At 55.0% G+C, this 271,646-nt stretch overlaps 15 protein-coding genes and 2 long non-coding RNA genes across 36 annotated transcripts; 10 read left to right on the top strand and 7 right to left on the bottom strand.

Annotated features, from left to right (window-relative positions):
* Positions 1–21,087: 21,087 nt before the first annotated feature.
* On the top strand, positions 21,088–28,284 carry LOC128626502 (uncharacterized). The gene is made up of 3 exons (XR_008390464.1): positions 21,088–21,179; positions 27,271–27,380; positions 27,525–28,284. It is a non-coding gene; the product is annotated as an uncharacterized LOC128626502 (long non-coding RNA).
* Positions 28,285–60,880: 32,596 nt separating this feature from the next.
* Positions 60,881–72,451, top strand: SCYL1 (SCY1 like pseudokinase 1). Its single transcript, XM_037146479.2, has 18 exons — positions 60,881–61,065; positions 61,423–61,563; positions 61,723–61,845; positions 61,925–62,151; positions 62,574–62,664; positions 62,743–62,898; positions 65,277–65,435; positions 66,345–66,452; positions 67,179–67,292; positions 68,997–69,152; positions 69,728–69,916; positions 70,032–70,107; positions 70,373–70,537; positions 70,761–70,903; positions 71,573–71,644; positions 71,731–71,931; positions 72,017–72,071; positions 72,187–72,451. Exons 1-18 carry the CDS (start codon positions 60,955–60,957, stop codon positions 72,309–72,311), a joined length of 2,412 nt encoding a protein of 803 aa, XP_037002374.2. The 5' UTR covers positions 60,881–60,954; the 3' UTR covers positions 72,312–72,451.
* LTBP3 (latent transforming growth factor beta binding protein 3) lies at positions 72,320–90,745 on the bottom strand. 3 transcript variants are annotated; one of them, XM_053659089.1, is made up of 29 exons: positions 89,939–90,745; positions 88,454–88,531; positions 86,755–87,075; positions 86,400–86,602; positions 86,131–86,236; positions 85,858–85,947; positions 85,562–85,684; positions 84,922–85,077; positions 84,648–84,833; positions 84,115–84,131; positions 83,966–84,038; positions 83,708–83,794; positions 81,864–81,989; positions 81,651–81,782; positions 81,392–81,520; positions 81,031–81,153; positions 80,687–80,809; positions 78,634–78,756; positions 78,290–78,409; positions 75,303–75,431; positions 74,845–75,012; positions 74,613–74,696; positions 74,220–74,348; positions 73,992–74,129; positions 73,758–73,898; positions 73,479–73,640; positions 73,306–73,386; positions 73,086–73,217; positions 72,320–72,963 (listed from the first exon to the last, which is right to left on the bottom strand). In XM_053659089.1, the coding sequence occupies exons 1-29, from the start codon at positions 90,270–90,272 to the stop codon at positions 72,812–72,814; spliced, it is 3,966 nt and encodes a 1,321-aa protein (XP_053515064.1). In that variant the 5' UTR covers positions 90,273–90,745; the 3' UTR covers positions 72,320–72,811. The 3 variants fall into 3 exon arrangements, with proteins under 3 accessions (XP_053515064.1, XP_037002372.2, XP_037002373.2); XM_037146477.2 differs by having other exon boundaries at positions 84,922–85,080; positions 89,939–90,744; XM_037146478.2 differs by lacking the exon at positions 88,454–88,531 and having other exon boundaries at positions 84,922–85,080; positions 89,939–90,743.
* An 8,937-nt stretch (positions 90,746–99,682) lies between these two features.
* On the top strand, positions 99,683–101,792 carry ZNRD2 (zinc ribbon domain containing 2). The gene is made up of 4 exons (XM_037146509.2): positions 99,683–99,781; positions 100,112–100,263; positions 100,380–100,464; positions 100,852–101,792. The coding sequence occupies exons 1-4, from the start codon at positions 99,763–99,765 to the stop codon at positions 101,193–101,195; spliced, it is 600 nt and encodes a 199-aa protein (XP_037002404.2). The 5' UTR covers positions 99,683–99,762; the 3' UTR covers positions 101,196–101,792.
* Positions 101,793–101,885: 93 nt separating this feature from the next.
* FAM89B (family with sequence similarity 89 member B) lies at positions 101,886–103,613 on the top strand. Its single transcript, XM_037146510.2, has 2 exons — positions 101,886–102,386; positions 102,803–103,613. Exons 1-2 carry the CDS (start codon positions 102,087–102,089, stop codon positions 103,079–103,081), a joined length of 579 nt encoding a protein of 192 aa, XP_037002405.2. The 5' UTR covers positions 101,886–102,086; the 3' UTR covers positions 103,082–103,613.
* Positions 103,614–105,436: 1,823 nt separating this feature from the next.
* Positions 105,437–121,010, top strand: EHBP1L1 (EH domain binding protein 1 like 1). Of its 7 annotated transcripts, XM_037146482.2 has the most exons (21): positions 105,437–105,852; positions 108,434–108,491; positions 108,683–108,778; positions 109,143–109,196; positions 109,295–109,473; positions 109,553–109,695; positions 110,168–110,203; positions 110,292–110,363; positions 110,447–110,609; positions 110,776–112,765; positions 113,215–113,372; positions 113,463–113,511; positions 113,897–114,313; positions 114,452–114,535; positions 118,647–118,704; positions 118,825–118,880; positions 118,975–119,098; positions 119,365–119,464; positions 120,123–120,196; positions 120,281–120,395; positions 120,520–121,010. In XM_037146482.2, exons 1-21 carry the CDS (start codon positions 105,749–105,751, stop codon positions 120,617–120,619), a joined length of 4,230 nt encoding a protein of 1,409 aa, XP_037002377.2. In that variant the 5' UTR covers positions 105,437–105,748; the 3' UTR covers positions 120,620–121,010. The 7 variants fall into 7 exon arrangements, with proteins under 7 accessions (XP_037002377.2, XP_037002375.2, XP_037002376.2 ...); XM_037146480.2 differs by having other exon boundaries at positions 113,897–114,535; XM_053659120.1 differs by having other exon boundaries at positions 105,440–105,852; positions 110,447–110,487; positions 112,604–112,765; positions 113,897–114,535.
* A 214-nt stretch (positions 121,011–121,224) lies between these two features.
* On the bottom strand, positions 121,225–124,494 carry KCNK7 (potassium two pore domain channel subfamily K member 7). The gene is made up of 3 exons (XM_037146493.2): positions 123,676–124,494; positions 122,008–122,406; positions 121,225–121,777 (listed from the first exon to the last, which is right to left on the bottom strand). The coding sequence occupies exons 1-3, from the start codon at positions 123,992–123,994 to the stop codon at positions 121,572–121,574; spliced, it is 924 nt and encodes a 307-aa protein (XP_037002388.2). The 5' UTR covers positions 123,995–124,494; the 3' UTR covers positions 121,225–121,571.
* An 803-nt stretch (positions 124,495–125,297) lies between these two features.
* MAP3K11 (mitogen-activated protein kinase kinase kinase 11) lies at positions 125,298–141,035 on the bottom strand. The gene is made up of 10 exons (XM_037146491.2): positions 138,845–141,035; positions 134,283–134,463; positions 133,925–134,073; positions 133,646–133,821; positions 133,262–133,505; positions 132,688–132,801; positions 131,833–131,968; positions 131,649–131,740; positions 126,668–127,069; positions 125,298–126,157 (listed from the first exon to the last, which is right to left on the bottom strand). Exons 1-10 carry the CDS (start codon positions 139,569–139,571, stop codon positions 125,820–125,822), a joined length of 2,559 nt encoding a protein of 852 aa, XP_037002386.1. The 5' UTR covers positions 139,572–141,035; the 3' UTR covers positions 125,298–125,819.
* A 79-nt stretch (positions 141,036–141,114) lies between these two features.
* Positions 141,115–161,372, top strand: PCNX3 (pecanex 3). Of its 3 annotated transcripts, none has more exons than XM_037146488.2 (35): positions 141,115–141,949; positions 142,317–142,504; positions 142,742–142,841; positions 142,964–143,003; positions 143,106–143,201; positions 143,440–144,564; positions 145,028–145,151; positions 145,234–145,409; positions 145,675–145,765; positions 146,197–146,332; positions 147,415–147,575; positions 148,321–148,474; positions 148,745–148,777; positions 148,914–149,085; positions 149,177–149,287; positions 149,560–149,651; positions 149,828–149,937; positions 150,119–150,224; positions 150,330–150,422; positions 150,603–150,753; positions 151,485–151,629; positions 151,870–152,047; positions 153,018–153,126; positions 153,281–153,410; positions 153,780–153,838; positions 153,941–154,156; positions 154,822–155,075; positions 158,227–158,457; positions 158,603–158,706; positions 159,002–159,149; positions 159,249–159,479; positions 159,556–159,830; positions 160,153–160,286; positions 160,369–160,667; positions 160,742–161,372. In XM_037146488.2, the coding sequence occupies exons 1-35, from the start codon at positions 141,797–141,799 to the stop codon at positions 160,934–160,936; spliced, it is 6,120 nt and encodes a 2,039-aa protein (XP_037002383.2). In that variant the 5' UTR covers positions 141,115–141,796; the 3' UTR covers positions 160,937–161,372. The 3 variants fall into 3 exon arrangements, with proteins under 3 accessions (XP_037002383.2, XP_037002384.2, XP_037002382.2); XM_037146489.2 differs by having other exon boundaries at positions 145,231–145,409; positions 147,433–147,575; XM_037146487.2 differs by having other exon boundaries at positions 145,231–145,409.
* A 676-nt stretch (positions 161,373–162,048) lies between these two features.
* SIPA1 (signal-induced proliferation-associated 1) lies at positions 162,049–172,274 on the top strand. The gene is made up of 17 exons (XM_037146490.2): positions 162,049–162,119; positions 163,994–164,113; positions 164,406–165,178; positions 165,796–165,923; positions 166,009–166,185; positions 167,103–167,277; positions 167,991–168,094; positions 168,350–168,507; positions 168,595–169,204; positions 169,580–169,854; positions 170,522–170,740; positions 170,872–170,983; positions 171,078–171,186; positions 171,280–171,381; positions 171,472–171,526; positions 171,730–171,808; positions 171,902–172,274. Exons 2-17 carry the CDS (start codon positions 164,022–164,024, stop codon positions 171,965–171,967), a joined length of 3,234 nt encoding a protein of 1,077 aa, XP_037002385.2. The 5' UTR covers positions 162,049–162,119; positions 163,994–164,021; the 3' UTR covers positions 171,968–172,274.
* A 2,826-nt stretch (positions 172,275–175,100) lies between these two features.
* RELA (RELA proto-oncogene, NF-kB subunit) lies at positions 175,101–184,502 on the bottom strand. The gene is made up of 11 exons (XM_037146494.2): positions 183,988–184,502; positions 183,392–183,418; positions 183,146–183,297; positions 182,852–183,000; positions 181,909–182,000; positions 181,504–181,635; positions 180,053–180,157; positions 179,626–179,838; positions 177,423–177,503; positions 177,267–177,341; positions 175,101–176,508 (listed from the first exon to the last, which is right to left on the bottom strand). Exons 1-11 carry the CDS (start codon positions 183,992–183,994, stop codon positions 175,889–175,891), a joined length of 1,653 nt encoding a protein of 550 aa, XP_037002389.2. The 5' UTR covers positions 183,995–184,502; the 3' UTR covers positions 175,101–175,888.
* Positions 184,503–193,241: 8,739 nt separating this feature from the next.
* Positions 193,242–193,603, bottom strand: LOC119050236 (60S ribosomal protein L36-like; the record flags this gene model as incomplete). Its single annotated transcript, XM_037146400.2, has 1 exon — positions 193,242–193,603. A coding segment is annotated over one exon (321 nt), but the record flags the coding sequence as incomplete, so codon positions are not given.
* A 3,645-nt stretch (positions 193,604–197,248) lies between these two features.
* KAT5 (lysine acetyltransferase 5) lies at positions 197,249–205,609 on the top strand. 6 transcript variants are annotated; one of them, XM_037135414.2, is made up of 14 exons: positions 197,249–197,344; positions 197,444–197,510; positions 197,830–197,898; positions 197,996–198,132; positions 198,416–198,571; positions 198,661–198,735; positions 198,844–198,918; positions 199,262–199,510; positions 199,585–199,674; positions 201,996–202,136; positions 202,218–202,311; positions 204,609–204,768; positions 204,890–204,971; positions 205,064–205,609. In XM_037135414.2, the coding sequence occupies exons 1-14, from the start codon at positions 197,333–197,335 to the stop codon at positions 205,196–205,198; spliced, it is 1,542 nt and encodes a 513-aa protein (XP_036991309.2). In that variant the 5' UTR covers positions 197,249–197,332; the 3' UTR covers positions 205,199–205,609. The 6 variants fall into 6 exon arrangements, with proteins under 6 accessions (XP_036991309.2, XP_053515124.1, XP_053515122.1 ...); XM_053659149.1 differs by having other exon boundaries at positions 198,389–198,571; positions 199,427–199,510; XM_053659147.1 differs by having other exon boundaries at positions 198,389–198,571.
* On the bottom strand, positions 199,673–206,980 carry RNASEH2C (ribonuclease H2 subunit C). 3 transcript variants are annotated; one of them, XM_053659152.1, is made up of 4 exons: positions 206,700–206,975; positions 206,307–206,506; positions 206,108–206,227; positions 199,673–200,109 (listed from the first exon to the last, which is right to left on the bottom strand). In XM_053659152.1, the coding sequence occupies exons 1-4, from the start codon at positions 206,869–206,871 to the stop codon at positions 200,089–200,091; spliced, it is 513 nt and encodes a 170-aa protein (XP_053515127.1). In that variant the 5' UTR covers positions 206,872–206,975; the 3' UTR covers positions 199,673–200,088. The 3 variants fall into 3 exon arrangements, with proteins under 3 accessions (XP_053515127.1, XP_053515126.1, XP_036991253.1); XM_053659151.1 differs by lacking the exon at positions 199,673–200,109 and adding an exon at positions 203,385–203,910 and having other exon boundaries at positions 206,700–206,980; XM_037135358.2 differs by lacking the exon at positions 199,673–200,109 and adding an exon at positions 205,724–205,815 and having other exon boundaries at positions 206,700–206,968.
* Positions 206,981–218,388: 11,408 nt separating this feature from the next.
* On the bottom strand, positions 218,389–229,216 carry AP5B1 (adaptor related protein complex 5 subunit beta 1). 2 transcript variants are annotated; one of them, XM_037135380.2, is made up of 3 exons: positions 229,141–229,216; positions 221,106–221,271; positions 218,389–221,008 (listed from the first exon to the last, which is right to left on the bottom strand). In XM_037135380.2, exons 2-3 carry the CDS (start codon positions 221,253–221,255, stop codon positions 218,513–218,515), a joined length of 2,646 nt encoding a protein of 881 aa, XP_036991275.2. In that variant the 5' UTR covers positions 221,256–221,271; positions 229,141–229,216; the 3' UTR covers positions 218,389–218,512. The 2 variants fall into 2 exon arrangements, with proteins under 2 accessions (XP_036991275.2, XP_053515228.1); XM_053659253.1 differs by lacking the exon at positions 229,141–229,216 and adding an exon at positions 221,636–222,267.
* Positions 229,217–229,305: 89 nt separating this feature from the next.
* On the top strand, positions 229,306–240,165 carry OVOL1 (ovo like transcriptional repressor 1). Its single transcript, XM_037135381.2, has 4 exons — positions 229,306–229,476; positions 236,057–236,274; positions 237,920–238,109; positions 238,341–240,165. Exons 1-4 carry the CDS (start codon positions 229,377–229,379, stop codon positions 238,634–238,636), a joined length of 804 nt encoding a protein of 267 aa, XP_036991276.1. The 5' UTR covers positions 229,306–229,376; the 3' UTR covers positions 238,637–240,165.
* A 15,388-nt stretch (positions 240,166–255,553) lies between these two features.
* LOC119041899 (uncharacterized) lies at positions 255,554–258,853 on the top strand. Of its 2 annotated transcripts, none has more exons than XR_008390478.1 (5): positions 255,554–255,643; positions 255,903–255,984; positions 256,197–256,408; positions 257,374–257,491; positions 257,756–258,853. It is a non-coding gene; the product is annotated as an uncharacterized LOC119041899 (long non-coding RNA). The 2 variants fall into 2 exon arrangements; XR_005081125.2 differs by having other exon boundaries at positions 256,160–256,408.
* The last annotated feature ends 12,793 nt before the right edge of the window (positions 258,854–271,646 follow it).

Raw genomic sequence — 271,646 nt, 5'->3', positions numbered from 1 at the left:
TGAGGTTCTCCTGAGCTTTTGCATGTGTTTTTTTTGTACATGGGCAACTATATCTATGGGGGAAGTTGCTTTCGAGGATTTCATAGTCTGTGCTCTTCTGATACGATGGATGCCCTTGGCTTACGGGCCCTTCAGGGAAGTTGTTTCAGCTGACTTTCTCTACACCTTTACCAACACTGTGTTCTTGAACTTGATGATTGGTCAATGTGAGAAGTGAAAATACATTTCATTGTAGTTTTAATTTGTATTTCTATTGAGTGGTGTACTTACTGATTTTTGAGAGCACTTCATATATTAAGTTAGCCCTGTCGAATGCTTTCCTGTTAGTCATCAATCTTTAAATTTTATGCTAGAAATTTTGAGGTTCAGAGTTTTAAATATACAAATATACATGCATGTATTATGGCTTCAGGATTTTCCGAGTAGTTAAGAAATGCTAATCCAGCTCACAATTATTTTTGTTAAACCCCATGTTCCATCCTGGTTTTATTTTTATTTGGATCTTGGATCTCTCTGGACCTAATTTGGTTTGATGAGTGACTTAGAGACAGCCTAGTGACCCTGCGCTGTCCCCAATTAATGCCTCTGTTAGCACAGACAGCCCGGCCTCCCTACCTGACTTTTCCAGTGCTGTCCTGACTGCTCGCGTTTACTTGTCCTGCCTGATGATGTCTTCATGCAAGATAAGGTATGTCTTCCCACTCACTCACGTGTGTTTGACTGGGCTTCATGTTTTATGGAAAGCTGCGGTCAGAGGTCTCGGTCGGTCCGTTATGTGTCTGGGCATCCTCACCCGGCTCCTGCACCTGTCCCAGTAACCACTGTCAGAGAAAACCTGTGTGGGTTTTGCTGGGCCTAAAGGTCACTTGTTGCTGTCAAACTGGCAGCGCCCAGCTCAGCGGCCTTTCCAGTGAAGTGCTAGTGAACACAGTGTCCTGCTAGAAGTGCCGACGTGTTTATCCAGCTCAGAGAATGTGTTGGGCCCATCCTAGGAGGTCGTGTTCCAGAAGGAGAGTTCAGGAGGGTCTGCGTTGGGAACCTCCGCCCTGTGTGGCTGACCCCTGTTGTGGGGAAGTTCTGTATACCTGGCTGTCTAATCAGAACCAGGTTCTGGTGACTGGCACCTGATCCCATGCTCAGCCATCTGAACCGCCTTGTTCTCCCGTCCACAACAGCTGGAACTGTTGACAAAATGTATTTCAAGCTTTCCTGGCCTGTGACTGAACAGACCAGAACCTGCGGTTTCTCCAGGTTTCCAGGCCACCGTCGTGAACATGTCGTGCTTCCTAGAACACAGTGAGGTGGGGCTAGCTTGTCCCCTCACTGCTGCTCTTCTGGTCAAGGGGCTGCGGCAGGGTCAGCCCTCCCCCGCTTTACGAGGCTCATCACCTGCTGCAGCAGAGGCTGCACTGAAGGGGCCTGGGAGCGAGAGCACCAAGTCTTTGTTCCTGCAACTTCGCTCCTCCGCGCACAGTCAGACGCGCACAGTCAGACAGGCCTGGGCCTGCTCAGAAATAATGTGGGTGGGCCTGGTTCCGGTCAAACTGTTTACTGATGGTGGTTTTTTCTGATTCACTGTTGAAATGAGACATTGTTGTGCATAACTGTATTTCCTTCGGGGGACCTCTTACAGCCACGGTGCTGCCAGCCCTCCCAGCCCGCCCGCGGCAGCGGCTCCCACAGCCTTGCTCTCGCCATCTCTGTTTTTATCTTTGCTGATTAATGAAGGCAAAAGCAGTATTTTGGTGTTTTAATTTGCACTTTTTGACTCTGCGAGGCTGACCGTTCCCTGTTCGTGTTTGTTGGCTGTGGGTGCATCTGCTCTGTGCTCCATCCAGGTTCGTACCTCCGGGGAACTCCTCGAGGGTGTCACCCTTATGTTCTGTGGGAGTTTTTCAAGTTTGTGGTTTGCCTTTTAAATTTTTGCGTTGGGTTTTGCTGACTGTTGAAGTTTTGTTATCAAATCTGTTTTCTTAAAATGGTTTCCTACTGTGGTGTTAATACCATGTTTTCTGGTTCCCTTGTGACTGCAGTTTTTGACATTTAGCTCAAATCCACCTAGAAGTTACTTTGCTGTAGAGAATAAGGTAAGAATCTGATTTAGTCCTTTCAAAATGGCTAACTGAGTTTCCCAGGGCCACACACCGAGTAAGTCTTTCTCTGTCAACTCAAAATGCCACCTACTTAATCATGGACTAAATACTTTCATATAATTATGAAGTTCTGTTTCTGAGCTTTCTAGTCTGTTCTGCTGATCCATCTTTCCTTGGCCCTACCCAGCGTTTTAATTGTTTTAGTTTTATCATAAAAGTATTTGGACTTTTTGGAATTGCAGGACAGCTCTACATATTATAATATATATGTACTACAATGCTGAGACTTCCCATTCAGACTGGCCTCCCTGTTCATTCAGGACAGGATGGTTTTCACTGGGAAATTTAGACTCAGGAATTTTGGACTTCTCTGAGACAAGTTATACACACTGATGATGTTTGTTCTTAGAACTGTTACTCTGCATTAGGGTTGGTTGTGTTCTTAATTAGAAATTCAGGTGACGGTAGCACATGGTAAGGTGTGTGGTGGTGGGGGGAATGATGCTGAACTTCATCATTAGGGCCAGTTGGAGGCAGTATAACCTCTTGGCTAAAAGTGTGGGCTTTCAGGTCAGGTCACCCTGCTCCCATGCTGGACCCGTCTCTTACTGTGACTTAGCTTTTTGCCTCAGTTTCCCATCCATAAGAAAGTATAATTGTATTATTTACCAAGAAGTGGGATGAGGGTTAAAGTAAGCATTGTGCTTATTTAGCGTACTTCTGACATGGAACGACCATCGTTCTCATGAGCTGTGAGCATCATGGTCTTGTTCCCACGTGCCCTGCTACTGGGATCTGTCACAAATGGAGGAGTGTCAGGCAGGGCGCTGGGAGGCGCGTGGAAGCCCCCAGCAGAAGGGGGTGAGTGTCTTTTCAAGATGTATTGAAAAGTCTTCAGTTTTTCCACTTATGGTGGTAATATAGTTGCCTTTTAATTAAGTTTATTTTTCCTTTCCTAAAACTGAAATATTCACGTACCAAAAAATCCCTGCCTACGAAATGTGCGTTTCAGTGGGTTTTATTCTTTCATTGTTGTGCAGCCATCACCAGCACTCGTTTCCAGAACTTTGTCATCGTCCTAGACATGAGCTCTATACCCACAAAACAGTAACTTCCACCCCGCCCTCCCCTAGTCCCTGGTCACCTTTGTTATGCCTCGCCTCTATGAACTTGCCTGTTCTTCGTGTCTCCTGTAAGTGAGATCACGCACCCGCCCTCCCGTGCCCATCTCACCGCCCTCAGCAGCATCCCATTCGCAAGGCTCGTCCGCGTCACGGTGCGCACCGCGTTCGGCTTATCTGTGCGTGAGTGGGACATTTGGGTGGTTTACACTTCTCACTATTATGAATAATGCTTCTATGAACACTTGGGGGCAAATTTTTGTGTGAACGTAAGTTTTAAATGGTCTTCGGTAAACACCCGGGAGAGGAATTGCTGGGCCACAGGATAACTGAGTTTCCAAGGGGCGGCCGCTCACCGCTTTACATTCCCGTCGGTTTCTTGTACGGGCTCCGGTTTCTCCAGTCTCGCCAGCGCTGGTGCTTACCTGACCTCTGATTGCGGCCGACATAACGGCACGAGGAAAAGAAACAACAAAGACAAAAAGTACACGTAGCGGGCACAAGAAGTGGTGTCGCACGTGATCCTGGTTCGTATTTCTCCAATGGCGATGCCGTCGGGCACCTTCTCCTGTGCTTGCTGGCCAGCGTGTGTCCTCGGGAAAGTGTGCTGACCGTCTGACAGCTTTTAGATTTGGGGTCTGTCCCCTCAGTGTTGAGTGTAAGAGCTTGTCAGGTATTCTGGATACTAGACACTCAGCATATTTTCAATTTACAGATGTGTTCTCTCATTCGGTAGTTTGTGATTCCACTTTCTTCACAAAATAAGTTAACATTTTAAAAGTGAATTGATTTAAGAGGGGAACAAAAAGGACCTATGTGCTCAGATGTGGCAAAAACAAAAGTCTCACTGTCATGTGATGATCGAAGTTTGGGAGGTGTCCCCGAGGAGACCACAAGTGTCTGGAGGCCGAGGAAGGAGTTGCCCTCAAACGGGGAGCGGACGAGTTGGTGGCCCAGTGCGCCCTGCGGTGCTGTCGGCCGGCACTGCCTGTCGCTGTGCTGGGTCTGGGTGGCCTGGAAGTGTTTGTTTTTCTTCCTCAGTAATAGGTGCTGGGTTTATTAAAATGCCTTTTCTACCTCTTTTGAGATGAGCCTCTGGTTTTTCTCCTTTCATCTTCTAATGGTTAATTGTAATGATGGAATAGTACGCTCTCCTGTGATTTCTGGAACAAACCATTCCCTGGCCTGGAGCTGCATTTTGTTGGCACAGAAATGAGTCAGAAGGTCCGAGTTGATGTCAGGGCCTTGTCAGGCAGGCTTGGTAAGAGTATCGGGAAAGGCAGGCAACTCAGAGCACAGCTGTAACAGGTTGGTCTCTGTTCCCTGCTTTGTCACCTGATAGCATAGTGACATTGGCCAAATTTCTTAAGTTCTTGAAGCCAGCTTCCTCCATGATAAAATGGGAGCAGAAACAGTGTTGGAACCTGCCCCTGGGTCTGTGTGAAGCCGAGGTGCGGTCACGTGGTCATGGGCACTGTGAGTGTGTGAGGGGCACAGCTGCCCGTCCCTGCTGGGACAGGGAAACTGAGCCAGAGGCACAGGCAGACGGCACTGCAGGGGCCTGGGGTTCTTCAGAAACTGTCAGTTTCTTCCTCAGTTACTGTGCCAGTCAGTATTTCTCCAATTCCTCGTAGTTACCTTTTAATATTCTCCTTATGAGTTTTCTCACTTTGTTCTTATTCCTAGTTTTTCTTTCCTTTCTTTTTTTTTTTTTTTAAGATTTTAATTTATTTATTTTTAGAGAAAGGGGAAGAGAAGGAGAAAGAGAGGGAGAGAAACATCAGTGTGTGGTTGCTTCTCACATGTCCCCTACTGGGGACCTGGCCTGCAACCCAGATGGAGGCATGTGCCCTTACTGGGAATTGAACCGGCGACATTTTGGTTTGTAGGGCCATGCTCAATCCACTGAGCTACACCAGCCAGGACTAGTTTTTCTTTATCTCGAATAGGCATTGAAGAAATTTGTTTTATTGGCCTTTTCAAAGAAACAGCTCTAGCTAAAATAAGCAGTTCTGGTTTCATTTTGTAATTTATTAATTTCTATGTTTATTTCATTCTTTTTGCTTTCCTTGGGTTTTTTTCTTGTTACTTTTTTTCCTAGTCACTTTATGTTCAAACTTGCACACTTTTAACAGTGAAAAAGGAGGGCTCAGCATAGTGAGGGAGCTGTGGCGTGAGGCCCCACCAGGCCATCCCCACCCGTGACTGCGGGCAGGGCCCTCAGCTGCCCAGGTGTGGAGCCTTTCTGAGGGAGGCCACCCAAGAGGGTGTACGGGTTCCTTTGCCAGCCAGGGCCCAGCAGGCGCAGTGGGAAACGGCTGCCGGGCCCTCAATGCGCAGCTCCGCTTTCTGACGGTCCCTCCGACAACTTCCTCCATGGCCACTGCACTGGTGCCCCCGTTCTCATCCAGGCCTCGGATGGAGATGGCCCAAATGACTCGGCGCAGTGACGGTAACAGCACAAAAGAGTGACGCGCAGCCTGAGAGTGAAACAGCCTTCACGCAGAGGAGGGGCCCTTGGTCGCCCACTTGGGGTGGAGAGTCTGTGAGAAGAGCACTTCCAGCTGAGAGGAGGGCCTGGGTAAAGCCTCGGAGCGGAGAAGGGGCCAGGCGGGAGCCAGGAGGAGTGCGAGTTGGGGCCGTTTTTTACTATCGTAATCAATTTCTAGCTTAGTGAATGGTTAGTTACCTGAGCAAGCAACCTGTACAGTTTCTGCTTTTTTTAATGTATGGCTCCCTTTCTTCATTGCTTCAGATGTCATATTTTTATGCTGTCCCAGGCCGGTTGCAGAAGTATTGTCGGTCACGTTCTACCCTCCGGATCGGTCTCTCCCTCTGGGTGGTGTTTGGTTCCATCCAGATCCACCATATCCTGAATAATGAGAGGCGGGATCACATGCTGCCACCTCTTCTAGTTCTCTCCACTCCGAGGAGGCAGCTGACAGCTTTGGTCCATGTGTTCAACTACAGTGTTTCTGGAACCCGGAGATTCCTAGCAGCACACCAGTGTCCTCTGTGGAGGCCTTTCTGCTTGGAATTCACTGTCCGATGTCCACAGGCCACACCGCACCTGCGCCCCACCCCAGCCTGGCCGGCATCCTGATTGCATTTGACTGCAGTACCTGTGTGGGGGGAGTGTTTTAAACTGTTGAGGTTTGAAGCCATTTTCCATCTCTTTCCTGCTTTCTGCTCAAACATGCATTAGTTTTCCCGGTTCCAATTGGGAGTTACTGGCTTTTCCCTGTAACTGCAGGCCGTGTGGGGGCACAGTTCCCCATGTCGAAACAACCCTTCCGTTCTGGGCCAGGTCCCCTGTGCATTCCAGTGTGTGAGCCTGCCGGGGCCACCCGTGAGCCACTTTGGGGCTGGTTCCAGCTTTCCGAAATTATATATCTCACTGTCACAAACTGCTTTGATTGAATCCTCCTTTATACCTAAGGCTACTTTTGATTTGCGTTTCCAACTGGCTGAAAGGAAGGGGCAGTTGCTCTGGTCTGATCACCGTCTCGCACTGTGCAGGTGGTCCCGAGGGTGGTTAGGTGCACTGCTGTTTTCCCCACTGCCCTGCAAATACAACTTGCATTGTTTTTGCTCGTGGATCGAGTGCAAAGTAGTTCCTTGAAGCTGTTCTATTCAGTGACACTTGCCCTTTTAGCCCATGGCATGAGTCCCTGTGTAGCTTACTCTCTGGGGCCCCGCAGTACAAACCCCGGGTTCTGGCACTAACATGTTACATTAACTCTTTGCTCATCTTACAGAGTATGTTTTGACTACCACAGTTCTGAGGCCTTTTAAGGCCAGAGCTTGGTTACTCACCGTCAGGTTGGGACTTAGATGGCCTTCGTGGTTCCTCTCTGCTGCTGCAATCAGTAAGTGCTCGCCTTTTGATGTGTGTGGGGGAGGCTGAAGGGAGGCTGCAGGGGAAGTGGGCCAGGAGGAGGGACAGGGATGGGAGGGAGCTGGGTGAAGGGTTTGGGGGCTGCCCTGCAGGTCTGGCTCTGAGCCTGCCTGGCAGCCCACAGACCGAGTGTGAGTGAGTGACCATGTGTGTGCGAAGGGGCGCTGACTCTGCTCCCACTCATTCCCAGGAAGGAGTAGAAAGGGCTCGGTTCTCAGCTCAGTGTGACCCTGAGCAGAATTCATCGCTCTCTGAGCCTCAGCTCCTTACCTGCACTTTGCTGGGGGGGGGCCTTCTGAACTACTCAGGATGGACGGACGGACGTGAGAGACCGAGGGGTCCTCCCCCGTGAGACGAGGGGACAGGACTCCTGGACGAGGGCTGCAGAGTTTGGGGGGGGGTGTTCCCACCAGACCCGCCGGGGGCCCAGGGAGGCAGAGCCGGGGCTGAGAGTAGTGGGTGCTGCAGGCAGTGGGCTGGACGGGTGGCCTGGGACCGGTACTGACTGAGGGTCTAGGGTGGGCTCCTGGACCTCTGGCCCTGGTGACTTAGACCCGTCCTCCCTGGAACTTGGACTTGGGTGAGAGTCCAGTGAGAGGAGAGAGGCCGAAGGGGCACTGTGCTTCCGTCTTCATGTTCAAGTGAAGGCAGTTCCCAGGGAGGATTCCACCGCTGATGATGGTCGAGAGCTCGGAGGACTGCAGTCCAGGCAGGTGGGAGTGCTGTGTAAGGCCACGTGGCGAGGGGCACAGCAGACCTGGGGACCACTGGCATTCGAGCTAGGTCAGAGTGCTCAGACTTTCCTCTATTTCTTAGATTTCCTGTTCTGATGAAAAACTTAAGGTTTTTGCCTTTAAATATAAAAGTAATCTACATAGAGTTGAAAATTCAAGCCATGGAAAAGAAACAAAATGAAAGTAAGATCCCCTTCCCTCGTTCACCCTAGCCTTACTGCACAGAGGTGGCCTCTCAGGTTCCTTTGAGTCTTTATGGGAGTTTCTGCACATGTGCAAACTTGTCCCTGTCTTAGCACAGGCAGGCCTGTAACTCGTGGTTCAGTGTGCGATCTGACCTCATGAGCCCCTGCAGCTGCGATGTGCATCCAGCACAAGGAGCACTGGCATGAGGCTGAGGGGACGTGTGTCCCCTGGCTGCGCCTTCACAGGGGTGTCAGGGTAGGAGGGAGCGAGCCTGGGGGGGGAGGCGCGGAGCCGCCGTGGGTGTTTCTTTTACTGGACGCGGCTCATGGCCGCGTTCAGGTTTTGCTTTTCACCTTTGAATCTGTGAGAAGATGAGCAGGAAAAAGCAAAAGGCGCTGGTGGCGGCACACCCAGCTCTGCTGGGTCAGGGTTCGAGCCCCTGCGGTGTCCCTGCTTCCTTCCAGCTCCCACTCCAGGTTCTTCCTCCCCGCCCCATCAGGGACACCATTGTCCCCCAGGACAGAGGTGTTGGGGTGCGGTGCCCAGGGCCTCGCTCCCAGGAGCTCTCCTGTTTCACTCCCTTCTCCCCTCGCCCCCTTGGGGGCCCCTGAGCCAAGGTGAGTGGCAGGGACTTGCAGCCCTTACAGGGCTCTGGTTGCTGCAGCTCCCCCTCCCCCAGGGCCACTGCCTCAGAGGACACAGCCCCATCTTTCCAATCCTGTGGAAAGGGGAGGGGACAGCTGGGAGCTTTGAACACCAAGGCTGAGGGGCCCACCCAGGCTGGCTACACTCATCGAGGTGCCCTCTTCCATCCAGGGCTCTGGGAATCTACCTACCACCACCCTCTTCTCTGCCTCCCAGGACCAGGCTGGGTGGGTGAGGTCAAAAGGGAGGAGGCCTGGCTGGACGCAGGCAGCGTGCCTAGTGACCCCGGGTGTGGAACAGAAACAGAGGGGCCCACAGTGGGCCATGGTGCAGGAAGAGCAAATGACCGGGGGCAGGAAGGCCCAGGGTGGGCTCTGCGGGGTTTGAACCTCTCCTCTCCAGGCATCTGGGACTTGGAGGGGGGGTCCCAGGAGATCCCCAGCGTGATACTGACTTGAGCAGGCTCCCACCCAGGCCCTCGGGGCTTCCACCTCCCCATCTTCCTTTAACAACTCACGTTTTACCCTGGCTGGTGTGGCTGAGTGGATTGAGCACCTGCCTACCAACCGAAGCATCACCAGTTGGATTCCTAGTCAGGGCACATGCCTGGGTTGTGGGCCAGGTCCCCAGGTAGGGACGTGTTGCCCCAGGAGAGGCAACCACACACCGATCATTTCTCTCCCTGTCTTTCTCCCTCCATTCCCCTCTCTCTAAAGATAAATAAGATATTTTCTGGTATTTTTATTTTATTTTATTTAGTTTTATAGAGAAGGGGAGGGAAGGAGAGGAGAGAGGGAGGGAGAGCAACATCGATCAGCTGCCTCCCGCACAGGTCCCAGCCCGGACCTGGGAGACCCTTACACTCAGAACTGTACAAACTCCCCCTCTCTCTAGAAATAAATAAATAAAATCTTTTAAAAACAAAAACAAAAACCAAAACCGACTGAACCATGTTGCATAAGGAGCACTGGGAGCAGGAGGCGAGGGACGGGAAGGTGGCCAGGAGGCAGGGCCTTCTCTCCCAGGCGGGCTCCGGGCTCCCCGACCTCAGAGAGCCCAGTCAGAACACGGTGCCCTGGAGGATTCTGCCAGCTCACAGGGTGCTGCGGGGCGGGCCCCTGGGGGGCGGGGGAAACACCAAACCTGGACAAGCCTGAGGGAAACAGCCCACAGGGTGGAGGGTGGGAGACCAGGAGACGGAGGAGGAGGGGAAGCCCGTCAGCCTTGGCCGAGAGGACCCTGAATGAGGAGCCCTGGCTTGGGCCCCAGAGCAAGAGTGGTGGCTGGTGTATCACCATCTGCAGTCCTTCAGCCCCTTGGCAGTTTTGGTGATAAAACACCGTCCATCGGAGCTGGTGTTTCCAGTTGAGGGTGGCGAAAGGGAGCAGCAGGAATCTGCGGTCACCTCAGCAGGTGGCCTGTGTCTGGGCAGTGAGGTCACGATGTCCACCGAGGTGCCCATCTACCTGAAGCGCTGCAGCCACGTGGGCAAGCAGATGCTGTGGGACCGTTGTCCTCAGACAGGATCCCCTGGCTTCTGGGGGCTAACAGGCCTGTGCTCAGGCACGACCCCCAGAAGAAATGACAGAGAGGAAGCACCACGTGGTGAGAAGAACAGGGACCTCCTCGGGGTCTGACCCGGCCGGTGTGAGACCCAGCTTCCCCATTTCTTCTTTCCTTTGTTGATGAGAGGGAGAGGGAGAGAGAGATCTGTGGTTCTACTTACTTATGCATTCATTGGTTGATTCTTGTATGTGATCTGACCAGGGCATCGAACCTGCAACCTTGGCTTTCAGGACGATGCTCTCACCAACTGAGCTACCCAGCCAGGGCAGCTTCTCCATTTCTAAAATGGAGTTGACGGTGTCTGCCTTGCTGAGTTGTTGAGAAAATCGGGAATAACGTTTATTAATGGCCACATGCAGGTATCAACAGGGGTTGTGGTGTGTCACAGTAAGGACCTGGGGGCTCAGGAAAGTCAGGACTGTGGAGGCAGAAAAGCAGCCGAAGCCAGAGCAGCTGTGCGAACTGGCTGAAGCTGAGGCAACAGGAGCTGCGAGGGGCTTTAAGCAGAAGAGACGCGTGGTCAGGCTCAGGCTTTAGAAGGGTCACCACCCAGGCCAAGGGGAAGAGGGACCAAAGAACAAAGCCGTCGTCCTAGGATGAGCAGGTGGGCGGGGTGGGGGCAGTGGGGCTGGACAGGAAGGATGAGTGTAAGGCGGGGCTTGGTGTCCCGCAGCCCCGTGGCCCTTCCCCTCCATTCTCAGCCGGTTCCTTTCCGTCCTTTTACCCTTCGAGTTCCAGACCCACCTCACTCCCAGCCTTTCCTGCCTCCAGGTAGACAGTCACACCAGAGGCCGAGACAGAATTAGACCGGGAAATGTTCTGCCTTTTCCCCCCTAAGTATAAAAGCCCATTGTGGAGGTCTGTATGTCTATACACACAGGCATATATAAGCTAAAACTTGCCATTTTAACCACTTAGGTGTATAACTCAATGCCATCAATTACATGCAAAATGTACGGTCATCACCACTACCTGCTTCCAAACCCCGTCATCACCCCAGACAGAAACTGTACCCACTAAGCAGTTGCTCCCACGCCCCTGCCCCCACCTCTGGTAACTTCTAATCCCTGTCTGCATGAATTTGCCAGTTCTAGGTAGTTCGTGTAAGTAGAATCGGCAGTAACTGTCCTCTTCCATCTGGCTTCTTTCACTCTGTGTCCTGTTTTCGTGGTCGGTCATGCACATTGTAGTAGGTGTCAGGGCTTCGTACCTTTTGTGACTGAGTAACAATATTCCATCGTATGGAGAGGCCTCCTTTTCTTTCTTTTAGAGAGAGGGGAAGGGAGGGAGGAAGAGGGGGAGAGAAACATTGATGCGAGAGAAGCATCGATTGGTTGCCTCCCACAGGCACCCCAGCTGGGGACTGAACCCGTGCCCTGACTGGGAATCGAACCAGCGGCCTTCCAGTTTGTGGGCCGATGCCCACCACCTGAGCTACAGCAGCCTGGGCGGACCTTCGCTTTGTCCACTCACCAGCGTGTGGGCGCTTGGTGCGTTTCTGCCTTTCGAGTACAACAGTAGGACTGCGTGCACACCATGTACAGTCTCTGCGTGGACGTGTTTCCAGTTCTCTCGGGCGGAGACCTAGGAGTGAGGCAGCTTGGTTGTGATTGGTGTCTAACGTTTTGAGGAGCCACCAAAATGTTTCCCGCAGCCACCGCGCTATTTTACATTCCCACCAACGTTACATGAGCGTTCCGATTTCTCTACATCCTGACCCACACTTATTTTATTATAGCCATCTCAGTAGCTACGCAGTGGTATCTCAGCTTTCTGCTTTTTAATCTGACAATGTTACCATCATTTACATATTAGAGGCTTTTACGATCCACAGCAGGATTTGAACCCAGGTCTGAGAGGCCCTAAAGCCTCCTCTCATCTCCGGCCCTCTCTCCTCACAGGAGGTCAGCTTCGGATCCGGTGAAGTGTGAAGGCAGAGGGCAGGGAGCTGAAGGGCCAGCACCTTCTTGCCTGCTGTGGCGGCTTGTCCCCAGCACACCTGGGAGGGGAAGACAAGTCCCTTTAACATTTCATATAATAAGAGCTTGGTGATGATGAACTCCTTGAATTTGATCTTATCTGAGAAGCACCTTATCTGTCCTTCCATTCTAAATTAAAGTTTTGTTGGATAGAGCAATCTTGGTTGTAGGTCTTTGGATTTCATGACTTGGAATTCCTCTTTCCAGCCCCTTCTTGCCTGTAAGGTCTCTTTTGAGAAATCCGCTGACAGTCTGATGGGAACTCCTTTGTAGGTGACCGTCCCCTTAGCTCTTGCTGCTTCTAGGATTCTCTCCTTCATTTTAATTTTGGCTAATGTAATTATGATGTGCCTTGGTGTGTTCCTTCTTGGGTCCAACTTCTTTGGTACTCTCTGAGCTTCCTGGATTTCCTGGAAGTCTATTTCCTTTGCCAGATTGGGGAAATTCTCCTTTATTATTTGTTCAAATAAGTTTTCCACTGGTGGCTGTGCCTTTCCCCCTTCTGGTACCCCTATAATTCGGATGTTGGAGCGTTTAAAGATGTCCTGGAGGTTCCTAAGACTCTCTTCATTTCTTTGAATTCTTGCTTCTGGACTCTTTTCTGTTTGGCCATTATTTGCTTTCTTCTGGTCCACTCCATTGATTTGAGTCCCAGTTTCCTTTTCATTGCTATTGGTGTCCTGTGCAATTCCATTCATTTCAATTAGTTTTGCCTTCATATATTTGTCTAATTTGTGGCTATAATCAACCAGTTCTGTGAGGATCCTGATCACCAGTGTTTTAAACTGTGCGTCTGAGAGTTTTGCTATTTCTTCATCCCTTAGATCTATGGGCTCTGGGGCTTTGAGATCTTCTTGTGACATTTTTGGTCTGTTCGCGCCCTTTAAGTGTGAGAAGCGGCGCCTTGGACTCCCAGGTCGCTGGGTTGTGACGCTGTATGTGGGGGCGTGGTCAGAGCAGGGAAATGGGGCGCCCTCCACTGCCGCTTGCCGCGGGGACCCGCCCGGCCCGGTCCAACCGCCCACTCCCTCGCCTGTCCGCCCGCGCACAAATGCGCAACCACAGTCAACACGCTGCCCTGCTCCCCCGCTGTATCCCCCGCGGTCGCTCGCCTGGTCACTCGCCTGGTCGCTCGGTCACTCACTGGGTCCAACCCTGTGCCTGGATTCCGCGAGCCTGGATTCCACACGCCTGAGTCCGTCTGACCAAGTTTTCCTGTGCAACCCCGCTTCACCAGCCGCTGGTTTCGCTCCTTACTGGTCAGGCTGAAGAATTTGTTGTTAACGGACTTCCGAAAAGTTCAATTTTCCGTGTTCTGGCTGTGTTTTCTGTTGCTAATATTTAGTTATCTCTAAACTTGGTTGTGTGAGAAGGCACGGCACATCCACCTATGCCTCCATCTTGGCAGAACAATACTTGGTATCTTAGTATGTTTTTTGCTTGCACTTGATTCAGTAAAAGAATTAAGTTCAGACGGGTTCTTTTCCTGGCATTTGATTTTCCCATACCTGGCCTGTGGTACTTGGCTTTTTAATCTTCTTGTCCATCCAACTTCAACTTGAGATTTCTGCCTAATGGAGATGGTTACCCATAATTAGTTTTTATGTTTTTCTACTTGTCTCAAGGCAGGGGAAAACTGTTACTCGCTGCCCTGTGCAAAGTGTGACCCAACTGTGGAGTTTTTGTGAATGTTTCAGCCTAGCTGGACCAGTTACTAATTTCTGGCTTCTCAGCCCCAGGCTCATCCTTCAGTGTCTGCCCTCCAAAAATGGATCTGGGCCCTTCAAATAGTTTTCTTTTGACAGCAGGCATGACGTTAAGTCTTGTCAGTAGAGGGCACTAGATACACATTGCAAAACAAAAGGTGTTTTCCTTTCTAGTTTGTTCACCTGCCAGGCTCCTGGTGCACGTGGCTTCTCCAGCACCAGGCTCTGCAGCGCCTGCTGTCAGCATCACCTGGAACCGCAGCCTCCCCGCTTCCCCCTCCAGGCAGTAGTAATGGAGCCCTGAGACACTGCCCTAGAACAGCTCCGCCACACACACACACACACACACACACACACACACACACACACGGATAAATTTCCAGCAAATTCTGACTGTGCCCTAACCATCAAGGTCAGGATTTTAGCTCAGGGGAGCCTCTTCCTTGGGCACCTACCTCCGTCCTCAGGGTGGTGGCTGCTCCTTGTACCTGCTATTTCTTTAGAATTCTCCTTACTCCTATTGTAGTTATTAATTCTTTATTTTAAACTCTTTTTTTAGAGAGAAAACAAGGGAGACAGAAATACTGATTTGTTGTTGCACTTATTGATGCACCCATTGGTTGATTCTGGTACGTGCCCTGACCAGGGACTGAACCCACGGCCTTGGGGTATCAGGCTCTAACTCAAAGCCCTGGATACCAGGCCAGGGCTTTGAAATTTGTGTAGTTTTGAATGTAAGGGTCTCCCGGTTCCAGGTTGGGGCCTGTGCAGGAGGCAGCCAGTCGATGTTTCTCTCACTCTCTGCTTCCCTTCCCCTCTCTCTAAAAATAAATAATTAAAATCTTTAAGAAAACACAAAGAATACCAGAAATATATATATATATATATATATATATATATATATATATATATTTATTTATTTATTTATTTTTAGAGACAGGGGAAAGGAGGGAGAAAGAGGGAAAGAAACATCACTGTGTGGTTGCCTCTCACATACCCTCCACTGGAGTCCTGCCCTGCAACCCAGGCATGTGCCCTGACTGGGAATCGAACCAGCAACCTTTGGCTTACAGGCTGGCATTCAATCCACTGAGCAACACCAGCCAGGGCTAAATACGTAAAATCTTAAAACAAAACAAGGTGATCCCTGGAATTCTCTCAGCTTACTGTCTAGAAAAGATTTCCAAAGCACAAGGCATGGTGAGGGGCAACCCAGGCAGAGGGAGCTGGGAAACCAAAGTGGCTAGAGCTTACAGGGCAGAGAACCAGGAGGAGAGAACTCTCCCTCAGACCTTCAGCTGAGTTCCGATCAACACATAAGTGTATGGAAATTATCTGAAGCCAGGAAAAGAGCCACCAGAAGGGATTGAAAGGAAGAATTCCCAGAGATCACATAGGATCTGGATTCCTCCAGCTAGAATGAAAAAGCAACCAAAGAAAAAAAGGCATGTTACTTGAATGAAAGATAAGGGCAACAGCTTGTCTCTCACTGGAAGCAATGTAAGACAGAAAACAGTGTTCTGGGATGCAAATCTGTAATTTGGAAACAGCTCGTCCCTTTCGGACCTTGCTTTTCAGCCTTCTTTGGTCAGAGCAGGGCAGATTCCAATCTAGGGCTAAATTTGCCTTCTACTTGGGCAAAACCCTTCTGACTATTTTACCAGATCCCCCATGATTCTTCACAGTACTTGTAGGAAAAAAGTTGCCAACCTGGTATTCTATATACAGCAAATAATGTATTTCAAAAACAAAGGCAGTGCCCTGGCTGCTGTGGCTCAGTGGACTGAGCACCAGCCTGGCCTGCGAACCAAAGGGTTGCTGGTTTGATTCCCAGTTGGGGCACATGCCTGGGTTGCAAGCCAGGTTAGGTCCCCAGTGAGGGGTGTGAGAGGCAACCACACATTGATGTTTCTCCCCACAAAAAAGAATAAAATTTTAAAAAACAAAGGCAAAATAAAGACTTTTTCAGACATACAAATGCTGAAGAATATACCTCCAGCAGAGCCACAGTATAATAAGTGTTAAAGGAAGACCAGATAAGAGGCGAATTATACAGTTCGGAAATGGGGATAGACAAAAAGGAATAAAGAATACCAGAGATGACAACTACATGGATAAATATAAAAGATAATTGACTGTTTAAGGCAAAGCAATGTATACAGGTCCTCAAAGGATGTTGTCTTGTTTCAGTGTTGACTCCTGGCCAGGACCACGGCCCTCCTGTGACCAGGAGACACACCCAGGAGAGGAGCACACGCTTCAGAACCCTGAAGGAGGCCATAAAATGTGTAGGCCTCTCTAGTTGAAAACACCCAACTCTCCGACCCATGGGTGACTTTGTCTCCCAGTAACAGATGGGACCAGAAGGACCCAGTAACACCAGAAGAGCTCAGCAGAGCTCAGCAGGAAAAAGGAAAAGCTCTAGAACCAAGGACACCCTGCAAATATGAGGCACGGGCCAGAGCAAGCTGCAGGAGGAAGGCCCCCGTTAGTCACAAGCTGTCCACGTGTGGGAAGGCCCCCAGTGGCAGGGCACTGGAAATGAGTCAGGGTTGTGCTGCCCCCATCCTTGAGTTGGGCTAAGCTGGGCAGAGACCCGCTTAGCCTTCCCCCCACTTCAGTCCCCGTTTCCTGAACTCTCATTGAACTTTGACACCCAGACTCTTGGGGTCTTTTTCCTTGTCTTCTGATCCACCGACTGTCAAAATCCCCTTGCATTTCTTCTGTCCTGGTCTGCTTTGCTTTGACCTTGACACGGGCCTTTCGCTTCCAGTTTCCTGGTGGCCTGAGGAATCTGGTATATGGATAACTCTGAAATACCTCCTGGAACCTCTTGTGAAGCCCTGTGGTCCCTTCCGGTTGTAGCATTCCACAGCATGAGTAGCTCACAGTAATCTGTTTTTATTACTTGTTAAAACAGTTTAACAGGCAGTTTCTGTTCATGATGTGCAATACAAACCAGTTCATGCAAGTGACTTGAGGAGGCCTGTCTGAGAAGGAAGCCAGCAGGTAGCAGAGCCTCAAGGTGGAGAACTAGGCCCACCTCCATGATTTTAAGTTACATGATATGGATACAATAAGTACTCTTTTTCGTTTAGGTCCTTTGGGATAGGGTGGGAGTTTCAGGTGAACTCTAAGGAGGCCTGATGGACCTGAAACATCTTGACTTTGCACACCATGCTGCTATGCCTGAGCTGGGCAACTCTGGCAAGGACTAATGGGATTTGGGCCCGTCTCTTGAAGGTAAAAAAAAAAAGACGTAGACCCAACCTGACTCGGAGGAGCAGGAAATCAGAAATCTAGACTGCCTATTTCTCCTTTTTCATTGAGGGACCTTGAGCCGGGCCTGGCTGTCTCTGCACCTCTTCTTCCCAGGGCTCTGGTGAGGCTGCGCGGGCAAAGGGTTTGCCTCCCTCTGGGGAGCAGGTGCACCCCTGCCCACACTGCCTGGCTGCCCCACAGCCACCAGCTCCGTAGGGAGCTCCCTGGGTCAGAACAAGGTCGTGTGACTCAAAATACATTCATTGGCCAATTGATGAGATTGGCCAATGGGAGAGAAATGGAGGAGTCCAAGCCCTCTCCCTGCCAGTTCCCACTGGTTTCTGGGGGAGCCTGGGGAGCTCTGGGGCTCCATCTCTGGCCTGCCGGGCCTTGCAGGGGGCGGGGGTGGAACGAGTACTTCCCATTCCTGCACCACACATGCTCCCAGCTTCGACACTCTGGAAAGACCCCTTAGGGCTACAGGCCTTCCCTTTCTGCAGTGAAGAGGAGCACCTCTGTGGCCCCCACTCTGAGCGGTGCAGGAGGTCCACCGCCTGGGCCCTTCCTGTTTCGTGGAACTGGAGCTCGAGCCATTGTCTGGCTACAGCTGTCACTCCCGGCCCGGCGCTCCCTAAGGCTGCGGCCAGGACTGCCACGGGGCCTGTGTCCGGCTCGGCCCCGCGCCTGTCTCTGGGCCCTCAGTCTCGCCCTTGTCAGAAATGATTATCCTCCCTCTCAACCAAGTCCCCTTCCTGGAATGTCCTTCCCAATTTATCCACCAGCTCATCCTTCCGGGCCTGAGTACAGTCCCGCCCCCTCACGGAAGCCTCCCCCGCGCTCCTGTCTTCCTGATGCAGGTTCCCAAAGCCTGGGGGCCTCTGCGACAGCATTTTGCAGGGCTGAAGCTTTGTCACAGCTATTTATAGACGTGTTCAACTTCCTGACTCAACCCCCAGAAGCCAGTTCCAGAAATATGCCTAGAACGGTAGAGAAGAAGCCCCCCAAAACGCCAGTGCTGTTGCCCTGGTGTGTGTTTACTTTTTGCTTTATACATTTCATTGTTGTTTCTAAAATTAATCAATATTACAGGCTTATATATCGCAACCTTTTGTTTAAAATGTCATAAAATAGCAAAATCTTTCATAACTTTCTAAATAGTATCTCACACATTTCTTGTTTATTCCTAGTTATTCATGGTTTGTAGTGCCATGTTAGTGGTTAAAAAATGAGGGTCTCAGGTACCAAAATAGATCTCCAACTCGAGTTTGAATAAGAATAAGCAAGTTGCAAGAGTATCTCCAGTATACCCTTGAAAATCTAGACTAGCTATTTCTCCTTTTAGTGGTTCCCCAACCAATAAAATGATACATTTCTACATATGTATATGCTATATAGAGACATAAATCCCATTGGTTGTGTATATTTGTGTATATATGTGTGATATGCATATACAAATGTATATAAGCACAGTATTTAATATATGCTGTATGTGTATATACATATATAAATGTGTATATATATTCTGCATACTGTAATATATAGAATATATTGCCTAATAACATATTAAATATTGCAGAGTAACAGTAGTTAACTTTCAGACAGGCCTAGGGTGGGAGGTGATTATACAAGGGACTTTGTACTGTTTAAGTTTTACAACAAGAAAGTACCCATGTACTTGAGTTTTTCTAAATAAGTAATAATAAAAAAATCGCAGGGTGGAGCCAGGAAGCCTGAGGCAGGAGAGGCAATGTTTCAGGGGACCCATGAGACACACTTCTGCAGCAAAGTTTAACTGGCTGGCAGCTGAGTCCAGCTGGACATCTTGGTGAGACAGTCTCCCGAATGTGGCAGTATATAATTTACAAAGCTAAAAGCGTGACTGTCCTTAATATAGACTATGTGTCAAAGATCACTTAATTCCTGCGAAGGGGAGCAGTATGGTGAAGAGCTAGTTCAAAGAGGACTAGAGAGACAGAAGTGTTTAAAGGTGCCAAAGGGGGAAAAAAAAACTAGAATAAGATTTCTTAGATACCTACATAATTGGCTAATGACCTACATATGGGGTGGTAAAACCATCTTTCTTTTTTTTAATTGAATTTATTAGGATGACATTAGTTAATAAAATTACATTGATTTCAGGTATACTAAAACCATCTTTTCTACCTGATAGCTATTTACATCTTATCAATTTACTCATCACCAAGTTGGGATTGGCAGTCATCCTTTTGCCTTATTTTCAAATTTCGAGTATTTTTTCTTAATGGAGGAGTATTACCCCTCCTCTGGGTCTTCTCTGCTGAAATGGAGATTTTCCAGAGCCACTGATCTGAGCTGGGGGAGAGTGGCTGACCCCACTTGGCAGCATGCTGAGATCTGGGTCCACACTGGGCCTGGAGACCTGAGCTGGGCTGCAGGGAGAGAGGAATGAGTCGGCTCTCTCCTGAGGTCACCGAGCGCTGCGGGAGGCAGGATCGTTATACCCAAGTCTTCCAGGAGGCTGCAGGGCTCAGCTGATTCCAGTTCTATTAACATAAGAAACGTCCAGACCTGTAGAGAATGTTTATGAGTTTATTTGAGCCAAACAGATTAATATATACTAGGGAGCAAGATCTTAAATGCTCTGGAGAAAAACAGTTTTGCAGCTTCTTTTATGAATTTGAAATTAAGGAAGTAAGGAAGAGTCCATGGAGGCAGGAGAAAGCCAAGGGGGGGGGGGGGATCGACTGCAGGATCCTTAACAAGATTCCGTGTCCTGAGGGTGGTTAGGCTTTAGTTCAAAGGTGTGTTAATCGAGATACACAGAAACGAGGACAGGGCCTGTTTAAGGCAAAGATAAGCCTTTTATAAAATATTATCTGCCTAGGGAGTGACTACCCACCATGACCCTCCCAGTTGGGAATTCATCATCAGATCGCCCCGTGAGGTCACTTTCCGTAGAACCTCTTCTTTCGTTCACAGATCAAACGTGTCCCAGGTTTGGAGAAAGGATGGAGGGAACATCTTGGGAGAGCGGGGCGGGGGAGACACGGGATTCTGTGCCTGACAAGTGGAGCAGGGGTCTTCGGAAAGGTTATCTACGCAGTACTCTGTCCGCCTGCCCACTCCAAAACAGCTGGCAAGCCCTTGCTGTGCCTCAGCTAGGGCTGGCATCTCGCACGTGGTATGTCTCCCCTCTCCCCCTACTCATACAGGGACAGCAGCCTTCCCTGGCACCCAATTCCATCGGCCGCCTGGCATCAGTCCCTTCCCACCCCAGCCAATGCCCTCTGCGTGTCCTTCTCTTCGCTTTGCGCATGTCCCCGCCTGTTCCATCAGGGGGCGCTCGGGCACACTTCTGCGCCTTTGTTTCGTACATGGGGTTCTCCGCACCCTCTTCTGTCCCTGGTGAACTCCGGGATCCTCTGCCCAGCTCCAGAGCAACCCCTTCTTGAATGCCTGCAGTAGGAGCGTCTACCAGCGCCTCTCTCAGCCCCACTTCTTTTCCTGCCTCCCCACACCAGGAATCAACACTGCGTGCGCGAACCCCCCTAGCACAGGGCCTGGCACTTGTGGTGAAATGGCTTTGAGGCTGGGAACCTCCCAGGGCTAGGAGTTGAGTGGACAGGTCATTCGTCCTCCACAGAAACCAGGGTCAAGGGACACCTGGCGGGGTGGGAGGGGGACAACGTCGGAAGGAAGGAGGAGTGTAGTGCCCCAAGGCCTCCCTCTGTCCCAGGTTGCGGCTGGTATGGGGTCCGGAACTGCAAAAGTGGCCCAAGTCCCCTCTCCCCTGACCACAGGGGCGCGGGGTGGGGGGTGGGGTGGGGAGGGCGGTAGCGGGCTGAGCTCACTTCCGGCGGTGAGGCGCGGGCGCCAATCGCCGCCCCCGCGGCCACGCCTTGCCTCCCGGGAACCCGAGCACGCCGAGCACGCCGAGCACGCTTGCAGCGGCGTCAGCTTGGGGCGGCCCCCGACCTCTCCAGCCAGAACTGCGTGAGAGGGAGGCACGCCGTGAGCCTGAGCCTTCCGGTCTGGGGTTCCTGGGGGTGGGGCAGGGGGTGGCACTTGCAGCCTCCAGGGCGCGAGGGCGGGGACTAGGAACGCGGCTGGCGATCTCAGAGGGGTCTGGGCTTTAAAGTGGTTAGGGGAAGAGTCTCAGTGAATGGGGATTGCAGCCTGTGGACCTCATCGCCCACTTCAGGTTATTCTGATTAACCTCACACAGCCCTGGGATGAAAGGCTTTTATAGGCCTCTAAGACCAGACTAGAGGCTCCTTGGTTTCTTCGACTAATAAGAAGCCCACTACTCATTCCCATTGAGTACTAAGAAAGTTCTTCCTTTTTTAAAAAATTGATTTTAATGAGAGGAAGGGAGAGACAGAGGGAGAGAGCTCATGTAGGAAAATGTGACTTAGAAGGGTAGCTCAAACCATTTAGAGAGGATACTTTATTGCAATATCTTAAATGTAGGTCTTTTTTTAGGCGGTAGTTCATGTTAGCACTACTAGGTGTCAAGCACTCACCCATCAGTCATGGGTCGGTGTGTCAGGTATTAAGTGACAAAGAGTTGGGGCTAACACATTCTGTCTTCATGCTGACTTTCACACAAGGCAGACCTTATTTCGGAAGTCACAGTAAACAATAAGGAAAACCACAGGTATTGTGTCCAGATGGCTTAAATATTGGTTGCTTCTTGCATGCGCCTTGACCAGAGATCAAACTGACAACCTTGGCGTATGAGGATGATACTCAAACCAACTAAGCTACTCGACCAGAACAGAAAGTTCTTAAACTAACATCATCTTAGGCCTGGCTTAGTTTTTCATTCAATAAATGTTGCTTAACCCTGGCTGGTGTGGCTCAGTGGCACTCAGAGTGCCGGCCTGTGAAGCAAGGGGTCGCTGGTTGATTTCCAGTCAGGGCACAGGCCTGCCTTGCGGGCCAGGTCCCCAGTTGGGGGCCCACGAGAGGCAATCACACATTGATGTTTCTCTCCCTCTCATTCCCTCCCTTCGCCCCTCTCTGAAAATAAATAAAGTCTTAAAAAAATAAATGTTACTTAGTGTTGTAGACGATTGGCGGGTAAATACACACTCTCGGAGTCCGGAACTGAATTGATAAAAATTTTAATGGCCAAAGATTTTCCTGCGCAGGGGCGAACTTCCCCAACTGTGACCGGAGTCACGTAGCTACTCAGAGCTACAAAATGGAAGTCGCGCCTGGCTTACAGACTACTGAGTATTTATATTTTCTAGCAAGCAAGCAAAGGCATACAGAAGCAGAGGTGGCGGTTAGCTATTGGCTTATTTAAAAACGGGGAGGGTCCCTGATTGGTGGGTGCTGCTGCTGGCGGGCACTTTCTGGCGGGCCCGGGTTAGTTACCTTATTTGGCTAGAATTTTAAACCCAATTGTTCCCGGATGTTTGTTCATTACCCTGTTCCAGGAACTGCAGATTTAGGGTTGGGTAATGCCCTAGCTGTAATTTTCCTAGCTGGGTATAACACTTAGCACCTACTATGTGGCAGAGACTGGTCACTGTTCTAGATAATGAGGACTTTACAGTGACAAAACCAAGTCCCAAGCCTCTTGGTGCATGGTCTCAACAACGGAGCTTATGGATCACTTCCGCATGGAAGCCCACCTAGCTTTGCCCTCTGGGTTAAAGCCTTCTTCTGTACTCTAACTCCCCCCCCCCCCCACAGGCTTCCTCTCCATCAGTACCTACCACCTTCATTTTCACAAACTGGAGAAGGCGGGGCCACTTCTGGTTTGGTCTTGACCCAGGTGTTTGGTGATGATTAATACTCCAACGCCCAGTAAAAGCTGAATCCTGAGCCCGAACCCTCTGCCCCTATACCTCCCAGCTTTGCTCTCTGGCGGCAAGTGGGGATGAGGGTTGGCTCCTCTGGGGCTGTGCTGGTCCGGATAAAACCTGGCTCCCCTAAGTGGCACTGCCCCTGGAGCAGGAGAACCCAGAGCATGTGATGCAGAGGCTGCGACACTAGGAGCTGACTGTCTGAGGTTGAGCCCTAGAGTCAGCAGGCTTGGGGCCCCAGGAAGAAGGCTGCAGACATGTTTCATCGCCAGTGTCTCGGGCAGGATCAACAGCTGCATACTTCACATCCATCAGCCAAGGACAGATGGCCTGTCCTGGGAGGTTTCTTGCATGGGTTGAGGGAGGAACCTCCCTCCCGTCTTGGGGAGCAGCCCTGCCCCCAGAGGAGTATCTCTGTGACCCTGGCCTCATCTGCCTGCTTGTTTTCCCTTCCGTCCAGATTCCCCCATCTCTTCTCAAAACTGGTTCATGCTGGTCCTTCAACTCTGCTCAGATGTCACCTTCCCCATCCACGCTGTGTGACATTGTTCTCTTCACCCCAGCACCACACCTTCTTCAGGATACTGTCAAGGCTGCTCCTCACTGAAACTGTTTCCTGATTCCCACTGGAGTGTGAGCTCCATCGAGGCAGGGACCCTGTTTTCACTCGCAGTGCCTTGCATGGATGGTGTTTGTTGGATAAGTTGTATAAAGAATTGAAGCTAGAAATCAGGAAGGCCAGATCCTGCTCTGCTACTAATTTTAAATTTCTGCTCATCTTTTACACAATGGACTGGAGTCAGCATTCAAACATACGGTGAGAGTGAGATACCTTAGCTAGCTAAAAATCGGGCAGAGAGAGTCCAGGCAGGCTTAGAGAAAAGGCTAGGGAAAAGGCCGTGAAATCCTACGTCACTGTCACTGTCCAAGCTGTGGCTCAGTTATGGCTTTGAGCTTCCTGGGTGCCCAAAGGAAAGGACACAGAAGTTGTTACTTGATTTATCTTTGTCCACAAGGAAAAACATCCCAGTTTCTCTGGACAAGCTTTTTGTTGGCCATTTATAAGAACTTTCTCACGCAGGTCTTCATGGAGGGGTATGGTAGCTGACCACAGCAGCGTTCCTCACTGAGTCACTGTTCTCAGGGTGCTGCTGAGACACCAGCAGTGGGGAGGGTGCCGAGAATGACGCAGTCGGTGCAGCTCCACAGGGGCTGGCCAGGTGTTTACTGGCGCTCTGGCTACATCCAGGGCTGAGGCCTGGAACCAAAGAATTTCCTTCAGAGCAGGATGGCTCCCAGCCTTTTGGATTACATGGCTAATAATTGTTATTTTTATTTATATTTTTAGAGAGAGGGTAAGGGAGGAAGAAAAAAAGGGAGAGAAACATCAGTGTGTGGTTGCCTCTCACTTACCCCCTACTGGGGATCTGGACCGAAACCCAGGCACATGCCCTGACTGGGAATTGAACCGGCAACCCTTTGGTTCAGAGGCTGGTGCTCAATCCACTGAGCCACACTAGCCAGGGCTAATAATTTTATTTTTAAAGTGGATGTTTTCAACATCATTCATAAAATATTCTTGTAAAAAAAGAAAAGGAACCCAAATAGTGAAGCTTCTAGATGCAATCACCTGTTTAGAAATGCAGAGAAGTGCCCTGGCTGGTGTAGCTCGGTGGACTGAGCGCCAGTCTGTGAACCAAAAGGTCACAGGTTCAATTACTAGCCAGGGCACATGCCTTGGTTGCAGGCCAGGTCTCCAGTTGTAGGCGTGCAAGAAGCAACCAGTCTATGTTTCTCTCCCACAGTGATATTTCTCTCCCTTTCCTTCTTGCTTCCTTCCCTTCTCTCTCTAAAAATAAATAAATAAAATCTAAAAAAAAAAATGCAGAGAAGCCAGAAGAATATGTTACACTACATGGAGGGATCTGATAAGCAAAATCCACATGCGCAAAATTCCAAAGGCAAACAATCCAGATTCTAGAGCAAATAAATTACAGGGGGAAGGAAGGCGTGGAGAGGAAACCTATAGAACTGGGTCTTAAGAGGCATACAAAACCTGACATTTGTGTAGTATTGTCACTATACACCCCAATAAATTCAATAAAAAGGAAGAAAGGTTTAAGGAAAGGAAGTGTGTGGACTCTGTTTAGACCCCAACTAGACAAGCCAACAGCAAAAGAGAGAGAAAAAACGTTATATTTTAAGGTTAATATTAAAGAAGTATAGCTATTTTTTAAGTATGAGAATGCTCAGGTGAATTTATATAATTATGTGTGCTTGTGTCGGAATAATCCAGGGCCTGGGGGTTGGGACCAGGGGGTTAGTAACAAGGGGATTTCATTAAACTAGTCATTACTTTTTGATATGTTAGGAATTTTTCATAATAAAACATTTTTTAAAAGATTTTACTTATTTATTTTTAGAGAGAGGGGAAGGAAATGAGAAAGAAAGGGAGAGAAACATTAGTGTGTGGTTGCTTCCTGTGCACCCCCTACTGGGGACCTGGCCCACAACCCAGGCATGTGCCCTGACTGGGAATTGAATAGGTGACCCTTTGGTTCATAGGCCCGTGCTTAATCCACTGAGCCACACCAGCCAGGGCTTTAATAAAACATTTTTAAAAATTGTCACATTGACATAAGTAAGGTTAGCCAACTTTTCCCAAATAAGAAGATTATATCCCAGCAGCCTCCATTCACTGTCACCATCATTTCATAAGAAAAGGACTTTGTAACATCAAAGATTCAGGAAGGGTTTATTTCAGAATAACAGCCAGTCTTTTATGTTTGTTTTTATTTTTGGAGGGCCAGTCTTAAATGAAATGTATTTTGCTTTCTGGAAAAATCACAGCAGATACTGCCAGGGACTGCCGCTGGTCTGCGGGCCCCACGTCTGCCAATGCTTTCCAAAACCACTTGTCTCTCAAAGGCTGAGACAGACCATGTAGGTAATGGGCACACTGGAGGCCACATGTGTTTGCTCTGTGACTTGGGAAGGCCGTCCCATATCCCCTCTGTGCGAAATATTTCTTTTTTAAAAAGAGAGAGAGAAAGGAGAGCAAGTGAGCGATCTTGTGGTCCAACTTATTGATGTGTTCGCTGGTCGATTCTTGTGTGCGCTCCGACCGCGGATGGAACCCCAAACCTTGTTTGTATTGGGCTCGCCCTCTAACCCGCTGAGCTATCTGACTGGGGCTCGTGCCCCTGCATCTCTCTCAAAGGCTCAGTGTTTAACCAGAAAGGCCCTCAGCGATCTGGCATAACCTCTCATTTTTACAGATGGAAAAAGAGGCCAAGAGAGGAAAGTGACTTGCTGCAGTTAACACAGCCTGACTTAACAGCAGAACCTAGAGAAGAGCCCGGGGCTTTCGGTTGCTCGGGTTTGCTCCACCCAGCATTTTACCTATTCTTAATCAATGCACGTTGCTTCTGTCTTCATTTCAGCGGGTGCCTGGAAAGATAGCTGTGTTGGCTTTCTGCCAGACCACCAGGCTTTTTACATCATGACCTTGCTAATTGCTGGCTGTGTGAGCTTTGGGTCAGTTTAACTTACCAATTTCTCGGGTCTCAGTTTCCTTATCTGTCAAATGGATGGGTGCTGGAATGATGGTATTTGCCTTCTAAGGTTGCTGTGAAATTGAGCTCACGTGTGACCAGTGCCTGCCTGACAGAAAGTGCAGGTGTAGGGCGGTTGCCTGTATTTTTACCTCCTATGAGCATGATGAGTTCCACAGATTTACTGTGGAAAGCAGACAGGCCTTTAATTAGGATCATGGCATGCCAGAGCTGGATTGGGCCCCCTGACATCAGCTACGGAGGAACCCTTTTATAGAAAGAGAAAATAAGTCCCTCGGGGTCTTGGTGAACTGCTGATGGCCCCAGAAAGCAATTGGTGGCAGAAGAGGGAAATTACAGAGTCCAGCCCCTACCCTTCTGGGGGCTCTGGGCTTTGCTCTGGGGGGAGAGGGTGTCTACGTTACCTTATAGGGCCGTTTTGTCCTATGCTAATGTCAGTGCCAGTCACTTAAAGACACAAGGCGAGTGTGCAGGGCTTTACAGTTTCCAACGCTTGCAAACTTGGTCCAGTGGGACCCTTACTCCAGCCTTAAAAGGTAGTGAGCCCTGGAATGAATACAGGGCTGGGGGGCAGGGAAGGAGGTTTACAATTGTGAGTACATGAAACACAGGGTTTATTCTTGTATTATCATCATTTATTGATTATTGTGTTATCTTCCATTTGAACAATTGTAAACCTGCTTTTGCCCCACCCTGTATTTCATTTCACAGAAGGAAATGGAGACCCCCAGGGTGGCCTGGTAACCACAGCTGTAAGCGAAGGCCCAGAAATTCCTGAACTACCCTGGAAGCTGAGGGTCGTCCCTTCGAAAGGAGGTCAGGTTAGTGTGAAATGGCTGATGCACGGTCTGCCTTTGGAAAAGTCCTTGAACTACAAAGACGTCAGCTATTAACTCTAAGTAGGGCAGAAAGGAAAGCAGTTACTATGGCAACATCTTTGGCAGCCTCTTTTCCTTCTTCCTCAGGTTCAAAACAACAGCTTCCAGCAGGTTCCTGGTGGAGGTGGGGAAGGGCTCACCCAGCAACTCGAGCCAACTGCAGTCGGCCAATCTCCTGCTAGATTTCAGTGGCAAGAGGCAGTGGCAGCCAATGAAGAGGCCTAGAGCTTGTGTCATAGACCTCAAGGCAAGCTGGAATAACCAGAAGGCAGGCACACGTGACTGTTTCCATGGTGACCTCCCTTAGCTACTCAGACTGGTCCTATTTATGAGTACTGGAAAATTCCACCCAGCCTTCAGCCTGATTTTGTTAGCTTCTCTGCCTGCTTCCTGCTTCCAGCGGGAGGGGCTGGGGATGAAGTCACTGCCAGTGTTTAACCCCCTCACCCGGAGGGGGTCTGGGGTTCAGGGAGAGGGAAGAGAGCCCAAGTCTGAGCTGGGAGCCACCGCTTGTAGCATACATCATGTGCTGGGACTGTACCAGGCTCCTGATGACCTCACAGCCCCGAGCAGAGGGCACACCACTGATCGCCCCTATTTCACTGAGGAGTGAACTTGAATCAGAGAGGTTAGGTAACTTGCAATGTCACAGGCTCAGGCTTGGAGTTCTTTTGGGGCCTTTCTCTCCAAGACAGCTCCCTAAGGCTTGAAGTCTTATAGGACCAGATGAGGCGGGGATGGGGTGCAGAGGAGGGTCAGAGCCATGGTTTTCGTGGGAGCTGAAGGAAGGCCTCACCAGCCAGGAGGGCGACTTTGACTTTTAGGCTGAGGGGAAGAATAAGGAGGAAACACAAGTTGGTTTCAGGATACCCCGGGCTGGAGCTGAGGGTGTCCTGGTGGGCAAGGCCGGACAGGCCCAGGGAAGGCCCAGGCTGGGGCCCAGGGCCTGGTCCTTATTTTTCAGCCCATGGAACTGGCTGTGCTGGGATCCGGGCTGGGGGCAGGGAGGGAGGTTGGGCCTGCAGACACGACTGCCAGACTCCTACTGGGAAAGTGCTGGCTGAGGCTGCTGGCAGATCTGAGAACCAGCGGCTGGAACATGGAGTGAGGTGGGCCTCCCAGAGTCCCCAGCACCAGCCGCAGGCCACACAGGGTCAACGTCGTGGATGCTGCATAAGCCGTGTGCGCAGAGCTACTCTGAGCTGAGGCAGGGCTACAGGAAGACTCCAACTCTGTTTTCAAGGATGTTAAGTGACAATGACAAACAACAAAAGTCATATTCCGTAGCTTAAGGTCACAACAAATGAGTCACCGAGTGAAGGGTATGATCACAAAGTGCTCTGGAGGTCACTGAACCACAAAGGCCCCAGGAGTGTGCAGGAAGGACTAGCCATTCGGCAGCCTGCAGGAGGAGAGGCCTTGGACTAGGCTTCTACAGGGCGGGGCTCCCACCTGCAGGAACAGGTGTGTCCTTGGGGGAGAGATGGCAGATGGCGCCTGTCCTGTGAACTAGGGACCCGGCAGCAAACGGGGCCAGAAAGGGGATCTCGAGTATTCTGGCCCCAGTTCAGGGTGGGCCAGTAAGTGTTAAGGATCTGGGACAACGAAGAGGGGTGACTGTGTGTGACTTTGATGATCTCCAGCCCACTGGTGTCTGTCGGAGCCAAAAGGCCTCAGCTGCAGTCTTTGCTGAAGCACAACGGCCATGGAAATTTCCGCCCAGCTCTTTTCCCAACACTGCTCCCCGCTCTTCCCTCCGCCCAGGCACTGCTGAATCTGAAGTTCTGTCTGGAGCAGGCTGCAGGCTGAAGAGGCCCAGGCGCCTCAGAGATGCCCTGACGGCCACAGTGGGCTGGGCTGGTGTGGGCAGGTCAGAACTTCAGGCACACAGGGTGCTTCAGGCACACATGGGTCCCAGAGGCCCCAGGATTCCTGCCCCCGGGGAAGGCAAAGGGGAGTGGTGGCTTCCACTGTCCTGTCCCGTCGGCATTCCTGAGGCTGGTCAGCTCCCCCTGGGCTGTGCCCCTCAGACAGAGGGCAAGGCAGCAGGCCCAGAACAAGCCCAGGGACAGAAAGAGGCGGGGTGCGCCCCTTTGGGCTGTTTTCTTGGGGGCAATAGTCTGTATATTTACTTCTAAGAGCTCCCAAGTGGAAGACGTGACTTCCATGTGAGAGTGGAGCTGGGGAGACCCTGGAAGCTCCCTCACAGCCCCCCCACCTCTCCTTATCCTGGGCTCCCAGCTCAGCCCGTCCCCAGTTAGGTTCTCCTACAACAGCACAGCTGGGCCGGCACGGGGTTGGGTGGTGGTGAGGGGAGCTCCAGCCTTCCAGTGGTGAGGCGGGTTACCAAACAGAACAAAACAACGTCTCTGCAGCAGCTGCATCCTTTGCCCACAGCTGGGAGGGGCCGCTCCCTCAGGCAGACATGGACCTGCCTCTCTCACGTCTGTGCCTGAGGCAGCCCTGGTGTCCCCAAGTTCTGGCTCCAGCCGTGGCAGCCCACCCTCTGGCCAGCCAGGCCACAAACCCTGCATTCCCACTGATTGTTGTGTTAACAAACACAGCATCACCCAGGAAAATACAGGCTGCGCCAAGCCTGAGGGTGAGGTAGCTAAGTGGCAGAGGTGCCAGATGACTGGGTGTGCTGGTCAGAGAGGCCCTTACAGAGGAGCCATGTCAGGACAGGGCAGTGAGGATGAACGAGTCTCCCCTGAAGGGCTGGGAGGTGCACGCCAAGGAGACGTGTTCTCCAGAGTAAAGAACGTGGGCCTGGAGAGGGCCAGGGCTGCTGCAGACAGAGGGGAGGGGACCAGAGTGGGACGGCTAGAGAGCCTCATGCAGAATCTCTCTACCTGTGTTCCTTCTCTTGTCCCGAGGCCACCGCCCACCCCAGCCCAGGCCTCCATGACCTCTGGCGGGGCTGCCCTCCCCACCCCTCTTCCGTCCCCTCTGCCACTTCTCCCAGCTCAGCCACCTTGCAAAGAGCAGCCCCACATTTCCCAAAGCCAGGGCCTCTCCCAGCTCAGAAGTCATCCTCCTGCCCGAAGAGCAGGGTCCAAACTCCCTCTCCAGGTGACTCAAGCCCTCTAGTCCTCCCTTCCTGCCTCCCCTACTTTCTAGTGTATTCCCATCACTTAATGAGCTTTAAGGTCCGCTCCGTGTAAAGGGCTGCAGGTTCTCCTAGGATCTCAGCACCGAGAAGGAACCACAATGCTACGGGCTTCTGTTTCTACCTGGCCTGTGTTGAGAAATATGTCGTTGGCAAAGTTCCTGGAACTGGGGGACCTCTGCCCCCTTGTTCCAGGAGACTTGTTTTGGTGGGAGGTGGGCCACCAGTGTGTTGAGAAGGAATAGGTGTGGAAGGTGTGAGCTGTTTAAGGATGGTGTGAGCTATTTAATGAGCTTCGTGCTGGGGATGCAATTGTATGTGATGTGAACACAAACATCTGCCTGGGCCCTCAAGCAGTGACTGAACAGATAGCAGGTGGGGACACAAGAATGTAAATATGACTCACTGGGAAGCCTCACTGTTTCTTCCGGCCATTTCTGCTCTTGCCAAAGGTCCACTCAGCAGGCCCCAGAGGTTGAGTAACCAGGGGCCCCAGCACAGGTGAGGGCTGGACGCAGAGTGAGTCACAGCGGCATGACAGCAAGGCCTGAGCCTTCCGCCCCCCTCCCCTGGGGAGCAGGGTGTTTGACCTGAGCTCCACGGAGCCCCAAGGGGCCTCCGGGTTTCCCTGCCTTGGCAGGTCACAGTCTGTCCGGAAGTTCTCCAGGGAGGGAAGCAGTTCCCCATTTCTTATGTGGTACCAGCTCCACGCACTCACTCCATCCTCATGGGCAGTTGCCTTTTATGTAACTAAAAATCTAACGTGTTTTTTTCCTACCAACACGTGTGAAGTTGCGACTAATCCCTTCCTTTGTTCTTACTAGCAATACTTGGCACAGCACGGCAGACTGCCGAAAACCTCTCATTACCACTTACTGTGACAAGTGTCTCTGTAGGGACGTTCCAGGATGGGGGACCACAGTCCTCTCAGCCCCTTCTGTTCTGGCTCACCCGCCACTCGCCACACTGTACATACTGAGCATCACCTGCAGTGCCCTTGTCACTGTTCTTCTTGCTGTTGTTGTTTTTTTAAAGATTTTATTTATCTTTAGAGGGGAAGGGAAGGAGAGAGGGAGAGAAACATCAATGTGTGGTTGCCTCTCATGTGTCCCCTGCTGGGAACTGGCCTGCAACCCAGGCATGTGCCCTGACTGGGAATCGAACCATGATCCTTTGATTCGCAGGCCTGTGCTCAATCCACTGAGCTACGCCAGCCAGGCCTAGTTTGTTTGTTTGTTTCTTTTCAGTTTCCTGTGGTTTATTTTTCTAGGGAATACATTTGATTCTTTTCTTCTTTCTGGCTTCAGCTTTTAGAATGGCTGCTTTCACGTCATGGTTAGAGGTTATTTTAGGGGTGGTATTTCTTTTCTTTCATTTCCAAGTAAATTTATTTTCATTTTACTTTATATTTTATTATGTAATTACAGTTGTCCTGATTTTTCCCCCTTTGCCCCCCTCCACCCAGCACCCCCCACTCCCTCAGGCAATCCCCCCACCATTGTTCCTGTCCATGGGCCATGCACATATGTTCTTTGGTGACTCCATTCCCTCCTGTGACAAACACATTCACAACCACGCATGTACTACACATCCCCATGGCTATTCTGTAACTACCTATTTGTACTTCTTAATCCATCCCCTCACCTCTAGCCATTCTCCCCCTCCCAAGGGCAGTATTTCTAACACTTAATACATTTCAATAAAATTTAGGAACCCTTAACTTTTATCCCCTAGAGTAGAACCAGAACTAATGTCAAGAATTATCTCTGGTATCTTTCCAGTCCAACAATAGGCCATAGCTAAAGTCAGTGTTTCAGCCAGTCGGGCAAGTGAGCCACTGACTCCTGACATTGGTAAGTGAAATGGAATCTCTAGCTTTTTGTTATTAAAAGACATATTAAATCATTGTGGTCCTGGCTGGTGTGGCTCAGTGGATTGAGTGCTGGCCTGCGAACCAAAGGGTCACTGGTTCGGTTCCCAGTCAGGGCACATGCCTGGGTTGTGGGCCAGGTCTCCAGTGCGGGGTGCATAAGAGGCAACCACACATTGATGTCTCTCTCTCTCTTTCTCCCTCCCTCCCCTTTCTAAAAATAAATAGATACACTCTTTAAAAAATAAATCATTGTGATTTATATATTCTAGGGCCAGATATTCCTTGGCTGACGAAAAATAAGCTCTTACTGTCTGTATCTCGCAAGCCCCAGTTCCTCCCGATAGTGGAGGTGAACTCCCCCCACCCCTTCACACTGCAGCATTCTGATGATCACCCTCCATCCCTCCCACCCGACCCTCCCCATTATTTCCACAGCATTTTGTATATTTCTCTGTTAATAGGAACTATCACATTGTACTCCGGTTGGTTTAAATGCAGCATGCACTCACTCAACTATAAATTACTCAGGATTAAGGATGTTTCTCTTTTAGCTACTTCTAGTTTCTGTTGATCTGTCTTCCGCATAATGGAGCCCTGAGCTGTGTCATCACCTCCGGGTTTTTTCCTGCCGCAGGATCTGGCAGCTGCGCAGATGAGGCAGCTGAGCATTTGCACAGTCATTGTTCCAGAGGTCAGCTCCTGGAAGGGAAGGTGGGAGGCGGGAGGGGGCTGGGAACTCCAAATTCCCAGTCTTCAGAAAAGAAGTTGTTTTCTTCTTTTGTTTGAGACATGCATTTCTAGAACCGACACTGGTAAGCACAATTAGATAAAAATCAAACAAGAGGCCTGGAGAGAATCCAGCTGTGGCTGAGGCCTCGCCTAGGAGGCCTCTGGACCCCAGACCAAAATATGAAAGGCCCGGGAAGCTTCTCTCTAGGGTAAGCCTGACTGGCCTTGTTAAAAAGGGAAGGAGGTAGAGTGGATTCTGGCATTCTCTGGAGGTTTCTGGCCTTGATGTAAGCGTGGAGGGTTAGTTAGGTAGGGCTTTGCTCACAGAAGACCCTGAAAGTCCTGATTCTAAATTCTTGCTACTTCAGTCTTTTTCAGTGCCCCGCCTCCTTGAAGGCACAAGCATCTAAAATCTTTCATGTTCCCTCCTACCTCTTGTTTACTGCATTTTAGAGAATTAGCATCATCACATCTGTCACCTAACCTCCTCATATGACATGTGAGGAAACTGCCTCTGATGAGTGACTTGGGTAAGTGCCCAAGGTCACATGGGTGTTCCTCAGCAGAGTGATTACCAGAAACCAAGGACCTCCTATTTTTAACCTGGGCTTTTTGGAGGGGGTGGGGCAGGGAGCAGGAGACAACCAGCCAAAATGGACTTGTCCTCCTGTCTATCATTAGGCCCTCCTGAGGTCCAGGCTTTCAGACTGAGGTGCAACCTGAAGAATCAGTGGAGACCACTGATCAGTGAAGAATCAGCTGTGGGCAGACATTCTGAAATTAAAAGGAACGTGGGTGCGGAACAGAGAAAAAGTGCCTTGGAAAAAATGTGGTTTTATGTTAAAGGGTTCTTAGCTCAGAGAGTTCAGAGAAGCATGTAAGCGAATGTGCTATTACTGTCCTCACCAAAGGACAGTGATTTTACCATCTTCTTTAAATCTTCCAGAAAAGAGGCTCACTATATAATGGAGAGGAGGGAGAAGTCAGAATATTTTAGAGACTCTTTTTGTGAGCAAAAGCTAGGAGAGATGAAGAAGGCAGGCCATGCTTGGGCCTAAACAAGTAAAACAGGACTTAGTGTCCATGATACTAAGATATTTCTCTAAAATATTTTTCACTTACTGACTGGGAAAGAAAAATTAGAATTTTCTCTCGGGCCTTGGCAAACTACCCCTTGGCACAGGATAGTGGTGAGCGCTGAGCTGCCTTCAAGTCCTCCATTTATTTCCCCAAACTCGGGGAGAAGGAACCAGATGACACACAACTCCTTCGACAGGGTAAGAAAAGTGCTGTAATCTGTGAAGGGACTGGAAATGACCAGCGCAGGGGCCTTGACAATGATCTGAGGCACTTCAGGGCTCTTAATATTCATCTCCCGGGGCTCCCTGGGGGGCAAAAGGTCATAGATGACAGAAGGGGTCCCAGGCCTCCCCCAGGAGGCTGACAAAAGTACTGTGAGAAAGTGGCTTCAGGAGTGTGGGTTGCGGGGGAGAAGAAGCAGCGGTGAAGTCAAAATTCTGGGATTCAGGAATAGGTTCTGGTCCTGGCTGGTGTGGCTCAGTGGACTGAGTGCTGGCCTGGAACCGAAGGGTCACTGGTTCAATTCCCGTCAGGGCACATGCCTGGGTTGCAGGCCAAGTCCCTGGTGGGGGGAGCATGAGAGGTAACCACACATTAATGTTTCTCTCCCTCTTTCTCCATCCTTTCCTTTATTCCTTTATTTTATTTAAAAATAAATAAAATCACTAAAAACATAGGTTCTGGTACTAATCAGCTACATCTGACTTTAAGCAAATCACCAACCCTCCAGGCTCCCTAACCCCCATTTGTAAAATGAGGTGACCCAACTCCGTGTTCCTCCTTCCAGTGCCAAAACTGCATTAAAAATTTTCCAGTCTCAGAGCAAACATCAAAACCGTGTCTGAAGGGAACCATCTGCACCTCAGTAATATTCCACTCTTAAAGGGAAGGGATGGGGGAGAAGAAAGAAAGGGGAAGATTGATTGATTAAGCAAGAACAAATTTACCAGGGCCAGTTTAGAGTAGCTGCTTAAGCCGTCCCTGCTCTACTGGGGGTGGGGGAGGAGCGGGAGAGCGGGAGTCAGGACCCTCGTTTGCTGGAGCCCCCAGGCCAGCTCCGGGTGCTTTCCCAACCACGGTCATTCTCAGGAGCCTAAGGGGGTTTTAAACATACAGTATCGACTTTATACAATTCCTGTCATTATTTAGCTATACTGTGTCACTAAACTCCATCTTTCCCTCCTGGAATTGACTAAGGACATGTCATTGTACAGATTCTAGACCAAAAGACCCTTGGAGGTGAGCAGGGTGGGTGTCCCCACGGGTCTTGGGCTCCAGGCTTTAACTACTGTGGACCCCCAGACCTCTTCACATTATCTCACTCTCCTATTCTTTTCAAAAAACGAGGAACCCACTGGGGCCCTGAAGCCTTTTTCCACCTGGAGCGTTCCAGAGGAGTAAGGCCTGCTAACTGCAAACACCCAAGGAATGCTACAATTAAGAATTAGACTTTGATCATTACAAGGGATTGTGCGATAATTTTAGATAATTGGGATGACTTTAGACAGTGAGCAAGGAATGACCAAGCACAGGAGACGAGGAAAAGCCGACCGGGGCTGAAAATGGACGATGTCGGCAGCGACAGCGAGGCAAGACTAACCCACGAGTAGAGAAAGGGAGGAGGAGCGGCCCACAAGCCCCCGACCCAGAAGCCCACGGCCCGGAGCGCAACTCCCCCTCCCCCAACGCCAGGTCCAGGGACGAGCGCAAGCCCTGGGGGCAGGGCGCGCGTGCGCAGTGACACGCTGCGTCAACCGCCACCGCTCCCAGAGACTGCTGGAACCTGCTGGAACCGGTTAGAACCGGCGGCGCGCGCCTCCCCCACCCCTCCCCGGAGCTGACGCCTCACAAAGGGAAGCGGCGGCTCACCGCCCGGGTATCCCTGCGCCGGGCTGGCCCGCGTGGGTGCTGGGCAGCGCCCCTCCCCCAGGCTTTGTGCCCGGGCCGGCCGTGCCGGGGGGTGAGGGGGGCAGGGCTCTGCAGAGGAATTAAGGTGGGGGGAGCGGAGCCGCTCGTGGTACGCACCCCACGCCGGCCTCTCCTCCGTTCCTCCTTCTCTGCGCGGCTGTTTTAGCCGCGAGCAAACCTGTGTCAGGCAAGCCCTGGGCGCCATTGCGGTTCCCAGGCCTTCAGGCCGCGCCGGGGAGGCAGGGCCCTTTGCCACCTCGGCGCTGAGGTTGCAAGTGCTACGTCTTGGTCTCTAACTCACTCAGCTTTCCCTTTCGGGGGGAGACTCCCGGGTGTTCTTTAAGTTAAACCAAACTGCCAGAAGAAAAGGCCTTGGGTTTGGAGAAAAACTTTTGTTTTCGCCCCAGGTCCAGTTCACAAAGTCGTAAGAGTGCAGCCACATGGGAGGTCGTACAGACCCTGTAAAACCAAGGAGCCTAGAAAAACTCCTAGGCGGTAACTGACAAATGAACATGCCTGGCCTTGCGGGCCTGGCCGCCCAGGCTCTCCGTGCCTTTGCAGGCAGAACCCTTGGCTCTTTGGATACTTTGTATAGCGCACAAACTTCATTTTGACAGCGGGTTTGGATTTTGATCATTTTAATGAGAGAAAAGCCTGGAAAGTTAGGAACGGTCCACTTTTGGGAAAAACAAAGTTACCTCAGGCTTGATTTAAAACGTCTCAGCAGGCAATCAAAAGCATGGGGGAGAGGGGTCTCACTGGCACATAGGGGCAAAAACGAGAATGTTCAGCATGTAAAGCCTCCACAAAGAGCTCACCCGGATCCCTCGGACAGTAGAAAGCATATGATGCGGGTGCCTCCTCTACTGGAGTATAATGGTAGAGACAACAGTATAATGGGGGTAGTAAAGGTATTTTGTTAGTGGACTTCCACGTTTAGTACAATACCTAAGCCCAGACCACGCAGGCTTCTCAAATAAAAGGGTAATCAAAACAAGTGGAACAATCAGCGGTTTGGGGAAAAACCCAAACGTTTTGCTACTGCTAAAAATGGCTGCAGTATTAGCCGGGCTGACGCTGTTACAAAGTGAAAATTAAGGCCGTCAGCAAATCCATATTAACCTGACATCAAAAGCCACTAACTAGTACCTATTGTATTGCAAAAACATGAAAGATATTTTGAGAGCTACTAAAAAATTCGTAAGCGATGGCTGAGTTGTGAGCTGTTTGTTTTGATGGTCGACTTAAATGTGATTTTCATTGTTTTTGTCTAAATTTCCAGCTCAAATCTATTTACTAATGAGTTTTAAACACTTCTGGTACCTGGTGTGCAATCAATCCGTAAACAGTTTGGAAAAATCTAGAAATGCCTATAAACCAGGTTCTATTTTTAATCTTTCTGAGGAACTCTTTTTGCTTCCCTCATAAAGGCGGCGGAGGGTTATTGAATTCCAGCAGCGTGACTTGTCCCTCGCCCATAAATACGCCTCTTTGGACTCGGCTGCAAGCATTCAGGCAGCGAGCGCAGAGATGGCTGGTGAGGCGGGAGGCACTGCTTGAGGAAACCAGATAAGTTTTCCTATTAAAAAAGAAAGATAGGAATTAATATAATTGTGTAGGAAATGTAAATAGCGGAAGTACTTAGCAAGATATGTCTAGCGTTAAAATTCAAAGTAGTTTTTATACTTTAAAGATCTTCAGAGAAAATACGAAGACTCAGGAAAAGAAAAATATTGCTAGAACGTGACGGAGATTGAGAGATGAAACTACTTAATGAAATAATTTTCAAAGAAGTGGCTGATAGGACTCCAAAGTCCGAATTCAAAAAGCCTAAAATTGAAAGGCAAACTTTTTAAATGCCGTTAAAACATGGGTGACATGATCGTCACTTTAAAGTAGATGACTAAAGTATTTTAAAGGCCAGTCTTTTAGAAAGATTAAAGGTGACAAGAGATAGAGCTTGAAGTGCGTGGCGCAGTTAAGATGGCGTCATTTGAAGCCTAGTTGATCTTAAGGCATTGCTATATTGGCAAATGTTAATTTACTGCTCATAGGGTAAAATTTGGGGGAAAGACTAGAAATTGAAGGGAAAAACTCGGAAGACAGAAGTGTACAGGAAGGTGAAGACGACTTAGAAGATAGGAAAATGGAAGACAAAACGCTAGGAAAAGAAAAACTAAACCCAAAAGGTAGAAAGTGAAAGTATTGAAGCAGAAAACCAAAGCCACTTAAAGGCACAGATACAATTTTTTAGTAGAAAACTAGAAGATAGAAAATCAGAAGACAAGTCTAGTAGGAAATTAGAAGATAGAAAACGAGAAGAGACAAATCTAGCAGAAAACTAGAAGATAGAAAATGAGAAGACAAGTCTAGTAGGAAATTAGAAGATAGAAAATGAGAAGAGACAAGTCTAGCAGAAAACTAGAAGATAGAAAATGAGAAGAGACAAGTTCTAGTAGGAAATTAGAAGATAGAAAATGAGAAGAGACAAGTCTAGTAAAATCTAGAAGATAGAAAGTGAGAAGAGACAAGTCTAATAGAAAACTAGAAGATAGAAGGTTTAAAATACCGTTAAGGAAAAAACGAAAAAGCAAGGTAGGGAAAAGTATTGGACACAAACATTAAAAGGTGTCAAAAATTAGAAGTTTAGAGCCAGAAAATGGTACAAAGTACTAGAACAAAAACAACTAAGGAGGGAATTAAGTGTTTATAACAATTATAAAAGTATGAGTTTAATTTCTGGTGGCGCAGAAGTTAGATTTGAGAAGATGGGGATGTTTGGAAGAGTTAAGGCAAGGCCAAAATGCTAGTTTAGTCTTCTTTGGAAAATTTAAAGGACTTTTGATTTAACTGAAGTAATTCGAGATCAAGAACAACCACCAGTTTAACATTTGCATTGGACTGAGCTCAGATGGTTTAAATCCTGAGGACCAGCGTTAATTGACAGCTGACCCAGGTGCCACGCAGAAGTGGATTCAGTGAAGCTAGGAAGACAGGAGCGACAGACAGGATTCCAGGAGCAGCCAGTGCGGTGAAGCTAGGACTGAGCAGCCCCAGCAGTTCGTGGTGAAGATAGGAAGGAGGAGCCCGGCAGCCAGTGCGGTGTGGAGGAAGGAGCCCCTAAGGATTTGGCGGTGAAGCTAGGAGAGGATTCCGGGAAGGAGGAGCCAGTGCGATGTGCTGCGCCGGCGTGCGACCCGGCGACCGCGCGGAGGCGGCGAGCGGGCGGTGTGGCGGATAGATAGCGGAGCCTAGAGCAGCGAGCGTCCGGCGCGAAGCCGCGAGCGGGCAGCGGTGGTGGTAGAAGTCCGGGAGGTCAGCCGACGCCCGGTTCTTGGTAACAGGAGTATGGTAACCTCACTTCACTCGGTGACGGGGGAGTCGTGCGCTGCAGCGGCGAGGGCTTTAATGTGGGGCGTAGGCCGATTTCCGGGTGTTGTAGGTTTCTCTTTTTCAGGCTTATTTTCTCAGCAGCTTGTCTGAAGCTTTTGAGGGCAGACTCCCAAGTCCCGGAGGAGTGGTAGATGGCAAGTTTTATGGTTTTTGTCTTTTAACCAATTTGAGGGAACAAATGAATTTGAGAAAATCAAGGCAAGTTTTATACGCAGTTTTTTTTTTTTCTTAGCTTGGGGTGATAACGAAGCATTTTAGTTTTGTGAAGAGATATGAATGTTGAGTTTGGGCATGTAACTCGGTGGGGGGGAGTTTTGTGGGGGTGGGGGCAAAATATGTTTTGAGTTCTTTTCCCCTTAGGTCTGGCTAGAATCTCAAAGGCAAAATGACTCAAGGTGACAGAAACAAAGAAAATCCAGTATCAGGATAAGCAGAACACCACAGGTTTATTTACAGTTTCTAAAAACTAGGTCTGTGGCTGAGCTGTCCATTGGAGAAATGGCTGGTAGTTACTTTTTTTTTCACCCCTTAATCAGATTTTTAAAATATGTAACTCCTTTACGTGCAGTATTTTGGGGTGGTCCTAACAGGGAAGAGGGTGGGGGCAAAAATGCTTTTTTTCCTAAGATTTCCCGCAGATTCTGTAGTATTGTTGACACACTCGGGGTTAGACAAGGATGGTACTGACACACTGTTGGCAACAACGCCCTTAGGGATTGGAGCTGCTTTTTCCCTTGGAAGAGTATTTCCAGTTGGAGCTGAAATGCAGACAGCACAGTGCAGCTTTGGTTCACATTGTCACCTCATGAGAACTTCAGAAGAGCTTGACTAGGCCAGATGTTGAAGTTAAGTTTGCAAATAATGTGACTTTTAAAATTCCTTTTATTGAAGGGGAGGGGCAAATTTTGGCAGTCTTTGGCAGTGGCTTGTTAAGGTTGGGATTGGGAGGGTTGGGTTTAGGTAATTGTTTAGTTTATGATTTCAGATAACTCATGCCAGAGAACTTAAAATACTTAGGATGGAAAAACTAAGAAATCGCAACTTTCAAGTTGGCAAGTAACTCACAGTCTAAAAGTTTGTTTTCCCTCAATTTTTGAATTGAGCAGCTTGGGAAGTTCTCATACAGATCCACTGGATTCAAAGTGTAGGGCCTGGGGAAGGAAAGTGTTGGGGTTGGTTTAGCCCACTGGGCTGATACTAAAACTTTGGGGGAATTTTTGAAACACTTAAGTTTGGATATGGTAGTGTGTGGTTCTCTTTTGGAATTTTTTTCAGGTGACTTAATAAAACTTAACTCTGTAGGAGCTTCAAAGCAGAGGAAGTGGCTTAATGACCCTGAAGGGATTTCTTCTGATGGTAGCTTTTGTGTTATCAAGTAAGATTCTGTTTTCAGTTGCACATACAGCAAGTGTTTTTTCAGTGTAGGAAAAATATTTTTCCTTTGTAAGACTGCAAAACAAGATGTTAAGGTAATGCTTTAAAGTTATTGTCAAATGTGTATTTTTACTTTTGCTTTCTAAGTATTAATAAATCATAAGTGATAAAAGGAAGGGTGGGCTTTTGTTGATGAGGGAGGGGAAACTTTTTTTCTGTAGACTTTTTTCAGATAACATCTTCTGAGTCATAACCAGCCCGACAATAATGATGGCCTAGATGGAGAGGGAACAGCTCCTTGGTGAATGATAAGTAAAGGCAGAAAAGATTATATTTCATACCTTCATTGGGGAAAAGGCATGACCCTGAGATCCTTACTGCTGATGAAAACATTGTCTACATGTGCCAAAAAAAAAAAAAAAAGCTACCAATTTAAAGTTAATGGAGTCAAAAAGAGGAAAAAAGTAAAGTTAATGGAATCTACCATTTTAAAGTTATGGCTTACCAACCTATATCCACAAAAGTAATGAATTGATGAGAAATAAAAATGATGAGAAAATAATGAATTGATGAATGCAATGAAGATCAAAAGTCCATCTCAATACTGCTTTTACAAAAGCAAAAAAATAAGTGAAATGAAAATGATAATACTACATTAACCTCGGAATAAACGAAGCTGGAGTAATTGAGATGAGTGGGATCAAGTGGATTCAGAGGAGGCTGTGCTGTTTGCCAATCTTTCGTTTGCCTCAGACAGGTTTCTCTTATCAGAAGAGCTGCTTCATTTCATCTGGGAGCAGAAAACAGCAGGCAACTGTAACAGATAAGTTTAACTTGCATCTGCAGTATTGCATGTCAGGGATAAGTGCTGATTTTTATTGAGAGCTTTGGAGGTGTTAAGTGCGGAACGTGGCCACCTTCCTGATCCCTTCCCTAGGGCATTCCAGGATTGTGGAAATTTTCCCATCCAGCCTTTTTAACATTAGGTAGGACTCTGTGGGCTTCTGCGATGGGATAGCACCTCAGAGGCAAGTTAATTCCTCAAATGCCTCTCCAGGTTAGTGCCTTAATCATAAAACGTGTTTGTAAAACTAAAATTCGTTTGGCATCCAATCTCTGGGGGGGGAGAAACTATGAAAGAATAGGATAAGGTGTGTTGTTAGCAAAAATCAGATGTTAATCTTGCTAAAACTTAAACGTGATGTATATTGTGTAGAAAACCATTAAATCGTACAAAATAAAACATTTTTAATAGAGAATGTATGCTATTAGGAAGCAATTGTCTCCTTATTTAAATAAAATGTTGTTTGTTTGTAGTTAGTTTGTTTGGGCAATCTTGGGGGGATTCTTCTCTAATCTTTCAGAAACTTGGTCTGCGAACACTTTAATGGACAAGATCAGGAATTGAGCAGAAGAAGGAAATTAACTCTTAAGGCAGGAAATACAAATTTTATTCTTCATAAAGTGATGAGCATTTAATAATTCCAGGCACATGGCAATAGAGGCCCTCTAAATAAGGAATAAATTCCTCTTAGACAGGTGGGAGATAATGATCAGAGTAACAGGTAACTTGCACCTACATCATGTCAGGGATCTATAAACTAGAGCAATACTATACTGTTTACATTTTCCAGTTTGCATGTTAATGTGAAATGCTAATGACCATCTCATGCAGTTTTAGCCAGTGTTTACACTATTGGCCTTTTATGTAGACACTTGGTGGGGTGGGCATGTGGTTTTTTAAAGAATTTTCCTTTGCAGAGGCTTCATTTCATCCCTCTTGAAGCTGTTCAGGATTTTGACTTGCATTTAAGCGCTTGGCTCTGCCTTCTCTTCCTCCTAGTGAGAGTGTGAGACCTTGCAGTGAGTTTATCAGCATACTGAACTAAAATTTTCCCCCTGATTTTGGAGGGAAGGGCGGAGGGGGCGGGCCTTACTTGTCTTAGCTTTATTTTTTACAGACTACACAGAATGCAGTTTGTCTTGACCTCAGGTCTGTCTGTTCTGTTGGCAAGTAATGCAGTACTGTTCTGATCTGCTGCTATTAGAATGCATTGTGAGACGACTGGAGTATGATTAAAAGTTGTGTTTCTCCCCAATGCTTGGAGTAGTGATTGTTGAAGGAAAATCCAGCTGAGTGATAAAGGAGGGCTGAGTGTTGAGGAATTTCTGCAGCTTTAAGCGTTTGTGTTTGTGATCGAAGCCAAGTACATTTTGCTGTGTGCTTTAGGTAAAAATGCTTTTTGTTCTTTTCTGGTAGGGTGGGTGGGGAGGGCACTGAAGCCTTTAGTCTTTTACAGATACAACTTAAAATCAGTGACAAGAAATAAATCACAAACAAGCAACTGTCTTCAAGAAATTAAACTGGCAAGTGGAAATATTTCACACAGTTCAGTGATCTTAGTGCTCTGTCTTTGTTGGGTTTCTCTCTCCCCTCCCTTGGTCTTAATTCTTATACACAGGAACATTCAAACAGCAAACAGCAGGCGTATGCGAAGGGCCAGAGAAGCCAGACCCAGTAAGGAAAAATAGCTTATTTACTTTAAGCAAAGAGTGTATGTTCTCTGTGGGGATTGGGAACCGCTAGTTCTTTCAGATGGTATTCTCCAGACTATAGAAGGAGCTTCCAGTTGAATGCACCAGTGGACAAATGAGGACAACAGGTGAACAAGCTTTTTCTGTTTACATACCAAGCCAGGTCTGTTAATGGGTGAAAAACCTAGCGTTGAGTAGACTTTCAGCTTTATGCTGGAGTAAGCGGCTCGTGAGCAGGTTGTTGGCCTGGGGGTGGAGGGGTGAGGTGGGCGCTAAGCCTCTTCTTTAAGGTTTTTCAGGTACACCTCACTAAAGGCGCCGGAGGCTCAAAGTAGGACAACCATGGAGCCTTCCTGTGGCAAGAGACAACCAAGCACTTTTATACTAAGGTCAAAGGGTGGCAGCCTCTTAACCCCATCCTCTAACGGAAGTGAGGACCTGCCTCAACATTCTGGCATTGGTCCTTCTTGGGGGCGAAGCATCCAAAGGAATGCTTGAGGGCCTTGTGAACCCTGGGCTGGTCCTAACCGTTCAGCTGTTTTCATAGCAGCTCTTTATAAAAACCCCAAGTGATGCTTGAAGGGGAGGGAAAGGGGGGAAAGCGGGCAACCACTTTTCCCTAGCTTTTCCAGAAGCCTGTTTTAAAAAAAAGCAAGGCCTCCCCACAAGCAACTTCTCTGCCACATCGCCTCTCCCTGCCTTTGGCAGACCCTTCACCCCTCACCTCGATGCTGCCAAATCACTTCAAGGTAACAGTTGTGCTGAGGTCACCGGTGGGTCACTGCTAGGAAAGGCTGTTAATCTGCCTGCCTGCAAACGGTTTGTTACTAAAACCACACTTAGCTCAAAGGTGTTTTAAATCTGCAGCACTATTACCCAGTGGCAAACATTATTGTTGGGTGGGCAGGCACAAGCTAAACCGAAGGCAGGCATCTCAGGGATTGAGAGGGCTGATGGGTGGGATTGCAAAATCTCTCTGCTAAGACTTTTTCAGGTGAACTTTAAGACTTGACCAAGCTAGCATCTTAGCGGAAGCAGACTCTGCAGCGCTCTTCGGTAGGGTTTGCAAAGGTTTTTCTTTTCCTGAGAAAACAATCTTTTGTTTTCTCAGGTTTTGCTTTTTGGCCTTTTCCTAGCTTTTTTAAAAAAAAAGCAAAAGATGCTGGTGGTTGGCACTCCTGGTTTCCAGGACAGGGTTCAAGTCCCTGTGGCGTCTTTGCTTGAATAACCTCTGCCTTAGGACTTGGCATTTTCCTCTTCTCTCCAGGTTTCTAGGTGGGCTTTGGAGTTGGGAGTAAAGTCGAGTTTAAGTTTGTCGGGAGCTAGGGATCAGTTTGTGCTTACATGGAGACATAATGTAACTGCCTTCTTAATTTGCAGGTGTTCCCCTGTGCATCTAGTGTTTGGAGAAACCTCACAGTAAAAAACATGAAAGATTTCATATTAATAAAAATTTAAAAGTTCTTAACTGGTGTGACTCTTGTGTGTGTAAATCAAATTTCTTTACATGTTTTTTTTTTGGGGGGTGGGCATTCCATCTTGTTGCTGCCACACTGTCCAATGACAAGTACACTCCAGGTAAAAGCGCCCGTCTTGCAGCCAGGGAGGGACCTCCTGACCGGGGGTGGGGTAGCGCACTGAACAGTCTATTTTACTTCAGTTGGCCAGTGAACTGGGTCAGGTGGGGAGACTGCTAGAGGACCAGAAGGCTGGGTTTCCATTGCTTCTACCAAACACCCTTTGGTAAATTTAGAGGTACTTCAGCCAATAAAAAAACTATCTTGGTATTTCCTGAATCTTGAGTGTTAAGTCACGTTGTCCATAGATTGTCAGCATTTATAAACAACTGCTCTTGTGTTCCCTGTTCTGTGGAAAGGCCTGGATACCAGATAACGTTCCCTCAGTTACAAAGAAACACCAAAATAACCAGGATGGTGCACCTGGGCTCCAAATTCCTGGGATTTCTGCTTTTATTCATCTTCCCTGAGCAGGTGGAGGGCTCGATCCCTGGATCCGAGGAGAGTGGAGTGGGATACTTGGGTCTGAATATGCTGCACCCAGCACAGGGATCCTGTGATGCGGCCCAGTGGAAGGGCCTTACTTCGTAAAGGGAGTTTTTCCTACAGTACTGAACGCAGCATGGTTTCTTTAGTGCAGCTTCAGAGGAAGCAGCCAGCCTACTCAAGCTGTGCAGACCCTGGGCAGTGTCCTAATTGGGGCAGTGGGTAGGGAGAAGCTGAATTTGACACCGTGGTCCCCCTTGTTCCTGAGTTTCAGTGTCTTACCAGAGCCTCTTATGGAGGAAGTTCTCCCCATGATTTTCCAGAGCTGGAAGGCCCCTTGAAGCAGAATGTATTAGGAACAAAAGAGGGACTGGGGATTTGCTAGGGGCTGCTTGGTTTCTTGAGTTCAAAGTTAGCTGGGATCAGGAGTGTAAAGGCCCGACTCAGGGACAGGAAGGGGCAGAAAAGTAGGCCGGGACCCTCTCTGAGCACAAAAAAATGAAGGGGAGGTTAACAAAATTTCCCTGAAGGTTACATCCAGGGATATAGATCCTGATGACACCTCAAGTAAGTACATGTCCTTCACACACCCTATTCCTTGGGTTTTCGTCATCCCGATGATCCCAGAAGTGCACAGGCTGAAACAAACCCGAATTCAAAAGGCAGCTCCACCCTTTCCCAGCCTCCCCAAAACTTCCCCTCGGGCCTGCAGGTCCAGCTAGCTAGTCAGTATGGTCTTGGACAGCAGATGTCTGACTTCAGGAGGGGGGTGAGGCTAGGAGAGAGGACATGGGGGTCCGATTGGACAGGGTGTGGGGGAAGTTGGGGTGAGAGTGTCCACCTTGGTGGAGTTGATTCGGAAGCCCAGAATATATCTAGGAGATGCGGGTCAGATCCTGGCTTCTGGCTCTGACAAGTTGGCAAACTTGGGAGTGTCACCTGCCCTCTCCAGTTAAGCGGGGATATTGCCTGCTTTGGTAAGGAAGAGGGGTCGCGGAGATGCAAGGTCAGAACTGGACGTGAGTGAGCTTTTGCCGCCACCTAGTGTGGACATTCAGTATTGCATGCACTGTCCTTGGCCTACTTGATAACGTTCAACAAACATTTTTGTGGCTCAGTGGATTGAGCCCAGGCCTGGGAACCAAACAACTGAGGTTCTATTCTTGGTCAGGGCACATGCCTGGGTTGCGGGCCAGTTCCCAGCAGGCAACCACACATTGCTATTTCTCTCCCTCTCCCCTTCCCCTCTAAGGATAGATAGGTAAAATCTTTAAAAAATAAATAAGTCTGCTATAAACTTGTCTACAAGTCTACATGGACATATGCTTTTCTTTTTCTTGGGATGTTGTATGGCAGGTATATGCATAGTTTTGAGGAACTTTCCAAGTATTTTGCAGAGTGGTTGAATTCTGCATTCCCACCAACAGTGTGTGAGAGTCCCGAATTGCTCCCCATTATCACCATCATTTGATATGGTCACATATTTAAATATTGTTCATTCTAGTGAATGTGTAGAAGTGTCACATTGTGGTTTTAATTTGAATTTCTCTAGTAACTGATGATGTTGAGCATCTTTGCATGTGCTTATTTGACAAAAATATGTATATATTCAATTTTTTTATCTTCACCCAAGGACATTTTTTATTGCTTTTAGAGAGACAGGAAGGGAGAGAGGAGGAGAGAGGAACATTGATGTGAGAGAGAACCATGAATTGGTTGCCTCCAGGAGGTACCTGGACCAGGGATTGAATCCACAACCTAAGTATGTGCCCTGACTGGGAATCAAACCTGCAAACTTATGGTTTACAGGATGATGCTCCAACCAACTGAGTCACGCTGGCCACAGCATGGCTATTCAGTTTTTTCCCTATTTTTATGTGGCTTTTATCTTTCTATTATTGAGTTGTAAGAGCTTTTAGATATACTAGATACAAGCCCTTTGTCAATGTATGTTTTAAATATATTTTTTCCCAGTGTGTGCCTTTCCTTGTGACCTTTGGTAGCTATGTCTTTGAAGAGTAAAAGTTTAAACCTTGAACAAACCTCTGGTATGCATAATAGCAAGGAGGAATTTCAAAATAATTATGTTGAGAAGGAGAAGCCAGTTTTCCTTTTTTAAAAAAAGAATTTTTAAAAGATTTTATTCACTTATTTTTAGAGAGAGGAGAAGGGAAAGAGAAAGAGAGAACATCAATGTGTGGTTGCCTCTCACATGGCCCCCACTGGGGACCTGGCCTGCAACCCAGGCTTGTGCCCTGACTGGGAATCGAACTGGCGACCCTTTGATTCATAGCCCGCACTCAATCCACTGAGCCACACCATCCAGGGTCAGTTTTTAAAAGTACATATGGCCTGGTTCCATTTATATGAGTCTCCAAAAAGAAGACTAATCTACAATAACAGCTGACTGGGAGTTACGAAGCTGCACAAGGAAAGGGGACAACAAACATGGTCTTTGACTTGATTGCGGTGCTGGTTTTGTGGACACACACTTTTGTCAAAACTCCTCAAATTACACACTCTGAGTGTTAGCAGTAATTGATGGCACATCCACAGAGCTGTCAAAAGAAGGGGGTGCACACGCATGGGTGAACACTTGCTGAGAGCCCATCGCCGAGAAGGCAAACTCTGCAGCGGCTCCAGGTCCTGAAGGAGAGCAGTTCAGAGAAGCAGTGACCGCACACCTCCGTGCGGCGACACGGAACTCCCGCTCTGGGCCTGGTTCCAAGGCAGGCAAGTTACTTAAGTCCCGTAAGTTTCCTGTTATTCTTCTGTTAAATGGGCATAATAACACCTTACCCAGGGAGCTGTCACAGGGACCGGGGTAAATGTACACCCGGCGGGCACTGCGTACCAGTCTGACCAAGGGCCCTAAGAGCGCTTCTGGGGAAGCTCAGGGAGCACAGGGGCGATGCTGTCTTCCTGAAGAATTCAGGGAGGGCCAGAGAGAGGCAGGGGCACGAGAGCTGAGCCTTGAAGAGAAAATAGGGTTTGCTGGAGGGAGTGGGGAAAGAGGGGGGAGCTCGAGCAGCTGGTTGGCAGCTGGTGATCAAAGAAGGCTCTGGAACTCCAGAGGAGTTAGGCCTTGGCCCTGGGGAGCAAATGATAAAACTGGTGCATGTAAAGCAAGTGGGACTGTAGGTCTGGAGACCAGAGCGTGGAGGGAGTGAGACCCCCAGGCTGGACCTGAGGGAGAGAAGGGCTTTGAGAGAGGCCCCCTGGGTTCGAGTTTCATGGATGGAGGCGCCTTCCCCAGGACAGAGCAGGGTGGGAAGGAGTGGGCTGGGAGGTTCGGGGGTGAGGGGCAGATGGAGACAGGTGAGTGCTGGACAGCTGAATGTGAGAGGCCCATGGGATGTCTTAGCAGAGATGCCCAGTGGGGATCAAAGCAGACAGGTGGGAGCCCCGAGGTGGACCTTGGCTGGATCTGCCAACCACCAGGGGCCACCCAGATGGTGACATCAGAGTGGGTTAGCTGCCCTGGGACCGTGTGCTGGAGGGGACCTGGGTGGGCCTTTCTGGTTCTCTGAGCAGTGGAGTCAGCTTTGGGCTCTCTTTCCTCTTCCTCCTGCCTCCTGAATGTAGATCCATTCATTCGTTCACTCCGCTCATTCAACAAGCTGCAACAGTATGAGCTAGGCACAGTCATAGCGCTGGGGAAACAGATGAACCAGCTGTAAGGGCCCTGTGGCCTCGACACCTGGAGGGATGAACAGATGACAAGACAGAGTTACATGGTCATGGGGCCTGGAAGGCAGGGAGCAGCGTTTGGGATCGGGAGGTGGGGGGCAGGGAAGGCCTCTGGGAGGTAGGGCCACTGGAGTCCAGTTTGCCCTCCTCTCTCCCTCCATCGGTAGTTTCCACACGGGTGTCTCCCCGCCTGAGAGTTGCAAACCCCTGTTTCAGCTCTGGGCTGGGACCCTCCACTCTGGCACCCTCCTCCCTCCGCAGGCTGTACCCTGGCCCTTTCATTTCTCCCGAAGCATCTCCAGCCACCCAGTCCTGCAGGCCCATGGCTGTCTCTTTCTCCCTCGCCTCTCCCTTCAATCCCCTGCTTTGCTCACTGGGTCGCCCTCGCTGTCACCTTTCAGTCCCGCTGAACTTGCCCAGCCGCCTCCTGCTCCCCGCTCCTCCCCCAGCACTGACTCCCGGAGGGAGGGCCCCCATCCTCACCAGCCTCCGGTCCAACCTCCAACACCCACTCACCCTGGCAGTCTTCTCCTTCCCCTAAAGGAACCACCCAACTCCCCACACACGGCCCCTCACTGTCCCCGTTCCCTCTTTCTGGAATACTCTCCCCCCCACACACCATCTCCAAAGGAAATTCCACTCCTCCCTCAAGATCCCAGGGAGATGCTCCCTCAGCGGTACCTGACTGCCCTCTGCTGGCCGGCCCTGCGGCTGCTCGCACCACACCCACCCTCCCGAAGGTCCCTCCGCCTTAGGGAGGCCTGTGATCTGGTTTCCTGTCCAAGCCCTGCTTCCCCTGACTGTGCGACCAGAGGCCCAGCTCGGGTCACTCGGCTGACGGGAGAGCTGCACTTGCCCAAAAGACGCGTGTGCGGCAGCCTGGTCAGGTCCCACAGGCGCTACACACCCACCGCCGCACATGAGCGGCTCTCAGGAAGTTGGGCCACATTTGGGCAGCAGCTCCTTTTTCAGTACAATTACTCCTATTTCTCACTCCCTTTCTTTCTTTTTTTATTCTAATCAACTTTATTTTATAATGTTTTTAGACTTACAGAAAAGTTGCAAAAATGGTCCCACAAGTTTTTTGGGGGGGTTTTTGGTACCAAGAATCACACCAAATAAATTCACTGAGCATTACGGTCGCAGACAAAGAAACTCACACTGAACGCACCGGAACAGTCTGAAGTGATCTCGAGCAAAAGGAGGCACTGACCACATTTGGAGCGACCGGAAGTGCTTCACTTTGGAGGGCGGTCCTGCCAAGCAAGAGGGTGGGCAGTGAGAAGACCAGGAGCAGGTGGCACTGGCCTTGCAGGACAGCGTCCCCTTCACACTGAGTGAAATGGTGGCTTTGGAGGATTTTGAGTGGCAGAGGCAGGTGACCCAACTTGCATTGTCTAACCGTCCCTCTCGTGGCTTTGAGGACAGTAGATCACGGGGGCAAAGGTGGAAGTGGGGAGACCAGTGAGGCCCCTGCAGCAAGAGAGGCTGATGGCCCTGGCTGGTGTGGCTCAGTGGACTGAGTGCTGGCCTGCGAACTGAAAGGTCCCTGGTAAGGTCCCCGGTCAGGGCATGTGCCTGGGTTGTGGGTCAGGTCCCCAGCTGGGTGTGTGCAGAAGGCAACCAGTTGAAGTTTCTCTCACACGTCAATGTTTCTCTCCCTCTCTCCCTCCCTCCCTCCCTCCCTCTCTCCAAAACTAAATGAAAGATAATTAAAAACAGAGGCTGGCGTGGGCTGGGGTGGGGAGAGGAGGTGGAAGTGACAGGTGGGGGGAGGCCCTGCCTGGTCAGAGGATGTGAGAAGAAGCGTGGGGGTGACCCTGGCTTTGGGCCTGGGAGTGGGGGTTGCACTTTGCAGCTGGGTGAGGCTCAGCAGGTCTATGGAGATGAAGAGCTTGGTATGAGGAGCCTGCTATACACCAGGCAGGACCAGAGGCTGGGCTCCAGGGAGGGCCCCGAGGTGCCCGGGGACACAGATGACCTTTAAAGCCCTGGACCCCACAAGGTGACCTGGGGTGCCATGCCTTGGCCAGACCACCTGCCCCACAAAGGCTCAGCTCCAGAGGCCCCCGCCCCTCGGTGCCTGTGTGCCACTGGGGGGCAGCGTCACAGGCCTGCTATGGTGGCACTGCCAGCGCCCAGCAAACCATGCCAGGACAGCAGCCTGGCAGCCCTTCAGCGCACACCCAAGCACCCCTGCCTGCCCCTCAGCCCTCCACCCTCCGCTCCCTTTGCTCTCTGTTCTTTCTCCTCCCAACCCCATCCCTGTCTTCCTGCCAGGGAGGGAAGCCCACACCCAGCCCTCCTGGCAGCCAGGCACCCCCAGAAGGTGGGGCCCAAAGGGAGAGTAGCGAGGTGGTTCTGGCCTCTCCCGAGCCCCGGCCCTTGCCCAGGGTCTGCCTGGAACCCGGGACAATGGCAGAGGTGGGGGCCCAGCAAGCCTGGGAAGGAAGACTTAAGAACACCGGCCAGAGAGGCTGTGGGGGGTTCCCACTACTGCCTTGACCAGGGCCACTCTCCCCAGAGCAACGCCGTGGTGGTGGCAGGGGGTGGCCGCCGATTCCCAGGCTGGCCCGCTTCGGAACTGGAATGGGTCCCCTGTGGACCTGGTCTCCCGGGGAACCAGGCACAGGCAACAGGCAGGCAGGCAGGTAGTTGGAGCTGGGCCAGTTTCTGGCCCGTGGAGCCAGGCCGGGGGCGGTCATCGCTGTCCCTCCACCCCTCCACCCCCCAGACCGTCCCACCGGCACTTAATTCTGTCACTCATCACGCTAACACATATGCCACCGACAGTAGCCGAGATTTGAACCCAGGCAGTCTGACACATACCCACTCAACTCTCAACAGTGTTCTGACTCCTGGGCACCCATTCCCCAGCCAATGGGTGGGGCGCCCACCCAATGACAGAGCAGGCCTGTACTCAGGGAACACGTGTCATCAGCCCTGACTTACTCTCACAAATGCTGGGTGCCCGGGAGTCGGAACAAGGGCCACAGGGACTGCGATCTGGGTAGGCTTCCTGGAGGTGGAGGCCTCTGAGCTCACAAGCCGCTTCTGCTTCATGGGGGGCCTCTGGATGGGAACCCTCCCAAGTATAAACCTCAAGGCACCCTGCATTCCCTCAGCTTCCCGGGCTGCCAGTCCTCAGAGTTGCCCTCAAATGCGCCCCCACGTAACACCCCCTGCCCCTCGTCCCCACACAGTCTTGTCCCCTTCTGCCTCGTTCACAACTCTTCCTTGTGCTCTCCCCACAACTCTGCTTCCTGCCTCCGGTCCCCGCCCTGTTCCTGACTCTCTCCTCCTCCGCAGCTTGTGCACCGCCCACGCCTGTCGCCACCCACCACCTCTGGTCAGTGGGCACCCACAGCCCCTCCCGAGCCTCCTCTCCATGGTGCTTTTAGTCCTTCCAGGCTTTCCTCAGCTCGTCCTCTGTGGTGTTTCTGACATGCACGTCTTCAGCCCTCTACTGCCTGTTTCCTTCCAGGCGGCCGACCTCCACACCCTGACCCAGGGGCCTTACTGCCCTGCCCTTGCCGCTCCTGCTTCATCTTTCCTGCCTCAAACCAAGGGCCCCTTCCAAGTCTCCCCAAGGAATCCTCTACTGGGGAAGCTTTTATCTACCAACCCGCACTACCAGATAAGCCCAAAGCGGAGAAATTGGCGGGCTGTCACACACGGGATCTGGGATGAGTCCGTGTGAAGCCCCTTCCGGCTGAGTGCGGAACAGCGTGTGCTTTGTGCGGACTCTGCTGGATTTTGGTTTACTCTTTGAGTTAGGGGGCATTTTGGTTTTTAATCATCTCTACTGTTTACACACAATTTCTAACTTTAAGTGCACAGGTTGCTGAGTTCTGACAAATGTATGTACCTGTGTAAACTCCTCCACGGTCAAAATATTACAGCGCCCCTAATTCTGTTCTGTTTCTCTATAGGTTTATTCTTACGCCACTATCACACTGTTGTGGGTTTGTTTGTTTGTTTGTCTTTTGAGAGAGAGAGAGAGAGAGGAAGGGAGGGAGAAAGAGAGAAAGAGAAACATCCCTCGGTTGCCTCAATCCAGGCATGTGTCCTGAAGGGGAATCAAACTGGTGACTTTCTGGTTTGCGGGACAACACCCAACCCACTGAGCCACACCAGTCAGAGACACGCTGTCTGGATTACTATTGCTTTGGAGTAAGTTCTGAAATTGCAAAGAGTGAATCCTCCAATTTTCTTCTTTTTCAATTGGCTTTGCTGAATCCTTTGTAATTCCATGTGAATTTCATTTTATTTTTTTTGTTAAGAGGGGAAGGGAGAAAGAAAGAGAGGGAGAGAAACATCAGAGTGCGGTTGCCTCTTGTGTGCCCCCTACTGGGGACCTGGCCCACAACCCAGGCATGTGCCCTGACTGGTAATCAAACTGGTGACCCTTTGGTTCACAGGCCCATGCAAAACCCACTGAGCTACACCAACAGGCTATCGTTTATTATTATTATTTACCTACTTTTGCCCACCCCTGTACATTCTGCTATGTTGGGTCCCTTCCACCTTCAAGGTCTCGTGATTGCATTGGGCCCACCTGGATAATCTAGGCTGATGAGTGAATTTAATTCCAGCTACAGCCTCAATTCCCCCTTTGTTATGTAACATGTACACAGGGTTCGAAACTTAGAGCATGGACATTTTTTGGGGGGTCATTATCTTGCCTACTACAGCAGCCAGAATCATAAGCAGCTGCTTCTTCTAAAAAAAAAAAGATTTCATTTATTTATTTTTAGAGAGAGGAGAAAGGAGGGAGAAAAAGGGAAAGAACCACCCATGTGTGGTTGCCTCTCGCATGTCCCCTACCAGGGACCTGGCCCGCAACCCAAGCATGTGCCCTGACTAGGAATCGAACTGGCGCCCCTTGGTTCACAGGCGGGCACTCAGTCCACTGAGCCACACCAGCCAGGACAGCAGCTTCTTTTTTAGATATCATATTTTCTAAAAAAAACAAAAAATCCAACCTGTTTCTTTTGACAGGCAGTCTATGATGGCAAAGTAACTTTTACTTGAGAATTATTCTCATATATTTTTGCAGACACTGAAATGTTTTCTTTAATTCTGAATATTTGGATTTAGGACAAAGCACAATGAACATACTTTCTAAAATTAAGTTTGGCTAACTGCCACATGAGATCCGCCATTGTTCAATAGGAGCGTCTGTTTCATGACTTAAATCTCATAAAATAAGTAGGAAGGACACACATGACCATTTTTTCACATGGGAAGTTGTCCAGAAACAAAGTGTGGGCCACTATGGAGTAGCTCTTGGGGACTTGCAGTGTGTTGAATACAAATATTTCCCCTGCAGTCTTTGGATCCCTGTTAGCTTGAAGTTTCTATTTTACTGGAGAAAAAAATATTACTATAGGCAAAAGACAGTTGAAGCCCTGGATGGTGTGACTCAGTGGGTTGAGCACCAGCCTGTGAACCGAGAAGTCAGCAGTTTGATTCCAGGTCAGTGCATGTGCCTGGGTTGTGGGCCAGGTCCCCGGTTGGGGGCGGGCAAGAGGCAACCCATCGATGTATCTCTTGCACATTGATGTTTCTCTCCCTCTCTTTCTCTCTCCCTCCCCCTCTCTCTAAAAGTAAAGAAATAAAATCTTTAGAAAATAAAAAGACAGTTGGAGGGAGGACTTCCCAAAACATACATACATAGTACAGACATTTTATTGTGTATATAAATATATAATACACATTTATGTTAGTAACATGCACATTTGTATAACTTGTTTATGAAAGTAATTTATGTTCATTGTGAAAATTTTGAATACTACGTCACAGAAATACTGTGTTGGACTGTATGAAATTGTCCGTTATTTCACTATTTTTAACTACAAACGGCAATCTCACACCGTTCAACCTAGGAACGCAGCGAGGAGAGCTCCCCGTCGGCCCCGGGCTCTGGAGGGAGCCACTGGCATTTGGCGTGCATTCCTCCACGCTGGAGCTGTGCCTGGGCACGTTTACGGTCCGTGGAGTTATTACCGCGCGATGATGGAACATGGATAATTTTTCAACCTGCTTTCTAAATGCTTCGCAGAGCTTCGCAAATGTGAGCCCTGGTTGTGCTGCCTCTCCTCTCTGAAGCCCGTTTCCTCACCTGTAAAAATGGAACTAACGATTATACGCCAGTTACTCTATTGCCTCTCAGCGCCAAATTCATCACCAACATGTTTGCCTTCTCTGTGAAAACGGATCTGGGTCCTTTAAATATTGTTCCTTTGCCAGACGGCATATTGGGAAGTCTGACCAGCAGAGGGCGCAGGAGCATTTTGTTTCCTGGTTTTGACTGAATCCTGTCGGTCGGTCGCGGCAGCCGCAGGGCCCCGCGCCACCAGCAGGGGGCAGCTTTTCCAGCACCAGGCTCTCGCTGCGCAGGTGTCCAGGACCCTCCCCCACGCTGGGAGTAGTGGAATGCCTCTTCCCCGGCATCCTAAAGGACGGCTTCCCAGAAAGTTCCATGGCAGCCGTGCAGCTCTTGTGTCATTTCTCTGCACAACCGTTTCCTTCTCCAGCCAAGCTCTTGGGGGCAGGGGCCCGGGTCGGTGCTCTCTCTCAGCACTACAGGTGGGGGCTGCTCTTCACCTGCTATTCCTGTATTCTTTAGCTTTCTCTTTCCTTCTTACCAGCCAATCCCTTGTTACTCCAGTCTCCTGTTGTGGTTAATAATTCTTTGTATCAGACTTTCCCTGTTCCAAACACTCTGTGGTTTCTCAGATTGAAGCAGGTCCTGCGTATTGTCAGGAGGATCAGAAATGACAAGGCAGGGATGCCAGGGAAGGCCGCTGGGTGTCGTGATCACAAGCGTCTTTCCGCCTCCCTGCCTGCAGAGCAGCTGCTTTATTTTTATTTTTATTTTTATTTGGAGCAGCTTCTTGTTGCCTGTTGTCGTCATTCCTACCAGGGAGGGAGTTTTGAATTACTCCACTACCCACGGATGTTTGGATTGTCCCCTTTTCCATTTTTTCAAGATTTTATTTATTTTTAGAGAGAGGAGGCAGGGAGAGAGGAAGAGAGGGTGAGAAACATTGATGTGCAAGAGAGACATCAGGAGAGAGGCATCAATCAGTTGCCTCTTGCAGGCTCCCAGCCAGGACCTGGCCCACACCCCAGGCATGTGCCCTGACTGGGAATCAAACCAGTGACCTTTCTGTTTGTAGGCCGGCACTCAAGCCACTGAGCCACACCAGCCAGGACTCTACTTTTCCATTATTGCAAACAGTCCCGTGATCCGTATAAGGGCACTCACTGTGTGCTAAACACTGAAGCTGTTACACATATTAACTCATGTGTCCTCACAGCATGCCTCCTATATTGGTTTCCTGTGGCTACTGTAACAAATTACCACAAAATTTTTTTAAGTTTTATTAATTTTAGAGATAGAAAAGAAAAGAAAGAGAAACATGATTTGTCGTTCTGCCTATTTATGTATTTATTGATTGATTCTCCTATGTGTCCCAACTGGGGATTGAACCTACAACCTGAGTGTACCAGGGTGATACTCTAACCAACTGAACTATCTAGCTAGGACCTAAATTGCCATAAAATTAGCAGCTTAAAACAACAAGCACTTGGTATCTTACAGTTCTGGATGCCAGAAGCCTAATGAAAGTGTCAGCAGGGCTGTGCCCCGCTGGAGGGCTTCGGGGAGATCTGTTTCCTCGTCTGGTTCAGCTTCTAGAGGTCACCTGCATTCATTGGCTCACCTCACTCCCAGGGCCACTTCCCCCCTCAAGACCCTGGCAAAGGCAAAGCCCCTTCAGCTGTGCAAGGTAACATAATTCAAAAGGGATTAAGAGGTGGACATCTTTTAAGACTTTTACTTATTTATTTTTAGAGAGAGGAAGAGAAACATCTATCTGTTGCCTCTCGCACTTGTCCCAACTTGAGCCCGCAAGCCGGGCATGTTCCATGACTAGGAATCAAACCGGCCACCTTTTGCTTTGTGGAACAACACCAACCAACTGAGCCGTGCTGATCAGGGCAACAGGTCTTAGAGCAGATGTCACTCAGCCTACCACACCTATGGGGCAGACACGATTATCCCGCCCACGTTATAGGTGAGAAAACTGAGGTACAAAGAGAGTAGGTAGTCCTGGCTGCTGTGGCTCAGTGGATAGCCTGTAAACCAAAGGGTCGCTGGCTTGATTCCAAGTCAGGGCACATGCCTGGGCTGCAGGCCAGGTCCCCAGTTGGGGGCATGCAGGAGGCAACCACGCATTGATGTTTCTCTCCCTCTCTTTCTCCCTGCCTTCCCCTCTCTAAAAATAAAAAAACATACATTTAAAAAAGGGAGAAAGTAACTTGGCCAAGGTTGAACAGCTTGTACACAGCTGAGCTGAGATACCTGCAGCCTGGCTCCATAACCCAGGCTGTAACAACTGCGCCACTTTGTCTGAATCTTTGCATATTGCAGCGACGGCTCGTGTAGGACGTGTTTCCAGAAGCGGAATTGCTAGAGCAGAGAGTTCAACAAGCATTGCGCACTTGTCCTCTGCTGCAGCTGTGCCAGGTAACGCCACCACAGCACCTGTGGGTCCGAGCTCCTCTGTGCCCGAGTCTTGCTCCTGTGAGGGCAGAATGTTACTTGCATACACAAAACCGAAGGGTTGTACAAGTTCTTATCAGTCCGGTAATTTGAAATGTTTCTTTTTCATGAAAGGAGAGGAACATTACAATCCTAATAATGAACAAAAAATTATAGCAAGAATAAAGAACCGTCAGTTTAGACCCTGGCTGGGTGGGTCAGTCGGTTAGAGCATCCCCCTGATACGCCAAAGTTGTAGGTTCCATCTCTGGTCAGGGGACGTACAAGAAGCAACCAGTAAACACATAATTGGAACAACAAATCGATGTCTTTCCCTCATCAAAATATTACAAAAAAAGAAGAAGAAGAAGAAGAAGGACCATCCATTTCCCCGAGAAAATAAAAACATTTGATCACCAGAACGTATAGCAAGACTGAAAATAGCCCTTTAATGAGGCCCGTGGTTCCAACCATGGTTCTCACACCCTCTCTTGTCAGAGGTTCCGGGGTTTAAGTTTCCCACCTGTGTGGGTTGTTTCCGCCCCTGGCCATCTGCAGATCTCTGCGTAACGAGCCACTCCCATCACGGAGCCTTTCCAGTCGCCTGTCTTTACTTCGCATCCGCACCACGAGTCTTGTTTACGGCTTCCTTTCCAAGGCCTTCATTTCCCTTCCCAGTGTGCTGTTTAAATGGGGCCACACACTTCTACTAACCACAACAGAGAACACGTACATAGCTGCTTTTCTAGCCTTCATTTTACAGACAAGGAAAAGGGCTTGAAGCCACTTGCCCGAGGTCCCATAGAAATGGGGTTCAGGGCGTCTGCCTCCAGGTTCTTCCTGCATGACATGCACTGTATCTCCCTGGAGTGACTGGTCTCCTGGTGTCTCCAGGGACCTCACACCAGCCTGCCCTGGGTTGTTCATGGGTCACGGTAGGGCTGGCAGAACTGTGTGGACTCCAGTGAGGGAGGCAGCAGGCAGCACAGTGGCTCAGGCCCTGCCACTTCCTACTGTGTGTGCTTTCAGAGCCTCAGTTTCCCCATCTGTGAGATGGGAACAACACTGGTTTTGCCACCCCACCCCCACCTGTAGGGCAATGACGAGGAACTGGTATTACCCCCATTTCACACAGAGGCTCACAGTGGGAGAGTTCGGGAAAGGGGTGCTGTCCCTTCCTAAGATGACAGCCCCTCTGTTTTGGGCACAGTTAGTTGACAGAATCTGTGGGGCAGCTCCCTTGTCCGACTTCATGTGTAACTATGCTTTCTGGTGTGCTCTGCCCAGCTCGGTGCATACCTCCCACTGTGCTGTGCACCAGGGACTCCAGATCTGCCCCCTGCCCAGTGGCCCTGCCCTCCTGCACCTGTTTCCTCTGCAGGCGAGGCCCCGCCCACGGCATCAACCTAACATTCGGTAGGTGCTGAGACAGCGTGCCACTAACTGAATGCCACCACGTGAACCCTGTGTTCCTGGGGCCTCCCCTCCGACAGCGACCTCCACCCCAAAGCATCGGCCCACCCCATCCTCTCCCTCCCCATCATTCCACACAAACACACACCTCTGCAGCAGGATAAAGTTCTAGACTCCATATTCCAGCACATAAGACCTCTGCTCCCCCCAGTGACAGGACGCTCCCCGCCCTTAGTATGGCCAAGCCCATGTTCAGAATGCTGTCACTGTCTTCCTATCAAAGTCACACAGGAAGGTCTGTAGTTGTTATGTCTAGTCTGTCCCAAGCAGCCAGCACCGTGCCTGATTCTCCCTGTGTGACTGTCCTGCAGTTAACTTGCACTAGAAAAGGGAGAGCACAGATCTCTGCGGAGTGGTTATTCTGTGTCAGGTGAGGTTCAGGGCACCGTTCACCCCAATTAGAAATGGGGAACTTGCCCTGGCTGGTGTAGCTCAGGGGATTGAGCTCGGGCCTGCGAACCAGAGTATCGCGGTTCGAGTCCCAGTCAGGGTACATGCCTGGGTTGCAGGCCAGTTCCCGGCAGGGGACACATGAGAGGCAACCACACATTGATGTTTCTCTCCCACTCTTTCTCCTTCCCTTCCCCTCTCTAGAAAAATAAAGAAAATATTTTTTAAAAAAAGAAAGAAAGAAATGGGGAACCAAGGTTCCCAGAGGACAAATGCATTTCCACAACCAGTGAGAGGGGCTGAGCTGGGATCCAAATGCAGCTCTGCTGACCAAGGCATCCTCGCCCTGCACTCTGCTCCCAGAAGCACCCGGACCAGGAGACGGGTCGTGAGCAGTTCCCGGATCTCACCCACACTCCGTGGGGTGAGGCCGTGGGGCTGCCCTCTGCTCTGGGCCCCCCCGAGACCCTACCTGCAGAGGGCCACTGCCTACCTAGCCACTTCAGACGCTGGGCTCTGTCCAGCTGGGGGGCTTGGTCCCCAACAGTGTGACTGGCATTCGAGCTACTGACACAACTTTGCCGCTGACTGTCCCAAACTGTGCAGGCACTGTGGGACTCGGAGGAGGTGCTGGCTCTACACGCTACAGAGCTCGGCCTGCTGCGCCCAGGAGAACAGGGGCCCTGCCTGGCCCTCTGTTTTCTGGATTTTCTGGGTTGTTTCTCCTCCCACTTCTACTTTGCTGGGGCCACTGCCTCTTCCCTCCCCAGGTGCCTCCTCCTGCCCCAGGATTCCTGGACCTTTGCTTCACTCTCTGGGCCTCACCCACACCTCTTCTCAGGGGCTCTGTCTCCTTGCGTTTTTCTCCTTCCACCAACACTGACGCCTGCTGGATCCTGAAGGCGCCCACTGGCTGGTGGGAAAGAGTGTCTGGCTTGGGGACAGTGGCCTTCCCTATCTCTACTTCACTCTCTGCACCCTTTCTTGTCTGCCCACTTCCTCATCTCTCTTCCCATCCTCCAGCTTTCCTTGGTTTCCCCATCCTCTGTCCCTTCTCAAACTCTTTGTAACAAGGGTGGGAGGTGGACTCTTACCACCCACATTTTAAATAGAAAGACACAGAGGATTGGAGAGTTTGGTTGATCTGCCAGCGCCACGCAGCTAGTAGCTGGCAGCGCCGGGTGAGCACGCGCTGCGCAGTGCGTGTCAGGCTTGGTACTGGCGCACCAGGTCCCCTGCGCCCCGCCCACCTGTCCCGCCCCTTGCTCTGTTCCTATGCTCCGCCCACCAACCCAGGCCCCGCCCCATCAGCCCCGGGCACGCCCCCGCCCCGCCCCGCCCCCGGCTCCGGCGGCCCAGGACCCGGAGCTTAGGCGCCGGGGCCCGCGGCGGCGGCTGCGGCGGAGACGATGTGGCTCTTTGTCCGGGACCCGGTCAGGGACTTCCCGTTTGAGCTCATCCCGGAACCCGCCGAGGGCGGCCCTCCGGGGCTCTGGACCCTGCACCGCGGCCGCAAGAAGGTGAGCGCGGCTCAGTTCCGCAGGCCTCGGCGGACCTCGGCCTCGCCTAGTCAGTACTGCCGTCCCTGCGGCGTAGCGCCCCGACTGACGTGGCTGCAGAGCCGCAGGGACTACGGGCCGGGGGAGGGGGACGGGCAGTGCCGACGTGGCGGGAGGAAGGACCGAGGGACCGACAGGCAGACGGAACCGGGGTCACGTGAGCCCGGCTCTAAGGACTGACCTGGGGAGGGACCCGGCCCGCGGCCCTTCCCTTCAGGCAATGAGCCGCTCTGGGGACCCTCTCAGAGCTGTTGTGGTGGGCCCCCGGCCCCCGGCGCGCCCACACCCCTGAGGCCCCTGTGCCCCCCACTCCTCCAGGCCACAGGCAGCCCGGTGTCCATCTTCGTATACGATGTGAAGCCGGGCGCCGAAGAGCAGACCCAGGTGGCCAAAGCTGCCTTCAAGCGCCTGAAAACTCTCCGGCACCCCAACATTCTGGCCTACATCGATGGGCTGGAGGTACCTGCTGCCCCCCTCTGCCCCTCACTTTCTCCCAATTTCCACTCCTGCCTCAGCGCCCCAGGTTTTGTTCCCCTTCCCCATCTCTCTCCCTATTGTGTCTCTCACCTCCTGTCCTCGTCCCCTACCTGCCCTAATATCCCCGTGTCCCCTCTTCAGACAGACAAGTGCCTCCATGTAGTGACAGAGGCTGTGACCCCACTGGGAGTGTACCTCAGGGCGAGAGCAGAGGCTGGTGGCCCGAAGGAGCTGGAGCTCTCCTGGGGGCTACATCAGATTGTGGTGAGGTGGGGGCGGTGCTGATGCGAGCAGGGGTGGGGGGCTTTAGGGACTGAGGTGTAATGGCTTCTTCTGCCCCCAGAAAGCCCTCAGCTTCCTGGTCAACGACTGCAACCTCATCCACAACAACATCTGCATGGCTGCTGTGTTTGTGGACCGCGCCGGGGAGTGGAAGCTTGGGGGCCTGGACTACATGTACTCAGCCCAGGGCAATGGCGGGGCACCCCCCCACAAAGGGATCCCTGAGCTTGAGCAATATGACCCTCCTGAGCTGGCTGAGAGCAGTGGCAGTTCCGTCAAAGAGAAGTGGTGGGTGACAGGGGGCAGCATGCCTCGAGTTGCCCTGTTCTGGAAGCCCCTGCAGCCTCAGGACCCCTAGACTAGCTGGCACACGCTCCCCAGTCCCCTGCAGCCCAGCTGGGGAGGGAATCAAAGCCTTCAGGGGGTCGCCAGCTCCGCAGCAGGGGGTGGGGCGGGGTGCACACAGGCCTTGAGGTTAGGTGGCTCCGAATTTGAAGTTGTGTGACCTGAGGCAGTTGTGTGTCCTGGGCCTCGGGGGTTTTTTCTATGTCAAATGGGCTAGTGAAACCTGCTTTGTGGAGCTGAGGGGAGGATCAGCTGGAGGACCCAACCCAGGGTCTGCCATGTAGTGTGTCCCTGGTGCTCAAGGTGGGTTGGAGGCCTGTGCTGGCAGGTGGCAGGGCCTTGAGCAGCTCTGGTCATCGTCTCAGGTCGGCTGACATGTGGCGCTTGGGCTGCCTCATCTGGGAAGTCTTCAATGGGCCCCTACCTCGGGCCGCCGCCCTGCGCAACCCCGGGAAGGTGAGCATCTGGCCCTCCCAGCCCTTGCCTGCCTGCTGGCCTACCAGCATTGCCCTGACACTGGCCCTTCTCCCACAGATCCCCAAATCGCTGGTGCCCCATTATTGCGAGCTGGTTGGAGCCAACCCCAAGGTGCGCCCCAACCCGGCCCGCTTCCTGCAGAACTGCCGGGCACCTGGTGGCTTCATGAGCAACCGCTTTGTGGAGACCAACCTCTTCCTGGAAGAGATTCAGGTGAGTCCCCCGCCCAACGCCCCGGACTTTGGGCCTGCATTCCTCACCCCATCCCCTCTTCCCATTTTGTGGGCTCCCTCGTAATTCAGTCTTTGGAGAGCACACTGTACTAAGGAGTGAGGCTGTCTGGGTTCGAACCCTGGTTCCTGCTCTTAGGTGTTGCGTGATTTCCCTCTGCTGAAGCTCGGTCCTAATAACGTACCTGCTTCAGAAGTGCGTGCTGAGGGTTCGGTGGGTGTAAGGTGCATGTGCACACTGACCTGTCTGGCACGTACGGACTCCCCCTCGTGCACCCTGGCCCTGACGTGTGCCATGTGCTGTTGGGCTGCAGTGTGGGCGGGGGTGGGGCAAGGGGTCCGACCCAGACCTCTGCCCTCAGGCGTCATCTAATAGGGAGCAAATGGACAATTCCCCCCCACACACACCCCAGGGACTCTTGTTGGAGAAGAGGGACAGAAAACAGGAAGGAGGAAATGTGTGCCCCCCGGGGTGGGGATAAGTGCCAGGAAGGAAAGTAGCAGGGGCAGGTGCTCAGGGAAGGGCTCTCTTTGGGTGACACTTGGGCCGAGACTTGCAGTGTGTGAGGGGGACGGGGTGGCAGCTGGGAACGAGTGTTCCAGGCAGAGGGAGCCGCAGACGGAAAGAGGGTGAGGAGGGAGCCCTTGGCTTCACCTCTGTGGGCCTGTCTCCATAGCTGCCCGTTGGGGATGACAGTGGGGTCTGCTGGCCGGCAGGTTGTCATAGGGAATGGAGGGGGAAGGCTCTGTCTGGACACCTGCCTGACTGGCTGTGTGTGGCCACACAGAGAGGTGACTGAGAAGCTGCAGTGAGGAGGGACAAGCATGTCGCAGGCCTCGATGGTCGGGAGTCTGGACTTAGGCGGGTCTGGGAGGGCCTCGGGGGACAGAGAGCCTGAGTAGCATTTTGAAGAAGCGCTGAGGCCTGCTGCCTCCCAGGCAGCGTGGGGGCAGTAGGGACTTGGTTACATGGAGTTCTTCTCCAGTGGCCGGCTCTGCTGGGCTGCCCTTCTCCTTAAATGTATTCCATTGGACGGCCGACTGTTTCCGAGGAGATAGTGCCCAGGGGGGCAGAGCGGTAGAGGGCGCCCTGCCGTGACCCCTCGGTGTGCAACCTTGGATATGGTTCGGTCTGCCTCTGGACCCTGGTTCCCCCAGAACCCTGCTGTCGGAGTGCCATGCCTGCCTGCCGCGCTGGCCCGAGCCGCTTGGGGCCTACCTGGTCCTTGTCCCCAGCCTGAGGCTGCCTCTCCTGGGTGTGGCAGCAGCAGCGGTGGCAATGGTGAGGGTACAGCAGAGGGCACAGGAGCCTCGGAACCCTACAGGCTGGGTTAGCATCCCTGTCAGGCCCCCCTTGGCAGGTGACCTTGAGCCCCAGCCTCCTCGTCTGTGAGCGGAATGACAGCCCCTCCTCAAAGGGCACAGCACAGCCGGGGTCCCAGGCTGCTGAGCCAAACCATGCCCTGACTGCTGCTTAGCATGTGACCTTGGACGAGGTCCCCTCTGTGCCTCAGCTTCCTCGTGGACTAAATGTGGGTTTTGTTGGTGCCTTTATAAAGTCGCCGGGAGGCCTGTGTAACCCGTGTGAAGATGTCTGCGTGCAACCCTGCCTGGTGTGTAGTCCGTCCTCAGGGAGTGCATTCATGGGAGCACGTGCCGTGGGTGCCCTGGCGCCTGAGGGGTTAGGAGGACTAGAGGAGTTGACGGCCTGGCCCACGTGGGCCCAGTGAGTGGGAGGGCCAGGTCTGGGGGTGGACTGCACCTAACCCCGGCCTCCCTCAGCCTGCTGTGACCTCCGTGCAGTGTGGGGTCGCAGCTGTGCTGACCCAGCCGGGGTCAGGGGAATGGAGTGAGTCCCTTCACCTCTCTGAGCCTCAGTTTCCTCATCCGTGTGGTGGGGGTTAGCGGTGCATTTTGGGCCGCTAGGAGGAGTAGAGGCGTGTTGATACAGGGCCCGATCCCCCAAGTGGCTGCTTTCCTGACAGGCCGGGTGGCAGTGCAGGAATGACACTGACTGATGCCGCAGCTGCCGTGTACCAGGTGTTGTGCTGGTGGCTGCCTGTCATTTTCTGGTTGGATCCTCAGAACAGCCTGAGAAGGTGGTGTGGTTATTTCCCGTTTTACAGACACAGAAACTTGCCCCAGGTCTCACGACCAAAGCACCATTTCCATAGCGTGTAGGTCATCACGTTCACCTAGCACGTGGCTGCTACATGTGAGAGCTGGGATTTGAACCTAGGCAGGAGGGTTCACAAGCTTTTCTTCCTCAGGCTGGGCTGACCCCCTGCCCTTGCCTGTGGTGGGGGAGGGCCTTGCCCAGACTGATTTCTTCCACCCCGTATCCTGTTCTCGCCCCCACAGATCAAAGAGCCGGCTGAGAAGCAGAAGTTTTTCCAAGAGCTGAGCAAGAGCCTAGATTCATTCCCCGAGGACTTCTGCCGACACAAGGTGCTGCCCCAGCTGCTGACTGCCTTTGAGTTTGGCAATGCGGGGGCCGTGGTCCTCACGCCTCTCTTCAAGGTGAGCAGGGCCAGGGGCTCAGTGATGGGAGACTGTGAGGCCAGGAGCCTCAGGAGGTGTGGGGCCCAGAGACTCAGACTAACTGGTGGGTCAGAACCACAAACGGGAAGGCCCCAGAGCAGGGCCAGCCCCGCGGGGGGCCGTCCTGGAGAGGGGCAGCCTGGTTAGGGCAGCCCCAAGCCCACCTGAGGAGGAGCTTCCTGCCGCTGTCTCAGTAGTTCAGCCGGCCAGCTGTCATGGAGGACAAGGGGACTTCTGATCTTTGGGAAGGGGAAATCCTGTGCTTCCAAAGTTCTTTTTCCAAAGACCCCTTGCTTCAGAGCCCTCAGTCCTTCCTCCATTTCCCCAAGACAGCCGTCGACCTGTGTTCCCACCCCGGGCCCCAGGGCCTAGGGCGTCACCTGCTTGCCACACCACTTTCCATCCTCCTTTGGGACCACTCAGCTCTCCTGGCTTCTATGGGCTGGATCCTTATCCCCCTCCTTTGACCCCAGTGCCCCCTTAACTGGGCACCTGCCGTCCCCTCTTCTGCCCACCCTGGGAGAACCCTTTCTCCTGAAGGGACTTGATGTGAGGGAAATAGGGAAGAAAGAAAGCAAATCCGATGTCACCGGGAACCCCCAGAAATCGTAGGCAGAACTGTGTGTGCACATGGCAGGTATGTACCTGATTATAGGGAAGGGCGTGGCGCTTTCCTCAGCCCCCTAAGAGAGGCTTGACCCTGAAAAGTTAAGAGCAGGGCTAACTAGATGGAATACGGGCAGAGGGGCTGCTGAGGACGTGCCTGCCCCCCCGCCCCCCCATCACCCCATGCCCACCCTAGGAGATCAGCAGAACTTAAATGCGCCGCCCAAGGCATCTCCAATTCTCGGGGCTGTAGCTGAGCCCGCTTCCTGCTCCCTCCCTCAGGTGGGCAAGTTCCTCAGTGCTGAGGAGTACCAACAGAAGATCATCCCGGTCGTGGTCAAGATGTTCTCATCCACAGACCGGGCCATGCGCATCCGCCTCCTGCAGCAGGTAGGGGCCCTCGCCAGGCCCTGCCCCCCTCCATCCCACACACATCCAATCGTGGCTGCTGGGGAGGCCCCTGCCTCACCATCAGCCCTTGGAAGGCAACTGGAGCCCCTGCCCTGGCACCTTAGAAACCCCTTCCCAAATATGCGCACGGGTAAGGGCCCAGGGAGGCTGTGTTCTCTGGGAGGTGAGATAGTCCTAGGGCTCATTGGCAGCTTTGGGAACGCCCAGCCTGCCCAGGCTGCAGGGCTCAGACCCCACCCCCATCCCCTGGCTCAGCTACTCCAGCCCTCTGGGGCTGGGCCAGTGTCTCTCCTGCCATCCCTGGGCAGCTGGGAGCGTCAGAAAGGATTCAGGGGGTTGAGGGGAAACCCTGTGAACCAGGACGTACCTGGTGGCTCTTAGGTATCATGCCCTCACCAACTGCCAAATGTACCAGCCCCCCACACGCACTTGGTGGGTCAGGGATTGCACTCCCTTTTACAGAAGAGGCAGTGGAGGGTCTGAGGGGGGTGTGGCACAGCTGGCCTGCTGAGCAGGACAGAAGACCAAGCCCTCGGGCTCCCAGCCTCTGGCTCTTCCCAGCACCCTCCTGGTCTCTTCTCACCCGGCCAGGTGGTGCCCACCGGGTGGAGACACCAAGCCAGGAGGGTTCCCTGGTTGTTGTGGTCGGGGGTCGGGGGATGGGGAGGGACTGACTGAGTTTGTGCCCCCCCACTTTGGCCACAGATGGAGCAGTTCATCCAATACCTTGATGAGCCAACAGTCAACACCCAGATTTTTCCCCACGTCGTGCATGGCTTCCTGGACACCAACCCTGCCATCCGAGAGCAGACCGTCAAGGTGGGCGTGGCCAGGCCTAGCACAGCTGCCCTGGGCTTTCCAAGCATTGGAAGGGGCTTACCCCAGGTCACAGACATCTTGGCTTCCTGAGAAGGCTACAGGAAGTCGGGCACCATCCTGCACTTGGGTCTGGGCTGTGGGTGCAGCTCAGCAGCTGTCTTAGGGAGCAGGGCAGGTGCGGTCTGCAGTCGCTCTGCTCGGCACATTCTGGCAAAGCACCTCACTGGCCTACTGTGCGCACAGGCAGACCAAACTCCCTGCCTGTGGAGCTGCTTTTGAGGGGATGGGGTGTGGCTTTGGCAGACAGTAGCAGAACTAGAAAGTATGTATTATGTTAGAAAGTGATAGAGTATGAAGACAGGGTTTTCAGTTTTATAAACAGTGGTCAGGGAAGACCTTGCTAAGGAGGTGTCATTTAAGAAAAGAAGGCAAGAGCTGAGCTATGTGGCGATCTGAAGGAAATGTGCCTCTTACAGAAGGAATAGTATGTGCAAAGGTCCTGAGGCTGGCATGTGCCTGGAGTATAGAAGTAGCAGCAAGAGGTTTAGTGTAGCTGAAGGGGCATGGGTGTGCAAGGTGGAGCCTGAGTGGTCATGGTGGGGATGGCAGCGGGGGCCTTGTAGGGATGGCAGGGACCTGATGTGCTCGATGGGAGTGAGACAGGGGCCACTGGGCACTGAGCCAAGCACTGACCTTGTCTGACTTATGTTAAAAGAATCGCCGTGTTTCTGTGTGGAGAATGGATCCTCAGACCAAGGGTAGAAGCTGAGATACTGTTAGGGGCTGTTGCAATGGCCCAGGTGAGAGATGACAGTGTCTGAGATGTGACTGGTAGCAGCAGGTAGAGAGAAGGGGCCATCTCCTGAAGGTGAAACCGATGCTATTTGCTGATGGATGCATACGGAGCCAAGGAGGCTCCAAGGTTTCTGGCCTGAGCAACTACAAGGCTGAGTTGCTGTTTGCTAAGCCTGGGAGGGACAGGCATGGGAGGAGCAGGGTTAGTCTCAGCCCTGTCTGTTAGCCCGTGGAGACTTCCAACTGGTCGCGCCCGCGTGCGGTCTGGGGAGGGAGCCTGGGCCACGGGGGCACAGCTGGGCGTTGTCAGCTACCAGGCGTTCAGAGCCACGGGAAGGGCGAGGTGTGAAGGAGTAGGGGCCCGAGGAGGAGATCTGGGGGGTCCGAACTGTAAGGACTCAGAAACAGGGGTCCAAGAGGGAGAACTGGGAGAGGGAGGTCTTCTAGAAGACCAGAGGCCAAAGGGTCAAGGAGGAGGGAGAGCTCGGGGGTGTCACAGCTGCTAAGGGGTCGAGTCTGGTGAGAATGGAAAATTGGTCATTGGATTTAGCAACGTGGAGGTCAACAGTGACCTCAGCCCATGCCAACTGGGAGAGAGCGTGTGCGGGGTCAGTCTGAACAGAGTGCATGTGTGCAAGGGAGCGTTTGAGAGACGGGAGATGGGAGTGCCAGCAGACTCTGGAGGTTGTATTGTAAAGGGGAAAGAGAAATGGGGGTCCTCAAGTGGGGGACCACCTCCTCAGTGGTCCGGGTAGGGGCCAGGACCAGGTTGGGAGGTAGGTCTGGGAGGGCTGTGGCAGATCTCGGTGCCCAGGTCCACTGGTGGCCTCTGCACCCTCCCAGGAGGCCATTCTTCATGTGGCCCTTGGCCTGCCCAGGCCCACCTTTTCCACTGTCCCTGCCCCGCAGTCCATGCTGCTCCTGGCCCCGAAGCTGAACGAGGCCAACCTCAACGTGGAGCTGATGAAGCACTTCGCTCGGCTGCAGGCCAAAGACGAGCAGGGCCCCATCCGCTGCAACACCACCGTCTGCCTGGGGAAGATTGGCTCCTACCTCAGCGCTGGCGTGAGTGCCCCGCACAGCTGCCCGGAGTCTGTCACTGTCACAGGGTCGCAGCCTCCTCCAGGGCCAGGCCTTTCTGTCTGTGGGCCATCTTCCTCCCAGAGCCCCAGGTCCTGGGTACTCCCGGCCCTGTGTCTGAGGGGCAGAGTGAGCTGTGCCCGGTCACGCAGCCAGTGTGTGGTGGAGACGGGAACAGCACCCAGGCCTGCTAGCCCCACGGTCTGTGTACGTCCTCCCAGCCAGGGTCTGTAAGTGCAAACGCCCTCGGTGCCCAGACGGTTAACAGGAATGAAGGAATTGGGCCAGTGGGGCAGGAGGGGAGGGAGGCACAAGCCCCCGCCCCAGGGCAGTTGCTGCTCTGGCCCCTGTCACTGTGAGGCAGTGTGAGTCCAGCAATCTGGGACAAGAAGCCAAGAACCAGAGTCTCAAGTAAATTCTTCCTTATGTGTTAGTGACAAACGCTTTCTTTTATCCTGTGGGCCCTGTGGACGGCCTCTGCTCCGGAAAGGAAGGCTTGGCAGTTCTGGGCCCCAGGATGGACCCTACACTCAGGAGCCCTCTGTCGTTCCCCACCCCAGACCAGACACAGGGTCCTCACCTCCGCCTTCAGCCGGGCCACTAAGGACCCATTTGCACCATCTCGAGTTGCCGGTGTCCTGGGCTTCGCTGCCACCCACAACCTCTACTCGATGAATGACTGTGCCCACAGGATCCTGCCTGTGCTCTGTGGCCTCACTGTGGATCCCGAGAGATCTGTGCGGGACCAAGTAAGGCACAGCTGGGGCCCTGGAACTGGGGCTCTGGGGGACACCTGGGCCCTAGCTGGCCTCGAGGGCTCACCGGAACCTTGGAGGCCCCAGCTCTGCCCTTGCTACCCCACAGGCCTTCAAGGCCATTCGGAGTTTCCTCTCCAAACTGGAGTCTGTGTCAGAAGACCCCACCCAGCTGGCCGAAGTGGGTGAGTGGCCTGCACTCTAGACCCCTCCTGCTACACCCCTGACTGTCACCTGTTGGCCCCCCCCCACTTCATCAGAGTATCCGAAAGCTGGAAGAACCCCAGAGAGAAGACCTAAGCCCCCCACCCTCCATCTAGCAAATGAGAGCAGGCAGGCCTGGAGAAGGGGTACCCACCGCAGGTCCCTCTGTTTCACCTGTGGCCCTGTCACACTCCCCATGGCCACCTGAGGGGCCTCTACCTGTCTGTCTCCCCTGTCACTGCCCAGAGAAGGATGTCCATGCAGCCTCGAGTCCTGGAGTGGGAGGAGCCGCAGCCAGCTGGGCAGGCTGGGCCGTGACAGGCGTCTCCTCGCTCACCTCCAAGCTGATCCGAGCACACCCTGCAGCTGCCCCAGGGGAGCCCAGTGTCCCCCAGAGACCCACACCTGAGGGTGAGTCCTAAACTGGCTGCATCTGTGACAGAGGGCTTGGAGGTGCTGGCACCCAGGAGCTATTGCCTGGCTCCCCCTGGGGTGGGGATGAGGACATAGGGAACAGGGTGGGGTCTAGTCCCCTTGTGATCTTCCCCTCTCTGCACCCTGCTGCCACCCCCCAGCAGCCTCTGCCCTGTTCCTGGGCCCGTGTGTGGGAACTCACAGAGTCTCTGCTTCCCAGGACCTCCTGCCCCATCTCCCACCCCCGTCCCTCACACACCCATGACCTCAGGACACTGGGAGGCACAAGAGGAGGACAAGGACACAGCAAAAGACAGCAGTGCTGCAGACAGATGGGATGACGAAGACTGGGGCAGCTTGGAAGTGAGTGGGGCTGAGGGGGCCTCCCTAGCTCAAAAGTCACAGGTTGCCCTCCGTGGAACTCAGGTGGGTCCAACTTGAGTTTGGCCTGTCGGTGTCTGCACAGCATCCCTGCTGAAGGGGCACGTGGAGCAGCTGTCCTGGGCCAGAGCTGGCAGCTGAGCTCCCTCTCGACTTCAGGGAGCGAGGTGGGATGTGAGAGGCCAGGGCAACACTGGTTGGAGCAGCCCACTGACCCTCCTTCCTTTCGTCTGCTCTGTCCCCTCACCTGCTTCAGTGCCCAGCTAGCCTCAGTGGTCAGCAGTGAGAGGCCACTCCCGGGCCTAGAACCAGGCCAGCCCTCCCCGAAGGGGGAGGAGGAGTTCAGGAAGGGCCGAGGATCTAGTGGGGCTTTGCGGAAGGAAATAGGGGCAGGGAGCTGGGCCCAGTCTCCTCATCTGGTTGGCAGCGATCTCTGTTCCAACTCTAGACCTCATGCCCAGCCTCACAGAAGAGTGATGGCCAGGGAGGTTTGGTGTGTGTACCCTACAGATGTGAAACAGGCTTGAGGCGCAAATAAGGAAGGCAAATGAAAAATGGGGGAACCGATGGCTAGGAAGGGGCTGGAGGTCTTCCTTGCCCTTCTGGGTGGGGCAGGGGGACTATGGTTGTGTTCTGCTTCCCACTCTGCAGCAGGAGGCCGAGTCTGTGCTAGCCCAGCAGGACAGCTGGAGCACGGGGGGCCAAGCCCGCCACACCGGACAGGTGAGCCGGAGGGAAAGGAGGTGAGCGTGTGTGGGAAGCCAGGCCCGGCTCCCTGTCCGGTGCTACCTCCCTCTTCTCGTCTGCAGACCAGCAACCCTGACCACAGATCCTCAGAGTCAGACTGGAGTAGCTGGGAAGCTGAGGGCTCGTGGGAGCAGGGCTGGCAGGACCGGAGCCCCCAGGAGCCACCCCCTGAGGGCACACGACTGGCCAGCGAGTACAACTGGGGTGGACCAGAGCCCAGTAACAAAGGCGACCCCTTTGCTGACCTCCCAGCACGTCGGGAGGTTGGTGCCCAGTGGGAAGGTATGGACCTGGGATGGACCTCCGCAGGGAGCTGGCCTCCATTCCCACCCATGCTTCCTTTTTCAGCCAAGACCCGATTCGTGGGGAGACGACAACTGGGAGGGCCTGGAGACCGAGAGCCGTAAGTGCTTCCCCTGGCAGAGCTGGCACACCTCACCCCTCCACACAGGCAGGGGCTGGAGATCTGAGAGCCAGGTTGTCTGAGGCCCTCAGCCTGCCCCGCTTTCCTGTTCCAGGGCAGGTGAAGGCTGAGCTGGCCCGGAAGAAGCGGGAGGAGCGTCGGCGGGAGATGGAGGCCAAACGCGCCGAGAAGAAGGCCGCCAAGGGCCCCATGAAGCTGGGGACCAGGAAGCTGGACTGAACCGCTGGTGTGGGCACTTTCCGGCCATGGAGAGCAGGCCCCATGGATGTATTTATTGTACAAACCGTGCCAGCCCGGCCAGCCCAGCCAGGCATATCTCGCGTGTACATAATCAGAACCACAATAAATTGTATTTCACATCCCTTGTGCTGGGCTCAGTCTAGCCCCTCCAAGGAGGCCGGGGGCAGTGGGGGGCAGCCCTGCAGAGTCCAGGCCCACCACAAAGCCAAGAGTAAGGAGGCACGACCTGATTTATCAGTCAGCGTCTAGGGGAACACCCTCTGGGAGGAAAGCCCACAGCACCCGGAAGGCCCCACATCCTGTAAACCAGGTGAAGCCGCATGGGCACCCTCTGGACACGGGTCTCTGGAAGGGGTCTGCAGGCCCACAGGGTCCCTGGGTCTGAGCCCTGGAGTCCAAGCAGAAGCTAGAGGCTGAGCTTGCCCCAGTGTTGGGTGGAAACCTCTTGGTGATCAGCGAGGTCCAGGCCGAAGGTGGTGTCAACGGCGGCGCTGGGGCACGCAGGCCCCATGTGGGCGGCTGCGCACGAAGCCAGCTTTGCAGACGCAGCGAAAGGAACCGTTAGTGTTCACGCAGCGCTCGCTCTTGCACAGCAGTCCGCGCTGGTTCAGCTCTCGACACTCGTCGACGTCTGGAGGTGAGGGTGACAGGAAGGACTGTACCAGGGAGCCAGAGCTGAGCGGCCCTGCTAGTTGACAGGGCCCTGCCCTATCCCACCCCCAGTCTCGGGCCCCGCCCCTCCACCTGGCTCACCCACACAGCGCGCTCGGGAGGCATCAAGCTGGAAGCCACCCGGACACTCGCACACGGCTCCGCCGGGCCGTGGCACGCAGCGGCCGCTTACGCAGCGGCACTCGTCCGAATCTTCCTCTGAGCTGTCCTCTTCTGCGCCGGCCAGCCGGCAGAACAGATATGTCAACACTGCCCCCAGCGATGACTCTGACCCCGCCTCTGTCCCCTCCGCTACTCTCACCTCGCGGCTGCTTCCCCAGCAGTAGGGGGCTCGTGTCCCAGAAGGAATTGCTCTCGCTCTGTGACGTTGGGCACTGGGATCCTGGGAGAGGCAGTCAGTGGTCAGCGTGGTCAGTGCAGCTCAGTTTCTGAGCCCCTACTCCCTCTGGTTCAACCCTCCCTTGGTCAGCTCACCAGTGCCGCGCGGCGGGCAGGGGCGGCACTGGGAACCCCAGCCACGGCCCTGGCGACAGCAGCAGTCCTCGAAGGTGAGGGCGGGCCCGGCCAGGGCCCCCGCACACATGCCGTCCTCTCCGCGCTGGGTCCAGCACACGTCCCGACGCTCCGGGGCACGGTCTGCGGAAGGGGACCAGGTCAGGGAGAAGACTGAAGCCAGGGCGGCCCGCCTCCACCCCAGGGCTTGACACGGCAGACAGGGCCCTAGAGTCAGCCTGGGATGACCCTCGCCCTCACCAGCAGGGCTGTCGGGGAGCTGGCAGTCTCGGCCAGAGGGCCCAGGCACCCATGGCTGGCGACACTCGCAGCGGTAGGAGCCCGGTAGGTTGATACAGCGGCCAGGGCGGCAGGTTGCGGGGTCCTGGCACTCGTCCACATCTATAAGCGGCCAGAGGATGGGTTAGGGGGTCCTAGCTTATTCAGGGCCCCCACTTTCCTCCTGTTTCCCCAGCCAGCAGGCCGGGGCCTCACCCATCTCCTCGGGGCTCAGACACTGTCGCTGCGCAGGGCTGTACTCAGCAGGGGGCGTGCAGGCACAGCGGTAGCCTCCTCGTGTGTTCTCACACACTCCATTCCGGCAGTTGGATTCATCCAAGCACTCGTCCACGTCTACGGGGAGGAAAACTCGAGTGGTAAGCAGCCAGCCAGTTATGCGTGCCTCCTGGCCTCTTTCCCACGGCCACGGCCGGCTGCACTCACCCACGCACTCCAGCAGGTTGCCGTCATAGTAGAAGCCTTGCTTGCAGTAGCACTCGTAGCCGGGCTGTGTATTCACACACTTGCCCTCCTTGCAGATCTCCGCCCCGAACAATATGCACTCGTCGATGTCTGCGGAGTAACAAGCCATGTGTGCCGAGCAGCCTCCACCTGTGGGGCCACTGAGGCCTGGCAAGCCTAGCGCCTGTGAGCCAGGCTTACCTCCGGCGCAGAGCACACGCAGTGGTAGAGACTTTTCCAGCCACTAACAGGAGTCAAGAGGGAGGGGCTTGGTAGTGGGCGGGGCAGACGTTATGGTGGGTTGGGGCTCACCCCAGCTCTGGCAACTGACCAAGCAAGCACCAGCAGGGTCGGAGGAAAGGTGCTGGGGCTTACCACGATGGGCTGGGATGCCATAATTGACAATGCTGTTGTCCTGGGTATAGCCCTTCCCATCGGGGCAGAGGCTGTGGAACTCAGCTGTGGGTTGAGAGGGGGAGGAAAGAGGCAGGTGGGCTGTTGGCTCAGGGCGGAGCTCTCCACTTCGCTGCCCACATACCCAGGAGCGGCCCTTTCCCCCAATCCAAACTGAGGCTCTGCGAAGGGAAAGGGGCTGCCAGCTCCTGACCTGAACTATAGACTGGGCAGGGGTAGATCTCACAGTGGTCTCCCCAGCCAGCCCCCAGCGAGCAGCAGCACTCTTGCTGGGTGACATTCGTGGCCAGGACACTGTCGCAGAACACCGTGTCATCGAAGTTAAGGTAGCACTCCTTCTTGTGATGGGGCTGCTCCACCTCTGAGGGGATGGAAGGGCAGCTCAGGGTCCTGTGGCCTGTATCTTCCTGTCCACACTGCCCACCAAGCTCAACCCTCTGGTCCCCTGAGCCGCCCTGTGAGACCCAAGCTCCATCCTCAAACTGGCATCCAGGGCCCTCCTGCCAGGTCTGGCTCCACTGGACTCTTACAGGCGAGAGATTTCTCCCTGTTCCCCAAATTCCAGAGGGTGGGACTAAGATACATCTCTGAGCCCCAGCTGCAGCCCAGGGGAGTCCTCTGGTCAGGAGGGAGCGGGGGCGGGGCACTCACCCTCGCAGCCATGCTGGTCCTGGGTGGGTGTGAAGCCCTCATCACAGACGCAGATGTAGGCACCCTGCAGGTTCTTACAGGCCCCATGGGGAAGGCACAGGCCTGGGTCCTGGCTGCACTCGTCTATGTCTTTGGGGGGAGTGAGGGGGCAGGAAGAGCTGTTCAGGGGGAAACTGGCCCCTCTTTCTTGGGGGGTGTGCCTCAAGGGCCTCACACAAGTTCAGAACCCAAATTTCAAAGCACACGCAACAGGAAGTCCTGTCCTGTGTGTCCGCGTGTGGGCAGGCATGGGAGCGTGGGCGTACTTTATGGACCCGGGAACAGGTTTGCGGTGATTGTGAGCCGATGGTCAGTCCACATTCACACATTATTCTTCAGAAAACCTTCCATGGCTCCCACGGGCCACAGAATGAAACCCTAACTCTCAGCTCAGCATTGGAGAACTTTCCATTTGGTCTCCAAATACTCCTAAGTCTCAGCACCCTTTACTTTACACCCCAACACCTCTACGCTGTGTAGGGTACAGGCATCTACTCTCTCCTCAAGCATCCAGCTCCATCCAGATCTCCGCGTTGTGAAGACCATTCTTTGGGCCTGGAATACCACCCCAAATTTCTCTCTGCTTAGGGAACATATTCATGCTTGAGGGAACCCTATATATGTCTCAGGCTCCAATTCAACGGTCACCCCTCTGTGGCAGTCCATCACTAGTCCAGACCACTGTGGCACTCAGCACCCCGAACTGTAAGAATCGGTTTCTATGTCAGCCTCCCCCAGCTGGGAGCCTGGGTCATTGTTCAACACCTGGGACAGTGCCTGGCAAATAGTAGGTTCTCAGTAAACTCTTGCTGAATGAATACACATAAGGGTGAATTGGCACATAGTAGGCACCACACAATTACTGTCACTGTTACTGTTACCATTGTTCTAAGTAAAAAAGTGGAAGGGCGACTTCCAGCCAAGATGGAGGCATAGGTAGACACACTGTGCTTCCTCGCACAACCAAAAGTATAAACAAGAAAAATATAGAAACAAAGAAAACAACCAGAACTGACAGAAAATTGAACTGTATGGAAGTCCAACAACCATTCATCCAGACCAGCAGAGAGGGGTCTCAGAAGAAAAAAGCAGTGGCTAGCGGACCCAGGCACGCAGGCAGCGGTTGGCAGGCCCCAGGCGCAGGGAGGCAGCAAGCAGGCCCAGTGAGGCGTGCAAGGCGTCTGGCTGTTCATAGTCACACATTCGAGTGCAGATAAACCAGGCAAAGATGGGGAACGAGACAGACCGTGCAACCCAGGGCCCCAGCGTGGGGAAATAAAGCCTAAAAAAACCAACTGAAAACACCTGTGGGGGTGGAGGCCCAGGGAAAGACTTCCAGCTTTATAAGAGAGTTTGTTGGAGAGACCCACAGGGTCCTAGAACATACACAAGCCCACCCACCTGGGAACTAGCACCAGAAGGGCCCAATTTGCTTGTGGGAATCAGCGGAAGGGACTGAAATCTGAGACAGAGAGCAGAGCAAGCGCCATTTTTCCCTCTCTGATTCCCCCCCCCCATATATAGTGTCAAAACCCAGCAACTGGGGTGCCACGCCCTGGTGAACACCTAAGGCTCTGCCCCTCATTACATAACAGGAGCGACCAGACCCCTCCAAAAAAAATGGCTCAAACAGAAGAACAGATCAAAGCCTCATAGCCAATATTTTTAAGTGACCAAGAAATAGCCAACCTATCGGATGCACAGTTCAAAGCACTGGTGATCAGGATGCTCACAGAATTGGTTGGTTTTGGTCGCAAATTAGATGAAAAAAATGAAGGCTATGCTAAGAGAAATGAAGGAAAATGCACAGGGAACCCATAGTGATGGGAAGAAAACTGGGACTCAAATCAATGGAGTGGACCAGAGGGAAGAAATAAACAACCAAACAGAAAAGAATGAAGAAACAAGAATTCAAAAAAAATGAGAAGAGGCTTAGGAACCTCCAGGACATCTTTAAACGTTCCAACATTCAAATTATAGGGGTACCAGAAGGGGAAGAGGAAGAGCAACAAATGGAAAACTTATTTGAACAAATAATAAAAGAGAACTTCCCCAATCTGGCAAAGGAAATAGACTTCCAGGAAGTCCAGGAAACTCAGAGAGTCCCAAAGAAGTTGGAACCAAGGAGAAACACACCAAAGCACATCATAATTACATTACTCAAGATAAAAATGAAAGAGAGAATCCTAGAAGCAGCAAGAGATAAGGGGACAGTCATCTACAAACGAGTTCCCATCAGACTGTCTGCTGATTTCTCAAAAGAGACCTTACAGGCAAGAAGGGGCTGGAAAGAAGTATTCCAAGTCATGAAATCCAAAGACCTACATCCAAGATTGATCTATCCAGCAAAGCTTTCATTTAGAATGGAAGGGCAGATAAAGAGCTTCTCAGATAAGGTCAAGTTCAAGGAGTTCATCATCACCAAGCCCTTATTATATGAAATGTTAAAGGAACTTATCTAAGAAAAAGAAGATAAAAAACATGAACAGTAAAAAGACAGCAAGCTCACAGTTATTAACAACCATAGCTAAAACAAAAGCAAACAACTAGAATAGGAACAGAACCACAGAATAGAGATCACATGGAGGGTTAGCAACAGGGGAGTGGGAGGAAGAGAGGAGGGAAAAAGGTACAGAGAACAAGTAGCATAAATGGTAGGTAGAAAATAGACAGGGGGAAGGCAAGAATAGTATGGGGAATGTAGAAGCTAAAGAACTTATGACACATGAACTTGAACTAAAGAAGGGGAATGTGGGCGGGAGGGGGTGTGCAGGGTGGAGGGGAATGAAGGGGGGGAATGGGACAACTGTAATAGCCTAATCAATAAAATATATTTTTAAAAAGTGGAAGGGTGACCAGGTGGATGGTTAGACAGATCAACAGTGTGTCTAGGGGATCACCGCTCCCTGCCATTCCTCCTTGGGAGCTCCAGCCCAATCCCCCCATACCTTGGCACTTCCTGCCGCCTACCAGCCGGTGCCCCTGGGGACAGAGACATCGATAGGAGCCATTGGTGTTGATGCAGTCGCCCCCAATGCAGGCTGCAGGGAAGTCACACTCATCGATATCTGTAGAGGATCAAAGAAGTGACAAATCTCAGGGGCTGACCCCCCAAACCTTCCCGCAGAGCCTCAAGTGGGACCTGCACTCCATGCCCCATCTTGGATCTGGATGCGGGCTGGACATGGGGGTGCCTGGCTTGTGTACAGGTTGCTCCTGGACTTGGGGCCTGGGCAGTGGAGGTTCTGGGGTAGGGAGGAACAGGTCAGCCCCGCGGCTCTGCCCCCCTTACCCTCACAGCGGCTCCGGTCCCTTGACAGATGGTAGCCAGAGAGGCACTGACACTGAAAGGAGCCTGGTGTGTTGGTGCAGATGCCATTGTCACACACGTCCCCAGCCTCACACTCATCCACATCTGCAGGGCACAGGGGTGTCATAGAGCCAGACTGGCCGGGAGCCACAGGCCTCTGCTCCCCTTTCCCCACTCCTGCCCATGGCCTGGAGCACAAGAGAAATGCGGAACTCTCACCCAGACCAAGGGCTGCCACGGACCCTGGCTGAATCTGATTCTGAAGAGCTCCGGCCTCCCCTTCACTCATCCTCACTAAATAAGAGGCATCTTCCTGCATCCCCTCTTCCCATACTGCCCTGGGCTCCCTCTACTGTTCAGTAAGAAAATTAAGGGCGATCTCCTGAAAACCATTACCTGCTTCCATTCTCTCTGGCACCCCTTCTCTCTCTGTGGCTCCTCTCCCAGCCACTGCCATTGTCCCCTGACCACCTTCCTGGCATCTCCTCCTCAGCCCACAGCCCTAAACCCCTTCCAGGGATCCCAGCTCTTGCTCTCCCTCATGTGCAGCCCGCATCTCCTGACCTCCCATCGTGCCACCGAAGCCTTCTGACAAGGCCTCCAGGGACTTCATCATGTCACCAGTAGGTTCGTTTACGAGAAACTCTCTGTTGCATTTAGCTCATCCTCCTCTGGGCCGCCCTCTTAGCGCAGTAGGCAGCGCATCAGTCTCATAGCTCATCCTCCTCTGCCCCGGAAGCCTCCCCTCCCCCCTTCTCAGCTGGTGCTCCCTGGGCCCTCCCACCACCCCTCCAGCCCCACCTCCCACTCCTACTCCCCTGCCTGCCACTCACGTGGCAGTGTCCCCAAGGCTCTGCCAAGGCTCCTCTTACTGGACCCACCCTCCTTGGCTGAGCAGGTACACCCCAAAGTTCCAGAGCCCCCATAGTGCACAGTTCCAGGTGGGTGTGTCTGGCCCAAGGCTTCCGATCCTTGTGGCCACCTTCTGCTGGCGCCTCCAGCTGAGAGGCCCATAGGGACCACTCACTCACCTCGCCCAACAGGAAACTTAGTGTCTTCCTTATCAAACAGGCCCCGCTCCAGGGGATCCTCTCCCAGCGAGGAGCACCACCCACCGAGTCACCTAAACCCCAAATCTGCAGGGCCCTCACTCCCTGCTCTCCCTCACCTGCACATCGAGTGAACAGGCCCAGGGAACCTGCTCTGAGATTTCTCTCACATCACATCATCTCACCGCCCGAGGCTGCTACTCTCATCACGCCCACCAGCATCTCTGTCTGCAGTCTCTCCACATGGACGTCCAACCACCCTCCCAACTCGGCATCGGGGAACTTTCTAAAGCAGTTAGTGAATCTTGCCCCTCTTCCTCTTAAAATGCTTCAGGTGCCTCTTACCCTCAGGATGAAGCTCAACCTTAGGGGTATGGGGGTTGCAAGGGATGGGCCCTGCCCCTCACCATCCAGCTTTGGCCCCCACCCCCTGCTTGTACCTTGCAGCCCCTGCACACTCTGCGCTGTTTTTCACTCCTCATCCCTCTGCCTGGCGTCCTGTTCCTCTCACCTTTCTCTGCTTGGCTGACTCCTATTGGTCTTTTCCAACAATTCAGGCCTGCCCTCCCCCCGCCCGGGCTGGTGTTTCGCAGGAGCATCCAACCTCCTTCCAGGCCCACAGCCCTGTGTCTCTTGTTCCCCGCTTTCTCTTAATCCCGCCCCCAACTGGCTTCTTGGTGCATAAGAAACATTGGTGAAACGGGGACTACTAATACCCCTCTTCATTCTTTCTTTTTTTTTTCCCCTTCAAATTTAAGTAAGGCGCTTTTCAAGCACAGCTTCAAGCCTTGCTTCCTAAGACCCTCCCTACGTGGACATTCTGGTGGCTCTTCCTCTGGCCAGGTTCTCTGAGAAAATGAGTGGACACATCAGTGAGCGGGACTGTACGTTAGCTAGGTACCCCCTGCCCACCCAGCTGAGACCAGGTGGCCCAGTCCCCAGAACGGGCGGCGGGAGGTGTTGCGGGCGAGGGCTGCCGCTCTCACCCAGGCAGCTGCGGCCGTCGGGGGCGGGCGCGTAGCCCTGCGAGCACGTGCAGCGGAAAGAGCCCGGGAGGTTCTCACACCAGCCGTGCGAGCAGGGGTTGCCCTCGGCGCATTCGTTCACGTCTGCAGCGAAAAGACATGTCTCGGACTCCACCCCACCGCACTGGCACTCTGCGGGCGTGAGGCTCCCGCCTTCGAGGACACTCTGGCCGCCACTATGCCCACCACCGCCCCACTCGGAGCCGACCTGGCCCCCTCGGGCAGGTAACTCCGAAACCGGTCCTTCCAATCTGCCTTCGAAGCCCCGCCCTCTACCCCGCCCGCGGCCCAGACCCCGCCCTCACCGCGACAGGCCCCGCCCCCCTGGCTGCGGTAGCCGGGCTGACAGGCGATGCACTTGAAGCTCCCGGGTTTGTTCTCGCATTTGCCATCGGGACAGGAGCTAGGATCGCGGCACTCGTCGATGTCTGCGGGGAAGGGAGAAGGACCCGACTGGGAAAAACGTGGCTGGCCAGGCGCTCAGGGTCCTCGGCAGGGCCTCCCTTCATCGCACATAAACAAGGCAAATGGGCCCCTCGGGGATCCCGAACCCCAACCTCTGAGAAGCCCGAAGCTAGGCAGCGACAGTTCTGGTCCCTCGCCCCCGCCCCAGGTAGAGGCGCAGCTGAGTGAGGACCCCGGTGGGTCTGGGCGGCGCCCCCCCACCTTCGCACAAAGGCGGTCGGGAGGCTTTGAGGCGGTAGCCAGGATAGCAGTTGCACTTGTAGTGACCAGGGAAGTTGATGCAGAAGCCACCGTCGCCGCACAGGTGGGGCTTGGCGCACTCGTTCAGATCTGAGCGGATGGAAGGGGGCGCAGGCGGAGTGCAATGGGAGGCGGAGGGGACTCCGCGGTGGTCTGGAGGAGAGCCGCCCCCCAACCGCGCACTCAGCCCCGGCGCCTCCCCCGCCCCCGCCCTGCTCACCCACGCACGAGCGCCCCCCGGCGCCCACGTGCAGGCGGTAGCCACGGTTGCAATGGCAGTTGTAGGAGCCGCCGGTGTTCATGCAGATGCCCCTGCCGTTGCCGCAGGGCTCCGCCTCGCACTCGTTCACGTCTAAGAAGCACGCGGGCAGAAAGTCATCAAAGGGGTGTCGGGAACCAGAGCGGTCTCCGGCCGCCCACCCGCCCTGCTCACCCACGCAGTAGTGGTGCTGCGGGTGTGACCGGTAGCCCGGGTTGCAATGGCAGGAGTAGCCGGAGGGGCCCTGGACGCACTCTCCGTGGCCGCAGATGTTCTGGTTCAGTCGGCACTCGTCGGTCTCTGCGGGCGGGGAGGGCGGGGACAGGTCAGAAGGTCCAGAGGGGAACGCTCGCTTTCTGCCGCGCCCCCTTGCGGACCTTGACGGCCCATCCCCAGGATTCTGATACCAGAGCCTGGGCACAGCGTGACCTCAGGTCCCTGTACACCCACAGTCCAGTCCTGGCACTTCCTACACTTCCCTCGCAGATAACCCTAAACCATGACCCCAGGTCTGCGACATCCCTATTTCCTCAACTCCAGGACCTTTACCCTGGCCCCAGACACCTCAATACTTAAAACCCTGCAGCCCCCGTCACACCGATATCCTCTGGCCCAGTGACCCTCAACCCCCTTTGCATCATGGACCTGAGCCCCCCCCCCCACTTAATTATTGGTACCCCCCCACACACAAGGCAGGCAGCAGCTGGCTCCCTGGGAGTCCTCACTTGCCCCGTGGTTGTTGTGCCTAAGTGGTCAGTCAGATCAGAAACCTCCTCACCCTCTTTGTCACCAGTCCCTGGCCTTCCTGCCTCCTCTGGGTCCCTCTGCCTGCACCCCCCACCCCAACATGCAGCCCAGGCCTTGATGCTGAACTCTGCCCACCCCAAGCACACCTGGCCGGTGGGCTTCTGCAGGCTGTTCTCTTTGCCTGGAGTGCTTCTCTTGGCGTCCTAACACCCTTCTTCTGAGAAGCCTCCCCAGGCGCCTCTTCCTCCACATTCCCACAGCTCCCTGGGCAGTCACTGGGTTGTCCCAGCCTGTGCGAGCGTCTTCCACTCACGCTCCTACCCCAGGAGTAAGTCTAGCCTCTGGGTTTCAATCAGGCTGGCAGCCCCCTTGTGGCTTTGGAGTCCACAAGATGTGGGCTTGAATCCAGCTCAGCTGTGGGACCTGGGGCAAGTTACTGAACCTCGCTGCGCCTCCATCTTCTCAGTGGAAAATGAGGCCAACAGTGCCCACTTCAGAGCACGAGAGGCTGAACGATACTTGGTATGTAGAGCTCTTCAGTCAGTGCCTGGCACAGGGCGATTGCTCAGACATAACTAGCAATTATGATGCCCCAAACCCTGCAGACACTTCCCACAGCCTTTGGAATCAAACCCAAGCCTCTTAACAAGGCTCCGTGTGCCGGCCCTGCCCTGGTTGGGAAACACTGATCCCTGTGTGGTTTCTCCCTCCTTCACCGGGTTCATGTTCCCGCTGCTTTGCCCAAACTTAGCTTCCCTTGGAATGTTTTCCCACCAACCTTCTCCTCTTTAATTCCTAACCATCTTTGAAGCCCAGCTTGGAAAGCCTTCTCTCGTTTCTATCCCACATTTCATCGCAACCCCCAGACTTCCTTTCTTCCTCTCTGATTTGTTTTTTTCATAAACTTACTCAGTAATCTGTTGTCTGACTATTCTGCAAGGATAGGGAATTTTTGTCTGTTTTATTTACTACTGTATCCCACCTAGCACCTAAACAGTGTCTGGCACATAGTAGGTGCTCAATAAATATTTGTTGCATGAGTGGATGAAGGAGTAGATGCTTTCAGACTGGGTTGATTGCCATAATACCCATATTATTTGAGGGCAGAGTGGGGTCCCTCACTGCACATGAAGGGGGTCCCAGGGCGTGGGACCCAGTAAGCCCTGGATAAGTGCTATATTTCCGGAATAACTGGAGGTAGGCAGGAGAGGAGGTAAACTGAGCTAGGGGGCAGGTTCACCCAGGACGTGGCCTAGGTGGGCGGCTCTTACCTGTGACCTGAGTAGGGGCGATCTCTAAAGGGGGCAAGTCCGGCAGGAACCATCGTACGGTGGAGGGCGAGGGCCGGGAGATCAGCTCTAGGGGCAGCAGCGCACACTCGTCAGGGGGTGAGGAGGGCAGAAGAGCAAGAGGCCGTGCTCTCAGATGGCCTTCCCAGCGTCACCGCCCCCTCCCACCGGGGCCTAGGTGGTGGACGTCCCCCAACAGTGACAGCCCCGGAGGCCTAGCCGCCACAGGGCCCATCTCACCGGGGTAGGGCCGAGCAGGAGAGGTGGTAGCGGTGGGGCGGCTCTGCTGTGCTGGCTGCTCCTCCATCGCTGGCTGCCAGGGAGAGCGGCGTGAGCCCTCTGGGGCTTCTCCACCTCCCCACCCCTCCCACCTGGCCTCTCACACTCACCGAGTCAGTGCTCACCCCTGAAAGGGAAAAAGATGCCGCCAGTAAGCATCGGGCTAGGAGAAGGGAGTCAAGTCTGGGGTCAGCAGTTGGGTGTTTGTGGTTAGGGTCTCTGAGAGTTCAACCATCATGTCTCTGGGTCAAGTGTCAAGGGTTAGATCCTGGGGTCAGGGAGTATTTGCATCGTGGGTCTGGGGAACAGGTACGATTGGTCAAGGTCATTGACTTATAGAAAGAACAAGGCTTAGGAGGTTATAGCTAGAGTCCACTCCCTGGGTCAGAGGTTGGAAGGTCAGATCTAGGGCCAGCATTCGGGCCGAATCCATGCCCTGATCTAGAAATCAGGGGTTCTGGGGTCAGAGGGTAGATTTGGAGGGCGGTGGATGGTCAGGTCCTGTCTCACTAGGATTAAATCCTGGGGTTCCAATCTTGGTTGGGGTGAAGAGGTCAGCTCTGGGGGTCAGTGGTGAGGACAGGGATGGGGGTTAGAGGTTAGGTTCAGCCTCTGTCAGAGCATGGGGAGGGTCAGGCCAGACCTCTCTCTCCCTCCGTGTTCGCGGGTGGAGGCCCCCGGCTGGGGCTCTCAGGCAGCTGCTGGGGCTTGGGTGGCCCGTCAGGGTGCAGGAAAAGGGAAAAGTCACTTTCGCCCTGAATGGTGAGCGTCTGGTGGGAAGTGAGGATGTGGTACCCCTTTCCGGCTGGACAGATCTCCTTGAAGGCGGCTGTGGCCAGAGCAAGGGGCAGAGAAGTGAGTGTTTCCAGGACAGCACAGAGCCAGCTGGCCCCCGGCCCCACGTGCCCGGGGCTCACCCGTGCCATCAGCCGGGCAGCGCTGGCACCTCGTGCCCCAGGCCTTGCCGACGCTGCAGCAGCAGAGCTGGCGGGTGAGGCGCGTGTTCAGCGGGTGCTGGCACTGGTGCTCGGAGCTCACCAGGCGGAAACACAGGCTCTTCTCCTCGGGCTTGTCTGCTGCAGGGGCGGGGCACAGGCATCAGGGCCGGAACACTGCCCCGTCCCCCTTCCCAGCTACTCCAGACCTTGCCTCTTTGGCCAGATAACCTGTGATCCTCACGCAGCCCTGGACCCCATATGAGCCTGAATTTATGTGACCCCTGAAGCTGTTACTCTGACCTCATGTGACCCCTTGAAACCTCTGTGACCACTGACCCCCACTAACCCAATGCTAGTTGCTCTAGACTTTATCCCTCCTACCCATCAAGTTCATGATTTCATATGACCCTGACTTCATATAGTCCCTGACCACATGTGACCTCTACCCCCAGATCTCAGGTGACTGTTGACCCCACTGATCCTTGACCCCACTGCTCTGGGCCTTCTTCCTCCTGCCTCCAACTCTTGATCCCACTCTGACCTCTGACCTGCTGCTTGTAGCCTCACCCCTCTAGCCCATGCCTTTTGACCTCCCAGGAACCCAAGCCCCCAGTCTCACCAATGCACTGTGTTCGGGAGGGGCCCAAGCTATGGCCAAGTGGGCAGACGCAGCGATAGGAGCCGGGATTGTTGAGACAGTCACCATGGCGACACATGCCGGGCATTGCACACTCATTGATGTCTGTGGTAAGTGGGAGTTTGGTCCCTGTAGTCTGGGCCATAGGGTGACGGCAAGCTGCTCCAAGAACCTCAGGGTCCTGCCCAGGCGCCCCCTCCTCCTTCGGCACACTGCGGGACCTCCCCCAGGGACAGCCACCCTGCCCTGCAGCCCACAGGCTCTCCAGGCTGGCATACCCTGGCAGTGAGTGCTGTTGAGTCTCTTGTAGCCCTGGGGGCAGTCAGAGCCCACCTCTCGTACAGGACCTGGCTTCTGCACCCCTGTGTCTGCAGACAGAGTAGAGTGTGGGGGGGGGCACTGAGGGTCTGCGGGGAGGGAAGGGAGGGTGTGGAGGCAGACAGAGTGGGGTGTGGAGGAATTTGTGGGCAGGGTTACAAGAAGTCTGCTAGGCTGGGAGGGGTGAGGTGGGTCCACCCCAAAGTGGGGTGTCCCTGAGCACAGACACTCACACTGCAGCTGGGGACACTTGTGGCACTTGCTCTGGCCCCAGGCAGTACCGATGCTCCCGCAGCAGTCCTCCTGCTTGGTGAGGCCGGGCAGGGGGTTGCTGCCGCACTAGTGGGAGGAGCATGGACCTGGTCACAAGGCGCCCAGCCCCCACCCTGCCCTGCTCCTGAAGCCCTTTGCCTCCCTCCTCAGCCCACAGACCCTGTGAATCGGGATAAGGCAACCCTGAGAGACCGCAGGGCCGATCCAGTCGGGACTGCGATTCACTCACAAGCTGCTTGGGCAGCGTGTCCTGGAAGCAGCGGCCCAAGGGCTTCTGGGTGGGTGGCCGGGGGTGCTGGGGCTTTGGGTGCGGCAGCAGGTGCTGGGACGGGGCTGGGCCTTCCGCGTTCAGCCCTTCGATGCGGTGCACTTGGACGGAGGCCTCGGGTGGGTGGTGGACGCGCACGTTCACCACGGGGGGCGGGGCCTGCACTGGGGGGCAGCACGATGGCCTCAGGGCTGCCCGCACCGCAGCTGACAGCGAGGAGCTCCTCCGGGGCTAGCCTCCGCCTGGGTCCCGCCACCCTAGCGCCCGCCCGCCTCGGCCTCCCCGGTCTGCCCGGTCTGCCCGTCTCGCCCGGTACCTTCTGCTGAAATCTGTCCTGGCCCTAAGGGCACCAGGAAGGCAGCATGCTGGGCAGGGGGCCCCTCCCCGGGCCCGGGCGGATCAGCGATCACCTGGACCGCGTAGATGGCGTGCTTGCTGGCCATAGACTCGCTCTCTGGAGCCAGCACGCCTGTGGATAGGGCTCCAGCCCGGCCCATTCCAGGGCCTGAACCGCCAGCGCCCCCGCCAGCTCCTCCAGCCGGCACCTGGCAGAAGCGACCCGTGAAGTCCGGAGGACACAGGCACTGGTTTCGGGAAGAGCACTGGCCGCCATTCATGCAGGGCAGAGGACACACCACTGGGGAGGGGAGGTGGATTAAGACTCCAGCCACCGCCCATCCCCAGCATCCAGCACCCAGGCCCTTCCCTCACCCATATCCTGTTGTCCCCACTTCTTCCTACTTCCTTGCCACCTGCTGGCTCTCTTCTCCTTGAGACCCGGTTTTTGTGACACCTCGTAAACACAGAAACTGTGCTGTAGGTTCCCCAACATCCTGCTACCCATGTTGGCTTCTGGAGCTTTAAGTCTTGGACTTAAATCCTAGCTAAGAGGTCACGTGACCACTGTGTGGCCCTGAGACCTTCCTTCCCTTCCCTGTGCCTCAGCGTCCTCATCTCTAGTGTCTATTAAATGAGTTGATGCCTGTTAAAGTGCTTGGCACAGCGCCTGGTGCGCAGAGAGTGCTTGGTGAGGAGCAGCAAATGATGGGGATGGCGTAGCCTTCTCCTCTTCCGGCTTTCCTCCAGCTTTTCCTGAAATGCCATCTCGACCTGGCACTTCCTCTTCTAAATTCTCCCCCACTCCCACCCCCATTCAGGCCTCATCCCTCTCTGGGCTCCCCGCCCCTCACCTTGCCATTCAGGACCCACACCTTACCACTGCCAATGATGCCCATGTCTGTAGCTACAGCTCCTGGGGACCAACCTCTCTCGGACACCTCCGCCCAGGGGCACTGTCAGAAATCGGCATCCTGCCTCCCCACTTCCTCTGACCACCAGGGACCCCTGCCTGCCCTGGTCACTCATAACTGAGCCTGGAGGCTCCATCTCTCCTGCTCCCACGCTGCCTGGCTCTGGCCTCTGTCATGACTCCTGAGTCCACCTCCCCCTAACCCCAGGCCCTCTGCCCCTCCCTTGCTTGGAACCTTGCCACCCAGACCCCTCCTGGGCTCTCTCTCTCCGGCCAAATAAACCTCAAGCAAAGCCCTGGCATAGACATGCCCCGCTCACAGCTGGCTTCCTTGCAGGGACACTGAAGGCACTCCATGGCCCAGAGTGAGCCTTCTCTCAGTGCCCCAGCCGGCATTTTCCCTGCGCACCCCATGCCCCGGGGCTCGTCTCCCGCTACAAAGCAGCCACTTCCTCTGCCTCCATTCCCTCCACTGCAGAGCCCTGTCCCCCACCTCTGCATATCCAGATCTTACCCTCCCAGTGTCACCCCTGTCCCCTCTCCTGCGTTATCACCCTCTGCTCCAGCTCTGCCTGGCACTGACTTCGGTTAGGATAGTCACGTCTGTCTCCCACAAGAAAGGGAGCTTTGAAGGGCAGGGCTGGGTCTGCCTCCGCTCTGGGCTCCAGAGGAGGTGAGGGGAATGAACCGGGTGACCTCTGACTTTCTGTCACACCCACTTCTATCCCAACCCGACATCCAGCCTTGGGACCATGAGCTCACACACCTGCCTGCCCCATGTGGCCCTTAAAATCCAGGGTGAGTTTCCAGGATGGGAAGGCCGGGGTGCTGCTCTCCTGGACACCTGAAGGACCTCAGAGGGTCAGCTGACATTCGTGGCCCTCAGGGCCTGGCTGAGAGCATCCCAGCTCAGCCCATCCTGCCCCGCCTCTTGGGGCCAGGACGTCCAGAGCAGAAAGGGTGTGTCCTGGGCCAGGGGAGACAGGATCCTCTCCTTCCTGCCTTTCAGTGAGTCACCCATAGCGGTGAGGGTGACCTTCCAGTGACACCCGCCCACTGTGGCCTGGGCGCTGAGCCTGGGGGATGTGGGCAGCATGGATGGAGACAGCAGCCTGGGCAGGATGACCAGGGGGCCTGGGAGGTCCAGCCCACATACACTCTCATCTCACACGCACACTCATGGACGCGTTCTGACACCAACACAGGCTCCCACAGAGGCTGGAGACAGACACCCAAGACGACAGTACAAAGAGACGTGTGCTGAATCACCGTGCACCACACCAACGCCTTCGCACACCCCCGTGTGTGCCCCGTACCTCAGCTGCGAACCATAACGGCTCCTTGGGGCCGTAAGTACAGGAATGCGTAAGAGGGGCTGTTTTGCTGGTGCCATCCTGGGCCCAGCCTAATTACCCTGTCCAGGAGGGTAATTACTGCTGGGACACCTCCCTCGGCCTGGCCCACAGGGCCCCGGGGGAGGAGAGCTGAGCCCCAGGCCTGGCCCTTTGAAGAGAGATGCTGGGCAAGGGACGGGCTCCAGGCGGAACTGGGGAGTCATAGGGCTCGTTCGCAGGGAGACCGAGGGCCTCTGAGGCAGGGCTGTTGTGAGCTTATGGCCTCCATAAAGGCACAGATGGGGCTCCAGGAAAGAGGGACTGGAGACCCAAACCAGCACAGATTTCCAGGCCTGCACCTCACTTGTTGGGTCTCAACACCCCTCCCCTCCCAGACCTGGCCAGTAACTAAGTCCCTCACCACCACCACCCCCCCCCTGCTGGTAGCTCCTCCTCCCAGAGAACGCAGGTGTCTACCCGCGGCACGCCTGACTTTGGACATTTTTAAAGACTTTTCCTTTCTTCCAGCAACTGTTTCTCGAAGGAATATTTACCCCTTCTCCGAGATCTCCTGCCCCCAGCTCACACCGCTCAGAGCCCCTGCTCGCGGACCCTCACTGGTCTCAGAGCCCAGCTCCTTCCTGGGGCAGCGTCGTCACCCAGGACCCAGGGCTGCCCCACACTTCCTCGCACCTCAGCCCTAACCGGAGCCAGGCAGGGGCGCAGCCCTCCTAGCTGGCCCCAGGACTCCAGCCTGCCCACCCCCTGATGCCCCTGAGGCCCCAGGTCCCCAGAGCGCCGCTGGGCTCTCAGCACCCCTGGCCCCCAGTGTCTTAGGGCCTACTCTGCCTTGCACCCCGCCCGTGTCCCGGTGCCGGCCTTCCCCGCTCCCCCGGCCCGTGCCCTCTGGCCCTCACCCACGCGGAAGCCGGAGCCCGTGAGCGTGTCGGTGCTGTGGCCGTTCTCTCCGATGAGCGTCATGTTGGAGCCCTGCTGACAACTGTCCCGACACTGGCCCTTGAGACAGGTCCGCTTGCAGATCACGGGCGCAAAGACCACCTTGAAGCGCTCGCGGGCCAGCGCCCCGCCCCCGCCGGCGCCCCGCTCGCCAGCCGGCCCCCCCTCAGCCCCGCCGCCTGGGCCCAGCAGCAGCAGCGGCAGCAGCGGCAGGAGCAGCGCCAGCAGCCCCACCGCCCCCGCCCCGCGCATCTCAGGGGCCAGGCCGCCAGCAGCCCCTCGGGGCCCGGGCATCCGGGGCCTCAAGACCCTGGGGGCGCGCCGGGAGCGGGGCTATGATCCCGGCGCCCCGGGCGGGCAGCGAGCCAGGAGCCACGGGAGAGGGTAGAGAGGGCAGCGAGGGACAGAGGAAGCGCGCAGGGAGGGGACGGCAGGCGCGGGCGGGGGCGCACGGGGGGCCAAGAGATGGAGGCTGGACTGCGCGGAGCCCAGAAACTTCCACCGCCCGAAAGGAGCCCAGCCACGAGCCGGACCCGGGGCCTGCGAAGGCCCCAGACAGAGGCAGGCGCGAGGAGGCCGCAGCAAGTCGAAGCGGAGAGGAGGAGCGAGGGGAGGAAGGCCGGGCGGCCGGCCCGCTCCGCGCCTCCCCCGGCCGGGCTGGACTCCCGGGCGGTCGGGAAGCAGGGAGCGCGGGCAGGACGCAGGGAGAAGTGAGCAGTTGTTTTCCCTGGCTGCAGCGCGGCGGCGGCGAGGGGGCTGGGACGCTGGCCTCCGGCCAGAGAGACAGTTTTTTTTTTTTTTTTTTTTTTTTCTGTTTAAAGCGTCGTCGCCGCTCCCGCCTGGAGGAGCAAGGGGGTGCGGGCGGGTGGAGGCTGGGGGCGGTCCCCTCTTTAGATGCCCGCCCCACCGGAACCCGCCGCCTCGCCCTGGGCCGTCGCCAGAAGGCTCTCACCTGGGCCCGCTGGCCTGGCCAGCAGATTCCTCCGGGCGGGGCGGGGCGCTGCGGGGAGGCCTGCCCAGACTTCTGCCCGCCCGGTCAAAGCGGGAAACCGAGGCTGGGAGCAAAGGAGCGGTCTCGCCCAGGTCACTGGAGGGAGGAGAGGCCAGGTGGGATTGGAACCCAGGCCTCAGCCTTTTCGCAGCCTCCCTTGCAGACGTGAGGGTCCTAACACCCCAAAGTCACTTCCCAATTGTCCTGGTCCATTCTCCTGTGGCTAGGGGCTGAGGGGGGCCACCCTCTGGACAGGGGTTCAGTGAAAGGTCCCTGAAGAGGAACAGAAAGAACAAAGCTGGAATTTCAGCTTCCCTACCGACCCCCCCTAAATGGCTTCCTGGTGCCCACTGTACCCCCCCCCCCCCCTTGTCTGGCCTGGCTGGTGGGGCTGGCTCTGGGCCTCAGACACTCTGGAATCGCCAAGGTCTGAGCTCAGGGCCTGGCCCCCTTCCCAGGCTAACAGCCGGGAGGAGGGGGGTGCTGCTTCGGGGCCCAGGGGCCTGGGGAGGGGCACAGCAGGGCCCCAGGGCAGGGGTTGGCAGGGGCTGGGGAGAGGCTTTGAGTTTGGTCAAGGCTGGAGAGGAGCCAGGTCTGTTCACTGGGCTGGAAGGGGGGCTCTGGAGGCTACAGTGTCCTGGGGCCCAGGGTGTAAGGGGGAAGGCCTGGCTGGGACACCCCAGGATTCAGTCTCTGACTCACAGAACTCAGCAAGAGGTGGGTGTGACCAGGGTCTATCCAGAGCAGGACACTGCTAAGTCAAGGTGGCACCAAACCCTGTCCTGCTGGGCACCAAGCATGACACTCTGACTGAAGGAGGGGGTGGCTCAGGATTTGTCCTCCAGCCACACCTATTCAAGGGACTCGGGGTTTTTACTTTGGTGGTAGATTTATTTGGGGGGACTGAGCGGAACCCTTTAGTGGAGCCCCTTCCTGAATTGCTCAAACCCAGGCTGGAATCCCAGGGGTGGGACAGGGGTCATCCCTTGTCCCCAGGGTTTTTCTGCTGCTGGGATCCAGCAGAGTGGGCGGGGCAGCTCCACCTGCTCTCAGCGCTCAGGTCACTGCAGAGGCAGGAAACGATACTGGTGCATAGCTGAGCGTTTGATGATCACTTTTTCCTCCTACTCATAGGAACCGACCCTCCTCTGCCGAGAGCAGGAAGTGGCTCACTTCGGAACACAGCGCAGAAAACAGAGCAGGGCTGGAGTCGCAGCCGGCCTCAGCTTTCTCTCCTGCGAAATGGGGATCCAGTCACTCAACAAACTGAGAACTATCACATGTCAAGCTCTTGCTAAGAAATAGGTCCAGCCCTGACTGGTGTGGCTCAGTGAGTAGGGTGTCAGCCCTTAAAGTGAAAGGTTACCCGTGGATCGGATTCCTGCTCAGGGCACAGGCCTGGGTTGCAGGCCAGGTCCCCAGTGGGGGGCGCTCGAGAGGCAGCTGATCGATGTTCATCTCTCGCACGTTCCTCTCTCACACGGATGTTCCTCTCCTGCTCTTTCTCTCTCCCTTCCCCTCTCTCTAAAAATAAAATCTTTAAAAAAGAGAAAGAAAGAAATAGAAGCCACCCCTGCCCTCCTGGAGCTTCTTCTCTGGGGGAGACAGACATGTGACAAATCAATTCACACATGGTGTGACCACAACAGAGGTCAGTGCTGTGAAAGAAGAGCCAGGAGCTGGGAACAAGAGTGGCGGTGGGACCTGGAGGTCCAGGAAGCCCCTCCGACACAGGGACGTCTACGCTGGAGGAAGAGCAGGAATTAACTGGGTGAGCAGCCAGCGAAGCTAGAGAGAAGGCTGCGGGAGGCCCACGAGACGGAGGGAACCGGTAAAGAGACAATTCACAAAGGGGGTGCGCAGGGAGCGGGCAGGGTCGAGTGATGAGGGAGAGATCCAGTTCTTCCAGGAGCTGAGAGAAGGCCCTCGGGGCAACGGACTGGGGAGGGGAGAGACTTTGGGAGGTGGGAGGCCACGTGAGAAGTCTGGGTTTTATCTTCATTGCAATGGGACAGTATCGGGGCTGGAGGGGTACTGTTGCATTATCCCAGGAGCACTGATCTCTTGTGGATGCGATGGAGTTGTATTTGGGAAGCGGGATCTAGAAACTGGTGAAGTGAAGGGTGCGGGAGGCGGGCGGCCTGGACGGCTGCGGTGGGACTCGCGGAGATAGAGGTGCTGGTGTCGTCCTCGTGGAGACACAGGCTCAGGGTCCTCGGCTCACAGGAGCATTTCGGGCCATGGGAAAAGACGGTCTTTGCTTAAGACAAAAACCCTGACTGGTATGGCTCAGTGGATTGAGCACCGGCCTGTAAAGCAAAGGGTTCCCGGTTCAATTCCCAGTCAGGGCACATGTCTGGGTTGCAGGCCAGGTCCCCAGTAGAGGACATATGGGAGGCAACCGCACATTGATGTTTCTTTCCCACTCTTTCCCCTCTCTAAAAATAAATAAAATATTTTTTTTTTTAAAAAGAGAGAGAGAGAGAAGAGGGCCAGGCAGACCAGGGAGGCACCATTCCCAGGTTTGGGAGAGGAGGCAGAGTCAGAAGTGACTAGAAGAACAGCTGGGAGGGCAGAGAGAGGGAAACCAGGAATGTGATGCAGGCCAAGAGGAGTGTGTACGGGGCTGGGGGTGCCCAGGTGTCCGACGCTGCTGACAGCAGGATGGGGGGCAGGACAGCCCTTCTCAGGGGCCACTCGGGACTCAGTGACTTGGAGCAGCAAAAGCAAGCCCCTCATCCTAGTGCTTGGCACAGAGTGAGTGCTCAATGACTTACCTATCGTCATTGCCAAACTTCTTAAGCTCAGGGGGATCTGGCAGGAGACAGCACCCCCAAGTGGGTGGTGGAGGGGACTGGAATGGAGAAACTGTTTACAAAGGGCTAAGACCGCGGAGGGCAGCAGAGGGCAGCAGAGCCTCGCTAAAGGAACCAGGAAGGGGAGCCACTGCCCCGCTAGCCCGCGAGTGGACACCCGGATGGGCAAACTGTGGCCTCCGCAGAGACCTGCAGCACCTGCCCGCCCGCAGCCCTTCGGGGCGGGGGGTTAGGGGAATAAACGCTATCCTAGTCTTTTCCTGCCCAGTCGAGCCTCCCAGGGGCTGAACCCAAAAAGCGTCCTTCAGGCAGGGCAGCCTGGGTAGGCAAGTGAGCCTCACGGCCTGGGGCAGGGAGGGCAGGGATGGTGGGTCTGCTGCAGGACAGACGGCGACATCCAGACCGGTGGGATCTTTGGACTGACCATCTTTTCTATCCTCATGTCCTGTGTCCGCACGCCCAGTCACCTATCTTCCTAGAATCTCCTGACACTGGCACACCTCCATGCCTCCAACATGTAAGTCCTCCTGACAGTGCAAGGGGACTGTGACCTCTGCGGTCACTCCAGACCATTCCTGCTGCCTAACAGGCCTCCCAGCACTGTTTCTGTCTGCTGCGGGCCCTCTTCCACCTGGTGGTGCCAGAGTTGCTTTTAAAAACCTGATTCTAACGCTGCTCCTCCCACACTTAAAAAACCTCCAGTGGCTTCTCTTTGCTCACCTGCACCTACAAAGTCCTCCGTGCCTGAAAGGTGCCGAGCTCCGGCCTTTGCCTCAGTTGGGGCCTCCTGCCCCTGTGAGACATTTCTGTGTGTCTCTCTCCACGACTACCGCCCTGGCCCTCTGGGTCACGTCACCTGTTTGGCTGCTGCTGCTGCAACTCATCACAACCTGAAACTTTCTTCTTTGTGAGTTTGCTTACTCGCTTCTTGTCCTCTCACCGCCCCCCCCCCCCAGGAAGGCACAAACCCCAGGTTCTAGCCCAGGGCTACTCACAGAATGTGACTGCTGACTGAATGGAGTGTGGCCACAGGAGCACCCAGCATTTTCTGTGTGCTTTGTACTGTCATGGTATTTCATCATGCCAGCACCCCACAAAGGGAGAAACCGAGGCGCTGCACCGTGTAACAGTTAGACTCAGGTCCTGTGGTGATAAGATCCGGGGCTGAACTCAGATCTGTGGGGCTCAAAACCCACACAGTGCTCCTGGGATGGAGGAATGAGAGGGTCCCACAGACGTCCCAAAGATAGATGGGTGGGATCCCAAGGGCTATGAGGGGCTTTGCTGGAGGGACAAAGAGGAGCCGTGGAACCCAAGCCCAGGGAATGCTCAGACTGCTTAAATGTTACGGATGGGCTCTGTGTGCAGAGGGGCCCCTGAGGCCCTGAGAAGGCAAGGGACTGGGCTGAAGTTATGTAGCTGGTCAGCTGCGGAGCCAGGACTCAGACGCAGGCTCCTACGGCTCCACTGCGCAGGCTCCCACTCAGAATCAGCTGGACAGGGAGCAGCAGCCTGCACGGTGGGGGGCGCGTTTCCGCAGGCGGCGCAGCACCGCACTTCTTTTCTGGCGGGACTTCTTCCCGGCGGCGGCGTCCAGTACCTGCGGTGTGAGTTAGGGAAATTCTTCAGCTTCCGTGTGCTTCCTTTGCCTAATTTGTAAACAGAGGATCGAATGAGCCGACATTTAGGAAGTCTTTAGCAGATGCTGGCCATATAGTAAGTGCTCGGTATACATTAGTTCTTTTTATTATTATCGGGTCTGGCTGGGAGCCACGCCGGCTTGGCTGGGGGGAGGAGAGTTGCCAGTGAGAGAGGGCTGACTGCCCCATGCTCTGTTCCTCCTCTCTGAGTTCTGAATGTCTTTGGGAAGCTTCTAGGCTCTGAGGGTGGATGGGTGGGGGCTACGCATCAGTTCTAAAGATGAGGGTTGGCCCTGGCCCAGTGGCTCAGTTGGTTGGAGCGTCGTTCTGGACACCCAAAGGTTGCAGGTTCAATGCCTGGTCAGGGCACATGCCTAGGCTGAGGGTTTGATTCTCTGGTCAGGGCTCAGATGGGAAACAACCGATTGATATTTCCCTCCGTCCCCCTCCCCCTCTCCCTTCCTCTCTCTCTAAAATCAACAAGCATATTCTTGGGTGAGGATTAAAAAACAAAGAAGAGGGTTGGAAGTTTCAGGGGCCTGGAGAAGACAATTCTTCCCTAAAGCATTTCTCTCCAATGACACTTTACAGAAAGTGGCTGTCACTGAGTCCCTCTGATGTGCCACACACTGTGATAAAGGGCACAGAGAGATGGGATTGGAAAATGAAATGAACCTCTCTCCACTCCTGGTAAATCGGAGAAGATCTTCAGCCCCTCCGCTCTTCTCCACCTTTCAAAGAGAAGGCCCACTGGTGAGAATTAGGCCACAGCTGTATGCAGCCTGGGTGGAGCCACAGCCCCGCCACGTCCCAGCAGGTGACCGTGGGTAAATCGCCCACCCTGTCCCAGCCTCAGCTTCCTCATCTGCAAATTGGGGATGATGAAAGTCCTAACTCACAGCACTGTCCTGAGGATTAAATGAGAAAATTCATGAAAACCTCTTTGTAGAGTACCCAGCCCCCCAAAAACATACACCGAAAGTTGAGTATTATTATTTTCACCACTGTCACCTGGTCTTTTTCTGTTTCACGGAAATGTCATGTTAATTCACATTGCAGTAAAAATGGAGAGAAAAGCCAACCCCTTTTCAGAGCCTGTGAGTGTGAAAATACAGTAATGTAACTTAGGATTTTCAGAGCTGTAGCTATGTGGCAAAAGCCACTTGTTGCCATTTGAACTTGACCCCCAAATGAGGCAGTGGGGGGGTGTGATTGAACTGTATGTGAAAATGCCACCACTGTGAGCACTGTCACTCAGGATTGGGACTAACTACTGCCACGTCAACAGTGCCACTGGTGCTGGGATGGCTCATAGGAGGGTGTGCTAAATTCTTTGGTGAGGGAACGGATGAGAGAGCCCAAGCCCGCTGCTTCCCAGACAACCGGCCTGCCCACCACGACTGCTGTAAATTGGCTTTCCCACCAGCATCCTGGGGACCTTCTACATGTTCACCCCTGTCAAGGACTGGGAGGGACTCAGAGGCACAGAGTCCTGTACTCTGTGCCCACTCAGTGATGGCGGACATGTCGCCACATCCAGTGCAATGATGGATCCAGGCAGCAGTGGAAACAGTCTGGACAGCGCGGGCTGGAGCAACAGCCTGGTTCCCGTTGCTTCTGTCAGGGTGGGGCCCCAAGTGTTGGCATCGTGCTCCAGATAGTTTGATCAGTCATGACTGGTTCCCACAGTGAGCTGAAAACATTGCCATCCAAAGCCCTCCATTGGGCCGCAGGGCTGTGGCTGACATTATTTATTCCACATTTGGGTCTCCTTGACTCAGCAGCCACAGCCACACTGCCTTCCAGCGGGAGCTGCCCTGCTGCAACGGTGTCACTGGTCCTGGTTTGCAGATGAGGAATGAAGACCAGAGAGGAGAGGTATATGAGTCCAGGTGATACAGCCAGTAAGGAGCAGATCCAGAATCAAACCTGATCCTGCCAGACTCCAAGCTGTGCCTTGTCCAATCTCCTGTGAAACTGGAGGCAGGCAGGGGCCCTGAGTGGGGAAACGTGATGGGGGTCCCCTTGAGTAGTGGGAGGGGAAGAATGTAGGGAGAGCGGGAGGGCATCAAGGGCCAGATTTGTAGGACCCTGGAGACCATAGTGAGGACTTCAGGTTTTCATCTAAATGAGATGGGAAGATGCCAGAGGCTTTTAAGCAAGAGTGACATGATCTGATTAATATTTTGAAAGAATTACTCTGTTTCCTTCTTTGTAAAATGGGGATAGCAGTGGTTCCTGCCCCAGGAGGTTGTCAGGGGAAAATGCAAGGGATTAAATGGGAGGGTAAGTGTAAGGGCCTTAGTTGGTGCCAGGAATACACCATTGAAGAGATATTGGCCATGAGGATGACACGAAGGGTGCATTGAAGAGTTCAGGGTGGGGCCGGGAGCCCAAGACAGTAAGGACTGGGAAGGCTTGTGCGCACAGGCTTGAGTCCAAGAGTCCCTGGAGTCAGCTCGGCAGAACTGACCTGGAGCCAGGCCCTGAGTCAGCTATGCTGCTGCCCAAGAGCCTGCTGGTAGAGGGTGAGAGTGAAAGAAGCACAGGGCTCTCCAAGAGAGCAAGAGGCAGCAAGGGTATGAAAATGGCAGTTCCAAAGACTCTCTATGTAGGAGGAAGATGGGACCAGGAGGAGGGCGCCCAGTCTTCAGGTAATATCGCTGATGCACGTGCTGTCTAACCAAAGGAGGAGGTTGCTGATGAGATGATGGGGGTCTGAGCCTTGGCGCGCAGCCTTGGGGCAGGGGAGGATGCACATACAGCAGGAGACTGCTGCCTGCCCCATCTGGCTTCTCCAAACCTCTCCAATAAGGGAGAGGATGTGTCTGGGAAGGAACACAGAAAAGGAGCCCTGCCTGGTGTGGATCAGTGGACTGAGTGCCAGCCTGTGAACCAAAAGATCACTGGTTGAATTCCCAGGAAGGCCGGTGCCTGGGTTGTAGGCCAGGTCCCCAGTAGGGGGTGCTCAAGAGGCAACCACACATTGATGTTTCCCTCTCTCTCCCCCTTCCCTCTCTAAAAATAAATAAATAAAATCTTAATTTAAAAAAAACACAGAAGAGGGGAAAAATCACCAAGACCAACGTTAAGGAGCACTAGTAATTTTTTTAAAGATTTTATTTATTTATTTATCTTTAGAGGGGAAGGAGAGAGGGAGAGAAACATCAATGTATGGTTGCCTTTTGTGCATCCCTTGCTGGGAACTGGCCTGCAGGGAACCAGTCTGCAACCCAGGAATATGCCCTGACTGGGAATCGAACCTCTGGTTCGACACGATCCTCTGGTTCGCAGGCCTGAGCTCAATCCACTGAGCTACACCAGCCAGGGCTTAGTAATTTTTAAAAAATATTTTATTTATTTATTTCTAGAGAGCGGGAAAGGGAAGGAGAAAGAGAAGAGTGGGAGAGAAACATCAATGTGTGGTTGTCTCTCATGTGTCCCCTACTGGGGACCTGGCCTGCAACCCAGGCACGTGCCCTGACTGGGAATCAAACTGGCGACCCTTTGCTTCACAACCCTGTGCTCAATCCACTGAACCACACCAGCCAGGGCAGCACTAATAATTTTAATAGCATCTCACCCAAGGAGGGCGTAAGAGTCACCGGCTTGTGTAATAAGCCCTTCATTACCACCCACTCTCCAGCACACATTACTCCGCTGTGGCTGCTCCCTGAAAAACGGGCTGTACTTCAGAAAAGTTGAGAGCTGACTTTATATCAGCCCCAGGCCTTAGGGTAGGTAGGAGATGGAGAGCCCGGGACAGGAAACATGCAAATAGGCTGAAAGGTATAGAAAGCAAGAATGTTCTCTGCCTGACCTGCCTTGCATGTTGAAGTGAGAAGTACTGAGGCCTGAAAAGCCTCCACGCGCGATTCAAAGGCCGTTCGTTATTAGCAAAGGTGTTACTGTGATGACGTCAGTGCCCCGCCTGCCAATGGTCCGGCTCGCGCGGAAAGAGAAAGCCCAGGGCAGGCGGAGGCCAGCGGGGATTCCTCGAGCCGAGAAATTCCTTCCATCCGCGGCGGACAAAAAGGGTGACTGCGCAGTCACCTCCGGGTCCCGTGATCTGAGAGGAGTTCCCGGGGAGAAGTGGCTCTCGACGCCCAACCCCGCCGGTCGAAAGTTCTTGTCTGCTGAGTTACCTCCGGCAGGCGCGAACTGCGCAGGACCTGGCCGACAGCAGACACGCCCCACTCCGGGCACCGCGACCTCCGAGGGGGCACTCTTTGCGTCATTTCCGCCCTCGTTCTTTGCGTGACGTGAGGGGGAGGAGCCGGAGAAAGGCGCTCTGTCCGTAGGTCATTTCCGTTGAGCCTAGCGGCGACAACGGCAACATGGCTCTGAATGGCGCTGGTGAGGACCTGAGCTGCGGGGGTCTGCGGTTGCGGGGTGCGGGAGGTAGCCTGCTTCCACACGAGACCCAGGTCCAGCCCCGGCTGGCGTAGCCCAGTGGATTGAGCGCCGGCCTGTGAGCCGAAAGGTTGCTGGTTCCATTCTCAGTCAGGGCACATGCCAGGGTTGCGGGCCAGGTCCCTGGTTGGGGACAAGAGAGTCAGCCAACTGATGTTTCTCTCTCACATAGATTTATCTCTTCCTTTCTTACTCCTTCCCTTCCCCTCTCTCTGAAAATAAATAAAATCTCTTGCAAAGAAACCCAAATCCCTTGTGCCTTTCTTTCCCCAGAAGTTGACGATTTTTCCTGGGAGCCTCCGACCGAAGCGGAAACCAAGGTTCTGCAAGCGCGACGCGAGCGGCAGGATCGCATCTCCGCGCTCATGGGCGACTACCTGCTACGTGGTTACCGCATGCTGGGCGAGACGTGCGCGGACTGTGGGGTGAGGAGAGACTCGGGGTGGGGCCACGTACCAGGCTGCACGGCGCTTCCCCAGCCCCTTTCTGGACCTCGCAGCCCAGCGTCTTACCCTAGCCGCTTGTGCTTTCTGGCCCCTAGACGATCCTCCTCCAAAATAAGCAGCGGCAGGTGTACTGCGTGGCCTGTCAGGAGCTCGACTCAGACGTGGATAAAGATAACCCGGGTGAGGGACTGCATTTACTTGGTGGTGACAGCCCTGGGAACGGTAGGCCTGGGAGGTGACAGTGGCATCCTTGAGTGGGTTGGAGGTAAGGTGCTTTCTCCTTTTAGCTCCATAAAGGAGCATGCATTCAACAAGAGCAGTGAGCGCCTCCTGTGTGCTAGACACCAGGGAGATCCCCAGCTCAGTCAGGCATAGTCCTGATTGAAGAGATGAATCGAGGACAGAAGTAAATCTGATTCAAAGAATAAGCAGTGAGTTGTCTTAGAGAGTGGCAGGGAAGATATGAGGAGCACAGAAAGAGCAGAGCAGTGGAGAGTAAGGAGGTGGCTCAGGGCTGAGGGAGGGCTCAGGCATCCTGACCACTCCACTCCATTTCTCCTCTTTTAGCTCTGAATGCCCAGGCTGCCCTCTCCCAAGCTCGGGAGCACCAACTCGCCTCTTCCTTGGAGCTCCCTGCAGGCTCTCGGCCCACCCCTCAGCCCCCAGTACCCCGTCCAGAACACTGTGAGGGAGCTGCGGCAGGGCTGAAGGCAGCCCAGGGGTCGGCCCCTCCTGCTGTGCCTCCAAATGCAGATGTTGTGGCCAGCACACAGGAGGCCCTCCTGCAGAAGCTGACCTGGGCCTCAGCCGAACTGGGCTCTAGTGCCTCCCTGGAGACTAGCATCCAGCTCTGTAGCCTCATCCGGGCTTGTGCTGAGGCCCTGCACAGCCTGCAGCAGCTGCAACACTAAGAGCCCCTCCCCGCCTACCCCCCAGAAAAACCCTCTAGAAAAACAGCCGTTCCTCTTGTGTGGTTTGTTCTTTTCATGGTTCTGAGTGTGCATGCCAGCCCCAGCTCCACTCACCTATTGCCTGCTTTTGGTCTCTTACCCCACCCCTCTCTGATCTTGATGCCCTGAGATGGGAGTTGGGCTCGTTCTGCTCAGTTTCCCCACTCAGAGGATGACAGGGAGGGAGAGAACTACGTGATAGTTGCCCCCCAAAGGCAGGAACTAGAGGGATGGGCCTCTGCAGCACCCCCGTAGCCTCCTGAGCCATCCAGGGCTCGTTCCCCACCCTTGAGTGAGATTGGGATCCAGTCCCCTTGGTTCCTTCTTCCCCGAAGCATCCTGGGACCATCATCCTTTCCCATCTCCTGCCCAGCCCAGGGGCTCAGGCACTGACGGGGCGTCGTAAGGTTGCACAGTAGGAATCAAATATGGATGTACCTCAGTCTCCTGATCCCCGATTTTAGATCCTTTACCTTGGGAGTTACAACTCGACAGAATAATGAAACACGGTGTTGGGGGAGGGGAGCATAAAGAGCTGTGAAGGAACCGTGCCCGCTACTTGTGGTGTCTTCCCTCTCTTTTACTGTCTCCTGTCTGACCCAATTCCTTTACTCAGCTTTCTACGATCCGGAGCGACTTGGGCCCACGGCTGTGGCCCTTTTAAGAGAGGCCCCGCCCACGCGAAGGGGTTGGGTTAGGGGCGGAGTCAGGAGGTGGGGAAGGAACAAAGCCCGGCCTGCGGGCCGCCGCTGGGCTCGGCTGGTAGGGCCCCGGGAGTGCGGGGCCTGCGGGCGGCAGCCCAGGCAGAACATTGGAGAGAAAGGCTCCATCGTCGCCCGGGCTGGCCAAGTCATGAATGGGCTGCCCCCGGCTGAAGCGCCGGGCGGCGCGGGCTGCGCCCTGGCCGGACTCCCGCCGCTACCGCGCGGCCTCAGCGGTCTCCTTAACGCGAGCGGGGGCTCGTGGCGGGAGCTGGAGCGCATCTACAGCCAGCGCAACCGTATCCACGATGAGCTGAGCCGTGCGGCCCGCGTCCCTGAAGGGCTCCATGGAGCCACAGGCTCCGCCAACGCCGGATCTGCAGCCGGTCCTCTCGGGCCGCGTCGCCCTGTCAACCTCGACTCGGCATTAGCCGCGCTGCGTAAGGAGATGGTGAGTAGCTGGGACCTGGGCCAAGGGGTTGGGTGGGGGGTGCTGCTGCCGAGCAGGGGAGTCCCGAGGTGAGGCGGAGCGCAGAGGTATGGAACCAGGAATGCCTGGGTCTCAGGACATGTAGAAGCCAGGCGGACGGTCACAGGGGATATGGTAACAGTAATTACACCTACCATTTATGGCAATAGTTACCATGCATTTTAAGTGCTTTATTCATCTTATTTCATTCCACCCTGCTAGATGAGTGTTACCTCCTTTTAACAGCTGAGGGCCAATGACTTGCCTAAAGATTCACTGCATGCAGGTGGCGTCTGTGTCCACAAAAATTTAGAAAGTGTGGAAAGGTTGACTACGGCTCTGGTTCGGGCTGAGGGTGGCCTGGTCCCCAGCCCCAGCCCACTCTGAGTCTGTTGCAGGTGGGGTTGCGGCAGCTGGACATGTCCCTGTTGTGCCAGCTGTGGGGCCTGTACGAGTCAATCCAGGACTACAAGCACCTGTGCCAAGACCTGAGCCTGTGCCAGGACCTGTCGTCCTCACTGCACTCAGACAGCTCCTACCCTCCAGATGCCGGCCTGTCTGATGACGAGGACCCTCCTGATGCCAGCCTGCCCCCGGACCCGCCACCCCTCACTGTGCCCCAGACTCACAATGCCCGTGACCAGTGGCTACAAGACGCCTTCCATATCAACCTCTGAAGAACGGGGGATGGGTGGGAGGTGTGTACCCGTGCAAAAGGCTCAGAAACTCACCCCTCAGCAAGTGCACAGAGTAGAGTGCCTGCTTCCCCCCATACCACCTCACCCACAGGAGGGCGAGGCCTGGGCTGCGCAGAGGCACCACTGCCAACCCCCTCTCCTGTCTCGGGTTTGCTGGCACTAGGGCAGACACCTGGGCTACAGCCTTTGCCCATGGCACTGGACCCCCCATCTTGGCTAACCTTTAAGCTGGCAGTGGGGCCTGAAGCATCTTGCATTCCCCTTGGCGTCTCGGATTGGGATGGGTGCTTGGCTTCCATCTCCTTTTCACCTTTTGCTGCTCTTGGCAGCTGCTGGCTCAGGGGCATCCTGCTTCTGGTCCTTGGGTCCCATTCCCCTAGACAAGGGCTCCAGGACCCATTCTTGCACCCACCCGCAGCTGAGAGGGCCAAGGCTCTGCGCTGGATATTTAAGTTTAGGAGCCAGCCTTTTGGGCACATAGATAAATAAACACCCTCAGCGTGCCAGTGTACTTTCTGACTGCTTGGTTCCCCGGCGGGAATGTAGTGGTGTTTTTGGCAAGTGCAGCCCCGCGCTCCGCCGGCAGGTGGTGCCAAGGCCCTGAGAATAAAGGCTTGGCGGTGGCGGGACGTGAATCTCCCCTTCCTTGCATGGGTTGCGAAGCGTTTCAAACTTGTCCTTGGTGCCACGGTTGTGTGGCTGTGGGCGAGTCACTTCCCCTCTCTGGCCGGAGGCTGGAGCCCAACCTTCCCCACTTCACTTGCTTGGTCCTTCCTGGCTAGCGGGGAAGGAAGGAGAAGGAGCCGCCCAACTTGAGGAGAGAAACTTTCCAGTCGGGGAGGAGTTGGGGCAGCACAGGAAATGGGTGGGCCTGAGCCAGCAGGCCTAGGGGCCCCTCAGAGGGAGAGGGGAAGGCGCCTTAGGGAAGGGCTTGGGAGCTAGTGAGTGCCCTCTGGGTGAGAGGGAGGCACTGCGGAGGCAGAAGGGTGTGAAGTTGGTGGTCCCTCAGACCCCCCCAGAGGCCAGGCAAGCCTTGGAGGAGAGATGGGGGCAGGACCCCAGGCTTTGGTACAGAGGACGGGGGTATGACCCCAGCCACCCCCACTCCTCAGTCTCCAGCAGACTGCCTGGCCCTGCCCCACTGCACTTGGGATCTTGAGGGTAAAATCTCTTACAGAGAAAACTGAGGACCTCGCTGCTGAGACTGGGAGCCAAACCCAGATGTCAGGCCCTAGGGAGGGGGGCTGCCCATTTGGGGACAGCCAGTGCTCATTCCTCTTAAGCCCACACGGAAACACCCCCACACTTTCTGAGGCCAAGAGGAGAGGACCTCGAAGTCACACACTTAGGCTTTCGGGTTGCTCGTACCATGCCCTGCTACACAGTGACTTGCCTCCTGCAGACCATTCAGCTGGTGCTCCTGGCAGATGAGACACCTGCTTAAACCGAGTATTTATCAAGCACCAGGCTGCAGTCTGTTCGCAAACCTTGCAGAGCTCTGGTGCTCTCCGGGCCTGACCCCTGCAGTTCATTACCAGGCAGGTTGGGCTGTAATCTAGGTGTAAACAGCTGTTAACGCCCCAGGCATACTTTCCACGGGAGACACACACACACACACACACACACACTGCCATCGCCATTGAGGTAATGGATTCTACTAAATGAAACCTCTCAAAATCAGCCAGGCTCTGTACTGAATGTAAGGTTTCTAGGTACAAATACAAATTTTCAAGGTTTTGTGCTCTCAATTACAGTGTAAAAGGCAGACTATAATTATCCCTATTTAACGGAGGTAGAGACTGAGCCGCAGAGCGATAGTGCTCTGCCCAAAGTCACCCACTTTTTGGAAGTCAGGATTTGAACTTCCAGCTGCTTACTAGATGTTGGGAGTGTGTTTCCACTTGGAAGCTGAGGAGTCAGATTCTGAGACAGAAAGCAGGGTGCTGTCCACAGGTAGTCACCCAGGTTGGTGACTGTTCCCTCCTGCTTTGGGTAAGAAGTGGGGGGCAAACAGGAGTCTGCCACCCTAGTGTTGAGGACGGGCTCTGCCTCAGACTCGCACTGGGACCCTGAGCAAGTCTCTTCCCTTTTCTGGGTCTCTGTTTCCCAGTTTGTAAAACGGGGCCACCAGTAAGTACCCCGCTGTGCTGAGGGCAGGAAGGGAGGCGGCCCCAGCCACGCTAGCGAGGGCGGCGCCAAGTTGCTGGTGCCCTCTCCCCGGCACAGGGCGTGCAACGAGCGGGCGCTGTGGTCCTGGCGTTCCGCCCCCTCCCCCCCTTCAACCTCTTGGTCGGTCGCAAAGGCCCCGGAAGCCTGGCTGCCCCGCCCCCGTGCCCGCTGGAGCCCCGCCCGCCTTCCGACGGGGGTGCGGCTCCAGGAAACGGCGCGCTCCCTATACAGTGCCACAGCCACCCGACTCGCCCCAGACGACCCCGACGACTCAGCCAGACCACCAGGCAGGCCCCAAAGGCAGCAGTGGGGACAGCGGCTCCACTGGTGCCCGAGCCTCGGACACCATCGCACAGACGGGGCGGGCAGCACGGCTGGGAACTTGGGAGGCCATGGGGACTTGGGCGGGGCCAGCAGCCGTGGGCCAGCGGGAGCCCCGAGTCTGAGGAGCAGTAGGGCTGCGGGGCGGCAGGGGCCATGACCTCGGTGTGGAAGCGCCTGCAGCGCGTAGGCAAGCGGGCGGCCAAGTTCCAGTTTGTGGCCTGTTACCACGAGCTGGTGGTGGAGTGCACCAAGAAATGGTGAGTGGAAGGAGGCCTCGGGGACCCCAGACTGGCTGAGACCCCATCAGGCCTTTGGAGCCTGAGAGAAACCTGTCCCCAGCCCAGTGGCTAAAGTGGCCCCTGTCCCAGCTTGGGCCCTCATGTCCCAGGCACAGAGACCCCAAGGGGGACCTTGCAACTGGTGAGCCCCTCTAGAGTTGGGGGTTGTGGAAGCTTTGGGGGAGTGAGGTTAGAACTTCCGGGCCTGAGAATCTGTCTGCCCACACTTTCCTCAGCTGTGCGCAGGGCCGAGGGGAAGAAAGGCCTCATGTTTTTGGCCAGAGGGATGATTCAGGGTGGCGTGGGGAGACGGAGAAAGTTTTGAGGTGTGCTGGCAGCCAGGCTGGGGCGGAAACCTTCATGGACCTTAGTCCAGCTCAGAACAAGGATGCTGTGGCCCTCCTCCCCTGCCCACTTGTTAAAGCAGAGGACAACGCCCTCCTTCAGCCAGACTGGGCTCCGGGAGGTTGGATTCATCTCCACAATGTCCTTAAAAGGGGAAACTGAGCACCAGGAGGGATAAGGAGGGAGACAGGAGTGTCTTAAAGGGGCCTGAGGGCCTAGGAGGTTGTGGGTCTGGGAAGTGAGGGCCTGGAGAGGGCAAGGTGGGGTGGGGGGAGAGATGGGGCGGGTACGGGACCTGGCCTGGACTGCCAAAGGGCCCAGGGGCGTCATTCTCCTGTCCCCACCGCAGCTGCCTAGGCCCCTGCGTCACACCCTAAATATATGTGCTCACTGGTGTCAGCTTCCCTTGGCTGGATTAGGGCACAGCTGTGGGGATCTTACCCGCCAAGCGGGGATAAATTTAGGCTCCCAAGAGAAAGGGCTGCTGGGGCAGGAAGGGACCTTGGGTCCAATGGGAGGCCAGTGGAAGGAGGCTGGGGTCCCTTGGGTAGCTGCCGTATTCCTGTTCTTGACTCGGACAGCCAGAGGGCCAGTCGGTCCTTTAGGTGAGGCCCAGAGAGTGCAGCGGTTGGCTGGGGTAACACAGCACAGGGCCGATACCTGAACTCAGGCCTCTGGCTTCTACCTTCTGTCCCAGCACCCTGGGTAGGGTCCGTAGATGCTGGGCATGGTCCTGGAGAACAGGCCAAGGGTGTGGGCATTGTCAACACGTGTGAGTCACAAGGGACAGTCAGGGCTTCCTGGGCTTCTAAGCCTGGAGCGCAGGTTAGGAAGCTGCCCCTGCCTAGGTCGCAGCTTCCCAGGAGGGCGAGCCCAGCCTGAGTCAGGCTGCTTGGCCAGGCTCCGCCCCCCTAGGCACCCCTTGCCACTTCCCCTTTCTGGGAAGGCCCCCATGGATACCCTTGCTCAGCCATTGCCTGCATTTTGGGGCTGGGGAAGGAGCCTGGCTCCAGGCCAGAGACCCTTAGGGTCAGCTGTGTGACCTTGCCTGGCCCCCAGTCTCTCTGGGCTCAGCATCCTCAGGAGTTGAGAGAGAGCCATTTATCTTGTCTCAGACTCCAGAAGGGCAGGGAAGTGGGTGAACCCAGGAGTCCTGGCATGGGACTGGTACAGGCAAAGAGGGCTCTTGGACTGCCCTCAGCCATACCCACCCCCTGGGCAGCAGCAGTGGGACACCAGGACCCAAAAAGACCTTCTCCCTCCAAGGCCTAGCCATGTGTCAGCTCTGTCTCGTACTGGGCCCCGCACAGGTGACCCTCCTCAATTTGTCTGTCTCCTCACATCTCTGCCTCTCTTCTGACTGTCCCTGCATATGCTGTGCAGCTTAGATATAACCTGGGAGTCTCCCTTGATGCCCCTCGTGGGAGCCAGTGTCGCTGCAAAGCTAGGCCAGGGCTCTGGGTTTGAGAGGTGGGGAGCATGGCTGGCTCTCCGGGGCCCTGGCCCAGTAAAGGACTGAGCTTGGAAGACCCTGGGAGGGCGTCTGCCTGTCCGGCTGCCTCCCACCCTCTGCCCCCCACTCTGACCCTGGGACTCCCACACTTACCATTCCTCATAACCTGGAGACCCCTCCAGACCCTTACACAGCCCATCCCTCCCTGATGCGGGCCTCCACTCCCACATCCCACCTCAAGGAGGCCCTAGAGGCTCCCTCCCGTCTCCCCGAAGTCAGCTTGTTCATTCCTTTTTCTTCTTGATTGGTCCTGTTTCCCCACCCCTGCTGCCCGCAGCCCTGGGAGGGTCTCGCTTCTGCCTTGCTCTGCCCTGCCCCCTGATGAGATTGGGTGCGTAGGAGGCAGTCCACAGACAGCTGTGACTCGAGGGACATCTTGTACCCTGCGCTGTGTCTCTTGCAGGGCTCTTGCTGTCTTTCTCTGCATCTCTCTGTCTCTGTGTGCCTGCCTCTTGGTTCATCTCCTTCTCCCTGTCTTTCTTCATAATCCCTGCTGACCCACCCTGGGCCTTTGCCCTTCTGCTCTGGGCCGCACCCTGCCTCCGCAGCCCCACCTTGCTCCCTGTGGCTGCAGATAAGGGGTTGTCCATTCCCTCTCCTGGGGGAGGGGGTTTGGGGCAGAGGGGAGACCCTGGAGATGGAGAGGCTGGGCAGCCTGAGAAGTCCCCTGTCTTCGCCCCCCCCCCCCCCGCCCCAACCCAGGCAACCGGATAAGCTGACGGTGGTGTGGACCCGGCGGAACCGACGCATCTGCTCCAAGGTGGGGGAGATGTTAACTAGGGTGGGGCCAGGGAGGGGGCCTGGGCAAAGCTGGTGAGGGCTAGTAGGGTCATGGAGTCAGGTTCAGATCAGAATCCACAGGATGGAGGGAAAGATGTGGTCAAGGTCGGAGACAGGGGCCAAAGGGGAGGGGAGAGTTAAGGCTGGGGGCATTCAGACCGCTCCTTGTAGGCCCACAGCTGGCAGCCGGGCATCCAGAACCCATACCGGGGCACCGTGGTGTGGATGGTACCTGAGAACGTGGACATCTCCGTGACCCTGTACAGGGTGAGTTTCTAGCCCCCCTACAGAGAAGGGAGTGGGCTGGTGATTACAGCCCCAGGGGACTGCTGCAGTCCCCTGCTGGGCTCTCAGTCCAGCCAGGAAAGAACAGAGTAGCGAACCAAGAATCACATCAGGGGTCTACTCAGCGTGAGTGGCCCAGGGGTCTCCTCAGAGGTTGAGTTTAGCAGCCATGTGCAGTGGAAGAGATAGCTGGGACCCGGGGAAGCTGGGAAGGGTCCCAGGCAGGATGGACCGGCATGTGTGAAGGCCCCAACCAAGCACCTCCTGAGCCAGCACAGGCTCTTCCTGTCCCTGCACTGCCCCTGCCCCACCAGGCCCCGTACTCACCAGTGCCCCCTGTTCCCAGGACCCCCACGTGGACCAGTATGAAGCCAAAGAGTGGACATTTGTTATTGAGAATGTGAGTGGCTGGGGTGGTCTGGGGTCTGGGGCCATGGAGACTCTGGGACAGCACTGGTGCTCATTCTCCCGGCCTGTCCCCTCTCCCCTCACCCACAGGAGTCCAAAGGGCAGCGGAAGGTGCTGGCCTCGGCTGAGGTGGACCTGGCCCGCCATGCGGGGCCCGTGCCTGCCCAGGCTCCTCTGCGGCTGCGGATGAAGGCCAAGTCGGTGAAGGTGGTGCATGCGGAGCTGAGCCTCACCCTCTCGGGTGTGCTGCTGCGAGAGGGCCGTGCCACGTGAGTGCCTGCCTGCCCTCCTTGGCCCTGGTCCACAGCCTTCGACCCCAGCCCTCACCCCTGACGTCTGACCCCCCAGGGACGATGACATGCAGAGTCTTGCGAGCCTTATGAGCGTGAAGCCTAGTGACGTGGGCAACTTGGATGACTTTGCTGAGAGTGACGAGGAGGAGGCTAATGGTCCAGGGGCCCCTGAGGCACGGGCTCGTGCTCCCCAGCCAGGTGGGCTCACAGCCTGCCATGGACTGAGACCCCCAAGACCCAGGGCGGTGGGGGCGGGCTCTGTAGAAGCCCCTGGCTGTGTTGGGGCCAAGGCCAGCTTGCGCACACCCAGTGATGGGAGCTCACTGTTGCCCAGCCGCCCTGCAGCCCTCTCTGTGCAGACTCAGCCCCTGGTCCCTCGGTGGCCTGGGTCCCTTAGCCAAGTCCCGCATGATGCATTACAGCGCCCCCTCGTGGCCCCTTCCTCTTCCCAGAGTGGGGGCCTGCCCAGCTTAGTGTCTGCCCTACGACGACGGCGGCGGCACCAAAAGTGCACAGAGGGGCTGCAGCGCAGTCCTGCCACCGCTGCCACCCCCGCTTGTGCCGTCACTGGTTTCCTCATCCCGCCCTTCAGCTTCTTAAGGCTTTTATTCTGTCTTTCCTTCTGGTTCCCTCTTTTTCTCTGCATTCGTGGGCCTGTCTCTTCTCGCAGGCAGGGGCGGTGCCCTGAGGCCGGGGGAGCTCCCAGGTAGGCCCAGTGTTGTAGGTGGAGGGAGGGGGTCAGACCTTCAGGGCTCTGCCCTGGCCTCACCCTGTGCCCCCAAACCCTTCTCCAGATCCCTCTCGGGAGCTGAAGACACTTCGTGAAGAGGAGGACGAGGTCCGAGTTACTCGGCCCCAGCAGGCGGGTGAGGCCCAGGCCGGGCTGGGCGGGGCCTGGCTGTCCATTCGCAGGGCCCGGGCCTCACGCCTGCCCCTCCTTCTTCCCTAGCTGCCAGCCCTGCTAGTGCTGAGGACACCAGACCGGCCCCTGTGAGTGCCCCTGCGCCCCCAGCCAGGGCCTCCCGGGGACAAGGGTCAGCACCTGCTACTGTAGTCGGGGGCCAGGTGGGGCCTGAAGCCCCAAGGCCCCCTGGAACCCCACTGGAGACAGGGTGAGCTTTGGGACCAGCCCCACGCTCCCTGCCCTGCCCACGTTGGGAAGCTGCAGACCCCCTATCAGCCTGCCTTTCCGGTGCCCCAGCACCCGAATGGTGGGGGTCGGGCTGAGAGTGGGGCAACAAGTGGCTCCCCCAGTACTTCCTGCTGCTCTCTCCGCAGGTCCTCAAGACACCCAGGCCAGGATTTGGCCCCCGTCCCGGCACCTCGGCTCCGGAAAGGCTCTGATGCCCCCTGGCCCTCAGTCCCCCAAGGGGAGGAGGAGGCCCCCAAAGCCTCAGGGGCTCCCCTAGCAGGAGTGGGTTCTGCTGGGGAGATCCAGGTCCAGGCAAGCCCTCAGGAAGGAACAGAGGCCCAGAGAGCCAGGCCAAGCCCAGGCATTGAGGACAGAGGCTGCAGAAACTCTTTGGGGGGACAGAAAGCCGAGGTTGAGGAAGGTGCCCTTGGGAACAGGACAGAGGCAAGTGGGGTGGACACTGAGCAGGCGTCAGGAGTCACAGGAGTGAACACTCAGAGGTCAGAGGTCAGAGCTGGGGAGGCTGAACTAAATTCAGAAGTTACTCAAGTGGATGCTGAGCAGAGGTCAAAGGTGAAACCTGTGGACACTGAAACACCAGGAGCTACAGAGGTGATATCTGAGGCAGGGTTCCAGGGAGCTCCTGGGGCTCCTCTGAGGGGCCCTCAGGAGAGGACAGGGGTCAGGCCTGGGGATGAGGCTCCTACTGTGCAGAGCTCACCCTCAGCAGAGCCTGCAGAGCACTGTGGGCATTTCAGCAACTCCCAGGGAGCCAGGGCTGCTGCAGGCCAGGAGAGAGAGGGTGCAGAGGTGAGGGGTGGGGCCTCTGGAGTTAGAGGGACGGGCCTGGAGCAGGGCCCCTCTGTTGGAGCAGCAAGCACCAGGCCCCAGGTGAGCAGGTACCAGGAAGCTCCACCCACAGCGGACCAGGGGACGATGTCTAGGGATCTGGGGCTCTGGAAGGCAGAAACTGGGGACTTGAGGGTCCTGGGAACAGAGACGAGAGTGGCAGAGTCAGAAGTTTGGGGGACCCGAGAGACAGAAGCAGAGGGCTCAGGGTTCCCGAAGGTAGAGACTGGAACAGGGAAAGCTGAAATACTTGAGGCCCACGAGGCAGAGGCAGTGAGACCAGGGCTCCTGGAAACAGAAGCTGCTGGGATGGCAGAGCCCGAGAAACTAGAGACCCAGCAGACAGTGGCTGGGGCTTCGGGAGTTCCAGAGACCAAGTCTAGGATGGCAGAGGCTGAGACACTGGGGACTCAGGAAATAAAGGGGGACTCAGGAGCACTGAGGATAGAAGCTGAGATAGCAGAACCTGTAATAATGGGGGCCCAGGAGACAGAGGTAGAAGGTTTGGGGGTGCCAATGATAGAGGCTGGGAGGGCAGAGACTAAGATATTGGAGACCCAGGAGACAGAGGTGGGGGGTTCCAGGGTCTTAGCAATAAAGTCTGAGCTATCAGGGACCCGGGAAACAGAGTTAGGGGGTTCTGAGGTTCCGGGGTTTGAGTCTGGGACAGCAGAGGTGGAGACATTGGGGACCGAGGAGGAAACAGCTGAGGGTCCAGGGGCCCCAGGGATGCAGACTGAGATGGCAGGGACCCCGGAGACAAAGGTGGAACGTTCAGGGGTCTTGGGGCTGGAGGTTGAAATGGCAGAGGCTAAGAAACTGGGGACTCAACCTACAGAAACTGCAGTTTTGGAGGTTGAGAAGGCTAAGATCTCAGGGGTCCTGGAGGCAGAGACTGGGTTCCGGGGGAGCCTCGCAAATGAGGCGTTCAAGGCCCCACTTCCTAAGCGTGGAGTTTTAGGGCCCCAGGGAGCAGAGGCAGACACTTCTGTTTTGAGGGTCCAGGAGGTGCAAGCTGAGGCTCTGGAAATTTCAGAGGCCAAGTCTGGGGTTTGGGGGGCCTGTGAGGCAGACATGGAGGGTTTAAGTCTTCCAGAGAACCAATCTGGTATTTTTGAGGCCCAGGAAGCAGAGGCTGGGGTCTTGGGAACCGAGAAGGGGGAAGAAGCTGAGGCCAGCCTGACTGAGGCGCAGGTGGCCAGCGGGGCAGAGGCTGGGGTGCCCAGGCGCTCAGGGGCCTCTCCCCCAGAGGAGTCTGAAGAGGACAGGAGGCTGCCGGGCAGCCAGGTAGGGGTGGGGGCCGCCGCGGGCCCAGTCTTCTGCTTCCCGCTAACCTGGGGCTGAGCTAACGGCGGCTCTGCATGGACCCACCTGGTCGACTGGGGTGGGGTGGGACAGGGGCTCAGCTTCAAGGAGCCCCCTCACCCCTTCCTCTCAGGATGTCCTGGCTCCCCCATCCTGTCTTCCCTGGGCTGCATGGAGTGGGACATCCCTAAGCTGATTTTCTGGGCTGACCTTGAGGCATGGCTGCTGATGTCCTCCGATCTTGCCTGGGGGGGTCACTGAACTTTTAGTTGCCTTTGGTAGATGACTCAGGAGCTCAAAACCCTTTGCCTGGCTCTGAGGCTCTGGCCAGTGGTCTCTGGTGACTCCTGTGAACCCAGAGCTGGGGTGGTTTTATGCCCAAGGGCAGAGGGCCCAGGTTCACATTTCTCACATCATCCCTGTGTCCCCAGGCCCTGCCCGCCCTGGTCAGCTCCAGCCAGTCCCTACTGGAGTGGTGCCAGGAAGTCACCGCTGGCTACCGTGGCGTTCGAATTACCAACTTCACTACATCTTGGCGCAACGGATTAGCCTTCTGTGCCATCCTGCACCGATTCTATCCAGACAAGATGTGAGCAGCTTGGGGGGGGGTGGGAATGAACTGGGGAACCTGCCAGGAGGGCCCCGTGAGCCCAGCCTCTGACGGGAGCTCTCTCCACAGAGACTTCGCCGCCCTTAACCCGCTCAACATCAAACAGAACAACAAGCAGGTGAGCTGGGGGGGAGCAGTGCCTGGAGACGGGGATCTAGAACCAGGCCTGGGTCCAAGGTGTGGGTCCACCCGTCTGTCGGAAGGAGCCCGGGCTGGTGGGCCCCGGCTGTGGCTTTGGGAAGTTCTGCCACTTTTTATGCTGTTGGTCTTTAATTGTTCATTTTCCTTAGTTTATTTATTTATTTTTTTAAGTTTATTCCCACTGAAAGCCATCCTTTTGCTGAGTAACATGCAGCCCTACATTTCCTCCCATAGGAGGATGAAGGCGTTGCCAGGCCAACCCTGTCCTGCAGTCTTGGGGACCCTCATCAGTCCAGGGGGGTCCGTAGTGTTGCTGGGTAGCAGCTGGGTGACACTGCTGACCCCAGGCACACCACTCCTAGGCCTTCGATGGCTTTGCGGCCCTGGGCGTGTCACGGCTGTTGGAACCCGCAGACATGGTGCTGCTGTCGGTGCCGGACAAGCTCATTGTCATGACGTACCTGTGCCAGATCCGCGCCTTCTGCACCGGACAAGAGCTGCAGCTGGTGCAGCTGGAGGGCGGCGGTGGTGCCGGCACCTATCGCGTGGCCAGCACCTCGTCCAGCCCTCCCACAGACCTGGACACCAGTGGCCTGGCACAGCGGCTGCGCAAGCACCAGGTCGAGGAGACCAAGGAGGCCGAGAGCTGCGAGCATGGGGCGGCCTCCAAGGCAGCCTCTCAGGACCTCGGGGCCGAGGCTGCCCAGGAGGCACGCTCCACGGAGACCCCGGTCAACGGCACTGGAGCCAGAGCATTGGTGCCGCCTGCGGAGGGGCTGGTGAATGGGGCTGCAGCGCTAGGTGCAGGGGGAGGTGTGCGGTTGCGGCGGCCATCAGTGAATGGGGAGGTGGGGCCGGTGCCCCCGCCCCGCGCACATGGCTCCTTCTCCCACGTGCGCGACGCTGACCTGCTGAAGAAGAGACGCTCTAGGCTGCGGAATAGCAACTCCTTCTCAACAGAAGACCCCGATTCGGGGGGAGCTGCGGGAGGCGAGACCGCGGTGAGTGTGGTATAAGGGTCCTAGGGAGCAAAGGGGTGGGTCCCAAGTGCCGCCAAGGGCAGAGCTGGCATGGTGTGGGGACTCAGCTGGGCTTGGGGAGGCGATTTCTGACCAGAAGGCCCTGGGGAAGAGTTAAGCAAGGCCCACCAGGCCCGGAGAGGCTGTGGGAGCTGGGTCCTGGCCGTCGCCGCCAGCCTTGGGTGTACAAAGCATACTCCCGCCCCCCCCCCCCCGAGTCTGTGTGTTGTGGATGCCGTACATGGACCACTGAGTCCTGTGGACAAAAAGGGACGGCGCCCCGACCCTTGCCTGGACAGGCTTTTATTGGTTTCTAGTCACGTTACATCAAAGAAGGTCCTCGTTATTTCTAGATTTAGTTGATTTCTAGATTTAGTTTATAGATAACAAAAATGGAGAAAAAGTTGCAAATGCAAGGCCAGGATAAAAATGATTGATTTGGTTACCTTTCGTTCTTGGAACATCTTAGCACAGACTTGGGGAGTTGCTTCAGAGATGCACATTAAAGATCTGCAGTAGGGTGAGGGAGCTTTAGCAGAAGCAAGTCTCACAGCAGCCTGGGCACCATGCAGGCCTGATTCCTCACGGAAAGCTGATCTGCACACCTGGCTCCTGTGTGCCAATCGTGACCCCCATTCCCCCAGTCAGGGGCTGTGGTAGCAAATTCCCAGAAGGCCCCAGCTTGTCAGCACCCTGCACAGCACTCTGTACGGACTGTAAATTGGGCTGGGGTTTTTCTGCCCCTGCCTGGGTGGCCAGGGGTCACCCAGCAGCTATTGCTACCCTGGAAGTTGGGGGCAAGGTTTCTGTACTCAAGGGGACCAGCCAGAGCCTCCCAACCCCAAGATTCTCTGACTTGGGTCTGAAAGTCCAGATGCGGGAGACCAGTTTCCTCTTTTCTGCGGTAATGGGAGGTCGGAGATCGGAGGCCCAGCTGGACATCCTGTCCACCCCATCCCCTGCAGGTCTCAGATCGAAGGCTGCCAGGGTGTCATGTGGTCATTGAAAATCTTAAAGGGGAGATGGTCCCAGAGAGGGCAGGGGTTTGCGCGATGACTCAGAGCCACTGAAGTCCAGGCCATGGCTTTCCGCCGCGGTCCACCACTTACAGCATCCTGCCTGCGACAGCAGGAGCAGCTGCCGGGCTACTCCACGCCTTCAGCTGCCTGGGGATGGCTCCTGAGCTAAGGAGAGCAGGGTGTAAACTGGGAAAGGCTTTCTGGAAGAAGCAGCCACTTGAGCCAGGCCGATAGAACCGGCAGGTGGTTTCCCAGGGGAAGAGCGGGAGGGGAGGTTCTAAAGTGGGAGGATCTGTACAAGCAAAAATGTGGCAGCGGGAAATCTCCGGTCTCATGTAGCGAACTGCCAGGCGTCTCCGGTCGGGTCCACAGGTGGGGGTGAAGCCAGCCTGGGGAGCCAGGACCTCGAGGGCAGGCTCAGAGGCTCAGCATGGAGACTGTGATGGGAGGCAGGGCAGGCCTCAAAGACCCTGTAGGAGTTTGGACAGATGGGAATCGGAGGGACACGGTCACCCCGGCTGGCCTTTGGCCTCCGGACACAGCCTTGTTAAAGTGTCAGTGGCTCTTTGAATATCAAACAGGAGGCTCCTGGGCCCAAGTTCCAGCGTCTCGTCCATCTAAGCCAGGACCCCCTCAGCCTTGTCCCACCCACAGGAGATACTCGACCAGTGGGACTGGAGTTGACTTCTCCTTGGCCACTCCCACCCCCCATGCCCCATGTGTGTGGTGGAAGGATGTCGGGCCCAGCCTCACCCTCGGACACTCCCAAAGTCCTGGAGTTGGGTGAAGTCAGGCACCTTGAAGCTGGGGTGGGGCTGAAGCAAAGCCATGAGGAGGGCAGTACGCCTCTGGTGCAATTCTGCAAGGCTCCCTGGAGGAGGGGCCATGCATAAGGGTGTAAAAGGGGAATTTGGGTCAGACATGAGGAAGTATGAGAATTCCCATCAGGGCTGGCGTAAGTGAGCTCAGCTGCTGCTGAGGTTGGGGTTTCTGCGATGTCCTGCCGCTGCCTGCCTGGTGGCTGAGCTCTTGCTCTGTGCCTGGCCTGCCCCTGCAACCCCTCCCTGACTCACTCCACTGCCTTTTCCAGGGATGAATGACTGTCCCATCTTGCAGATGAGAACATTGAGACTCAGGAAGGTGAACAAAGAGGCAAAGGGAGTGGATACAGATGTGAAGGCAGGCTCAGAGCCTGAACTCTTAAGTGGTACCCTCTTCTGGGCCCAGCACTGTGGACTGGCTGTGCGACCCTGGTAAAGCCACTTACTCTCTCTGCTGTTTTCCTGAAGATGAGAGGCAAAGGCATACAAGTTCTTTGCAAAGTAGCCTGGAGGTACTACTTCAGGGCTCTTGTTAAAAAGGAAGCTGCGTTTCCCCCAGACGCCTTTCTGGAGCCCCGCAGCACCAGGTTCCGGGGGCTGGGCTTTCTTCCCGTCTGACATTCAGGAACACAGAGAGGCAAGCTTGGAAACAGACCTTTTAGCCGAGACAGCCCTGGGCCCCTGGCCGGGCCCTGTGTCAGCTCATCAGCTCATCTCTGACTCTGTTTCCTCGCCTGTAAAGTGGGGGTGGTAGTTGCCCGGCCTCCCAGGGTTGTTGGAGGAATTAAATGAGCCAACACATGTACAGTGTCCAAAGTGAATGCTTCATCAATGCCAGCTATTATTTAGTAAGGTTAATGTTAAGTGTTCTGCTATGGACAGAAAGTGTTACTATGTTAATCAGTGTACCCTGAGTACCTTCTCTGGGCCCCACCCTGTCTTCAGGGGCTGCCTCTGGTTGGGCAGACGTGGTGACCCATAGCCACCATGGGGCGAGGGGTGGGGTCAGAGCTGTGATGGGGACAGCCGGCAGGCCATGGAAGGAACATCTGCCCAGCCCAGGGTTCAGGGGCTGCTTTAGGAGGCATGATGGTGACAGAGGGGGCAGAAAGCCCTATGGGAGCCCGAAGGGGCCTCTGGAGGAGGTGGAAATGAGCCAGATCATGAAGGTCAAGTTGGTGTACGGCAGACTCCAAGCTGAGGAAGCGGTTTGGGGAAGCGAAAGTCTACGGCTGTAGACAGCAGAGAGTGGTATCTGGGTGGGGTTCAAAGTGGTGGGAGTTGAGGCCAGAGCTTCCAATGGATCCCGACAGCAAGGCTGGGGTTGAGGTAGGTATGGTGGAGGTTTTAGGAAGACCCTTCAGTTGTGGCTTGAGGGTGGAGTCAGCTGGCAGGGCATGGGCAGTGGCTGGTGAGGCCACCAATGAACTAGGCCAAAGAGGATGGCACCTGAGCAAGGGGTGCCCAGGGCCACCTCTCAGAGAGGTGCAGCATGGGGTGGACAGTGGGTTGCTCAGTCCCTTTTCCCTGCTCGGTGACTAGAAAGGTGGCCAGAGCAGGAGCCATCAATGGGGCCTGGCTATCAGCTGAGCAGGGAGCCCCCAGGTCTGACAGCCCTGGGAAGTCACCAGGGGCAGGGCATATCACATCCCTCCCTTCCAGGCTAAAATTGGTAGTTTTGGCCAACCTGCCCGGTTCTGAGAGATTCGTGAAGTGGGAAAGGCTCCATGCATAGGGATTGATAACAAGAGAGCGCCCCCTTTTGGTCAGTAGGTGGAGGTACTAGCTCAGGATAGCTACCTCAGGCCAGCTCTGTGTCACTGTGTGGGGACCCTGGCCACGGTGAAGATGTCAGCACTAGGTGATGGGAGTCAGAGATGGCCTGAGGGAGCTCCATGGAGGAGGGGGAAAGAGGGGGAAGGAGAGGCCCCTTCACAGGCATTCATCCCTGACTCTCACCCAAGCCCTGTGAGGCCCCAGGAGCAAGGATGGTGAGACTCAGAGCGTGCCATTGGACTGCCCCAGGACCACGGGACTGGAGACGGTGAAGGCCGTGGCCTTCCTGGGAGGAGGCACTCTTCCTAGAGGGGGTGGGGGCTGGCTGCTGTGCGTGTAGGACGGCAGACAGCTCGGTGGGCTGGTGAGGTGTGAAATTGAGGACCCTGCCCTCTAAGAGCGAGGCTCTGGCTGGCCCCCAGGCGGGGATGTTGGGGAACCCCTCCAAGCCCTCACTGTCTCTTTCCTCCTCTGCAGGAAGGCCTGACCCCCACCCCCGGCCCACCCACAGCTACAGCCCCACCACAGCCTACTGGTGAGTAGTTTTGAAGGGATGGTGACCCGGCTCCGCTCAGGCTGCTCATAGATCCTGCGCTGGGGGACTCCTGGGGGCAGGTGTCAGTTGGAGGTGCCTTAGCCTGGTCTCTGTCTGCAGGTGGCAGTCCCCCATCAGAGGAGCCACCCCCAAGCCCAGGGGAGGAGGCTGGGCTGGTAAGGTGGCCTGAGGTGGGCGGAGCGGATGACTAGGCTCTTCCTAGGCAGGGCCAAGGCTGAACCCCCCTCCCTCCCCCACTTTTTACCCCAGCAACGGTTCCAGGACACAAGTCAGTACGTGTGTGCAGAGCTACAGGCCCTGGAACAGGAGCAGAGGCAGATCGATGGGCGGGCAGCTGAGGTGGAGACACAGCTGAGGAGCCTCATGGAATCAGGTGGGCCAGGCATCTAAAGTCCGCTCGCTAACACTTGCCCCCAGACCTGCCCAGTCCTGCAGCCCTTCCTGACCTTGGGAGGAGTTGGGAGGAGGCAAGACTGGGTTCACGTTCACGTTTACAGCTGGGTACACTGAGGCTCTGAGCAGGGAAGTAGCTTGCTGGAGGCATGGAGCTCTGGCTTCCGGGTGCCACAAGGGAGCAGGCCCCTTCCCCAGCCCCACTGGGTCAGTGGCAGGCCTGGTGACTGTCCAGGCCCGGTGCAGGTGCCGACAAGCTGCAGGAGGAGGTGCTGATCCAGGAGTGGTTCACGCTGGTCAACAAGAAGAACGCTCTCATCCGGAGGCAGGACCAGCTGCAGCTGCTGTGAGTGCGGCCCCTCGCTTGCTGTCTGGGCCGCCCCAGCCCTCCCTGGGCCCGCGGAGTGGAGAGCTCTGCTGCTTTGGTTGGAGGGACTCACTGCTCTCTTCTCTCAATGAAAATCTTTTTGAAGAATTGCTCAGCCATCTTAATTTTTTTCCTATCTAATTTCCTGTATGAAGTGTGTGTGTTCTTAAATGAGTGCCAGTTTTACTAATGAGAGAAAAATATGCAGACAGTTCTGGGCTGGGTGCCCCAGTCTGACCCTGTTCCTTTACAGTTAGGAAAAACGAGGCCTGGAGATCTTAGCTGGTTTCCTGTGTGGGGTCAGAAACCGCTGGTTGTAGTCCTGTGTGGTGGAGGTGGTTTATTTTGGATCATTTTTCAGAATAATTTTAAATACTTGCTTTATGAGTAATGTTCATGCAAATAATCCCACTGGGGTTGTTTTTATTTTTAAAAACGGGGTGGGGTTTGGGAGAAACTGTGAACATCCAGCAGATGGAACAAAAGAGGTGACTTATTCTGGGTTATAGCTCTGCCCTCAGCCCAGCTCTCCAGCAACTAACTGGTGGTGAGGCCAGGATGGGGGCCAGGGAGTGGTCAGCGCCCTGGGCTCTCACTTCCCCTCCCCCTCCCCTGAGCTGGCATCTTTGTCCCCCAGTATCGAGGAGCAGGACCTGGAAAGGAAGTTTGAACTGCTGAGTCGAGAGCTACGGGCCATGCTGGCCGTCGAAGGTGGGAAATGGGACCAGAGGGCCTGGGGCGGGGGACAGGGCAGCGGGTGGTGCCCGCCTGACCCACCGCCTCTTCCGCCCTCAGACTGGCTCAAAACCACGGCGCAGCAGCACCGAGAGCAGCTCCTGCTGGAGGAGCTGGTGTCGCTGGTGAACCAGCGCGACGAGCTGGTCCGGGACCTGGACCACAGGGAGCGGATGTGAGTGGGGCCTGTCGCTCCGGGAGCCGGAGCCCTGCGGGCGAGGGGGGAGGACTCCGAGAGCGCACTCCCAGGAGTGCGGGGTCAGGCCCACCGCTCGCTGACTCGAATCCTTCCATCGCAGCGCCCTGGAAGAGGACGAACGCCTGGAGCGCGGCCTGGAACAGCGACGACGTAAGCTGAGCCGGCAGCTGAGCAGGCGCGAAAGGTGTGCGCTGAGCTGAGGCTGCGCCACCGCTGCCGGTGTCAGCTTTTCTGTCGCTGCTTTCTGCGTGCGCTCCGGACGACCGAGCCCGGGCGACCGAGACCTCTTGGCTGCCGCAAGCGGCCTGTAGGGGCCACCGTCGCCCCTTTGATCAGGCGGGTAGGGCAGCCTTTCAGGCCCAATGGGGCAGGAGCAGCTGGGCGGCCGCGCCGTCGGGCCTTATTTATTTGTCCGTGAGTGCGTGTATGCATGTGTGTGTGTTCGTGGGGTTAGGGGTCCCCGGAGCGCTGCGCAGGACTCCTCCCGGAGGGCAGGGCCCGGGTGGCCAGCCCCAGGGGAGCAGGATGGGCGGGAACTGCCGCACCCACTCTCCTTCCCTTCCTTGTGAGGAATAAAGTTGGACAAGGCTACCCGCGGCGGCTCTTTCTCAGGACAGCTGGGGTTTCGGTAGATGGAGGGGTTGGTGTTCAGGCGGATAAGGTCTTTGATCCCAAAATGGACTGTGTGGGCCTTGAGGTTCCCAGATGCGCCCCAGAGGCAGGACCTCAGCCTTGGAAGGTTGATGGGGGTTTGGGCTGTTGATCACTGTAGAGAAACACTTCGAAAGAAGAGACAAAAGCCCGGTTGAGGTTGTTGCCAATTTTTACTTTATTTACTTTTGGAGAGGAGAGAAACATTGATGTGGGAGAGATAATGTTGATCAGTTGCCTCTCGCATGCTCCCAGCCGGCAACCTGACCTGCAGCCCGGCCTGCAACCCAGGCAGGTGCCCTGACTGGGAATTGAACTGGCGACCACTTGGTTTGCAGGCCAGCACTCAATCCATTGAGCCACACTAGCTAGGGCCCTTTTTGTTCTCTGAGGCCCTCACATCCAACCCTCCCCTCCAACCCTTCCCTCCCATCTCTAGAGGCTTTTTCCTCAGGCTGCTTCATCTGAAAGGAGTTAACTGCATCGCCTGACGCCCGTTGGTCAGCAGGCCCGGGCCTGTTCTGGGGCTGTGGTTGCAGGGGGCAGGGTACTCAGGGCCAGTGCATCCTGGCCTAGGATGCCATCTTGGTCTTCGGTGGTTGAAGGGCCACTGGATCCAAAAAACTTCGCCATGGCCTGGACCTGTGGCAGCTCCAGGAACGTCTCCACTGCTAGCAGCATGGCCAGGAGCCCCAGAAGCAAGTAGCCTGGGGAAGAAAGGTTGCTAGGGCAGCTTTTGGGGTGCTGCTGATGATTCCCGCCCACCTAGCCCAGTGACCCACTCTGGCACCTGATGCCACTCACAATTCTGCTGCCTGGGTTCTTCCGACTATAGTTCCCTCCACCTGTGAAGGCCAACCTCCCCAGTGGCTTATGGGAGTTGTAGTCCATACTCCTCTTCCCTCCTCCACTGGTGCTCCTTGACAGCAGGACTCACCAAGAAGTGCCATCTCCCCGAGGTGGTAAAGCACGGGATTCAGGTCACGGCCACGGCCAGGCAGCAGGTCCCCCAGGCCGATGGTGCTGAGTGAGCCGAAGCAGAAGTAGATGGCCTCCAGCAGGCTGCTGTCGCCCCGCAGACCCCACAGCACCAGTGCTGGCAGCAGCACGAAGGTACCAGTCACTAGCAGACCCAGCACAGCTGCCTGTAGTAGCGCAGCCCTGGCCGGGGCCAGCTGCCAGTGGACAGCTACCTGGGCAACTGGGCGGCTGAGCAGAGGCAGCAGGCAGTGGCGCAGTGTGGCCACAAGTGCTAGGGAAGCTGGCAGCCCCAGGGCTGCGTACACCACACAGAAGGTCTTTCCACCTGCGGATATCGGGGCCATGCTGCCATAACCTGGACAGGAGCAAGACAGGGCAGTGAGCACTTGAGTACAATGCCTGCTGGGGTCCCCACTTCCCCTAATGAGCCTCAGCTGAAGGCTGCCCTCTAGTGGCTGAAGTTGCCAGAAGTGTTCAGGCCCATGCTCTGGCTGGCTCTGCTCCTCATTGGCAAGGATTCTTGGGTAAGTCCCTTAACCTCTCTGGGCTACTCTTTTATCTTCCGGAAAGTGAAAGAATTGAAAGAGACAGTCTTCCCTCAGGCCTCTTGCCTGGCTTTCCAGGATTCCTCAGCTCTGCCCTTGACCGATACTTCCACATCCAGTGGGCAGAATGTTACCCACTCTTTTATTCCCCAAAGGTGTGTCGAGTTATCCTGTGTTCTGGGCCTTGTGCCGGAATCCGTGTCTGCTCAGACCCTGCCATTTGATGCAGGGACACAGGCAGGGAAGTCTATGGAGACGCGTGATGCAAAGAGCTACAGAAGAGGCAGCGTGCGTGAGAAAGGGCATTCGATGCTGGGACAGTCTGAGCAAAGCCTGGGAGAGGTGTGAGAGTGGGAGAGCAGGATTGGCCAGTCCGAGGTTGTAAACCCCAGTGCCTCAACCTCCAGTGCCCGGGGGCCCGTGGAGTGAGCCCTGCCCTGAAGGGCAGGCCCTGTTCCACTCCAGCTGGTATACTGTCTCAATGTGAGTAGGTTTCTGATTTCTCCAAAAGAAGTTGGAAAACAGACTAATTAAAAATATATATTTAGAGACTTTGCAGATTAAAAAAACAAAACAAAAGGAAACCGGGCTGTGGGTTCCTGGGGCTGAGAGTCCCGTTGCTTTATGTCTTTGGGCCTCCACGCATGCTGTGCCCTCTGCCAGGAGTCCCCTCACCCCCATCTCTGTGCCCTGACTGGCATCTCATCAAGACTTCCTCCCCCAGGGGCCGCCCCCCACATTCCCTCCTGCATCTGTGCTCCCACACTCCCCAGGTTCGCTCCATTTGCCTCCATCCAAGAATCTGTCCTTGCCTCACTTTTGGCCCATGGGTTCTGGGCACCTCTCCTGGGTCTCAGAGGGTGCCTGGGGGTGGGGCTGGGGGCCACACCCCTTCTGGCAGCTGAAGTTGAGGCACCAGTTGGGGTGTGTTGATGGGAAGAGTCTGCTCTGATGTCAGACCTAGTAGGGCCTGGGCTCTGTCTGGCACTTTGGAGCTGGGGGAAGGGCTGCATCCCCTGGAACCCCAGGGAGTGCTGGAATCAGGAGCCCCCTCCTGCCCAGCCACCTGGTGGCCTTACCTGTGGTGGTGAGGATGCTGGCGGTGAAGAGCAGGGCTGAGGGCAGGTCCCAAGTCCTGGCCTCTGAGCTATTGCCCAGACTGGAGACCCCGTGGGCCTGGGCTGCCAGGGCGGTGCCCAGCAGCTCCTCCAGGGCCCCGCTTGGCAGACATGCCCCGTACTCAGCCTGGAAAGTGGCCAGTTCAGCCCTGAGTTTGGCCTGGAGCTGGAGTGCCGGAGGCCCCTCCAGAGCCTGGAATACCACAGCCCCAAGCCCCAGAGCTAGCAAGTGGGCCACCATCAGTAGCCCACATCGGGCCCAGGGCTTCAGGCCCCCCATGGCGCACCGCCTGGGAGTCTGTGGTGTCCTGAGAGCCAGCTGCTCCACCTCAGGCCCCTAGGAGGGGCCGGCAGGTGGGGCTGGGAGGAGGTGCTGTGTGGGTGGCGGAGAGTGAGAGAAGCTCAGGGACACAGCCGGGGTGACTGTGAAAGGGAGGGAGAGGAGGCAGCCCAGGCCTGGAGGTGAGCTGGATCAGTCCTCTGGGAGCCATTAATTGCCCGATTCCCCGAAGTTGGGGTGGTGAGGGCGGGGTGGAGAATGATGAGGCACAGAGAGGTGAATGACTGGCTCAAAATCGCACTGCAGTGGTGTACTTGGGGACAAGCTCACTCAGTCACATGTGCCCCATTTGCCACTCAGCAGTGGCTTCCATCCTGAGGACACCAGAAGAGGACAGACACAGGTCCCTTCCCTCCTGGTATTCACACAAGAAAACGTGTTAGCAAGGAGACAGGACATCGCACACTGCCATCCACGCCCTGAAGTTGGGTAATGGGAGAGTTCTGTGGGAAGGGAAGCTCAGTGGGGTGGCTCCTGTGACATTTCAGCTGGGGGACAGAAGACACCAGTCAAGGGGGACAGAGCTGGGGAGAGAAAGGGGACCGGCTGTGGGGGCAAGGACACGGGGCCTTGAGGACAAGGGTAGCCCAGGAGACCCACAGGGCAGGTGCTGCTGTAGACATCCTAGATGGGAGGTGGTGGCCCCGGGCGGCTGCACAGGAGAGGAACGTGGGACTTTGGTTGACGGGCCCAGTGGGCGCAGGGCCGGTGAGGCTTGTCAAGGACATGTGGAGTGCCCCTGGCAGATGGCGTGGTCAGGCCTCCTGTCCAAGGCCCTCCTGAAAACCTCATGTCCCACCCGAACACAGTGGGTCTGGCTGCCACAGGGCACAGGGAGCCCCGACTGCGACTCCCATGGACCACGGAAGCCCATGGTAGTAAGGAAAGTGGGGGTGGGCCCGGCTGCCAGGGTGGCTCACTCCTCTCGTGTCCAGACCCTGGAGCGGACACACCCAGGGAAGGCAATGTCGAGCCAGCCCCCAGGGATAAGCAGGGGCCTTGTGGCAGCAGTGAAGTCACTCACAGTGGTGGGAAAGGCCTGGCAGGGGTGACACATTTGTGTGGGTGCCAGGGAGGCTGACGAGGGCCGTGAAGGCCAGTGGACTTGGTCCTGGGAGAGGGGTACGGGGCAGGGCACCTGCCTAGGCCCAGGCCGACTGCTGGGGGCTTGAAGTCACCACGGTTGCGTGATGGGTTGGATCCCTGGTTACGTCCAAGAAAGGTGATGGGCTGGGCTCTGGGAGACAGCTTAGGGAGTTTATTTGGCTTCATTGGATCCCGAGGCCGAGGCCCCAGACCTGGCCGGGGCAGCAGAAAGGCACCCAGAGAACCCTGGCCCCAGATGACCCTCGGGGCAGGGGGGGACCAGGCACTAAGCCCTGGGGCAGGGGCCACAGTAGCAGGACTTGGTCAGAAGTGCCGGTGACAGCTGCAGCCGGCCGCTCTCCCTCGCACCCCCCCCCCTCCCTGCACTGCCCCTGGGGGCAGTTCCCTGAGACAGCCCGTGGTTCCCCCAACCGGCTGGGTACAGTGTCAGGCCCCAGTGGGGCAGGTAAGTCGGGGGACCCACGGGTTGCAGGTATGTGGGGGTGCAGGCCCCCCATCCAGTGTGAAGGCTTCTTGTGCAGTGTAGTGTTCCTGACCCCCAAGAGGGGCGGGTCCCTGGGGGGAAACCGAGGCAGTACAGAGGCTTGCCCGGCTCCCATTCCAGTGTGTGCTGTGGCTCCTCTGGGGCAGCTGCGGCGCGGGGAGCAGCGTGGCCCACTCACGGCCCCGCCTCGGGCACCCAGGGGGCCTGGGCACCCATGTCTTTGGTCTGTGCCCTGCAGTCCTGAGGCCCCCCCCGGAAGGGGTTGGAGGGTGGAGAGTCCCAGAAGGGGTCTGAGTCTGGGAACAAGGTCCAGGGTGCCCGACGGGGCGCAGGCTGTGGCGAGGGCAGGGGCGAAGGCCGTGGCCCGGCTGACACGAAGCTCCACGGGTCGATGCGGCTGCGGAGGGGTGAGGGCCGAGGTCGGCTGATGAGGCCCAGAGGCGGCGAGCGCGGGGTGCCCGGAGTGCCCGGGGCAGAGCGCGATATCCCTGGCGGGGGCGAAACAGCGCTTCCTGTGAAGGGCGGGAGAGGGGCACGGGGTCAGGCAGCCAGGCAACCTACTCCTGGGGGTTCCCAGCTCAGGGCCTGCTCAGGGCCTCAGTTTGGGCCACGGTTAAGAGCCAGGCCTCCAGAGCAGCCAAGACCCCAGCTCTGCCACTTCCTCACTGGGAAGCTGTGGCAGCTGTGAGTCGCTCGCTCTCTCTGTGCCTTCAAGTTCCTTGTTTAAAAAATTAGTCTAACAAGAGTGGCTAGTTCACAGGGTCCTTATGGTGACTGGTGAGATGCTCTCTCTAAAGCCCTGGAAACAGCCCCTGATGGCGGGCAACGAGTAGGGGTCTGCTGTCGTCACTTCTGTTATTTCACGACAGGCCTGGCCCACCCGACTCCACCCCTGACCACTGCGTGACTGAGCTTAGAATTCAGTTCCTTTCATGCGTGCCCAGCAGAAGGCCGTGGGCTTATGGGCCGGGCCTGACTGCCTTCTGCCCCACCAAGCACAAACCCTGCAAAGGCCCACTCACCGTGCCTCTCTTCCTCACGCCGGGGGCTCTTGGCTGATGGCTGGCCTGCTGGGACACCCAGGTCCAGCAGCAGGGGTGCAGGGTTGGATGGGCTGGGGCTCAACTGGGAGGTGGGGGCGCCGGACATCTTGGAGGAGAAGCATATGAGCCGGGAGGGGGGCTGGACCGGAGATGGCGTGGGCTGTTGCGTGGAGGGCATTTGTTGGGGCTCCCCACGATCTCGGCTTGGACCCCCAGGCGGCTGCAGGTCACGGCCCAGGCCCAGCGAGGCGAGTAAGGCTGTGCCACGCAGCAGCGCTCGCTGGATCAGCTTGGGAGTTCCGGAGCCACTGCTGCGTTCCGCTGGGGTTGGAGCCGGCCGCCGTGGCTCCTCCGGCTCCGGGCTTGGCCGTGGAGGGTTACCTGGTGGTGAGGGTGGGACACAGGTTAGACTGTCCTCAGGAGGAGAGCCCTGGGACCCCTCAGTGGCCCTGGAACAAGGACTGAGTTCTGCTCCCGTATCTTCCCTGACCCTGCCCACCAGGCCTCCCCTCCTCCCCCGACCTCTCTCTCTCACACTGGCCTTTCGGAAGTTGGGGGTGGGTGGTGAGGGGAGAGCAGTGCAGGCCAAGAAGCCAGCAGAGGCAAAGCCTGGGAGGCAGCCCGCTGCCCTGGAGCCCAGAGATGGGGAACTTGTGGGGACAAGAGGGGTGTACCAGGAGGCAAACTGAGGCCAGGTTACAGTGGGCCTCAGTGGTGTCAATGGCCAGCCAGGGGTGCCTGGAGGGTCCCAGGAACAGGATCAGGCTCAGAGAAGTTAAACGCTGAGCTTAACTTCTGCATTCGTGCAGCATGGGGCGGAGCTGGCCTCAAGCCAGGCAGGGGCAACAGAACCTCTGCTCTCCGCCACTTTCCAACCAGACTCCGCTTTGGATTTCAGGACACCTGGGTCTTACCTGTGAGCCCAGGGGGTCTGACATTGAGCAGGGGGTCTATGATGGCCTCCCACAAACCCCAATTTTGTCAGGTCCTCCTTGGCTCTAGAACCTGCCATGACCCTCCACTGCCACTAGAATTAAGTCCAAACTCAAAATTAAAACAAAAAAGTCCAAGCCCCAGCACTGTCCCTTCTGCCTCCCTCTTTCTCTTTGGGCCCAGCATGGGGCTGGTTGTGGGAGGGAGCCCTGTTCTCAGCCACAACCCTTACCCAGTCTCTGCAACCCTTGAGACAGGTCGCTGTATAAAAAGTTATTATTTCTGAGCCCTTCCTGAATTGGCTCCTGCTTATTTTTCCAGCTTCGTTCACTCATTCATTCATTCAACAAACCTCTGCTAACAGATGTGCTGGGGCTAACTTTCACAGATCCAGGAGGTGCATGCCTGGCTCCTCCCACCACTCCCTGGCTCTCAACCCCACTCTGAGCCCCAGCCGGGCTTCCTCTTGCTCAGGTCTGGTGAGCCCCACGCCTCCCAGCATACCTTTCCCACTCAAGATCCAGCTCAGATGTCACCTCTGTGAAACGATACTGTGATATAATACAAACATACATTTGGCCCTGGCTGGTGTGGCTCAGTGAATTGAGTGCCACCCTGTGAACCGAAGAGTCGCCGGTTCCATTCCCAGCCAGGGCACATGCCTGGGTTACAGGCCAGGTCCCCAGTGGGAGGGCGTGCAAGAGGCATCCACACATTGATATTTCTCTCCCTTTCTTTCTCCTTCCTTTCCCCTCTCTCTAAAAATAAATAAAATATTTAAAAATAAGTAAAAACATATATTTGATCTTCCTCACATTCCTGGCACAGAACTGCTAAAACCCTGGGAATTTTCTAAGTGGTAGAGTGATAAAGGTAAAAAGAGCACTTTTTTTTTTTTAAGATTTTATTTATTTATCTTTAGAGGGGAAGGGAAGGAGAGAGAGAGAGAAACATCAATGTATGGTTGCCTTTCGTGCATCCCCTGCTGGGAACCGGCCTGCAACCCAGGCATGTGCCCTGACTGGGAATCGAACCGCGATTATCTGGTTCGCAGGCCCGCGCTCAATCCACTGAGCTACCCCAGCCAGGGTAAAAGAACTTTTTTTAAAAAAAGTTTTTAAATTCATAGCAACCCCCTTTTAGCCACACGGGGTGACTTTTGGTAAGTCCGTAGGGATGCCAGAAGTGTCATTAAAAACTTTCAGCCCCGCTCCCTCCAGAGAAGGGAGAGGCTGGAGACTGAGTTCAACCACCAATAACGTTGTCAATCAATCACATCCACTTAATGATGCCTCTGTGAGAACCCCAGCCAAAGGGGTTTGGGGAACTTTTGGAGAGGGTGTTGACACCCATGCCCCTTCCCACAACCCCTGCCCTGCACATCCCTCCCATCTGGCTGCTCTTGATCTGTATGCTTTACACAGGGGCATCCAACCATCTGTATAAAGGGGTGTCCAACCTGCAGCCCAAGATGGCTATCAATGTGGCCCAACACAAAATCATTAAGTTACTTGAAACATTACTTTAGCTTTTGTATTAAGTTTTATTACTTAGATATGGACATTTCCTGTATCAGTGTGATCACAAATTTGGGACCTGCTTGACAATTTTGAAAGATTATCGAAAGGGCCACTGCATAATTAGGGTTATTATGTGATCAATTTTGCTCATCTCTGGTGGTGGATCTCACGAAAATTATGCAAGGGCCTTTTTTTGCTCGTCAGTTTTCGTTAGTGTTTTTGTATCTAATGTGTGGCCCAAGACAGCTCTTCTTCCAGTGTGGCCCAAAGACGCCAAAAGGCTGGACACCCCTGCCTTGTAACTAACTGGTAATCTAGTATGTAAACTTTTTCTGAGTCCCGTGAGATGCTCTAGCAGATCACCAAACCTGAGGAGGGCCTGTGGAACCTCCGAGTTCTAGCTAGTCAGTCAGAAGCGCAGGTGGCATCTGAAGTAGGAGCGGTCTTGGGGCGCTGCGCCCTTAACCTGCGGGCTCCAAGCAACTAAGTCCAGGAAGACAGTGTAGGGACTGACTAGTAGGAACCCAGCTGGTGCTGGAGAATTGGTCAGCATGGGGAAAAACCTCACACATTTGGTGTCAGACGTGAACTGAGTACAGTATAGAGGAAAACCAGTTTTCCCCTCTCAGAAGCCTTCCCAGAATGCTCCCCGCCTGTGCGGTGACGGCTCAGGTTGGCTGTGCGCAGCCCTGCCCTGCACACACTGCTTCTGCTGCATATGTTTATCTACCAATCTGCCTCCTCCTCCTTCCTGCCCTCCCCGGGGCCAGGGCAGTGCAGGTCTGGGATCCGACTCTGACAGGTGCCTGGCTCATGGAATGCACCGACACGTGTTTGTCGGAAGAAACCGCTCTTACAGCCCGGCAGTAACCACGTAAGGTGACTGCCATGACCCCATTTTCAAGGCAAAGAAAATGATCACTTACGGTGAGTTTAAACAGAATAGGGGAAAGTATGTTTCAAATAAGCAAAAAAAACAGGATGAAGCTAAGTTAAGATGGAGGGCACTACACAATATTTGAGTGGAAAGAAGTTATTGCAGTAAAAGTCACTGGTTCCACTCCCAGTCAGGGCACATGCCTAGGTTTCAGGCCAGGTCCCCAGGTGGGGGAACTGATTGAAGTATCTCTCGCATAAAGGTTTTTCTTTCCCTTTCTCTAAAAACATGTAAATAAAATCTTTTAAAAATGGTAGTTATCAGCTCCAGGGCAACAAGCAGCACAGGACAATTTCTGTCGACAAGCAAGTGCCAAGGGGCCCTTTTGGCCTTCGAAGTCTCAGTCCAGTCCCTGCAGCCCAGCCAGCTCGGGGTTAGCAGGAAACAGTGCGCCGGACGGGGTGCAGGGCCCTGCCTCTGGAGGCAGACCTGGTTGAAATTGCTGTCCACTGTATGTGCCCTATATATCTCAAACTCCTTGACTGCTCTGTGCCTCTGTTTTCTCCTAAGTAAGATGGAGCTAATAATAATGTCCCCGACGGGGCTACCCAGCACCTAGGAGAGACCCAACAAATGTCAGCTGTTGTGACTGCTATGAACAGTAGCGCAGGCAATGGCAGAGGTTGCCGTGCTGGGTGGGGTGGGAGGAGAGTGCATGGCTGGCTGAAGAGGAAGTTGGTATGAGAGTGCTGAGCCAGTCCCTGCATTCTGGCCATGTGGAGTGGGTGGCTGAGGGCTCTGAAGAGACCCATGGGCAGCAGGGGCTGCAGCTTTCCAGCTCTGCCAATGCTGGACAGTGTTGAACCAAGTCCTGATCCCACTCACATGGGAGCCCTGCTCTCTGCCTGACTCCCCAGCTTGCCCAGAAGTTTGTATGTGAGAAACCCTTCCTTCATGTGAAAACTTCCGAGGAAGCTCGCCATGAGTGTGGCAGCCACGGTCTCTCTGGGTTCAAATCCTTAGCTGGGGGCTTTAGGTAGGTTATCCCACCTCTTGGAGCCTCAGTTTTCTCACCTGTAAAATGGGAATGATAATAGCACCTGCCTTACAGGGCTGTTGCTTGGACGGAATGCCTGGCACACAGTTAAGTAGAGTTATCATCACGGAGAAAACAAAAGCCCAGAACTGCCCCAGATGCAGTGAGAATGGGCCCTGCCTGCTGAGCTCTACTACCCTGCCCCCCCAAACTCCCCAGAAGGAACTCTGAGAAGCATAGTGTGGCAGCTACTTGTGTGACGTCTCCACCCCACCTGGGAAGTTTCCTTCCCCTTTCTAAGCTTAGCTTCTCATGGGTCCCAAATTGAGGGGGTACCATTCCATTTTCCTTCCCTCCCTAGAGCCTGCTGAGGGCAAGTGACTATCACAGGGCTAGGAAAGAGCGCTCATTCAGGCCAGGCCTGAACAAGGGACCGGATTCCGGGCTCCCTGAGGCATGGGCTGTGCCCATCTCAGTTGTGGGCCTAGAGGTCAGAACTGGGTTTGCTGTACCTTATGGCTTCTGGTGGTCTCCCCATTGTACTTCCAGAAAGAGTGCAGCAAGAGTCTGCTGGGGGGCAACAAGGCCACTCACCATTGAGTGTTGGGGGTGTGGAAGGAGATCCTAAGGGGGATGAATCATCTGAATCCAGGTACCAGGTGGCTTCGTCCATGCGGGACCTTCTCCTGGTTATAGGAGGAGAGGGGGTTGTGCTTTGTGAACCTCAGAACGGTTGAGAAGCAGATGATACTGGAGCTGGGGGCACTTAGGCACTCACCTCCCATTCTGGGCTTCCCCAGGCTTGGGGGAACTGGGACCCCAGGCCCAGCACGCTCGGCGCTCTCCATTGCTTGAGTCCTCCTGACGTCGGGGGGACTGGCGGCCCCATGCCTGGCCAGGTTCTGCAGGCTCCACTGTCCGGGGAAAAACCGATGGAGTCCAAGCCAAGGCCAAGAGCCCTCATCCGTGTTCTTTCCCGTCATGAGTCAGGCTCCAGGGGTAATGCCAGAGGATGGAAGCCCCAATCCATCCCCAGGGTGGGCTTTGGGCCACAGAGAACTGAGCAGATCTGGGGCTGGGCAAGTGGGTTTGGGTCCAGGGGCAGGCAATAGGATGGGGGCACTTAGGCACTCACCTCCCATTCTTATCTAGTCCCATTCTCACCTCCAGCTTATCTAGTCCTTCACCTGGCATTTGTTGCTTACCAGTCAGTACAAACGCAGTAGAATGCTGCTTGGGTGTTCATTCTGACTCTTATTAGCCATTTAATTCTGACTCTTAACTCTTATAATGTTAAGCAAGCTTGTTTTTCCCACTTTTCTTGCTTATAAAACTTAATAACAAGGACAGCTAGCTCACAAAGTTATTGTGAGAAATTAAGTTAACATTAGCAAAACACTTGGAAAAACGAGGAGTCATTCAATTAGAAAATACTAGTATCATACAATTCTCTGGCTTTAAAAAATTAGTAAAATAAATGCTGGGTGGGGAACTCAGAGGTGCCAGGCTAGACAGATAGGGGAGGGAGACCGGGACTGGGAGGAAAAGGAGACCCCGTGGGATCCGAGGCCAAGGATAAGTTTTGACAGGATAGGCTGAGGGGGCAAGGACATAGAGAGGAGAGGTTTCTTACACTGGATAGCCCGAAACCGGGGAAAGGTGGGCGAGTCCCCAGCTCCGACCTCAAAGACGTTTCTCCTCCGATCCAGGCCGGGCGAGGCCTGCACAGTGATGCGGTGTTTGAAGTCTGTGTGTAGGAAAGAAGCAGGATGCGGGTTTGTGGTGAAGGAGAGCCAAGATCCCAACCTGCAAGGCCTTGGGCCGGCTCGTAAGCTGTGCAGGGACCGCACCTGGCAGCACGGTGGCTGTGCGACTGGGGCTAGCGTTACTGCCGTTCTGGGCCCCATGCTCTCGGTGAGGAAAGCCGACCGCCCGGACTCCACCACCGAAGCTTGGTGGAGTCCGGGACTCCAGGGAGCCTGCCCGCCCCGCCCCTCGGCCTTCCCAGAACTTCCATGAACCCCGCCCCTTCCCGGCCGCAGCCACTCCCAAGCCGACATGCAAATATCCCCGCCGGAACCCGCCCACAAACACGCTGAGTCCCAACCCCAGCTAGCCTTCAACACACCAATCCCTCACGAACGCCTAACCCCACCCCTCCATCCACGCAACCAATGGCGGTAGCCGTGCTGGGAACAGCCCCTCACCAAGTGGCATGCTGATCCGCTCGCCGCCGTCCCGCGCGCGGAGCTTGCTGCGCTTGAAGGTGCCGCGGCGGCGGCGCACGTGCGGCCGCTCACGGTCCACCTGCTGCAATAGCAGCGTCAGCTCGCGCTCGAACACCTCCAGCTCCCACTGAGCCAGCAGGTGCTCGCGCCGCCGCAGCTGCTCTGCCTGTGACCGCTGCTCACGCGCCGCGCGGGTCAGCTCCTCCTCGCGGCTCAGTAGTTCCTGTGCCCCGGACAGTGAAGGCGGTGGGGTTAGTCCGGAGACAGTCGGGGTGGTGCCCGCCCCAACCCGGCTCAACGGAGACTGGGGAGACACTTTTTCCGGGCGTCTCCTTCTAACCCCGGGACCCTGACTCCTCCCACCTTTTCTTTGGCCCGCAGCTCATCGAAAAGGCCCTGGATCTCACGCTTCCAGCCTTCCTGCATAGAATGGAAGGAATCCCGCGGCATTTCTCGCAGGACTTGAGCCTCTAGCGCCTCCAACTGCTGCAGGATGGAGGCGAAGTCGGGCCTGCGGTGGGGGTCCTGCGCCCAGCAATCTGGGGACACAGTGTGGAGAGGAGATAATAAGAAGAGGTCTGTGGATGGATTTGCCTTGGGCCAAGGAGCCCTGCCCGTCACCCTCCCGCGCCATTCCCTTACCGGCCATGAGCTGTGCGAAGGGCTCAGGACAGGTGGATGGGATGGGCAGCGTGAGCTTGTTAACAGCCACTCCATAGGCCACAGCAAGGCAGTCGATGCCACGGTAGGGCACCTCCCCAGTCAGCAATTCCCACAGCAGCACCCCAAAGCTGTAGGGGAGACAAAGGGTCTGTGTACTCTCCTGTACTCACTGCCATTTCACCCCAAAGCAACCAGGAACTAAATGGCTTGCCCCACCCCCTACCCCGCCCACCCCACCCACACACCTCTGCCTGTCTGCCCAGCCCTAGACTCTGGCAGCCACCACTGCCCTCTGCAGCCTCACTGCTGGCCCCATCCAGCCTCCAACCAGCCGCACCTCCAGACATCGCTGCCCTTGGAGAAGGTGGAGGCCTTGATGACCTCAGGAGCCATCCAGGCATAGGTGCCTGCAGCACTCATTTGTGTGGTTTTGTGCCACTCTCGAGCCAGGCCAAAGTCAGTGATCTTCAGGGTCTTGTGCTCCATGTCGTCACCCTCGATGGGCTGCAGCAGCAGTACTAGGGAAGAGAAGAGGCAGGATGGTGGTTGTTCCAGGCTCAGGTGGCAGGGCAAGGGAGGAGCTGGGAGCAATCTAACAGACAACTGGGTGGGTGCAAGGGGCACAGAGGTGATTGTGCCCTGGAGAGCTTGCTGCTGGGTTTAGGGCAGAATCAGACAAAATAATGCTGGGCAATTCTTACAGAGGGGCCACTATAAGCCAGGCATTTTACACTCCAAAGTAGCAGTCACACACAAAAATTTGTCAGGTAGATATTATTATCCCCATGTTACAAAGAAACTAGACAAGGAAATTACTTGGCTAAGGTCATAAGCAAATTAAACAGATTCCGACCTAGTCTGAGTGGTTCCAAAGCCAGTCCTGTAACTTTCTCCTAACACTGTGTTGGACGGAAACCAGCAGTATAGCAGCCACAGCCTTTATGGCTTTAACTTCAAGAGAAACCCAAGTCTTGTCATTTTGCTAAGGCAGAGTGTGAATCAGAAACTCCCATGGGGTGGAGAGCAGGAGGGAGCCCTTTGGTGAGAAAGGAAGCCCAAGGGGCACTGCAGGCCCCTGATGCCTGTATCACAGTGCGGCTAAGTGCAGCCACTCCCAAAGGAGAGAGACTCCAAAAGATAACTACTAACATAGTTGATGTGGAGAGAAAGGGAGGGGTCTGAGAAAATGATGGTTCTTGGCCAGAAAGGAGGAGCTTGGGATAAATGTAGGAGTGGATGGTTAGACTTGGCAAGGGCTTGTGGCTTGGACCCAAGTGGGGCCACCGTACTCTGTACAGAGAGAAGCAGCAACTTGAAAACCTCTCATCAGGGAAAAACATGGCTCCAATGCAAGAAGTTTTAGAGGAACAGAAAGAGGACCAAGCCATAGAATCACCAAGGCTCTGAAAGGGCCTCTCTGCTTTTCTAGTTAGAGAGCACCGCACCGGAGAGAAGTGACAGCCGAGCCAACTACGTTTCTGAACGTGGCATTTCAGGGCACATCTCTCGGCGCTCCTGCCCAGGTGACTGCACTGTAACGGGGGCCGCACAGGGTACTTGGGGTGGAGTACCGACATGCCGCTTGGTAAGGGGCGGGCCCCAGCACCTACCACAGCCCAGTGAGTCAGAGAAGACTTCTCAGAAGAGGTGGTAGAACCAGGGTATTCACTTTTCTGGGCCTAAAGTCACAGCTCCCGATCCTGCTTCTGGCCAAGCTCTTTGGGCCTTGTGGGGGCATCTGGCACTGCTACCCAGCCCTGCCCTGATGTCCTTCATTCCCGAGGCCTCTGGCTGCTTGTGCTGTTTCCTTCAGAGGCTCCCCAGTCCTTGGCCTTTTCAGTGCCGGTGTTCCTCAGAGCCTGGCCTCTCCTCAACCTCTGCCCACTGCCCACTGCCCCCTGACTGTCTTGGCCTCTCCCAGGTACCAGCCACCTATTGGCATCTCCTATATTTGGAGTCCTAGGCCAGAAGTCAACTCAGCTGCCCACCAGCTGTCCTACCTGATGTCCATGTGCCCCCAACAACCACCTTCATCATCCCACTATGCCTGGCAACCCTTCTTGCCATTTTTCCCAATTCAGAGAATGGTCTGGCAATACACCCTCCCCTCTGAGCCAGACTGGGGCTGAGTCCTGAACAGTTAATAGAGCTGGGGATGACAACAAAAGCCACTTCAGAGAGTTGTCATGAGATCTCACTTTTTAAAGACTTAGCAGAGTCTGACATGCAACACGAGTGTGTTAAAACCAGTAGTCCTCTATCCTCCATCCTCTATCACAACTCACTCCCGGCTTCGCAGCAGCCTCTGGCCTGGCTGCTGAGGCTCAGAACCGGACCATTTGGTAAACCCTATACAAGCTTATTCCCAAGAACCACAATAGGCTGGGGCAGGTGGCTGGAGTGGGACCAGGTAAAGGACTCTATGTGCCAGGGTTGGGGAGGGACTCCTGCCCCTTCTGGTGCCAGGACCCAGCCATCCTCTTGAAGACCAACGCTTGCTGCTTTCTGGCTGGGTCCCCCTAGCCACGTGTGGTGCCTCACAGACTAGTAGAGCGCGTTCTGCACCAGCGTCTCAGGCTGGGAGGCTAGTCTCTCCTTTCCAGCCAGCTAATCTGCACCCCAGGTAACTCAGCCGAAGTCTCAGGACTTCTTTGTACTGGGGGCCCTTCTGCCCCACTCCCGCTCTCAGCTTGACTTTATACCTCAGAGCCTCCTCTCCTCCTCTGCATCCCCTGCTTTTCTCTAAGCACCTTGAATTTGTCTCAACCCAAGCTGTTCTTCTGGTGTCCAATGTAGACCTTGGGAATGGGGTGGTCAGGGGCCACCCAGAAGAGAGGGAGCTAGAGATCCCCTTCTCAGTACCCCCTTAGGGCTTCTTGGCCCAAAGTCCCCTCCCACACTGGCCTCTTGTGGGGCTTGGGAGTGGCTTTGCCAGCTCACACCTCTTCCGCTTCCCTCCCATGGTCCCTACTTCTCCTTTCTGGGGGCCTGGCCCAGGTCTCCAACTGGGGGGGGGGTCCTTTGGGAGAGAATTGGGGGAGGTCAGGCCCAGGCCGGGCTGGCTGGTCAGTCCTGTGACTCGTGGGCCTGGAGAATTCCCCCTCCACTCCCCGCCAGGCTTCCTCACAAGGCCCCCATTGTCCAGGAAAATCACGCCATTGTTTCCTGCCTGCGCCCCCCTAGTCCAGGGACTCCCCCGCCCCAATCCCGCAGACAGCACCCCAGGCCTAGGACTGGGGTTTGCAAGGTGGGAGGCCAGGCTCAGGGAGGCTGAGGGCACCCTGCCTGCCCTTAACCACCGCCCAGGCTCTGGAAGAGAAGCAAGGGAACTAGAGGGGAGTGGGGGTGCAATCCCTGGCTCTTTCCTCTCCCACAAACCCCCCCACCCCCCAGCTCTTTCCTCCCCTGCAGGCAGCTGGGTTGGGGAGGGCGCAGAGGCTGGAGCAAGGGCAGGAAGCAGGCTCAGGGGCAGCAGGAAACGCAGGAAGCGGTGGGGAGGGTGGGGAGCAGAGGCCTGGGCTATTGTTCCATTTTTTCTGGAAAGAAAACTGGAGGAAAAACAGAAGACGGAGTCCCCTCCCCCTGGGGCCTTCGGGGAATCCCCCTCAGGCTGTGGCAAGGAGTGGGGGGTCCCTAGATAACTAGGACACAGAAGTGAGGCTGAGAGGTGGAAAATGCCCCCTACTACAGATGAGAGGAGTGGGTGGGGTGACTGGCAGACATGCCCTGGCCCCTCCAGCCCTGGCAAGGACTTGGATGTCACCGGGTCCTGGTATTTGCTGCCCCCAGGCCCCTTGTCCATGGTCAACCCAAGCCAGGAGGCTCAAAATATCCATGCTCGCCCCTCCAAGAGCTGTCACGCCTGTCCAGTAACCCCACTGGCTCCTCCTGAACTTCCTTTTACTCTGTAGACTGCACCCTGGGCCCCGCCAGACCCAGCCCTGGGTCCCCACTACTGTGCTGGATCCAGCCTCCTGGGCTTTGCTCTTGTCAGGCCCTGTCTGGACATCCAGCTGGGCGCCTCTGTGAATGCCACCCGCCTTTGGCCTGGTGCGAGGCTTACCTGCTTAAGGAAGCCCTCTGAACTTGTCACTCTTTGTCTTGGACCCCTGCTGGGCAGTGTGTGGGGCCTGAATATCTGCACACAGAGTGCCTAGTCCCACCACACCTACCCCACGGGCTGGTCCCAGGAGAGAGGGTCCAACCCCCAAATGTCCACACTCACAGCAGAGGACCCACTGTGTGCTGGCATCAGACACCGGGGCTGGCTGAGTTTGTCAGGCCATCTCCCACTGCCCGTTACTCCCTTTTTACAGAGTCTGAAATTGAAGCTCTGAGTTGAAATAACCACCTAGAGGCCACGCAGCCAGGGGGAAGGCCATGGCCAGAACTGCAGCCTCAGCCCTAGCCTTGAGCTCCAGGACCACCAGGCTTGCCCCTCGGAGCACTCCGTGCCGGAGCACCTGCCCCTCGCAAGCAGAGGGGAGAGCGGCATACCACCAGAACAACTATGGAAGTTAGAGGACGGGGGTGAGGAGTGCCAGTATCTGGCGTTCTGCTGCCTTCAGGTGGTGGCCATGGCTGGGCAGGAGAATTATGGCCCACCTGAGAGATCCAAAGTTTTTAAATCTGGCAGCTGTGGGCTGGGTTCAAAGACTCCTGTGGCTAGGGTCAAGAACTTTAGTGCCTGGTACTCCTGCTTTGGGGACAGAGGACATCCCAGTCACCTGGGACTCCCCTTGGACATGAGCTCCTGCCTCTAGTACCACAGAAGCCAGACTAAGAGAGGTCTGGGGGCTAGGTACCTTTCAAAGGAGCCCGGGGGAGGTTCAACCGAGAGCTGGCAATCTGAATGTGTGTGGTCCATGCCACCCTCCACGCATGCCCCCCAAAACTCACTGTTGTTGGACTTGAGGTCTCGGTGGATGACGGGCACCAGGGCCTCACAGTGCAGGTAGTGCATCCCACGGGCAATCTGCACAGCCCAGTTGACCAGCACATGGGGGGGTACACGCCGCCCAGCCAGGGCCCGGCTGAGGGGCCCACCAGCTGCATACTCCATCACCAGGCACAGGTTGGGCTCCTCAAGGCACACAGCCTTGAGAGCAATGATGTTGGGGTGTGCCAACATGGCGAAAAGCCGGGCTTCCTGGCGCACACTCTCAGCTGTCACACTGATGTCCTCATCGGGGTCCTGTCGAGCTGCCTTCACAGCTACCAACTCGCCTCGCCAGCTTCCACGGTAGACCTTGCCGAAGCCACCGATGCCGATCACCTCCTCCAGCCGCAGCTCCTGGAAGCTGGCCACCTCGCAGGGGGGCGGGCCGCCCCGAGACACATAGTTGGACGGAAAGATGCCTACCTGACCGCCCACCTGGCCCGCCCACCAGCCCTCATCGCCTGAGATAGCTGCATCCCGGGATAGCACCTCCACACGGTCACCCTTCCGCAGGGCCAGCTCGTCCTGCCCATTGGGCTCGTAGTCGAACAAGGCTGTCCACACAGGGTTGGCATAAGCCGCTGCTTTCGGGGACCCCTCTGGCCAGCCTCCGCCGCTGCCCCCGCTGCCCCCGCCGTTCCATGACCCCAGTGGGCTCTTGAGGAAGAGGTTCTTCAAGGGCTCCATGGCTGGGAGCCGGCGCTGGGGCGTGTAGGGGATCTTCCCTGGGTGCCCCTGGTCTCCACCCCTGCTGGCTGCCGAGGCCCTAGTCCCGGAACCTGGGCATCCGGGCCCTGGCCCTCAGCCCCAGACCCACGCCTCTCTGGGGAGCCAGGCGTGTCGCCTCCTGGCCCGCCGCATCTCGGGCTTTTTGAGGAGGGCCACCCAGGGCAGTGTGGTCAGGCTCGGGGGGTGGGACCCCGGGGTCTCTGGCGTCTCACCATTGCCAGCTCAGAAGGGCCCAGGCGTCCCTCAATCCTACAGCAGTCCTGGGAGCTTGGTTCCAGCACCCACCAAGTGCAAGGTGGAGCCGGCAAGGGGCAGCGCCTGGGCTCCGGGTGGGTCTTTTCGCGCAGGGGTGGCTGGAGTGTCCCTAATAGGGCCGAGCTGCCCCTTCCTGGCCCAGCTCCCTCGGCCCGACGGCTCCAACCCCCGTTCCCTTCTTCCTCCTCCCTTTGTACTTTGGCCCCGGGGGCGGGAGGCAGAGGTGGAGGGTGGAGTTTCACTTTTTTCCGCTCTTCTCCCTCCTGCAGGAAACAGCATCAGATGACGCGAGCGGGTAGCACTGCTCCCCTCCCAGAGGCTGTGGGAGACTGAGCCTGGGAGTTCTCGGGTCGCGGTCGAGAAGAGGCAGGGGGAGGAGAAGGGTAGCCCCGATCCCTGCCGAAGTTGTCTCTGCTAAGGACGGGCCACCCCCGCCTTCTGCATCAGCATCGGCAAAATGGGGTAAAGAGCCTGGCGTGAAAGTGGGACAAACCCGAGTCTGGTCTTGGCTCTTAAGTTGTGACCCATTCTCTCTGCGCCTAATTCTCATATCTGAAAAGGGGAGACCAGAAGCTCTGCTTTGCAGGGCTAGTAGGGTGGGGCTGGGGGAAACTGGAGGAGGACTGAACTGGCTGCACCTCAAGCTCTTGGAATGGGTTGTCTAAGGCTCTCTCCTCTTCCCTTCACCTGGGAAAAATTCACTTCTTCATGCCCTTTCTCCAGTGGGCAGAAACCTGAGACTTGTCCCGATTTTTGCCCATTGATCGGATTCAGAATAGCTAAGCCGTCCTCACATCCACAGGGTTGACCCCCGTGCCTTGAGCCTGTCACTTTAAGAAAAACGACGCTATCCTATTTCGACTATTCCCGCCTGTTCTGGAGGATCGCTCTCTAAACACCAAATCTGAGCTCTGACCCGGAAGTAGAGACAACTCCAGTTGACAGACGCTCAAGATGTTGAGGTCCAAAACTAAATGGGGCTGCCCACGAGGGGCGTGCTCCAATGGCGCTGAACTCTCACTGTAGCCCTGGGGAATCCACGCCTCCATTCGTTTACCCACCTCCTCTAACTCACTGGGAGAGCTTTGCGCCTGTTAACTCCGCCCACTAACAGATCCTCCTCCAGGGCGTGTGGGCCTGCTCACCAGTGGTTGGTTCTTCGACCAGAGCACCTTTGGTTCCACCCAGTGGTGGTTTTCGCTTGGTTGGCAACGCCTAGGTGTTGCGCATGCGCCCAAGCACTTGTACGTTTTTGGATTCTCTTCCCTTACATTTGGGTTCTGCGCACGCCCAAAAGGGCTTCCTACCTTCCAGTCATTGTACCGCCTTCCTGCGCTTGCGCATTTATGCTGTCCAGTTTTCTTTTTCCGGGTCCCCACTAGGCCCTACGGGCGCATGCGCCAGTGCAGCCTGGCGGCTCGCGGCTCCTTCTTCCGGCCTCCCCCTTGGGTCGGCTCCTGCAGGAACAGGGCGAGTGCTGACCCCGAAGCGGGTGACCTGTGACCCCGGAAGTGGACCTCAGGGTCCCGGGGTTCTCCCCGGGACGAAGCCGGGGCGCAGTCGCTTGCCACGCCGGAGCACCCACCCCACGCCCACCTCTGGATGCCGCCGACTGGTGCCCGGCCCGTGCCCCGCGCCTGCTTGCCGGCTCAGCTCCTCCTAGCAGTTCTGGGCCGGGGGTGGGGGCTCGGACCCCACCCCTGATGCGTCTCCACCGCCGCCCCCGGGCCTCGCACCGCTGACCGCCCCGGCCGGCCCCGCCCCCTGCCCTCACCCTTGTCCCTCCGACCCCTCTTCCCCTCTGCGGGGAAGCCATGGCGTGAGCGCGCGGCCGAGCCCCTGGGCCTTCGGGCGCCAGGCGGGGCATGGGCCGGGGGCCGCCCCCATGAAGGTCCCGAGAGGGGGGCGCGCGCAGAAGCGGCGGGGCCATGGGGTCGCAGGTGTTACAGATTCTGCGCCAGGGGGTGTGGGCATCGCTCACCGGCGGTTGGTTCTTCGATCCCCACCAGAGCACCTTCTCCAACTGCTTCCACCTCTATGTCTGGATCTTCCTGCTCACCTTTCCCTTCTTGCTGTATATGGTGAGACACTGACACCATCTACCTGTAACTCCCACCGGGGAAAGACCAGGCAGATGTGACAGGGTTGGCAGCCTGGCAGGGATTCGGGACTGCACTTTGGGTGCTGGGGTTCGAAGAGAAGAATCTCCGCAGAGTTTGGGATGTATGGAAAAGGAGCCAAATTTTTCCTTACCTGGGCTGGGTGACCTTGAGCACCTGATGTAATTTCTCCCGTTAGAAGACAGAACCCCTGGCCGGGTATCTGTACTGGTGTCACTGCGAGGTGATGAAGTTTTTGTGAGTTTGTGACTCCTAGCCCTGACTGGTGGTAGGCTCACCCCATGGGCTATTGGGGAGGGGCCTGACTTGCTTTTGCTGACATTTCCAGGTTCTGCCCCCCAGCTTGATAGTGGCTGGTGTGTACTGCCTTGTGGTGGCTGTCATCTTCACTACCATCAAGACTGTAAACTATCGGCTGCACGCCATGTTCGATCAAGGCGAGATTGTGGAGAAGCGCAACTCTACCCTGGGGGAGCAGGAAGAAGAGCCTGCTCAGGGGGACAGCAGTCTGCTCAGGTCGGTGGGGCAGGGGCTGTGTTGGGGACTGAGGATGCTTGGTGTCTAGGCCTGAGTGTGGGAGGCTGGAGGAGGGGCTTCGGGGACATGGGCTCTGTGAGTGAGTGGTTGAGTGCTCGTTCTGTGGACTCTGGCACTGTGAGGGAACCCTTGAGGAAAGAAGTGATGGGGATGGTAGAGAAAGCACTGCGTGAGGAGGGTAGGTCAGCTCAACGCTGTTTTTGTTTTCACTGCCAGGGACCCCGGTGTGGAGATGACAGTGTTTCGGAAAGTGAGTTCCACACCCCCAGTACGTTGTAGCTCCCAGCATTCCGTATTTGGTTTCAACCAGGTCTCGGTGAGTAATCCCAGTCCTCAGCCTCTCCCACTCCTCTCCTGGGAGCCCCCTCCCCCCGTGGATATGTCCTGGGCCTATGTCCTGCCCTGTTCACTCCTTCACACCTTCCTCTGCCTGCTCAGGAGTTGCTGCCCCGGATGGAGGACTCTGGGCCTCTCAGAGGTAGGAGTCTGCTGCTCAGGGCTGAAGGTGGTGGTGATGCAGAACGGGGTGGCACATAGCTGTCCTGGTATCCTGCTGATGCCTTTGGGGCTGTGGTTGCAGACATCAAGGAGCTGGTGAGGGAGCAGGGCAGCAACAATGTGATAGTGACCTCAGCCGATCGAGAGATGCTGAAGCTGAGCTCGCAGGACAAACTGAGTGAGTGGGCGTGGCATGGCAGGGGCTTCGGTGGGGGTGGGGTGGTGTGAGGGTTAGCTATCTCATCCTCGAGTCATCCCAACTTTGCTTCTCTGGTGCTCTCTTTGTTCTGGGCGGGGTTTCCTAAGGGTTCTGCCCCAGCTGGTCTCTCAGCGAAAGTGGAGGCCGCGGGAACCCTTAGCTGCCGGGTGCTTTTTCAGTATGCCCTTCATTCACTGTCCGTCTTCCTTCTTTACAGTTGGAGACCTTCCCCAGACACCCCCAGGGGCTGCCCCAGACCCCTCTCTCCCTAGCACGGACTCTTCAGAACGTTCTCCCCTGGCCGGAGGTGGAGCCCCCTGGAGTGGGAGCAGTGTTGCTGACACTCCTATGAGTCCCCTCCTGAAGGGGAGCCTCAGCCAGGAGCTAAGCAAGAGTTTCCTGACCCTGACTCGGCCTGACCGGTCCCTGGTGAGGACCAGCAGTCGACGAGAACAGCGCCGGGGACTGGGTGGCTACCAGCCCCTGGACCGGCGGGGCTCAGGGGAGCCCATGCCCCAGAAGGCTGGCTCCTCAGATTCCTGCTTTAGTGGCACTGACAGGGAGACATTGAGCAGCTTCAAGAGCGAGAAGACCAACTCAACCCACCTGGACAGCCCGCCTGGTGGGCAAGGCCCTGAGGGCAGTGACACAGACCCACCCTCTGAGGCTGAGCTGCCAGCCTCACCAGATGCTGGAGTCCCCTCAGATGACACATTGCGTTCGTTTGACACAGTCATAGGAGCAGGGACGCCGCCAGGCCCGGCTGAGCCGCTCCTGGTTGTGCGGCCCAAAGACTTGGCCCTGCTTCGGCCTAGCAAACGGCGGCCACCCATACGAAGACAGTCGCCACCTGGCCGTGCCCCTCGGCGGCCCGTGCTGGAAGGCGGGGGCTTCTTCGAAGATGAAGACACCAGTGAGGGCAGTGAACTGAGCCCGGCCTCCAGTCTCCGATCTCAGCGCCGCTATAGTACTGATAGCTCCTCTTCTTCTTGCTACTCCCCTGAGAGCTCTCGGGGTGCAGCAGGGGGGCCTCGGAAGCGACGGGCCCCCCATGGGGCCGAGGAGGGGACTGCTGTCCCCCCCAAGCGGCCCTATGGGACCCAGTGGACACCTAGTACTGCCAGTGCCAAAACACATGCCCGTGTTCTGAGCATGGATGGGGCGGGGGGAGATGTTCTAATGGCCCCCCTGGCTGGCTCCAAGGCTGAGCTGGAGGCCCAGGCAGGGGTGGAGCTGGCTGCCGGCGAGCCCACTGTGCTGTCTGCTGAGTCCCGTCGGGGGCCTGCTGCCAACCAGCCTGGCTGGCGGGGGGAGCTGCAGGAGGAAGGTGCTGTCGGGGGAGGTAAGTGCCAGCTCCAGGGCTGGGAAATGGTGAGCCAGGTAGGGGCTTGGTTTGGGGCAAGGGACGTGCTGGTCAGTTGGCTCAGCCTATTTCAGCCAGCGGATGGATGTGAACTCGGCAGTTGAGGGATGTTATCTGCCAGACTTCCCAGGTGAGCAGGGCTGCCGCAGTGGGGAGACAAGCAGAGGGATCTCAGGTGCCTTGCTCTCCATCCTGCAGTTAGCACCTGAGCCTGTGCCCCTTGAGGACCCATCGTCCCAGGCCACCGGCCGAGCAGGGCAGGTTGTGTCGTCCTTATTTCCGAATGTGGAGACTGGCGTGAGTGGTCAGGCGAGCTGCCTGAGCTGTACAGGCAGGGCTGGATCAGGCTCATCCTTATCTCTGGAAGGAGCACCTGTCCCACCCCTACCCCGGCTGTGCCCAAGCCACTGTCACTTATGCTTGGGGGTCTCTCTCTGGGCAGCAACCGAGGAATCTGGGAAGCGAGACCACTCAAGCAATGTGAGACGGACCCAGGCGATCCGAAGGCGTCACAATGCCGGCAGTAACCCCACCCCTCCAGCATCTGTCATGGGCTCGCCCCCAAGGTGAGTACCTGCCACTGGTGAGAGAGCAGTGGGGCCAGTTGACTCTCGGTGGCGTTGACCCATGACTCATCCCCTCCAGCAGCCTGCACGAGGCTCAGCGGGGCCGGGCTGCCTCCCACTCCCGGGCACTGACGCTGCCCTCTGCCCTGCACTTCGCATCCTCGCTGCTGCTCACTCGGGCCGGCCCCCACGTGCATGAGGCCTGCACCTTTGACGACACCTCTGAGGGGGCTGTGCACTACTTTTACGATGAGAGCGGTGAGCCCCTCGAGGAGTCCTGTGATCCAATCTCTGGCCTCAGCCAGCCCAGTGCCCTGTAGAGTGGGACCCCCACACAGGGTGGCTGACTGCAGGGCCCAGGCCCTTGACCGGCAGGCCCTCCCCTCTCCAGCTCTTGTTCTCAGTGGCTGGGCTCCCATCCAGAGGGACACAGCTCCGGGTTCTTCTTTTAACGGTCTTGGTGCCCACGTGGGTCGGGCCTTGGTGTTCCTGTCCCTGACGCACCGCCACACCCCTGCTCCAGGTGTGCGGCGTTCCTACACCTTCGGGCTTGCCGGAGGTGGCTACGAGAACCCTGTAGGGCAGCAGGGAGAGCAGGCAGCCAACGGGGCCTGGTGAGTCTCCTAAGTGTGGGGTCTCCTGGGCCTCCAGCTGTGGGGCTGCCGTTTCTGGGAACTTTTCCCTGCAAGGCTGAGCTGGAGGCCCAGGCAGGGGTGGGGGTGGCCCTGCCTGTCTTCCCCATCAGTCTCCTTTTACTGGGTTGGGAAAGGGGCAGTTCAAGCTGTCTAGGTAGGGAGTGGTGAAGAGCAGGCTTACAGGGGTCCCTTGGGTTCCTGGCTCCATGTCACTTCCAAGCACGAAGCTTCCAGGGCTTTCCAGAAAGCCCAGGAACACCTGCCTCTTCTGGATCCTTCTATCCTGTGCTTCTTCTGGTCCAAGCAGCTCCCCACCTTGTGGTCCCAGTTATGGCCTGGTGATGGCCTCAACCCCACCCTGTGCCAGGGCTCACGAGTGGCTCTGACCCACATGGCTCTTGTTCCCACAGGGACCGCCACTCACATTCCTCCAGCTTCCACTCGGCTGATGTCCCTGAGGTGGCTGGTGGCCTGAGCCTGCTGCAGCCAAGGCCTGTGGTCCTGCAGGGCATGCAGGTGCGCCGAGTGCCCCTGGAGATCCCGGAGGTGAGGGTCTGTCAGGGAAGGGCCTGCAGCAGGAGGGGGCAGTGGGGGGATCACTGAGCCCTCCCCCAGGAGGAGTGGGCTGCTGAAGTGTCTGTTCTGACCTTTGTTGGCCGGCATGGGGTTTGCCTGGATCTGAATGGTTCAGGGGGCCACTTAGTCAGCAAATGCAGCTAGAGTGTCTGTCCTGGAAGGAGCTGCAGTCGGTGAGAGGGTGGGTGTTAGCAGTGCTCCCTGCAGGAGAGGTGGTTTAACGCACCAACTGTGGCTGTTGCTTCTGATTAGGACGGTGAGTTGCATGGTCAGTCTAGCACCCTGCATGTGGACCGCAGGGTCAGGGTTTAAAGGATGGTCGTGAGAGGAGCACCCAGGCAGCTGACACCCAGGCAGACCGTGGGTGTCTCTCAGAAGCCCCAGGTGCCCCTGCCTGGTGCATGTGGCCTCATTAGCTGTCTTGTAGGGCGGCAGCATTGTCCTTGCACAGCTAACAGCCACCTCCAGAGGCAGAGGCAGTGTGTCTTTGGCTCTCTGTTGAATCCCCAGAGTCCGCTCAGGGGCAGCCAATAGAAGGACTTGTTGAATGAGGGATGCAGAAAGCTCAGAGAGGTTAAGAAGTTCACCCAGGGCTTCACAGCGCTGACAAGGGCAGCAGGCCTATCCTCAGGGCCAGTGTTGTGTGTGCACCAGTGTGGGCTGGTCAGGGCGACCCTGATGGCTTGGGCGGAGGGGGTGGCATTTGCACTGAGTCCTGAAGGACAGGGTGGATTTCAGTGAGCCCAGCAAGAGGCAGGAGGTGCTGCCCGAGTGGAGAAGAGACACGGGAGTTAGTGACTCTGGCTCCTGGCAGCCCCAGAAGTCCCTGCCAGCAGCCACTGAGCCATGTCCTGGGAACCTGGAGCAACGAGGAGGCCCTTGCGGTGTAGAGTTGGGGCAGGCACAGGGCTGCTAAGTGGTGGGGACTTTCTGTGCTGGAAGAGATAGTCAGCCAGCCAGTGTGTGCTGGGGGGTGGGGTTGGGGTGGGGGGCGGCAGCAGTGGGCCCTGTAGGGGGCGAGGGGCTGATGGTGGTGGCTGTGGGGACTGCAGTTTGACCTGCTGGACCAGGACTCCCAGCACGAATCCCAGGAGCAGACACTGATGGAGGAGGCGCCGCCCCGCACCCAGCACAGCTACAAGTACTGGCTTTTTCCTGGCCGCTGGACTTCTGTGCGCTATGAGCGGCTTGCCCTGCTGGCCCTGCTGGACCGGTGAGCGCCCACCTGTGTTGGCCCCCTGTCCCTGGAATGTCCCTAGCCCCGACCTCGCGGACCCTGTGAACATGTGGAGAGCCTGACCGCTGGGGGGTCACTGGGGGTCACTGGGGGTGTGCAGGCACACTGAGGGCTGGGGTCAGCAGTGGGGTTTCTTTAGATGCTGCGGGGGTACACAGGGATGGCCACGTGGGAGATGCTCAAAACAAACAACTTTTTTTTAGTCCGTTATTTTATTTGAGTCTATGGATTGTTTGGGTAAGTTGAGCCCTGCAGATCAGAAAGTTGAAAAACCACGTCTTTCCGTTTGTAAGGAAACGAAGGCCCAGAAAGTCAGACAGTGGAGTCAGAGGACTTTGTTGTCTATGTGGGTGCTTCCGGCCTGGAATCCACGTCCCGGCTTCCTGAGTTGTGGGTTTCTCAAGGCCCTGTGGCCAGTGTGTGCTGGGCACTGCCTGCGTGTGTAGCGTGGCATACCTGAGCTGGAGACAAGTCACTGGGGCGGTGGCACCTGGATCGCTCAGGCACTAGAGGGGACAAAGATCGGGAAGCTGGGTAGCCACAGAGTGGCTTTCGGAAGCAGGTGTAACCTGGCTGTGCCCTGAGAGGTCATAGGTCAGAGCATGAGGGCTGGCGCGGGCACAGGTCCAGGCAGGGGCCTTGGTGGCCGGGTTTTCCCCGTGCCTCTTGGCCCCACAAGTGGCGAGGAGGTGGGTGTGCCCTGACCCTGCTGTCTCTCCAGGACGCGGGGGCTGCTGGAGAACATCCTTGGTGTTGGCCTGGGCAGCCTGGTTGCCTTCCTGGGCTACCTGCTGCTGCTCAAGGGCTTCTTCACTGACATCTGGGTCTTCCAGTTCTGCCTGGTCATCGCCTCCTGCCAGTACTCTCTGCTGAAGGTCAGGCCTGGCTCCTCCCCGCACCTCTTCCCAGACACAGCCCCTTCCCATGACCCGCCTTGAGAGGGTTCAGCTAGAAAACGAGGGGGATGCCTAAGCTCCCCTGTAGCCAGTCCTCCATCGAACAGTGAGAGAACTGAGGCTCTGTACAGTTCGGGGTCCTTTCCCTGGTCATTAATAACAGCCCGGGCGTGGAACTGAGTGGCTCCTGGGGACCCTGACCCCCTTTGGGTGCTACTTTTGTGCCAGTGTAGCTCCCCTCTCTTCCAGAGTGTGCAGCCTGACGCAGCCTCCCCCATGCACGTGAGTACCAGAGGAACAGGGCCTGTGCCCAGGGGGTGGGGCCAGGGGCAGGCTGGGGATGCATGTGTGTGTGTGTGCACGTGTGTTCAGGGTGGCGAGTGGGGGAGACCCGGCTCCTCACAGGCCCACTCCCCAGGGCCACAACTGGGTGATAGCCTACAGCCGGCCTGTCTACTTCTGCATCTGCTGTCTGCTCATCTGGCTGCTGGACGCCCTAGGCTCAGCTCAGCCCTTCCCGCCCGTCACCCTCTACGGCCTCACATTCTTCTCTGCCTCCTTCTTCTTCTGTGCTCGTGATGTGGCCACTGGTGAGACTGGGCAGGGCTGCAGTGGCCCCAGGGGGAGTGAGGCCCAGGGGCCGTCCCCAGGCTGACTGGGCCCTCACTTTCCTCCTGTCAGTGTTCACCTTGTGCTTCCCGTTCGTCTTTCTCCTGGGCCTCCTGCCCCAAGTCAACACCTGCCTCATGTACCTGCTGGAACAGATAGATATGCACGGCTTTGGGGGCACAGGTACGGTGCCCGCAGGTGGCTTGGGGGACAGTGTGGGCCCTTGTGGCCTGCGACCCCGGCCCTTTGCTGAGCCTGTCTCTTCCCCTCCGCTCCCCTCCGCTTCTCAGGCGAGTTGTTCCAACCCAAGCTTGGTATGAGCTCCGGAGGCCTCTCAGGGCCAGGAAGAACAGAACAGTGGGCTAGGGACGGGGTCCCGAGGCAGCGGGGTGAAGGTGGGGGGGGCCGGCAGACAGACAGAGGTGGGCCTTTAGCTGCTGTTTCTTCCCTCGTAGCCGCCACCAGCCCACTGACTGCAGTCTTCAGCCTCTCCCGCAGCCTGCTGGCTGCTGCCCTGCTCTACGGCTTCTGCCTGGGGGCCATCAAGGTAGGGATGACCTGTGGGGTGGGGGGCATGCCAAGGCCCAAGGTGTTGTCAGGATAGGGCTGTGAATTGGGCTCAGCTCAGCAATGGCTTCTTCCATGGGGTGGGCAGCACACCCCCCAACCCCCCCATCCCTGTGCCTACCCTTACCTCCCCTGACTGGCATGGTTCTCTCCCAGACTCCTTGGCCAGAGCAGCACGTCCCAGTCCTCTTCTCGGTCTTCTGCGGCCTCCTGGTGGCGCTGTCTTACCACCTGAGCCGGCAGAGCAGTGACCCCACTGTGCTCTGGTGGGTGCTGCAAGTGCCTGTCTGTGTGCGCACATGTGTGTTTGTGTATGTCTTTGCCTGGTCAGGGTTGGGGGTTTGTCTGTGGGTCTGTGCATGTGCCTGTCACCAGCGGACGCCAGGGCCCATGGGAGGAGAGGGGGTCTCTCCAGACCAGGCACCCAGCTCTTCTCCGCCACCCCAGGTCTCTGATCCGGAGCAAGCTCTTTCCTGAGCTGGAGGAGCGGAGCCTGGAGACAGCCCGGGCCGAGCCCCCTGACCCACTGCCAGAGAAGATGCGCCAGTCAGTGGTGAGGGGCCAGAGTGTGGGGTTCCAGTGTCGGGGTAGGAGCCTGACGGGGTGGGGCCAGCGCCTCGGTGACAGGCACACTTGCTGGTTTTTCCTGACCCTGCAGCGTGAGGTCCTGCACTCCGACCTGGTGATGTGTGTGGTGATTGCCGTGCTCACCTTTGCTGTCAGTGCCAGCACCGTCTTCATTGCCCTGAAGGTTTGTGCAGCACAAGCCACCCCCTCACCGTTGGTCCTTGCAGGAGCCTGCTCAACCTGAGGGCCCTGGACAGTTATGGCCTCATGTCCCTTGGGTCCTGCCAGGCCTGTGTTCAGCCCCTTGTGGCCCCCCCCTTGCCCCGCTCCCCTTGGCTGAGTCTACGGCCTCTCCCTCTTGCAGTCAGTGCTGGGGTTCGTGTTGTACGCGCTGGCTGGGGCTGTGGGCTTCTTCACACATTACCTGCTGCCACAGCTCCGCAAACAGCTGCCCTGGTTCTGCCTGTCGCAGCCTGTGCTGAAGCCACTGGAGTACAGCCAGTACGAAGTGCGAGGTGAGCGCAGGCCCTGGGCTGGGAACCCTCCACCGTGCTTGCGTGGTCCTCTCTGCTCCGAGCGCCAGCAGGGGGCAGCCTCTGTGCTCGCTGCCCTCTCTGCCCTCTGTGCCCTCTCCTGCCAGCTGGGCCCCAGCTGGGCCCCTGTGCACTCACCCTGCCTGCTCTTCCCTTTGCTGCTTTCCTGGTATTCTCCAAGGAGATGAAACAATTCCAGGGCCTTAAAGAGATCTCTTGTCCAGCATTAAAAACTAGTTAGTGGACTAACTCTGCCTGGTGCACACTTTCACTTGGGCGGTGTAGCAAGAATGCCCTTAAGCCTGTATTTAGAAACATCTGGAATTGCTATACAAAGATCCACATGCCTTTTAAAAAAAACAATGAAAGATTTAGCCTACTGGGCCACTTTCTCCACGTGGCTACAATTAGCTCCAGCCAAGTGGCAGTGGCCCCTTTAGAAGTGCCCGGGAGCCCAGAGTCACTGTGTGCTTGGCCTCACCCAGCCTGCCCTGGCTGTGGTGGGCATGTCCTTGCAGCCCTTAGAGCACCTTCCCGGGTGCCCTGCCTGGGCCTCCTCACCCTCATCTGAGTGCCAAAGATCACCTCCAGACTCTGCATCCTACGGCCTGCCTTCCCTCCGGGTTTTCTCCAAGGGCACACCTGTCGGCCCTGCAGGGGGGGGGGGGTGTGGAGGGCCGGGCGCTGGCCAACAGTCATGTGTTGTGTTGCAGGTGCTGCCCAGGTGATGTGGTTTGAGAAACTGTATGCCGGCCTGCAGTGCGTGGAGAAGTATCTCATTTACCCTGCTGTGGTGCTCAACGCCCTCACCGTGGATGCCCACGCTGTCGTTAGCCACCCGGACAAGTTCTGCCTCTAGTGAGGACACCTCCAGCCCCCCATCTACATCCCCATGTGACCCAAAGGGAAACTGAGGTCCAGAAAGGAAATGAGACCGGCCCCATTGCCCAGCAAGCTAGTGTAGGACCTTAGCTGGATGCCCTTTCCATTCTGCATTTCCTCTTTGAAAGCAGATGTGTGTCCCCCAGATGTGTCCAAAGGGGTGACCCTGTTCTCTGAGCCCTGGCCGGGCACCTGACACTTGCCCCTCCCCCATAGCTGCCGGGCGCTGCTGATGACGGTGGCTGGGCTGAAGCTGCTGCGCTCGGCCTTCTGCTGTCCGCCCCAGCAGTACCTGACCTTAGCTTTCACAGTCCTGCTGTTCCACTTCGACTACCCGCGCTTCTCCCAGGGCTTTCTGCTCGACTACTTCCTCATGTCCCTGCTCTGCAGCAAGGTGAGCTGGTGGCCACATCGTAGACTCCAGGGTGTCCATCAGGAGCAGAACTCTTCTGCCCAGGTGCGAGGTTGGGGGGACGACTTCCCAGGAGCCTGCGCCCCTCGAGCTGCTGCTCCACAGCAGCCCCTTCAGGGGCCAACAGGAAGCTGTGCTCTAAAGAGGTTGTGTGACCTGCCTCAGGTCCCCTAGAGAGCTGGCAGCTAGTCAGGATCGGAGTCCAGGTCTTTCTGACTTCAGCCCTTTCGCCGAATCATAATACTTGACTGCCCCCGTCCTCAAGCGGTGGCTGTGTCTCAGCACTGACCTTAGGACAGCAGCTCTGGGCTCTGCCCCTTTGCCAGCCACGGCACTGGAGCTGAGTTTCCGAAGGTCCTAAGGCCTGGATGTGTATAAACTTCTCTGCTGGGCTGCAGGATTCCCCAACCAGGGGTTGGGGGGTCACATTGGACCAAGGCCTGTCCCAGGCACTGTACCGGAGTCTTGGCAGCGGTGCCTGCAGTGGGGCCACAGCATAGGCCTGACCTTCATCACAGTCACATGGACAGCCTGGTCTGGCCCCAGACGGTGGCGATCCGAACTGTGCCCCCTCTGCGGGCAGTGCCTGTGAACTCTGTCTGGACTTTGGTACAGTAGTCGAGGTCCTGCCTCCTCACTGACTGAGAAGCACAGCCTGCGAAAGTCATTCGTCTGCTCTACTTTGAACCTCACTTTCCCGCCTGTGAAGAGAAACAGCAATGGAAAGCTTTCTGGATGTTTATGTGAATTAAGTGGCTAGAGTCCCCTTAGAGTGGTTGCTTTGGTAACAGGAGCTTTGAGCCAGGTCCACAGAGAAAGGGCAGGGAATGAGCTTGACTGGGCCATGTGAGCAGGCAGTGGGGCAGCCCCATGTCTCTGAACGGGCACAAGGTAGACCCCACCTCTGTGAGTGACCCTCCTCTCTTGCCTTCTCCCCCTCGGACCCTGCCAGCTGTGGGACCTGCTGTACAAGCTGCGCTTCGTGCTGACCTACATCGCACCCTGGCAGATCACCTGGGGCTCGGCTTTCCACGCTTTTGCCCAGCCCTTCGCCGTACCACGTACCCGGCCTACTGCCCGCTGCCTGGGTCAGGGTGTGCAGAGAGGGCCGTGGCTTAGGATGGGGGGCACAGGGTGGGTTGGCGGGGCAGAGGGGTGGTGAGGGAGGTGGGGGGAGGGTCCAGTGTCCTGGCCACCTCCTTGACTCGCGCCCAGACTCGGCCATGCTGTTCGTTCAGGCCCTGCTCTCCGCGCTCTTCTCCACGCCACTCAACCCCTTGCTGGGCAGCGCCGTCTTTCTCATGTCCTACGCGCGGCCCCTGAAGTTCTGGGAGCGGGACTACAAGTGAGTCTCCTGGGAGACAAGCACCTGGCTCAGAGGGACCCCGGAAGGAATGGGGCCACCCAGTGAGCCAGGGAAGGCTGCTTGGAGGGAGGGAGGGGTTGGGAGCCCAGGCCGGATTGGGGGCAGAGATGGGCCTGCAGGGCCTGGCACAGTGGGCTCTGGGTGATCGATCCAATAAGGACGAAAGCCAGGCCTCAGGCTCGTACCCTGGGCTTCTTGGCAGTGTGGTGCTGGGCATGTTCTCTCCGGCCCCCAGATCTCAGCTGCCTCACCTGTGGGCCCAGGGTATACGGGCTGGCGGGAAGTGTCCCCTGAACCTTCTGCAGCCCGCTCCCCTGGGCCCACTGTGGCATCGCTTTCTCCAAACAGCACTAAGCGTGTGGACCACTCCAACACCCGCCTGGTCACACAGCTGGACCGGAACCCTGGTGGGTACCCAGCTGTTCAGGCTGCTTTGGGCGGGGCCTCCTGGGGAGGGAGCCTTGCTTACTGGTCACTTTGTCCACCTGTCTGTCTGTCCTGGGGCCTAGGCGCTGACGACAACAACCTCAACTCCATCTTCTATGAGCACCTGACTCGCTCGCTGCAGCACACGCTGTGTGGAGACCTGGTGCTGGGCCGCTGGGGCAACTATGGCCCCGGCGACTGCTTCGTGCTGGCCTCCGACTACCTCAACGCCTTGGTGCACCTCATCGAGGTTGGCAATGGCCTCGTCACCTTCCAGCTGCGTGGCCTTGAGTTCCGGGGTGAGCCGCTCAGCCTGGGTCTGACACAGGGCACTGCACTTTATAGTGTATGCCAGCTGGTTGTAGTCCAGCTCTGCCCTGGTTTGCCAGGTGACCTTGAAAAAAGGCACTCTTCTCCCTGGGTTTGCCAGTCTGAGCAGTGAGGTGGTACGTCTCCATGGGCCAAGCTCTGTCCCTGCTCTGATCTGGGGCCCGTGGCGACTGGACAGGCTCCTGTGGGGAAAGCTCGGGCCTGGAGCTCTGAGCTCTCCTGCCAGCTCTGCTGGCCTGCTCTGTGGTCTTGGGCTTGGCCCAGGTTGGATGCCACATACAACCCCTGGCAAGGGAACTAGCTCCTCGTCCACAGTCGGATGCACACATCGGTGCCCCTAAGGGTACACAGGGCTCCGAGCACAGCTCCTGACCTCACAAAACTGAACACGGTCACCTCTCTTCGTGTCTCAGTCTTTGTCTCAGTAAATGTGAGACCAGAGGCCAGTTCCCTCCACTCCTACCCCACTGTGGCCATTGGAAGTCAGGAGGAGAAAGGGGCTCATGTTAATTTACTCATAGCATGTCGGCGGGAGGAGAGCGGTACAGGCCTGTGACGCCATGCCTGGTCACTTGCTGGGGAGAAGGTAGACGGGTGTCTGGTGGTGCCCTGACGGGGTGGCCCTCCCCCACAGGCACATACTGCCAGCAGCGCGAGGTGGAGGCCATCACCGAGGGCGTGGAGGAGGACGAGGGCTGCTGCTGCTGTGAGCCGGGCCACCTGCCGCGGGTCCTGTCCTTCAATGCGGCCTTTGGGCAGCGCTGGCTAGCCTGGGAGGTGACGGCCAGCAAGTACGTGCTGGAGGGCTACAGCATCAGCGACAACAACGCAGCCTCCATGCTGCAGGTCTTCGACCTCCGCAAGATCCTCATCACCTACTACGTCAAGGTACCGCAGCGGTGGCCGGGTGGCAGAGGCCCCTCCTGGGAATGCTCAGCGCGTCCCAAGTACCGTCTTTTGGATTGTCGGGAGCCTCTTACCCAAGGGAAGCAGAGGCTTCGGGAGGTTCCAGCATTCTTCTGGAGGGGCGTCCAGGGCAGGTGGGCAGCGTGGGCGCAGCTCTTCACACTGGGCTGCTGGTCTCGGGAGGTGCGGGTGCCGAGGCCAGCCTTCAGACCACCAGGCCCCCTGCTCCATGTCCCACCCATGCAGGGTGACAGTAATGCTGACAGTGGTGCCGTTTAGTACAGCGTAGGAGCAGCTGCCAGGCAGAGGTGCTGACCTCGCCAGGGCCCTCTCCTGAGTTGAGTTAAGCCTACCACATCCTCCAGGAAAGACCACCCCGTCTCAGATGTGGCAGTTGGCTCACAGAGAGCAAGGTGACTCTGTCTGAGGCCCCAGAATCGGGAGAAAGTGGCATGGCCAGGCCGGGACCCTGAGCTTTCCTGTCTCTGCCCGAATGCGCAAGCCTGGCCTGAGGGGCTTGAGACCTGTCGGGGGTGGTGGGGGTTGCGAGGGCGCTGTGGGGGGTCCAGAAGGAGCTGGGTCCTGGGGAGCCTGGGGTGCCGCTTCCATGTCATGCCTCAGTTTACCCCCTTAAGAAGTAGTGATTGTTGTAGTTCTGTATGATGGCAGGAACTGTGATGCTTTATGGCACCTGGTATAAGGACCGTTCTGGGAGTGGAGTCGGTTGTCACAGCCCAGTTCCCTCGGCTCTCTTAGTATCTGCCCTGGGGCTCGCTGTGTGGGGCCTGGATGGGTGACCTGTTGAGGCCCGGGTGAACCTGCCTACCTGAGCTCTCCTGTGCACGCCCCAGCTGTCTTTTTGTCTTCAGTGGACATACCATCATCTGTCACATATGAGAGAGCTGTAATCTCTCTGTCATTTCCCCTCCATCCACCCACTCCTGAGGAATGGGGAAGGGTTTATAAGCCCCTCCTCGTCCCTCATTTTTACCAATAAAGCTGCGGTCCAGACAGGGACCTTCCCAGCCCTGGGCCACTGAGGGGTCATGGTCCTGGCTACCTTCTCTCTCCATCCCCAGAGAAGTGCTCTCGCCCAGCTCACCCTGCAGCCTCCTGGGGCCCAGCCCAGAGCCAGCACAGCCTCCTCGGTGCTGTGCCCCAGGCATGCAACGAGGCCCGGGGCTGGCAGGTAGGAGCAGCCCAGTGTGTTGTCCCATAGGGAAGCCAGCTTGCCACTCTGCCTCAAAGGTGAGGCAGAATCTGAGCAGGTAGACATGCCCGGAGGACCTGGGGAAGGCTCCACTGAAGGCAGAGCATGGGGTGAAGTTTGGGAAGACCAGTTTTGGCCACCAAGGGCAGGGCCTGGGGGCAGCAGGTGTGCAGGGTAGCCTGTTCTGTCTGGGCACTTCAAAGATGTGGCCTGTCCAGCCCATGGGATGGGCAGACCAGGCAGAGCCCTTCCTGTGCCACACCGGCCTCCTGCCACACGGTGCCCTTCCCCAGGTATCACCAAGTACAGCTGGTGGGAGACTCGGTCCCAGCCCGCAGCCACGGAGGTGCCAGCCCCATGACTGCCTCCAGCTGAGCCTTGGGGTCCTGTCAGCACTTCTGAGCCCAGGCGCCTTCCTTATACTATTTCATTTGCTTAGCAGCCCTTGGAAGAAGCGGGGCTGGTGTGATGGACCCTGTTTAGGGTTGAGGAAATGACTCACGGACCTGCGCCTGCAGTTAGGTGGAGGTGAAAGGAGAAAAGGTGTCCCCATTGTGAGACGTGTGGGGGCCAGTGAGCTGGCCCAAGTGGAACCCGAGTGGAGCTCGGCTCCCCACATGTGTTTGCAGACAGGGGCAGTGACAGCTGAGAACCAGTCTGAGGGCTTGGTCCCAGGATAGCTGGAGTTTCACAAAGCATACCCACAGTGGTGGGAGTTAACGGAGCACTCCTGGCGTGTGAGGCCACTTCCTGCTCGCACTCCCGAGGGTCTTCTATTCTGGAGGTTGTGGTAGGAGACAGACCAGGAAGGTGTTGTCTAGGCAAAAGGTCGGTCAGGAGCTGGTCTGCCTGGAACCCAGAGCACCCCACAACTAGCCTTCCCCCACTCGCCCCATTAGGCTTCTGGAACCCATTCCTCTTGTTAAGCTGGGGGAGCCCAGCCCGCTTCAAACTGTCCAACCACCTCCCCATAGCCAAGGTGATGCTGGGGCCACTCCTTTCCCGCTGCCACGTGTGGGTAAGCGATGAGGCCATGTGTAGCCATCGCCTCTAGGTGTCCTCAGGGAGCTGTTTGAAGACCTTGGCTTTTCCCAGCTTGTACTGCAGTAATTTTTCCTCATGCTCTTGGCCTCTCCATGCCCCACCAGAGCCCCCCTGCTGGACACCCCTACTGCCTGGGTACCCTCTGTCCATGGCCAACTGCACAGTCCTCCCCACCCTGGACTTCCATCCGTTTCCCAGGCAGAGGGCCAGCCCCGGCGGCTCCATCCCAGGGCGACACATGGAATCCCAGTAACCTCTCCGGCTGCCGGCCTCACTGCCCCTCCGTCCTTGCTGTGCCTGCTGCCTGCCTTCCAGAACCTCTTCTCCATTTCCCCAAACCCCTGCCTAGAAACCAACAGTCTTGAGGGATCCGGTGGCCCCTGACTTTGGGCACAGGGTGCCTTTTTTTCTGAGTGTAGGTCCTGTTGCTGTCACACTTTAGCTGCCCAAAGAGACCCTTGACCCAGGCCCCCTGGCCTGCAGGCAGTCCCACTACTTCAGTCTGCCCTCAAGGCTTCCGAGGTCTGGATCCCGCAACGTCATGGCGTTAAAGGCCCTGGGGTTCCGACCCCAGCCCAGCCTGCACAGCTGTGTGAGCCTGGTGTGTCTGGGCCTCGGCCTCCCCTACAGATGGGGCGCCCCACGAGCAAGCACCGGCCGCAGGGCTCTCCGTCTGGTTTCTCACTCTCCTCCCTGGCCTAGGGGAGAGGGGCAGGTTTGCCTGTGTGGTTCTAGGGAGCTGTGGTGGGATGCGGGGGGAGTGTTCTAGAAGGCAGATGCCAACTCAGTATGAAGGAGAAGCCTCTACACTCTGACACTTCCTCCTGCAGTGGCCAGGGCCAAGGCACTGGGCCAACGCTGATGTCTGCCCTCTCTTAGAGCATCATCTACTACGTGAGCCGCTCGCCCAAGCTGGAGGCGTGGCTGAGCCACGAGGGCATCTTGGCAGCCTTGCGGCCTGTGCGGGCTCCTGGCTATGCGGACTCGGACCCCACCTTCTCCCTGAGTGTGGATGAAGACTATGACCTCCGCCTGTCCGGCCTCTCGCTGCCCTCCTTCTGTGCGGTGCACCTTGAGTGGATCCAATACTGCGCCTCTCGGCGCAGCCAGGTCGGCCAACCACTACCTCGGGCTGCCTCTTCCCTCCCCGGGTGGCTTCCTGTTACTCTCAGCCTCCCTCGGCCTGAGCCCCATCCCCAGGTTCCCTGCCGTGTGTCTAAGCTGGGCCCTGGGGATGGGGTTCCTTGTGCCACAGCCCGTGGACCAGGATTGGAACTCGCCGCTGGTCACTCTCTGTTTTGGCCTGTGTGTGCTGGGCCGCCGGGCCCTGGGGACGGCCTCGCACAGCATGTCTGCCAGGTGAGTGCCCCCGGGTCCAGCTGGGCCTGCCGCCCTCCCCTGCACCCTGTCCATGGAGGGCTCCAGGCCAGAAGCCCCCAGAACCACCTCAGTTGTTCCTTTAGTGTGGCTCTGTCATGGGCAGGCACCTCCTAGCCATGGCCTTCTCTGCTCCTCGCTGCCCCTCAAGGCACCTGGGGCAGAGACCGACTTCCCTGTCAAGATGGGGAAACTGAGGCCGGGAGAGAAGGATGGTCTCAGCTCTGACCACTGCACGTGGAGCCGGGCGCTTACCTCCATGCTCCTTCTCGTGCAGCCTGGAGCCCTTCCTCTATGGCCTGCACGCCCTGTTTAAGGGGGACTTCCGCATCACCTCCCCTCGGGACGAGTGGGTCTTTGCTGACATGGACCTGCTGCACCGCGTGGTGGCACCTGGGGTTCGCATGGCCCTCAAGCTTCACCAGGTGGGAAGAGGTGTGCCTAGGTGGGGTGGGCAGGTGGGGGAGCGAAGCGCCCTGCCAGAGCAGAGGCCCCTGACCCCAGCCCTCCGGGCCTCCCCGCAGGACCACTTCACGTCCCCAGATGAGTACGAGGAGCCGGCCGCCCTGTACGATGCCATTGCAGCCAATGAGGAGCGGCTGGTCATCTCACACGAGGGCGACCCCGCCTGGCGCAGCGCCATCCTCAGCAACACACCCTCACTGCTGGCGCTGCGCCACGTCCTGGATGATGCCTCCGACGAGTACAAGATCATCATGCTCAACCGGCGCCACCTCAGCTTCCGTGTCATCAAGGTGGGGACAGGCCACCCACCCGGCCCCTGTCCCCACCCTGGCCCCGGCCCCCTGACCCTTGCCCATCACCCTGCAGGTGAACCGAGAGTGCGTGCGCGGTCTGTGGGCCGGGCAGCAGCAGGAGCTGGTGTTCCTGCGCAACCGCAACCCAGAGCGCGGCAGCATCCAGAACGCCAAGCAGGCCCTCCGCAACATGATCAACTCCTCCTGTGACCAGCCGCTCGGCTACCCCATCTACGTGTCACCCCTCACCACCTCGCTGGCCGGCAGCCACCCCCAGCTGCGGGCACTGTGGGGTGGCCCTGTCAGCCTGGGCGCGATTGCTCGCTGGCTTCTGCACAGCTGGGAGAGGTGAGCCCTCACCGCCACTCCAGCCCGGGAGGCTGGGTTCCTGGAGCAGGAAGCTGAGGCAGAGAGAGATGAAGCCACTCCCTCCAAGGTTTCAGTGAGAAAGTGCTGGAGCCAGGATGAAGCCCAGAGAGCTGACCCCTCCCAGAACTGACCTGGCTCAGCTCCACCCCACAGCCGAAGGCGGCCCTTAGCTTTAAGAGCTGTTGGTAACGCCTTCTTGAAAGGATCCTGTAGAGCAGATGGTAAAACCTCTGAGACAGCACTCCGGGCTCAGGGGAAGTAGGTGACCATCCCACCTCCCTCCTCACCTCTCCCACCCCAGGCTTCATAAGGGCTGTGGTGCCGGCTGCAATAGTGGCGGGAACGTGGACGACTCGGACTGTGGTGGTGGCGGTGGTTTGACCTCCCTCAGCAATAACCCCCCCTTGGCACACCCCACACCTGAGAACACAGCAGGTAAGCCAGTGAGGTCCGTTGAACCAAAAGAGGAGAAGGACAGCCTGGCGGAGGTCTCTGTCCTCTTATCTGTCTCCCACAGGCACTGGCGACCAGCCCCTCCCACCAGGCACTGGCTGGGGCCCAAGGCCGTCCCTTAGCAGTTCTGGCGATGGGCGCCCCCCTCCTCTGCTACAGTGGCCACCCCCTCGGCTCCCTGGACTGCCCCCCGCTTCCCCTGCCCCCACTGAGGGTCCCCGGCCCTCAAGGCCCCCTGGCCCTGGTCTCCTCTGTTCTGAGGGTCCCAGTGGGAAGTGGAGCCTGGGGGGTCGGAAAGGACTGGGGGGACCCGAGGGGGAGCCAGCCTCAGGGAGCCCCAAAGAAGGCACCCCCAAATCTCAGGTAAGTGTCATGGGAAGGGAGGGTCCTGGGCAGCCCGGGTCTGCTCTCCCGACCAACCTGTTTCCCTCTGCCAGGCACCCCTGGACCTCAGCCTCAGTCCGGACATCAGCACTGACGCCTCAACCCCTGGAGCAGCCCAGGACATCCCTTGCCTAGACAGCAGTGCTCCTGAGGGTGGCACACCCACGGGGGCCCCAGGCGACTGGCTTGCCCCTGCTGAGGAGCGGGAAAGCCCAGCCGCCCAGCCCCTGCTGGACCATCAGTACTGAAGGCTCGCTGTTCTCTGGATTCCGGCCCAGGATTCAGTAACTTGGACCTCGGCCTCTGGCCCTCTCTGCTGGACCACAGAACTGAATGGTGTTGGCATCCACACTTGAACCCTGACCTCTGGCTGCCTTAGTCAGAGCACCAGAACTGAGTGGCCCAGACCTCTTACCTTGACCCCTGATCTTTCATCCCTAGTCCAGGGCCTGGACTCTCCAAACTGAGGCAGGCAGCCTCCCAGCCAGGCCCTAAGAGCCAAACCCATGGGCTGGTCCCACTTCAAGCCCATGGCCAGGACCGACTTGGCCTCTAGTCCTGCACTGCCGGCAGGGGCAGCCCCTTGGCTTGGACCTGGGGCTGAAATGTGGGAAGGGTGGTTTCTTTTCCTTTTTTTTTTTTTCCGTGCTTCAGAGACACCAGAATTAATAACACTATTTTTGATTTTGGTTGGTGTTTTCTTTTATCTGGGAATGTTTGGGTAGAGGTTGAAGGCAGTGTGACCAGGTCAGAGTGGATGAGCATGGATCTCCTATGATGGAGATCAAGGTCAGACCAAGGTGGAGATCAAGGTCAGACCAAGGTGGGGATCAAGTAGAACTGGGTCCCATTCCTCACAAGCCTGCTTCCTTTTCAAGACTTGATCTGAAGTTCATTTTGTTCAGTTTCTTAGCACTGTAATTGAAAACTTCCAGCTCCAGGGCCTGGCTCCTACAACTATCAGCCTTGACCTTGGCCAAGACCTTTCTCTGAACTCAGTGTTTCCAGCCATAAGGAAAATGACACCTGCCTAAGGTGTTTTCAGAATAAATGTGTGTGGGCATGGTCAGCGCTTAGCAAGTGCTCAAGGCAGAAATAGTGCCTGAGCACATGTCGCACGTCTGGGGAGCTGGACACCAGGTACCCTGCTCCAGCCCTCCCAGTTGGTCTGGAGGGCAGGTCCACTTGTTCCCGCAGGTTAGCCCAGGTTGGGAGAACCGGACAACTTGCAGGGTGGGCCTAGTCCTGGCCAAACTCCGTTCCAGCAGCGCCAGGGGCGCTGGAGCCAGTTCCCAGGCCAGCCTCGCCCCAGCAGCTGTGGCCCCGCCCCCGACATAGCCCCGCCCCCAGGCGGAGCTGCCGGAGCGGTAGCTTGAGAGCCAGCAGCGGGACTCCAGCGCGGGAGGCGGCCGCCGGGCGGGAGCCCCAGAGGTACCGGCGGGCGAGGGGGAGCAGAGGCACCACGATTGGGCTGGACAGGGGAGAACGTGGACTGGCATGGGCTCGGGTGCTGGGTGTGTGTGTGGGGGGGGTTCCTCGCAGCTTTCGCTGCTTGTACCTTCCCAACCTCCCTCCTGGCTCCAGCTGTAGTCTGGAGTCGGCACATCTAGTCCCTTGCCCCAAGCCCCCACCCTGTCCTCTGAATGACTGCCTGAACCGGACCGTGTGTGAGCGAGTGTATGGGGCTGCCCCTGATTCCTTGGTGGCGCTGGCGACTGCCCTTTCTGCTGGCTGTATACAGGGCTCCCTCTGTTTGGGGGCTCCCCTTCTCCGTGGGCGGCCTTTACACACCGTCCCCAGTCAAGGGCCAGGCCTGGGAGGAAACATCTGTCGCGCCCCCTGGCAGCAGAAATGGGGTCATGACCTCCAGATGTGCTGGGAAGCGTCCAACGCCTCCTCCTAGGGCAGTTGGGCTTTCCGGATCTGTGGGGGCGGGGCCAGCGCCGCCCCCCCCCCCAACAGTGACACAGGCTGAGAGGAATGTCCCGGCCTCAATGGACCCTGTGTGAGGCTGCTGGGTAGGGGGCAGAGCCCAAGAACACCCCCCAAGGCAGGGCCAGAGCCAGGCACTGGGCCAGAGAAAAGCTGTGCACATCCGTGCAGGGAGCTCTGCTCCCGCGGGGCAAGGGCCTTCACAGACCCCTCCCTCGCAGCCCCTCATCCCCGCCCTCGCCACAGCCCAGGGCCAAGAGTTCGGCACTTGGAGGTGGGGCTACATCTGTCTCTCTACACTTAACACACCGCCAGCTTTACTCTCTGCATCCTCCATTCAATCTCCCTGCAGTGCTAAGAAGGAACAGGAATGGTTAACCCCATTGTAGAGATAAGAGAACAGGGGCTCAGTCGGGGTCAGCACCAGAGCTTGTCCTGGGAGAAACAAGGGAGGAGGCACTCCAAGCTTTGGAGTCCTACCATTGCTCGATTCCGGACTTTAGCTGAGGAGTGCATGGAGCGCCTGCTGTGCTCCCTCCCCTGTCGCCCCGCAGCCCAGCCCCACACCATGTTGCTGGATGATGTACAAAGACCCACTGGCATGTGCCTGTACCCCTAGTGGCCAGCTCCATCCTGGGTTCACTTAGGGGTGGCTCCCCGTCACATTCTCACACTACCCTGTGCACCTGCCCCTGACCTCAGCGCATTTCCGCACCTCGCAGGTCTGCGAAGCCTTGCATGTCTCAGCACTCTCACGTCCTGTGAATGCACCCCCTCCCCCGCCCCACACCTGCATGCACTGGGACGGGAGTGGGCAGGCGCAGCACCGTTCAGGCCCCGGACTCAGAGACCTGGGTTCAGATCCCAGCTCTGGCAAAAGCATCCCCTTATCTGCACCTCAGTTTGACTGTCATGGGACTCACACCTCCCTGTCAGCATCAGGGAAGTCAGGCAGAGGTCCCCTCGGTTCCCAGCCCCAGCCAAGGGGCCTAGTCATTGTGACTCACTCCCCTCCCTCCGGGCACGGCCACAGTGGTTTGCAAGAGGGTGAGCCAGGACCTGCCCTTAAGCCAGGGCAACTTGGGTCCCATGACTGAGGTGGTGTGACCCCACCACCTTCCTCAGGATGTAGGGCTGGGCAGGGGGCTGGGCCCAGAGTTGGGGCCACTTCCTGTGCCAGAGGAAGTCCTCTTGTCGTTTCTGCTGTCCTGCCAGTGTGCCCTGGGAACCCCTATGTCCTTGAGGTTTTGAGGCTGTGAGGGACAGGGCATTGAGACCTGGCCTCTGGGTGCTCACCTCCTCAGGGACCCCAGAGGAAGTGGGAGGGGCAGGGAGGAAGGTCTCTGGGGACAGGACGTCCTCCCTTTGTCAAGTGGGCAGGACCCAGACACCAGCGGCCACATGGGTTTCCCGTCCCAGCCGAGACAAATCATCTGTCCAGCTGGGCCAGGCCTTGGTGGGGACCCTCAGTCTGGGCCCAGGCCAAATCGAAGGTATGTGAGTGGGAACTGGGGGGCACTAGCAGCCCAAGGGCTGCCCCAGCTCCAGATCCGAAGGCCCAAGGCCCCCTCAGCTTAGCCCCTTTTCCTGCACAGCACTAAGCTGAAGAAGGGGGCTGGAAACCTTAGCCCAAGGCAGACAAGGAAGTGGCCAGGAAAGCGGAAGCGGCTTTGATGGTCTCAGAGGGGACCGGAAGCCAACCCGAGTGGTGGTGGAGGACGGAGCTGGAAACCCGGGTTCCTGTTTTCTCCCCCGCCCCCTCTGAGCAGCCCCCTCCTCCCCCAGGGCAGGAACCGGCCTGGCGGCTGGGAACCAAGCAGCCACCACCAGCCCCGCCAATGCGGCCGGGCCCCCGGAAAGCCAGGCCCACTGCACGCCCATGTGGGCAGGCGGCATTGGGAGCCCTCGGCGGGGCACGGCCCCTGCGCCCACTGATGACCTTTTTGCCCGAAAGCTGCGACAGCCAGCTCGGCCCCAACTGACTCCGCACACCTTCGAGCCCAGGCCAACCCCAACCCGGGGCCCACTCCTGCGAAGCGGCAGTGATGCAGGCGAGGCCCGGCCCCCCACACCCGCCAGCCCTAGAGCCCGTGCCCACAGCCATGAGGAGGCCAGCCGCCCTGCCGCAGTCCCCACTCGCCTCTTCACTGACCCCCTGGCACTGCTGGGGCTGCCCGCGGAGGAGCCAGAGCCCGCCTTCCCGCTGGTGCCTGAGCCCCGCTGGTTCGCGCACTATGATGTGCAGAGCCTGCTCTTCGACTGGGCTCCGAGACCTCGGGGTGCAGGGGGCCACACGGAAGCCGGCTCCGGGTCCCTGGACTCTGCTGAGGGCCGGACTGCCAGCTCAGACCTGCTCCTTGAGGCGCCTGGCTTTGTGAGTGAGCTTGGGGGTGAGGGAGAACTGGGCCTGGGCAGACCGGCGTCCCCGCCTCTGCCCCCCGCACTGCCCAATGCAGCTGTGTCGGTCTTGGAGGAGCCACAGAACCGAACCTCAGCCTACAGCCTGGAGCACGCAGACCTGGGTGCCAACTACTACCGCAAGTACTTCTACAACAAAGGTGAGGGCACTGCCTTCGGGAGGGGCAGAGGTCCCTGTCACCTGCAGCGCACTGAGTAGGACTCATGAGCTGTCCTTTCCCAGTCAAGTCCATGGCTATATGAAGGGTTAGCAGCCAAGGCCAAGGCTGCTCTGCTGGGCCCTGATCTAACCACCACCCTAAGGCCCACCCCAGCCTCCACACACAGCCGTGCACGCCCCTCTGCCTGCATCTGGTTCATCTTCATACTCCTTTGGGCTGGGGAGAGATTCCCCTGCAGCCCCGAACCTTGTTCTCATCAGTGCCCAGAAGGGAGGGGCCCAGGCATCCTGGAGAACGCAGGCATGGTGGGCGGGGTCTCATGGCAGGTTCTAGTCATGGGACCAGGCCGGCATTGGCCCCCTGGGTCTGAGACAGGGTGTGACATGGCCAGGTCCCCGCAGAGGGGGCAGGGCATAGGGCCTGGAGTCTAGAACAGGCCTTTGGCTTGTTAGAATGTGGGCAGGGCTTTGGAGGGGTGGGGTTTAGTCTAGGGTCTGCACTAGGTATGAGATGGGGCCTAAGCTGGGACTTAGTGATGGGCCACAGTCCAGTGCGGGTGGGCAGGACTGGTCACCCGCTGCTTGGGGTCCCCCCAGAACACCAGAACTTCTTCGGACTGGATGAGGTGCTGGGTCCGGTGGCAGTGAGCCTTCGGCGGGAAGAGAAGGAGGGCAGCGGAGGGGGCACTCTGCACAGCTACCGAATCATCGTGCGGACCACACAGGTGGGCCGGGGTCATGGGATCAGACCATGGATTTCGTCCCCCACGACCTATATGGATTCTGAGTGCTCCCACATTCCCTCCTCAGCTCCGGACGCTGCGTGGCACCATCTCGGAGGAGGTGCTGCCGCCAGGGCCCCCACGGGGCCTGTCCCCAAGGAAGCTTCTGGAGTATGTGGCGCCCAGGCTGAGCCCGACCTGCCTACGCCTGGGCTCAGCCTCACCGAAGGTGCCACGCACGCTGCTCACGCTGGATGAGCAAGTGGTGAGTGGCCACGGTGCCCCAACCCTACTGCTAGACCTGGTTTGACCCAGCCTGCCCAGCTCCCAGACATCTAACGCTGACCCTGATCCTGGACAGGACTGTGACCCCATGAAAGCTGGCTTTTTGGAGAGAGGCTATCAGAGGTCATCTTGAGCTTTTCCTCTCAAAATAAAATCTAGACCAGCAGCATCCACATCGTCTGGGAGCCTATTAGAAATACAGATATGTGGCTGGGTCCCAGACCTATTGAATGACAGTCTGCACTTTAAGATCCAAGGGGTTTGGGAGGGCGTTGGGGTTTAGGAGCTGCGGGGGAAGACGGGGCTGCAAGGGTTAGGGGAGATGAAATGAAAGTGAGGACTATAGATGGAGACAGGGTTAGTGTGAAGGCAGGAGGCTGGAGCTGGGGTGGAACAGGGCCTGTTTGCAAGGGGCCACAGAGCCTTGAGCTATGCCGTGAGCCCCGGAGGGAAAGGAGCCGGGAGCAAAGAATGAGCAGAGATGGGGTGGGGTTCAAGGCCTCCATAGGCTGGGGTGGGGTGCCTTGGACTTGAGGGCGCAGGGGACAGGCTGGCTTTGAGATGAGATGACAATGTGAACATTTATCAGGGTCAAGTGCACAGTGTTCAGGGCCCTTCCTGTGAATCACCTCCTCTGTGGCCACATGAGAACCAACACCCTCCCAGTCCCACCCCACCTGTGACCTCTCTAAGCCCTGAACAGACTGAAGGAGCAGGACAGACTGAACCTGCGTGATAGATGAGGACACAGATGGCTTAGAGAGGGTGGTGCTCGGGCCAGGCATAAAAGCAGCCCAGCCTCCAGGCCGGCACCCCACCCATTCCCTGTAGCCCGGAGGTGGGGGGTGGAAGGGGCTGAGGCCTGTGCCTTCTCCCTGTGCCCTCCCTGCCCCCCAGCTGAGCTTCCAGCGCAAGGTGGGCATCCTGTACTGCCGGGCAGGCCAGGGCTCGGAAGAGGAGATGTACAACAACCAGGAGGCAGGACCAGCCTTCATGCAGTTCCTCACCCTGCTGGGCGACGTGGTGCGGCTCAAAGGCTTTGAGAGCTATCGGGCCCAGCTGGACATCAAAAGTGAGGCCCAGGGGGCTGGGGGCTGAAAGATGGGGGCAGACTCATGCTGAGGGGCAAGATGCCTTGGTGAGAACCAACTGTCTTATCACTTCTCTGTCCCTTATTGTCATAAGATTGGGGACGACAGTGAAGAGTTCTTTGGGTAGGCCGGGGGCATGGGTCAGTGGCTGCAAAGGCTGAGCCATGGGCTGGGGGAGGGGCTGAGACTGTCCCCAAGGCCTTGGTGCCCTACTGCCTGAGCTGGGACCAAGGGAGTTTGGGGTTACCACCCTCATGTCAAACACGCATATCCCACCAGCTCAGCCTCCCGAGGGGGGAGGACCCCGGGGCCCTTGGGAGGTGGTTTTGTTGAGCACCTGCTGCCTGCCTTCCGCTCTCTGGCAGTCCCACACACGCTGGTGCCTGGGCCGGCATACGTCCTCTTTGGCCCCTCTGCCCTGCCTCCCTCTTAGCAGGCCATTTCTTCTTCCTGTGTTCATTCTGTTTCAACACCCTCAACCCCACCCCGGGCTGGAGGCTGGAATCTTTGGCAAGAGGGAGAGGGGAGCAGCCAAGGCTGAAGACCTCATGGCCTGGGCATTGGCTGGTGGCGTGAAGAGGTTGTCCACCTGCTGCTTGGGGACACATAGGCTCCAGATGGCACTCAGGGGTGGTAGGTTCAAGCCACCCAGATTACCTTTTCTCTTCCTCATGTCCTAACTCCCCGGCCACAGCGGATTCCACAGGCACGCACTCGCTCTACACCACGTACCAGGACCATGAGATCATGTTCCACGTGTCCACGATGCTGCCTTACACCCCCAATAACCAGCAGCAGGTGGGAGGGGACTGGGATGGAGGTGGGCGTGGTCGGGGGCTTCTGGGGAGCCTCGGAGGGGGCTGTGGGGATGGCAATATTTGACCTTTGGCCTGAGCCCTGTCGACCTTCAACAACCCTCGCAGCTGGTCACCCTCCTCAAAGAACCAGGGGCAGGTGGTGGAGCCACTGGTGCCCAGGCTCTGCCCTGCTCCAGTGAGGAGGGACTTGGAGGCAGACATGTCCCACTCACATCCCCCACCATCCAACCCACAGCTCCTGCGGAAGCGCCACATCGGCAACAACATTGTGACCATCGTGTTCCAGGAACCAGGCAGCAAGCCCTTCTGCCCGACCACCATCCGCTCGCACTTCCAGCATGTGTTCCTGGTGGTGCGGGCGCAGGCACCCTGCACTCCGCACACTTCCTACAGGTGGGCGCCCCCTGGTCTCCGTTCTGCCACTGGCAAGACTTCCTGGATCCGTCTCTTTGCCCCTGACTATCATCTCCCTCCCCGCAGGGTGGCTGTGAGTCGCACCCAGGACACCCCGGCCTTTGGTCCGATTCTGCCCCCTGGAGGAGGCCCTTTCGCAGCCAATGACGACTTCCGTGCCTTCCTGCTGGCCAAGGCGCTCAATGGCGAGCAGGCAGCAGGCCACGCACGCCAGTTCCACGCCATGGCCACGCGCACGCGCCAGCAGTATTTGCAGGACCTGGCCACCAACGAGGTGACCACCACGTCGCTGGACTCCGCTTCACGCTTTGGCCTGCCCTCCCTGGGCGGCAGGCGGCGAGCGTCCCCTCGCGGCGCAGGTGCTGAACTGCAGGCGGTTGGCGCGTTGGTGTGGGGAGTGCGCGCTGCGCCTGGGGCGCGCGGCGCGGCTGGGGCCCAAGTGAGCAGCCCCGACGGTGCCGAGGTTCCCTGCCTACTGGGCATCTCTGCCGAGGCGCTGGTACTGGTGGCGCCGCGCGAAGGCCGTGTAGTCTTTAACTGCGCCTGTCGCGACGTGCTGGCCTGGACCTTCTCGGAGCAACAGCTAGACCTGTACCACGGCCGCGGGGAGGCGATCACCCTGCGGTTCGACGGGCCCCCTGGGCAAGCCGTAGGCGAGGTCGTGGCTCGCCTGCAGGTGAGACCCAGGAGCAAGGGCGGTGGCTGCCTGGTCCCTGTGCATGTAGGGAGCTGAGCTTGCTTTGAAATCTTTTGCTCCCGCTGCCTTTCCTGAGCAACGGACAGTCAAGGGGGTCAGACTCAGCCCGTCTGACTCCCTTGGCAAAGCTTGGCAAAGCTGAAACTGAAGGGTCCTCGGGCAGGTGACCCCTGTCTCCAAACTACTGGGCTATATCATCTGCCTGGTGGCTTGCCAGCACTCTCCGGAGGAGCAGAACTGGTGGTGGGTGGGGGGAAGTCTGTGCGGCCTGGGCTGAGATGCCTGGGGTTGGTGCTGGGGCTCCCCTCCCCCCCAATCAGGGGTTAACAACACGTACGACATGCCCTGCCCCAGCTGGTGAGCCGTGGCTGCGAGACCCGGGAGCTGGCGCTGCCCCGTGACGGCCAAGGCCGCCTGGGCTTCGAAGTGGACGCTGAGGGCTTTATCACACACGTGGAGCGCTTCACGTTCGCGGAGACTGCGGGGCTGAGGCCTGGGGCGCGCCTGCTGCGTGTGTGCGGTCAGACACTGCCCAAACTTGGCCCCGAGGACGCAGCTCACCTACTGCGCACAACGCCCAAGGTCTGCGTCACCGTCCTGCCCCCAGACGAGAGCGGCCGGCCTCGCAGGTCAGGGCACCGGGATGGATGTGGAAAGGTGGGAGGACCAGGCAGCCGGCCACCACATAGGGCCTCCTGTGTTGCCACTAACATTCTCAAGGATCCCAGATGAAGGTGTTTTAAGAGGATCCCAGGCTCTCAATCCCTCTGAACTGTACTTTCCTCACGGGGAGAATGAAGCCATTAGTTCTACTAAAACTTTATTTATAGGCACTGATATTTGCATTTTGCATGATTTTCACGTGTCATGAAATGTTCTTTTGATTTCTTTCGACTATTTAAAAAATGTAAAAACCATCCTTAGCTTGCATTAGAACAAAAACAGGCCCATCTAAAACAGAAAAGGCAGGGGCTGCACTTGGTGCCGGCCGGAGTTGGTGGGTCTCTGTGCTAGGTGTTGTTACTTACATTCTCAAAGCGAGCCGCAGCGCGATTATCCCCACCTCGCAGGTGGAGAAACGGACGTTCTGCATGCTTGCCCAGGTTACCCGGGGGCAGCCCCGGGATCCGAACCCAGGTCTGGGACAGTGGCCAGCAGCCAGGAGCACAGTTTCATTGTCAGGGAATTTGAAGAGCCCTGCTGGGAGTGAGCCTCAGTGACAGCCAGGAATGGGGCTGGTGCTGTGCGATGCCGGCAGGGGCGTTCCCTCCTGAGACTGCACCTTCTTTCCCGCAGGAGCTTTTCCGAGCTGTACCGGCTGTCTCTGCGGGAGCCCAGCCGGCGGGGGGCCCCAGAGCCAGTGCAGGATGAGGCCCCTGGAGAGGCCCTCATGCCCGTCACCAAGCAGCTGCTGCACATGTGCCTGAAGGACAGCAGCAGTCCGCCAGGGCCCGGGGACTTGGCCGAAGAGAGGACGGAGTTCCTGTGCAGCCAGAACTCACCGTCACCCTGCAGGTGCTCCCTCCGGGCCATGCCTCTCGTCCCTCCCAGGGAGGCTGGGCAGACGGGCCCATTCGAGCAAGGCCCGTGGGAGCAAGGCCCGTGGGGTGCGGCTTCTAGTGCTGAGCCGTCCCTGCTCTCCGCAGCTCCCTGTCAGACGAGGCCCCAGTGCTGCCCAACACCACGCCGGACCTCCTCCTGGCCGCCACGTCCAAGCCGCCAGCGCCTAGTGCTGGCAGGGAAACACCGCCCACCCAGGTGAGCAGAAACAAGGCTCTGGAGCCCTGCAGGCAGGGTGGACCCAGTGGGGCTGGTGGGCATCACTGCATCCATACCCATTTCTGCCCCTCAGGACGGGCCAGCCAGTCCCAGTGGTGGTGAGGACACAGACGATCAGGCCCCGGAGCTGAGGGCCTCCTTCTTGCCACGAACCTTGTCTCTTCGAAACTCCATCAGCAAAAGTGAGTCTGGAGCAAAGTGGAGCATAGGATAGGAGGCGGGTGGAGGGAGGCTGGCCTGGGCTTTCCTGGCTGAGTGCACCTCCTTGTGCCCAGTCATGTCAGAAGCGGGCAGTGAGACTCTGGAAGACGAGTGGCAGTCCATCTCGGAGATCGCGTCCACCTGCAACACCATCCTGGAGTCCCTGTCCCGGGAGGGTGAGGCCACTGAGAGCACGTGGGGGCGGGGCACAGTGGGGCTCTTATTTCCTTGACCAGCCTGCTCAAATGGTCCCTCTTTCCCTACAGGACAGCCCATCCCAGATAGTGGAGATGCCAAGGGAACCCCCAAGTCTGATGCTGAGTAAGGCCCCCCACCTTGATCTAGCCCCTTCCCCGCCGCCTGTGCCCCCTGCTGGAGCTGAGCACTGTCCCAGGGCTCTGCCTTCACGTGCACACAGGTCTGGGAAGACTGGTTGGGCCCCTCTCACTCAGGCGGGTCTTGGAGTCAGCTGCGGTGCTGCCCTCTGCCTCCGTCCCCCTGAGTCCTGACCCCCATGTCCTCAGGCCAGAGCCTGGGAGCCTGTCAGAGAAGGTCTCTTACCTGGAGTCCATGCTCAGGAAGCTGCAGGAGGACCTGCAGAAGGTGAAAGGGTGGGCTAGGGTTTGTTGGGGAATCACAGGGCCGCCCCAGGAAAGGGACTGGCCATTCTGACTCCTGCTCCCTCTCTCGCCCCAGGAGAAGGCAGACAGAGCAGCCCTGGAGGAGGAGGTTCGGAGCCTGCGGCTGCAGGCCAAATCGTAGAGTGCAGCCACCCGCCTGCTCCCGGCCTCTAAGCAGCTGGGCTCACCCACTGCTGACTTGGCCTGAGCCCTTGGGTCCAGCCCTAGACACAACTGTGGACCTGCTCCGAGCTCTCCAGGTCTTTCAGGGCCCAGGGGTCACACTGGGCCTTGGCCCCCTCAGGAACTCCCCCTGCGCAGAGGCGCATCTGAGCACTGCCCCCATTCCCCAGCCCGTTATCTGGTGGCAAAGTTGTCCCTACCCCATTCCTGTTTGTAAATATTCTGCGGAGAAAAGGGGACTTCAGGGAGTAAAGAAGCCACCGCTATTTGTGTTTGTGTTTGATGTTCACCACACGACAGGGTTTTGCCCCCAGAGGCCCCAACCAAGAAGATCCCAGGAGTGGTCAGAAAGATGGGCCCTGGGGACATTGGCTTGAGGCTGGGCTGGCACTCAGTGAGGGGCTCTCTGATGCTGGGTCCCCCTTGGCTTCCCTCCCACAAACACTTATTCGGTCTGTTGGGAAGCAGGTGGCCATGCCCTTCACCTGTTCTGCTGAGCTGTCCAAGCGAGGCCCAGCCAGGCCCCTGCCCCAGAACCAAACCCGAGGGGCTGCGGTCAGGGGCAGAGGGTGGACCTACAGGACAGGAGAGCTGGAACTTAGGAGTCAAAGACAGCCTGGACCACAGCCATTTATGAAGGCCATCTCACCTTGCAAGGCCCTCTACCCCAGTGCAAGCCCCACCTCTCCTCTCTATAGTCACTGAACCCCCACGCCTGGCACTCCCTCTGCCCCAGGCCAGGTCTAGCAGGGCCCAGTTCCAGAGGGGCAGTGTCTGTGCCTCAGTTGCCTGGGATGCGTTTCCATGTGCTGGAGGAAGTCAGCCTGGGACCCCTTGTTCTTCATCAGGCTGGGCCCATTCACACAAGTGCTATCAGCTGATCTGAACTTGGATTTCATCTAAACCCTTTGTTTTCTGGATCTGAGGCCCCAACAGGGCACTGACTTGTCCAGCATCCACATGCCTAATCCAGCCCCTTCTGCTGGCTGGGTGAGACTCACCCTGCTAAGACCCAGGCACTGGGTCCAGCCATTAATGTAGGCTTTGTCAGGATGAACTAGGCTTTGAGAAACAGCATCAGATCAGTTTTCCTGGAGGAGGTAATGTGAGGGCTGAGTTTTGAAGATGGAGTCAAAGATATCCCTGATAGGACCTGGGGGCTATTGGACAGGAGTCAGGGCACAGGCAAGGACCCAGGGTCAAAGAGCCAGAGCTGGACCAGAAAGGGTTAGCAGGGCTCCTGGCCCAGCAGTTCCCAACACTGCTCAGCTTTCACCTGGTGAGGACCATGCTGGGCAGCCCGCGTGGGGCAGTACGGGAGGCTCTGGTCCCTGACTGGGTGTCTGCAGAAAACTGGTCATGATAGGTGTTCAGAGGGAGAGGACTGAGGTGAGATATGGGTGTCAGAGCCCTTGGGCTGCACGGAAAGCAAAGCCAGGGAAGAGGCTGTAGCAGCAGCCCCAGGGGGAGATTGTGGTGGCTTGAACTAGGCGCTAGTGGGTGGAGATGGGGAGAAGTGGGAAGAGTTGTCAGGACCTGGTCAGGGAGTGGACTTGGGGAGGAAATGCAGCATTGATACTGGTAGCCAAGTTTTGGGTTGGAGCCCCTGGAGGAGGACAGGGCCATGGCTGAGATGAGGAGCACAGGCTAGGAGTGGCTCTGGTCATTTGGAACAGGGCTCCTTTGAGGGGCCTGAGGGACATCAGAGTGAGATGTCCAGTGGGCTGTCATGCAGAAGAGAGACCTAGGCTAGAGATATGGATTTGGGACTAGTGAGCCACGAACAGGATGAGGTCACTCAAGGAGTGTGGGAAGGACCATAAGAGGGCTTCCGGGGGTCAAGGAAGGGCACTGCAGGACAATGGGCATGCCAAGAAGAGTGAAACTAGGCATGGCTGGACTATCCCTCTGTGCCTCGGGGTGGCCACATTTTGGGCAGCTTCGTCACCCATTTTCTCGGTTTGGGAGCCTTCTCACCAGGTAAGGCACCTCCTCAAGCTCTCCTTGGCGCCAACAGCGCCGCTATTCCATCAATCCCCGACTCCCCTGGGGCTGCCTGGCAGGTTTGCCCAGGTCCTGACCCGGTCAACACGATCGGTCTCCACTCCTAGCGTGGAAGTTGCAGCTACTGCGGATCCGTTTAGCCCAGTGTTTCAGGCCCCGCCCCCTGACGAAGAGGCTGGTTGGAGCTGGGGAGTTCCAAGCTACATTTTCCGGTTCCACAACTTCCCGTAGCCCGTTGGCCTGTTCCCCTTGTAGGCATTGCCCATCAGCGTCTGCACCCAGGACAGACCATGTTCTCACGGGACTCTCCAGCTGTTGAAGTACGTCCCACCGATAACTTGCTAGCCCCTGCCTTCACCCTTCCGCCACAGTGCAAAGCCCGGAACACAGAAGTCAGAAGTCATGCACCTCAGGGCAGGGGTTTTCCCGAAGCACTTCACCCAGTTCCCCGGTGCAGCGTACTCTCTGTGCGCATGCGCACTTGAAAAGGCGGGGGGCGGGGGAGGCCGAGGCCTCGCGCCGAGCCTGCTTTACTGCGCATGCGTGAACCTAAGCCGGAAGTACCTCTGCTCTAGCCCTCTGAGATACAGCTTGGCTTTGTTTGGGCCTCCTGGAGCGGCAGATTGAAGATTCCTTAGGTCCTTGGTCTTAACCAGAACAGGAAATCAAACCACACACCTTTACCTGGTACTTCTGCAACAGATGCTCTCTCCCTCAACAACCCAAAAGATGAAGTCCAAACGTCTTAGGCGCAGCATTCTTGATCTTTCATGGCCTGGCCCCATTGAACATTTCCAACCTCATTATCTTACCCAGCTCACCTGCAAGTGCTGTCTAGCCCCTTTAATAACCACCTTCTGCCGTTTATCTAGGGGCTGAAGCTCCCCACAGCCACTGCGTTCTGCTGGCCTTTCACTGCCCCAGGAACCCCACCCACCTTGGCCTACTATCACCCACTGGGCAGTGACTGGAGGTTTCCAAGGGCACCCTTCTCCCAGATGACACTAAATATTCATCCAAGTCTGTAACACCACTACCCAACCTGACGTGACCAACAGTGAGGGTGATGAAAGAAGGTGGATCTCTGGTAGGCTTGGCAACAAATTTATTAGTTCAGAACAGATAGAGCAAGAATGAAACTGCTTTGATTCTTCAGTAAAAACTGAGCCTCTTGACTGGAGAACTGCCAGCCTGCTGGCCCCGCTGATTCTGCAAACAACTCACCCTAAGGCACTTGTAAAAAGAGGGAACAGAAGCCTCCGACTCAACATCCTGGATCTTGCCTTGAGAGGGCCAGACCTGTCCAGCCACTCTTCAGCCACAGCTGAGCAAGGAGGGAGCTGGCAGAGACCTCAGCAGGGCACCAAGTCCAGCCCCTCCAATGCTGGTGTTAGGCACGAGAACAATGCCAGCACCACAGAAGAGCTGGTGACAGGGGCATTATTTTGGCTCAAGTGGAAATGAACCCATGATTTAAGGAAGACACTTAATAATAAGGCTTTGTGGCTTCCAAGGCCGTAGTTCCAGCCTGACCCTCTAAGAGAGTACTAAAAGCTGGAGGGTGGGAGTGGGGGGCTCCAGAATTCCCTATAGAAAGAAGGGAGCTGAACATCAGGATAGGGGAAGGAGGAGTCTGACTTCTCCCAGCTTCCCCATTTCCAGAGACGTTAATGCTTCTACTTAAGCACCTCCATAATGAGATAGATACTGCCAGTAAAAGAATAAAAGGCACCCCCCCCTCACCACTAAGTCATCACCCAAAGAAGTTGAGGATAGCTGGAACACACATCCCCCGATTCCATTAAGTGCTTGCTTTGGGAGGGTTTCAATCAATCTCCTGCAACCCAGTGCTCTGGGTAAAGCAGGTGTCCCCTCTTTAGGAGCTGATCTGACTCAGAAGGGCTGACAAGTCCATGTCTGCGATGGAGGCAAAGTCTTCATCCCCTGAGAGCAGGCCGTTGGGGAGCCCAGAGGTCCCCAGGGAAATGGGAGCTGGGTCAGGGGGCCTCTGGGACCCTGTCACCAGGCGTGTTATGGCCTCGGGGTACTCCATCAGCATAGGCTCTGCTGCATGGGGAGCCATAGATACGCCCTGGTTCAGCAGCTGCTGAAACTCGGAGTTGTCAACCGATGCCAGGTCTGTGAACACGGCTGGGTCAGTGCTATTGCCCAGCAGGGACCCCAGGTCTTCATCAGCATCAAACTGCAGCTGTAGCAGTGCCTCTGTCAGTGTCCCTTCCCCTGCCTGGGTGGGCTTGGGGACAGGCGGGGCCATAGCCTGAGCAAGGCTGGAGGCTAGGACTGGGGCAGGGGCTGAAGCCTGAACCAGGGTTGATGTCATGGCTGGGGCAGGGGCTGGTGCCTGAGCCAGGGCTGGGGTGGGTGCTGGTGCCAAGGCAGAGGTCTGGCCTGGGATCTGCCCAGAAAAGACCATGGGGGAAAACTCCTCAAAGTTGATAGTGCTGAGGGACGGCGTAAAGGGATAGGGCTGGGGAGCTGGAAGAGAGACAGAGAGACGGGTCAGAGAAAGCCTGAAACCCACCCCGTCCTCTGTACCCCAGCCTGCCAATGACACCCGATCAATCCCTCCCAGTACCCTTTACCCAGTCTGCCCGTGAGGTCCAGTTCCAGCCTCACCTCCTTGGAGCCCTCCCTGCCTACTCTAGCCTAGAAAACTCTCCCAGCCATTTAGAGGAAGGGAAGCTTTCAGAGATCAGCTGGTAAAATGTCATCTCACAGCTGCAAAACTAAGCCCCAAGAGCACACGGGCCCAAGGAATCTCCAGCGAGTGTGGCCTGACGCAGGGCACTTTGTCCCTCTTCAGAGCCACACACTGGCACATACATTTTGCTGCTTTAGATGTGATTTGTTTTGTTTCCCTAGTGCAACTGACAGCTGAGGGCAGAGACTGTGCACTTGTTAACTCGGTATCCCTGGGTGTCCATATGTGGTTTTTAATTGGCACAGTGGCTCAAAGACATCAGTGCACGTTAGTGTCCCCAGGACGCGGCTGGTTCCTGGGCCACACTTCCAAAGCATCTGATTCCACAGATCTGTAATGGGGCCCCGGGCCCCGCACCTTTACCGCTCTCCAGACGGCTCGGGCACAGGTAATGAGGCCTCACGCCCTGAGAAACACGGGCCCAACACACAGCACTATTCAGACACCTGCTGGTGAGGCCAACTGCCCATCCCCCTCCCAGAGGGTGTATAAGCCACGGGCTGAAGAGATTCGAGCCTACAGCTCCAGTTACCTGGCTTGGGGATGGAAGTCGAGCTGCGGGAAGGCACAGCAATGCGCCGGGGCGGAGGTCGGGGGTCAGTGGGTCCTGTGGAACAAGGCTGGGTCAGTTCCAGGTTCCCCGGGTCTCCCTTCTCTGTCTTCCAATTCTCCCCTCTACCCTTCTCACCATTGAAAGGACTCTTCTTCATGATGCTCTTAAAAGTCTCGTAGGTCCTTTTGCGTTTCTCCTCAATCCGATGACGATCATCTGGGAAAGTAACAGGGAGAAGTGAGTCTTACTCTCCTCAGCTGCACCCGGAAGCTCTCAAAGGACCCTCAGCAGGAAGGTGATGTGCCAGAATTTTTAAGACCCTCCTTTCTAAACCTTCCCAGTCAATGAGAAGAGTTGCATAACACTCCACAGTTCTAAGAACCCACAGCTTTCTGAGAAGGCTTCTGTTATCACTGAATCTGCTTCTCTGAGGGCCATGTGAGTATCCAAGTAAAGGGACCACGCTCTGCGGGAACACAGCCCTCAGGGGCCCTTCCTCAGCTTGTTCTTTTGCTGGCACTGCTCTCGTCCTGGCTCATCTTCCACGCCGAGCCAGGCCTGGCAGCGATCTCTCTGTGCCCTGGGGCAGGTGAGGCGGGACAGGCTTGTGTGAGGCTCCCGCAGAGGTCTACTCTCATCTCAGATGGTTCCACAGTTGGGCCTAGAGCTTTCAGGGCTGTGTGTCTAACTGCCACGGCACCGGGGGACTCTGAAGTCCTCACCACTGTCAGGCCAAAGCCAGCTTCCGCCTCTCTCCTCTAAAACCTGGCTCTGCTTCCTTCCGTGTTCCCTTACCACCCGTCAGCCCTGTCACCAAAGCCAGAAACCCTGGCATCATCCTCAACATCCTCCTCTCACTCCCACCATCCACGAACTCATCGCATCAACCAACCATCTACTCTGTGGCAGGTGCCGCCCCAGTCACTGGGGGCCACAGCCCTGAGTAAGCAGACAAGGTTCCTGCTCCCAAGAGTTGACATCCTAGTGACAGGGACACAACCATATCCGGATGACAAAAGCACTAAGGAAGAGACCCAGGGTGATGCTAACAGTACTCAAGGAGTCTAGCTTGGGGATGGCCAGAAAGGCACTGGGGTGAGCCCATCACGTGAAAATCTGGGGGCCAAGCGTTTCAAGCAGAATAGCTAGAACACGGGTCCTGAGGGGGAACCAAGCTTGGTGTGTGCGAGACACAAAAAGGCCTGTGGGGCTGAAGGGTGACCGAGGAGAACAGCAGAACATGACATCGTCGCTCTCTACCATTTCCTCTGCGCGGTTCAGGCCCCACCTTCTTTCCTGGACCGCTGTGACTTCTTCCAGCACGGCCTCCCCAGTCCAGTCTCTACCTCTCAGATCCTCTACTCACTGTCGCCAGAGTGAGCTCCCAGGTCTATTCGTGTCACTTCTCTGCTTCTAAACCTGCGTGGCTGCCCACTGCCTTATGGACACAGCCCGGATGACTGCCTTCAGCCTAACATTCAAGGCGCTCCTGCCCGGGCTTGCTCCCTGCCCAGCATCGCCTCCCACCACAAAGCTGCCCCCAAGCACCCTGCGCGCTCCCACACCCCTGCCCTTCCAGGTGCTGGTCCACCTGCCTAGGAATGTGCTTTTGTGTCTCTAATCTAAATGCCGCCTCCTCCATGCAGCTGCCTCCAGCTCCCACCACACTCTGCATACACCTCCCTCCATTTCACGTCACTCTGTGACTTAAGGGTCTGTTTTTGCATGTCTTCCTCATGGGACTGAACTTCTGAAGGGCAGGGAACACGTCATTCATCTTTGCATTCACAGTACCGGGCCCAGGCACTGGCACCGAGTGGGCACTCAATACTTGATAACTTTGTGGGATGAACTGCTGGCTGGTGTGGGGCTGTTTTCCAAATGGTACTAGACTGCTCCTAGGGCGGAGAACACTCTCGGGCAAGATGACGGGCACTGGAGAGAGGAGCATTCTGGCTGGTCCTTCTGTGGTCAGAGACCTAAAAGCCTTGACCAAGGCTGTGTGACAGTGACAAGAGACACACAGTGTGGCAATAGGACCCTGGAGCCAGACAGCCTGGGCTGAAATGCTGACTCTGAGTCACTAGTTATGCGACCTCAAGCCACTTAGACGTTTGCTACTTCAAAAGATTCGCGAAAGAATAAAACCAGGTAATTCACTGGTGTGCTTGAAATCCACGCAAGCATGTGGTAAGAGCTCAGTGAGCCTTCGATGTGGTTATTACTAAATGAGGCAAGAAACAGAACCTGACACTGTGTAAATCCCGCCCAGCCCCAGACAGCCAGCCCTGGCCTCGCTCTCCTGGCCGCGCTCACTCTCCTCTCCCCAGCTGTGTACCTGTGTCTGGCAAGTACTGGAATTCCATGGGCTCGCTGAGCTCCCGATCAGAAGGACGCCGCAGGTGCATAGAGACGCGCACGGGGACCTGCAGGCTGGGGTCGGCGTAGGGAGGTGTCCGGAACACGATGGCCACTTGTCGGTGCACATCAGCTTGTGAAAAGGAGCCTCGGGCCTCCCAGCCTGGTCCCGTGAAATACACTTCAATGTCCTCTGTAGGGGATGGAAGGGCAGCGCTGGGGGATGTGCTCAGCTCACCTGCAGCCAGCACCCGCCTGCTGCTGGCACTCGGCTCCTGAGACACATCCCAGTGCCACCCCCGAAGTGCACAGAGGCGTATTGAAAGCCAGCTGCCTGACACTGCCTTCTCTGCTCAGCCTTGCCCGACCTCCTGCTCCCTGGGCCGGCCCTGCATCCCAACACGTACCTTTCTGCACCTTATCGCACAGCAGGAAGATCTCATCCCCACCGAGGCAGCTCCCAGAGTTTCGGTTCACTCGGCAGATCTTGAGCTCTGCTGTGTTGGGGGCGCCTGAGGGTGCGGGTGCAAGAGAGACGACCCTGAACTGCCCGAGGTCCCCAGGCCTGGCCACGGGACACACAACTTCCTGGTTCCTCCGGTCAAGACCCTGCAGGGCTTGCCCGGAGCTGGTGTGGCTCATGTGGTTGGACGTCATCACCCAAAGAGAAAGGTCACCAGTTCAATTCCCGGTGGGGGCACCCGCCTGGATTGTGGACCCAGTCCCCAGTTGAGGGTACGTTCAGTAGCAACTGATTGATGTTTTTTCTCCTGCACATGGACATTTCTCTCCCTCTTTTCCTCCCTCCCTTTCCCTCTCTCTAAAAACAAATAAAATCTTAAAAAAAAAAAAAGACAGGAATTCTTTGACTTTTTTCTTTAAAGAGAGTAATGTTTTTTTTTAAGATTTTATTTATTTTTTTAAAGAGAGAGGAAGAAAGAGAGGTAGAAAAACATGAATTTGCAAGAGAAACATCACTGGTTGCCTCTTGCATGTCCCCAGTCAGGGACCAGGCCCGCGACCCAGGCTGTGCCCTGACTGGTAACCAAACCAGTGATCCTTCAGTTCACAGGCCAGTGCTGCGCTCAATCCAGTAAGCCGCACCAGCCAGGGCAAGATAGGAATTCTTGCTTTAAAAAACCAATGAATAAGACAATATTCATAGCTCGTTAACTGTGCCTTGGCAGCCAAGGTCCAACCCCTCACTCCAACCAGTGCAGCAACTACCTGTCTATTGGCTGCTAGTGTGTACCTAGCACAGCTCTAGGGAAGGAGAACGTGATGACCCACCAAACCTAAACATTCCCGCCCTCATGGAGGTCAGTCCAGTGGGAGCCAGTCCAGGCACACCTCTTCTCTCCACCTGACCCAAGCAGTCTTCAAGGCCCAGTTTATTACACCCACCTTGGCAAGGAACCCTTCCCTCCTGACCCTTACTATTCATTCTGTCTTCCTGTCTGTAGGGTTTAGAGCCCTTTAATTCCCATTCACTCTGCTGGTTATTTAAAGATTGCAGTTAGTCTGTGTCAGAACTTCCTGTGAGCTTTCATCGTTGAATTATTACTTTCTAACACTGCCTTGTCCCTGGGGGTTCATTCCCTGGAGTTACTGATACAGCGCTGGCATACCAGCCTCTCATCACATACTGGAGACGCCCGTCTTCCATCTGACACTCGCCAGTCTGGAAGCCACAAAGGGCAGCTCTGGGTCTCCCCTGCCCTGTCTCCCAAGCCAGCAGAGCCGGACATGGAAGAGATGACCGATACGCCAGACGACTGAACAAAGCCAAAGGCCCCTCGAAGGCCACATCCACCCGGCTCCCTTCCCCTTACAGGCCTACCCCTCCCTGGTCACTCACGGTTGTCAAAGATGGGATGAGAGAGGACAGGCGACAGGCGGAGGGGCCTGCCTGACGGGTCCCGCACTGTCACCTGGAAGCAGAGCCGCACCGCATTCAGGTCGTAGTCACCGCGCTGCTCCTCTATGGGAACTGCCAGAAAAACACGGTCAGGAGAGCCAGGGCAGGGGGCTCTGGGCTGGAAGGGCTGTTTGAGGGCATGTGAACCAAGAGGAGTCCCAGAGGAGGAAGAGAAGGCTCTAGACCCATCACTGACCTGTGTGACCCTGGATGTCATGTCCCCTCTCTGGGTCTCAGTGTCCCCAGTGGTAAAATGGGAGTGTACTGAATGGTCAGCAAGATTCCATGTGTGTTGTGAGTCTCGGCCAATGTGGGAGGCGGAGGCCGCCGCCCCTCAGCCCTCACCTTGGAAGGGGTTGTTGTTGGTCTGGATGCGCTGGCGGACGGCCTGCTCCAGGTCCCGCTTCTTCACGCACTGGATCCCCAGGTTCTGGAAGCTGAGTCCCCCAGGGCCTCAGTCACACATCCCCAGCAGAGCCTGGGCCTGCCCACCTTGCCCAGCCTGCCCTTCCCTCCCCGCTCCCTCAGCAGACCGCCGCTCCAGGCTTAACCCTCTTGCATGGCTTCTTCATGTACTGGAAAGAAACCCGCCCCTTACTTGGGCTGACAAGACCCTCTGCCCCTTGGCCTGGCCCTGGCCACAGTCCCTGCCAGCCCCTGCCCTCAGTCACAGGGGCTCCACTTCTGTTCTCCAAACACACTATTCTCACCCCCGCTTCGAGGCCTTTGCACCTGTTCACTCTGCTCGGAACATTCCCTCCGCACTTCCCTGCTTTTCCTCACTGTTTATCAAAAGCCTTCCAGGACCTCCCAGTTCAAAGTAATGAGAACAGCTCCCTCACCTCCCCCACTCCAGGCTATTCTTCCAACTTATTGCTGCTTTATTTTCATCATTAAGGTACTTCTGAACAGTATCTTGTTAGTTTATCTATACATTTATTTAGAGCCAGTCTCTGTCAACTGGTATTAAGCCCCAGGAGAGACTGTTGGCTCTGTGGTTTTCTTTCTCATTACAAGAGATGCAACACTAAGGGACCGGGCTGTTCCAGCTACCCTCAGGGGCTGGGCACTCAGAGGCAATTACGGACCCATCCCCATCCCATGTACAGACGTTAACAGGTAACTTCAAGACAAAGGGAATTTGCTTGCAGAGCTGGGAACAGTGCAAGCAGTGAGGGATTCTGCCCTCTGTCCAGAAACGAGTAACACTGTAACAGTGGCACAGCTGCCCCTCCTCCTGCCCTCCCCGCCGCTCACACCAAGCCCTGCCAGCCTATGAGGAGCTGACCTGTGGATGCAGCGGTCCGGGCAGAGCTCAGCCTCATAGTAGCCATCCCGGCAGTCTTTCCCTACGAGCTCGTGGGGGTGAGGCCGGTGAGGGGGGTCCTTGGTGACCAGGGAGATGCGAACTGTCCCTGGCCCCGTGTAGCCATTGATCTGTCCAAAGTACAGAGAGCACCCTGGAGGCTCAGGAGTTCCAGACCCAGCTCCCAGATTTCAAGGGGGCCTAGAGGCAAACTCACTGGGGATCCACCATCCCTCCCTGCCCCCCACGGCCCCCTGCCCGCTGGACAGCGCTGACCTTAATGGTAGGGTGGGTCTTGGTGGTATCCGTGCTCCTCTCGCCTGGGATGCTGCCCGCTGAGCGGCCCTCGCACTTGTAGCGGAAGCGCATGCCCCGCTGTTTGGGTTGCTCGATGATCTCCACATAGGGGCCGGAGGCCTGGGCTGGCTCTGCGGAGACACCAGCCAGCCTCCCTCAGGCGGCTGCCCCCACTGCACCCACCCTGGGGGCTCCTCCAGAAGTGCTGCAGGGTAGTCCACTTACCGGAGGGGAAGATGAGGGGGAACAGGTCTGAAAGAGGGGGGAGAAACGGTCAGCACAGGCTCACTTCCGGTCTCCACCAGGGAGAGCCTCCCAGGGAAACTGAGTCAGGGCCTGCTCCCTAGAAGCTGTGGTGAAACTACGGGGTGGAAGTAAATGAGCCAGAAACACCTGTTTCTCGCGAGAACACAGCATGGCATTCTCCCTTCAGTGGGAGAAACTGAGTCACAGCCTTTTCTAGTTTCATAAGGAAAACTAAGGACGGCACTCCCCTCCGGGATCCTGAGAGGAAACTGAGGCAGATGCATTCTCCCCTAACAGGGGCACTAAGTCAGAACAGCCCCCACAAGCCCCAGCGGGAAACTGAGTCAAAGCTCACTCCCCCACCTCTACCTACTCGGTCAAGGCCCCATCCTCCCAGAGGGGAAAGTGAGTCAGACCCCACAACGCCGGCCCCGCCCCGCCCCGCGCCACCATCCGGCCGGCCGCTCCCTGCACAGCGCCCATCCACGGAGGAAGGGGCGGAAGGCACGGAGGCTCCCGCCGCGATCTCCGCGGCCTCGGTGCGGCCACCTCCCGGGGGCAGAGGGCGCCCTCACCGTCCATGGCCGGGGTCCCAGGGTCCCGGGGGCGGGGCCGGGGTCGCAACTGGGCCCGCAACGAGCACTACAGCCGAGCCATTCGCCAGGGGCGGAAATGCGCCGCGCGCGCCCGCCGTCGCGTCACTGCCGGGAATCGGCCGCGCCTGCGCACCGCGCCGCTGCCGCTGCCGCCGCCGCCCCTCGAGGGGTTGGTAACCAGCGTGCGCAGAGCTCCGGGAGGCCGGTCGCACGCCGTCGCCGCGGGCTGGGTGCAACTGTTCGTTGCGCCGGGGATCGAGAAGCTTCTCGTCCGGAGGCCCCAGGCGGGGCGGCCGGGCTTGGTTCTCCCCTCGGTCTGGGCCCCGCCTGGAGGGCGGGCCCGGCGATTACTCACAATGTTTTTAGGGGATTTCGGGGGCCCCTCCTGCGGATCGGAGGAGTTTGATGATGTCACCCAGGCCAAGTCTGGAGCAAAGCCAGGGTTGCTGGGCTGCAGGGAAAGGCCCGGGCCTGCTCAGCCCGCAAAGGCTCAGTGGCCGAACTCCACAGGATTACACAATCGCTAAAAGGTGTCTCTTTGTGGTTGCCGCCGCAGAAGCACTTTTTGATCATCCATCCACTCCAATCTAGATGCAGCGGGGTGGGGGGGGGGTAGCTCCCGGCCCTCTCCACCTGGCGGTGTTTGGGTGGTGGGCTACGCGGAGCCTCCTACACGCCAGAGGCGAGCAAAGCTCAGCCTGGCGTCCGCTCCCAAGGCCGGGCTGAGCCAAGGACTCGTCGCCCGCTCCCGGGCTCAAGCATCACACTGCCAGCCCTCAGAGGCGTGGGTGCATAGGAGGCGCCCAGAGGTATATCACTGGAGCCTCGTCTCTGCAGCCCAACACCTGTGTCTTAGAAGGTCCGGGATTCCTAGTGGCCGCTTGACCCGAAGTGTCACGCCGCCGCCGCCGGTCTCCCTAGGGACCTCCTGTTGAGGGTCCAGCTGTCGGCCAAAGCGTTTCCACTAATTGTCCTTGTGCTCCCTTATCGGGGGTATGTCAAGCCCAAGGCGGAGTTCGTGCGGGACGGGGCGGAAGCTGAGGCTGGAGCAGTCCGCCACCCCAGGCCATTCTCATCAGGAAGCGAGGATGCTCCACGGCAGGCGGCCGAGTCTTCCCCAGATGGAAAAAGACTTTATTTTCTATGAATTCGTTCTAAATTAGGGAATCATGTGGGAATTGGAAAAGACTGGAAATTCTGACTTGCTTTCTCAGGGTCTGAAAAAAACAGGAAGAGAAAAGTGAAAACACCACCCCTCCCACTCATTCTAGTTTCTCACGTGGCTGGTCCGCGTTAGTAAAGTTTACTTTTTTGAGGAGACCGACTTCAGATGATAGAACACATTATAAACTCTGGTTAATGACATGCAATCACTGAACTTTACATAATTGTCTTTTTTTACACAATCCTCTTTTTAAAAGTCCATATATATTTATAATTTAAATCAAGAAATTGAATTCCATGGTACTCACTGCAAAACTCAAGGGGCTGGATAGAAGACCACCAGGATTTACATCCACCCACGTGCCCCACACCTGTCCCCCATGCCCTGTCCCCTGTCCAGGGCACCACCACTCAGAATTCTGTGTTTGTTATTTCCTTGACTTTTTTTTTTTAAAGAAAAAAATTTACTCACATACACATATCCGCACAATATATTGTTTGATTTTTGCTTATTTTTTTCTATTTTTATTGTTGTTCAAGGTTTTTTGCTTAGTTTTGAACTTCTATGAAGATAGTGTCATACTGTTTTTGGCTTTGTTATTTGCTTTTTTTCACTCAACATAACTACGAAGGTTCGTGGGTTTCCCAATTCATTGACTCTTCACAGCTGTACACTGCTCTGTTGTCTCCTGTCGTACAACTATACAAGAGTTTCCTTGGGAACGTGATGAAAAGTGACTTATTAGGGTTTAGAATTTCCCTTTATCAGTTTTCAAAATAAGCCCTGGCAGGCGTGGCTCAGTGAACTGAGTGTAGGCCCACAGACAGAAAGGTCTAAATAATGCCTTGGGTCTCTAGCATCCTCCAAAATTAATCTATAAGCAATTTTTAAAATACCTTAATGAATGCATAGATTTTAACATATCTGATATACCATAACCTATTACAATTATTATTCTTAGAGAAGTTCAAATTATTTTATATTTGGCCAGGGGGGCCTTTTCAAGTGGCTCTTTCGACAGAGTTGACGCAACTCCAGCGCTGTCCGAGGTCTCAAATCGGCCCGCTGTTTGTAGGACCCCCCTCCGGTCGGGGAAGATGATACCTAAAGACCAGCGTCGGAGCACTAAGTAGTTGAGTTAGTCATTGTGGACATTTTCAGCAAACTGTCAGGTAACATGTACATATTTTTATACGAAATGCACCAGGAAGCCATACTGACATCTCAGATTTAGGGCTACAGGGTCTTAACCTCTGTCATCTTGTATATCACTCCCATGTTTAAAAAATCTCAATTCCCTTTTTACGGAAATAGAAAGAAAAATCCACCCTTAAATTCACATGGAACCTTGAGGAACTCTCAGTAGCCAAAGCAATTTTGAAAGAGAGGAACGAAGTTAGAGGAGTGACATTTACTAGTTTAAAACCTCACTACAAAGCTACAATAATTAAAACAGTGCAGCCCTGGCTAGTATAGCTCAGTGGATTGAGCATGGGCCTGTGAACCAGAGTATCATGGTTCGATTCCCAGTCAGGGCACATGCCTGAGTTGCAGGCCAGTTCCCAGCAGGGGACTCATGAGAGGCAACCATACACTGATATTTCTCTCCCACTCTTTCTCCTTCCCTTCCCCTCTTTTGAAAAATAAATAAATAAAATATTTTTTAAAAAACCATTGTTAAAAAAAAACAGTGCACACTGCCCGGTATAGCTCAGTTGGTGGGGTGTGTGCCCAGGAGGGAAAGGTCACCAATACGATTCCTGGTCGGGGCACATGCCCGGTCTTGGGCCAGCTTCCTGGTTGCAGGTGTGCGAGAGGCAGCCCATCTATGTCTCTCTCATACATCGATGTTTCTCTCCCTTTCTCCCTCCCCTCCCCTCTCTTTAAAAAGAAAATAATTTTTTTAGTGTGGGCCCCCCCAAAAAAGAATTAAAAAAGAAAAATGAAATTAACAAAATAATGTAGTACTGGCATGAAGATACGCATCTAGACCAATGAAATAGTGTAGAGAGTCCAGGAAAATTAACTCTCCCGAAATAATTGAGTGATTTTCAGCAAGCGTGCCAATGGTAGGAAATGTTTGCAAATCACTGTTCAATGAAGAAAGGACTATCTTTTCAATAAATGGTACTAGGAAAGCTGTATTTCCATATGCAAAAGAATCAGGTTGGACCCTTACCTAACACCATATTTTTTTTTAAATGGGTTGAAGAGGTAAAATTATAAAACTCTTCAAAGAAAACACAGGGGGAAAACTTCGTGACACTGGATTTGGCAATGATTTCTTGGATATGATATAACTGGACTTCATCAAAAGTTTAAACTTTTTTGCATCAAAGGAAATTATAAAGAGTAAAAAAAAAAGCAACCCACAGAATGGTAGGAAATGTTTGCAAACCACATATGTGAGAAAGTTCAATATGCAGAGTATATAAATAAGTCCTAAAACTCAACAACAACAGAAAACAAACAACTCAATTAAAATTAGACAATGGACTTGAACAGACACTTCTCCGTGGATGATATAAAATAGCCAGTAAGCACATGAAAAGATGCTCAATAGAATAGCTATCAAGGGAATGCAGATAAGAACCACAATGAGATTCCACTTCACACCCATCAGAATAGCTATCGTCAGAAAAACAAAATAACACGTTTTGGCAGGGATGTGGAGAAATTAGACCCCTTGTGCATCACTGATGAGAATACAAAATGGTGCAGCTGTTGGAAAATAGTATTGCAGTTCCTCAAAAAATTAAACAGGATTAGCATATAATCCAGCAATTCCACTTCTGGATACATGCAAAACAATGGAAAGCAGGGACTCGAACAGATGCTTGTACACCGATGTCCACAGCACTATTCATGGTGGCCAAAAAGTAAAAACAAGTGAAATGTCCATGGACAAATGAATGAGCAAACAAAATGTGGCATACGATGGCACATTCTTCAACCTTCAAATGGAATGAAATCCTGTTTATGCTACAACATGGATGAACTTTGAAAATATTATTCTAAGTGAATTAAGCTAGATGCAAAAGGACGGACATTGTATGATTCTATTTCTGTGAGGTATGTAGAATAGTCAAACTAATAGAGACAGAAAGTAGAATAATGGTTACCAGTGACTGGGGTAGCAAGTGTGAATGGGTTGTTACTGTGTTGGGTACTGAGTTTATGTTGGGGATGGTAAGATTCTGGAGATGGTGATGATGATTGTATAACAATGTGAATGTACTTAATGCCACTAAACTGTACACTTAAAATAGTTAAAATGGCCCTGGCTGGTGTGGCTCAGTGGATTGAGCACCAGCCTGGAAAACAGAAGGTCACAGGTTCAAGTCTCAATCGGGGCACATACCTGGGTTGCAGTCCAGGTCCCCAGTAGGGGCATGTGAGAGGCAATCACACACGGATGTTTCTCTCCCTCTCTTCCTCTCTCCCTTCCCCTCTCTCTAAAAATAAGTAAATAAAAGCTTTTAAAAACTAATTAAAATGGTAAATTTTATGTACATTTAAAAACCCTAAATTCTCAATGACACCAATTATTCATTAGAACTACCTCACATTATACACAAAACACTCTCAGAATAACAATACCAAGTCTACCACCAATAATGTGATTACTGAAACAGAGCATAATTTTGCAGTTCTTGTTCTTAGCGATATGCTTTCTGACACTATTAATTTGATTCACCCTTCCTAGAATTTTATAAAAATGAAATCATACAAAATGCACTCTTTTGAGTCTGGCTTCATATGTCATCTATTGTGAGGTTTCTGTTCAAAGTTTTTGCTGTTTTGTTACTGAGTTTTTAGAGTTCTTCATACATCTGGATACAAGTCTTAAGTTTGCAACATGTGCATTGCAAATAGTTTCTTCCAGGCTGCAGTTCACCTTTTTGTCTAGCTAATGATGTCTTTCTAAGAGTAGATTTTTATTTATTTCCTAGTTGGTATCTTTTATGGCTCATGCTTATTTCCTATCAAAGAAATTTTTGCTTTCTCTAAGGTCACAAAATTTTTCTCCTGCATTTTCTTCTAGAAGTTTTATAGTTATAGTTTAATAGTTTTAGTTTTACATGTAGGTCTATGATCAATTTTTAGTTTTTGTATAGGGTATGAAGAATCAAAGCTCACCTTTTTACAAATGGATGTCCAGCTGTCTTAGCTTTATTTGTTAAAAAGCCTATTATTTCGCCAAATTTCCTTCACTTTGTCACAAATCATTTGACTACATATGTGCAAATCTATTTCTGGATTATGTCCCATGGATCTGTGTTTTGATATGTTTCTATTCTTATGCTAATATTGTGCTGTCTTGTGAATTTTTTGGTTTTTGTCCTTGCGCTGGGGCGAGTCCTCAAAACTTTTGTCTCATTGTTTGTTCTGATCTCATTCTTTTTTTAAAACTGCACTGGCACCCTGGCTGGTGTAGCTCAGTGGATTGAGCGCAGGCCTGCAAAGCAAAGGATCGCGGTTCGATTCCCTGTCAGGGCACATGCTTGGGTTGCAGGCCAGTTCCCAGCAGGGGACCCACAAGAGGCAACCATACATTGATGTTTCTCTCCCTCCCTCCTTCCCTTCCCCTCTAAAGATAAATTTAAAAAATCTTTTAAAAAACGGTATTGGCTATTCTAGGTCCTTTGAATTTCTATGATCGTTTGAGAATCAGCTTGTCGATTTCTACCATTAAAGCCTGCTGAGGCTTTGAGATTCTTTTTTGTATCTATAAAATTGAATCTCCTTCTTAAAATAGCCTGCTTAGAAACAGTACATATTTTTAACTTTTAAACACTGATTGATTTAGAGAGAGAAACATTGATTTGTTGTTCCACCTACTTGTGCGTTCATTGGTTGCTTCTTGTGCACGCCCTGCTGGGAATTGAACCTGCAACCTTGGCATGTAGAAGAAAACCACCCCGTATATGGAGGAACTGGAATTCTTGTGTACTGTTGGTGGGATATAAAATGGCACAGCCACCATGGAAACAGTCTGGTGACCAAGCTATTCCACTCCTGGGCTTATATCCAAAAGAATTGAAAACGGACTCAGACAGATGTGTACACCAATGTTCGGTGCAGTATTATTCACAAAACCCCAAAGGTGGAAATGAGTCAAACATTCATCAACAGATGAGTGGATAAACAAAGTCTATACATACAACGGAATTTGATTCAATCCCCAAAATGAATGAACTTTTGACACATCCTACATGGACGAACCTTGAAGACATTGCGAAATAAAGGGAAACCTCACTAAAAAGGAGTCACAAGGCCAGTAGGTGGAGCTCTCACACAGTACCCCTGAGGTCAACTACAGAATTGTCAATTATAGACCCCAACAGAATTGTCAACAGGAAATAATGATCAATTACGGGCCCCAAGGAGAAAAGATTTACATTGCATCTCCTACAGGAAATCCACCGCCCCAGCAACTCCGCTAATGAGAAACCTTCTCTCCCCCAAACTGTTGCCTTTCTCCAATGGGCTTTTGTTCAAAACAACTCCTTCCAACTTCCTTTTTTCCCTCTATAAAATAATGTTTCCTTCTTTTGTTTGTCCATTTGCCTATGGCTTTTGCTATAGCTTGCTTGTCCAGAATTACAATTCTTTGTAGTTCCTGAGTAAACCATTTTTGGCTGGTAAAATAACTGACTGTTTAAGGTCAACATTATGCTAAGTGATATAAGCCAGACACAAAAGGACAAATATTGTTATGATTCCACTTCTATGAGGCACCTAGATAGGCAAATTCATACAGATAGAAAGCAGAGTCCAGATTACCAGGAATTAGGGAGGTAGGATGGGAAATTGGTGTTTAATGGGCACAGAGTTTATGTTGGGGATGAAGAAAAAGATTCTGGAGATGGATTGTGGTTATGATTCCATAACACTGTGAACATCCTTCATGCCACTGAATTGTACATTTATGAGTGGTTAGGAGAATAAATACCATGTTATGTATATTTCAACAAAATAAGAGTTAAAGCTTTGTTAACAAGTTAATGGTACATGATCTACATGCATTTAAAGATAGAAAATTATGAGGGTGGGTCAGGACTGAATATTCATTTTGTTGTTTTTTAAGTGTCCCATTAATCTGTGTCTGTACCTGAGCTTAGCAGGGCAACAGTGTGTCTGTCTCCTGAAATCAACTGGAGGTCCATCTTTCACTTAACGTGGTGATTTAACCAAAATTTACTGAGCATCTAATATTGGTTCTAGATGCTGGATGGTGGCGAGGAGAGGACAGCCCCAAACAGAACAGAGGCCTTGCACTCAGGGAACTCGTGTTCTACTTGGAAAATGCGGGTGATAAAGAAACACATTAAAATGTAATATATCAAGTAGGTAAGTGCAATGGCGAAGAGCATCTATGCTCACATGGTATATGGGTCAGAGTCTTTCCTTCCGAGAGCTCTGATTTTGGTCTCTGGGCAACGCTGGCCTGACAAAGTGAGTTGGGAAGCGCCCCTCTTCTGTTTTCTTAAAGAATTTTTGTAGGATTGGTATTATTTCTTCCTTAATTTTGATAATTCACCAATAAACCACCTGGACCTGGCAGTTCCTTTGTGAGTTTTAATTTATGAATTCATTTTCTTTAGACATAGGGCTATTTCTATTTCTTCTTGAGTCATTTTTACAACAGCAGGCGTAAGTCAGATATTGAAAACACTTAACCACTGTGGGAAAGACCTACTGGTTTTTCGGTGCTCACCAAGCACTGAACACCACGCCCTACAGACACACCCATCTTCTGCAGGTGACGCTATCTTTCCGGTGACCTGACATCATCTCTCCTCTGCTTCAGCACAGTTCTGGAAGAGGCGGACTGAAGCCAAGGTCCTCTACGCTGGTGACAGGCCAGGTGCAACGGAAGGCAGGGAACGCCTTGAGGGGCATTGCTCAGCCCGACCAGAGGCTTACTTCTATGAGCAAATGAAACTGGAAAAGGTGGCATTTGTGCTGCTCGTCACTACTGGAACCAAAAAGTAGCGACGAGGATTGAATCTTTGTGGGTGCTTTATTAGGAGGGATGGCGATCCGAGAAGGTGGTGGGTTGTGTACTCTCAAAAGCTGTCTTAACATCTTATTTCAAGCTGACCTTTTCATAAGGAGAAGGGTAGATAAGGGACTTGGAAAAAGGTCAACTGGGTAAGAGTTGCAGTCCTGCAGCAGTTTTCCTAGTATTTCTTTATCTGTTGATGAACAGTTCTTTATCTCACCACCTCCCCGTGAAACACAATGGCTCAGATACCATCTCCTGGCTCACAGACCTCCTAGAGCACAAGGTTGAAATGCATGTCAACTTCCTGGAGCCATGTGGTCATTCCTTCCAGTTCCTGGAATATATCAGCTCTCCATAAGCATTAATCACTTAAGCCTATCAACTAAGGTTAAAATCTTTAACTCTTGAATACCCCTATCACAAACACTTCAAACCCAAATTGCTGGAGCTAATGTAGAAGGGTAGGCCCTGGCTTTTTTCTCTGAGAGATACTTTTCTCTGCCTCAGGTTCTTTTTGACCACAGGAGCCTGTCCAGCCCTTGCACTGAGAATGCTGGAAATGTCAGGAATGAAGACCTTCAGAAGTGACTCTCGGCCAATGGGAGTGGGAAGATGAACACCCAGGTCCTTGCCCCTGGGTGGGACTACTCCAGTGAAAGGCAGATTTAAAATTTTTTAATGTTTTTATTTTTATTGTTTTTCAAACCTAATTTCAAATAATTTTTGTTTACCTGAAAAACTCAAGAAAATAAACTGAAAATCAATAAGAAAACTAAGTAATGTGGCTGGGTAACAAAATTTATATTCAGAAATTGAAAGCCTTCATACATACCAAAAAACCCTCTTAGAAGGCATAATGGAGGAAAAGGATCTTTTCAGAGGAGCAATGACAAAGAAGTAAGACATTACTAGGACTAAACTTAAGAAGCTCGAGATTTACATAAAGAAAACTTCAAAATGCTCCTGAGAAACATACACACACACGATACACAAACGAATGGAAAGGTCAACTCGACAGCACGAAGATACCAGTTCTCCCTTAAGTTTGTCTTTGTTTATTTCTGGACAGGTTTTATTACACACAGAGGGGATGGGGCTCAGTCCTTGGCTGCTGCCTTCCTCATGGCTGCAGGGACACCGCTCAGCTCTTCTGTCTTCCTCTTGGCAGGGATGTGTGTCCTTACCTTTTTCTTGATCAACTTCAGGGCCCTCCTGTCCTTAGAGACCTTGGGCAGCTCCACGGGGTGACAGGGAACAAAGCCACACACCTCTCCAATCGTGTCCCACACAAACTCAGTGTGCTGGGCGAGGTACCAGTGGCAGTGGCTGTGCCTTGGTTTCCTCACCTCCGTGGTCACCCTGTAGCCCTTACTGAGGCCCAGGACCACGGGGTAAGGCAGGGCCAAGGCCGCTGCTCCTCAGTGTCTCCCCTATTTCATTAAAATTATATATATATATATATATATGTATATATATATATATATATGTATATATATATATATATATATAAAATCAACAGGATTGTTGGTTTCTTTTTAGCTAAACAAGCTAATTACAAAATTTTAACATCTAATTTTATTTTTAAATACTTTTGAATTCTTCAATTACAGTTGCAGTACAATATACATTAGTTTCAGGTGTACAGGATAGTGAATACACATATATATAACTTATGACTTCATCTCCCCTGACAAGTCTAGGACCCATCTGACACCACAGTTATTACAATATTAGTGACCATATCCCCGTGCTATACCTTACATTTCTCTGACATTTTATAATTTGAAATTTGCACATCTTAATCCTTTAAACTCTGCACTCCTCTCCCAACCCCCTACCATCTAGCAAACATCAAAATGTTCTCTATATCTACCAGTCTGTTTCTGTTTTCTTTGTTCATTTGTTTTTAAAGATTTTATTTATTTTTAGAGAGAGGGAAGGGAAGGAGAGAAAGGGAAACATCAGTATGTAAGAGATACACTGTTTGGTGCTCCCCCTCCCCCCCCAGCTAGGGACCTAGCCCACAATCCAGGCATGTTCCCTGAATGGGAATTGAACTGGTGACCTTTCGATCCTCAGGCTGGCACTCAATCCACTGAGCCACACCAGCAAGGGCTGTTCATTTATTTTGTTCTTTAGAATCCAGATATACATGAAATCACATGGTAAACCTCTTTCTGACATTTCACTTGGCATGATACCATCTAAGTCCATCCTTGTTGTTGTAGATAGCAAAAGTTCATTCTTTTTCAGGGCTGAGCAATATTCCATTGTATATATGTACTACCTCTTCTCTAGCCATCAGTGGACATTTAGGTTGCCTCTGTATCTTGACCATTGTAAATAGTGCTTCATTGATCGTAGAAAGATGCATGTCTTTTCAAATTAGTGTTTGGGGTTTCTTCAGATAAATACTCAGAAGTGGAATTGCTGGGTCCTTCTTCATCTCTTGTTACATATAGCCTTTGTTTAAAGTCTATTTTGTTTGATATACGTATTGCTGCCACAGTTTATTTTTTTCATTCCATTTACATGAAATTCTTTTTTCATCCCTTTACTTTTAGTCTGTGTCTTCTAGTCTGAAGTGGGTTTGTTGTAGGCAGCATACGTATGGGTCCTATTTCCTTATCCGTTCAGCCACCCTCTATGTCTTGCAGCATTTAAGCCATTTCCATTGAAAGTAATTTTGATAGGTATATACTTATTGCCATTTTATTATTCATATTTTTGATGTCCTCTTTTTCTTCTTCTTAGAATAGTTCCTTTAACTGGTTCCAAATACCAGCTTGGTGGTGAGAACTCCTTTGGCTTTTTCTTATCTGGGATAAAATGTTTGTAGACATATAGCTCATATGTAATTTTACCAAATGCATATATGGTCTGGGATGGTTAATTTTATGTGTCACCATGACAGGGTCTCGAGGCGCCAAGATATTTGATTATACATTATTATTTCTGGGGATATATCTGTGAGGATGTTTCTGTATATTAGCACTGGAAATGGTAGACCAAGTAAAGAAAACAGCCCTCCCCACTGTGGGTGAACATCATTCCATCTGTCGGGGGCTAGAATAGAAACAAAAAGGCAGAGAAGGAGAATTTGCTCTCTGTCTGACGATATGAGCTGGAACATCAGCCTTCTTCTGTCCTGGGTCTGGAACTTACATTGGCTCTTCTAGTTCTCAGGGCTTCCATCTTGGACTAGAACTTAAACCATCAGTTCTCCTGGTTCTCAGACCTTTGTACCGTCTTTCCCGGATCTCTAGCTTGCAGATCCCAAGGAGGCAGGGATGAAAACTGTGCTAACTGCAATACATAGCAGGCTCTGGGTAAACATTTAGTCACTGTTATCAGTAAATGGCTGATTTCAGCATAGATTATATTCTGGTTTTATGTCCTTCAATCCAAAGACAGTGTTACTACATAAACTTCCTAAGACGCACATATAATCATTTTCCACTTATTTCTTCAATGGAAATCATGCTGAATCAAACACGTGAAAAGGTGTGTATATAAGGATACTCTGTTTGTAATAGAATAAAATTGTAAATAACTTGACTATTCAGTAGGGCAATTGGCTGTGGCAGCTAAGGTGCACCTAAACAAAATGCTACGTAGCCATTAAAAATAGCGCTGTGGAATATTCGGTGACAAGCGTCCACTTTGTGTTGCTCAGGAAACACACTGGTCATAGAATGGCATACACGGGAAGAATCTATTTTGTATTCAACACAGCACAGGAGTTTACAAAGTAGGAGGTGGCAACATTTTCTGTCAAGGGCCATACAGTAAATACTTTAGGCATTATGGGCTAGAGATTTATATTTCAGACATAATCATAAAGTTTAATGTGAAAAAAATTATAGTCAAAGTATAAGTGAATCAGTGAGGTTACATTCCAATAAAACTATCTGTGAACACTGAAATTTGAATTTCATAATTTTAATGTGTCATGAAATATTCTTTTGTTTTCCTAACCATGAAAATATATAAACACCAGTGATGGCAAAAAAAACAACAACAATAAAAAGCCCCACACCATTCTTAGCTTACTGGCTGTAGTTAAAACCAGCGGAGGGTTGGATTTGGCCAGCTGGCTGTAGATTGCCCATCCCTAGTCTACCATATACTCAATCCAAATGGTCACTGTGGACACGTACCCCCAAATTATCTGAAATTAGATTTTTCTCCTTGTTGCTGTGGTCTGTGTTTCTGAAACACTTTCTCCTCCAAGTATCTGCATGGCTCTTCCCTTCCCCCTGTAAACCTTTGCTAAAGTAATCCACTCCCAGCCAGGCCTGCCCCCAGCACCCTATTTGAAATTGCAACCTGACTTCCCAGCTCCTTTACCTTGTTCGTTCTTTTCGGTTTCCCCAAATACTTATCAGTCTTTAATAAACTAAATAATTTATTTTTAAATATATTTACTGTTTGTTACATAAACCCTTCTTTTTCCTCTTTACCCCCAAGAATGTAAGCTCTATGAGGGCAAGGTTCTTTATTCACTGATGTATTCCAGGTTCCTAGAATATTGCCTGGCACATAGTAAGAGATTTATTTGTTGGATGCCTGAATGAATAATGTATTGTTTTTTAACTAGAAACTTAATATACAAAACAACTACCTAAAAAGATTCCGTAAGTCCCTTTATGCAAGGAATGAAATCCACAAACTGGGCAAGACATTGACCTAACTTCCTTCACAGTCCCACACACTTATCCAGCCTCCCAAACCGTTCAGACCCGCCCCCTACTAACGAGCGCTCCTAGTTAACTCCCAGCGACATCTCCCACCGCCACTAGAGGACGACGGAGTTCCGCCATCCTCAAAGCCCAAACACTAGTACACAGCGACCCGCAATGGACCCACGTGACCGGCGTCGCACCCAGTGAGCGTCACGTGACAGACTAAGCTTTCCCCCAATCACTGGGCGCGTTATGGGGAATCCACCCAGTACCCGGCCCGAGACATAAAACACCCCATTCACCTGCCAGCCAAAAGGGCCAGCCTTCCGCTTCCAGATAGTCGTTGATGTCTCTCAAGGGTCGTCGTCTACAGTGGTGTCGGAAAGCCCAGGCCTAGAGAGTGCTCAATCCCGGAAGTGACGTTTCCCAGAGGGGCCGGAAGTGGCAGTGGAGGGAGGGAAGATGGCGGAGGTGGTGAGTCCGGTGCCCGGGGCGGGGCGGAGGGAGCCAGGGGAGGTGGGTAGAGCCCGAGGACCCCCAGTAGCCGACCCTGGCGCCGCGCTGTCTCCCCAGGGGGAGATAATCGAAGGCTGCCGCTTGCCAGTGCTGCGGCGAAACCAGGACAACGAAGATGAGTGGCGTGAGTGACGTCGGGGGGCGGGGCTAAGGAACCAGAGGGCGAGGGGCGGGAGTCTACCGAACCCTCGGGAGGGGGAGGGGCCTCAAGAATTCTGGGGCGGGCGGGTCGCAGATACACGGGAGGGGCGTGGCTTGTAGCCGCTTCCAGATGGACAAGGCGGGGCTTGGAGAGGGGGCGGCACTTAGTGACTAAACGGGGTTAGGAGGGAGAGCTTCTAAGTGCTGGGGCGTTGGAATCTGGCCTGGGAGTGGAGTTCTTGTCGTAGGAGGGTGGAGCCTCATGGTCTGACCCTCCTAATGCCCCTATGCGGTTCACACAGCCTTGGCTGAGATCCTGAGCGTGAAGGACATCAGTGGCCGGAAGCTTTTCTACGTTCATTACATTGATTGTGAGTGCTGGGCTAGGGTGAGGAGGGGCTGCGGGGTAGGATGGGGGTTGGGGGGCGGCCTGTGGCATTCCTTCCTGAGCCATCCTCACTGCTGCAGTCAACAAACGCTTGGATGAATGGGTGACCCATGAACGGCTGGACCTGAAGAAAATCCAATTCCCGAAGAAAGAAGCCAAGACCCCAACGAAGAACGGACTTCCTGGGTCCCGCCCCGGCTCTCCAGAGAGAGAGGTGGTGAGTAGGTCCCCTACTTCACCTCTTCTTTCTTGCCTCCTATTTCTGTCACCTCTTGGTCTCAGTGGCTCCTGGATGGGTTTGAGGCAGCACTTTCCTACCCTGGCTTCAGCTTGCAAAGGATGGGGACCAGGTTACAGATGTAGCTACCAGAATCCAGCAGCTATTCCCATGTCCTTGAGAGGGTGGGGTTTGATAACACCATGCTAAGGGGCTCCTACTCCCCTTTCCCATCCCGCCACCATCCCCACCCCAGAGGAAGACCCTGGACCTATCTCTACAGCCGGCCTCCGCCCAGGCCAGCGGGAAGACCTTGCCAATCCCGGTCCAGATCACACTCCGCTTCAACCTGCCTAAGGAGCGGGAGGCCATTCCCGGCGGTGAGCCTGACCAGCCGCTCTCCTCCAGCTCCTGCCTGCAGCCCAACCACCGCTCAACGGTACCCTCAGCAATTCCAGGGACCTTGCTTTCCTCTTAGGTCCCACGTTCTCTACCGTCTGACCCACCTTTTTTGGTTTCTTTCTGCAGAAACGGAAGGTGGAGGTGGTTTCACCAGCAACTCCAGTGCCCAGCGAGACTGCCCCAGCCTCAGTTTTCCCTCAGGTGAGTCCTCCAAACCACCATTCTTCCCTTCCTGTCTTCTCCCTTCTGGTAGCCTCTTTCAGACTCGTCTAAAAGCCACCTCTTCTGTTCCTACTGCCTCACCTACAGAATGGATCAGCCCGCAGGGCCGTGGCCGCTCAGCCAGGACGGAAGCGAAAATCAAACTGCTTGGGCACTGATGAGGTAGGTCTGGGGTAGAGGGAAGCTGAGTGAAAAGCAGAGGTTGTAGACGGGTTGGAATTTTTAGTGGCTAGTTTAAAAATAACCAGCAGGTGGTGGGCAGCTGTGGCCGCAGTGGTGGGATCAGGAGCTTAGCAGAGCTGGTTCGGGTCAGTCATTGTGTGATCCTTCCCAAGTTTTGAGTGAAAGCTTTCTTTCAAAGTCTTGATCTCTTTATCTGGAGAGTGGGGATTATAGTCCCTGCCCCATAGGGTTGCTGCTAGGCTTGAAGAAGGGAACCTGTGGCGGGGGAGGCTATGTGAGCCGTCGTCTCCTGTGACTGGTACCTTCTGCTGGTCCTGGGCAGGACTCCCAGGACAGCTCAGATGGAATACCATCAGCTCCACGCATGACTGGGAGCCTGGTGTCTGACCGGAGCCACGACGACATCGTCACCCGGATGAAGAACATCGAGTGCATCGAGCTGGGCCGGCACCGCCTCAAGCCGTGGTACTTCTCTCCGTACCCGCAGGAGCTCACCGCGCTGCCAGTCCTCTATCTCTGCGAGTTCTGCCTCAAGTACGGCCGGAGCCTCAAGTGTCTGCAGCGTCACTTGGTATGAGGGGTCCCAGGTGCTGCCCTACTAGCACCCCAATCCTTCTCCCACCCTGACCCTCCTCTCTTCCTCAGACCAAGTGTGACCTGCGACACCCACCAGGCAACGAGATCTACCGCAAGGGCACCATCTCCTTCTTCGAGATTGATGGACGTAAGAATAAGGTCAGTGGCAGAGGGACAGTGGGGACACCTCAGAACTTGGAGTGTGAAGTCAAATGACCAGCTTCTTGCTCAGGAAAACACTGACTGGCCTGCCCAACAAGTTGGCGTTCCCCCTTACTGAGCTCCTGCTGGAGGGCAGCTGCGGGGGGATGCGACCAGGGTTAGGTAACGTCTCTGCTCTCAGCTCAGTCCGAGGGGAAGAGACACACACCAGTGGACACACAGATCCCAGTGTGATAAGTGTCACGGAGTATGACTCTTATTATTAAATGGGGTAGTAGGACCCAGAGGAAGTAGTCAGCAAAGCTTCACAAAGGTGACTTCTGAGCCTTGATACGAAGGACGAGGTGGGGAAGGGACTCCCAAGCAGTGGAGTTCTGAAGGGCAGGCATGGCTGTACAGAGGTCGTGGGTGTCAAAGGCAAAGACTCCGTGGCTGAAGGACAGAGAGGATGAGGGAAGGCTGATACAAGGGACAGGGCTCAGGTGGTACAAATGAGGTCACCTGGGGAGTTAGGGACACCCTAAGTTTGGGACTTCAAAACCTGCTTTAGTCTGCCCTGGCTGGTGTGGCTCAGTGGACTGAGTGCAGGTTCAATTCCCAATCAGGGCACATTGATGTTTCTCTCCTCTTTTTCCCTCCCTTCCCTTCTCAAAAATAAATAAATACAACCTTAAAAACAACAACATCTTCCCCTCTAAAGGTAAATAAATATAATTTAAAAAAAACAACAAATCTGCTTTAGTCTGTGGCTGTGGGGAGGAACGAGTAATGTGGAGGGATCTTTGAGAAAGAGACTCCATTCCTGGGGCCTAGAGGGCGGTAAGGGAGAGGCAGTCACCTCGAATGGCAAGGGAGAGCCCGGGCCTGAGTACAGGGGAGCTAGAGGAAGATGCCGTATTAGGCACCGTTCTGTGTTAAGTGTGGACTTGGGTGTGTAGGTAGCAGTGCCTGGCATGTAGTTAAAAAGTCACGTCAGCCCCGGCTGGTGTGGCTCAGCAGATTGAGCGCGGGCCTGTGAAGCAAAAGGTCGCCGGTTCGATTCCCAGTCAGGGCACACGCCTGGGTTACACGCCAAGTCCCCGGTAGAGGACACATGAGAGGCAACCACACATTGATGTTTGTCTTCCACTTTCTCCTTCCCTTTCCTTTTCTCTAAAAAAATGAATAAAATATTTTTTAAAAAACGTCATGTCTGCCCTGGCTGGTGTAGCTCAGTGGATTGAGCATGGGCCTGTGAACCATACAATTGCGGTTCGATTCCCAGTCAGGGCACATGCCTGGGTTGCAGACCAGTTCCCTGCAGGCCAGTTCCCAGCAGGGGATGCACAAAAGGCAACCATACATTGATGTTTCTCTCCTTCTCTCCTTCCCTTCCCCTCTGAAGATAAATAAATAAAATTTAAAAAAAAAAAAAACACGTCATGTCTGAGCTGGCCTGCGAACCGAAGGGTCACTGGTTTGATTCCCAGTCAGGGCACGTGCCTTGGTTGCGGATCAGATACCGAGTTAGGGGAATGTGATAGGCAGCCAATCAATATTTCTCTCACACCTTGATGTTTCTCTCCCTTGCCCTCACTCTAAAAAGTAAATATTTAAAAAAATTGATTTTTAGTGGGAAGGGAAGGGAGAAAGGTAATGTTGATGAGGCCTGTTACACGCCCCCAGCCAAGACCCAGACTACGACCCAGGCATGTGCTCTGACTGGGAACCGAACTGGCAGCCTTTTGGTTTGCAGGCTGGTGCTCAATCTACTGAGCCACACCAGTCGGGGCAAGTAAATAAAATCTTTTCAAAACAATTTAAAAACAAAAAGTCATGTCTGAAATGCAGGCTAAATTGTGTGCAGATGTAAAAAAAACAAGATTACCAGGGTTTTTGGGGGAGTCGAGGGAGCTCCTAGGGTTATCTTTTTGAAGTCCAGGACTCCTTACTCAGTCATCGAGTCCACGTCAGTTCCCAGGAGGTGCGAGTGCAGGCGGAGAGGCTGTGTTTTTTGACAGCCGGCTCCTCAGACTGTCACACGGGCAGAGCTCTCGTCAGCTTTGGTCAGTCTTGGGGACACACCAGTGTGCGGACTGTTGTTAACTACAGCAGAGGGCAGTGGAGGGGCCCCAGGGCGGGTCCGTGGCTGCACGACCCCATGCAGCAGCCCTGCCTGGGTGGCAGGGACAGCCTGCCTGATGGGGTAGGTCAGGCCTCAGGGAACAGTGCGCATCACCTCTCGGCCTGGGAGGCAGAGCAGCTCCTGGTTGACCCTGGCTCAGTGGCCACACTTGAGGCAGGGGACCCAGGGTGGTGACAGGCCTTTTCCTTTGCAGAGTTATTCCCAGAACCTGTGCCTTCTGGCCAAGTGTTTCCTTGATCACAAGACGCTGTACTACGACACAGACCCTTTCCTCTTCTACGTCATGACGGAGTACGACTGCAAGGGCTTCCACATCGTGGGCTACTTCTCCAAGGTGAGTGCTCGCCTGGCCTGCCCCTCAGCCCTGTGCTGGGCCCGGTCCCTTCCCTGCCACTCACCGGCCCCCCTTTCCCAGGAAAAGGAATCGACGGAAGACTACAACGTGGCCTGCATCCTGACCCTGCCTCCCTACCAGCGTCGGGGCTACGGCAAGCTGCTGATCGAATTCAGTGAGTACTTATGCTCACGGCCAGGGGCTCCCGTGGGCACCTCACGTAGGTGTGCCGGGCTGCTGTGATCCTCGGCTCTGGCTGTGCACCCCAGTCACCTCGGCCAGAAATCCCCATGGGGACTCTTCCAAGATTCTTCCCTTCTCAGGGTGGCCGCCTGGCCTGTCTGCGTCAGGTTCTCAGCCCTTCGCTGCGCCTCAGCTGAGGCTCTAGGTATCATCCAGCTTTCCCCAGATTTGACTCAAATGTCCCCGCCTGGACCCACAGGCAAAACCTAGTGAGCCACTGTCGCTCATCCATGTAAGTTCCTGAGCCTGGCAGACAGCAGACATTCAGGTGGCAGGAGCCTGGTGCGGCCGCCCTCTCAGGAGCATGCCACCTTCCCTCTCAGGCCAGCGTCTCCTAAAGTCACAGTGTCCCCACTAGATTTGCAGCCAGGAGAGCTCTGGGTGGCAGCAGCCCTGGGCTAAGCCCCTGGACCTGTCCCCACGGCTCCCTTTTCTGACTTTCCAGTGAGGAAAAGGAACCCCACCCAGGCTGTCTTGTTGCTTCTATCCTAAACTGTTCATTGTCTCACTGTTCTTAGCCTCTTAAAAAAAAGATTTACTTACTTTTAGAGAGGGGAAGGGAGGGAGGAAGAGAAAAGAAACATTGATGTGTGGTCACCTCTCAAGCACCTGACTGGGTACCTGCCCCATAACCCAGGCATGTGCCCTGACTGGGTATCGAACCGGCAACCCTTTGGTTTGCAGGCTAGTGCTCATTCCACTGAGCCATGCCAGCCAGGGCTCACTGTTCCCAGTTTTAATAAATGTATTCTCAAAAAAAAAAAATGCTGTTAATTTAGCAGAGCTGTAAGCACTGACTCTCAGATATGGCCCCAGTTCCTTGCATCCAGTTGGTTTGGTCTCATCTTTCAGGAGCTCTTCACAGCCCCAAGGCTCCCATTGGCCTCCCAGCCTCCCACCTCCATTCTGCTCAGCTCGGCGCTCCCTGGCATAAGCAGGTGTGCTGGGAGGTGGAAAGGAACCTTAGCTGTTCGGTGAAGAGACAGAAGTGTAGCTTGATCAAGGTCATAGTCCATTTGAGAAATTTTATTGGTAGAACAGTGCCAAAATGGGGTCCCATCTTCCTCAGCCTGGTAAAGCACGAAGATGTTTAATGAATCTTAGAGCTCAGACTCCATGGAGAGGGGATGCAGGCAGGGCCACCAAGGGTGCTCAGTTTGGCAGACAGGGCGTGTGGGTGTTAGGGGAGGCACTGAGGAGGGGCCGGGAGTCCCCACAGCTGAGGAGGCCCGTGGGGTGTCCCACTGATCCGTCAACACACACTATAGGCCCAGCAAGAGTAAGTGGGGACCCCGTGTGTCCTCATCCTCTCCCACGCTTCCTCTCCAAAGCACCAGCCTCTGTCCATCTTATGGAGTTACTTGGTGCAAGTTACTAGATTAGGCAAGAGGGCAAGACTGGCTGATACAGATCCACCAAAGGGAGGAAAGCAAACAGGCTATGGCGCAACGTGAAGCAGTTCTGACTGCGGGTGAGGAAGGGTTTCCACCAGTGGAGACATCCGAGGGCTCGGCGGACAAATGAAGCTTGCCTAAGAGACACGAAGCCACGTAGGGTTTCTTAGTGCCTGCCTGTCTCACCAGGAACTGCCTGCAGAGGTGGTCACTAGGCAAGAGGGTGGAGCAGTCGGAGTGGGAGGGGAAGAGTGGGGGGGCCCTTAGCAGGGCCACACCTGCTAAGGGGGAGTGCTTTGGTGCTGTTCTGCAGCCTCGACCACCTGGTCCGACCAGTCTAGGCTTGGGGTTGCTAGCCCCCTCAGGTCACAGCTAGGGGACCTTAATTGACTAAGAATCCAAGCATCTCAGGTGTGAAGCAGAGGGGGGGTCTGCCCTCCTCCCCTCCTTATATGCCCTGACACAGAGAGTGAGTGGGGTGACAGGGAAATTGGAGGCCCTCTCTTTCCATGAGCCATTTTCTCTGCTGCCCCCACCGCATCTCTAAACACTCACTGGCTCCGGAGCAACCCTCACCCAAGCTGACTGTAGTTTCTCCTCTCAGTGCACGCGGTGTCCTCCACTGTGCTGGGCACACAGGTGGAGAGTGGGTACTCAGTAGTCCTTTATGAGGAAACTGAGGCACAGAGCAGACAAGCCCCACACCCCAGGTCATCGAACCACCACACAGCAGGGCAAGGCTGGGAAGCAGGCAGTCTGCCTGTGCGGCTGATACTCTTCAAGTACTGGTGTGCAAGGCTGTGGCCCCTTCCCCCTTCCTTCTCCACTGCTGTAGGCTATGAACTCTCCAAAGTGGAAGGGAAAACAGGGACCCCTGAGAAGCCCCTCTCAGATCTTGGCCTCCTATCCTACCGAAGCTACTGGTCCCAAACCATCCTGGAGATCCTGATGGGGCTGAAGTCTGAGAGTGGGGAGAGGCCACAGATCACCATCAAGTAAGCCTGGCCACACCTCCGTGGGACTGCAGGGTCTTCTCGCGGGCTTTCTCCCCCTGGGGCTCCTGGGGACCTGGGGCAAAGAAGGCCCACAGGGGACCTGATCTTTGCCCTCCCACAGTGAGATCAGTGAAATCACCAGCATCAAGAAGGAGGATGTCATCTCCACTCTACAGTACCTCAACCTCATCAACTACTACAAGGTAGGGAGGCGGGCGGGGGAGAGAGGTATGTGCGGGGGTGCAGAGTGTACGCCCCGCTTGGGCTGACCTGCTTTGTCCCATCTGCCGCCCAGGGCCAGTACATCCTCACATTGTCAGAAGACATTGTGGACGGGCACGAACGGGCTATGCTCAAGCGACTCCTCCGCATCGACTCCAAGTGTCTGCACTTCACTCCCAAGGACTGGAGCAAAAGGGGGAAGTGGTGACCAGGCACAGGCCATGGTAGTACCGACACAGCCGGCAGAACTGGAGCTGACAGCCCATCCTGTCCCCAAGGGGGACCTAAGGGAGATGGGCCAGGCTGAGGACAGTTCCACAAGGAGAGGACAGGCCTGGTAGGGGCTGGATGGTGCCCAGCACCAAAGTGAGCTCAGGGCTCGGGTCATCTCTAAGGTCAGCTGGCTGCAGGCCCAGGCCTGCTGTGAACCAGGGACCAGAGGGAGCCAGGTAGATGTGTACAGTGAGATGGGGTTGTGGGCACTCTGTACAGAGGTTGGTGGCTGTAAAAAAAATTCTTTTGTACAGTAGGGGTGGGGGGTAGGGTGGGTACTGGCTGCAAATTTTGGCCTTTCTCCCCTCCTCTGCCCCCTGGCAATAAATTGTTTCCATAGGCCAGAGCCACGAAGGGTTCTTGTGGGGGAAAGGGCAGTGCTGCCTTACGGGCTCCGAGGTGTGGGCAAACTCACGGGTGCAGCTGGGAGCTGGTTTATTAGAGTGATGGAATCGGTGGGTCAAAAGTGAAGAGCTGGTTTATTGGGTGAGGAGATCAGTAGCTTTGAGTTTCAAGCTCTGGTTCTCAGTCCCCCGGCACCTGTGCATGAATCTGCAAGAGGAGTCACCTTTAGTACTGGGTTTCTGAGGTGGAGCGACTGGGGGTTCCTGGAGGGACGCAGCTGCTGGGAATGATAGCCCCTTGTAAACAGGCCAGAGGGAGCCACGCTGCCCTTACCCAGTCCAACCTTCCAGTCAGAGCCGGGCTCCAACAGCCCCACTGTGCTCTGAAACTCTACAGCCTCAAATCCACTTAGGAGCAAGATTCCGGGCAACCCAAGAAATGAAGCTATAGCGGGTGCAGATGGGCCTAGGAAGAAGATGGCCCATCTATCTGTACTCACCGCTGCGGCGAGGCTGGGCCAAGTTAGGGCCGCACGCACTTTGGCATCAGGGCCAGGGACGGTCTCCAGGCCCCACACGGTGAAGTGGCTGAAACTGCCTGAGGCTCTGATAACGCGGTCCTGGGAAAGGGGCCCGGCTCAGCCTTGGGGCCACTGCTTTCGCCCCCACCCCCTGCCAACCCTCTCCCCCTGTGCTCACGAAGTCTCGCTCCAGGGCCGCCTCCGGGGGTTCCAGCAGCTCCGGCTCGTGTTCGTCATTGTCTGACCCCTGCTGGAAGTCCTGCTTCCCCACCAACACCTCTTCCTTCTCTTCCATCTCCATCACATATCCCACGAGGCCGGGCGGCACCTCCACCTCCTCTCCCCGCAGACTGCGGCCCCGAAACGACACTTCGAGTCCTGAAGGAAGTAGGCGCGGGGCATCGGTGAGGGCCTGATCAGGCCCTACGGGGCCAGCCCAGTGGCGGCCCTCGCGCTATCGCCCCCGTTGGACCACGATTCCCGCGAGCCTTAGCGCCCACTCTCGCCTAAGGGAGCCCAGCTCCGGCGCGCGAGGGCTGCTGGGAACCGTAGTCCGGATGCAAGTGCTTACCTTCGGGACCCTGACGGATGGCTGGGGTGAAGAAGTTCCCCACGGGGGCGGGCCGGTTAACCGGGATACCACAGGGTAGAAGGTGCAGCGTGGCAGGGGTGGCGCTGCGTAGAGTGTCGGGGCGAAGGTGGACTCGGCGCTTCTCAACATCTTCCTCGTCCCTGCTCTCCATCTTCTGCTGCTATCCGGTGCCTCGCGGGCTGAGCCCAAAATTTGATGCGTAAAGCGCGCGAAGTCTGTTGGAACGCCCTGGGACAGGCATCTCAAAGCCTCCTGGGAAGTGTAGTCCTTCCTTGGGCAAGCACCGCCTTCCTGTGTTCAAGACCCTTTTTTTTTTCCCTTGAAATATTTTTTCAATTGTATGTTTTTATTTTAACTTCAAATACTGTAAATTACAGTTGACATATGATAATATATTAGTTTCAGGTGTAGAATGGTTCCAAAAAGTACACTTTTTATGTTAATTGTTAGGAAGGGTTTTTTTTTCTTTTTCTTTTTAAAATTTTACCAGGAAATAAACTATTTCTCAAATAAGTTGAAGATATTTTATCCAACACCTCTTCTAAGCCTGTGTATATTTGGTTTTTATTACACGTGATTTTAATTTTGTGTAGTCAAATTCACCAACCTTTTATTTTTATGTCTTAGTTTTCACAATAGTTTTTCTTTTTTGGTTTCTTAACTCTTTAATGTTTATATATACTTTTTAAAGATTTTATTTATTTAGTTTTAGAGAGAGGGGAAATGAGGGAGAAGGAGAAGGAGAGACACATCGATGTGTGGTTGTTTCTCGAGTGCCCCCTACTGGGGACCTGGCCCGGAACCCAGGCGTGTGCCCTGACTGGGAATCCAACTGGTAGCTCTTTGATTTGCAGGCCAGTGCTCAACCCACTGAGCCACCCCAGTCAGGGAAATATTTATATTTGTATAGATACCTACCTTAGGTATGCTTTGTCAAGTTCTCTCATAAAACAATATGAACGGTTAATTAAGCTTAAAATTGTACCCTGACTGGTGTAGCTCAGGTGGGCTTTGTCGTGCAAAGGGAAAGGTCACCAGTTTGATTCCTGATTGGGGCACAAGCCTAGGTTCTGGCCTGGTCAGGGCATGGTGAGAGGCAACCAATTGATGTTACTCTCTCTCTCTCTTTCTTCCTCTCTCTTCTCTCTAAAAAGTAAGTAAGTATTTTTTAAAAGATTAAAATTGCATTAAATTCATAGATTTGAGGAAAACACCCTTAGACATCTAGAGCTGACCGCGGTGTTCTGTTAACATGAACGATTTCATAGACATGAGGGGTCAAGAGAAAAACAAGACCACTCCATAATTATGTGAACATGGACCAAGGCATGAACACTGTCCAGACCACAGAAATGATGAAACATCTCTCTCTTGAATTAGATGTGACTTGCCTCAGTCTGGTTAAGATTTGTTAACATTATTCCATCATAGAAATGCTTCCACTTTTTGACAGCATCCCATTCAGAGAAAAGCCTTGTTTCCTTAAACTCTCTCCTAAATCACCTGTAAGTGCTTCCTAACACCCACTTACTGATGCCCCGCGGTGCAAAAGTAATGAACCCATTTGTTCAACTACACATGTGTTCTTGGTGGTCTTTGCCTGGAGGGTACTGAAGGATTAATTTAGAGAGTCTTGCTTTAGTTTTCTATCAAGCATAAGATACATAATGCCAACTTCCGGCCAAGATGGAGGCGTAGGTAGACATACTTTGCCTGCTCACACAAGCAAAAGAAGGACAACAACAAATTTTTTAAAAAACAACCAGAACTGCCAGAAAATCAAACTGTATAGAAGTCCGACAACCAAGGAGTTGAAGAAACACTCACCCAGACCAGAAGGAGGGGCGGAGATGGGCAGCTGCATGGGGAGGACTCTCAACAAGGCGGTGGCTGGTGGACCATGTGGTCCCACATTCACGTGCGGATAAACCTGGAGGAACAACTGGGGAATGAGACAGACCACATAACCCAGGACTCCAGCGCAGGGAAATAAAGCCTCAAACCTCTGACTAAAAACACCTATGGAGGTTGAGGCGGCAGCGGGAGAAACTCCCAGCCTCACAGGAGAGTTCGTTGGAGAGACCCACGGGGTCCTAGAATGTACACAGACCGGCCCCCCCAGGAATCAGCAGTAGAAGGGCCCACTTTGCTTGTGGGCAGCGGGGAAAGTGACTGAAATCTGGCAGAGAGTGGAGCTAGTGCCATTGTTCCCTCTTGGACCCCTCCCCAATGTACAGCGTCACAAAGCAGTGACGTGGGTTGCCCCTCCCCCTGTGAAGGCTTCACCCCTTACTACATAACATCCAAGTCATAGGGGTGCCAGAAGGAGAAGAGGAAGAGCAAGAGCAAGAAATTGAAAACTTATCTGAACAAATAATAAAGGAGAACTTCCCCAATCTGGCAAAGGAAATAGACTTTCAGGAAATCCAGGAAGCTCAGAGAGTCCCAAAGAAGTTGGACCCAAGGAGGAACACACCAAGGCACATCATAATTACATTACCCAAGATTAAAGATAAAGAGAGAATCTTAAAAGCAGCAAGAGAAAAGGAGACAAGTTACCTACAAAGGAGTTCCCATTAGACTATCAGCTGATTTCTCAAAAGAAACTTTACAAGCACAAAGGGGCTGGAAAGAAGTATTCCAAGTCATGAAAGCAAGGACCCACATCCAAGAAACTCTATCCAGCAAAGCTTTGATTTAGAATGGAAGGGCAGATAAAGTGCTTTCCAGATAAGGTCAAGTTAAAGGAGTTCATTATCATCCAGTCCTTATTATATGAAAGTTAAAGGAACTTATCTAAGAAAAAGAAGATAAAAAATATGCACAGTAAAATGACAACAAGCTCATAGCTTTTAACAACCAACCCTAAAAAATAAACACACAAAAGCGAACTACACAAACAACTAGAACAGGAAGAGAATCACAGAAATGGAGATCACATGGAGGGTTATCAGCGGGGGAGTCGGTGGGGAGAGGGGAACAGGTACAGAGAATAAGTAGCATAAATGGTAGGTAGAAGATAGACAGGGGGAGGTTAAGAATGGTATAGGAAATGGAGAAGCCAAAGAACTTATATGTATGACCCATGGACATGAACTAAAGGGAGGATGCAGGTGGGAGGGGGTATGCAGGGTGGAGGGGAATAAGGGGGGAGAATGGGACAACTGTAATAGCATAAGCAATAAAATATATTTTAAAAAAGTACATAATACTAATTACTTGTGTTCTTTTATGTCTATCTGTATAGTTGTGAGCTTTTCTTCATACACAATAGTCATCATATTTTAAAGCTTATTTCTAGATAGCTTATGTTTGCTTCTATTACAAATTAGATCTTTTTTCCATTTATTTTCTGATTTGTTATATAGCAGACTTTGGCAAACCTCACATATCATTTCTTTTTTTTTTATTTTTATTTTTATTGATTATGCCATTACATTTGCTCTATTCCCCCCTCCCTTCCCCTCCACCCTGCATACCCCTCCCCCACCACTTCCCCCTTTAGTTCATGAACATGTGTCTCAATTTCTTTAGATTCTGTATTTCCCCTACTATTCTTACCCTCCCCCTATGTATTTTCTATCTACTGTCTATGCTACTTATTTTCTGTACCTTCTCCCCCCTTCCCCCTCCTCCCACTCCCCTATTGCTAACCCTCCCTGAGATCTTCATTTCTATGGTTCTGCTCCTGATCTAGCTATCCTCTTAGTTTGCTTTTGTTTTAGGTGTGGTTCTTAATAACTGTGAGTTTGCTGTCCTTTCACTGTTCATCTTTTTTTATCTTCTTTTTCTTAGGTAAGTCCCTTTAACATTTCATATAATAAGGGCTTGGTGATGATGAACTCCTTGAATTTGGTCTTATCTGAGAAGCACTTTATCTGTCCTTCCATTCTAAATGAAAGTTTTGCTGGGTAGAGCAATCTTGGTTGTAGATCTTTGGTTTTCATGACTTGGAATACCTCTTTCCAGCCCCTTCTTGCCTGTAAGGTCTCTTTTGAGAAATCAGCTGACAGTCTGATGGGAACTCCTTTGTAGGTGACTGTCCCCTTAGCTCTTGCTGCTTCTAAGATTCTCTCCTTCATTTTAATCTTGGCTAATGTAATTATGATGTGCCTTGGTGTGTTCCTTCTTGAGTCCAACTTCTTTGGGACTCTCTGAGCTTCCTGGATTTTTCAGAAGTCTATTTCCTTTGCCAGATTGGGGAAATTCTCCTTTATTATTTGTTCAAATAATTTTTCAACTGGTGGTTGTGCCTTTCCCCCTTCTGGTACCCCTATAATTCGGATGTTGGAACGTTTAAAGATGTCCTGGAGGTTCCTAAGCTTCTCCTCATTTGTCATTTCTGTCACAGTTGCTCAACTTTGTCACTGTAGCATAAAAACAACCACAGACAGTATGTAAATTATTTACAATATGTAAAATGTGCATGGTTATATTCCAATAAAACTTTATTTGCAAAAAACCAGCAGTGGGAAGCCAAAACATCTGTGGGACTCACTTTCTGCGATATTCGCTTTATCGCAGTGGTATTGAACTAAACCTGCAATATCTTTGGGGTGCGCCTTTGTGTCGTCCAAAGAATTGGTCCATTTCCTTGAAGTCATCAGACTGTGGGCACAGAGTTGTTCATATTTCACTGTTTTTTTCATGTCCACAGATGAGTAGTGATGATCCTTCTTTCATTTCCGGTATTGGTTGGCTTCTTGGAATGGGTCCAGAGTGTAGCATTAACTGGCTTGTGGATGCTCACCGAAGAGCCCGGCCTGCAGGCAACGCACAGCAGCCTGTTACCTGTTCCTTCCTGATTCGTGCCCGTCATTGCCCAGCAGGCTCACAATACAAACTGTTGTAGGCGAGGGGTGGAAGTAAGGCAGGGGAGGGAGCTCCACATTCATTTCTCCTTAGCAAGGCTGATCCGACTACTGCCACTGATAAATGGGTAATGTTCCAGAGGCGAAGCCAGCACTGAGCTCTCCGTACAGCAGAACATAACCCAGGAGATCAGCCAGACACTCAGTTTCAGGGTGATTACATCGGGTCCCTTCCATTATGAAAGTGGCAGAATCCGCTGCCACTGCTTCTGGAGATGGCTGTCTTCCCTGACCACAGTGCCTCAGCCAGTATGTTCATGGCCCCACGGCACTGCTTCCTAGTGTGATAGCTCTTCTGGTTACAAAAGAAGTAATGGGACTGGGACCATGACCATGGGTATCACTGGCCTCACCAGGAGCCTGTCCCTGGGGCAGCGGGCTTGCCTGAACAGTGGACTGCTTGTTGACTCAGTTACGCCATCAGTGGAAGACAAGATCTCACTAGTTAGTTTCAGGCAGTTGTCCTTGCTCTAATTGTAGCCATGAAATTTTTTAAAGATTTATTTATTTATTTTTTAGAGAGAAGGGAAGGGAGGGAGAAAGAAAGAGCAATATAGATCGGTTGCCTCTCACAGGCACCCTGACCAGGGCCGAACCCACAACCCAGGCACCGGCCCTGATTGGGAACGGAACCGGGACCTTTCGCTTTGCTAGATGATGCCCAACCAACTGAGCCACACCAGTCAGGGCTGTACCCTTGGATTTTAATTTATAGAGGTGACTGAATGATGACAGGGAGAGGTCCATGCCATTGAAAGAAAAGTTCAATGTTCCTTGCAGTTCCCCCAGAAACATGAGGCATGGCCAGCCAGGCAGGACCACATGAGCAATCACTGGAGTTGGCCAGGGGGCAGAAAGAAGAGAGGGGACAGTATAGGCAACAGCATGTATTGGATCTTCCGAGGGAAAAGTAAAGTGGGTTAGAAATGGTTTAGGATTGGCTAGCTTAAGTAATCCCAGCGGAGTTTGGGGCAGCAGGCCTAGGCTGGCTACTGTACTACAGGTTCCCATGCACTGCAGGGGGCTCTGCGGGAGAAGGTGTGAGTACTTACTGCAGTTGCTTCCGGCGGAGGACGCTAGGGTAGCAGAGAAGCTTCAGGAGATTTGTCTCCTCCGCCCGCACTGGCAAGGAAGACTCCCTTCTGCAATGGCTCCTCTGCGCCCTCTGCCGGCAGAGCTTAATAATGAGGCAGCTGGCAAAGATATTTAAAGGGTCCAGATTTATTTTCACAGAGCTGACAGCGAAGAGTGCGTTTGGAGCTGAGAGGCACCTACACAGCCACCAGTCAGCTTATCTCCTTGTCCTCTTTCCTTCTCCCTTCTTGTCCCATGCTTTTAGCGATATTATTTCTAATTTATGACGATGCATTTTTACTTAGTCATTTACCCTCAGACCCACCTTTGTTTTAGTCTTAGATCGTGATATATCTATATCTATCTCTATCTATGAATCGAAGTGTATATATATGTATTCGTCATCCCTTAGTTGGATGAAGTGCATTCTCTGTCAGATTGGTTCATGGGTGCATTAATACTTGTTGAAAAACAGAAAACTGTTCCTTATAGCTTTGGCACTTGAAGGGCAATTTGCGCGGATATAAAAATCTAGGTTTACACTTTTACAAATGTTTAAAAGATGCTGCTCCAGTGTTGTCTTGCTTTGTATGTTACCATTCTAACCCTTTTCTAAGTTATTTGATCTTTCTGCCTAGAGAGCTTGAGGTTGTTTTTTTTTTTTTTTAACATCTTGAAATCCTATAATTTTATGAGGATATGTCTGGAAGTCAACTGTTCGGAGTTAATTTCCCGAGGTTCCCAGTGGGCCCTTTGAACGTGCAGATTTTTCTTTTTAGGGAAGCGTTCTGAGAACGCGGCGTTAAACATCGGTGCTGGGTCATCGTCTCATTTTTCTTCAGGGGCCCCAATAATATGAATGTGGTTCCTTCTGAAACTATATTCTGTTTCCATTACATTCTGTGACCAGGTGAGACTCCTCTGCCTCACTTTCATTCTCTGGGTTGTTGTTGTGTCTTTCTTCCATGTCCCTATTTAAAAAAATATTTTATTTACTTATCTTTAGAGGGGAAGGGAAAGAGAGAAACATCAATGTGTGGTTGCCTCTCACGTGTCCCCTGCTGGGAACTGGCCTGCAACCCAGGCATGTGCCTTGACTGGGAATCGAACCTCGATCCTTTGGTTCCCAGGCCTGCGCTCAATCCACTGAGCCACAGCAGCCAGGGCCATGCCCCCTATTATACTTGCAGTCTGTTCACCCTTGGGCACCTTGTGATGTAATCTTTATTTCTACATCCTTTTGTGTCTCTTTTCTCTTGTTCATTTCTTCCTGGGTTTTGTCTATTTCTGTTCTTTTAAATTTTCTCATCCAAGGTGGTTTTGTGTATCTTCCTGTGCTTTTGAGTCTGATTTGTTCTGTTTACAATGCGGTGTTACAGCTCTGTTTCCAGACTACTCTTCCAGGTGGATGCGTGTGAATCTTCTGTGGTCGGTAAGTAATGAAATTCACTTTCTGGTGTTTTACAGTAACTCTGTATGTATCTATATGCAATCTTCTTTCTTTTTTGAGAATTTTTATGAGTTTATTTGAACCAAACTGACAACAATGACGGGGAGCTAGAGTTATGTGTAACCTGAAGGGGTTATGTGTAACCCCTCCTGAAACTCCATTTTTATCTCGTTCATTTCTGTGGTGGTGGCTGGTTTACAAGGTCCCTGTTTAATGCGCCCCCTTCTGTTAACACTGCAAAGTCCAGCTCCCGGAATGCATTTGTTTGCAGAGTGGGTGAGGAGTTGTAGGTCCTCTGATTTTGTTGTCTTGCAGAACCATGAAATTTCTCCATTTACTTCCCCTTTCACACCCAAACGACTTCTTCCTTCCTTTTTGTGTTTTGCTCCCATAGAAATGATGTGTTTCAAAGGCTGCCCCTTCAAACCGCACATACTCTGAAACCCCCTTCCTTCCCGTAGTCCAAGCCCCGACCCTTCAGGCACTTTTTAACATTTCAGACTCACAGTGGACTCAGTCTGTCTGGTGCTGCATTAGGCCAAGAAGAGCCCCCTCACTATTACTTGGAGTGCATCCTGCAGCCGCCCCCGGCCTTGGGTGTTCAGCCCCTTGCTTGCTTTAGGGTGTTGGCAACAGGGCCTGTAGGGTCTGGGGGTCTGAGGCTCCTCGGTTTGAGGTCCCAGCTCCTGTAGTAGGAGGGGCCGGCCGGGGGAGGGGCCTGTGTTTGCAGTTGAGCGCCAAGGAGCAAGGTTTGGGTGGTGTCTTACCTGTCCTGCACTTGGGCCTACGGGCATTTGAAAAGTTACATCTGATGCCTGTGCTCTGAGGCTGGCAGAGCTGCCTGCACTGACAGAGCCTCTGCTCCCGACAGACATGTGTGAACATTTCGTGGGAAATACTTTGATGCGCAAACACTCTCACCTCAGCGATTTCCCAGCATCACGGTTGTAGCCGAAATTTCTTTGAGGACAAAACAGCCATGACTCCTGGGGTGAAGGGTACAAGGCTGGCTCGGGCTCCCTTCCTCCCCACTCAGATTTTGTCCCTTTCTGTCATCTCTCGCAGACTGTGGGGTGGAGAGAGAACAAGTTCGAAGTGCAGCCAGCAAACCCAGACTGGGCAGTGCGGGGCGGGGGGGGACTCCCTGTGCGCCTTAAGTCGCACCCATGAAACCTGCCATCTTCGTGGTGCCCCAGAACCCACCGCTCTAAAGGGGTGATGGGTCCCAATGGCCAAGGAGGAGGTCGTTGCTCCTACACAAGTTACGGTGTCGTGCCCGGGAAGTTTCCCTGGGACATCTCCGAGGACTGCGGGGCCGAGCGATAATGTTCGTGAAAACGAGAAAGACCCAAGACAGGCAGGATTACCGAGAACTCAGGCCCTTCAGGAATGAAAGCCGCCTCAATGGGTCGAGACCCTGGAGGGCAAAAGGAACACGAAAGGGGTGGTGGAGAAAATTAGCTGAGTCCCACTCTGGCTGACAGACTGAAAAACAAGGACGCCTGGGTGTATCTGAATTTCAGAGAAACAACTAATGTTTTACATGTTCCAGGCAGTGTTTGGGACTGACTTACACTAAAAGGTGATTTCTCTGAAGTTCCAGTTTAACTGGGCATCCCGTGTATTCTTATTTGCCAAAGCTGGAAGCCCTGATGATGGCGTTGTGTCACCTTGTCATGTGATGCTTCCTTCCTTGCAAGTAATATACAGATTAACCAATATCCTCCCGTGGCTTTTGGGATTTCATATCGTGTGTGTTATTGATGGCTAACTTTATAAGCCAATGCATTTGTTATTGTTAATCAAAGCGAGATTACGGCTAAGCTATTCAGCACCAGGGTATGTGCGCCCCCACAGCTGCCAAGGCAGGGAAGAGGCTGGAAGGCTGGCGCCGGCAGGGGAGGTTCTGCCCCAGAACCAACACGCTCCCGTCTCATTAGCCAAAGCTGGACTCATGGCAGGGCCTGACCTCCGGGCAGCAAAGGCTGCGAGCGAGCATGCCCGGGGTGCGGAACCAGGCACTGGTGAACAATGCCAACGTGCACACAGGTGGACGGTGACTGAGGGGCTTCAGGTGTCCCTTTGGGGAAGTTCGGTTGGAGGAGGGGTGGTTGTGAGGCAGCCAACTGTTGTTGCTGTGGTCTTTGGCAAGTTTAAGTGCGAGCGGAGGTATGTGGATACTGAGTGTGCAAAGGGGTGAACTGTGGTGGATGTTGTGAGCCGGCTCACCTGGTGTCCACCCCTACCTCCTCGCACGACTTCCCACATTCAGGATGTGGAGCTAAAAACTGTAATTACTCTGATGTATCGTAGTCAAACGAAGCACGTGCAAACCCTGCAATCCAGCAATTCTGCTTCCAGTCGGGACCTGAGGGAAGCTGTCATACAGGCCTCTAAAAATGTCCACTGTGGGCGCACTTGTGGTCATTGGGGTGGGAGGGGTAGAGGTCACCTGGTACCCGGCACTGGAAGAATGGGGGGACAGAGTGGGATGGAGGTATGGATGGGCAGAGGTGGACAAAAGGATGGCCAGGGAGTTCTTGCACGGGCTATCTTAATCTTGGACAAAGGATTAGTACCACCTCCTGCATCTGAAGTCAAGAGGTAAACAAGCCCTGGCCAGCATCTCTCAGTGGGTTGGGTGTTGTTCTGCAGAGTGAAAGGTCACTGGTTCGATTCTGAGTCAGGGCACATGCCTGGGTTGTGGGCCAGGTCCCCAGTAGGGGGCGCATGAGAGGCAACCACACATTAATGTTTCCCCTTTCTCCCTCCCTTCCCCTCTCTAAAAATAAATAAAATCTTTAAAAAACAAAATAGAAGAAAACAAGTACATTTTCCAGACTCCTTTGCCACTAGGGGTCTGCTTGGGAAATAGATCCCACTCATTAGATGCCTCCGAACAACGTGGGTGAAAGAGATGAAGCTGCGGCCATTCACCAGCTGTGGAAGCTCCCGTCTTTCTGCAGCAGCCTCAGGTCTCTGGCTTTGCAGGGGTGCCCACCCCATGTCCCAGGCTCTGGGCCCAGCTTCCTGGGTGCTGAGAGCAGGACTGCAGGCAGGGCACTACATTCTGGAATCCAACAGTCCCAGTGGCAGCCTTCCCAGGGTTTTTCCAAGGACCTGATTCTACCTTAAATCCCCTTCTGCAAGCAGCTGGAGAAATTGGTTTCCTGGAACGGAGCGCTTCCAGACTTGCGACTGCTTGCCCAGATCACACAGTGAGTTGTTACTGGGGCTCGAGCCTGGGACAGACCGCCTGACCTGACCCGTAACAACCCCACTTGTCCTGGGCCCTTCTTCCCTTTCCTAGCCCACCAGCCAGGAAAGGTAAGACTGGTCAGTCCATGGGAACCCTCAGGCCAGGAGCCCAGGAAGCAGAAGAGGCCCTGCCCCCAGGACCCTAAGGCCCAAGCCTCTGGCCATTCGCCACTCAGCACTGTTGACTGCCACTCCTGTGGCTTCCGGGGGGCCAGCCAGGCAGAGGATGGGGACTCTGTGTCCTGTGCAGAGATTTGCTCTGACGGTGTGGTAACAGAAACCTGCTCCAGGGCGACGAGACATGATTACCAACCAGATGGGTGACTATTAGAAAATCACTCAACCTCTCTGGCCTACAGGTTTCCTCATCTGTGGGGCCCTGCCAAGCTGTCGCAAGGATAAAATGAGGCAACGTATATGAAAAACACCGGCCTGGTGTCTGGCAGCGGAGCTGGCCTCAATACATCAGAATCCAGAGTATCTTACGTATTTGGAGTAGGACCTAGAGGGGCTGACTCTTATCTGGGAAGATTCCTAGGATCACTGTAGGGGTTTCCCAGTTGGGGCGAGGAAAAGCCAGCTTGGTTTTAGCCTGGACCACAGGGACCGCCTCCCCCAGATCCAAAAACATTGCTAGCAGGCCCTTCTTGGAACTGGCTCCGACCCCAGACGGAGGGAGCCTCCCTCCCCAGGGAAGAGGCTGCTGCAGCCTCCTCACTGTTTCTAGTCTAAGCGCCCGGGGGCCAGGGGCCCTGCAAACCTTAGGAGTTGAAAAGCACTGGTCCACAGGTCAGGAGGCCCAAACCTAGCACCAGATTTGTGCCTAAACTGCTGGGTGGCTTTGGGCAAGGCCAGACCCCCTGGGAAGCAGAGCCGATGACTTGTTTCCTCCTGCTTCCTGGGGAGGAAGCCCTACGGCCTGGGGTTCCTACTCCAAAGGCTTCCTTGGAGCCTCTGACCCGACCCCCATGGTCCTGCTCCCTATTAGGGCCCAGAAGAAAATGAACCATGAGGGTCACTGGCAAATGTAGTTTTTAAAAGAAAAGAACCACAGGACTGTGTCCTGGTCTTCAGCTGACCCTCTTACACAGGACCCTCCCAAGGGCCACAGTCCTGTTTCCACCTGGCTCGGCCCGGGGTCAGAGAGCAGCTGCCAGCCCCCGGAGGTAGTCCCCGACCAGAGGCAGCACTGTCCAGTCATTGGTCCGCAGGACCACGGGCACTCCGTCCTCCTGGGCTGCCTCCAGCCGCAGCAGCAGCCTCGAGTCTGGGGGCAGGCGGATGGCTACGTGGTAGCTAGTGGGGGGCTGGGCTACCACCACGAAGGGCTCCAGGTGGCGGGACACCAAGGCCTCCAGCCCCAGTGGTCCAAGAGGGCACCACAGGCGACTCTCAGTACCCTCTGGCAGGCAGGAGTCCCAGAGTTCCTCAAAGAAGCCCAGCCCGGCCCCCTGAGGGGGCGGGGGGAAAGGCAGGAAGAGGTCAGCGAATTTCACAGGCAGGGGTGGCAGGTGGGCATAGCACGTGAGGCCAGTGGATTTGGTGTAAAGAGCTCGGATATCCAGCTGCGTGGGAGCTGGGCGCCGGGGCTGCAGGGGTAGGAGCAGAGGCTGGGTGGGGCGGCCAGGGCACAAGCAGGGTACGTGGACAGCCTCCAGGGGGGCACAGAGCTGTCCGTCCACTCTGAAGCGCAGCTCCAGAGAGTACACCGGCTCCAGCACCTCCACCAGGAGTTGCAGCACAGGTGTGGGGCCCTTGACCCTGTAGGGCCCCACACTCAGCCGAATCGGGGCCGGGGCCTCTTGCACCATCAGCGCCGTGGCAAAGCCCTGGTTCTCTGCCACCAGTGAAGAGGCCAGTGCAGGTGCAGCAAGTGAGGGGCCCAGAGCCACTGCCAGCTTTGGCTCGCACAGATGGCCCAGGAGGATGTAGTAAAGGCGGGCATGGTCCCGCCCATCAGGGTCCTTCAGCTGCCTGGCCAAAGCCTGCAGCAAGTCTGCCAGACCTTCCCTAACGCCCACCCGCAGCAGGGCCCGGCAGGCCCGCAGCAAGGCCTGCTGGAGGCCCCAGTCTGTGCAGTGGGCAGCTGCAGCGTGCAGGAAGCTGAGGGTGGCACTCTGGGCATCCTTGTCTGCCACTTTGGCCAGCATCTGCAGGTGCCAACGAAGGGCCTCATCTCCACTCGGCCTGGACACCACCTCTTGCTGCAATACCACTCTCAGGGGCTCCCCCAGCTCAGGGCCTACCCGATCCAAGAAGTCAACAAAATGGGGAGCCAGCGCAGGCCGGGCTAGGTAGAGTTGGGCCAGTCCGTGGGTCAAGGGTGTCAGCACTGTGGGCTGCCCGGCCAGGCAGCGAGCAACCAGGTATGAGGCCTGGAAGCAGAGTGTAGCCAAGGCCCGGGGGCCCCCACTCAGGGCTGCCCTCTGCTGTAAGCCGTCCAGGAGCTCCTCCAAGTAGTGCCAGGGACTCTGGCCCTGGCCTCTCCCCTCCTCTTCTCTGTTGTCAGCACAGAGCAGCAGGCACAGCAGATGCAGGCGGGCCAGGAGGGCCATCGGGTCGTGAAGGAGACTAGGTAGAAGGCCACGGCACAGCTGGGGCTCTAGCAGCAGTGGGGTGGCCTCCTCACCTGTGGGGCCCAGCGGGCAGTTCTCTGGGAAGCTCAGGAGGCAGTGCAGGTAGAAGAGATGGGTGGGCAGGGGCAGGGCTGGGTGCTGAGCGGCCACAGTGAGCCGGCGGAGCAGCAGGGCCTCGTCCTGGGCTGTGAACAGGGCCTCGCCGAAGGCCGCCTTCAGTGCCAGAACGGCGTGCAGCAGTGTCAGCTGTGCTGTGCCTAGCAGCCGTACCAGCTGCGGCTTGAACAGCACTGGTGGCTGTCCCCGCAGACCCCGCAGGGCCCAGCCCAGAAGCCACAGGAGCTGGGCCTGGGCCACAGGAGTGAGCAGGTACGAGGTGTCCAGAAGCTGGGCCACTGCAGCCCGCAGCTCCCGGGCCTCCTCAGGATCGGGCTTGAGTGCTGAAAGGCCACACTCATCTTTCTCAACTGCCGGCCAACTGGGCGCTTGGGGCTGAAGGTGGGCACCACCCTCTTCAGCAAGTGTCCAGTTCCAGGGGCCACTTGCAGTGGGAGAAGCCCTGACTGTGAGCAGGCCCTGCAGGCTGGCCCTGGCCCTAGCCTGTATCACCAAGGTGTTGCGCAGGGCCAGTGCCAGCAGCAGACTGAGTGGCTGGATCGGGCCCACCGGGCCCTCCTGCCCGAGCAGGCCCCGCAGCAGTCCCAGGCAGCCCCCCAGCAGCCCAGGCCTGCAGCTCTCCAGCTCCCGCAGGCACTCGTACGCAGTGGCCTGCAGGGGTCGCTGCTCCAAGGAGGGCCCAAAGCCTCGTCCCAGATCTCTGCCGGTAGCCAAGCCCAGCAGTAGGGGCAGGAGCCGGAGGGAGGCTGCAGAGGTGGGGCTCAGGGCACCTCCTGCCACCAGGACTGTGGTTGCTGCCAGCAACAGGGGCCGCCGCAGAGCTGATGGCCGAGGCGGTAGAAGGACCAGGGTATCCAACAGGGAGGTGGCAGCTGCCTCTGCTGCAGGGGCATCTGGCCACAGCTGGGCTGGGTACTCCAAGCTCAAGGCCAGCAAGGAAACCTGGGGGTAAGAGATTTGGAGAAGATGAAATTCAGGGCGCACTGGCTTCAGGTGACTATATGGGCCAGGGCGGGTGTGGTGGGCGTGCAGGGCCTACCTTGGTCTGTTCGCTCAGCTTCTCACTCCTTAGGTCGTTCAGCAGGTCACGACCCAGATCCTCACCCTCAGGACCTGCCATGAAGGCAGACGGGCTGGCCCGGAAGGCGCCCAGGCGCTGGGCCCAGGTTTCCCGGCTCAGAGGCCCCATGGTCAGGCACGCGGATCTTTGCAGGGAGGAGAGAGGAGGGCTCAGACCGGCGGCCTCGAGACTAGCCAGCCCTGAAGGAGGCACTGTCACTCCAGGGCCCTTTGCAGATCTCAGCCACCCTTGGATACGCGCAAATGCCGGCGGGGACCCCGCGCCTGAGCCCCGAGATGAAACCGAAAGGTTTCCAGGGTAACACGGGGGCGAGCCGCCAGGATCACCGAAGGGCAGAAACACGGGAGAGCAGGAGTAGGGGAACCGGGAGGGCCGCCCACGCGGGGTGCGTGCGGAGAGCTCATTAGACCGCCCGCCGGAGGCCGGCACCGAAACCACAGCGCCGCCCTGGTCTCCAGTGCCCGCGGTAACGGGCCGGCCACACTTACCTTGCCTGACTCAGCCGCCGCCGGCGCTCCAGCCAGCTGGCTCCTTCCGGGCGGCGGCGCGGGGCGGGGCGCGGGGCGCGTGGGAGGCTGGGCTGGGGCGGGGCCGGGCGGTAACGGGGCCACCGCCTTCCTCTCTCAACCCGCTGGCAGGTGCCGACTCGCCAGTTTCGCTGGGGCTGAGTAACTGTCCCGCTGCGTGCAGGCCCCCGTTCCCCGAAACCGCCGCAGGCGCGGGCAGGGGTGGTGAACTTGGATGGTCCCTGCTCCCGGATGCCCGCCCCCCACCCCCACCGCCGCCACAAGCAAGCTGCAATCCCAGGGCCTTTGGGCGACAGTGACTGCAGGGCTGGCGACGATGGCAACTAGGGGGCCTCGCACTGGCGCCCGAGCGCACTGCACCCTACTCCAGCCGCATGCGTCCTGTAGTGGTGGTGGGGGGTGTAGGGTGCAGGTCATGATACTCCCAGAGTGGCCGCTGGGGGTGTGCAAGGTGAGGTCTCAGGGAGCCCGCGGGAAGCGCGCGCCCGGGCGCTGGCAGAACCGGTTGGGCAGGTGCCTCAGGGCTTGGCTTCGCTTCTCTGACGCCAGCCCCGGCCCCCAACCCGCTGGGCTTGGGGGCGCGGAGCTGGCGCCCAGGTCACAGCGGGAGGAAGCTGCTGACCTTTGCCATAGGCGGCACCGACGATGGGTTATGGTCGCAGCAGCCAGGCCAGGGTAAAGCTGGAGGGACAAGACCATAAACCGTGGTGAAGCCAGAAAACAATGGGATGCAGACGTGCGGACCGGCAGGGCTGTCCTGTCATGAGGTCATGGAACAGCAGGCCTCGTTAGTACCACAGGAAACTTAGACCTCCACAGAAAACACCTGAGGCCAAGCGGTGCAGGAACCCAACACTCTTAAACTACAGAGGGCTGAAGCAAGGCCTTGTGGGGGTACCAAGACAGATGGGCCAGGGGCTTCCCTAGCAGCCTGTCCTGGGCTGGGGACCCAGGCTGCCAAGGCCCCAATGACCACAGGCTTCCAGGATACAGAACTGTGGGTGTCCAGACCCCACAGCCGGCTGGCCTAATGCCTCTGGCTCTAATTACCAGCTTTGAAGATGAAACAGACCTGAGCCCCCATGCTGGCAGCTGCCAACTAGTTTCTCACCTTCCTACAGGCTTCACGGGTCCCTCCCTCCCTCCCCCATCCTGCTGCCCTCCAGATGGGCGGTGGTAGAAGTGGAGGGGTGGCTGGAAAAGAGGCTATCTGTGCGCCAGAGGGACGGAGACAAGGATCCACCCTGAGGGACAGGCCCAGCTGGAAAGCCCGGTCCCAGCTACCCTGAACCCTGGCTCCATAGTTGACTCACAGGCGGCGGTCCCAAACCACTTCCCTCTAGGTGCCTCAGTTTCTCCATCTATAAAATGGGAGTGATGACTCCCGCCGAGAGGCTGCGGGGTGGGGCGTCCTGGCTAATTAAGCCTAAGATGAAAGAGGCGGGGATGAGAGCCCTGGGAGGGAGCCTGTCTGGTTTCCCTGTCTGAGGCCCAGAGGGTGCTGATAACTGCACATCCCAGCCCTCACCCCTCATGGGGAGGGAGGGCTGATTATTAAACCCCTTTTACAGTTGAGGAGACAGGCTTCAAAGGGTCAGGAAACCCAACGCTGGCTCTGGCCCCCACGTAGCCACTGGCAGCCACCAGCCTTTCTGAGCCTTGGCTTCTCGGGGCCCAGAGTCTGAAGGGGGTACACCCATACTCGTGGGGCCCAGTGCTATGGTGGGTGCATCCACATGGGCTCACAGCAGCCCCGAGGTGCCCAAGAATGGGTACCATTCAAAGACGGGGAAATAAAGGCCCAGAGAGATGCAGTCACTTGCCCCAAATCACAGAGCTCCTAAGAAGTGGAGCCAGGACTTCGGCAAACAGCCCCTCACTGACCCGGACTTGGGCCTCCTCCCATACCAGCTGCCCTCACCCCTCCTGGGTGTCCAGACCCTGGGACGGGCCCTGCCCTGTTCCCCGGTGGGAGCTGATGCCCTGGCACAGGCCAGGTGTAGAGCGAACTCGGCCACCGGCACCGAGGGCATGGATGTTCGGCCATCTGCAGGCAGCAGGCCTGCCCCTCAAAGGGACCTCCCGCTTACTGCCCACACCTCGCTGCTGGGTGTCCACCCTCCCCAATGCAGCCCAGTTCTGGGGAGAAAGTAAACACAAGGCTTAGAAAAGCGAAAGCCAGTTTCCTGAGGGGTCCTGAGCCCCAGGTTTGTCATCTGTAAAATGGGAGGTGTGGCCTTGGCCAGGTGGCTCAGTTGGTTAGAGCGCTGTCCCGATAGGCCAAGGTTGTAGGTTCTATCTTGGGTCAGGGCACACGCAGGAACCAACCAATGAACGCATAAGTAAGTGGAACAACAAATCAGTGTGGGGTTCTTTATTCCCTCTCCCCCGCTTCCTCTTTCTAAAATCAATATATAAAAATGTAAACCAGGGGATGTAACCCATACTCACAGCACTGGGACCTGGGGACACAGGGGTGTTTGAAAAAGAACATGCCAACAGTCGAGTTCACAGAGAAAAAGCAGAGTGGTGGGCGCCAGGGGTCAGGAGAAATGGGGGTGGCCGACGGGCGCGGGGTTCCCTGGGGAACTCTGCGATGACACCAAGACTTCTGGGCTGTTTACTGTAAGGGGGTGGGTTCACGGTACACGAATCCCACCTAAACAAAGCCACTAACGTGTTGTCAGAGAGGTCTCTCTTGTGCAGAACGTACACGGGGCAGGAGAGCGGACAACAAACATGTCGCAAAGAAAGTGGGACTGAGGGGACTAGGGATGAGGACTTGGCTGAGGTGGTCGGGGAGGCCTCTGGGGAAAGGGGACGTCTGGCTAAAACCTGAGCGACGGGAGGCAGTCAGCCATCAGGGAGAGGAACATTCTAGGCACAAGGCGTAGCAGAGGAAGGGCCTGAACTGGGACAGGCTTTGGCCTGGTAAGTGGACCGAAGGTATGTGGCGTGGCTGGACCCCACAGAACCAGCCTGAGTATCCCGGCCGGTTCCAGTATCCGAAATGGAAAAGGCTGCGAGAACGGTGAGGAAGAAATGCAGTGCGGCAGGTCAGACACGCGGCCGCAGGGGTGAGTCTAACCAGGCTTTCGGCTGCCTGCTGCAGGGCCCACGCTCCCCCCACCGCGCCCAACGCACCGCTCCCGAGGCTCCAGCTGGCCCAGGGAGCCCGCTCCTTTGCCCACGGCCCCCCAGTTCCTGAGGAGGAGCTTTCTGCCCATCTGCAACCCTGCACCCCATTTCTTACTAGGCCCTAAGGGGCCTGGCCCACCCTGGCAGGGGACTGAGAGGCCCACGGGCAGGAGCTCAGCAAGAAATGAAGGGATCAGAGCCACCCATGACACTTCAGTTTGTTAGGGGCTTTGTGAACCCCCACAGCGCTGCTGTCCAGCAGGGCTGGAAAGGCCACTGTCCGGGCCGAGCAGAGGCCTCAGTGGCCAGGGGCACTGCTGGCCTGCTTTCGGGCTGAGTCCATTTCCTAGGGCTTCTACCCTTCTGGGCGACAGCTCTGAGGAGCAGAGCTGGGACTAGGAGCCACGGATGTGTAAACTGAGGCCTTAACAGACTAGGCGGCTTGCCCACGTCCCCACTAGGGCACCTGAATGGCCCAGTGCTCTCGCTGCTTGTCCTCCCGGGGCATCTCGGGCTCCAGAAGTTGTCCGCCTGCAGCCACCACGCCACCCGGCCCCGCGGAAGCCCGCTCTTCCCTCCATCCCACCCTACCCTGGCTCCCCGGGCTGCTTGGGATGGCCAAGCACCAAAAGCAGGTACCAGCCACCACTCTTTGAGGAGCATGGTCCTCACTTGCCTGCTGGGGTTCCCCCTTCCTTCAACCCCTGTCCACCATGCCAACGAGAGGCGTCCACCCAGAACACCTGGAGTCAGCACTCACAGCTCTGCTGGCCGCCGGCCCAGGCCACTGTCTCCTCCTGCTCACACTGTGAGAGCAGCCTCCCTTCTGGCCGCCACCCCCAACCCCCGACACACTCTGTTCTCCCACGAACAGAGTCTGAGCCCTCCCATCAAATGGCACCTGATGTGCCTGCCGGCCCTGCCTCCGCTACCTCAGTTCCCCCTGCCTCCCGCTCCCTGGAGATCCCACACCGTCGCCTTTGCTCCATGGAGCGCTCTCGGCTTCCTTCTACGATGGGGCCTTCACCCCGGCCAGCATTCCATCCTTGGGTCAGGCTCTTCCCTGATCTGCGGAGCTGGCTCCTGCCTCTCATTCAGATCTCGGCGCCCCACCTGTCACTATCCCATCAGTAGTTAAAGCCCTGCGTCACACTAATTGTTTCCTTAGCTTTTTGTTTGCCTTGCACTACAGAATCCCCAGTGCCTACCTAGTACACAGCTGGTGTGCAACTCGCACTTATTGGCCCGGGTCAGGGAGCTCTGTTGGTTAGAGCATCGTCCCAGTACTCCGGGGTCGCAGGGTCGATCCCTGGTCAGGACACAAACAAGAATCAACCAACGAATGCATCAAGAAGTGAAACAACAAATCGACCTCTCTCCCTCTCCCGCCCCCTCTCTAAAATCAATCAGTAAAAAATGTTTTAAAAATGCCTGGTGACTAAATTAAGGAGTGAATGAATGATATCTAACTGGCTCTGTGCACACAGACCAAACAAAGCAAACGGCTGGAGCTCAGAGTTCAGCTCGGTGTCTGCCCAAGTTCACGCCCGTTGGTCCCAGAGCTGCCCATGAACCACAGGCCACACTCCAGCAGCCTATGGGTCAAATCTGACCCACATAAGTATTTTGTTTGACTCATTCTGTTTTTAAAAAAAATTGAGTCAACTTTCACATACAAATATGGATTTTCTGCCTTTCTTGGAAAACAGACAGACATGGCCATAGTGAGTTTCTGTGCTGAAATGACATGACTGTCACTGCCCCTCTGGACAGACACGTTCTCCACCATCCCCACCGCCCTCCAGTCTCTCCGACAGCCAGCACCAGTTGTGTTACCACCGAACTTGCACTACAGTTCTCCTTATAATAAAGACTCTGTGCCCTGGCCGATGTGGCCCTGTTGGCTGGACCACTGTCCTGTTTACTGAAAGGTCGTGGCTTTGATTCCCGGTCAGGGCGCATGCCTAGGCTGCGGTTTTGGTCCCCGGGTTGGGGTGCATACGGGAGGCAACCAGTTGATGTTTCTCTCACATTGATGTCTCTCTCTCTTTCTCTCTAAAAACCAATGACTGCATCCTCAGGTGAGGATTAAACAAAGAACTTTGCTCTGTAACTATGCCTATCCCAAACCTTGGAACATAAAAGTCTGAATGGGTCACATGATTTATTCAGTCAACAAACGTTACTGCTAGCCCACTATGTGCCGGGCACATGATAGGTATGGATATGGAGCAGCATGGATGAACATCCCTCCCTCCCTTTTGCGGGCCTCATTCCAGGCACTGTGTATGTAACTTTCTTCCAACAAGTGGAGAATTTGAGTTGCTCCCCGTCACTGCCCCTGGACACGAGAGGCAGACTGGTGTCCACAGTCACCCCTGAAGACTGGAGTAGAGTACTCACTAAGCACCTACTGTATACTAGCCCCAGCCCCCCAGGATCAGGTACAACCAAGGTGCTCACTAAGTATTTATTGAATGAATGAAATAAATACACCTCTCCCCTAGACACACTCTGTTAGCCAATCTTTCTTCGGAATTTATTAAAAAGATAAGCACACAGTAGATGCTCACTTAATGTCAGTTCACTGAAACAGTGCTGGCTAAGAGCAGAAGGTTGATAGGTAGGCAAGGGCTGCCTGAAGGCAGAGCCCTGGGAGAGGGAAGGGAGGTGAGTATTATTCTCCTCTGCCCCAGTCCACATTCCCCTCGCAGGGACTCTAGGAGGTTGGCAACAGGATTCTCTGGTGACAGAAACCAGGATTGAAAGGAAAGCCCCTTGGCTAAACATACAGGTTCCAGGAAGGAGTGGAGGAGGAGGTTTGTTTGCTCCAAAGGTCCACACTCCCCACTCAGCCCAATGCTCCGCAGAAGTCCTGTGGGGGGGAGCAAAGGCCCTCTGGAAGCCTCCCCAGCCCTTGAGAACCTATCCTCTTTGACTAGATGCCTTAAAGTCCTCTCTTAGTAGGCTACCCCTCTTTTCACTCATGACTTTCGAACTGAGCTAACTCATTTTTCAGACTCATTTCCTCCTAGTCTGTTCCACCAAACATTTCATGTGTGAGGAAAGTGTGTGTGTGGCAGGGGCTCTGAGACGTTTGTTTTCCATGGGGTAGGAAGAGAACTACAAAAAGCAAGGGGTCCCATCTCTGCCCTTACTATGCCATTTGGTAAGAGAAGCTCTGCCGAGGCCAGAGTATCACAGGGACAAGCCTCTTGGAAGCCACCAGGGCGTGGCAGGTTGGGAGGAGGGTGAGTCTTTCCAGCGGGGCCTGGGGACTGGGCAAAGCGTGATGAATGGCTGCAGGGCAGGGGTGGGGGTCTCAAGCAGAAACTCACCAAAAAGTGGGCTATGGGGGGAAGCTGACGTGAGCTGCCTTCCCGGCTGGGCTTGACTTCGTAAGGAGCCCGCGACCCTTTAGCCTTTTTGCACCTAAAATCCATCCATTTGGGACAAATATGTGGGTTTTATGCGTGTGTAACGCATAAAGACCCTGGGGTCTTTCAGGATCTCGGTGGAATCAGAGCAGTTTTAAACACCCCTTCCTCCACGAAGCCTTCCACACTTTCCGGCCGGCGTTCAGCGATCTTCGCTTTCTATTGCGGTGCCTGTCCTCCCAGCGGCCGACGCACTCCTGCGGCCCGGCGTGCCCTCCCGCGCGGAGCCCGCGCCCAGCAAATAGTACCTCTGGGTTGAACCACGAATCGCTCAGCCAGGCCTTTGGAATCCTGGGCCACCTGGACCCAGGCAGGGTTCAACAAGTGTGGGCCGGGCCGCCCGTTCCCGCCCGACGGTTTCGTGCCTCCCCAGGCACCCGGGGCGCGCCGGGCCGGGCTGGACCCAGTTGGGCGAGTTTCATTTCATCACCCCAGAGCGTGCGAGCGCCGGTGCAAATAACGTTGCCTCCTCCCCTCCCCTGCTCCCTCCGAAACTCCCAAACTCCCGTTGGCGAACGCTGCACCCCGGCGGGGAGGTGCGCGCTGGCGGCGGCCCGGCCGGTTGGGCAGCCGGGTGCTGAGTGCCCTGCACCCGCCCCCCGCCCCCGCCCAGCCACCCCGCCCAGGCCGCGAGGCCACCTCACCAGCAGCGGAATGAAAACCGGTTGGACAGGTAACAAATAGGTGGGTTGTCACCGTTATTTCCCAACGCATGCGCTCTAGTTCCCCGGGCCACTCCAAGCTAATTAGCTCAGATCACCCCTGCTCCCCGCCCCAGCCACCAACACACACCGCCGCGAGCCAATAAAGCGTGAACCCGTCCGTCCGGCTCGCACTTTAAGACTTCCCGAGCGGCCGCGGGGGACGCCAGTGAAGCCGAGAGACGCTTACCTGTCGCTCACCCCTCGTCCGGTGCACCTGGCTGCAGTGAACCTCTTTTCCGAGGAGTTGGATACGCGCGCGCGGAGTCCGGGACACGGTCTCTTAGTGGAACCCCGGGGCGCTTTGGCGACTCCTTCCCTGACCTGCCCCCTCCCCTTGGCTGTCTCCAGCCCGGCTCGGGAAACGTGGGACGGCGCCGGCTCTGGTTACGGAAGCGGACGGTGCCGGGCTATCGGGGTTCAAAAATGCCTCGCGCTTTTCTGGTGAAGAAGCCGTGCGTCTCCACGTGCAAGAGGAACTGGAGCGAGCTCCCAGATGAGGAGCGCGGCGAGATCTACGTGCCAGGTGAGTCGCCGGCCCGCGAGCCCCAAGCCCCTCGCTGCCCTCCAGCCTGAGGCCCCGTCGAAGCGGCGGACCTTCGGGCGCAGTGGTGCGAACCTGGCGACCCGCGTAGTTGGAGCGCCGGATTTAATGTTTAAGCGGCCGCAGCCCCGTTAGCCCGCGGCACGGGGGGAGGGGAGGGGAGCGAAGGGGCGGCGGAAGGAGATGCCGGGTGGAGGCTGGGGCTCCTGGTGGGGGCGAGAGCGGTTCTCAGACCCCGCGGCGGGTCCTAGAGCGGGCCAGTCCGAGACGGGTCAGGGGGATGCCGCCCTCCCTCCACCACCCCGAGTCGCGGCGCAGGGGAGGCAACGGGGTGTGTCACCGCTTAGGGGGACCCTCTACTCTCGCGTCGTAAATCCTGAGAGTCGGGACTTTTATGAGGCGGGAAGAGGGCACTGGAGCGATGCCACTTTGGGGGGGGGGCAGGGAGCGAGCTGGAGTTTCGACTGAGATTTGTGAAGACTGTATAAGCCGCCTTCACTGATCGCCCCCTCTTCCCCAGCACATTGGTGGCCAGAAGGTCGCAGTGAGGGTCGGGCCGGTGGGGTGCGCAGAGACCGTGGGGAGGGCACTGGGCTGTACCCTACTTGCCTTGAAGACAGAGGTGGGATCATTTCCTAACGCGCCTCCTCCAACCTTGTGGAGAACACAGTTGAGCTGCAAGTTGTGTTAAGGAGTCCGCCCCGCAAGTAGGGGGCGAGGCCTGGGGGAAGCTCGTGCACCCAGTTTATTTCTGGAAAGCGCCTTGACCGTGGCGTCGGAGTTACTTTGAATAAGTAACCTGAGTTGTTTCCTCCTCCCGCGGCATCTTCCGCAGCCCGGAGAACGCCGCTTCTCCTAGTGGCTCCCCCGCCCCCACCAAAATCTTCCGTCTGGAGAAATCCAGTTTCCTTCCGAACGCCCCCTCCTCAGGCGTTGGGGGTGGAGGGGGGGTGTAGGGAACACCCAGTCCAGCGCCTCCAAGGGGGCAGAGGTTGTAATTAACCAACCGACTCTGACCCTTGATCCGCTGGCTCCCTGGCACCGCCCCGGGCCTTGTGGAAGAGTGTTGAAAAGAGGGCCGTGGTGGCCCTCTCCTACCTCATTTTCTCTCCGGAACGCATTTTGGAGAGGGTGGGTGTAGTGATGAGATCCTGGAGGCCTGACCCACCAGGGTGCAAAGGCCTGAGGCCCTGGGGTGTTTCATAGCCCAACCTTATTTCAATCCCTGAGACGCTTTTTCTGTAGCCTCCTTAAAACAAGGGAATCTGTTCCCTGGCTGGTGCGGCTCAGTTGGTTGGAGTGTTTGCCCCTACACCAAAGGGTTTCAGGTTCAATCCCTAGTTAGGGCACCTACTTAGGTTTCCTGTCCATTCCCCCATGCAGAGGGTCACGGATCAGATGTTTTTCTCCCAAAAAGCAGTGAAAAAATGTCCTTGGGTGTGGATTAAAATTTAAAAAATAACAAACAAGGGACTGTGCCACAAGTCTCTGGTGACGCTGGTGGGTGGGCGAGACAAACAGGGAGATCAGTGGCCCCTCACTTGAGGTGGACTGGGGTGCGGGCCAGGCTTCTGTTCAGTTTCTTGCTGCCCTGAGTTCCCCGGCTGGGGGCTGGCGCTCGCTCACTCGCCAGAAGGGCCTGGTGAGGGCCGTGAGCTGCTTCCTCCCTGCTGCCTCCACCCTCACCTGTGTTTGACTTGCTGCTTAGCTGCTCCTTGGGATCTGATAAACTGAACTTGGACTGTGGTAAAGGTGAGCTGAGAGCCTCGCTGGAGGCTCAGTGTGCAGTTATTTTTAGTTTTATTTCACGTCCCAAACAGGAGCAGATCATGTGTTGGCTTTTACAAAGGACAAAGAAATTCCGTTTGCTGAAATCATTGACTTCTTTCGCCCTAGTGATTTTCCCCATCACCATGCTGGTGGCCACAGTGGGAGTGGCAGCGGAGAGCTTCTGGGTGTCTGTGTCACCCGCTGCCACCGTCCAGGTGAGGGGGCCCTGCAGGCCATTCTGCAGGGTGGCCCCCCGGACGCTGGAGGCAGGTGTGACCTGGAGGGTGCATGCAGGAATTGTGGCACACACCCTCCTGGCTCTGGCAAGGGGTAGTCCTGCGGGGTCAAGTAAAAGGCAGAAATTAAAGAACTTAGTTTTGCCTCAAAAGTCGTGGCTCACTGGAGAGTTTTCCCATAGTTTTTGGAAATGAGAAATGGAATGTTCTCAGGCTACGCTCGGGTACCTCAGATGGCTGGAGGGGTGGGGGATGTTTTGTAGTGGCCTGTCCCCAGGCTGGGCAATCTGTCACCAGCCGACTGTGACCCCAGGAGCCAGCTGGGCACGTTTCCTTCACCCGACTCCACAGACTGGGCACGTTGTGACTAGCTAAGCGTTGACCCCCGCTGTGCCCCAGAGAGAGGCCAGGGAGGGCAGGAGGCTCGGGTGGTGCTGGAGGTCCGACCTTCCTGCCAGGGTCCTCTGCGACCCCAAAGCCTCAGAGAGCTCCTGGAAGGAGTTTCCTTTACTGACTCGGGCGCTGGGCCCCACCTGGCTGGCTCCAGGGCCCCAGTCTGACTGGCACTCCAGCCTCACCCTGAGGCGCAGTTCTAGAGGTCCCCCCACACTGGGACAGAATCTTTTCCCTGGGCCTCACTCCTTCCAAAGCCAGGGAAAAGCCCCAAAGTGGCTGGAGGGCTACGGGGGTGGGGGGGCGGCTCCACGCAGGCTGGGAATGGAGAAGGTGCTTGCAGTGAAGGTTAAAATGCTAACCTGTTTAGGCCCTTCACTCCCCTCTCCCCACCCCCTGGTGGCTCAGCGGTTCTCCTTTGTTATGTCAATATTGACTGTGGAGTGCTGGGAGCAATGCAGGTTTCTTGAGGATGAACCCAGCCACCTGTACCCAGGGGCTAAATTCCATTCCTTGGACTGAAGGGGAAGCTCCGAGCAGGTCCTCCAGGCCCCCTGCTCACAGTGTGCAGTCTCCCAAGGCCAGAAAGGCTCCTGAAGGCAGATGGATCCTGAAAGCTGGAATGACGCCCTCCTAGCCAGGTGCATCCCCGGGGCCTCTTCCAGACCCCAGACCCCAGCCACCAGCCCGTCTGCCTCAGAGCCTCTGCTGGCTGTTCTGCCAGTTCATCAGCACACGCACCCCCACCTCACCTCCACCCCCAGAGGCCAGCAGGCTAGAGACTGGCGATTCCTCAGCCTGGCCCCTGTGGGGCAGTGTGGGGACCTCAGCCATGCACTTTCCAGGCCAAGTTAGAAAGGCAGGTCAGGGTCCCAGAATACACGTGTGGGGCAGGGAAAGACCAGCCTGCTGGTGATGATTCCTATAATTCCTGGGACGTATTGGCAGTGAAGGACGCATAAGCCATGCTCTCCAGGAAGCGAGGCCGGGAGGGTAGAAAGCCAGACAGTGGATGGGGACAGCAGACCATCTTGGGCCTGGGCAGTGGGTTACATGGGACTCCTACCTGCCCCATAGGGTGCCAGGGCCCAAGCTCCCAAGCTGTTTGTCCTAACTTGAGTGGCCCAAGGCCAACTCCTGACCATTTGTCCCAGAAAGAGAGCTGGTGAGGGCAAGCCCTCTGGGCACAGGGAGGACCGAGCAAAGTGTGGACTTTGTTGCTGTCGGGGTCCCTCCTGAACACCGTTCACCTCCAGCAGGTCTCGTATGGAGTCCCACGGGGATGCTCGCTCCGTGCTGGACCAGGAGGGCGGGAAGCAGGCAAAGGGAGCGTAGCCCCCTGCTGCTGGCCGGGGCTGTGTGAGGGCCGTGGGGCGCCATTTCAACCTCACGATGGACGCGGCATGAGAAGTGGTTGGGAACAAGGTAAAGATAATGCCTGAGAGAAAAACTTGGCATTCACAGAATGGAAATGCCAGGCCAGAGACAGACCCATTGTGTTTCCAGGGCTGCGGCCTTGGCAGTTGGCTGGCACTGGCTTTCTTTTGGGCATTGCCGGCTGACCTGGTGGGGCTGAAGGAGACTGGTACAGGCCCCCTGCCCTTGCTGATAAGGGTGTCGGGCTGCCTACGGCCAACCGGGCTGTGCTTGCCCAGCGCCAGCTCATCACCAGCCCTGTGGTCATATCAGGTTTCCTCACGTCTGCTTCACTTGCCATCTTTCTCCGGAGAGCTGGGGACCAGCCCTGGTGCCCAGCGCCAGCCTGAGGCCTTAGATGGAGCAGGGCTCATACTCTGTCTGGTGTTCGGGCCAGTAGCTTTCAATCCAAAAGAGATGGGACTTGCTGAGGGTGAGGGAGGGGAAGGCCCTTGGGTGGGAAGCGGCTCAAGGTTGTACAGGTGGAGACAAGTTGGGCCAGCAGAAGGGGAACCTGCAAACCCCCCAGGGAGTGAGGAGAGGGCCAGGGCGGTTTGGCCTTGCCACACTTCACAGCTGTGGGCGGGCAATGAGTAGCCACAGTGGCCACCGCCTTGCCGGAAACATCTAATTAGGGGACAGAGCCGCACAGGCAGGGCCCAACCAGTTCTGCTTCCTGCCTCCTGCCACTCAGTGATACCGGTGACAGGAGCGGCACGCGGATGAGCCTCCCTGTGCGTGCAGCAGCATCAGGGACGCGCTCGTGGGGGCGGTGGGAAGACAGGTTTGGCTGGTGGCTGCGATGAGGCAAACAGCCCCACCCTGGCAGTCCGGCTGCCCGCTCTGGAGGTAGAGGGGTAGAGGGGCACAGAGGCCAGGCCAGAGGGGGCTCACAGCGTCCCCAGTCCCTCGACACCTCCATCTCCAGGTTTTGGTGAAATAAAAGAGGCAGGCTCACCATCTCCTCCCGAACTGGCTTGGACCTTCGGAACCCGAATATGAACCCCCCACCCCCCCATCCACTGGAGCAAGGGAACCGAGAGTAGCAGCTCCCTCACTGCAGTCCTTGTGCAGGAGGTTTGGCCCGGCCCAGCTCTCCTGAGCCTGGCTCACGCCCTCTGACACTGAAAGACAGAAGAGGGTGGACGTTTCTGTTTGTCTCTGCCTGGATGGAGACAAACCGCCCCCCTCCTATATGTGCAGACCACCGTCACTGCAGCAAGAGGGACCCCCAAGAGCTCAGGACTGGCTTCTAACCACTGGGGACTCGGGGAGGCGCCACACCAGCTCAGAGGCCAGGCGGGGGCCAGGCACCGGTGAATCAACTCCCAGAATGAGGTGGCTCGTTAAAGTCCCCCGGACAGACGGACGCCAGTGCCTGCAGAACGGGTTCTGGGCGGCGGGCTGGTGCATCTTCCCCTGTCGGACCTTTGTTGTGTTTTGAGGGGGCGAGAGCCCGGGCCTCTCCCGAAACTGTGTGGCTTTGGTGCTCTCCTGTTCACCGGCCATCAGTGCGTTCCCCTGCCTTCCCTTCCCTCTTTCCGCCCCCAGCGGGCCTCGCCGCAGTGTCCCGGGAGAGCAGGTGAGGGCAGCGGCCCCCTGCCCTGGGGCCCGGTCCACGCTGGCTCACCAGCTGTGGGCAGCCAGGTCCCAAGGACCTGACACCCTAGTTCGACCCTCTCAGTCCCTCTCCCTGAAGCTCGTTCATTCTTTCTTTCTTGGCCTCTCTTGATTTTTCCTTCTGAGGCTTGGAAAATGTTCCCCACGTATGGATTTCAAGTACAGAGCTTAACTCTTGTGGAAGAAAAATCTTGACTAAACTGAAACACTGGATTGTTTGCCCCAGCTGTCAGTTCGAGACTTGTTTCCTCTGTGTCACTCAGAACTCTTCCTCCTCCTCCCTCGTCAGGACTGGGGCCAGGCCTCCCCGGCCCCGTTTGGTGTGAGGTGTCTGTCGCAGGGAGTGGCTGTGTCAAAGGCTGCCAGGTATCGGTGCTGCGGAGGGCGGGAGCCCAGCCCTCACGGTGCCACACAGCGGTCCCTGCTGTGGGGAAGGGTTGCGCAACAGCCGGGCAGGCGGCCCGGGAGACTGTTACGCAGCATCCACCTGCTGCTCCCTGACCTCCTCCCTGCTCCACCCCACCTGGCCTGTTTGCCTGCCAAGCTGGGCCCTCGGGAGTAGGGAGCCTGGAGCCCTGGTGGGCCACAGTGGCAGGGACTGGTCGGTCTGGAGAAGGAAGGGGCCAGGAGCACCCCTCCCCCAAGGCCAGCAGTTCAATCTGCCTGGGGGAGAGGCCAGGAGTGGCCCAGGCCACCAGGAACCCTTCTTGGGCGGGGACCAGTTCCTGTGCGCAGGGCCTCCCGTGGTGCCCTTTGTCCAGGCAGGAGCATGGACGAGGCCTGGAATCCAGAGGGACTGGCCCAGGTGGGGTCGGCAGACAACTCTGGAGGGATAATTGGTAGGGCAGGTTTGGTCCTCCCAGTTCCGCTAAGACACAAATTACTCAGCGGGCAGACCTGTGGGTCGTGGCGCTTGGCTGGTGTCACCTGTAATCACCCTAATGGGGCAGCAGGGAGGTGCAGCCTGTAGTTGGGCTGAAGGGAGGCCTGCTCTGCCGCATGCCTGTGAGGGGTGGGATGGAGGCTGCAGGTTCCGGCCAGCTCGTTGCCAGGGAGCCTTCCCGAAATACTATGGAATCCTCGTTGTCTCCACCAAGCCCCTTACCCGGCTCTCCTTCTCTCTGCAGTCAGCCTGGGCTTCTGTTCAGCACAGCCCTACCGGGAACCGGAGCCCTCGGTGGCTGAGCCCCCTTCTTGTCCCCTGGCTTTGGACATGAGCCTGCGGGACTCCAGCTATAGCGTGGCTTCTGGACCCTGTGTGGTGGCCCAGCTGCCCTCTGAAGACATGGGCCGCTTGGCAGACGCCCAGAGCAGAGACCATGGCTTCTTGCGCACCAAGATGAAGGTACTGACCTCACACTGTCTGGAGGAGGGAGCTGTGCTGGCAGCCCTGTGTGCAGCCTGGAGGGTGGCACACATGAAACTAGGTAGACACTGGCCCTGGTCCTGGGTCCAGGCTTCTGCAGAGAAAGTGAACCTCGCTGGGGCCCAGAAAGGGGTTGGAAAGGAAGAAAAGTGGGTCCAGTGTGAGAATGACTGGCATGTGCCGGGAAGAAGCAGTGGGGTTCCAAAGACATTTAACCCTTTGGAATCCATTCTGGGACTCAAGGAGAGCCCTAAGGAAAGCCACCTCTTTACACTGAAGTCCTGGCAAAATCAGGGAGACGGGGGGGCCAGTTTAGCAGCTTCTCCTAGCCCCCTGTCTGGGCTGCAGTGCAAGTGAGGTCTGGAGTCTGCTGGGTGGCTGACTGCCCACCTTGCCCAGGTGTGCCTCTTGTGATAGCCCTGGAGGCCTTGCATCTAGGGCAGGCCTGGCGGGTGTCCCGCTGTGCTCAGCAGTGGAAGCAGGAAGTTGTGCACCAGGCAACGGAAATGCCGGTGCTTTCGAGGAGCGTGCACAAACAGCAGGGTTGTCCCTGGCTGGACCTGCCTTCTGGAGAGCTCCAGAATGGGGAGCACCTGCCAGAACTGGTCTAGTTGAAGGGCTCACAAAGCACTGTCCTGTGTGCCAAAAGACTGGGAGAAACTGGCAGGGGCACTGTTCCTTCCTCTGTCACCTGCAGAGGCCAAATGTGTGTTGTAACTCAAGGGGAACCACCGAGACCTATGCCGGACTGGCCGGAGAGCCAGCATAGTGCTCCTGTCCCCTGCACAGTCCCCCTCCCAGCCTTGGGCCCCAGTTAGTAGAGAGGGGGGACAGAGCCCAGAGGCTGCGGGAGAGCCGGTGTGCTGGAGTGACTAGCTGGCAACAGCAGGCATGTAGCCAGTGCCCGAGCAGTGCAGGAGGAGGGGGAGTGGTGTGGCCAGGTGCACTCGGTGCCCAGGGGCCCAGGAGGCATTGCCAGCAACAGGCATCCCACAGAGTGCGAGCAACCTCAACACTAACGGAGGTGGAGCGCTGCGACCGCATCTCCACTGCTGGATAGATTTGAGATTTGCTGTAATTGCAAAAAAGAAAAAGGAAAATGCTTATAAGCGAGAGAGTTATTAGAATAGCAAAGGGACTCAAACCATACCACGTCAGGCCTGGCTCAAGTAAAACCAGCAGCCGGGCTGCCCCGGGGGCGCCTGCGGGCTCACAGTGGCGGCCTCAGCCCGGGAAGGCTGCCCGACAGACCACGCCGCCCCGTCCTAAGGCGCAGAATGAGAAAGTACAGGGAAGGGTGTGGGCTCAGTGGAGGGAGAACTTTCTAGCAGGTACAGCTGCTGAGGATGGATTGGGCTGTTTATGTAGGGATTTGGCTGCTCATCTCCAGAAAAGACAGGGAGTCCCCTTGAAAGGGGACTCGGGAACCGCACAGGAGGCAACACTACCTGAAGGTTCCTCCAGCCCAGTCTCCGCTCGTCTCTGTGAGCCGTGGCACAGACATGTGGCCTCCGGGTGGGCAGCGCTGTTCTCAAGGGGCCTGGGGTCGGCATTTGTGGCCTCCCAATCTGCCAGTCTGCAGTCCCAGGGCTGGGTAGCTTACAGAGACTGTCCTTGCCCTCAGGTGACTCTGGGGGACAGCCCCAGTGGAGACCTCTTTACCTGCCACATCTGCCAGAAGACCTTCACCTACCAGCGCATGCTGAACCGCCACATGAAGTGTCACAACGATGTCAAGAGGCACCTCTGCACCTACTGTGGGAAGGGTTTCAATGACACCTTCGACCTGAAGAGACACGTCCGCACCCACACTGGTGAGTGGAGCCCCGAGGGTGGGTGCCTGCTGGAGGCCACATGGGAATCTGCAGCAAGGCCTGCCGTCTGGGAGATGGGCAGGCTCCGGGAGGGGCGTCTCGGAGCTCAGGCCAAAAGTGCCCCTCAGCTTGGCAGTTAGGTCACCTTGTCCCCAGAGTCAGGCAGCATGGCCTTTCTGTGTCCCGGAAGCTGCCCCGGGTCCCTGATGCCCAGCCCTGTCCTCCTTGCAGGCGTGCGGCCCTACAAATGCAGCCTGTGTGACAAGGCCTTCACGCAGCGCTGCTCGCTGGAGTCTCATCTCAAGAAGATCCATGGCGTGCAGCAGAAGTACGCGTACAAGGAGCGGCGGGCCAAGCTGTACGTGTGTGAGGAGTGCGGCTGCACGTCCGAGAGCCAGGAGGGCCACATCCTGCATCTGAAGGAGCACCACCCCGACAGCCCGCTGCTGCGCAAGACCTCCAAGAAGGTGGCCGTGGCGCTGCAGAACACCGTCACCTCCCTGCTGCAGAGCAACCACCACCTCTGAGTGGCCTCGCCACCCTGCTGCTGGGCCGGCCACCCTCCTGCGGCCCCTTGCTGGAACACGTGCCCCCTCACGCCCCGGACTCACCTCTGCTTGTGTTCGCATTGGTGTGTGACGGGTGGAGGCTGAGCCGAGCCCGGGCAGATGTAAGTCTGGGGTGAGGGGCAGGCTGGGACTTCCGTCCCAGAGGAGGTGTGGCAGGGCGGCCCTGTGACCTTCCCCCTGGAGCACAGGGGCGGGGAGTGCTGGCCCCTCACCGACGGCAGTGACAGGATCACTGGCAAAAAGCACTCTGAACTACCGTGGCAGCAGCGGAGCAGGTGATGACCTGCTTGGCAGTGGTCCTAACGCCCAGGGCCGCCGGGGCTCGGCCCTCCGAGGGGATGCGGACGTGGGCGTGGCTTTGATCTGTGCGCGTGCGCACAGAGGAGGGCTTTCCATATATCACCTCATTTTTTAAAATCAGTGACAAGATGCCAAGGAAACTTTCCTTTTTTTTAAGATGGCAAATGTACAGATATTAATATATTTTTGGTGCCAACGATGACTATTTTTAAGTGAGAACAGAGCTGGCTTATCTCCCTCCCCTTGATGTCCTATTTATCCAAGGATTTTACACCCCTGGGCTGAGGCTCTGGGGCAGCCGCCCCGTCCCACTGCAGGGTGCTGCCTGCGGCGTTGGGCCTGGGTCCGTCCTCTGCTGGGGGGACCCACCACCCCGGCAGAAAGGGCAGCCTATCTCGTCTGTTCTTCCCTCCCGCACCCTACCTCGGCGAGCCTGGGCCTCCTCATCTCCTGATGCCAGACCTTTTGTGGAACAGCTCACCGTTCTGGGGGTCAAGGACTTGCCCAGCTAGAGCTTGAGGGGTGAGCCAGGTGGACTGCATCTCCAAGACGGCCGGCAGCGCTGAGGAAAAACCCCTAGGACAACAGCCAAAAACTGGACAGAGTGTCAACCAGACACATCAGCAACCTGGGGAGGGAGGACGGTATTAGATGGCTAGTAAGTTAATATTTGTAACTTTCTTTCTGACAGTTAATAAGTTATATTTGTAGCTTCTTTTCTGTTTTTGGAATAGCAAGGCTGGGTCTCGAGCCCCTAAGGAGAGAGCTGCCATCTCTGGGCCTGTTGGCTCCACCTGAGGCTCCCCTGGCTTGGCTGGGTTTCCTGTTAATAACAGGAAAGGAGGTTGGGCCCAAGGGGAGAGCTGGGCGGGGGCGGGAGCCAGCCTGCTGGGCCGCCCCTGAAGCCAAAGCCCAGGCAGAAGGAGCCCAGGCCAGGGAGAGCAGCAGCGGCACAGGCCCCACCGAGGGCCGGGGCCTCGCCTACTCCCTCCGAATGGAAGACTCTTGTTTTACTTTAGAGCGTGTGGGAGTTGCTGTGTTCTGGAAGTGCTATAGGATAAAACAACATGATCTGGAAGCTTTGTTTGTTTACATGTGTGTATCCCTGTGTTCGTTGCCAACCGGAGGGTGTCACAAGGCTCTGTGTTATCTATTTTATTTTGTAACCTTCTCCCCAGCTATTAAAATCAAAGAAACCTTTTCTGTCTCTGCTTTTTCTTCTTATAGGTCTCTTCTTCCACTTGCATGAAAATTCATCAAAAATGATTGATAGATTCTACTCAAAGCTTTACCCTTTCACGGTTACCAGTGGCCTCAGACAAGGACCTGACCCAGACAGATAAAGCGGTCTGCTTCTGGTCTGGGCAGTCAATGCCTGCTGACCCCGGGCTGCGGCGGGACCGCCCCCCACCCCGCACCAGCCACGGGCCTCTCTTCACCTGCCTCACGCTCCCACATCCTGACACATGCTTGGCTCCCCACTGGGCTGCTGCCTTCCCTGAGGGTCCAGCCTGGCTCTTCTTCCCAGCAGCCTGCTAGGACCGCAGGAGGAAGAGCCACTTCCCAAATAATAGGACACAAAGTTCATGTCACTTCTGGGCCAGAAACCTAGCTGTAGGGAGGGCCCCGCCTGCGTAGCACTTGTCCTGTGCCAGTCATGCTCGAATGTAATCACATTAGCTCACTTGATCTTCCAGCCACCCTCTGAGGTGTGGGGTATCAGCACCTGGCAGAGCGAAGGTAGGCAGGTGGCCCAGAGTCTACCAGCAGTGGAGCTGGACCCAAGCCGGACGGGCTCGGGCCTCTGCTGGGAAGCACTGTGCACATCGCGGGGCAGGGACCTCGAGGCGATTCAAAGTAGAAGGAGGTTTAGAGCTGACCCGATCTTCCCCGTTACCTACCCAGAGTGTCTCAGGGAGACCTGCTTGCTCTGGGGATGCGGGAACCCAAGTCCCAGTTCAGTGTTCAGTCCCATTGCTGCCAGACAGACGTGGAGGAGGGGGGGAGGAGGGGGGAGCTGCAGGCCTGGGCCCTTGGCGTGAAGTCCTGGGAGGGAGGCGTGAGGAGGGCCGGCGCTTTGGTGCTGTGAGAACAGAACACACCGATCTGACCTCTCAGGCTCCCAGAGAGCAGCTCTGAGAGGTGGCAAGGGCCACTAAGCAACCTTCTGTCTCTTCGAATAGCCAGGCACAGAGGACGCCTCTTCATCTCTACAAGCCCCAGTGTGAAGGGCTGACCAAATCCTACTTTTACACGTCCCAAGAGGAGCGGAGCCCCTTGTTGGGAACCCAGATGATTGACTGCTATGTAAACTTCAGGAGGAGCTGGAGACAAGCTTCCGGGAAGCCAGAGTTGGGGATGGGGAGGGGTCCTAGGACTCCCTCTGGGCTCTGCTCTCTCCCACTCCTCAGAAAAGCTCAAGGGTGGGACACCACTCGGACGAGCCCCTCGTCAGCAGGCTCAGGCTGGCCCCATGTTAAGAGCCCATAATGATCGCTAGACTTCGTAGGATGGGTGCCACAAGGGGAACAAGGGAAGCCTGGGAGTTCCCCCACTGACCGGGAAACCGGCCGGTCCAGGGGAGGGAGGTGGTTAGTGCAAGTCAGTGTACAGCCGAGGACAAACGGTGTGGCCGGGCTTCAGATGCAATGAAACCCGAAAAAGAGTCTTGTAAATGAAAGGACAGACTCTTAGAAGCAATGGGACCCAGCAGGGCTGGGCAATGGAGGATCCGAATAAAACAAATGAAGAAGGAAGCTGTTTTGGGGAGGAAAACAGGAGCCAGGAGGTGGGCAGAGGGCCTGCCTCAGAGACACCGTGGGCTGGGCTCCAGACTACCTCAATTAAGTATCGAGATAACATAAATTGTAATCTTTTCGCTGGTGGAGGGCCCTGCCTTCAGTTTGTAAAAAACACAACATCTGTGAAGCAGAGTCCAACAAAACGGGTGTGTCTGCGTCAGCCCCAACGATCTGAGTGCGTGTGCCATTGAGTCGGTCACCCAAGGGCATGTTTTGACCCTGCCCAGGTGCCAATAAGAACTGGTAACAAAACAAGATTATAAGAGAGAGGGGAGCTGGCTGGGACTGAGCAAGAGGGTCTTACTGAGAATGAATTTTTTAAAAGATTTTATTTATCTTTAGAGGAGGAGGGAAGGAGAGAGGGAGAGAAATATCAATGTATGGTTGCTTCTGGTGCACTCCCTGCTGGGAACTGGCCTGCAACCCACAAATGTGCCCTGACTGGGAATCGAACCGTGATCGTCTGGTTCACAGGCCCACGCTCAATCCACTGAGCTACGAGAATGAATTTTTAAACCAAAAAACAAAGCAACCAAGTGCAGGGTGGGGGAACTTTACAACGAGAAGTGCTATAAAGGTGTATACTTTATATTTTTATGTATTTTCTATGTTTTATACAATGAGCATATATTATTTTTACAATCAGGGGAAAATTAAGTTATAAACAATTTAGGGGGTTTTAGTCGATTGGAAATTCAGCATGTCAACAGGGAGATGGGGCTGCCCCCCGAAAAGCTGCCGGGGTCTGGGACCATAACAGAAGTGTGGCGACGAGGCCGCCTCCCTCCGCCCCGGGCTGCTCGCCGGGCCCTGCTGGCCGGGGAGCAGACACAGACGGGTGAGGCCCAGCCCTGCCCGGCTGTCTGTGTGGCCTTGGGCAAGTGGCCTATCCTCTCAGTTCCTCATCTGTTAACTGAGGTGGGTTCCGGAGTTCAAAAGTCCTTCTCTATTATAAAGACTCTCTGTCTCTAGCACCCCCCCCCAATAAAGCCATTTAAGACACTCCCTGACAAACCACAGCGGTGAGTGAGGAGGAGGCTCTGAAGGCTGAGAAGCTGACCTGCGAGTGGGAACATGGCTGCCGGGTTGAAGCAGAAGGAAAGGCCATTCCAGCGGTTCTGGGGCAGAACCTGGGCCAGGAGGGGAGGGTCTGAGGGGAGCAGACTCCCCTGCAGGGAGGTGCGCACACACACACACACACACACACACACAGACACTGCTTGTCCCGGTGGGGGGAGGGGGAGGGCAGGGCCTGGGAGCTGTCACTGGCCGGCCAGGCCTGGAAGCCTCGAGTTAGCAACCCCTATGGGACTCTGGCATGGGGTTGAAGGCCCAACAAAAGCATCTTCAAGGTTCTTTCCACCCACAAAATTCTAAAAGGTCGGAACAAAGTCTGATGGCCACGACTTCCAGGCTAAATCGGCTCCCTACTAGAGCAGGAAAGGGAAGGAGCGCTCCAGCAGGAGTGAGGCCAGGCAGCAGGCTCTTCTGTACTCTCTGAACTTGGGGCTCTGAAGACGTTGACTCACCCTGGGCAGGGGCTCCCCTCTCAGGGCCGTGCGCTCTGGCCCCTCCCCTGGGGCCACCCAGGACCAGTCCACTTCCTCAGGTGAAGGCAGTCGCCGACACAGGCTGTCCCAGACCCTCCACGTCTCAGACCAGTCTGGCCTCCTTTCCTCATGCCCGCCCTGTCCCCAGTTCTAGAGTCTGTTTCGAAACTCCAGTCCCCAAGCCCTGAGCCAGTGCCTCCCAGCTCTCCTAGTCCCTGTAACCCATCAGTTCCCCCCTCAGTCCCCCGCTGAGGTTGCCCTCCTTGCCTGGCAGCTCTCCTCCTGGGCGGTAGGCTCGCCGACCCCGGGGGGTCGGGCCCCACACCGCTGCCGGCCGGCACTGGAGGCTGTCCGGGTGGCACTCCTGGCCCTGGGCACGGGCCGCGCACTGAGAATCAGATCTGCCGGCTCCCGAATGTGAGGGCTGGGTTCACACGTGTGACTTCCTCTGCTCCTCACCTGTTCTCTCCACTTACAGTGGGTGAGAGCACCACTGCCACCCGGGCCAGTCTTTCAAAGTGGAATAAAACACAGACCGGGAACCAGACAACGCGCTCTGAGATGGCAGTGTGGGCAGCCAGTGGCGCTCCATACCCTGCCTGAGTGTCAAACGCAGGCACCCCACTGTGTCTTCAGACCCCACCTCTGACGTCAGATTTCAGGGGCAGCTAACCTGCCCCCCCATCACCACCAGGAGAAAACCTGGGCAAAGCTGCCCAGGGCAGGGAGCCAGTGAGTGCCACTGGCCTGGCTGCTGGGCCACACTGCCCGTGAGCGGTGCCACGGCAGCCCGTGTTATTCCCCAGGGCAGAGGGACCACAGCACTCGGGGCAGGAGAGCACCCGGAGGGAGGCTCCTGGGGCACTGAGAGACACCAAGACGCTGGGGACGGGCAAAGCAACCCTGGAGTCCTGGGGAAGAGTGTTGGCTCTAGGCACGCGGCAAACAGTCCTGTAATGTCGGCTAATCACCACCTCCACATACGGAGCACCTACTAGGTGCAGGAGCTGCCCTTCTCTCTGATGTCATCACTAATCCCCACAACCCTGGGAGGTAGTTATTACTGTTCCTATTTTCAGACAGGGAAGTTGAGGCTGGGGAGTTTCACCGTCTTGCTCAAGGTCAGGCGGATAGTAAGGGGTGAGGCCAGCTTCTGGCCTGAGGGCTTTTGGACTCCGGAGGTGGGGCTCTCATCTTTCAAATTAGCAGCGATTGTGGAATGGGAGACTCTTTAAGGCCTGCGTTTAGGAACCCTTCACACCTACTCGGTGCCAAGCACCTGGAACACAAAGATGAATAGGGACTGGGCCCCCCACCGGTGGGGGAAGCATCTGTGGCCAGTCAGTGAGTAAAAGGGACAGGCGCAGTAGTCATCATGTCAACAGAGTCAAGACAAGGGACAGGGGAAGCCCGACACAGTTGAGCACCGCACACCATTCATCTGGTGTGTGCGCCCTATTACCGTCTCTGCCTGCAGACCAGGAAAGTGGAGCCGGAGGAGCCGACGACCCGCCACAGCTACCACGGCCACCTGGCAGCTGGGACCGGCTCTGTGCAGAGCGTCACACTGTCTTCCCAAGAAATACGAGAAAGAGTGTCCTGGAAACACTGAAGCCCAACTGAGGGAAAAAAGGCAAAGTCTTCGGAGGGAATAGCAAGGGGTCCGAGAGTGTCAGGGTCTAGCTCATGCCACAGAAATGCCGGGTGTGCCCGCTCCTGCTCGAGCAGCAGCCACTGCAGTCTGGAACATTCCGGTCAAACCTGGAGGACGGGCACGAGGGGCCTGGGCAAGCGCCAGGACATCCCAAACCCGGAGGAGCTCTGACAGGGGCTCCCGACTCCGCCCCGTGCACACCCTGACCTCCTCCCTACAGCCCGGGGGTTCCAGGACAGTAATCTCGGCAAGAAACTCATCCTGCCCTCACCACCGGGGCTCATCCAGTCCAGCCAGCTCCTGCCCAGCCCTCTCCCTGCCTCCCCGGCCTCTGCGGGGGACTCCAGGTAACAGGCTGGGGCGCCTTCCCCTCCCTCCGCAGCAGCGGTGAGTTGCTGAAGGAACCCAGGAGAACTGGTAGAACTCGTGTCCCTCTTGCCCGAGGCACAAACGAACCCGCCAGCGGTAATAACAGGGCAAAGGAGCGGACCCGCCTGAGACTCGGCAACAGGAGGGCAGGCTGGCTGCCAACAGCCAGGCTGGAGCCCCTGCCAGTAGGGCCTTACTCAGAAGTAGAGGGAGCCCTTGGAGAGTGGGGTTCTCTACATTCCTGCCGTGACAGACCTGACCAGTAACTCCAAGGAGACGGTTCCCCTCCGACACTAGTACCCCTGACACCCTCTCCCCGCCCTTCTTCCAGCAGTTCTGAGGTGCTCGGGGCTGCAGCGTCTCGCAGGAACCTCTGGGGGTCCGTCTTCCCCAACCCCAGGCAGCAGCTGGTGTAAGTGGAAGAGGAGATGAGGGTCTGCAGGTCGGGGGAGGGGGTGCAAGTCGCCCTCAAGGGCTTTGAGCCCAGGTCTAGAGGACCCTGGCTTCCCCACGGAGGCCAGGGTGCTGGTGGGGGAGGGGGGCACTGGGGGAAGAGCCCTCTACAAAGTCTGCTTTGTTTGGGGGGAATCTGTTAAAGAGAAAGCAGAAAGAAAAGGGCAAAGCATCTGTGGTCTGGGTGGGAGAGTCAAGGAAAATCAGTATGCATCCAAATTCAAATGGTGCCTTAACACGTGATGTCAATTTTGGCCTGAATATTAAGAATTCTTACATATCAATGAGGAAAAAAATACACCATTAAATATTCACATCCTGCCCTGGCTGGTGTAGCTCAATGGATTGAGCGGCAGGCTGCGAACCAAAGGGTTGTGGTTCTATTGCCAGTCAGGGCATGCGCCTGGGTTGCAGGCCAGTTCCCAGCAGGGGATGCACGAGAGGCAACCATACATTGATATTTCTCTCCCTCTCTTCTTCCCTTCCCCTCTAAAGATAAATAAATAAAATCTTTAAAAAAAATAGCCCTGGCTGGTGTAGCTCAGTGGATTGAGCATGGGCCTGTGAACCAAAAGATCGAGGTTCAATTCCCAGTCCGGGCACGTGCCTGGGTTTCAGAGTCGTCCCCAGTCAGGGCGCTTACGAGAGGCAATCCATCAACGTTTCTTACATCGATGCCCCCCCACCCCTCTCTCTAGAGATGATAATATAATCTTTTTTAAAAAGTCGCAAATAGTGTAGAGAAGCTATTCATGGAAGAGCTTCAAATGATCAAAATCATGAAAAAATTCACCTTCATTCAGAATCAAAGAAATGAAAATTAAAATCAGATATAGAGGTTTATCATAAAACATTATATATAATGAAAAATAGAAATAATCTAAATGTTTAACTCTAGAATGGTGCCATTAAGTGCCATTAAAATGACAAGGAAATATTATATATCCATTAACGATGTTGTTTTACAGACAGTTACTAACAGGAAAATGTTTACACGGCGTTAAGTTTAAAAGCAGCTCCCGAACAGCGTGACGAGCAGGCACGCCACCCGTGTCTGCAAACACGCCACCCGTGTCTGCAAACACCTGTGTCTGCAAACCTGTGTCAGTCTGTGTGTGCGTCGTGAAAGTCTAAGGAGACTGCACACCACAGCGCTCACCATAGTAAGGTAGCGCTCAACCATGGAAGTGTGATTTTTACTTTCGTCTGTTCGTCTGTATTTTGTAATTTTCCCACAATAATCTCATACTGCCTTTATAGTGAAAAGAAACCTCGGAGATTTTGAAAGGATCCTCGGCAGAGGAAATGGAGGAATCACTTGCTTTACGGGCACACTGCTCACCGAGAGGTAGCCCACCTTCTCCCACTTAATCATGGGAGCGGGGTGGGGCCGGTGGGAGGAAGGCCGAGGCCTGAGGCCCCCTGGGGTGCAGAGATGGGGTAAGGAAAGAGACTGGGGAGCCTAACTCTGATGATACTCTGAAATCTACAGGGGCCCACGACCCTGAATAGAAGGTGCAGAGGACTGGGAGTCGGAGGACGTGACCGAATCCCAGGTTGACCAGTTGGCACTAGGGAAGGTGCTCTATTTTTCTGAAGCTCAATGTCTATGCAGAGGACATAACAGTAATGCAAACTTATTGTGAGGATCAAACATGACAATTATTTGCTTTGCACAGTATAAAGCCACAAACAAATGTTAGACGTGGTAGTTCATAGCATTCATCTCTGATTTAACCTTAGCAAGAAAGGGGGCCAGCTGCTGCGGCCAAGTTTGCCCTGGATGAGGAGAACTCTCGAGGTGCTAGGGTGAGGGGCAGTTTTCCAAGGTGGTTCAGGCAAAGTCTTGGATTTCCTGGTCCCTAGTAATAGAATATAAAAAAATAAAATAAAAATAAACTTACTCTGAGCTCAGAGGAAGATGTTTGGGGACCTTCCGACTACTCTTTGAGGGAAGAACACACAGCTCATGATGAGAAATTCCTGGTTAGTTGTGTACTGAGCTCTGGGAAGGAGGAAACGATACAAAATGCGGAGGTCTGTGACCCCCTTCACCTACACTTGTTTACTGATGTTTTGGCAAAACGTTTTAGGCTAAGTGGGCGGACCAAGGATGCCAGAGTGTGTTACGTAAGGAGACGGGGAGAGGCTGGGTGGTGGCTCTGGTGAGATGGGTCCCCACCCTGCGAGAGACTGGGGAAGCCATGGCTTCTGGGCGGAGGAGGCGGGCACGCTGGTGAACCCCGAGCCCTTTGTGTTCATAACTGGTTCGCTGCTTCTTATAGTGAGTGTCACACGTGGTCCTCAGACGGGACGGCCCCAAACGCCCTCAAAGCACACCACGCTCGTCAGGGGAGAGGGATTCACTGATCAGGCAGCAGACACGCTTTCTAAGTCCTGACCATGTTGGAGACTCAGTTTTTATTTTATTGATTTTTTTTTAGAGAGAAACAGGTGGAAGGGAGTGTGAGAGAGAGAGAAACACAGATTTGTTGTTCCACTTACTGATGCATTTGTTGGCTATTCTCGTATGTGCCCTGATGGGAGATGGGACCTGCAACCTTGGTGGATCAGGACGACACTGACCGACGGAGCCACCGGCCAGGGCAGAGACTTACTCTTGACGGTATCACTCCCAGGCCATCCCTCCCTCAGATGAGATGCAGACTCTTCACTCTTCTTTTCCTCCTTTTCTTGTACATCTTGGGCTCCCCCCTCCACTTTCCTTCTCTTTGTCCCCTTTTCTTCGGATTGGCTTAATTGCTCTTCCTCTCCTTGTTCCTCAGTTTCCCTCTCCTCCTCTTGTCCCCTCTCTGGTTCTAGATCCAGCCAGCATCTTCCTCTGTGCTCTTCGCGTCACAGGCACCCACCACACGGAGGCCAGGGTGTCCCGCGTTAGAGCCCAGAGAAGGGCTGTGTGATGAGGAGGGCAGACGGCAAGGCAGCCCCGGTCGGTGGTGCGGGGGCGGCCCGGCCCTCCCGGACCACCACGGCTTTGGCTTCCTGAGCTTTAGTCCTTGTTTCCTCACTAGTTCCTTCCTCAGTCCTCCCGCCAGCCCTCCTCCCTGGCCCAGGCTCCTCCCTCTCTGAAGGAGCCCTCTGATTTTGCTACACCCCGCTGGTGCGGACATGCCCTAGACCGAGGCGCTCCAGGTGTGGTTCGCCCGGTGAGCAGAGGCCCAGCGGGCGCCCCGGTCCTCGCCGGCAGCGGGGAGAGGAGCCTTGTGCGCAGCTGGGCGGCTTCCCTCCCGTTCCAGGCTCCTCGTTTACCCGGCTACCCAGCCGGGTGCCAGGATGGGAGCTTCTTCTGTCCCCCTCATTCCTTAGAGCCTCGCCCCACTCTGTTTTTTCTAATCCGAATATCATTTCGAAATCTCCTGCCCAAGGGGTTTCCCAACACCGCTCAGCCTTGAGTCAACCTGTTGTTTACAGCGCACCCAGATTAGGGATATCGATGTCAGGGGGACCGGTTCTGACACTACACCCTGAAGACACTCCTGTGCCCAAGATAGTAGCACCTGGGCAAACAAAGCGATTCCCTCCTTCTCCCGCGAGGGAACAAACCAGGCTCCAAGTTGAGAACAAGGACCGGCTGGGAGACAGATACCGACTTGGCTACATCTTCCCCTGGGGAAACAATCGGGGGGTTGTTAGACATGCAGGGCCAGCCTTCTCCAGAGGCGATCCTGTCCGTGCTCGGAATGGAATTCTCTGCACCCCAAAGTGCCCAGACCCTCTCAGGAGGCCATGCCCCCAGAATACAAATCTTAGCTCTGCACCTACGGCTTAACGGGCTGAATTTCTGGCCATCGGGACCTTGAGCCAGGAGCGGCCTCCAGAACAATCGTAGAGAAGTGGGTCAGTGTTTTTTCTGAACAAAGGAAAACGGGTTGTTCTCTGCGTACAAAGGTGACCGACCCACTACCTGCCTTTGTAACCTGAGCTCCCCTCACCAGCCAGGAGGGTGGGCCTGCGTCCCAGCCTGGTTCAGCCCCTGGCCCAGTGGCAGCGGAAGGGCCAGTGTGGGAGAGAAATGGCGGCCTGCGTCATGTCCCAGTCCACAAGACTTTTTACCTTGGTTTTTATTGTAAAAACCTATTCAAAGCCCCAGCTCTGGCTCTAAGTCCCAGAGAGCCACTACCCTTGTCCAAAGGAACAGAGAGGAACGTGGGTGTCAGGCCGGCCTCCGAGGCTCTTGTCACCACTCATTCATTCGGGTGAGTGCTGTGCGCAGGAACAAAGCCTTTCTCTCTGCTCCACGATCTGAGGAGAGGAGTCACCTGACGCCACAGCAGACACCTGCTCTCGGCATTTGGTGTCAGTCCTGCTTCACCTTGACTCAGCTCATAGCCCTCAACTGACTCGAGGCCACCATCACAGAGGAGACAACCTGCTCTCCACTTCCCACCCCACCCCACGCACACGCGTGCGCGCGCACACGTGTGCGCGCCAGGGCAGAAGCACCACTCTCCTGGAGGCAGGGGGAGTGTCGGGTGAAGGATGACAGGAATGCCACACGGTGAACGGCAGGAGGCAGGCCCTCATCCTCCCTGAGCAAGGCCTGGGTGGAACCTGGGATCCTGGAATTACTGGTCGCTGACTCCTCCAACATTTTCCTAAAACTCAGAATTGCTCACACAGCAATCCAATAGTACACACACACACACACACACAGTAAGAGTCACCTGACACCCAGTTGGCAACCCTTGGTAGCAGAAGCACAGAAACTATCCACTTACGGCTGCAAGGTTTGCCATCTCTCCCCTTTTTGACACGTCAGTTCCCAGGCCTTTGTCACTCCCAGGGCACACATTCACAAATGCTTTCTGCTAAGGACAGCTTTTGGCCACCAAATGAATGCTATGTTTCCTTGTACTTAGTCTGGTAATTAGCATAATTAGACTTCCCCTGTCCCGCTCCCTGGCCGCTGCCCCATCTCCACCATCTCTCCTGGCCTCCGCTCTATTCTCCTTTCCTCACTCAAACAACTGCCAGGCTCCACTCAACAAGGATTTAATGAGCTGCCCCCGCAGACTCTGGGCTCACTGCAGAGTCTCCTTCTGTGAAACTACCCCCCCCCCCCCACGGTCTGGAGAAGATGCCTTTGTCCTTGTGGCTCTGCTGTGGGTGAATAACCCTCAGGGGCACAGTGGTTCCCCTCTGGGCACAGAGGCCTCACGTTCTCCCCAGGAGGGAGAAATCCAACTCTTCCCCACCCACGAGGATGGAGAAGGTGGGGAAGTTCGAGAGCCCCTGAACGGCACAGGCTGAGTGAATGAAGATCCATTACCCAGGAAGAGCTGGTGCAGAGAGGGCCGCCCGCCCAGCCGCAGCCATGCTTCTGCCAGCTGCTGCCTGCCGCAGGCCACACCATCACCAGCCTACAAAGCACAGCAACTTCTAGAGTGCACGGCTCACGGTGGCCTTGATGTTCCCTGACCCCTGGCCAGGTAACTGAGCAAGAGGTCTCGGGGAAGGTGGAGCTTCCCTCTGCCCTCCCGCCAGCATTGTGACGCTTCCACCGACGCACAAGAGCGCAGGGCTCACCACTTCCCTACAGCCTCGCCTCTGAAAACAGCTCGTAAACGTGCATCAGAGGGAAATAATCCTTCTATTCCACCTCTTATTAGTTCCTGGAACTATGCAGCCTGGTGAGTCTGCTGGAGATGACAGAGGGCTCGCATGATAAGGAGACACAACTGGCCAAACTACCTTTCATCCTCCTTCTGAAGATAAGAGTGTAGACGCCAAAGTCAGGAGCTAGCAACACCAACCTGCCATGCCAACAGGCGCTGTGTCCACAGTGTCTTCTTCTTCCTCGTGGGCAGCCCCCCAGGGGGGCAGGTGGAAGCCCTAGACAGGGAGATTTGGGAACTGCCCCCAGAGGAACAGCCCATCAACTTGTCCGTTTCCTGAAGTCGCTCAAATTGCTTTATGACCATTATTTCATTGATCCAAGGAAGGAAAGAAATGAAAAGAGCAGAAGTCTTCTGGTTTTAACAACAACAACAGAGAACGGGGTAGAGGTGAACTAGCCACTGTTCACCCCAAAAGTCAGTGAAGAAGGACAGAATCCAACCCCTGGCCCCCCGGCCACGGCAAATCAGGCAGGGCTGACTGTGTGTGTGTGTGTGTGTGTGTGTGTGTGTGTGTGCTTGCGCGCGTGCGCGTTCAGCCCGATTTCTAAAGACAGGCTGGATTTAACCCCTCTTGAAGGATACCAAGCTACAAATCCTCCTGCCCTGTCTTACCCCAACTCTGTCAGTAACAGAGACACTCACTAGCGTCATTAGAAGGAAAAACTGTCAGCTAAGTGTTTTGAGAAGGTGTGGCTGGATGCATTCTGTGTGTTTCCCCTAGAGCCAGACTACGCAGGCAGTCAAAAACACGAATTTAATGAGCTTATAAATTCAGAGTGACTCTTCGCATCTTACAGTGAGGTCTGGGGCTCAGCTGCTCTACCTTCAACATCAAAGAGGTTGTCACTGGCCGCTCACCCCTGAGCACTTCCTGCGGAGACTGCCTCACGTGTGTCTTCCTCAGGTTGTCCTTCTGCCCAGGTAACTGGCCCAAGCCACTCAGCCCCAGTGTCGTGCAGAGGGAGATTACGACTCCTGGGATTCAAAGATGCCTCCCGATGTTTTATCTCCTTCCTTTCCCTCTTGGTTTGCTCCCTGAAATGCCTCTTACACAGTACTGATACCTTTTAGCAACCTACACGCTTCTTACAAGAGATGGGGGCCTATCCTGCTTCATTCCTACAAATTCACAAGGTTTTCTCATGCTCAAGTTCAAAGCACTCTAATCTCAGTAATCACTGTTTTCTGTAATGCTATTCTAGCCTTTTCTATCCACAGTATTTCTAAATGTTAATGTAATTGAGCTTAAAAAATACTGCACGTTTAGCACAATTTGGCAAACAAATAATGTACTGTGCCTTGCTGACAGGCTAAGTCCGACGCAGGAAGCCACGCCGTCAGCAGCATCGCCCCACGGAGGACTACAAATCCAAAACCGCCACAGGGGCTCCTGAAAGGCACACGTGGTGACGTCATTCACCTGGGACTTGGCCGCCCTGGCTGGATCTAAAGGTGCTCTCCCTTCCCAGGCTGCCTGTCTTTCAGAACTAATTTTCAGGATGCCACGTCAGTATGCGACCCTCTTTCTGATCCAGGCCACTCTGGAGACTAAGAGAGAGCAAGCCCGCAGCCCCAGGCTAGCCTTGTTGATGTTCAGGCTGTGCGTGACCTCACTGTGCCACACCACGGAACTATCTGTTCATTAAGCAGACAGATAACCTTATAACTAGGGCAACTACACATACTCTGACTTCAGCCCTTGGTTCCAGTCCTTTCTCTCCAAGACGAGAGTACCTAGAGGGAACTTCTCACTGACAATAACACAGCAGAGCTCTCCTCACACCCCAGACTCACACCCCCAGGACGAAGGCAGACTCCTTCGTCCTAGGTCACCCCCGGATGTCCCACAGCCCCGGCCTCTGCCCCGATAGCCTGGGCTTCCTATGTGAGTTTGTTTTGTCCGTTATTCTTGTGGGTTTTTCTGTGTTTCTGATGATATAACCAAAACAAAAGAGAAATCCTATTTCTATGTACTCTGGTTGACGGGTAAGAGCTTTAAGATAAAGGATTCTTGGGAAAACCATCAAAACATCCAAAGAATTCGTGGCGCAAAACTTCCCCGTGCCACTCTGTCACCTGCGAACCAGTGGGAGTCCCAGACCCGCCCTTCCTCAGCTGACCGGGCCCGACCAGATGGGCATTAACAGCCTGTGCTGTCTCCGTCCCGACCGAATCGGTGCCCAGCCAGTTCCCTCCAAGGGCTCCCCAGAGACGCTGCCCGACAGAAGTCCTTTCTAGGGGGTGCCAGTGCCTTTTGGGAAGCCCAGCACCGGTCTGCAAGTGCCGCCCCCATCCTGCTGCCTTGGACAGGCACAGAGGGAGGGTTCGGGGCACAGGGGTGTCCTGGGGTGTCGCAGCCCAGGTCCGACTGAGGAACAGTGCCCAGTGGGCATGGGGAAGGCCTGGGAAAGGAGGGCGCCGCCTACACGTCTCGGCACAGGCCTGAGCTGGGAGGCTGAGCGAGGAGCTAAGTGATGAAAAAGAAACGCATTCTCTGGGGTGATCAGACTCCCATATTAGGTTGTCTGGCTTTCTTTTTGAAAAAACTCATCTCCGTAGCATCTGTTTTCCTCTGGGCACGTGAAACTCACGTTCTCTTCTTCAAACCTCTTCCGGAGGCAAGAGAAGGGAGAAGAAACTGGTTCTGAGTCAATACCAGGTTAGGCTGGGAGTGGACGGGCCGTTCTCTGTACGCGCACCCAATCTAACCAACTGACAGGTGGATCTGGTGTCTGCTAGTGTTTTGAACAAGGACCCGCAGCAGGAGGAGCCGTGAAAAGACCGCCTTGGCCTTTAGGAGCTTTGGTAGGGACGGGTCCGCCAGCAGGACTGCACCTGCCCCTAGTGGGCTCTGCGCAAGGTCACATTTTTCTGCATGGAAGCCTCAACCCTTGCCTGCTTTTCATTTAAGACGCACCTCATACTGGTAACAGAGTTTGATAGTTAGCCTCTGGTTTTTCTTTCCTTTAAAAAAAAGATTTTTATTAATTTTGAGAGAGAGTGGAAGGGAGGGAGAAAGGACAGAAACGCTGATCGGCTGCCTCATTCACAGCCCCCACTGGGGACCTGGCCCACAACCCAGGCATGCGGCGCCCTGGCCGGGAATCAAACTTATGGGACCTTTCAGTTCACAGGCCAGCGCTCGATCCACTGAGCCACACCAGCCAGGGCGTCTCCGGTTTTTCTGTCCTCCCTACGACTTCAGTGCTCCAAAAGAGCTTCGTATTTAAGTAAGCCCAAGGGGGAATCTCTGGCCAAGAGCAGACTGTGGCATTTCTGCAAAACGAGGACATCTTCCCAAATTCGTTTGCCTCACCTGAGGCTGGCACAAATCACTTTTTTTTTTTTGCAACTGGTTTCCACTGCCACCTAAACTGCAAAAAGGTAAATAGCCCACTGCTGTCTGGCTGCATCACACATTCTTTAAAGTCCTACAAATACAAGTAATTCTTACCAAAGGACTAGCATCGTAAGGAAAGAAGAGGTCATGGGAAATACTGACCAATGCAGCGAGCTCCGGGCATCCGAGCTCAGCTTCCCCACCCGCTCGGGTCGGCCCTGAGGGGATAATGCCTGTCGTTGCTGCCCGGCTTCTCCCGAGACCACATGTTCAGAACTGACAATTGGTGGCAGCCTGATGTGCGGCCTGGCAAAGGCCAGTGTGTTTTCTGTCTCAGGAACTGAGACTGCCTGAGAAAGCGGATGCCACATGGCGACCTCAGGGACATCTCCGTCATTCTGTGTCCATCAGTTCTCCAGCCCCCAGCCAGACACCCAGACTTTATTACAGCGAGTGCAGCAGACGCTCAAACCGTTCTCCAAAGGGACCTATCGGCAATTTTCATTTTCATTTTCCCCACTGAGTCAGTTTCCGTTTTAAAAAGACTTTGTCAGTAGTAAATGGACATAATTTCTCCTGCCGATTTGAGCAGGAGGGATTATTACTCCGATCACGCAGGCTCTTCTCAGATTAAAAAGTAATTTTTGCAAAAGAAGAGTATCTGGTTAAAAGTCAACCACAGTAACCGAAAGCTACCAGCACCTGGACTTTGGACAAATGCCAAAGAGGGCAGTTCCGGCATCTTCCTGGGAAGGAGGGAAAGAGACTCGCCGGGAGGCCGGACTCTGACACACGCGATCACATAACAAGATGAAGTAAAATGCTGGAGCCTGTTCAGCCGCCCTGCTTCAGTTAGAAGGTGCTTTTAACAATGTTAGGAAAGCGAAACCGCTGTGGGTGGGGTGGAAGTGCCGCCAGCCGCCCTGCCGAAGGAAACCTGACAATTGCGCCTACACGACGGACGTGCCCACTGGCACAGCGGCGGCACCGAACGGCCTCCAGGAGGGCGCCAGCCGCTGGAGCGACTCCCCCCGGGGGGCTGCACCTATGCTGGTGACCGCCAGCTCATCAGTGGGGCTGGTGAGCATTACCAGCCCTGACGTGCTGTTATTCCACAGCGTGATTAAGAAACAGTCACCCAGCAAAACAGAGGCGCACACGTCAGTGTTGGAGAGACAGCCCGAGGGAGCCGAGAGCCTGGTCAGGAGTCTTGGTGGCGGGATGGGAGGGACGGGGCATAAGGGCAGGACCAGGCGGGCTGGGGAGGTGAGTCTGAGGCCAGCGTCGCAGTGCCCTCTCCTGGAAAGCTGGGAGCACGCCACGTGGGCTGCAGGACAACCCCTGGCAGGCCGCGCGTGGGGCTTCTTCCACCCAGGTGTGCCACTGCCCCCTGTTGACACGCTGCTCTTCAGTTCACCGGATGGGCCACCGGAGTGAAATTCTAGATACAACGCCCACCAGGTGGCCTTGAGCAAGACACAACCTTCCCAGGCTCGGTTTCCACGTCTGTAACAAGGGAGTGATGGCGACATCGTCCTTGTGCACCTCAAAGCACTGTCGTCAGGTGGAAATGAGTGGAAGACCGTGTCTAGCTTTGCCTGCCTTCTGCCCTGACATAATCCAGGTCACCTTGCTGGGGGGGGGGGGGGGGGGCGGTTTCTCCCGTGTCCCTGAACTATGAGTAAACTATAAAGAATATGTAGTTGTGTTATCCTGAGCTTCAAAGCCACTTTACAAGTGGTTTCTCACTTCTAGTAGCTTTAATAACTTCACAGTTGTTTTTAAACACACTTTTAAAATTAGATTGTATTTATTTATTTTTACAGAAAGGGGAAGGGAGGGCGAAAAAGGGAGGGAACCATGTGCGAGATCTGTTGGTTGCCTCTCACACGCCCTCAACTGGGGACCTGGCTCACAACCCAGGCCTGCGTCCTGACCAGGCATCAAACCAGCAACCTTCCAGTTTGCAGACCAGCGCTCATTCCACAGAGCCACGCCAGCCAGGCTTAAACACACTTTTCACAGCATTTTTTCTTATAAGCATTTATTATCATTTAAATCAATTTTCTGGCAATATGTTCAGTGCCTAAATCCCCCACTAGATTATGAGTCCCCTAAACACTGGAACCTGTGTGTCCTCTGCCATCCTCGTACCTCCGGTCCCTGCCTAGCGTGGTGCCTACTTACAGTGAATGCTCGGTGATTATCTATTGAATAATCACGTGGATGAACCGTAGGGATTGGGGCAGGCCAGCCAAAGACAGAAAGAGCAAAGTCGGGTACCGGGCGGGGGAGGATGTCTTTTCTCAGGAGCAGTAACACGAACCGGTCTTAGAATCAAAAGGCAGGGTGATAAAGAGATCCGAAACTAGAGCCAGGGACTGCATGCACAGCTGTGTGAACGCACCAGATGCCACCGGACTGTACACTCCAAGTCGTGTGTTCTGCGATTTTCAACTCGATCATTAAAGAAATGAAAGGACCAAATTGTAATGTCATCATGATGACCCACAGTTCAGACACTTCACAAGTACCTGGTGAAGTCAACACAGAGAGGGTAACTTTTATTTCATGCTCGATGCTGTACAGAAACATCTCCCCATGAACGGGTTTCATTACTTCCTTCCGACGTCGACTCGCAGACGAGGAGAACGAGGAGCACCGATGTCCAGCCAGTGACTTCCTCTCCATTCCTCCAACAGGCCAGGTGCGCTCGCCACGCACAGACCGTCCTGCTGCTGGCCCCTGGCCTGGGCGGGGCTTCCTCCAGACAGCTGCTCCCCCCTCACCACTTTCTGGGCCCTGCTTTGGAGTTGCCCCATCGAAACATCGACAAGGCCACCCCCAACTGCCCGTCTAAAAGAGCACGCACGCACCCTTGTCACACTCTCTGCCTTACCCCACTTGGCTTTCCTTCAAAATTCTTAGCTCACGTGACACACTGACATGAGTTTTCTGTCTTCTTCTACAGTGGCATAAACTCCAGGACATCAGGGGTATTTGTCGGTTTGTTCTCTGTTAAAGTTCTGACATCTGGAATAGCACCTTGTAAATAACAGGGGCTTACTCACCATTTGTTAAATGAACAAGCAGTAGAATTTTACTACAAACTCAGCTGGCTCTTCTGAGGGAAGAGCTTTCTAGGCCAAACCACAGGAATGAAATTATGATGCGACTGAGTGAAAATACCAGTTGTTAATGCACTGTAACAAATCGCCCCCCTGTTGTATCCCTGGCACAGTGCTACCCACGTAGTATTAGGCCTTTGTCTACACATCAGTAAGAAACCGTGGATTCTGAGCAATACAGACACGAACAGAACTGGCCACAACACACGTCCAGGTCCCGGCCCAGGCATGCACATCGGGGGTGGGGCGTCTCTAAGAAGGAGAGGGACAGGGAAGGAGGGCGTGCCGGGCAGGGGTCAGAGTCCAAGGAGCAGCAGAGCATTCTGTGTGGGCACGGCTGCGGGGTCATATTGATCCGCAGCGCGAACCTTGTACAGTCAATTCTAACGCCCAGGAAAAGCGGGCAGGGCTGGCCTCCTGAGAGTTGGGTCCGTGCGGTCTGACGGGACGAACTCCCTCGCCAGATGGATGGTGAACCTCTGAGGCCCAGCAGCCTCTAAGAAATGTGTGCCCTGCAGCCACAGCCTCCTCCAGTTCCTGAATCAGGGGGCCAGGCACGATGGAAAACCAGTGTCACACAAGGACGAACGTTGGCCGTCAAACTCCTGAAGCTCTGGCATCAGCTCTATTTCTTGAACCTGTTGAAATTGGTGTCCCTAAGTGTAATTTACAAACTGCATACAAATTCACATGAGCATAAATTTCATCCTCTCTCCAACCAGACCACTACCACCTGTGGGAGACTGTTACATCCTAAATGTAACAAAATAGCCCTGACTGGTGTGGCTCAGTGGATTGAGCGCCCCGCCTGTGAAACAAAGAATCATAGGTTCAATTCCCAATCAGGGCGCATGCCTGGGTTGTGGGCCAGGTCCCCAGTAGGGGGAGTGAGAGGCAACCACACAATGATGATTCTATCCCTCTCTAAAAATAAAAAATAAAATATAGAACTTTGAAAAATGTTCTGAAATTGAATTTCTGCAGAAAATTTCAAGCTATGTAAGCTATGGCATGCACACACACAAGTGCATGCACACATATTTTTGCCCAAAGCATTCTTATTATACGCCCAAAGCACACAGCTCAAAATTCAAGCAAATTACTCATTCCAAAGCAAATTAAACAGATAAAAACCATAGCATGATTTGTGTAGCTGCCACCACCTTTGCCATTTTCCGTGATACAACCGATACATTTTATTTGACTCGGGGCTGGTTTCAGGAACTGCGACTGTCCGCCTTTGTCCTGCATTACGGTCCGTGAGCCTCCCCACTGTGGGCACCGGAACATGGGCAGGCATTTAGTTTTTCTCAATTCCCACAGCGTTTAGAAACAAACAAAACAAAACACACTGTTGTTCTTACTTTATAGGCACTGCGTTCCTTAAAGTTCAGAAAGAGTATTTAGCCAATATTGGAGGCCAGGGTTTGACACGAGACTAAACGCTCAAGCACCGTCTGGCGTCAAACCGGACCAGCCTGCGGAGGTGGGCTGGGCCCCTGGAGCGTGGCTCTGGCCCACGGGAATCACAGGGCCCCGCTGCAGGGATGCGGAGGGACACTAGGCTGCTGCGTGGGCCTGGTGTGGCCAGGCCTTCTCATTTCTCAAGAAAATCAGAAACCCAGTTTTAACGTGAATCTCGAAGTTTCTAAATGTTAGCAATTAGTTCCGGAAAAGGTTTATGGTCTCGTTTCAGGTGTACATGGCCCATAGACCTGATTTCAGGGCTCTGTACACCTGAAACTAATGTAAAACAGTATTGAATGCCAACTGCAATTGAAAAAGAAAAAAATATTCAAAGGGCCCAACACAGCACACCTGTGGCCTGATGTGGCACCTGGGCAGCCTGTGCGTGGGCTCTGGGAAGAAGTAGGTGCTTCCAGTGAGTTCTAGGTCCGTGTCTGCCATTCGTTACCTGCTTCCTAGGGTGTTTGCTTCACCTCCCAGTCACTGGGCACTGAAACCCCGTCAGCTGCCGAAGCTCCGGGGCAGTGGCCGAAGGTGCGGATTCCCTTGGGTTCATATCCTGGCCACTGTCACAGTACACCTGCCCTATCGCTTTGATTGACCACTCTGGGCTCCAACGTCCTCATCTACAGAATTTGGATAATCACACAACCCCTCACGCCCTGGGAGGTGTGGCTCAGTGGACTGAGCGCTGACCTGTGAACTGGAAGTTCGCAAGTTCCATTCTGGTCGGGGCACGTGCCTGGGCTGGGGACCAGGCCCCCAGCGGGGGGTGTGAGAGGGGCAGCTGGTGATGTTTCTCTTGCACATGTTTCTCTCCCTCTCTATCTCTCCCCCTTCCCCTCTCTCCAGAAATAAATAAATAAAATACTAAAAATAAATAGTATGACCCCTCTCATAGGGCTATGATGGGATTAAATGAGATACTGCATGCAAAATGCCTAAATGCAGAGTCAGGCTGATAATACAGATCAACTACTGTTGTCTGGGGCCTCCCTCCTTACCATCCATTCACAATTAATCGCAAACCCTTTTAAACAGGACACCGGAGACCCTCTCCAATCCATCCTGTCGTTTTCATTCCCATTTCTCTGCCTTAGCTCGTAGCCTCATTCTCTCCACCCAGACTGCTCATGGTGGTCTGATAACGGCACCTCCTGCTCTACTGAGCACCTGCCCTGTGCCAGCAAGAGCGTCCCCCGGCAGCCCACTCCTGCCCGCTCCCACGCTGAAGCCAGTTGATTCTGATCTCTTGGCTGGGTAAGTTACACAAAGCAGAGATCGGTGTTGTTCTCCCTGTCACCTACAAAACGAAAGCCAACCCCCTTAACCCTCCACCCCAGGCCATCTCTGCGCTCCCCAGCCCCCATCCCACCTGTCACTGTAACTGTCTGCAACCCAGTCCCATGAAACCACGTTCTTGCCTTTTCCTGACGAGCCATCCAGTTTCTGGTCACTGTATCTTGGCGACACTATTCTTTCTGCTTAGAATATTTATTTTTCCTCTTCTGACCTAATGTCGACCCCTCCCCAACGTCTAAGTCCAGGCCAAAATGGTCATCTCCACCATGAAGCCTCCTCTAGTCGTCCCTCTGACCAGACCCCATCCATGGTCAGGTCCTCCCTCCTCTGTGGTTGCCACCGCCCTGAGCACACGGCTCCTGGTCAGCTCACCTCACTGTGCACAGTAATGTACTGTTCGAGACATCTGTCTCAGTGTGGGGAAGGAGGACAAGGACAGGACCTGGCCCTGTGCCTTGGTGCATGGTCAGTGTTTCCTAAGAGGGCGTTGAATAAGAGCCCAACAATAATGTCACTTTAAACACATCCTGTTGCAAGAAACAGGGACCTTTGGAAACCTGCAAAGAGAGACTAGAATACTAAAAACACATAAAATCACTCAGGAGCCCTCGACTCCCTGAAATGTAGGCATTTTGGTTAATTTTAGTAAAAAGAGTTATTATAAAGTTCAAGCTATCTGGGCGATTGAAAATATCTGTACTTACATGGTGGCTGTCATTTGTCACAGTGTCTTGGTCTTCACTTTTTCTTTCTGTGGCTTCAGTGGGATGCATCTGCTATCACAAGAGAAGATGTGTTCCAGCCAAAGAAGAAGTCTGATTATTTTGGTCTGTAACTGACATACCGTTCAGCGCAATCTGAGAGACCCGCACAGCCGCGCACTGTCCATCCGGACCGCAGGCCCCTGCAGGCCTCTTCTCCCGGGAGGCCCCAGCAGTGCTCCGATGGCACAAGGGCGGCTGATGCTTGGTGATCTCCCAGGCCTGTTCCTTGGCGAGCCCAGGGAGGACACGTGGCAGGCGTCCGACAGCCAGTTCATGAAAGGGTGTGATTGCGGGAGGGTGGTATCTGGTTCTGATCTGGCTTTCACACTAAGACCTCTGCTTGGGGAAAAAAAAAAAGAGGCGACAACTTCTCAGTGCTCAGAGAATCCCCAGAGAAGACTAGGAGCGGATGATCTCAGGAAAGGCAGAGACCTGGGAAAGAAAATAAACATCATTGTTTTTGGCATTTATGGTCTTAAACACGTGCCACTGAAGCGCTCATTCAACAAGCACTCACTGAATGAATGGAAGGGCTGTCGCCCAGCCTCACTCCCCACCGCGCAGGTGGGATCAGAGCCCTGGCTTTGGCAGGGTTTCCAGTGTGGCTCTGCGGTCCGGCTGCCTGGGGTCACAGCCTGGCCCTCGAAGTTTCTGGTGGGTGGAGTTGCTAGAGTAACAGTAGTTCTTACCTTAGAGTTGTTGGAAAGATTAAATGACAGAGAACATGTGAAGTGCTTAGCATGGTGCCTATGAAATTATTCTGATTACTGTATGACAAAGTTCAGTAAACGTGCCTTGGTGTGGTTTAGTGGACTGAGTGCTGCCTGCAAACCAAAGAGTCGCTGGTTTGATCCCCAGTCAGGGCACATGCCTGGGTTGGCGGCCAGGTCCCCAGTAGGGGGTGCACGAGAGACAACCACACATTGATGTGTCTCTCCCTCTCTGTCTCCCTCCCTTGCCCTCTGTCTAAAAATAAATAAATAAAATCTTTTTTTAAAAGTTCAGTAAATGTTAGCTATCATCACTGGTCAAAAAGACCCTACTACTAGACTTGGGCCTTCTGTAGCTTATCTTGCCAGCTCTGTCCACACCCAGTCATCTCCACTTCATTGACCAACTACGGGATCAGAGTTCCTTGAGAATGGAAGAAAAAACCAGCAACGGACTTCTAATCAATAGATAAGCGGGAATATGGAGGCACGGAGATGGAAAGAAGCCACATACACAGAACTTCCGGTCACGCACAGGGGCTCAATCATAAAAATGGGTGTGGACTCCCAATGGCCATGCTCGAAGGGACAAAACAGAGGGCATGCCTTCAAACTGCTGGGGGAAATTCTACACATGGACACACTTCAACTGTGCAATGAAGACTTTTTAGGCATTTGAGGCTCCAGAGAATGTGAGATATTCTAAGGAACAGGGTCAGTTATTACAGCAGTTCCTCAATAGATGTTAGATGGTATTGAGCCAGGTAAAGTCACTGAATGTGACGAACTGTTTCAAACCACAAATCCATGCTGAGTGCCTACTATACGTTGGTTTGACAGCGACTGGAACTGGTAACCCAAGACATGCTAGTGGGGGAGAGATATGTAATAAACAACTACAGAAGGAAGACTCTGAGTCAGAGTGATGAGGGCTACAGAGAAGGAGAAACTGGGGCCTAGAAGTCCAGCTTCCAGGGTACAGGAACTGCAGCAAGCAGGAGAGCAAACTAAATGGCACCATCTGGACAGTCAGAGAACTCTAGAATGTTGGACATCTACAAGAACACAGGCCTGAAATTCCTTAAAAAGTATTCAAAGTCATTAAAACAAAATAAGAGGGAGATGAATGTACATTCAAAAGAGATAACAGCCCTGGCTGGTGTAGTTCAGCGGATTGAGCGTGGGCCTGAGAACCAAAGGACTGCGGTTCAATTCCCAGTCAGGGCACATGCCTGACTGGGTTGCAGGCCAGGTCCCAGCAGGGGACGCATGAGAGGCAACCATACATTGATATTTCTCTCCCTCTCTCCTTCCCTTCCCCTCTAAAGATAAATAAATAAAGTCTTTAAAAAAAGAGTTAACAATCAAATTCCAAAAAATGAGCCTGGATTGGATCTTGGGCCAAGGAAAAAAAGTTATAAAAGATGGTTTGGGAATAAGCAAGGATATTTGAATATAGACTGAACATTAGATGATATAAAGGAATTACTAATATAATTTATTAAATTAAAGTGTAAATATAGTTTTAATTAAGTGTCTTTAGGTATTATGGCTATGTAGGGGAATGCGGTCTTAGGAAGTACGTGCTGAAGCATAGAGTGACCAAACAGATCAAGCAAACTGGTACCAGCTGTTGAATCTAGATAGAGAGGATTGAGTTGTTCATTGCCCTTTCAACTTTTCTGTACATATAAAAATGTCCAGTGTAAAATGTCAGATCAAAAGGAATACAAGGGGCCCTGGCTGGTGTAGCTCAGTGGATTGAGCACAGGCCTGCGAACCAGACAATCGAGGTTCGATTCCCAGTCAGGGCACATGCCTGGGTTGCAGACCAGTTCCCTGCAGGCCAGTTCCCAGCAGGGGACGCGCGAAAGGCAACCATACATTGATGTTTCTCTCTCTCTCTCTCCTTCCCTTCCCTCTAAAGATAAATAAATAAAATATTTTTTTAAAAAAGGAATACAAGGGAATACTTAGGAAAAAGCCGCCTGACAACTGGTCAAAGGAATTCTGCTAGAAAGGGAGAGTATTGGTTTCTGAGAGCTGCTTACTAAGGTCCCACCCACTGGGTGGCTTAAAAGGAGAGAAATTGATTTTCTTACAGGTCTGGAGTCCAGAAGTCCAAAATCGAGGCGTTGTCAGGTCGCCCTCCCTCCGGAGGCTCCAGGGAAGAATCCCCTTGCCCGTCTGACATCTGGTGGCCATGGACGTTCCTAGACTTGTGGCTTCATCACTCCTGTCTCTCTCTCTCTGGGGTCACATCGCCTCCTCCTCTTCTGCATGTGCCTGATCTCCTGTCTCCCTTGTGTAAGGACACTTGTGATGGCATTTAGGGCTCATCCAGGTTGCCCAGAATAAGCTTCTCCTCTCGGGATTTTTAATTTGCTCACATCTTTTGCCATATAAGGTAATTTTCACAGGTCCCTGGGATTAAAAAGTGAAAATATCTTTTGGGGCTGCTTTTGCATTTACCACAGGGAGCAAGAAAACAGGGAGGTATGTAGCGGGAAAGGTGGGGTCAAGAGAGGTTTTGAGTTTTGTTTAGTCTTTTTTTCTTTATCTTTAGAGGGGAAGGGAAGGAGAGAGGGAGAGAAATATCAATGTGTGGTTGCCTCTCGTGCATCCCCCTGGTGGGAACTGGCCTGCAACCCAGGCATGTGCCCTGACTGGGAATCGAACCACGATCTTCTGGTTCACAGGCCCACGCTCAATCCACTGAGCTACACCAACCAGGGCTGTTTTGTCTTTTTAAGATGAGAGAAGTTACAGCATGTATATAATAACATTTAGTAGAGTTTGTTGTCCATTGTAGTAGGGCAAAGGTACGGTTCATTGTTTGGCCACTTTCACACAGGAAAATTTGTAAAGAAAATAGCAAGTTACCCTCAAGGTGAAAATTAGGGTGACTCTTTGAGAATTCAATTAAGAACAATTGAGATGAAAACAACAATAAAAGAAATAATTGATACAACTTCAAATCAAGGATGAACAGTTCAAATCTGATGTGGAGGTGAGGGGAAACTGCGGGAATGGTGATCATGGTGAAGTGATTGAAAGAGTGGAGCCCAGCAACTACTCTGGGAATAATCAGAGGGAAGGTCAATGAGGATGGGCGTGGTCCAGACAGACAGGCCCTGAGAGAGGCCCAACCCACTAGATGATAAAATTGGCCCGACGGGAAAGGAGGGTACAGGGTGGTGGAGAGTAACTTTCAAACCCAGCATGCACAGTCACTTTTATGAGACATGGCTTCCTCCTTTTTTTTCTTCACTTCTTTATTTTCTCACCTCTTCTCTTGCTTTCGTCACTTAGAGCCCCTTGCTCATTTTTAGGATCCTCTTTCAGAAGTTTTCTTTGCTCGCTCCAGCCTGCATCTTCTACAACTTCATCTATCCTTTATCATGTTGCACTGGTCTGTTTTTCTCACTGTGCAAACCAGACCCTTCTAGCTCACCCTAAATCTGTTTCTCCAACATTTCTCTACAAGCTCCTTGGTCACAGCTCTTCTCCAAGAAACTGATATCCAATTTCCCTTTACCTGTCAACATTATCAAATCTTCTTTCTCCTCAAAATGTCCCCACCTCCCTCTTCGGTTTCCTCTGGTCCTGGTCCCTGCCTTCACTCCCAGTAGCTCTTCATTCCCTTTGTCTTCTTTTAGGCTTATACGCACTCTTCTCCTTTCTCACATTTACCCCTTCAGGGTCAATAATGTTCTGTATGGCTCTAATTTCCCCTCTGACTCTCAATACCTCCTCTATCTGCTTCTCTTCCCTTCTTTAGCTTCAATCCTTCATCTGCCTCATTCACCAGTACCTTCATCTATACCCTCTTTCTCTTTCATGGAAACAGATTCATCAGTAATATTACTCACTCCAGTGAAGAAATCCTCCTTAACTTCCACCCGCTCCTCAGTCCCCTCTAGTTCTTGATCATTCCTTTCCACCCTTTCAAAGGAATTTCCATCTCGGCGTTAGGACCTCCTATTGCTCTTTCATCACTAGTAACTTCTACCAATCTTTCAATTTTCTCTTCATTTATGCTCCCCATTCCTGAACCCTTCAACTTCTCTCCACTAGTCCCCAGCTTCTCCCTACTGGATTCCAGCTTCTCTGCACTTGACCACAACTTCTCTCAAATCCTCTCCACCGGTACCCAGCATTGCTCCCCTGGATCTCCGCTTCTCTCCTGTGAACACCCGCAGTTCTCCACTTGACCTCAGCTTCTCTCCACTTGGCTTTTCTTCAATGAGCTTCTTACCACTTGACCTCAGTTTCTATCCACTTACACCCAGTTCTTCCTCACTGTGCCCTAGTTTATATCCTCTGGATCCTATGTCCTCTCCACCGGTCCCCACCCCAGTGAACCTCAACGCTTCTTTAAGCCAAGACTCCCTCCCAGACCCTGTTGTAGTCCCTGCACTCTCAGATTCAGCCCCTGCTTTGCGGCTGACTTCTGGCTTTCCCCACCTTTCCTTTGGGCTCCCTTTCCCCAAACCTGCTGAAGCCTGTAATGAATGCACTTGCTACACTGTGCCTTAGCTTCACATTCTTCCTGACTTCTGTCTTTTCCACATCTTCCAGTCTCCAGTGCTCAGACTCAAGCTTCAGATCTCACATCCTAGGCTTTTGGGTCTTCCAACTCAGGGGCTCCACTCTCTTCCCAAACATGATGAGCCCGTTCCAGGGCATCCACATTCTTGCTCGCAGCATCTGTACCCCTCTGCTCCCCGGCTCCATTTGGAACCACCCGTGGGCCAGGGCCTGGCCTTGGACGCCCTGGCCGCGGACTTTGTCGTGCCCCCTCGCCTCCCTGTGCGGCCTACACGGCCGCTCCAGCATGTCTCCGGGCAGAAAACCAAACGGAGCTCTTTTCTCCACAGGCATTAGCCCTTGCCCTCGTTCGCAGCCCATCACTTCCTCCCTGGTTCCCCATTACTTCCCCACCCAACCCCCGAGGGTTCCCACCTTGCCCCACCGACCGCCCCCCACCCCATCCCCTTGCTCTCAATAATGCCGCGCCGCCCCGCGCCGCCCCACCGCCTGGAGGCGCGAGACTGGGCTAGTGCGCACGCGCAGGCCGCGAAAGACTGTTAGAAGCCGTGGCCCTGGAATGGTGGCGGGCGGGAGGCAGTCGGCCTGGGGGCGGGGCTGACGTGGCAGGAGACCTCTGAGACCTCAGAGCTGCTAGTGCATGCCCCCATGTGCAGTTCCAATGTAGCTTGTTCCCGGCCTTCCCAGTCCCCCAATTTCTCTTAAAAGCTGGCTCCAGACTCAGGAACGGCAGATGCTGCACCAATGGCTTCGCGCATGATAAATCTGGGACCCAATCAAAACGGTTGGGGACCACGCTCCACTTCTGGTGACTCCCTGGCAGGGAGAAAAGAGTGTCTCCGTCAGCTGATAGGATCTCCACTTGGTCCGTCCCCCGGACCAAGCTACGGGAGCGCGCGGGCCAGCCACGGAATCCTTGTGTGCTGCAGCCGAGGAGAGTGAGGGGAGCATCACGAGGCTGGAAGGAGAGCAAGGTAAAGACAGATGCAGACCCCTACCAACCTCCACCTCACTCCATGATACCCAATCTGGGAGGGGTGGGTGTGCGTGTGTTTGCGTGCAAGCGTGAGCAAGAAGATGGGGTGCCTCTGTGGCACCTGCAAGGGGACTGACGAGGATGCCAAAGGAAGCAGGGTTTTACCTTTGCTTTTACAGATGGAAAGGGACCCACCACTGTCACTTCTCACCTCCCCAGGACAGACTCCTACTGGCTTGATGGGGAAGAAGAAGAGGGAGGGATGTTAGGAATTGAGAAGGGGCTGGAGTCCCTTGTTCTTTCCCACGGCCGAGGGGATCCTGTTCAGCACCAATGGCTTTACTTTTGTATCTGTGTTCACATAATCATAAGACCATTTGATCTTTATTCTTTCCTCTCGACTTCAACAAATGGTTACTGAGCAACTTTCCACCAAGGATACACATAAGGTGCATACTTTCGGGGGCTAGAGGCCTGTACGTAGTTAGCTATGGCTAAGGGGTCAGGACAGAGCAGCTGTGGTCTATCCTTGATGTCCCATCTCCCTCAAGGAGTTACCAAGTGGTGCAGGTCACAGCAGAGACACTAAGGCAGTGGGAAGGAGACAGGGGACTCAGGGACCTACTGCACTAATGAGCTAGATTGTGTGTGTGTGTGTGTGTGTGTGTGTGTGTGTGTGTGTGTGTGTGTGTTGGGGGGGCAGTTGGATACAGTAAGAGCCTTCCCTGGGGGTGTCAGAAAAGCCAAGAAGTGAGGAGTCTGGACAGGTGAGAGGGGCTGAGAGACACAAAGTATGGAATAGAAAGTATCTGTTTCAGTGTTTATCTGTATTCATACTTGTGGTTAAATTTATATATATATATATATATGTCTGGCATATAGGAAGAACAAATTTTCTTTGGCTACAGTGTTAGCTATTGTATTATCCTTGTTGCTGTTGTTATTCCTGTTATCATATGGGATGCTGTGTGCCCTGAACACGTGCTAGGCTATCACGCTGACAGGTGGATCCCCAGTCTGTGTAGGCGGCATCCTCTGAAGGTCTCTGGAGCAAGCATTGCCCTCTCTAGGTTCCCCTTTAAATGCAGAGAAATAAAGGAATAATAAACATATATGTAATTAAAATATTATGAAGAGAAAATGAAATAATATAAAATATCGAATACTTTACTAATCTAATAGAAGGCAAGAAAAAAAGAAAAAGAACAACAACAAAAAAACCCAGATGGAACAAAGAGAAAACAAAAAGCAAGATGGCAGGTTTATAGCCTACTATATCAGTAATTTCAATAATTATGAATGGACCAAACACTCCCATTAAAAAGCAAATGTTCTTGAAGTGGATTTTAAAAAAGATTTTATTTTTATTTATTTTTTAGAGAGAGGAGAAGGGAGGGAGAAAGAGAGGGAGAGAAACATCAATGATTTGTGAAAGGAACATCAGCGATTTGTGAGAGAAACATCACTGGCTGCCCCTCCCAGGCACCCCTGTCAGAGATGGAACCCACAGCCCAGGCATGTACCCCAAGGGGGAATCAAACCGGCGACCCTTCACTTTGCAGTGTAACACCCAACCAACTGAGCCACACTAGTCAGAGCCTTACTGGCTTTTTAAAAGACAACTCTAGTCTCTTAAAAGAGGCATATTTAAGTATAAGGACACAGAAAGATTGCAGGGGGGAAGGATGGAAAAATATACACCATGAACACACCAATCAAAAGAAAGCTGCTATTGCTGAATCGATGGCAATAGCAGACTAAGTAAACTGGAAGACACAGAAATAAAGGGGGACATTTTATGATGATAAAAGTCAATTCAACAGGAAAGTAAAACTATCTTAAATATGTATGTACTTAATAACATCATTTTAAAGTATGCAAAGTAAAAGATTACAAAATTAAAAGAGGAAATAGACAAACTTACACACACAGAAGTTTAACCCAAATTCCTCAATAAGAGAACAAGCAGACAAAATATTTAGTAAGGATGCAGAAGATTTAAAATAATGTGATAAATCCTCCTGATATAACTGGTTTATGTAGAGCTCTGTACCCAGCAACTGCAGAAAACACAGTCTTTTCTTTTTGTCCTAAAATATCTTATTTATTTACATTTAGAGAGACAGGGAGAGAGAGAAATATCAGTGTGAGTGAGATACATTGTCTCTTGCTCACCTCCAATTTGGGAACCTGGTCCACAGCCAAGGCCTGCACCCGGACTGGGAATCAAACCAGCGACCTCTCAGTTCACAGGCTGGCACTCAAGCCACTGAGTCACACCAGCCAGGGTGAAAATAACTTTTTAAGTGCACATGAAACATTTACCAAACTCCATTATGTGTTGGGTTATAAAGCAGTATCAATAATTTTTTTAATATATATTTTATTTATTTATTTTTAGAGAGAGGGGACAGGAAGGAGGAAGAGTGGGAGAGAAACATCAATGTGTGGTTGCCTCTCATGCATCCCCCACTGGGGACCTGGCCTGCAACCCAGGCACGTGCCCTGACTGGAAGTCGAACCAGCGACCCTTTGCTTCACAGGCCTGTGCTCAATCCACTGAGCCACACCAGCCAGGGCACAATATCAATAAATTTGAAAGGATTAAAAACATCTAGACCCTGGCTGGGGAGCTTGGTCGGTTGGAGCATTGTCCCCACATGCCAGGTTGCGGGTTGCATCCCTGGCCGGGGCACGTATGGGAGGCAGCCAGTGGATGTTTCATTCTCACATTAATGTTTCTCTCTCTCTCTCTCAAATCAATAATAAAAAAATCCCTGTGTGAGAATTTAAAAATAATAATACCTTATAATGAAGGTGTTTTTCCAGGAATGCAAGGTGGTTTACCATTTGAAAATCAATGAAATTCAGCATATACACAGAACAACAGGAAAATCCATATCTCTCAACAGAGGGAGAAAAAACTTGATAAAAGTGACCTCTCTCATCAAACTAGGCATAGAAGGGAGCTTCCTTATTCTGGTAGAGTATCTAAAAAAATCATCAGCCAGCCTACAAACCAAAGGGTCACTGGTTCCATTCCCAGTCAGGGCACATACCTGGGTAGCAGGCCAGGTCTCCAGAAGGGGGCACAAGAGAGGCAACCACACACTGATGTTTCCTTCTCTTTCTCCCTCCCTTCCCCTCTCGAAAGAAAGAAAAAAGAAAAGAAAAACATTGTGGGGTTAAATTTTGAATGCATTCCATCTGAGATCGGGAACAAGTCAAGGATTTTCTTTATCACTATATCATCACTTCTGCATTGTACTAGAGGTCCTGGCAAGTGCAACAAGGCAAGAAAGAAATAAAATGTATAAAGTTTGGGAAGCAAGAACAAAAACGGTAATTATTTTATTTTTTATATACATGAGTTTTTTAAGAAGATTTTATTTATAGCCCTGGCTGGTGTGGCTCAGTGAATTGAGCATTGGCCTGTGAACCAAAGATTTGCTGGTTTGATTCCCAGTCAGAGCACATGCCTGGGTTGCGAATCAGGTCCCCAGTAGGGGACACTCTGAAGGCAACCACACATTGATGTTTCTCTCCCTCTAGAAGGAAAGGAAGGAAGGGAGGGAGGGAAAGAATGTATTTATATACTTTTTAGAGGAGAAGGGAGGGAGAAAGAGACAGAAACACCAAAGTGCCAGAGAAACATCCATCGTTGCCTCTCGCACGCCCCCTACTGGGAACCTGGCCCGCAACCCAGGCATGTGCCCTGACTGGGAATTGAACCAGTGATCTTTCAGTTCACAGGCCCACATTCAATCCACTGAGCCAGGGCTTATATACATGATTTTTTATTTTAATTTTTAATTTTTTGATTTTAGAGAGAGAGGAAGGGAGGGAGAGAGAGAGAAAGAGAGAGAAACATCGATGTCTTCTTCTCCTTATGTATGTATTCATTAGTTTATTCTTGTATGTTCCCTGACTGGGGATTGAGCCCACAACCTTGGTGTGTTAGGAC

Source organism: Artibeus jamaicensis, unplaced genomic scaffold, assembly GCF_021234435.1.
Source record: "Artibeus jamaicensis isolate MK-2021 breed Jamaican fruit bat unplaced genomic scaffold, CSHL_Jam_final scaffold_614, whole genome shotgun sequence".
Classification (NCBI taxonomy): Eukaryota; Metazoa; Chordata; class Mammalia; order Chiroptera; family Phyllostomidae; genus Artibeus; species Artibeus jamaicensis.
The sequence above is the reverse complement of the archived record's forward strand: the minus strand, read 5'-3'. Positions and strand labels throughout refer to the sequence as shown.

Excerpts from the sequence above, each read along its gene's own strand:
- SCYL1 (XM_037146479.2), top strand. The coding sequence starts at position 60,955 with ATGTGGCTCTTTGTCCGGGACCCGGTCAGGGACTTCCCGTTTGAGCTC. Across the intron at positions 70,904-71,572 it reads AAGACTGGGGCAGCTTGGAA|CAGGAGGCCGAGTCTGTGCT; the intron begins GTGAGTGGGGCT and ends CCCACTCTGCAG. Across the intron at positions 71,932-72,016 it reads ACCTCCCAGCACGTCGGGAG|CCAAGACCCGATTCGTGGGG; the intron begins GTTGGTGCCCAG and ends TTCCTTTTTCAG.
- LTBP3 (XM_037146477.2), bottom strand. The coding sequence starts at position 90,272 with ATGCCCGGGCCCCGAGGGGCTGCTGGCGGCCTGGCCCCTGAGATGCGC. Across the intron at positions 88,532-89,938 it reads GGGCTCCGGCTTCCGCGTGG|GTGTCCAGGAGAGCAGCACC; the intron begins GTGAGGGCCAGA and ends GAGGTCCTTCAG. Across the intron at positions 87,076-88,453 it reads GGGCCACATGGGGCAGGCAG|TGGTGTGTCCTCTGCCCTGC; the intron begins GTGTGTGAGCTC and ends TCCCCTCCCCAG.
- ZNRD2 (XM_037146509.2), top strand. Across the intron at positions 100,264-100,379 it reads AGACGTGCGCGGACTGTGGG|ACGATCCTCCTCCAAAATAA; the intron begins GTGAGGAGAGAC and ends TCTGGCCCCTAG. Across the intron at positions 100,465-100,851 it reads CGTGGATAAAGATAACCCGG|CTCTGAATGCCCAGGCTGCC; the intron begins GTGAGGGACTGC and ends CTCCTCTTTTAG.
- FAM89B (XM_037146510.2), top strand. The coding sequence starts at position 102,087 with ATGAATGGGCTGCCCCCGGCTGAAGCGCCGGGCGGCGCGGGCTGCGCC. Across the intron at positions 102,387-102,802 it reads CCGCGCTGCGTAAGGAGATG|GTGGGGTTGCGGCAGCTGGA; the intron begins GTGAGTAGCTGG and ends AGTCTGTTGCAG.
- EHBP1L1 (XM_037146480.2), top strand. The coding sequence starts at position 105,749 with ATGACCTCGGTGTGGAAGCGCCTGCAGCGCGTAGGCAAGCGGGCGGCC. Across the intron at positions 105,853-108,433 it reads GTGGAGTGCACCAAGAAATG|GCAACCGGATAAGCTGACGG; the intron begins GTGAGTGGAAGG and ends GCCCCAACCCAG. Across the intron at positions 109,474-109,552 it reads CTGCGAGAGGGCCGTGCCAC|GGACGATGACATGCAGAGTC; the intron begins GTGAGTGCCTGC and ends CTGACCCCCCAG.
- KCNK7 (XM_037146493.2), bottom strand. The coding sequence starts at position 123,994 with ATGGGGGGCCTGAAGCCCTGGGCCCGATGTGGGCTACTGATGGTGGCC. Across the intron at positions 122,407-123,675 it reads CAGCATCCTCACCACCACAG|GTTATGGCAGCATGGCCCCG; the intron begins GTAAGGCCACCA and ends GCTCCTGTCCAG. Across the intron at positions 121,778-122,007 it reads CGGGGAGATGGCACTTCTTG|GCTACTTGCTTCTGGGGCTC; the intron begins GTGAGTCCTGCT and ends TTTCTTCCCCAG.
- MAP3K11 (XM_037146491.2), bottom strand. The coding sequence starts at position 139,571 with ATGGAGCCCTTGAAGAACCTCTTCCTCAAGAGCCCACTGGGGTCATGG. Across the intron at positions 134,074-134,282 it reads AAGGGCAGCGATGTCTGGAG|CTTTGGGGTGCTGCTGTGGG; the intron begins GTGCGGCTGGTT and ends TCTCCCCTACAG. Across the intron at positions 133,822-133,924 it reads CTTCGCACAGCTCATGGCCG|ATTGCTGGGCGCAGGACCCC; the intron begins GTAAGGGAATGG and ends CTGTGTCCCCAG.
- PCNX3 (XM_037146487.2), top strand. The coding sequence starts at position 141,797 with ATGGGGTCGCAGGTGTTACAGATTCTGCGCCAGGGGGTGTGGGCATCG. Across the intron at positions 145,766-146,196 it reads CAGGCAGCCAACGGGGCCTG|GGACCGCCACTCACATTCCT; the intron begins GTGAGTCTCCTA and ends TTGTTCCCACAG. Across the intron at positions 155,076-158,226 it reads TCATCACCTACTACGTCAAG|AGCATCATCTACTACGTGAG; the intron begins GTACCGCAGCGG and ends GCCCTCTCTTAG.
- SIPA1 (XM_037146490.2), top strand. The coding sequence starts at position 164,022 with ATGGGTTTCCCGTCCCAGCCGAGACAAATCATCTGTCCAGCTGGGCCA. Across the intron at positions 165,924-166,008 it reads TCATCGTGCGGACCACACAG|CTCCGGACGCTGCGTGGCAC; the intron begins GTGGGCCGGGGT and ends TTCCCTCCTCAG. Across the intron at positions 168,095-168,349 it reads CCCCCAATAACCAGCAGCAG|CTCCTGCGGAAGCGCCACAT; the intron begins GTGGGAGGGGAC and ends TCCAACCCACAG.
- RELA (XM_037146494.2), bottom strand. Across the intron at positions 182,001-182,851 it reads CCGGACCGCTGCATCCACAG|CTTCCAGAACCTGGGGATCC; the intron begins GTCAGCTCCTCA and ends TGGGGGACTCAG. Across the intron at positions 177,504-179,625 it reads CCAGTACTTGCCAGACACAG|ATGATCGTCATCGGATTGAG; the intron begins GTACACAGCTGG and ends TTACTTTCCCAG.
- KAT5 (XM_053659146.1), top strand. The coding sequence starts at position 197,333 with ATGGCGGAGGTGGTGAGTCCGGTGCCCGGGGCGGGGCGGAGGGAGCCA. Across the intron at positions 202,137-202,217 it reads TCGTGGGCTACTTCTCCAAG|GAAAAGGAATCGACGGAAGA; the intron begins GTGAGTGCTCGC and ends CCCCTTTCCCAG. Across the intron at positions 202,312-204,608 it reads CAAGCTGCTGATCGAATTCA|GCTATGAACTCTCCAAAGTG; the intron begins GTGAGTACTTAT and ends CCACTGCTGTAG.
- RNASEH2C (XM_053659151.1), bottom strand. The coding sequence starts at position 206,871 with ATGGAGAGCAGGGACGAGGAAGATGTTGAGAAGCGCCGAGTCCACCTT. Across the intron at positions 206,507-206,699 it reads CATCCGTCAGGGTCCCGAAG|GACTCGAAGTGTCGTTTCGG; the intron begins GTAAGCACTTGC and ends TACTTCCTTCAG. Across the intron at positions 206,228-206,306 it reads CGGCCCTGGAGCGAGACTTC|GACCGCGTTATCAGAGCCTC; the intron begins GTGAGCACAGGG and ends CCCCTTTCCCAG.
- AP5B1 (XM_037135380.2), bottom strand. The coding sequence starts at position 221,255 with ATGGGGCCTCTGAGCCGGGAAACCTGGGCCCAGCGCCTGGGCGCCTTC. Across the intron at positions 221,009-221,105 it reads AGCTGAGCGAACAGACCAAG|GTTTCCTTGCTGGCCTTGAG; the intron begins GTAGGCCCTGCA and ends TCTTACCCCCAG.
- OVOL1 (XM_037135381.2), top strand. The coding sequence starts at position 229,377 with ATGCCTCGCGCTTTTCTGGTGAAGAAGCCGTGCGTCTCCACGTGCAAG. Across the intron at positions 229,477-236,056 it reads CGGCGAGATCTACGTGCCAG|TCAGCCTGGGCTTCTGTTCA; the intron begins GTGAGTCGCCGG and ends TTCTCTCTGCAG. Across the intron at positions 238,110-238,340 it reads ACACGTCCGCACCCACACTG|GCGTGCGGCCCTACAAATGC; the intron begins GTGAGTGGAGCC and ends TCCTCCTTGCAG.